The sequence below is a fragment of the Ursus americanus genome, chromosome 20 (genome assembly GCF_024610735.1).
Source record: "Ursus americanus isolate L20-20 chromosome 20, mUrsAme1.1.p, whole genome shotgun sequence".
Taxonomy (NCBI): domain Eukaryota; kingdom Metazoa; phylum Chordata; class Mammalia; order Carnivora; family Ursidae; genus Ursus; species Ursus americanus.
The window spans coordinates 46,810,419-47,098,776 of record NC_142146.1 but is presented as its reverse complement, the minus strand read 5'-3'; the positions used below and the strand labels follow the sequence as shown (position 1 = coordinate 47,098,776).

At 37.8% G+C, this 288,358-nt stretch overlaps 1 protein-coding gene and 1 long non-coding RNA gene across 29 annotated transcripts; one reads left to right on the top strand and one right to left on the bottom strand.

Annotated features, from left to right (window-relative positions):
- Positions 1-81,591: 81,591 nt before the first annotated feature.
- On the bottom strand, positions 81,592-278,450 carry MBNL1 (muscleblind like splicing regulator 1). Of its 28 annotated transcripts, none has more exons than XM_045812478.2 (13): positions 255,921-256,060; positions 190,119-190,238; positions 186,520-187,073; positions 122,339-122,509; positions 121,221-121,331; positions 112,267-112,467; positions 101,710-101,967; positions 100,460-100,513; positions 99,397-99,550; positions 91,795-91,830; positions 91,015-91,109; positions 87,979-88,053; positions 81,592-85,030 (listed from the first exon to the last, which is right to left on the bottom strand). In XM_045812478.2, the coding sequence occupies exons 4-12, from the start codon at positions 122,405-122,407 to the stop codon at positions 87,997-87,999; spliced, it is 1,035 nt and encodes a 344-aa protein (XP_045668434.1). In that variant the 5' UTR covers positions 122,408-122,509; positions 186,520-187,073; positions 190,119-190,238; positions 255,921-256,060; the 3' UTR covers positions 81,592-85,030; positions 87,979-87,996. The 28 variants fall into 28 exon arrangements, with proteins under 28 accessions (XP_045668434.1, XP_087726415.1, XP_045668324.1 ...); XM_087870289.1 differs by lacking the exons at positions 186,520-187,073; positions 190,119-190,238; positions 255,921-256,060 and adding exons at positions 217,709-217,857; positions 218,416-218,516; positions 223,062-223,132; XM_045812368.2 differs by lacking the exons at positions 186,520-187,073; positions 190,119-190,238; positions 255,921-256,060 and adding exons at positions 223,062-224,070; positions 278,367-278,450.
- On the top strand, positions 187,596-192,586 carry LOC123802089 (uncharacterized). Its single transcript, XR_006782432.2, has 4 exons — positions 187,596-187,722; positions 187,940-188,003; positions 190,902-190,955; positions 192,320-192,586. It is a non-coding gene; the product is annotated as an uncharacterized LOC123802089 (long non-coding RNA).
- Positions 278,451-288,358: the final 9,908 nt, after the last annotated feature.

Here is a 288,358-nt window from a genome sequence, read left to right as displayed (position 1 = left end):
TCAAGAGAGAAAATTATCTCTCAATGCTTCTGAGAGAAAATACACAGGTAATTGAATTTATGAATCATACCTTCCTCCAACTTCTTCCAATGGTAAGAATTTCTAAAGGATGAATTCAGAACTAAAATTTAGCCACATTTACTATGAATGATTGGCTTTTAGTATAAATTCGGGGGTTCTTCTAATTTTAAGCATTATTTCTTCAAGGAAATATGGGATGGTAGGATGGGATTGAGATAGAAATTTGCTGGAAAGATCGGAGAATCATTTTTTCCTTCGCTGCTTAATAATTCTGTGATCCTGCATAAATTGCTAATCACCTTTGAACTTCCATTTACTCTTCCCAGGTACAGGAATAATCGTTTATGTATTTTAGTGTTGTTATGAGAACTGAGCTACATCCTCCCATTTAATTCTTAGTGAATACAGGCAGTCAATAAATACTAGTCCCCTCATCTGCTTCTAAGAGCGTCCCTCAGGTACCAGTTAATATTCTCATATAAAAATGCAGAAAGCAAGCACGTATCACCCTGTATTGTGAAAACAACCCAGTGTCCTTTCCTCCTCCATCCTTTCCTGAATGTCTTCTTTACGACTTACAGAACACTTGACTTCTGACACTTCCGGTCACCACATATGTGGGGGATTTTTCCCTACAGTGAGCAATTCTCTGACACACCAGCTGGCTGTCCTACAATTTAACTCAATTCCAACACCATCTACCTGGAGATAGTGTCAGATCCCATAGGCTAAGGGCTCAGCCCCACAAGAATGCTTCCTCCGCACTGCAGTTGCCAATAGCAAGTAGTAGGTCCCCAGCTTACCGGCAACATGTATCCAATTGGTCTACCAACTAAGGGTTCCCATGACCCCTTCCTCAAGTTCAATTAATATGCTAGAGTAGCTCACAGAACTTAGGGAAATACTTATTTACATCTACTAGTTTATTAAAGAGTATGATAGGGATGTCTGGGTGGCTCAGTCGGTTAAGCATCTGCCTTCAGCTCAGATCATGGTCCCAGGGTCTTGGGATGGAGCCCTGCATCGGGCTCGCTGCTCAGCGGGGAGCCTGCTTCTCCCTCTCCCTCTGTGGCTCCCACTCCCCCTGCTTGCATTCTCTCTCAGTCTGGTAAATAAATAAAATCTTAAAAAAAAGAGTATGATAAAAGATACAGATGAATAGCCAGATGAAGAAATGCACAGGGTGAAATCTGGGAAGGTGGGGAGCCCAGGAGCTTGTCTCCATGGAGTTGGGGTGGTGCTTCACCTGCCCTGTGTGGATGTGTTCACCCACCTGGAAGCTCTCAGACACAAACTGGGACTTTTCGGAGGCCTCTTCACATAGGCATGATCAATTTCTAAATTCATTTCCAGCTCTTGCCCTGTCTCTGGAGGATGGGGGTGGGGCTGAAAATTCCAAGCTTCTGATGGTGACTTCACCTTTCTGGGGATCAGGCCTCATCCAGGAGCGTTCTGAGCCCACCCAGAGTCATCTTAGTAGAATAAAGATGCTCTCAGTGCTTTTTCTGAAAGCTTCCGAATTTACAAGGGTTTTAGAAGCCCTGTATCAAGGATGGGTCAAAGACAAATATGAAAAGCAATGCTCCTAGTGTTCTTATCATTTAGGAATTTATAAGGGTTTTAGAAGTTCTGTGCTAGAAACAGGGGACAGAGATCAATATGCACATTTTCTATTATCTCGCATGCCCCATATACATATTAAAATAAAAACAATTTTAGTTAAGATATTCATGTTTTGTACAGCTATTTAGACTTTGATAAACTAAGTTTATTAACCTCAAAAGGAGAAGCAACTTGTAAAACTGGTTTTTACTTTTGAACTTAGATTGTTGTGAAATAATATAGTAAAATGTATAAGATAATTTTCATGTCTTTATTTCTTCTGTTTTAAACACCCTAAGCATCCCAACAGTTGCTGGGTTAGACTAGCAAATGCAGTTAACGTTGACAATTACAGACACTTTTGTACTGATTTAAGTCAGACAAAGCCCCCCATTAGCTCACTCCGAGGAGTGAAAGCGGTCATGAATAGTCAGAGTAACAATGCCAATGGAAGGAAAAAAGACACCATAAGCAGTAACTATCATGCACAATTTGGGGGTCTTGTCCCAGTAATTGCAGGGAGGCTGCTATATTTGTTCTCCTGCTGAGGGGATCACCAATTTTCATTGTAGTCAATGCAAGCTTGATTCCTCCCACTGGAATCCCACTGGAAAAAGTGGTAACGGGGAACTTGGAGCTTGAGAAATATATTTTACCTGTTCTCTCTGAGATATAATGGAGAGAACAGAAGTAAATGAAACTAGATAATAAACACTATGAGGGATGGGTACAAAGGATTTAAGGATCAAGGTTAATAAATAGAAGTTTTAGCATATGGCTAAAAAAAAGGGAAAGAAAAATTAAGATGGATATTAACGTGCTGAAAGGATATATACTTCTTCCTAGAGACAATAACTTCAAACCCTCCAGTATCCATAATTTAGGCTTGATGAGGGTAAATAGTACTTGACAATTTTTTCACTTGTGACTTCCCAGTGCCTACAACAGCACCGGGTCATAACAGTCAATAAATATATATTGATTATAAGACTAAATGAATGATTAGATGAATAAATATGCAGTTAGATGGATGGATGGGTGGGTGGGTGGGTGGATGGATGAAAAGCAGTAAGGAGATAAAAGTCTACGTAGGACTGATCCCCTAAACTGGAATCTGGTGTTATCTCCAGGTAGATAGAGTCAGAATTGAGTTGAGTTGTAGGACCCCCAGCTGGTGTCAAAGAATTGGTAGTAGTATGGGAACCCTCCACCCTCCCCAGTTGGAATTGGGTGCAAAATCAGAGTAATACGTCATAGTTGAAAAATGTTTCCTCCTCCTCTATTTTCTGGAAGAGTTTGGAATAATCTCTTCTTTAGTTTTTCTGTAGATTCATCAGTGAAGCTCTCTGGAGCTGGGCTTTTCTTTGTGCAAAGATTATTAATAACCAATTCAACTTTTTTACTTATGTTCAGTCATTCTATTTTTTTCTTGCCTCAATTTTGGTAATTTGTGTTCTTCTAAGGATTTGTCCGTTCTGTCTAAATGATATAATTTGGTGGCATAAAGTTATTCATAACACTTCTTTGTAGTTGTTTTGATTTTGAATCCTCTAAAGTTAGTGATGGCTTCTCTTTCAGTCCTGATTTATTATTTCAGTCTTTGCTCTTACTTTTTTGGTCAGCTTAGCTAGGGTTTGTCAGTTTTCCTGATCTTCTCAAAGAATTAACTTTGTTTTCATTGAATTTCTCTATTGTTTTACTCTATTTTGTTGATTTCTGCTCATATCTTTATTATCTCCTTCCTTCTGCTTGGTTTGGGGTTCATTTATGATTCTCTTCTAACTTCCTAAGCTCCCTAAGCTTAGGGTACCGATTTATGGATTTTAAACTTTTTTTCCTTTTTTTCTCTTTTTATTCTTTTATGATGTGCTCTTCTTTTATTTTATTAAATTAAGGTTCTACTACCATATGTTTTATAACTCTACTGTAAACTTTGTTACAGATATTACTAGCTATGTGAAAAAAGGCACAAATTTGTCCCAGTTTACTACTTATTGGACTTCATCTAGTTGAGATTTCAACTGGTGAAGGAAAAGAACAAAATGAAAGACTACATAAAGAACACTAGGAATACTAAAATGAAGATTATCTCTAAAAGAAGACATGAAGTAAGAGATTTTATATATATATTGTGTTATAATCTTGGGACGAAAAATTCTCACCTATCTTTAAGTCAGTCATCATTTGTCTTTTACACACTCAACTTTAATATACTTTATAAGGGCCCAAATTGGGCAAAAACAGAGAACTCTCTTGATTAAATTTTCATTCAAAGAAAAAAAATGACTTCAAGTTTTAAAAAATACTTACGTATCACTGACCTACGAGATAAAGTCCGAATTCCTTTACTTTCTCATGATGCATAAGCTCGTTAAGACATGACCTCCACCACAGTACCAATCTAAATTTTCCTCAATACCACCACCAAAGACCTGATATTGGTATTTTTATATTCATTCATATCTGCTACCTTGCTGTGTTATTAGAAATCATTATTTTAAGTTGTTTCTCTTGGATTTTCTGGAAGTGTCTTTCTGTTACTTTTGCCTTCAACTTCAGCTTTTTGGGAATTAATATTAATTTTGTTGATCACAATATACTCCCATCACAACTATAAAGATGATTCCATTGTCTTCTGACATATAAAATTGACAGGAAACGTCTCCTACCTTTTACTGATGGCTTTCTATGTCTGAGCACCATTCTAACCATGCAAATTATTCTTCAGGGAAATGCTTACAATTTTCCCTGCCCCAGATCGACCACCTTCTTCCTCAAATTTCACTCTTTTCGTCCTTTTCTGTTGTACTCTGCTAGATTCTCTTACATTTTTTCATTTCTGATTTTATGTATCTCAATGTCAAGGTCACATTTTTATTTTATTTTTTGGTAAAGATTTTATTTATTTATTTGACAGAGAGAGAGACAGCCAGTGAGAGACGGAACACAAGCAGGGGGAGTGGGAGAGGAAGAAGCAGGCTCATAGCGGAGGAGCCTGATGTGGGGCTCGATCCCATAACGCCGGGATCACACCCTGACCCAAAGGCAGATGCTTAACGACTGCGCCACCCAGGCGCCCCTCAAGGTCACCTTTAATCTATCCAATGTGCATTTTTGTTTTCCTTATATTTTTAGTTTATCTGTTTTCATCCCATAATATTTTAATCTCAGCTTATTCTCTTCTTATATATTTATGCTCCTCTTTCATAGCATATATATATACCAACTATAAGGAGTATTTATAATATATTTTCTTCTGGTTCCTAAAGTAAATTAATTTCAGAAATTTTTCTGACCTCTAAAATCACATTTGCTACTCTTTGTTATGAGATTTGCCATAGAGCCATATCGTTTGTTTTTTAAATAATGACTGACTCTATAATAAAGAAAGAGATCTCCAGACTTCGTATCTGTCGACCAATGATGTGTGGAGTGATCTTGGGTTCACTGTACTTACTTGCCTTCTGTCCTAAATCCCTTCTCAGATATACTCCTTTTCAGCTGGGTATCATGTTGATATGCACAGAGCTTAATCCAAAGCCCACAGTTTTAGAGTGTTGCATCTAATACAATTCCTCTGGACTGACATGTGATCTATATTTATGTCCTCTGCTGGTTCTCCAACATTTAATTTCATCCCAGGCATCAACTTTTAGTCAAGAACTACTCTAGGCTCTGAAAAAGATAGCAGTAAATTAAACAAGGTCCCTGACCCCCTGAAGTCTACATCCCTGTGGTGGGAAATTGAAAACAGAATGAGTGGGTACTTATTTAGAATGTCAGATGATGCTAAGTGCTGAAGAGAAAGTTGCAGCAGCGGGAGAGGAATAATACTGCTCTCCACGTGCAGCCGGTAGTGACAGTCTTATTGAGAGGTGATAAATGTGTACAGACATGAAGGGAATGAGTGAGTTGTGCAGCTCGCAGTGGGAAGAACATTACCGACCAAGACAAGTGCATACTCCTTGAGGTGGAAGCATGATGGCGGGTTTACAGAATTTTAAGGGGGTCAGTGAAACTGGGACAGAATGAAGGAGAGAGAAGCTGGAGACAAGATAGGAGAGATTTTGGAGCTAGCAAGGGGATATCAATGTATTCCATAAAGAGTAAAATGTTCTCTTTAAATTTATACTTGCCATTACATACCATCAAAACTGCTCCTGCTGTTACCCCCAGAGCAGCATATGGGGAAAACATTTAGCTCTCAGAATGCGACCTGCCATAGCTAATATTTGCTTACTGCCCCCAGACTCCCACCATCATCATTTCCTGCCTCGCTGTTTTCTGGAAATTCCATCTCCAAGAGCTAGTGATAAAAGAGGAATACATGAACAAATGAGATGGGATTTGGAGATGGGGGTGAAAGCAGCATTATAATTCATTCAAAGAGAAATCATCCATGCAGTGCAGAGCTAGGTGCCGAGTATTCAGGTCATTCTAGTCACTACACTTAGGAAAGGGGGCAGGTGTAGACAGGTTATTCTTCCCAACCTACTTTCTTGTGACTGGGCTAATGCTGTTTCAGGCCAAGGAGCACAGGGAGCACACCAAACACAGACTTCAGTAGACTCGCTCAACAGGGCAGTTAGCGAATGTTTCAGTTCTATTAGGATCATCCAATCACGTGACAGTTCTAGTGTGTATATATGTGTGTTGCAAATATACGCATAGTTTTCATTTTTTTCCTCTTAGTATTTTAGTGGGACACAGGGAAAGGTAGTTCCGGGGTATAGTAATAAGATGCCATTTAAATCCAAAAGTGTAACCTAATTTTTAGATTTTGTGGGGGTGAATTTCAAAAGTTCTGAAAATATATAGGTATAATAACCCAGCCTTAGACTCTGAAAAAGGTGGCAATTTAAGAAGCTTGATATCTATGCAAAAATTAAATTATATTCACAAAGACTCAAATTCTCCCCAGTCCAGAGGGAAGGAAAAGATCCATAATGAGTCTGAAATGGCTGCACAGATACTTATATACTGAGCTCAGCCAGTACGTAAACCTATTGAGAACAAAGAAGGGGCTCCACGTTAGAATAAATACAGAAGACAGAAACGGGCGTGTAAGATAGGCCAGAGAAAGTTTAGGCCTAAAAAACAGAGAGAGTACCTAACATGAACACGATTAGGTCTGTTCAGATGGAGACCAAGGAAGAAGCTTGCTTAGAAGTATAATGGAAATGATGACAGAGAATGATGAACTGTTTAATCCCCTACTTTTTTCATTCCTCTGTCAAAATATTCTTACACCAGAAACCCAGGAAGAAGGAAACATTAGTAAGAGGAAGTTGAAGGCCAAAACAGATGAAGACATCTTCAAATATCACCTATCAATTCTTAATTAGTTCAGGTCTCCTGTCACGGATTCATACATCCCAGGGGCTGAGGGAACCGGCAGATGACATTGCGAAACAGTTGCCAATAACCACAAAGCAAGACCAAGTTCTCGAATAAACAGACAAACACCAGGCCATTCTTGTACCAGGTTTCAAAAAAGCAGAAAATGTATAAGCCACCAAATACACTTGGTGAGTCTGAGAACAGCTCTAGGGAAAGTTTTAGAGTGAATTATTTCTTTAGCAAAGGAAATGACTGTCAATGAAGCCACCGTGGGCTCAGTAAGAATCCAGATGATACTCTTCTTAAATAATTACTGGAATAGTATTTCAGCAAGGGGTAATTTCTTGCCAAAACTGAGGCTAGAAGGATCATGTTCTCACAAAAAAACAAGAGATTAATGAAAATAATAAAGATGTCATTCATATTTATTAAATCAAGAGTGTATATATATATATATTTTTTTAAAGATGGTATATCCTCCCCCCCCCAAAAAAAAAAAACATGTCGGCATGACAATCCTGTACATAATTTTCTTGAATTCTGTTCTCTTTCTTAAACTGTTATGGAAAAAAATTCTGGAATTATTCTCTGCTGAGGCAGATTGTCTCCAAAGATTTATGACTCACATTTCTCTTATTTCAGTTTTGCAGGTTACATCAAATTTAACTGAGAAACCATGAGAGAATTTAGTAAGATGGCTAAAGTACAAAATAAATGCATAAATTCAACAGCATTTGTAAAGCAAAACAGACACCATTTAGAATATTATGGATAATGCACAACAGTGATAAATCATATCAAACTATGATGAATAAATGTGACTAGAAATAGGTGAGGCTCATAGGACAGTAAATCTTTCCTGAGAGACTAAATATAATGCATGAATATATAGAGACATAGCCATGATATAGGAAAAGAAGGCAATACTGTGCTCCCGTTAATTCCCTCCAAATTTACATACTATAGATCACTTGACTTCTCATCAGGACTTTCTTTGGTGTTCAGCATAAATGGTTCTGAAATTCTTTTGGAAGAAAAAGGTGTAATATACAGAAAAATTCAGTAAAAAAATGAGAAGTTGTTCTAGCAGATATTCAATTGTATTTTACAGGTATAATAATGAAAATATGTGGTTCAGTTATAAGAACAAATAGATGAAGCCAATAATCCTCTTCATTGGGGTACCTTGGTGGCTCAGTCGGTTAAGTGTAGGACTCCTGATTTTGGCTTAAGTCATGATCTCAGGATCATGAGATGGAGTCCCACATCTGGCTCTGCGCTTAGGGGGGAGCCTGTTCAAGATTCTCTCTCTCCCTTTCCCTATGCACCCTCCCCCCACCTGCACGTTTGCGCGTGCGCGCGCTCTCTCTCTCTCTCAATGAAATAAATAAATAATCCTCTTCATCATCGTCATTGCTTCCATTTGTTGATTATCTACTATGGGCCAGCCAGTATTCTAAGTTCTTTCATGTATTAACTTAATTCTCATGATGATCCTGAGTCATACCCCTAACCTTGCTTTTTACCCTCCAATTTTCTGGAAGATTACTTAACCCTGTATCATAGAGCCAGTGTGAGTCTAATAAAGGAAATGAAAGAAGGGTTGACATTAAGAAGTTGAATCAGACAGAATTAAAAGACCTGGACCAGGTTGTAGGAGGACTTTATTTGAGCTGGGGACTGAGGAAACCATATGTCCTCTTCACTTCAGCCCTGCTAGACAACCACAGGATTTCTGGTGATTCACAGAGCAAATGGAGACAATCAGCCTTCTTCCTCAAGATGGATTTATTGCTGACCACCCGGTTAGTACCACTCCTGAAGCCACCTCAGCCCCTCTGACCAACCTAGTAGTCCTTAAGCTTTAGCAAAAACCTTCAGCCCACGTGACTGATGAACTAACCTTTCTTTGTATATCTATAGATCACGCATTCTTTCCAAGAACAGAGCACCCCTGAACATCACGAAACAGAAACCAGACCCCCTTGTGCAACCTCTGAGCACTGAGATAATGTCCACAGCTGGTACCACGGAGTCTGCGCATGATCCAGAAATGCCAAGGCCGACTGTATTCCTTTACTGAATAACTGCCCTAAACTCCTTCAAAAACCCGTGGGCCAGGCAGAAACCTCGAGTTAGCCTTTGGACAAAAGTCCGCCTTCTCCCCACATGGCTGGCCACTGAATAAAGCTCATATTCCCTTCTAATCAAAACTCATCTGGGTATTGGCTTTTCGAGTGACAGGTAGCCGAAGCTGGGTTTCGGTATTGCTCGTAGGATGCGCAGAGAAGGGCAATGGCAGACGTCAATGGGAAGTCTTGCTGTGCGGGGTAGACACGTCCAGATGGTGCAGTGCTCCCGGCTGTGCAAGGCGTCTTAGTCTCACGGCAAAGTCAGCAGAGTGTTAAGCAATTTGAGGAACAACAGCCCAGGATCAGTGTTCATGTGTCTATTCCAGATAGAAGTCTGAAAAGTGTCTTGGTTTACAGGAAGAAGTCCACAGACACTCATAGTTTGGGGTCACAAATTATGGAGTACGAACATCTTTCTCCTGTTTTCACATCTAGTGATGAAAGAGCTTTCTCTAGCATGTCTCCTGAGAGGTCATACACTCGAGACCACTCATTGGTCCTTCTCTGACATCATCTACCCAGACTTAAAACTCTGCTGGAGTTTGTGGACCAGAAGGCTAGAGCATGGGGCCGGGGGGAGTGTTAGGGCGAGAAAGCATCATATAGTTTGTGAGGAGAGGGTCTGGTTTCCCGTGAATGAGTTTTTAATTTTTTCTAATTCCCCACTTCTACATGTGGTCAACATACTAACAGGAACTAGAGGAGCTCTTCCAAGTGGAGTGAGAGCCAGCAGCCAGGAGAGGGCATGCACTCCCCGGGAATGCCAAGACACACCGGGCTAAAGAAGCAGACATTTAGATAGTTCAGAAAACAGGGACCTCAGGAAGCCAGAAAACTCAGGGATGTTTAGGATATATAAACTCATGTGTGCAGGCGTATTTTTTCTTGGACGATATATTTTGAACTGTATCTCACAGTGGCTGAATTGGGTGTCATTTACCTTTTTTTTTTTTATCATATATGCATATATACACATCTTATTCTGTAATGAAGATAAGATAATTTTAGACTAAAAACTTTAATTCTATTTTTATAAACTTGTATTAATAGTATATGTTCTACACTTCAAGGACTTACATGAGAGGAATATATCAGTAAAGGCATTACTGCTTGAAACTAAATTCTTAATTTCTGCAAATGTGCACTGACAGGAATGTAACCTATGCCAGCAATCCTAAATATATCACCCAAAAACTGCTTTGGGGAAGTGCCAAAAAGTGAACCTTCAGCTCCTATGTCTCCTCTTCCAGCCCTGATCCATACCTTGAAGGCTATTTAGCCACAGTTCTCTTTTGAGTCATGATAGCCTCTGAAGGGCTGCTTATACTCTGGGCTTCACTTCAGTGACCACAACCCCCTAATCTTGAGAGCCCACATCCTCCCTAAGAGGTGGCCACCAGTCTGTGTTTGCTTACACGAAGACCCACACATCTTTCATCTCTTCTCTGACCCCCAGCCCAACGTTCCTGATCGGGACGTGGTTTTCTAACGGAAGCTGAAGTAGATGGCAACGCAGGGCGGACGCTTGGCAGAACCCGTCCGGCTCCTCTCCCTGGTTCCCCGAGCATACCTTAGTCACCACATCGCTGCAATGGAATTGGCACCCCTCCTAAATTCTAAATAGCAGACGTGGAAACATGTCCTCTCAAAAGCATGGGCAGTGCCACGCAAAGACATGGCCGTGAGTGTTCACGGCAGCATTATTCATACAACCCCTGAACTGGAAAACCACCAAATATCCATCAACTGCTTAATACATTTTTTTAAAATGTGGTATACCCATACAGAGAAATCCTACTCAACCGCTGATACATGCCTCAACATGAGTGAACCTCAAAAACATTATGCTAAGTGACAGACATCAGATGAAAAGGACCACACACCGTATGCTGTCATTCAAATCAAATCAGATCAGTCGTTGCCCAGGGTTGGGGCTAAGGGAGAGGTCTGATTGCAATCCACCCATCCAAGGTAACGTTATACAGCGATGGAAATGCCCCCAAACTAGATCTTGCTGTTACACAACACTATCAATTTACCAGAATCATTATAGTAGATAAATTAATTATAGCAGGTAAATTTTGTTATGTAAATTGTACCTCCGTAAATCTGCTAAAAAATAAAAAGAGCATGGCAGTAATCTCTCTAGATTCTCTATGGAATAGGATCCCATTCCCTATAACAGAGTTTACAGCGTATCCCCAGGTCACCAGATAGCCCGAAGATTAAGGGAATGCGGGGAATATCTCATGGGTGGGACGTTCATCCAGGAATTTTTGCTGTACCTGGCAGGTCCTTAAGCATAGCGAGTATAAATCTCAGTCTACAAATTCCTGTGTGGAAGAATTATCACATCTCTCTTCTTTAGAAGCCAAATCAATTTCTATTTTCAACCTTTATCTCGACTGGCAGGTGAAACCATTACCCTCATTGCTTATTGGAATTCCCACTTGTCTCTCACACTCTTGAGTTAGGCCACGGGGTCAACACATCGGTGGTGGAGGTGTCTTCCGGTCTTGGGCCATCAGTCTGTGTGTTACCTGGGCCCCTGTCTGCACGACCCCTTCAGACCAACAGTGCTCTGCTGTTTCGGGGCCCCCCGAGGCACAGGAATCACAAGACGGGTCTGAATGCACGACAGGCTGCAGATCAGCACTGGAGGCTACATCTGGCCGGCAGCTGTGCTTTGTTTGGCCTACACTAGGTTTTAAAAACATTTTAGCCAACTTTTAAAAGTCAGGAGAGTTTGCTGAAAAATAAAAATGTCTGACTTCTCTGGAAAATCAGAAAATCTAGCAATAATGGGCCACCTTGCCATGTGGCTACAATCACAGAAGCTGGGAAGGGGTCATGTTTTTAGCTCCCCAATCTGCCGTAAACCCATCCAACCTCAATTATCTTTCTGGCGGGTGCCAGTGGACATTTTTATAATATTTCCAAGAATTGTTCTGTTTTTGTTTTTCACACCAGGCCCTTTGCCACTCTATATTTGACCTGCCTTTGCCACAGCAGGTTTTGAGAGCCCTGGTGTGGCCGCACCAGGTGGCCACCTCCTTCCCTCCTTCCCTCCTCCCCAGGCCCGCCCAGGAGATCAGACAGAGTCTCTTCTGCTTCCCTCCTCCCTGCTGGTGGTTAGTTTCTGCTAGTTTGTGAGGGATTCTTCACTCTTTTTAAAAGCCATCTGACTTTGACTAGGCAACTCATTCTTAGCCTCAAGGAGTTAGCCTTTCAAAAACCCAGACCAGCAACTGCCCTTTTCTCAGGCAGCACAGGCTTTTGGCCTTCTGTAGACCTCTTGTGAGATAACGGGAACAATTTACACATTCCTGCTTGGAAAGAGAAAGAAGAGGAAATATGGTGAGAGGGAGCATAGGTTAAAAATCTCAAAATACCAGGCAGGAGAGGTACTTTGCTTTCAGGCATGTAATTAAAGGACATAGTAGTTGAGTCAAAGAACTCATCAGTTATCACAAACACATTTCATCTATTATTGGGAATCAAAGTACAAATTTCAGTGAGTTATTATTCTCTGTACTTGTCTTAGTAACATTCCCAGGCTGTTCATGCCAGAGGAATGTGAGATTATGTAGCAAAATGCTGGGGTCTCCTTTAAATGGGGAAGGAGGTGCTTCAAGTCAGATCTTGGTCAACACTCCTCCCCCTGGTCACTGGGTACCTCTTTCCATGTGGGGTGCCAGTGCTGGAGCACAACCCCAGTGGGTGGAACAGACCTCTGGACAGGTCTGAAATCCAGGCTGGGCAGGGCCAAGCCCCAGGGAACGCTCCACTCAAAGAAAACTACTGGGGGGCGGTGGAAAGCAACACCACTCCTGGGGTGAACGATAAAAAAAGCAGCGGCCTGCGGCATTTAGCCAGGCACACTGGAGGGAGCGGAGGCCTCTGTAGACTGCACTTGGAGTGAACTTGGAGTGTTTACAGATGGGAAGGCTGAGGGCTCTGTGTAAACAGTCATGAAGGCACAGAAACAAAGCAGCGGCATCCCAGGACAGAATGTCATCAGGCCACAGAACAGGAATCCACTGGCCTGAGACCGTGCAAAACAAGGATTCCAGGCAGAGTAGACTCAATCGCTATCGCTGACTGGGCTTATTCCCAGATCCCAGGGGCCCCGGAGCAGGAAGTTGTTATCTAAAGCTCATTAAATGATGCTAATAACTCTCCCTCCAGAGTTTGGGGTCAGTGATTCTCTGCAAGTTCTTCGGTAAATTTATTAACTTCAATCAATCAGTCAATCAATCAGTCACCTTCCCCAGCTCCCTAGAGTGAGACTTCTAATTTCCTTGATGCTGACTGCTAACCTTCTACTTCTGAAGGTAAACACAACCCTCTTTTGAATCTTGTCCCAGTAAGGCCCAGTTCACTCTGGGCACTCCACAAATTATATACACAGCTCCCGAGACCAGAAAGCCAGCCTTCACCAAGTCCTTAGTCCACTCGTTTTTCTGCAGCCTGGCTGAGGAAAAGCTCCGTGGATGGTAACCACAAGTCACTCAAATATTAATCATTCAGTGATCAAGCTGCAGAGGACAAATATTATTATTCTTATTTGAATACAATGGACTCAGAAGCAAACTAAGATGACTTAAAAACGACTTACAGTTCCTGGAAAAGAAACTGTGTCAGAGACAAAGCTGTGGGAAAATAACAGGGGGAAAAAGCCATCATGTGACTTTAGGACTGATACTCAGTGGGAATATCAAGTTTAGCAAATTTACGGGCTGTTAAAATACTGCAATACTTCCGTGCTGATGATAATAGTCTGAGATTCCGTGGAATGGAGAAGCAGTGTAAATCCATCCATCCATCCATCCATCCATCCATCCATCCATCCAAATTCCACTGTGTCCATTGCAATTCAAGGCATTTTCCCCTTTGGGTAGTGAAGCTGAGGTTGCAGGAAGTGGCCAGATACAAACCTTCTATTGTTCATTTCAAAAGTTGGGGGGAGTGGGGGTGGGGGGCAGAGCTAAATTGAGGAAGACCTACCACTTCAACCTCACTGTCCAAGGGGCAACACATGCTCCTCCAGCTCCGATATTAGCTGGGAAGGCAGCCAGCAGCCAAGCACATGAACTGACTGGAGGGGATACATTCCCACACAGTGTGTCAACTTCAGGTGAGCTTGGAAAGCTCTTCCGCATGCAACAATTTAATTTCTGGGGGAGCACATAAATCGCTAGAGCTAAGGGGAGGTCTGCAGGTATGTATGTCCTGAAAACTCCAGTTTACACCCAGAAGAACAGACTCCCCAGCAAGTGAGCCCCACATCTAGTCCCTTCTGACCCACCCTCACGACTGGTCCCTGGGCAGCGGGGCCTCACGTGAGGCTGCCCATCCCTCCCTAGGCCTTCCTGAGCTGCCACTTTCCAGCCAAGTGAGCTTCAGAGCGGCCCTGACTGAGCCCTTGGCCATCCTAGTCCATTTTTTGCACTTTCTCATTTATTGTCTCCCTTTTACTCTTTCCCATTTCTGCCTTCGTTCCAGGGTACTAACTGGACTGAAATCCACTGTGCCCTTGCCTTTGTGTACGATCAAACTGGGTTCTGGCCAGCCACTGGCTCGGACAATCAGGATGAAATAAATCTAGGCCACCTCATTCCCTATCCTCAGGCCACCATGCCCTCTCCTGGCTTGTCCTCTGGTTCAAGTGTGTCCAGCACGAGCTCCTGGCACATGAACAGCATCTGAACAGGATGGTAGGTATCCCTGTGGTTCGTGACAGGGAGTCACTGAGAGGCCAGGAGTGCAGTGAGGAAAACAGACTGAGAGGAAGGGCAGCAAGTGAACTTAGATGCCTGGCAGGATTCTCAATAAGTAATGACTCTAAATGAAGGAGTGACTATTCAATGAAGAAATCACTGGAAGAGACACGTCAAAACATAGTTCAGACAGCAGTATCATTTAGCTGGCCAGAGCCATGTCAGAGTGAGAAATTATTAGAATAATTATATCAATGACTTTTGCTATAACTCATATCTACTGGTTATACATTATGAGAATATATATAATTTAGACCTGTGTATCCGAATATGGCAGCCACTAGTCCAGGATGGCTGTTTAAAGACTTTATTTATTTATTTATTTATTTATTTATTTGAGAGAGCACGTGCAACCAGAGGGAGGGAAAGAGGGAGAGAGAATCTCAAACAGACTCTCTGCTGAGTGTGAAGCCTGACCTGGGGCTCAACCTCAAGAGCCTGAGATCATGACCCGAGCCAAAACCAAGAGTCGGACACTCAACCAACTTAGCCGCCCAGGTACACTGCAAGATGGCTATTTACGTTAAATAGCCATTTATTTAATTACATAGCCAATATTTAATTACATAAATTAAAATTAAAAATTCACTAAAATTAGAAGTTGCCCTAGTCACATTTCAAGTACCCAACAGATACATGTGGCCCCTGAAACAGCACATTTCCACCATCTCAAAAAATTCTCTGCATTTCCATATAGCAGGTTGTCTTTTCCTCCATCCCTGCTGAACAGGGGTACTGAGTACTGCTTGTAGCTCTGACCACTGTGGAACTTTCCCTCTACCGCTGTGCCAGTTGCTGCCGTGATAGTCTGGGCCACCTATTTATGCGATCTACCTGTGACTTCTGTTCCTGTTTTGCAAATCTACTATTTCTATTATACAATAGATTGGTGATATCCTAGGCCACCTGATGACTCCTTGGATTTGATAATACTCAATTTAGGATAAGCAACTCCACTTTCATAATCACTTTTTACCCCTGGTATCAGACTCTTAATCTCTTTAAAGGCCCATTAGTTTCTAAGGAGCTGTTTTTCAAGCAGAATTAGCTCTAGAAACCTGCAGGTCTGTCTGCACTGCTACTCTCCCCCTGGAGCTTGCCAGAGGCTCCAGATATCCATCATCCACACCTCTAGCCCATTAAATCTGCAGGATTCCATGGCCAACAGGCAGGGAAGATTGTACCACAGTCTGGACTGGCTGCACAGTCATCTCCAATCTGAGCCCTGAACAAAAATGTAATGTTCTTCCACAGTCTGATAATGGATTAGAGGCAGTATTCCCAAGTATGGCATAAGCTGATCCAAAAATCAAATAGGCCCAACCAACCAACTACTATGGTTCTTTTTTAATGGGGTTCCAAGATGCAAAACTGTACCTTAGAGAGGAACTTCGTGGCATGTCCCAAATCACTGATTCACTAAAAAAAAAAAAAAAAAAAAAAAAAAAGGTTAATGTTTCAGGACCTCTGGTATATATGTATGTGACTAGAGTATCTAGGATAATTGCTACATCCTGTTCACCAAGTCTAGAAAACATAATGGTATCAAAATAGTGGACCAATATGAGAGTCCAGGAAAAGTCAAGACAGTAGAAACTCCTCCAGACCATATTGACAAAGACCATTCAGTTTGATTCAGAATCCTGAAACAAAATAGTGAATGCATGCCACCCTGCTATATGAAGTGAACTCTCTTGTGTGCTTCCCTACTCAAGGGATGGAGAAGAATTCATTGTCCAACGGCAGCCATAGGCTATGATGACCTTTGCTTCAGCAAAGATTCCACATCTGGCAGAACAACTGCAATGGGTCCACTATCTGATTAAATTTGGCCATCCCTCCCATTATCGTCCTTTTCCTAAGAGACAATGAAATGAATGTGAGGGTTGATAGCTAAGTATCTATCCTAAGTATACATTCTAGAACTGGGGAATTAACCACAGGTTGAGTCCACAGACCCACTGAACCTCCACTGACACGGACTTGAGACCACTCTCCATTTGTTACCAGGCATCTATGAGTCTTCATTCCAACCGGTGCACCGTGATGACAGTGTCAGCCCATACCTAACATCCTTGAAAGAGATGTCTATTCCTCTTTCTAGAGCATGATATTACCCTGAAAACACCAAGGAACAGTACAAAGTGCTGTGAGCAAGGCAAGTGCACTGTAGCACACAGGCTGAATCTTTCAATGATTTGTTTCAAAACTCTCTGTATTCTGCGTGTTTATTTATCTATAGCTCTATAAATACCACAACGTCTTAATTGCTATAGCTTTATAAATATTTTGTTGTTATCTGTTAGAGCAGTTAACTTCTTTGGAAAGGTCTCAAACCTTGATCTTTTGCTCTTCAAGTTTCAAAATCAGCTTGTTAATTTCCATGAAAAATTCTGTTGTGATCCGGAATGAATCTGACTTCAGGAGATCCATCTTTTATGTATGGGATAGCAGCCTGATACTATTGGTAGCTACAGAATAGATATTACCGTGGGAGAAGGAGTGAATAAAAATCAAAGAGAGTATCTGAGAATGCCTTTCTGACAACTGATAGTTGTCCCTACTAAATCTTTACTGTTTTAAAACGAAATGTAAACTTTTGTAATATACCGATCTTTTGAGAAGCCAGGTGGTAAAGGGAAGGAATTTGAAGGGAATACACCTTGTAAATAAAACTTGAAGGTTGAAGAAATATATTTTGGTTTTCCTTTGCTAGCAAGATTTGAAGTACTTAAGAGATTAAAAAAGAAAACACAGCAGAAAGGTGGAGGGCAACGACTAAAGGAGCGAGAACATGACTGCGGTAGCAAAAGCCCATGGCTACAGAGCAGAGTAAGAACGTAGTTTTCTCTTTCTCTCTCCTCCACGTGTGTGTGCGCGCACGCGCAAATGGTAGATTACACTCAGAAAATGGAATTTCAAGAATTCACAGTACACAGGAAAAAAATTCCAACAAAAATCATCCCTAAAGAGGGCCTTTATGTGCAGTGCAATTCCTTTAATAAAACGGAGTAAAATCATTAGATTTGAGATTGAGGAACTATTGGAACAAGGGATTGTTACAGGCAACATGACCCATCCTAAGGCTTTTTCTTAAAAGAAAAATGAGATATGACTTGAGACTAGATTTGACTCTAGAGAGCATCCCGAGTTAATATTCCCAGCCAGTTTTATAACTTCTTGTATAATTCCATAAGAGCTACTAAGATTTCTCTGTATAGCTATAATTTTACCCATCTTATTTAGAAGGAAAAATTTCTCCACGCCATAAATCAAGGAGAATATTTTCATAAATTAGAGCCTGGTTTTCTTTTTAAGAAAAAAATATGAAGAACTGAATGAAAAAATATTTTAGCATTACACACTTTTCCTACAAATGCACACGTTTTTCGGAAATTTTAAAATATGAGAATGAAGGCAAGTTTCACATTCAAATGATATAACAGAAATTCAACAAGGAAAATACTAAAAATTAAATGGTGCTTTTAGTTTTCTTTTCTTTTTTTTTTTTTTTTTTTTTTTAAAGATTTTATTTATTTATGTGACAGAGAGACAACCAGCGAGAGAGGGAACACAGCAGCAGGGGGAGTGGGAGAGGAAGAAGCAGGCTCATAGCGGAGGAGCCCGATGTGGGACTCGATCCCGGTACGCCGGGATCACGCCCTGAGCCGAAGGCAGACGCTTTAATGACTGCGCCACCCAGGCGTCCCGTTGTTTTTAGTTTTCTTGACAGAAGAACGTGAGATTTTAAAACAAGGGTAGTTTTAGGAAGTTTCTGATCCACACCAGGTTGTTTTAAAGCTGTTGCTTATGCTTTAGTCTCATTCTTACTTCCTATACCTGAGAAAGTGTGTGTCTATGATTCCATAGCTTATAAAATTATTTTAATAATATAAAGTAAAATGATTAAAATTAAAATATGAGAGGATGTGTTTTCTTTGATGTTACTCAAAAAAACTGCCAGCGAAAATGGTCTGAGCATTAATAATTTTATGAGTGTTACACGTGACTGGAAATATCAATCCTTCATGCTATCTCTTCAATCACATTTGTTTTTACATAGCTGTATACGCTTTTGTTTTACTTTGGGGCTTTGGGGGGGCTGGTTTCACACTCCCATTTTTAGACACACACATTCCTTAATGGTTCTGTGGTTCTTGGAAAAATTTCAGTGGGTTAGAATTAGAACACAGCTAATAGTTTAAAATTAGAGCATAGCTAGTTTGTTCACTGTATGCCAGAGAGGTGGAATAATTTTTCTTTAAGCCATTAGTGCTCTATTTAGAAATTATGGTTTCAATATGAAGCATGACATTGATGACTGGGGGGAGTAACAACTTGTAACATACAGCATCTCGCTCACTCAACCAGATCTAATTCAGTGGCCTACTAAATTTCACCAAGTGTGAAAAAGGGAAATGGACACAGATTCATAGATTTTATGACTTAATGTGTAAATGGGGAGTTTGAGACACAGTTATTTGCCAGAATAAGTCTGACGTCATTCAATAACAAAGTTCCAGAGCTGAAATTAGTATCAACAGCTCTTAATCTGTTACACTCTAATGAACTGGCTGCATGTGTCTGGATTAAAACAGAATCCTAGATACGACTTACAGAATGGTGGTGTGACGACCGTCTTCCCGGCAGAACCACCATAAATGCTGAAAACTATTTAAAAAGTAATACTTGAAATCTCTGGAAACTGTTCTAAGGTAATAGAGAAAGTAGTGAGATGTTTATTTACCAAAATATACTAAATCTTTTCAAGAACATCCAGAGTGGGGAGCAATTGTTGAACCACCGTCCACTCCCCCTCACCCGCCCTCAGTTCAGCATCACGGAAACTCTACTTCCGATGGGTGCAGTCAAGAACGCAGGGCTGCCTCTCAACCTGGCCCCCGTCTGTGGCAATGGTATCTACCCACGGGGAGCAGGGCCGGCAACACGCACCCTCCTGGTTCCCAGCTATAGAAACTCTATCCCAGGAAAGGACAGTGGAGCGATGTGGAGCACCCTGCCTCTACCCAGCTCCCACGTGTAGGGCAGAAACACTACATAAGCCGTAGCAGGCCAGAAACACTACATACCATGCCCCGATCACTCTTGCCCCAGCTTGCTCCTAGGGTAGATGGTTCATGCTGGGACGGTCAAGAACAGAAGACCCAAGACTACCGACCTCACCCCGCATTTCCCTTGTAAGCATGGCTGTCACTCAAAGAGAAGCCGGCCATTCTCCTGACCTCCAACTCCCTACCAGCAGCACAGACGTCTTGCAAAGGGTAGTGAGGCAGCTCATAAGAACAGACAGTTCCACAGCTCTCCCCAGGGAAAGGACTTTACTTGGAACACATCTGGGGAAATTTAAGATTCTGGGCACTGCTGAACAATGGAGATGTTGGTGATCAGCGATTTAAAGGAGACTGGTAGCTCCTTGAGAGCAATAAGCAAAACCATGGACTAGCTAAAAGTTCAACAGATAGAATCAGGAAGAAAAAGTGAAGAAGAGCCATCCTGGGATCAGAACAAGCCACAGTTTAATTGAATCAAATCCAATATCCAAGGGCCTGAATTTAATCGAATTAAATTGCAGAGCAATTTATGTCCCAGGGTATTGCTGACAACAATAGAGCAATCAGCTAGCAATTAGTGGAGGTTATAGAGGGGCACACACTGACAGGGGGGAAAAAAGACTTCACAGAGAGTTCAGGGAAAGAGAAAAAGAGGGCCCTGATTTTTTAAAAATTCAAAAAAACTGTTATCCTGAGTGACTATATGTATACCCAAGACTGAGCCCTGTGAAGAACCACATCAGAGAACACATGCTGTGGGGAAATCAATTTCACTAAAGACATAAACAAACAGGAAAGTGTGACCTATATGCAGAAAAAAAAAAAAATGCAGGCATGGAAATTGCCTTCAAGAGGGCTCAATGATTGAACTTTGCAGACAAAGATTTTAAAGTAGCTGTTATATATGCAAAGAACTGAAGGGAACTATGCTTAAAGAGTAAAAGTAAGTATTATGACAATGTCTCGTCAAATACAGAATGTCAAAAATGAGATGCAAACCATGAAAGAAAACTAAATAGAAATTTCGGAGTTGAAAAGTAAAATAACTGAAATAAAAAATTTAGTAGAGGGACTCAACAGATTTTAGCTGACCAAAGAGAGAAATCAGTAAATATGAAGATGACTGATGTACATTATGTGATCTGAATACACAGAAAAAAACGAAAAAAAAAAAATGAACAGAGCTTCTGCATACCAAAATGGAATGCAGCTAGAGAAGCGTTTAGAAAAAAATTTATAGCACAAATACTTCGATGAGGAAGTATCTTAAATCAATAATCTAACCCTTACCTTAAAACATTGGAAAAAGGTGAGCACAGTAACCCTAAGGTAAAAAGAAAGAGAATAAAAATTAGAATGGAGATTAATAGAAAAACAATAAAGAAAAAAAACAATGGAACAAGATGATGAAATGATAAACAAAACTGACAAACCTTTAGCTACTGAAGAATAAAAGATTTTAAGTGAATAAAGAAAGAAGGAACATAGCTACTGATCTTATGAAAATAAAAAGGATTTTAAAGTAATAATATAAGCAATTAAATATAAACAAATTTGATAATTTCGATGAAATGAACACATTCCTAGAAAGAAGTAAACCACCAAAACTGACAGAAGAAATAGATGTGAATAGCCCTGCAATAAATTTTTTAAAAAACTGAGTTAATTAAAGACTTCCCACAAAAAAAAAAAAAAAAAAAAGCCCAGGATCAGATGGCTTCACTGGTAAATTCTACAAATGTTTTAAAGAAAATTCAACACCAATTCTTCACAAACTTACAAAAAAATGGAATAGTTCTTAACTTACTTTATGAAGCCAGTGTTATTCACATATGAAAACAAGAAAAAGACATGACAAGAAGAGTACAGACCATTATATCTTATGAATTTAGATGCAAAGGTCTTCAACAAGATATAGCACATTGAAACCAGCCGTATATAAAAGAGACTATACACTTACATGACCAAGTGGAATTTATTTCAGGATGGTGAAATTTGTTTAACGTACAATGATCATTTAAGGTAATATACTGTATCAATAGACTAATAGATGAAAACTCTATGACTATCTCAGATGCAGAAAAAGCATCTTCATGATGAAATAAAAACAGGAAGAAACTTTGAACAGAAATAGAAAGGAACTTCATTAACCTGAAGGACAGCTTCTATGAAAAAACCCACAGCTAACATCACACTTAATGGTGAAAATCCAAATGCTTTCCCAAGATCAGAAACAAGACAAGGATGTCACCTCTTCTATACTCAAAACATCTTGAAGGGAAGAACAAAGGTGCAGGATTCACACTTCCCAGTCTTAAAACTTAGTAATCAAAAGAATGTGTTATTGTTATGAGGCTAGAGGCAGAGATCAATAGAATAGAATTGAGAGTCCAACAATACACCCTAACATTTATAATCAATTGCTTTTTGACAAGAGTGCCAAAACAATTCGATGAAGTACAGTCTTCTACATACGGTGCGGGGACACTGGATATCCACATTCAGAGTTAAGCTGTACCCTTTCCTTATACCATACACAAAAACAATTCCTAGAAGACAGATATAAATGTAAGGCCTAATTCCATAAAACTCACAGAAAAAAATCACAGAAGTAATTTTCATAACCTTGATAGGCAAAAGACTCCTAGATATGCCACCAAAAGTATAAGCATAAGCAACAAGAGGAAAAATAAGTTGGAGGTCATCAAAATTAAAAATATTTGTGTTTGAAATGAGAACATCAGGAAAGTGAAAAGACAATCCACAAAATAGAAGAAAATGAATTATATCTCAAAAAGAGTTTTGAAAAGGAAGAATGAAAATAACTTTTAAAACTGGATGATCCAGGAGCTGGGTACATGATACATGGGATCTCAGATCTTTCCTTGGTGTCAGGTCATAGCCTCACCCTCCTCCTGGATCCGGCTACTTGACTGCTCTCTATCTACAGTGAGAGAGCAATGAGGAAAGAGGAAAAATCAAGAATAGTTGCTTTTCTAGTCAACTTTAGTGGGGAGTATTTGTCTAGATCTTGAGAAAAATTACAAGAGTTCTAACTCAGAATGTTATTTGGCCTGGAAGGAAAGCCTATGCATACAGCCCATTTATTATACAAACCAAAATGATTTAACTGGTTACTGTTACTGATTCCATACGATTTACGGCAAACATGTGAAAACATACACATTAAAATGTGTCAAATTTTAAAAATTAATACTCCTACCTATGAGTTCCTCAAAGAAAAATTTTGCAATTTATTTCTTCGAGGCTGCCCTAGATAGGTCCCAGGTAAATAAGCTATATCTTGCAAAACAGTGCCCCCGAATGATAAACAAACTGTTTTTGAAATGAATATATATTTTTTTTATCAAAGTACAGTCAGCACACAGTGTGACATTAGTTTCAGATATATGGCATAATGACAGGACAACTCCGTACACTATGCTATGCTCACCACGTGGCTAGCTACATCCGTCACCGTAGCACACGACTCCAACATTGTTCATTGACTACAATCCCTATGCTGTTCCTTTCACTGTAGTGACTTGCTCAATTCATAACCGGGAATCTGCACCTCCTATTTTCCTTCACCCCTTTTTATCCATTCCCCTTCCCCTCTGGCAACCAACAGCTTGTTCTCTGTATTTATGGGTCTATTTATGGTCTGTTTAAAATAAAATTAGTATTTTAATAAATTACTCACCTTGGAGTACCTAGCATATTGGCTTTTAAGTAGATTCCAAACAAATTACCCCCTGAATTCTTTTACCAGAAATACTAATATTCCCTAAAGAACTATTCATTTTCTAACTTGTTCATTTTCATTACTTAATATACTATTGGGAATACTTTATCTTGGGCTATGTCTAGACATACAGATGGTTTTGATAAATTCATCTGAAAAAGAGGCTGAGTTCAGGGAAATGGCTAATTATTATTTTTTTAAACTGAACATATTTCCTTTTAAAGAATTCCACAAAATCATCTTGACTGACTTATTCATCTTTCAACTGGTTATTTTGGCAATAGGTAGTTCAGAAGCTTCATGTTCTATGGTGGGAGCTTAATATTTAGCACAGAGATAGAGCAGCCCCCCCACCCCCTTATCCATGATTTCACTTTCCACTGTTCCAGTTACCCACGGTCATTGGCAATCTGGAAGCAGATCGTCTTCTTTCCGAAATATTGTCAGAAGGTCGACAGTAGCCTAACATTACGTCACAATGCCTGTCATTCACCCATCACGTAGGCATTTTATCATCTCGCATCATCACTAGAACGAATACAGTACAATATTTTGAGAAAGACCACAGTCATATAACTTTTATTACAGTATATTATAATCGTTGTTTTATTAGTTATCATTGTTAATCTCCTACTGTGCCTAATTTATAAATTAAACTTTATCTAGGTATGTATGTATAGGAAAAAACCATCGTCTATAGAGGGTTCAGAACTATCTGCGGTCAGGAATCCACTGGGGGTCTTACAACATATTCCCCTTCAATAAGGGGACGTGACTGTACTTCACAGAGATGTGCCTTTGGGAGCGGGGGACAGGGAGGGTGGAGAGTGGTGGGAAGGAGGCTCGCTGTTAATGACTAGCAGGTTAAACATTGCCAAGTAATACATGTTCACCATTTTCAAAACTGAGATCATATTCAAAATGTGAACATTTTATTTCTAAGGGAAAAAGGTATTGCTGAGGAGTCCGCCTAAGAATTACTTCTTGAGCTGTACACTGGGAAAAAAATCTCTAAATCAGAATAAAAAAAAAATGATGACCAACGGTGCTTCTCTTGTGGCAGAAAGTCCTGTTTTATTTGCTGCAGCCCCTAAGGGTCAGAACAAGACTCACTGCACACCTCTTGGCAGACACGGAAATTATTATCTCTTGTTTACTCTTCGCACATATGCCTGGATTCTAAATTGAGGAATGGCATGCACGGCTCACTCATGATTCTAGGACTCAAGGTCATGATCACTCCTTTATTCATCCATTTATTCAACAGATGTGGGAATAAATATTTGTTGAGCACCTACCATATGGTAGTTGTAAGTTAGGTGAACAATATATATGAGCCTTACAGAATTCTCAGAGTAATTCTATGGCTAGGAAACCAGGGCCCAATGAAATTAAGTAATTTCTCCAAAGCCCCACACTCTCCCAGACAGAAGAACCTAGAAGGAAAAAAAAAAAAGGAAACAGTTCCTGTAGACTATAAGGATATGTGTTTATTGTTTTGCTATTTTTTTAAAGACATTCTTTTAGGTACTAAATTTTGTTTGCTTAAGCAACTGATTTTTTAAAAATTACATTAAAATTATAAATCTTTATAATTGTATATCCATACATTTCTATTTATAATTTTTGTTTCATGCATATTAAAGATGTTTTCAAGGTTATATATTAACAAAATCATAGTAAATTTTATCATGTAATGTCCTGTTTTTCATAATAACGTATTTAACTTAAGATCCATTTTGCTTGATAATCATCTTTCCAGAACACTGTTATTAGTGTGTCTCTTAACAATAAAGTATAGCTGAATTTTGTAGTTTAAACAAACAGAATTTCTATCTTTTACCTTATGATTTCTCTATTGTGGTTCCTTATGGTAAATGTATTATTACCTTATGGTACATGTATTCCTATCACATTACTGTGTGCTGTTAACAATGTTTTTCCTTTCCTAATCATTTTTCCTTTTTCCTTGACTCTATTAATGAGTATCCTTAATTCTATTTGTTTTCCTAAGTTTTTAAAAAATATGCATAATTCAAAATATGCATACCTACAACATCTAAATTAAATTAATAACTCCACACATCTCCTGAATAACAATAAGGACTTCTGATTGCTTTAATTCTATTTAAACTCTTTTCCCATTGTTTATATTGACCACTTACCATCGTTACTTAGAGTCAATACTCTAAGTGAAAAGAAATGTGACGCAGTTACACAAACATACAAATAGAGACAAACCCTGGTGGGGTTCTAGTCTAGAGTTCTAGTAATTCCTGAGATCCAACAGAATCCTCTTCTTTGGGCACCACAAAAAAAGGAACATCTTATAATAAATTCTGCTCCGTGACTAGTTGGAGTGGAATATATGTCACCTGGAACCAAATGAGGTTTCTCTCACTTAAACAGAGTAGGGGCGCCTAAGTGGTTCAGTCTTTAAGCATCTGCCTTTGGCTCAGGGCGTGATCCCGGCGTTCTGGGATCGAGCCCCACATCAGGCTCCTCCGCTATGAGCCTGCTTCTTCCTCTCCCACTCCCCCTGCTTGTGTTCCCTCTCTCGCTGGCTGTCTCTCTCTCTGTCAAATAAATAAAATCTTAAAAAAAAAAAAAAAACTAAAACAGAGTAAAAGGAAAACAAAAGCAAGAAATAAGATGAAGTTAGAGAAGGATGTCTATACAAAATTAATACTTTGATGCCACGTACAATTCCTGAAGATGTTCCAAAACTTAGCTCTAATGTTTCTTGGTGTTAAAGAGGAAAGCAAGATTGTTTTAAATATGTATTAATGTCTATAACATAAATACATATTAATTGCTCAGGAAGGGAAAAAAAAAATGCAGGTTCTCCAGTTACTAATACCTGGAAGAAAATCTTCTGCAGAAAGCAAGCGCCATGTAATGTGGTAAACTTTATAAGTCAACAACCTCTCGAAAAGTATCTCTGAGTTGTTACTTTGATTATCTTTGTGTGAGGTTAACGTGGTACATGTGTTCATATGACATGTGTTCATATGATCTGAGCCAAAATAAAGTTAAGAGAGGAACAGGTCCATTGTTCTCCTAATGGAGTCTACTACATTTGAACAGAAGACATTCAAGGTTCTAACTGTAAAAACCTGAAAGTCATATTTATGAGGTTGATGAACAAACAGCATTGGAAAGTTTGAATTCTATCAATAAAAACTGACATATTTAATCAGGACACACTCTTTAATAAAAGAAATTTATGTGGGTTTTTTTTCCCCCCAGAAACAATTTTCTGCTCCTACTAATACGTAGACGAACGCATGACTAGGGTTCCCAGCAAGTTTTCACGGGATTTAAAAACACTGGAGTCTCTCTTTAACACATCTGCCACCTCTCTAACTACCCATCTATCATCGACCTGCACAGGGCAGAAAACTATGTAGAGAAAAAATAGAGAAATAATTTTAAAGTTTAAACACATAAATAATAATTTAAGATTATAATAAAATATTAGAATCTGTGAGAAAAAGCCAAGAATGTTAAGAGGTTTATGCATAGCTTTAAATGTTATTAATGAATATCAGGAAAGAATGAGATTAATTTAGTTACAACTTCAACATTATTAAAACTCTTTTTTTTTTTTTTTTTAAAGATTTTATTTATTTATTTGACAGAGAGAGAGACAGCCAGCTAGAGAGGGAACACAAGCAGGGGAGTGGGAGAGGAAGAAGCAGGCTCATAGCAGAGGAGCCTGATGCGGGGCTCGATCCCATAACGCCGGGATCACGCCCTGAGCCGAAGGCAGACGCTTAACCGCTGTGCCACCCAGGCGCCCCTATTAAAACTGTTTCTAAGCACAGAAAAGGAATGAAAATTTTTAGAATCTTTACTAAAAGCTAGTGGAACATTTATCTCAAATACCAACCAAAATAGTACTAAAAATGGAAAAGTACAGACCAATCTCAAATACTAAATCAAAGATAACAAATGATGCGTTAATTAAAAATAATACACATTACATAAATGAAACTTATTCTATGAGTGCAAAGATGATTTCATTTCTAAGAAATCTATTATTATAACTTATACCAGATAAAATTTAAAATAATATCCGAAAATACTGAAAGTTGGCAAAATTCAATACGTTTTGAAGACAACTGTTAAATATAGGATGTGGGGATACAGGTATCTCCTATGAATATATTCATAGGAATATACATGTATTTGTATGTATATTGTATATATGTATGTATACATGTGTTTGTATGTAATTGTATATATAGATAGAAATGAACTTACCCCTTTCTCAAATGTGTACAATTGCCAACAGAAAAGTACCTCTCAATCTGAAATGGAAAGTATGGCATTCAGGTGCCCAAAGATAATAACAGTGGCATACAGAAGAAAAATTATCAAAGATTACAATAATGTAACTAGATCTAAATAGGTAAAATGAGCCTAGCAGAAAGAGCATTAGCGCAGAAACAGATCCAATTTAATCTGTATTATGGACTAAATGTTTGTGTCCCCCACTCTCAAATTCATATGCTGAAATCCTAATTCCCGATGTTTTGGTGTTAGGAGGTGGGTCCTTTGAGAGGTAGTTAGATTTAGAGGAGGTCAGGAGGACAGAACCCCATGATGGGACTAGAACCCTTGTGAGAACAGGCCAGAGAACCAGCTCTTTCTCTCTCTGCCACACGCGGATACAGTGAAAACAGCAGTGGGGAAACCAGGAAAATGTCCCTGACCAAGAAACAAATCTGCCAATATCTTGACCTTGGACTCCCCAGCCTCCATAACTGAGAAATAAGTGTTGTTTACAGCACCAAGTCTATGATAACTTTGCTACAGCAACCTGGGCAGTCCAAGACGACTTACAGAGAACCAAATCAGAAATGAAGGAAAAGATTCTGATCTTGGATTCCAGAGAACTCAAAGTTTTTGTCATCAAAAACTTTTTTGTGTCCCTTTTCCTAAGTAATTCAGACACTTTTTAACCCAGACCAGTTGGCAGATTTCTGGATGGCCAGTCCGCCAGCCCACTCTTATATTTGCCAAAATGTTTCCCTTTAGACCCGAAGAGGAAGAAAATCATTAACTTATAAAAAAGGAAGTTTTTTGGCCTGGATGTCTTCTCTCAGACACGGAGAGCCCATTACTTGGATCACGGGCATCATTAGGCTGGTTTTCATTTTCTCTAATCAAGGACAAGATCTCTCCTACACATTTATTTTTTCTAATAAGTTTTCTTTCCCATTTTTAAAAATACATCTTACAATCATCAGGGAACGGACAAGAAATTGTGAAATATTTGTGAAGTGTTTTGTTCTGACTCTAAAATATGGCACTAGTCAGAGTAATTAGCACTAAGTGCCAAAACAAAAAAAAATTCAACATCTCAAGGACTTAAAGATTTCTCTTTTATGTCATAGTCATGGTCATGGTCCAATGTGAATCAGGCAGTCTTTCTCCTTACTATGGCTATTATATTATCATATAAGTTATCTATTTGAGATAGCATTATAAATTATATAAAATATATAATTATAAACAACATAAAATAGAAGTATATATTATATGCATTACATCTTATATTATATTAGATTGGCCTTGTTATATCACTGGGAACACAAAGTTCCTGTGATGGGGAGGAAAAAAATGTCAAAATCACACCAGCTCTTCATTTCCTTTGTCTGGAAGAACACATGTCACTTATAGTCCCTTCATGAAAGAACTAGGCATCTGCCCCCCCCCCCCGACTGAAAGAGTAGTGGGAGATGTTGAGGAGATAAGGGGTACTCGGTGAACACTAATGCAATCTCCTACAGATCTACTCTTGGTTTACTAGAGAAAACTAACTTTGAATGCCTTTCCAACTCGTCATACATATACCAGGTAAGTTGTCCTCAGAAGTCAGTGTTGACTTATGTGGGGTAAATGGCCATATCTTCCTCTTATGGGCAGTCTTTTTAACATTTAAACATACTCAAACTTCTATCAAGTTTCCACCTTTAAAAAAAAATTAAAATCTCTCTCTCCAACCATTTAATTCTCTAGTTATTGTCCCACCCACACAGTGGGATATAATTTGCTAAGACATTTTTTTCTTATAAACTAACTCATAGCAACTAAGGGGAAGGATCGCCTATCATGTGAGTTACCAATTGTCCATTCTTTATTTCTTTTTTATTTTTAAAGATTTTATTTATTAGTCAGAGAAAGAGAGAGAGAAAGCACACAAGCAGGGGGAGCATCAGGCAGAGGGAGAAACAGGCTCCCAGCCAAGCAAGGAGTCCGATGAGGGACTCGATCCCAGGAAACTGGGATCATGACCTGAGCTGAAGGCAGATGCTTAGCCAACTAAGTCACCCAGGTGTCCCCGATTGTGCATTCTTTAAACAAATATTTTTATATCCATTTTATAAATAAATAAAGGCTTTTATAAGACTAATCAATAACCTAGTTAGTATTATAGAGCCAATACCTGAAGGCCTTTTGACTCCAATTCCTAGTCTTCTCCCATCAACAAAGCATAGTAGGTAAATGATCTCTCTGTGCTCTTAAAGATGCCCTTAAACTTTCCCATTTTACCTGGGTTCCCCTAGGGGTTCAGTGCCAGAGATACAGATGCCTCACGCTGGGCACTTCCTTTCACACGTGCCCACCCCTGCAGCGCCCCCCAGTCAGGGAGAGCTTTCTTCTGGGACTAGTCATCAAAATTTTCTGTCCTGGGGCGCCTGGGTGGCTCAATCAGTGAAGCATCTGCTTTCGGCTCAGGTCATGATCTCAGGGTCCTGGGATCGAGCCCCGCATCACATTGGGCTCCCTGCTCAGCAGGAAGTCTGCTTCTCCCTCTGCCTCTGCCCCTCCACCTCCTTCCGCGAGGGCTCTCTCGCTCTCAAATAAAATCTTACAAAAAAAAAAAAAAGTGCTCAGAACTGGCATTAAAAAAAAAAATTCTCTCCCATGTTCCTCTTTCAAAGAGCTCTGATGTCAGCAAGACCCAACACACACGAGGGCATGGACAAAAACATAATACAGTCAGTCATCTTAAAGAGTAACTTTCACTTTAACTAGGAAAAAATGACTTGACATTCTTACACAGAATTTGGCCTTATGACAGTGCAAGAATTTGAGCAACCCAAAAATCCCACTAGGTAAGCAACTATTTGTGATGTCTGTTTAGAGGGCATATCCTGAATATTAATGATTATCACATCCCCATTAAATAATTATACTGATTACCTAACCCTGACATTCTGGTAATTATTCTTAGATTATGTAATAAACATTGGTATTAACTAAACATTTCAAATATATTTCCTAAGAGAAAATTAAATTCATAAAACATTCAAACATACAAAAATTAATTACAAAGCTGCTATCAAATATTTAGATTTTTAATTCATGGTAAACTCAAATCAACTAACCTTGCATACTTAATAGATTTTTCCAATGTAATTTAAAAACCTGGCTGAAGACATAAAAAGTAATTTTCTCACGTTAAATTATGCTTTTATTATAACAGAAGTAGCATCATACAAAAGTTCATCAGAACTGTTATTAATGGCAGGTATTAATATGAGGTACAAAATTTTTCCAAGTCCTATAATTATATAATAATGCATTACTGATATTAATAGATGTTTCCATATTTATCACTGCCAAATTTTAAGTGTAATTTGCATATTAAACATACCATTTTTATATAGTCCACAGTGCTGCAGGGAAGAACTTACTGCAGTTTGCATTGCCACCATTAGATGGCAATAGTTGTTTCTCCATAATTCACGAAAGCGTTTGTTTACTTTTAACACTTCTGTTGTATGGAAAGGGTATGCATCAATTCACTTCAAAAGTCATTCTGTTTTAATGGCAGCTTACAAAAAGAGAAACAAAGGTGTTAAGTAGTTGATTCAAAATAAGACTGAATGGATTAGGGTTTTTAGAAACCCTAAATCCCTGAAAACAGTTCAATACACTTGGTTTTCTCCCCTTATATAACACAACGTAAAAACAGTTACATAAAACTTATATGTACATAGCTATTAAAACTTTTTTCTTAGATTTTCTGTTTTCAAAATCCTGGTAAAATCTTTGACACTAAATCGATCTCAATCTCCTGTTTATTAATCTATTTATTTGTGTCTTTAGCGTCCCCTCTTCATTCATGCCCAGAGCTCATAGTCTGTCAGACAACTGGGTAACCAGTTGCTCCAACCTAGACAGACACCATGAAAGGAGAACCCAAGTTTATAATTCAAGGCTTCCTAGTTTTTAATTCTTTGATGGTTAATGTTATTCTTTTACCAAACAGGTTATTTTTTTTTCTCAAACCAAAGCACATGCATGGATGCACAGTTTCTTACTCCTTTTTTAAAACTACAAATAAAAATATCATAGTATTCTATTATAGTTAGAAAAAATGTATTTAGTTTCACTATGACTGTATCCCAAAACAGTTTAAGATTTTATTGGTTTATTTGGGGGGGGGGGGGAGGGAAAGCAAGCAAGCATGAGAGGAGGGAGGAACAGAGGGAGAGGGAGAAGCAGGCTCCCCACTGAGCAGGGAGCTGGATGCGGGACTGGATCCCAGGACCCTGAGACCATGACCTGAGCCAAAGGCAGACGTTTAACCTACTGAGCCACCCAGATGCCTCCCAAAACACATTTATTATATTCAATATAGAACAATATTACTAATGTTACTAATTAGTATTAACAATACTAATAACATAGATAAGATCTTTATTTGATATAAGAAAAATCTATGATCTCAGACTCAGAAACTTGAGCTTTTACCCTGAAGGGCAGAGACCCTGTCTGCCTTGTTCACCATTACATCCCTAGCACAGTGCCTGGCACATAGTAGGCCCCAATAAATGTTTGTGGACAAGCTAAGTAGGAACTTAACAGGCTCCTGGTTTCTGTAACAGCATAGAATTTAGTGAATATACTCTTCAAATTCAAATGGAACTAGATTTGAAACTCTAGCTTGAAACTAGCTGTACTAAACAATAAATTGATGTTAATTCATTTTTACCATTTTAGCATTTATTCATATTAGCATTCAATGAACTTCAATTTCTTCATAGGAAAGACTGGAAGAAGTAGTGTGTGTAGAGCCCCTGATATAATAGGCATTCAGCTGGTGACCATGATTACTTCTTACACACGATTACCATAATTCGTTATTCTGAATCCTGATAAAAAGAATTTGCGTAGACAACTATTTTTTTTCCTTGGAAAAGCAGCATCCTAGGACCCTTCAGCATTATTTTATCCCCAATATAATTTCACTACATCTCTTAATTCTGATTCTACAAGTCCAAGTTTGAAGTCCTGTTTCACTACCATGGAAAAACCAAATTGCGGTAGGAGAACCTTGGGAGTGACCACAGCTGGACACATGAGAATTTAGATACTTTGCTTCAGCACATTCAGGGCTCAAGTCAAATGCACCCTCTCCCCCTCTTACTCTCCTAATAGCCAATAAACAGGCAGCATGGCAGGAATTCTAAGACGGCACCAAGACTCCTGCTTCCTGGTGTACAGCTCTGTATAATCCTTACCCTTCGAGTGTGGGCAGGACCTATGAAGATGAAGGGTAGCCAGTCCTTTGTTTAGATGAAGTTATACAAGGCTCTGTTGTGACAGACGGGAGAGAGCTATTCCAAGCGGCGGCAGATGCTCTCCTGCTGGCCTTGAAGAAACAAACTGCCGTCTTGTGGAAAGAACCACATGGCAGGGAATGGTCGGCAGCCTTTAGGAGCTGAAGGCCTCGGTCCTACAATCCCAAGGAGCTAGGTTCCGCAACGACCAGTGGGCTTTGAAGAGGATCCCCTGAGCCTCCGAGGAGACTGGAGCTCCAGCAGACACCTTGATTTCAAGATAGTGATAATCTGAGCAGAAGTCCTTACCAAACCCTACCTGGCTTCCTGCTGATCAGAAACTGACAAATAATCAATTTGTTGTTTTCACCACTTAAGCTGTGGGGCCTTGTTCTGCAGGAATTGTAAACTAGCCCAGATATCTAAAGAAATGTCTAAATTACCCAAACATCTATGTGGAAATTCAGTAAGGGTAGGAAATACACTAGGAAACTAGCAAGTCTAACCTGGGACAAAGTAAGTATCATTAACATGCGTAAAAGAAACAATGTTCAGCTAAAGTCAAAAGGTTAAACAACAAAAACCCTCCAATTAAACTTGATCTGTTGGCTTCCAGTGCTGATGAAGAGTTAAGTCAGAGTGCGCTCTCTGCCGTGGAGACGGTGGCCATGCGGCTACAGACCAACTCACTGGGTTCGGAAGATGTACTTTGTAAACTGAACATCCAGTTAGAATTTGGCTTCCATATAAATCAGTGCTCTGGGAAGAAATTATGGTGATCAGTGAAGTCTGGTATTTTGGTCTATTTGATAATTAGTCATATTTTTCATTATAAAAGAATAAATTTGAATTCTCTGGAAGCCAAGTCTCTCGGCTGGTATTACCAAAGGATTTCATTTGCTTGTAATTTTACAAGTATTTTTAAACGAAGTAACACTATGATTTCATAAACAAACTGTGTATTTTATTTTCTTGTCCAGAGGATGCCCTTCCTAATACTCATATACAATACTTGGCAAACTGTGAAATGTAATTTTTCTATGTAGGTTTTTATCAGAGGATATGTAGCCTGAAGGCCAAACATCTCCAAAAGGCAACAATATGGATCTTCTTTATTTTTTATTTTTATTTTTTTAAGGTTTTATTTATTTAGAGAAGAGAGAGAACAGGAGAGGGACAGAGGGAGAGGGAAAGAGAATCTCAAGCAGACTTTATGCTGAGCCTGATGTAGGGCTCGATCTCACAACCCTGAGATTATGACCTGAGCTGAAATCAAGAGTCAGATGCTCAACCGACTGAGCCACCAAGGCACCCCTGATCTTCTCTCATTCTGATACTTCAGGATGGTTTTGGCATCACCTTCCAAATATGCCTGACAAGCCAATGTTTTGAAAGTAAATGTGTAATAATTGTCAAACGGTAGTGTCTTCTGGTAATATGTTAAAACGTTCTGTCCTCTTGGTGATCAGTTTTGGGGCTTCAAGTGCATAAACGGGTTTGAAGTACATGAACTGAAAAATGATCAGCAAGGTTGGAAATCTCAACCTAAGCTAACATTTACTCAGTCTTTTCCATGCGTCACGTACTATGCAAAGCATTTTATATGGATTATTTTGTTTAACGCTCAAAACAACTTTAAGATTTTTGCCATTAAACAGAAGAAACCAAGGTATAGAGAGATTAAATAACTTGCTCAAATTTGTAAAGCTAGGAAACCGTGGAGCCAGGAGTTAAACCTAAGCAAAAATACTCCAACTATAAAACACACCATACGTGCTAGATATTACATTGCCTGAATGTATGACACATAATGTATCATCAATCACTAAGGGTGGTATCTATTGCCTAATGAAGGAATTTTGTCTTATTTCTAATTAACCAGATTTATAAATTTGAAGTAACACATTCATATAACCGAAACTACGTTGTACTCCAGCTCCAGATCCCCCAAATTCACTTGTTTCCTCCCTCAGTTATCATTCATCTTCCTACACGAATATTCTGCACATATATAAACAAATGTATTATATATATTCTCTTACACAAATGGGGCATTTCCACACTGTTCTGCAGCTTGAGTTTTTTCACTTACCAGTGTGCCTCAAAGATTACTCTGTATTAGCACAAAAGATCAAGGTTTATCTGTCTTTACTTAGAGACTTACTAAGTTATCACCATGAGAACCAGCAGAATTCTTAGAAGTAGCAGTTCCTTCTTTTCAAGACTGCCAAAGAAAACAAGAGAGTAAAAACAAAACAAAACCCCCTTTTCTCCCTTTCCCACAGTATGGTTCTATAATTTTCATTTTACAGATGGAAAAAATGAGGCCAGGCAAGTCACAAGACTAGGTAGGAGTCTGCTATTTCTTACATTAAAATTATTTCTGAGGGAACTTATGACAACTTTCAGTTTCATAGAAGACTCCCATATGTTTTATGAACATTTTCCATTTTTATACTGCACTTAGGACATTAAAAAGGCACATCCCAATTAGTCATCAGAGGAGTAAATAACAAAATACTCTATCTATCCCCTCTGCAACAAGTCAAAAATTGGAATACCATGGTCAGCACAAATCTTCTGGAAATCTTAAACACACTGTATCATTTTCTGTCCAATAACTGTATGTGTGTAATTCTATATCCAATAATTTGAATGAGGCTATGGGGGAACAAATTTGTCTATTTTTGTTGTTGTTTCCCTGGCTCTTGCTCATTGAGACCTTACTCCTCATGCATTTTGTAATTTTGGATTATGGACTCATGTTGAATGACTAGGCTATGTAAGTGGAATTCAATGAGATCCCTGATAACTGGGCATCTCTCCAGGGAATATTTGCTTTTACTACCAATCTGGAACCACATAACAGTTACTTGCCTAGTTTGGAGTTCCCTGGACCACGTAGACAAGTGAAAAATGAACCCAAATCCCCCAATTACTTCTACCTAGAGCCTGCAGTAAGGTTGATGAATTTCCTTATTGTTTCTCTTTGCTGGTACGGAGATTTTTCCAAATCTAGCATTCTCTGGGAGTGTGGCCTTTCTTGGCTCTTGGGTTCATATGGAGTCTCAACTCAAAATCTCTTTTGAGTGCCCTAAGAGCTGATTTCCTGTCCTATGTGTAGCTGCAAAAAGCTAAGGATTTGGGACATAGAGACCAGAAGAACTTAACAGAAATGATCTCAGGTGTTAGGATCTTTTGTTTTGTGTCTCATTACCTACACTTGTGCTTCTCCATCTTATAAGCCAAGCTCTGCATTTAAAAAGAAGCATATTATATTTTACACAACATATGTAAGGGATTTTAGACTGGGAAAAATTTTAAAGTAATACAGTTATGTAACATGCCTAGAAACAGAAGACTCAGAATCTTCAGTCTGCTTTTTGCATGAATCTGTTGAATTTTGGGTATTAGATGAACCTCTGAGCATATCATCTTATTGTGCCCCTTGAAAGAAAGAGTGATAAGTAATAAATATTGTGCACTAGACAACAACAGAGGGAGAGGGAACGTGAGGGAGTTCACAAATGGAAGATGAACTTTATGTATGGTACTGAGGAAGGATTAAGATCTGAAGTCAGAAGGCTGCCCAAGTTTGCATTACGGCTTCACCATGGCCTTCAGACCCTGAACAAGCCATTTAACCTTTGAGTGGGGATGACAGATCTTAATCCACAAAGTTATTTTAAGAACTCAAGAGAATAATTTATGAAAAATTATCTGAATACCAACTACTCACTCATATTAACTGATCCAGGGAAAAAACAGGACCACGAGATGGCAGGGATACACAGTGAGCCTTACTTTGTGGTGGGGGACAGGTTACAGGACAGGGAAAGTGCTTCACGCAAGGGGACACTCCAGAGACAAGGGGATGGACTCATCACCCAGAGGGAAGAAGGCAAGGAAATCCCCAGCGAGAGCGGAATCGTCTAGGTGATGCCGTTCAGCCTCAAAGTGGGGAAGCTCTTGGTCAGAAAGTTGCAAGGGGCAGCAGGGGTTTGCCATCTTCTCCAGCCCGAAAGTTCTTTTACCTACAGCTAGCAGATGATGGGGGCAGTTTCACAGGGTATAAAAGCAGGAAGTCGCTAAATAGCTAAAAATAGGCTCACTTGGGCTATACTGAAAACGACTGGACATGTAAACATTTGAGTTTGGTACTGGCAGGATTTGAGCTGATGATCCTAGCTTGCTGTGACTAAGCACACAACGTAAGGGCCAATATCCAGGAGCCATCTTTACGTCATTTATAGAACTCACGCGGGAGAACCCACGCACACACAGGCAAGACGCAAATGGTCATCCTAGTAGCCCATACTGGTTATTTTTCATTTGTTACCTGGATGCGTCCCCCAGGAAGACGATCACACACTCCCCTAGGCTTCCTGGTTCTCGAGCTTCTGTTTGGCCCTATCAGGAGATTATGGTGGAAAAACAGGAAGGTTGGGCTCTTGGTTCTTTTTCTCAGTGCCCTGCTGTTTTTGTTAGAGCTTTCGTGCCTGCAGTGCCTTCAGGACAGCTCCACCCTCTCTACCCTTCTCCTGTGACCTCACGGGGGTTCTGGCCTCCTGTCTTTGCTAGTTCCCGAGGACCTCACTCCCCTACACTGATTCTCTAAAATCAGCGTGTCTCAGCACATGGTCCCTCACTGAGCTCTCCTCTGTTAAAGCTTTGAGGGAGCCATCTCGAAACTAGAACTTCTCACATCGGGTTAATAACGTCTCTGCTGACAAAGGGCAGCTTCTTACTCTTTAAGCATTGTAAGCTATGTATACAGTTTAAGATATTTTTTAAAATTTTTAATTAGCTAGTATGCTCACATGGCATAAAAAATGAATAACTATAAAAGTTAAAAAAAAATTCCTTTCCTTCCAATATTGTCCCTCATCTAGCCAGAGCCTCCCTCCCTTCCACATATACGTGTCTATTCTGAGATTCTATGGATCTTTCCAGAGTTATGCATATTCAAGAAGATATAAATTTAGATTTTCATTTTCACTTATTTTACACAAAAGGTATATTAAATATACTGTTCAGACACATTTTCCACTGTATAGTTCCTACGAATATTTTTTTAACAGATACATAGCACTCCACCGTAAAAATTAGTCATAATTTATTTAACCACTCCTTATTGGACTTTGAGTTGATTCTAACCATTTGCTATTATGTAAAAATGTTGCATAATGAATAAATTTCAACCTACACCATTTAGCATATGTATATCTGTAGAATATATTCACAAAAGTAGAATTGCTGGGTCAGAGGCTATATGCATTTGTAATTTGGATAAATATCGTGAAATTGTCCTTCATAAATGTCATACTAACTCACACTCCCTCAGCAATGAAGAGTGCTTGCTTCCCTACAGCCCTGCCAAAGTAGGGTATCCGACTGCTTTCTTCTATAGATCTCCCTGGTACCATCTCAAACTCCTCATAGTGAGGCAGGAAGTTTGCACACAACCGTAGAGAGCAAAAGAAAAAACACCCAAGGTGAAAAAGCAAAATGAGCGTTAACAGGCTTAATTTAAATACTCGATGTCGAAAAGGGCTTATAAATCACCCTTTTAAATGATCCCCACTATACTGTCTCATTGATTTTCTGCTTAATACTGCATCTTTATTCCCCTAAAATGTCTCATTTTCATACCCTCTAAAGAGTGACAATCAGTGAGGCAGAATTTTTTTAAGTGCCTTTTTCTTTTCTGATAAGTGGCCCAAACTTAAAGGAAACTAAACAAAATTATTAGTCTGTGGGGAAACATTCAGCAGTTCCTTTCCTTGCTTATCTCTCCGGGAGATTAGTCATAAAAGCTTCATTTCTCTAGCTCAGAGCAGAAATATCTGGCTGGTAGTACTGGTGGTCCCATGAGCATTGTTGCAAGGCAAGAACAGAGAAAGAACAATTCCTTCCCTCTTCAAATGTGTTTATTAGTTAACCGTCTGGATGGGATTAAAATGTTAGTAAAACATACTGAATTTGTCCCTACTCTGATTTCTTTGCTGGCCAGCATTAATATTGCAAACTATTAACAACATTTTCATTACTAGAAGGCAGAAGTGTGCTGGTAAATGTTGAAAACCTACCCTTCAGAAAAATAAGGGCCTACATTTTAGTACTTGTCAGTTTCCATGGTATAAATATTCCCTCAATGATCAGTGTTAAGCTACCAACGTGAGGTCACTAAATGTAGAACTGGAAAGAGATATACAGCAGCACCCCATTCCAGAAGTTTCCATTACACAGTATTTTCATCATACAGATACAACAGATGTACAGAACATCAAGGGCATACATAATACCAAATTATGGTAAAATTATTAAGGACTTACATATTCTAAGTATTATCTTTGCTTTTATTATAATTTATTCAATTCTGTTGATATTAATTTTTAAGTGTGTGTGTTTAACTACCAGCTTGTGAAATCCTTGAAAATTTGTCAGTTGGCTCTTGTAAGCCAGTATAAGCTGCCTTCAGCACACTGCTGAAAGGGGAATAATACGGACACACAGAGAAGCAAACTACTGGAAAAGGACTCATTTATTTGTGGCCCTCCCAATAACTATAATCATCATCATAACAGTGGGAAAGACAGTTGCCTATTCAAATCCATTTTCCCTTTGTTTCTTAACTACAGAATTTTGATTTTAGGTTTGACAATGTAAAAATATGTTTTACATCTTACCTTAAAGAAAAGGGAAGGCATGTGACTGTTTGGGACAATGATATTTGAGAAAAGTTCTTTGCTGAGATTCTGGAAAAGTTTCATTAAAATGGCAGGTGTTCAGCTGACCTTCACCATTTTGCATATTCTATCTTCCTTTTCTACCTGCATGGGATAGGTAGGATGTGGCAGCCATATTGTGAGCATGAGGTGTTCTGAGGATATAAGCTTCTGTTAAAAACAGCAAAGCAGAGGGGGCGCCTGGGTGGCACAGCGGTTAAGCGTCTGCCTTCGGCTCAGGGCGTGATCCTGGCGTTATGGGATTGAGCCCCACATCAGGCTCCTCCACTATGAGCCTGCTTCTTCCTCTCCCACTCCCCCTGCTTGTGTTCCCTCTCTCGCTGGCTGTCTCTATCTCTGTTGAATAAATAAATAAAATCTTTAAAAAAAAAAACAGCAAAGCAGAAAATGAAAGGATTCTAAGATATTGATAATATAAAAAAGTCAATATTCCAGACCTGAACAGCCTATCTCTGAACTCCAAACTATATGAGAGAGAAGTAAGCATATTGTTAAGCCACTTATTTTTAGGTCTTCAAGACTCACAACCAGCACTTCTAAATGATAATGTAATTCAGCTTTATTGCGTGTCTGTTATGTGCTAGATACAGGTTACTCCCAGAAAAATAACACCTTTCTGTGCAGATCAGACATACCTAGTGTGTGATTTTTATAGTCTTGTTTGTTCTAGGAAGGATTAATTAAATTTATAGACGTTCATACCCTCCCTTCAGCAGAAAGCAGTTATTCTGAGAGGGTTATCCTTTCATGTTATAAAGGGTACTAACTCCATTTCTGCTCAAAAAAGTATTAATAATATAATTAACAGTGTTACATTTGAATTTTACATGCCTAAATACTCAATTCACTCTTTGCAATAGTAATTATCTATTCACAACAAGTAGTAAATATAGAAAGCACTGTTGATGTTTTATAGTTTTTTATAAAGATTTAACTGAGGTAACTCTGTTCCATTTTTCCAGACAGTTTCGAAAACTTCTAAAAATTATATTATCCAATTAGACATAATATTCTGACATGGAGTCCCTGGAAATGCAGACTCAAGAAACTTACATTCTTAGTTCTAGTTCCTTCCAATGAGTCTATGACAGCACCTCAAAATATAACAACTCATTGAAACTGGCTCCTGGGAGGAACATTTGATAATCAGTTAGAAGAATGAAGCCTTTGGCACGCTTGTCAATCATATCTATTGTTGCATCCTGTGAAGGAGGGTAATCAATTCTGAATAGTACCTCTTAAGGAGAAAGCCTGCTTTTATTATAATAAGACTTTTCCCTAACTATAACTTGTGGAAAAACATCTTAACTTTTCTTTTCTGAAATACCAAGAGGGCTCTTTTTGGATTGTTCAAGCTATAGTCCATCTTTTATTTTTTAATTTTAAAATTAAAGTTGAAGGGTTTTTGTTTTTGCTTGGTTTGGTTTTTCAAGTCCTCAGGATGGGGCCACTGATCATTACTGGCGTCTAACAACCTTCACCAAATTATTCTTGACATCTTCGCCTTCGCTTAGCAACATCTATCTAATAGCAGTGATGAAAGTATCTTGAACAGAGTCAGAATTTCTACAAAAGATATAGGGACATGTTCCAAGACTTACACTATTTTTTTTGGACTACCACGAAATATTTTTTGAAAACAATCTTTCCTAAATTATCTCCATTTATTCCTCAGTGTTTTATAATTAAAGGGGAAAAAAGTCTGGGAGTTAATTGCACATTTTCTCTTTTACATTTTCCCCCTCACTGAATTGTGAGAATTCTCAGGAAATAAGGAAATATCCATGTACACATACAATGATTTAGGTAATCGGTTTTCTTGTTGATAAAACTTTGCAAGTTCTAGGGGCGCCTGGGTGGCACAGCAGTTAAGCGCCTGCCTTCGGCTCAGGGCGTGATCCCGGCGTTACGGGATCGAGCCCCACATCACGCTCCTCTGCTATGAGCCTGCTTCTTCCTCTCCCACTCCCCCTGCTTGTGTTCCCTCTCTCGCTGGCTGTCTCTATCTCTGTCAAATAAATAAATAAAATCTTTAAAAAAAAAAAAAAACTTTGCAAGTTCTAGGTATGTATAAGTTAACTAATATTTTTAAATGAACTGGTATATATAGACAATGGAATATTATTCAGCCATAGGAAAGAATGAAATCATGTAGAGCTAGAGAGTATAACACTAAGCGAAATAAGTCAGAGAAAGACAAATACCATATGTTTTCACTCCTAAGTGGAGTTTAAGAAACAAATGAACAAAGAAAAAAAAAGAGAAACCAAAAAACAGACTCTAAACTATAGAGAACAAATTGATGGTTACCAGAGGGGCGTTGAGTGGGGGGATTGAGAGCACTGAGAAATGTATAGAACTGCTGAATCACTATATATGTACACCCAAAACTAATATAAACACTATTAACTATACTGAGCTTAGAAAAAAATAAAAATAAGTGAATAAACTGCACTGTTCTATTTCTGGTGCCCATTTGCAAGCAGAAAGTCTGGAGGGTGGGAGAGAGCTCCGTGGGGTCTAAGGCTATGCCTTTCCTGTTTGCCTGTGTTTTCCCAAAACACCTTATCCCAAGCCCGAATTAGAAAATCGCTGACAGATTAGGTGTGTTCAGTCTTTACTCCGGGCACCATGCCGAGCGGCTGACAGACGTGACTTCACGCAGACCTCACAATAAACCTAAGAGATGGTCACTGTTATTATCCTTATTTCACAGGTGAGGAAACAAACGCTCCGTCTCACCTCCCAGATGGCAAAGCCTAACCTCGATCGGCTTTGTCTGCCTCCAAGGTCTTCGAACTTGAACCCCGGTGTCACAATGAGAACATCAGCAGATATTCAAGGCGTGCGTGAGGATTTCACGGTGGAGCTCCCAGCCTGCGGTACCCACATCCCTTCCGAAGTACTCCGGCTCTGAAACGTTTCCCCTGCTTGGTCCATTCATTACACCTGACCTTAGCGTATCAAACCTCACACAGCCCTGGCGGAGACCTTGACCCTTACAGTGAATTACTTTAATCGGAGGGCCTCCTACCTCCGAGAGAGAAGCACTTTGGGGCACTAGCTGTTTGGATCTTAGGGAAAGGAAGACAGTGAGTGAAGAATGGAATAATTTACAGTAGTGTCAACTGTGGGCAATGGCGGGCCTGTGTGGAGCCGCGAGATAGCCCAGAGGCAAAGACGGATACAGAAGAGAAAATGAGAAGGCCTCCAATGGCTGTTTATTTTCCCTCGTAAATGTGCCGAGGTCCTTTCGGCTCAAACAGATCCACGTGCCACTGCCGGTCACCTCTGGCTTTTCAGAAGATTACTGATATTTGTTCTGGGCCTTGAGGCAAAGTTGTAAGATAATTAAGATGTAATAATAACACCATAGATACTAAACAAAAACAATGCTGAAGATCATCGTTTGGCCTGGAGTCAAGAAACCCTTACAGACCTTGCTTGTAAACCCGAGTCCTCATTCCAAAAATCCATAAAATCACTCTCATTACAGAGGCTTTTGGGCGTTTGGAGCTACTCAGAACCGCACAACACGAGGACAGTAGAGCACCCCGCACGTGCTCTGCAGGAGAATGCTACTCCAGCCTGAGGCCGGCGCACCCCGCAGCCTTGCTCGCAGGCCTCCTCTGGCAGGAGCAAAGCCCCATGGTTTCACAGAGGCTGCGCGACTTTCCATTGCCTCCATAGCTCCTTACCACCAATGCAGTGGCCTAAAAAGGACACAAATTTATCATCAGTTCTCTAAGTCAGAAGTCTGACAGACTACTCAGATTTCACTGAGCTAAAATCAAGATACTGACAGGGCTGCCTTCTTTCGTGGAAACTCTAGACGGAAATCCTTACCTTTTCCAGCTTCGAGGGGTGCCCCCGTTCCATGGCGCACGGCCCCCCTTCCACTATCTTCAAAGACCGTAACACTGCGTCTCTCCAACCTTTCTTCCGTCCTCACATCTCTGACTACGGTTGAGAAACGTTCTCAGCTTTTAACGACACGTGATTAGATGGGGCCCACCTGGATAATCTTCCCATAACAAGGCAATTAACATCACCTGCAAAGTCTCTTTTTACCACGTAAGGGGACATATTCATAGGCTCCACAGATTAGGACACTGGCATCTTTGGGGGCCGTTATTCTATCACCGATGGCCGAACTGGAACTATTTTGACTAGCACTGCAATGGTCACTCCCCATGGGGCAAGCAGGAAGGTCACTGCAGAGGGAAAGCCTGGCAGGGCCTCACCTCAGAGAGACTCAAAGATTAATCCTCTCATAGCAACCTTAGTGATAGCAAGTTCAAAAACAATGAACATTGGCCAATAGACTCTAGCTGTGAGCAAATTTAACAGCACTGAGGGGAAGAAAATTGGACAAACTGTATTTCTGCTTCGACATGATAATTTTCCAATATACATTTAAAACAGTCCTGATTTGAGGGGAGGGGTCTAGCCATCAAGACCACTCCAATTCCATTCCTGAATTAGAATGAGACGTCACCTTTACTGTCCAATGCTGTGGTCCCCTCCGCAAAGTTTCTGGCCAATGAATGATATCCAAGTATAGCAGGGGATGGTAACTCACTGCTCATTTGAATTTTGCACAGTTGTAACTGTTTGAAGGTTCTTCCCACCACTATGCTGAAATAAGCCCATCTGTCGTGTTCACATATGGCTCTCAGTTCTCCTTTTTGGAACCACAGGAGCAAAAATTTAATTCAGCTCCTATTTGCCAGCTGGTTTTTGAGGGGGCATATAGAGCCATTCTAGACCACCACATAGTTTAGTTAAACCAATAAAGTTTTCCTATTTTCAATTAGAGTCAAGAAAACAAAAAATAATTTAGCTTATGTAATGAAGAATCACTTGTAAGAACAATTAAGAGTGGTATGACAGAATAGATGCATTAAATTGTTTTTAATCTGTTATAATCTCCTTATTTAGATTTGTTACAAGGGAAAATAATTTCACAATACACTTTTAGCCAGACAGATTAAACTTAAAATTTCCAAAATATTAAAAATCACCTCAATCTTTCACTTTCTTTATGAAATACACATAATTTAAAATTACATTACTTTGTTTTTTTTTTTTTTTAACTCACCTTAAAATCAACTAAATAACATTGTCTATGTTTTCCCTTAAGATATAATTTTACTGGGGCACCTGGGTGGCTCAGTCAGTTAAACATCCAACTCTTTTGATTTCAGCTCAGGTCATGATCTCAGGATTGTGAGATCAAGCCCCATATCAGGCTCTGGGCTGGGCGTGGAGCCTGCTTAAGATTCTCTCTCTCCCTCTCCCTCTGTCCTCTCTTTAAAAAAAAAAAAAAAAAAAAAGACATAATTTTACTCTATCAATAAGAGAAAAGTACTTCAAGGCTGAAATTCTAAAGCAACGGAAGAAATTAGGATCAGCAATTTCAAGGCAGGTATTAAACAGATGTTTCTGTATCCAGACGTAATATTCTTCAAAGGCAATTAAGTAAAGAGTTTTCTAGTGTATCTCTCATTTTTTAGTCATGCTTTTCTTCCTGTATTTCAAAAAAATTTAAAATCAGTATTAGTAAATATATATTAAAGCTAAAGAATTTACTCAACTGGCTTTTCTGTTTTAAAATTTAAAAAGAAACATTCTTTCTGATTCTTAAAGTTTACTGGTTTATAAGCCATCGAGTAAACAAACTGAATCCATCAAAAGACCATTTATTAGTGTTTTTAAAAAAATAATACTGAAAAACACAGGAAGTTAGGGGGAGAGATTTTTAAATGAGGGGATGATCTTAATCACAGAAATGTCAACTTTTTGAAATGATGAAAAGAAACATGTGCAGAAAAGGAGCATTTGATTGACAGATGAGAATCTGCACAAAAGCTCTGAGAGTTTGATCCTGGTCTTTTGTGAAGTTTTTGAATTATAAAAATAATGAACATACCATGTTGTTCTGAGGCATTTCTGCAACTGAAGTGTTATTTGGTTCAATTTTTTTTCTGTTTTTTGTTAAATATAATTGCTGTTAAATGTCCTATAAATGTGACGGTCTACAGTTTAATCTAAAATTTAACTTTAAAATGGAACATAAGGCAAATGAAATCCATATTTGCCACTGGACTCTGACTCTACCTGGATGAATCTATAGCTGAAAAAATTCTAAATACGATATAGTTCAATTGAATGCTCTTTAGTATTGTTGGATAGTTATAATAAATAATGTAAATAATACCAAAATCACTTGTATCATAGTGGGTCTATTACTTTAAAAAAAAAAAAACTAAAACCCTTTATTTATGAATATGTACTTTTGTGAGACGTTTGTGGCTTAAGTTGGGTTTCCTGAAAAATGGATTCTGAGATGGGTATTTGGTGTCAGTTTTATTACGGAAAGCTCTCAGGATACTTCTAAGGATTCAGGGCAGAGAATGGAGCAGAAAGAGAAGTTGAACTGTGATGCAGCTGTGCAAGTTTTCTCAAACTGAGGCAAAGGATCCAGGCCTTGTTACCCTTCCTGCCTTGACCAGCCTGCTGGATGTGAGCTGCACACAGGGGAGGGGATGTGCAAGGCAGCCTCCTTCAAAGAGCAATTCCCCAAGTATGATGCAACTGGGAGCTCCAACCACCCAATCTCCCAGCAGCTGAGAAATGAGCACCTCCAGCCCGAAGGTGGTGGACATACCACAGCAGGTGCAACAATTTTCAAACTAAATAATAATAATAATAATAATAATAATAATAATAATAATAATCCTCCAGTAGAACACTGGCATTTATGACCATGATATCATTGATACTGAAATTGAAACCTGAAAATAACGCAGGTCATCATCAAGCCCAGCGGTCTCAAAGCACTAAGGAGGAAACAGTGCAGATGTACTCTACAAACCAAACCGCTTTAAAAGACATTGGACTGATGCTGTCCAGCTAAATTTCAACTCATATATGCACAGTCCACATATTCCTACTCAGTATCCTCACGCAGGTGCCTAAGTGGCATGTTAAATTAAAAATCCACATTTGACTTTCCCCTGCATCAGTGTGCCCCTCTCTCAAGATACCCTTTACTCCCACAACGGGTACGGTCGTTCTTCCAGGTGCTCAAATTAAACTCATCGGATTCATTACACTTCACTCCCTGTCGTGCTGCTAGTCCATTAGTACATCGTGTAGGCCATTCCTACAAAACGTAAGTAGAATCAGAGCACTAACATAGGGACTCCCTTGGGATAAACCAGTATCCCCACTTGACTGCTGCAGCCTCCGAAGCGTGCTCTCCACGTCCCCCTTGCCTTGTCATCTATCTTCCACACATCAAACAGACTGATTCTTTTACAACTAAGAAAGATCGTGTCACTCCTTTGCTCAGAATATTCCAAAGACTTCATATCTCCCTCGCAGTGTCACTTACTATCTGTCTTAACCACCTACCGATTTCCCCTCCTTCCCTCTGCTCCGGCTACATGAGTCTTGCTATTCCCTGAACACCCCCACCAAACTCACGTCCTACCCCAGTGGCCTTTTCACTTTGTTTGCTCTGCCTTGAACTCTGGGCAGAGTGTTAGAGATCTGCATGGATGGTTCCCTCACTTATGTGGTTCATTGGTGATCTTTTCATTGCTTTTGTGACTCTGAAACTTTGTTCTAATATGACTGTTAATATTGACAGCTGCTCACTTCGTCCAAAGTAAATACCTAGCACATAAGCATCTAGCATGGCAGGGAAAGAGAAAAGTTAAAGATGATGATGGAGAAAGTAAAGTTTGAGGCTTTGCTCAATAAAAGAATGTTCTAGCAATTCATGCCATCTGGAGGGGACTGACACAGAGGTGGTGTTTCCACCATCCAGAGGACGTCCACAAGGTGCCAGAGCATCAACTGCTGGTGATTTATATTCATGGACCTGGATTAGGGGTTAGCCAAATGAATCTCAAGACATCTAAGTTCATATGATTTTATTAGAATTTTGGAGACCATTGTGTTTTACTATTTTATGAATCCCTGAAGTATTTTAAGTCATGTTCAGATTTCACTTGACAATCCATATCAACATGCTTGTGGTTTGCCATTAAGATGACTCTTCTTGTAAACAAGGCAAAAAGCAGATTTCTCTTGAAGCATTCATTATGCATATGAGCACCTGATTAGAAATATGGCAACGGGAAATAAATAATCTCTTGAAAGTTCATTACTGAATGATGCTATCATGTTCTAAATAAGCACAGTGTGAATTTCAGGCTGGCTCATTAATCATTAGAAGACAACTCTAATCAGTGGAATGTGACTCTAACTTTACTTTAGGGCAATTGTACTTGATTGAAAATAGCAGCCAATTAAGAAAAAAAGTACAAATGATTGGCAAGAAGGAAAAAGAGAACTTTAAAATCTTAGACATAATGACTCCATTGATTGCTAAAAATTGAGTTGTTTAAAACTTTCAGTTTGTTATAGCTGCCCTGAATTAATCCTGCACTATGCAGATTAGGGAAGTAATTTCTAAATTTGGTACACAGTATTCATTCTCTCCTTCCTTAGTTTAGAACCTCAATTATATGTGGACTACAATGCACTCATGGAATGGACCACCTTTCCAGCCAGCCACCTTTATGGTTAGGTGACAAAATTCTGGATAAGAATTTAAAGTTCTCTTTTTCCTTTCCTTGTAATGATGTGAGATGATAAAGTGCCTATGTGATCAGATCAAGTGAGGCAAATGACAAACGCATTGTGACATAGTAGCATTAGGCTACTATTGATGTTCTGATGGTGCCTCTGAGGGAGGATCATCTGCTTCCGGGCCGCCCTGGACACAGGAAACTGAAAGTGCAGTTAAGCGAGGAGGATTGTACATTTCACCATACCTATTTCATCTTGCTTTCCTTAGGGGAAGGGGCTATATTTTCTTTTGTTTTTGCTTAAGTAAACAAAAATGGGTTTTATAGTCCAAGTTATACTTAACACATGACCATGGGTCAGTCAAACCCAGCATAGTTGGTGTTAAATAAACCCAAAGCTCATGTCCATTGAAGTTGACATATGGGTTCTGACATTAGCTGACTCCTCGGACTTCTGAGATGCCAGCCTTGGCTCTAGGCCCACATGGGCTCTTAGGTCTCTACTACTTTGTGCAGTGAGTTACAGTAGAGTTTTAATGAGATCAGTGTGACAAGGACAGATACCTTCACTCTAGTTTATGACTCTGGAATGTACTCTTAGTCATAGCTGGCATATCACAGATATGCCACTGACCACCAGCAATATTTAGAGTGCATAAATTCATCTTTGCTCCTAAAATAACAAATCAAGGGTTATATAACATTTATGCTAACTTAGTAGACTTTGAGCACATTTAGTACAACCTCAATTTAGCATCATAGAGCTTGATCGACCTGTTCCAGATCTTACTGTAGCAGAGACTGGCCTAGAATATTAAGCAGCCTGAGTCTAGTTTCTGTGTTCTTTCCCCACGCATAAATGTGAGGTACAAGCTTTAGCTCTGGAGTCAGGGAACTAAATTAGAGTCTACGTTTTCTATTTGCTCAGCAGAATTTATACAACCTCTCTAAGACTCAGTTTTCATACTTATCATCTGTAAAATGGAAATGATGGAATTAATGTATTCCTTGAGTTTGGAATAGTACTTTGCACACGGAACAGATATAATGCTATAAATGTTGGATACAATTATTAAAATTAGCAATAATTATTTTAATAATATGAAAATATTTTATGTGTTACCCATTTTACTTTGCATAGATCAATGCATGATTTAGCATCAAAATTTGTACAGGAAAATAAATAAAAAAACCAAAGATAGTAGAAAGGTTTTGATTTAACTGTCTTAACTATGAAATATCAAGTGAATAAAAAATAATTGAATCTTTTTTTTTCATCTCTTAAATTCTTGGAATATCAAACTTTTAATCAAAACTTTAGCTCACACAATGTCATTTATTACTATGGTACACTGTCTAAAGCTGCACTCAGAGGAAATTTCATAGCTTTAAATACGTACATAAACCAAGCAGAAAAAATAAAAATAAACTTGCAGAAATTCAAGAATCTGGGAAAAATGCCAAATTCAAAATAAGGAAAAATAAGTGAATAATGAATACAGAATTTAATGACTTAAAAAAATGAAAATGACTTGAAGTAATAACTAAATTAGATAGTTTTTAAATGGGAAAAGTTATAACTTTTACCTAATCCAAAGGAGAGGAGAAAAAGAACAAATGTAAAAATAAAGAATAAATATGGGGAAATAACCACAGATATTGAGAAAATTAAAATCAAAATGTACATTTGATCAAACTCCACGAAAACAAATTTTAAAATATAGATAAAATGATTAATTTTCTAGAAAGATATGTATTACTCAAACTGACCTCTACAGTGGGAAGTTGGTTGTTTTTTTTTTAATCGAATAACCATAGAAGAAATTTGTCATAGAGATATTTCCTTTAAAAATTTTGGTAAGTGGAGTAGGTTTGTATAAGTAAAACCATTCTGTTACGTGGACCCTCCTGGAGTGGAAATTCTGACTAGTCACACGAGGCAACTCTGGGTGGGCGTGGGGTCCAGAAAACTGAATTACTATGTCTTTGGTCTTCCTGACTCAGGCCTGGCTAAATAACACAGTGAGATCTGCACAGAGATAAGCTTTCCTCAGAAGCTTTGCTCAATTTCTTTAGTGGTAGGTCCTCAGATTTTTACAGGGATAAATCTCACTGCACACCTCAAGATTCCATGTGTCCAGTTTGTTTCCTCTCTTTGTGATTTCCCATCCTCTTTCTGATTTGCAGAAATAAAGTGAAACTTCTCCTAAATGATGACTTCTCTCCACCCTAACCTCCACAATTCTTTTTTCTATTATGAGTTTATTTTTATTCACACATCTTCCTTTCCTTCCTTTTTTCAGCAAAATCTTAATAGGCAAAGGGGACAAATTCACATGCCTGATCTGTGACATTTATTTATTTAGTTAGTTAGTTACTTACTTACAAGAGAGGGAGAGGGAGAGGGAAAGGGAGAGAGAGAATCTTAAGCCGGTGCCACACCCAGTGCAGAGCCTGATGCTGGACTCAGTCTCACAACCCTGAGATCATGACCTGAGCCAAAATCAAGAGTTGGATGCTTAACCAACTGAGCCACCCAGCTCCATGATCTGTCACCTTTAAAACAAAGAATTTTTATCCTTGTTCAGAAGAAGTCAGAAGGTAAGTACTGAAAGGAAAGTATATATTTTTGAAATAAACAATTTCATGTAAGCTTTTTACTGAGATATTTAATACTTACAATTATGTATGAGTCTAGCAGTGCAATAGCTTCAAACTGTAACAATATAGTCATCATATCTATTTAATGTCAACATAACCAATATCAGTATACTTTAGCTTCCTACGTATTACTGGTAATATTAGAGATTAAAAATATAAAAGGTGACTTGACTGAAATATGCACATTTATCTAAATGTAGACTATATAACAACGATGTGTTCTAAAAAATGGCTACACTTTCTTACCAAAAAATACACCTCTTGGGGTGCCTGGGTGGTGCAGTCGTTAAGCATCTGCCTTAGGCTCAGAGCATGATCCCAGCGTTCTGGGATCGAGCCCTACATCGGGCTTCTCTGCTAGGAGCCTGCTTCTTCCTCTCCCACTCCCCCTGTTTGTGTTCCCTCTCTCGCTGGCTGTCTCTCTCTGTAAAATAAATAAATAAAATCTTTAAAAATATATATATACCTCTTTTCCTCATTTTCCACTTTGCTGTTTTGAAATTCTTATCTCTCCTTTTTATCCCCACCACCAGAAAAAAAAAAAAAAGTACTGAATGATAGGAATTTTGAAAGATAGTCTTGGATTATTCTTAGCTTTCCAGCCTGATACTCATAACTACCAAATAGGTAAGCCATACTTTCAAAATAATTCTAACATTCTCATATTTCATATTAAATCAATGTATAATATTTACTTGTAATATCTGATGATTCAAGTCATTTCTATAACATTTTATATGCATGCCTTAAGTATTTTTTTTTTAAATCTAGCTTCAGAAATGATGGCATTCTCCAAAATCAAAGTGTCATAGACTGTTATGGCATTCCCCAAAATCGTTATAATACTAACAAGAAACCAACTTTTAAAATTTTTTCCAACAAGCTAATTTGAAACACATCATTTACTTTATGAGACAGACTGTTTCTAAATAAATGTTAATTCTTCAATAAGTTGATCATAGATTCACACACAATGTAACTGTGTATGTGTAAAATTCATACATCATAATCTCAATGTCTATAACAAAGTCAGGTGAGCAAGTTTTAAGAGATTTAGTACAGCAATTTTATATTAATTAGATTAATATATTCTGGTTGTGTGTTTCATAAATAAAAAGAAAATGCATTATTATGGTGTTGACTTCCTGATAACACAACATTAAAGCAATTGTTTTTTTAATATAAGGGTGCAAGGTGATCTCAAATTTAATTCTTGTTTAAATTGTTTTACAGGGAGAAGGTATTTCTTTTGTAATGTAATAGGCTTCTGACAAATTTAATTAGAAATAATTTGGTTAATTCAGTGGGAAAAAAAAAACAAATTATTTGACATTCTTTGATCTTTCCTTTCCTGTTTCATCTCCCATACTGTCACCTTCAAAAGATGCTGACAGTTGAGTTACTTAGTTCTGCTCTCTTGTGCCGTAGCTTACCAAGACACTGAATCTAAAGATCACTGTCAAGTCTAAGTACAGCTTTTCATCATGGTATGACTTTGGGTGGCAACAGTGAACAGTGAGCAGGGAGACTGTTTCACTCCCTGCTCTGTGGCATATGGTAATCATTTAAAAAGCATTTGATAAATAAGTAATTAAATGAAAAGATAATGAATGTAATAAGCACCCTAGGCTTAATAAGATAAATATTACTTTATCTACATATATGACATAAAAATAAAGATACCAAAAACTATTATTCGGAGGAGCCCATTTGTGGCAGAATTCTTCCTATATTTTGTTCACCTTGTTATTTGCAGTCTCTTTCTAACATCTGACATTTTCTTGACATGTTTCTTATTTTTGTTGACTTGTCATTCAGAAGAGAAAATAGAGCTCAGCATCCATCTTTTGAATTGCACAGAGAGTAAAAACACCCTGGGCCAATACAACAATGCAACGGGATATAAAAGTCCTGAGGAGGAACTGGAAGTTAAGAAAGGGAGAAAACTGACAACAAATGGAGGGAAGAAAACAAACACTCTCGGGAAATTAGAAAATATTGCAACATTCACCTTCAGAGTAATGCGCCCATTGACTATTTTGGTTCGGAAATTGAAACGACATTTACATAGTGCCCCCCCTCCAACGAGACAATAGATAAAATGTTTCATTTAACTCTAGAGAACATTTCCGTTGACAAGTGACTTATTTTCTGAGAGACTGCAATCACTATGCCTATAAATTAGTAGCTGTCTTTCCTTTTTGACCATAGGAGGATAACACAGCACTTCACTGGCAGAAGTAGTGTATATCGCATTCAATTCCTTAAGCTTCAGAAGAGAAAGCAATGACATACAGAAGTCCAGCTGCTTGCCCAAGTTAAGTGAAACTGTATCTACTGACTTCTAGTGAGATGGTCTTTTCAAGATTTATCTGATAGAATTCTTTAAAAATGGCTAGACTTCCAGCTTCAATATCATTATTGTAGAGAAAGGCAAAGGCAGCTATGGAAATGTGCCCATGAAGGAAGTACAGATCAATGGCCTGAGAGATTTCGGATAATGGTGGCAAAATGATGTCATATGAATCTTCCCACAGATAAAAGTTATAAAGTTAGACACATTAAAAACAAAACAAAACAAACTAAAGGTATAAGGAAGTATGTAAGTGCAAACAAAAGCCAAGGGAAATTATATTCTCAAAAACTTGTCATTACAAAGGCCTGAATAGGCTCCAAAGACCATCTATAGAGAAGAGAAAACATTCAGCCTAACCAGCTCCAGAATGGAGAGGAAGGTGCTCAGTGTCAGAGCAGCAGAGGATTTAAAAGGCCAATCTGAGAGGTGTGCAGAAGTGCCAAGACCCAATCTTTGCATGTTAAGATCTGCAGAAATCCCTCACTGACCACCAAACTGTAAGTGTGCAAAGCAGAGCCCTGAGCGTCTGGCAAACAAAGCAGGGAAAGGCCAAACTGAAATATCGTGTTGAAAAACAGATTTATCAGGTGAGATTTGTGACTTTACTGCTTTTTTAACCAAGTGCATTCTCTGCCTCACATGCCAATCAGCCTTACTGATTTGAAATATCAAAGAAGAGAGTCTGATGCTGGCAGAGCATCCAGAAATTTGAGTCTTCAGAAGCACAGTAGCCATGATCTGTGAGCCTAAAATTGTGAAATACGTTTTTCCTGAATCGTCAGCTTATCGCCATGCCATCATAGTGAAGACCTTCAGGGAATCAGGCTAGAAAAAAGCAGCAGCTCTTTGCTATGAGGAACAAACAAGGTTATCAGCTGCTGCATTCCACTGCAAAGAGTGAAGTTACAGTTTGAATCCAAGAAAATTAACTGACTGCTGTAACAACAACAAAACCCCAGAGGAACATAACAGAATCCAAAGTTGCTACAAAAATTACCTACAATGTCCAGTTTTCACTGACTATTATTACATATGCAAAGAAAGAGTCAAGTGTAATCTTTAATCTTAAAAAAATAAACACAAGTCAAGTGCGACCCTACTTCCAGTTGGCCAGATGATGGCTCTGTCAAATACTTCGGAGTAGCTATTTCGTATTCAAAAAATTAAGAACACATATTTGAAAATAATCAAAGAAAATAATGGTCTAAAAGAGTGAATGGAAATGAAAATATATGAAAATGGAAATTCTGTAATATAAACATTGAAATGAAAAATTCACTAGATGCGATTAACATCTGAATGAAAGTGGTAGAAAAACTAACTTGTGAAACTTATAAGATCAAAAGAAATTGCTCAATCTCAAGAACAGAAAGAAACAATGTACTAAAGAAAAATAAATAGTAAATAAGCAAATAGAAAAATATCCTTCTGGGATAATACCAAGCAGCCTAACACATATGCAATTAAAGTTCCAGGAGAGGGGAGAGAGACAGGTATAGAAAAATATTTGAAGAAATAATGGCTAAACACTTCACAGATTGGTAGACAATCTTAACTTTCAGATCCAAGAAACTCAACAAATCAAAGCAAACACTACATATACACACAAAGAATAAATACAAAGAAAACCACATTGGAGTCAAACTAAAAAATAAAGAAAACTAAAAAATAAAGGAAAAAAAATCTTGGAAAGCACCTAGAGAAAAGTAACACAAAACATATACAAGAACAATGATACAATTACTAGCTTTTTGTCATAGTAAAAGGAGTCCGGAACCATATTCAAAGTGCTGAAGAATCTTTTTCCAGAAAAATTATCCTTAAAAAACAAAACAAATACAGATATTTTCAGATAAACTAACCACGAGGAAATTCATCTCTAGCTGATCTAGTCTTTAAAAAAAAAAAAAAAAAAGGTTTTTTTTTTTAAAAAAAAAGGTTCCTCAGGCTAAAAGAGTTGTTCTCTGACTATAAGAGAATCGTTACAAATAAATACAATATGGTATTTAGAAAAGCCCCCAAGATATGTAAGTTAAGCAAGTCACTTCTGCACAACCTATATGGGTCAAACAAGAAATCACAAAAGAGGTTAGAAATTAAATTGAACTAAATGATACAGAAAACGTTACCTGAGTTGGGTTGTTGGGCCCCACGAGGATGAAACCAGTGCCAAAAATTAAAGGTTCAGGCAAGACTTTATCGGGACAAGAGCTCCAGCTGAAGGCAGACGCAGCACCAACAGAGTTGTGACGAACGGGAGGTCCCACCTGTGTGGAGAAATCTCTCACTCCCCTTCCCACTCCCTGCTATTATGTTAATGAGGAAAAGGGGGGGAAGTGCTTCATCCTGATTGGTTGGAAGAGCCTCGTCCTGATTGGTCTATATTGGCAGGTAATTCAGGCAGCTCATTGGTGCTTTTTGGACCCGGAGTCCTCGTTCTTTGTCCGTGTTGTATATGGGGCCACGTTCTGGTTCTGCTTTGCAGGCGTAGCGGTGTAACAATAACATCCAATGGAACGTGCCCCGGCGCATAATGTTTTTCACCTGGGGCTTGTTCCCATGCTCCCTGTCTCAAAAACAGCAAAATCAGATGTGTGGAATTCAGCTGAAACAGAAAAAAACAATAGCTTTATATGTTTCTATTACAAAAAAAAAAAAGGTCTAGAACAAAAATCTAAGTGTCTGCCTTAGGAAGATAAGAAATGAACACAATGAAGCAGGAGGAAGGAAAGAAGGAACAAGGGAGGGAAGAAGGAAGGTTGGTTATAATTGCTTTAAAATCCAGTCTGGTTCATCTCGGAGGTTCCATCTGTGAATCTGTTGATTACTTTCCCTTGAGGATTTCTCATGGTGTCCTGGTTCTTTGTATGTTGAATATTTTTGGATTGTATCCTGGACATTTTGAATATTATGTTATGAGACATGAGACACTGAGGCCTGTAACAATCCACCAGAGAATTTTGATTTGTGGCATAGGTGGTGGTGGTGGTTTCAGAAGGCAGTTTACCCTAGTTAAGTTGAACCTTGAAATTCTATCTTAACTTCCATGGGTAGAATTCCAAGGTAAGCTCAGCTTTCAAAGCCTATGCTAGGAGGCTTTTGGTCTGTCCCAGACGCACAGCTGAGGGGGGGCTTGGGTCAGTTCAAAGGCAGAATTGGAGCCTTCCTCAGTTCCCTTCCTGTGGCAACTTGCCACATATTCTCAGACTTCAAGGGCTCCCTTTCCTATTCCTCTGGCTTGAATATTGTCTTGTTTGGTTTTGCATTTTGTTGTTTTGTTTCGTTTTGCTTTTGGCGTTTCAGCTACTTCCCTGCGGCAGTTACGCCCAATTGGGGCTGCCGTGAGAGCAAGGGCTGCTTTTCCTGGTCCTCTGGCTAGAAAGACAGAATTTCTCTCTCTGGAACTTGCTCCCTGTCCCGAATGCACAGCTGCACGCTGAAGCTGCCCTTGCTCGTGGCACAAAGATAAAAGAGGGGAAACAATCAGGAACCTCACCCTATATAAGGGTCATTTTTCAAGTTTGGCTTTTCACCCTCCATTTATTTGCTGTTGTTAATTTTCAGAGTTCTCGGGTAGTTGTTTGTTTGGGGCATTTTTGTCCAAAGTGTTGGGCTGTCATCAGTGAGAAAGATAAACTATAGTGGCCTCACTTCATTTGGATCAGCCCCAGAAAACTAAGGGTGATTTTTCAAATTTTCTAGGATAAGCGCAAGCATTACTTACAGATTTAGGAATGAACGTAAAACCATACAAAGAGTCTGTGCATTACATTTTCTAAAGCTGCTTGGAATAAAAGTTGTTTTACAGAATTTCAGCCCAGCGTAATTGAAAGACACGGAATACAGTCACTCCTGTGTATGTTGCCGTTGCTTATATGTATTTGGCTCCTTATTAGAACATAAACTATTTTTTTTTAGATTTTATTTCTTTATTTATTTGATAGAGGGAGAGAGCACAAGCTGGGGGAGAGGCAGAAGGAGAGGGAGAAGCAGGCTCTCCGATGAGCAGGGAGCCTGCCGTGAGGCTCGATCCCAGGACCCTGGGACCATGACCTGAGCTGGAGGCAGACGCTTCATGGACTGAGCCACCCAGGCGCCCCAGAACATATGCTTATTGCCAGAAACTGCATCTTACTCATCTTTGCTTCTGTCCACCAGGTTTAGCACTACATACAACCCATAGTAAATGTTAAATTGTCCTGAATTTGATTATCTGTTATTAGAAAGGCACTCTCTAGGGGCTCCTGGGTGGCTCACTTGGTTAAAGGGTGGACTCTTGGTTTCAGCTCAGGTCACAATCTCAGGTTCACACTCAGTGCGGGGTCCGCTTGAGATTCTCTCTCTCGCTCTCCCTCTGTCCCTTCCTCCTAGCTCGTGCACGCTTGTGCTCTCCCTCTCAGAAATAAATCTTAAAAAGAAAAGAGACTCTTTCTGAAACCCTCTCTGCTCTAATAGCTGACCATGTGCTTTTTTCTACATTCTTCCACCCCCACCCTTCACTATTTAATTCAAAATCCTCTAGTGAGTTAAAGAGGAACTGAGTTGAAAACAAAAGACTCTAAATATTTAATAATAGTAGTAGCTTGAAGAGGAAGAATTAATTCTGTCAGTGGTATGTCAAATGGAATTTAAAAAATTATTTTTGTAAGAAAGTAGCAGTATTCATACTGTTACTGACCCTTCTAAAGAACCTTTCCAAAAGGCAAGAGATTATGTCTAGACCTTGAAAAAACAAATTATCAATGTCCATGGGCATATGAAATTAAAGATACTGATCACTGGGATAAATTTTAACATATGGAAAGACTGATGCAGTGACACCTGCATGTAATTAGTCCTAGATCACACACTTTACTCATTTTGAGAAAGTACTTATTTGATGGAAAATAATTCTAAAAGTGATTAGCAAAAATGTATGAAAAGATGAGTTCTATTATTTGGTTCTTGTTTTTTGGTTTTATTCATACAAAAAACACAGTAATTAATAAATCAGGTTCTGAATGCAGAAAATTGAAGAAAGTCTTAAGAGTTGCTAGTATTGCATAATAATGAGAACAGTCACCATCTGCCACTATGCTATCACTCACGGTTTTAGTAAAATTGGTTTTTTACTAATATTACACAATTAATGTTGAAATTATAATTTTTTTTAAAGATTTTATTTATTTATTTGACAGAGATAGAGGCAGCCAGCGAGAGAGGGAACACAAGCAGGGGGAGTGGGAGAGGAAGAAGCAGGCTCATAGCGAAAGAGCCTGATGTGGGGCTCGATCCCATAACGCTGGGATCACGCCCTGAGCCGAAGGCAAACGCTTAACCGCTGTGCCACCCAGGCGCCCCTGAAATTATAATTTTTTAAAAGAGTATAATGATCCCAAGTTCCATCATCCTAACACAACTATGAACATTTTGAATTTTCTTGAAATCATTTTTTTCTGGGCATCTGCTCCTTATTTAGCCTTAATGGGCCTACACAATTTACACCACACTTTCCTTTTTTCTAAGCCTGACCATGATGCCATATTGTCTTCGTAACGTTAATTTTGACTGGTACTTAACATGCTGAAAAGAGATGGCACCGTGGTTATTGCAAATGATTTTTTGGTGGATTATTAGACTCTCCTCAGTTTTTACTCAATTAAATAATACTTTATAAAAATTATATCTATGTTATTTTCCATTTTTAAAAATAATTTCCTTAGTGGGAATTTTCAGAAGTAGAATTGATGTTTTAAAATTAAAATTCTTTTTTATGTTTTTTGAACAATATTATTTAATTACTCTTCCAAAATGTTGCCTTTTGTTAGCAATGAATAAAATTACTTTCTTTACTGAGCTTTTTAATCATTTAGTGGTATCTTTTTGAGGGTGATTAATTTAATAAAGAGTAAATGGCATGTTGGTGTTACTGTGCATTTCTTTGATTACTTATTAGGGTTAAATTTTTCATGTTTTTATTGCATTGTGTTTTGAAGATTGTTTTTTATGCCCTTTGTTCTTAGGAATGAGCTTCTTATAGATCTGTCCGATGTTAAGCAACAAAGAAGTATTTGCAATCATTTTTTAATAATTAAGGGAACAACTTCTTAAAGCCCTTATCATCTTATTTTTAGCAATCCTACTTTTTGCACATGGAAACCAGTGGTTTTTTTTTAAGTCTAGTTGCCGAACATAACTGAGCATAGAGACTAGACTCTCTATACTATCTCATTTAATTCTTTTTGTCAGTCCTATAAAATAGGGACTATAATTTATTGCCACCATAGAGGCGACTGGAGAGAATTTTAAAGAGGGTAAGTTACCAAAGGTCATACATTTGGTTACTGCTGAAGTCAAAACCAGACCCACACCCCCACGTACTTTAACCACGACAAACCATCAAATACGGGATATGTTTATAAAAACTATCTGTCTCACAGCTGTCAGAGAATGATCTGATTCGTACTGTCTCATTTCTGAGCTTCAGCTTTAGCCTTGTGACCGGAAAATACCCAGAGAGCAGTATAAAATTTACCTCTCCACGTGACTAAAGAGCTGGGATTGTAGAGATATTTTCCTCGTGATCTGTGTGAATTGACAGACGGGACCATGATGGTGTAGGACCTGGGCCTTCCACTGATCCTCGGTCTTCCACTTATCCACTGAGTGACCACGGGAAGTTATTTAGGTTCTCAGAATCACAATGCCCACATTTTTTGAAAGCAGCATTTACAAAGCTTTCCTTGGATTAGATGATATTATATGCGTATCGGACCTGATAGAATGCTGAGTACATAACAGGTGCTCAATAGAGAGTTGCTGTGTTTTGTTCGTTTGCAAGACTTGATTGAGATGTGCAGTGTGCCCAATGGCTCCAAATGATTTGCTCACACTCTATCATTCCCGAGAGTTACCAAACCACTTAATTCTTGCCAAGACTTTAATTGGAAGAAAACTACCCATTTCAGAACTTCTAACAAGTACGTATACATTGGAAACTTTCCAGTGTAAACTAACTTACTCTTAGGGCATCACTGGACGATTTCGTGTCCTCCAATATCTCTGTACCTTGACTATTCATTGTGTAAATTCTTGCAATAGGCTTAAATAACTGATTGAGGGAAAGAATAAAGAACTTTTTACCATTGACAAGATTCTGACTCCCACAAGCCTAACGACCTCTCTGAAAAGTACTCTTCTGGACTCTGGCTCCTGTCTCTCAAAACAATTAGCCACAGTCTTGATGTTTGTTTCTGCACATTACCAATAGGTTTTATCTTCAAAGTAAGTATGAATAGTGGATTATTACTTTTTAATCCAACACTGACACAGGCATCATTATAAGATATCAGTACTTCCTTGGAAGCAGTTTGTTTTGTAGAGTCCATTATAGTTTAATTCTTTCTGATTCATGATTTCATTTAAGGGGATTCTCAATGAAACGTGTCCTGTTTGCTCATTATTCTATTGCTTTCTATGGGTGGATTGTAAGCCATTTGGTCTTTCTCACACAATTACAGTCTTTCTCTTGGAATAACTAGAATTAGTGCATTTATTACCTTCAAGAAGAGTATAATTTCCAAAAAAGTTCACACCTCAGAGCTGTAGTGACTTTACCTAATTTCCTTCATTCACTAAAGGTGGTGGAAAGAATACTTGGGGTCTGCAGAGAATAAATAGGTTAAATAGATATTCAAAGCTGACTATTTTTGAATGACACAAAGATTTCATTATTTTAAACTGCTTTGCAGTACCTCCTATATGGTGATTATTGTCTTTGGGCTTTAACAATCCAATGGTCACCTAATTAAAATGGCAGTGCTAATTCTTATTCAGGCTGCGTGGCATTTCTCTTCCTACTGTGATGGATAAATCATTTGGAGGACATAACCCTTAACAACCTTTAACAAGACCTCACACTGTAATCTGTCAGGATTATTCCCTGAATATAGTTCTTCCTTCTTCTGCTGCTGAACATTTATATAGCAATGAAATGTTAATAACTCCTAAGAGAGTTGGCCGGATTTTATTATATTTTAGAAGGAACAATTATTTCTCAGAGAGCCCAAGATTTAAATGGGATGGTCTATCCAAGGACCTCAACCTCAAAGACTTTCCTAGAAGTAGAATGATCCAGAAAAGCCATTTTGGATAGTCTTTGAAAACTTCATTTTTTCTCAAGAAACTGCACTGATGCCAATGACATATGGCTGGAATGTCCTTACTTATATTAAACATGTGACTGCCCTGAATTTGCTTATCACCTCATGAAACACACATGGCTCTGTTCTTGACCATGGTATGATTACATGTTATCTAGCGCATCTGATCATAACATTTTGCACATGGCAATCTAGCTACTGTGCACCAGAGTTGACAGGGGTAAGCCTTGCAATTCCCATCTGCTACAGTGCCTAGTTCACTCTTTGTGTATAGACTTCACATTTGTATTTTGTTTTTTTTTTAAGATTTTATTTATTTATTTGACAGAGAGAGACAGAGAGCGAGGGAACACAAGCAAGGAGAGTGGGAGAGGGAGAAGCAGGCTCCCCACCGAGCAGGGAGCCCGATGCAGGGCTCGATCCCAGGACCCTGGGATCATGACCTGAGGCAAAGGCAGTTGCTTAAAGACTGAGCCACCCAGGCACCCCTCACATTGGGTTTTATCTCATCTGTCTGTTTCTGTTCTTGATTTGATTCCGACCAGAGCCAAGTGTAAGAACTTCCCTTGATCTACATCCGTGCCTACTACGGTCGCATAGACTCCACTTTATACCCTGTACTGCAGGGTTTTAAAATTTCACTAACTATTAGAAGAAATTTTAGAAGAAGAATTTATGTGCTAGGTGGTAATTTACTAGTGATTCTCTCTTTCCAGAAGCTTCTTAATTTCTAAAATGACTTGTTAGCTGCTTGACTATGTACTATTCGCTCAGTGTGTTTTTTAAACGTGGATGTAGGACAAATATTTATATTACTCAGATCTCTTCTTTCTTTCCGTGTGAGTTTTGAGATTTCTTTCTGATCGTAGGGTTACGAGAATATGTCCTCCATATAAATTCAGTCTCAGTCTAAAATCTAAATATGTGTATGTACTCAAGTTTACATGCCCACGCATTTTGGTCACTCCATAGAAGGAGGTGGGCTTACACCCAATATCTGGTTTAAATGTTGAGACTGCTGAAGCCACACACATCAAGAGAGTAGGAAAAGGTTTGTTACATAATGAGAGTTTTGGAGAGAGCAGGCTGCCTCCCAAGCCGTCCAAAAGTGATTCGAGAGGGAGACTAGCTGGGGGGGGGGGGGGGGGGGGGGGGGCTTGTGCTGTTTAGAGCCGGGGCTGCAGCGAGGACTCCTGTTGGAGGCTTGAACCTCCGGCCCGAGCAGAAGGAGGGAGCACCAGCCTTTCTTACCGACTCGCCCAGACGCCAGGCAAAGGAGGGGAAAGGAGCAGGGAGGCCTAAAAGCCCTCAGTAGGCAAATATCAAAAAATGGCGTCAGACTCTTAAAACAATACTACCCCCGCATACACAGCACAGATTTGAATACACTTACCTGCACATGCTGCCTCCTTTATCAAATCTTCCGACAGGATTTCTGTGCCTGCGAGGACTTAGGTTTCTGTGTCACGCCTGGCTCATGGTTCCTGCTCCTTTGCGCTTCCGACTTGCGTCTCCTCTCCCACGGCTGTTTATGTCTTTGCGCTTGGGTTGATCAAGACGCGGAATTCAGTCCTTCTACATGACCGGAAAAGCAACTAAAACAAAAATGTCTCACTCACACAAGACATTTGTATTTGTGGCATGCTATTCTACAGTCTGATCGTCGGAGGGACGAGAACCATCGGGAGATGACCATCCCCATTGATAGGATTTGCCACGTTTCTAGAAGGCGGAAGTGCCCACAAGTAAGTTTGAGCTTTAAATAACTAGCAGATTTTTTCTTTATGACATAAAAAAAGCGGTTCCCCTTTGATTGTATGCGATTATAAATCTAAGTGATCTAGCACGTGTGCGTGCGTGAGAACCCACCCCCCACACACCCATCCCATGCGGAAGAATGCTGACACGTGGTTTGCAGATCTTGCTGGTTTCCTTGAGGCTAAATGAGGAAACGTCACACAAACTTGTCTTACACAAACTTGTCTTAGACTCAGGAGACTGAGAAATTCTCATGTGCCCTCTGGAAAACAAAACCGAAGATCACTAAACATCTTTTAAATTAAGTTTTATCATTTATATAAGATTCCTAAAGTGGAGTTCTCACAGAAAGTATCCAAGTTGATTTTTCCTCTTTTTTTTTCCCCACTGAAAATATATCTCAGAAAAAAAACCCAGAACCACTTCTGTCTATTCCTAAGATATATATTCACACCTCACTTTCCTTAATGACATGTGGGACTAGAAGTACATTATTTTTAGTGTCAACTTGGCACCCTGGGTTGAATTTGTTTGTAAACATTAAGCCTCGATGTCCACTTATAATGGTGTCATTGTGAGCATTATTGAGAATGATAGTTCTGGAAGCTACACTGGGCTGCTTCCTTTCCAATCTAAGCCCCAGCAAGATTCCTACTGAGAAGGAAAGTCTGATCAGTGTACTTGCTTGATCCTTGTCTTAGAATACAAATAATTTGGATGATTCAAATGTAAATTTCAAGGTTTATTTTTCCCCAGTTGGGGAAATATGGTTTTAGAAACAGTTTGTCCATCTTGTATAGAAGCAAATAAATATTTTGCATAACAAAGGAGCTCCACGGGGCTCTCCAATACTAGCAAACACTCAAGGTAGAGAGACAGTTGCCTCGCGCAAATTTGCCAAAATATTAGAAGGTGATTTTATAGGAAAAAAATTACACACATCAGGTCTACATGTCAAATATAAAAATCAAAAATACTATTACCATACAATATTAGATACCTACGATTGATGATGTATCTATTGTCTTATTCATTAATTATTTTTTGTAAGTAATTTTCTCAATTGATACAATTCAAGTGACCAGCAGTGGTTTTTTATAAAATGTTCTCAAGGATCCAAATGAATCAATGAATCCTTATAATTAAATATTTCACTTGTTTCCTCCCTAAAAAAGGAGAAATTGATTTTAAAATAGATGATATATCCTGATATATCCTTTAGCCCCAACTAATGCTGACCAAGTTTATCAGCTGTATCATTTCTATAAATGTTTTTGTGGGTTTAAATAATTGTGAATGAATCAGACTAATTTGAATTTGAAAGTGATCAAGACCAGTGACATTTCTCTTGAAAATACCAAGGCTTTCCCAAGATCTCTGGAGTCAAAGGTCTCATTTGAATTCTTTGTGAATTAATAATGTGGTATTTGGCAAGACACGTGTCCTCTCTGTGTCTCGGTTTCATCATCTCCCAAAGGGGGATAGAAATACCTACCTCAATAGACAAGTTGTGAGAATTCATGTAAATGAAATGATCTTCAGAAAAAAGCAGAGCCCAGTGCCTTGTTCACAGCAGCACCTCGTACGTGGTAACTAATCTCATTATGGTACAATTGCATTTTCCGGGTATTTTTTTTTTTTTTCACTTCTAAAAATACATATTCTTCTGACTAACATGTCAGCTCCACAGCAAGATGACTTTTCAAGCTGTTTGGTTTGTAGACGTCTCAAGCAGACCCTTTATACTTACTGTAAACTCCCTCCCTCTTTTTTAAAAAAAACATTTAATTTATTTATTTGAGAGAGTGAGCAAGAGAGAGCACGAGCCATGGGAAGAGCAGAGGGCAAGGGAGAAGCAGACTCCCTGCTGAGTAGGGAGCCCAACACGACGCAGGGTTCCATCCCGGGACCCTGGGATCATGACCTGAGCCAAAGGCAGACACTTAACCAACTGAGCCCCCCAGGCGCCCCTCTCCCTCTTTTTTTAATGCTCAGGTGCGTATGATACAAAGAAACTGTTATTGGCATACACAGAAAGGAAAATAATCTCTCTTCTTCCTGTCCTGAAAATATTTATACTGCAGGACAGGTAATTTTTTATGAAAAATTTATTTTATATATTATATGTGTATTACATATAAAGTACAAAGCTTCTATCCCAAGGTATATGCCAAATACAACTGAGTTTCAGTTCCTTGTTACAAAAGCACCTGCAAGATTTAACTGGCTAACGTGACAGATTATTCTTACAGCTTCACCAGTTTCTAGGCCAATTTTTAAAAAATTAATGTGGTGGGATAATAATTTGAGAAGCTCTTTTGGGCTAAGAGATCTGAGCTATCTTGCTCAGCAAAGAGGCATCAGAAAGAAAGGAGAGAGAGAAGACAGAAACTTCTTAGCTTTTTGATTCAACCTACCGCCAAGGCTTAAAACAGAATAATTTAGGAAGTGACTGGTTGTCAGCCAGAGCTAGTTTTTCCTCCTTCCCCCAGCTCCGGACCAGATACAACTCCTATAAATTCACGGAGAAAATCGAGAGTATTTCAACAGTGGTGGTTCCCTGTCTTGCTTCCACCTTCACCCCGCAGTGTATCTGGGAGGGCTTTAGAGCAGCAGGAGAACTCCTCAGAACCATGTGAAGATGATTCAAGAACTCAGAAGACCTGTGAATCACCAGTGCCTCTGGATTCTGGTGATTGCCAGCCTTGCTGCGATCCTCCCACCACGTGGTGTGAAAGCTAGGCTCAAGAAACCTGTGAGGGGTGTTAGAAACAGGAACTGTAGCTTCTCGGCCCCCCGAGGGGTGTGTGAGAGTAGCCAAGAATTCTCAACGTCCAAGGGAAAGGCTTCAGAAGTCGGATGAGAGAGGAAATGATTCATGAAAGCCTGGAGTCGGTTCCTGCAGCCGAGATTAGGAGTTCTGTGGCGGCAGATCCGTGCAGAGCTTCCTGGGCAGGGGCTGCTGTGAACGTGGTGGTCACAGAAGATATGCCAGTGTGGACCGGCCAGTGAAAGCTCAACCACAAAACTGACTCTGTTTCTCTGGGCAGGAGTAGAATCGTGTGGGGTTTGTTTGCCGCAAGCATAATGAGGGCTTTTGTATAAAGAAAATTTCTTTGCAGGAATAATAAAGGTATATTTTTGCGCACATGCTATTCCTGGAAGGCTGTTGGTGCCAGGCGAGAGAAGCCAGGTATCTCATCTCGATCCTATCCCTTCCCTGGAAAGCTCATATTCAGCCTCCAAGACTCCAAATGCCTTCATCAAGGAAGCCTACCTCTTTCCTCCAGACAGTATTTGTTCTCCTGTCTTCTGTGCTTTCCTGGTAACTTGTTCCTATCTTGTGATAGAACTTACTGCCGAAATTACAAATGACAAGGCTTCCTTTAAGGCAGCTAGCATATTCTATTTCTTTGGTACCTGGTAGGTGCTAAGTATATTTTTCCGAGACAAACACACTGAAATTCTTTAAGCCAAAAAACCATTCTGGGAAGAAGTTCAGACAGAGAAATAGACAGCGAATATCCTTCTGGAGCAAGAGGAAGAATACATTCATACAGTTGATGGGCAAGGAGAACAAACTCAAGCTGGAAGAGCTGCAAGACCGTGTCGAAGCCGTATCTATTTCCTAACGCACAGCAGCCTGTTTCTGAAGAAAACACCCCATGAAAGGACAGGATTCTTTGACCACCTTTCCACACCGTGCACGAGCCGAGCATCTGCTCAGAGCCCTGCTCGTCTTCTCGGTGAGGCCCCCGGTTTGGAGGACTTCCTAGATCACGTCAAACGCCAACACTGACATCTGCTGGAAATGCACACTGGACACATTTTGCGCACTTCGTTATAAAAAGGGGGAATAAAAGTGCAAGAAACTACCTAAAAGCCACCTCAGAACCCAAACCAAGAACTAATGTATCAGGAAAATGTCTCGGACATTTCTTTCATTGAGAATATAACCTTGGCCAACAACTTTTTGGTAATAAACATGTCCATTGACTTACGATTCTAAATTACTAATTCTTTCGTAAGTAATCTTTAGCATGGCCCCCAAAGTATATTTGATATTTTTTAAAAGCAAAATAAGATACATATCTCTGCAAATGAAGAATTCAGTTAATTTCCGCTTCACATTTTATAAATAGCATGGCTCGTGCTCTCTGGCTCTTAGGAAGCACTAACTCATTTCGAGGCTTCACTCTTCATGGGTATGAAGAACAGAGTCTTGACAGACGGTCTGTCGCTGTGGTTTGTATTCCTCTCCCTATTCTCCTGGGTTTTCTTTCTGCTGTCTCCCTTGTGATACTAATTTAAGTATTTGAGAAACAGTCAAACTGAAGAATATACTTTCCTCCATTTGTTTATTTATACATTTTAAGTATAATCAGATGTAACATATTTCTTTCTACACTTATTTTTCCTACTTATTGAAACTTTTTGGTAAGATACAAAATTCTGTGACTCAAGGAAATTATTTTGTTTCATTTTTCAAGACAAATCCCCAAAGCCTGTATATTTAAAAATGGTTACTGTAAAAATTAGCTCCTAGCTTCCTTTCATCTGTTAAAGGATGTTCATATTTTCTTCTAAACTTACCCCCTAAGTTTTCTTTTTGAGGAAATAAGGTATTTATTTTGTCCCTTTTTTGCTTCTTGGTTTTTTTTTTTTCTCTTTATCGTAAAATGCAACAAGTAAACAGAGAAGGTATAGGTATATCTCAGAGACATTGGGGTTTGATTCCAGAACACTGAGCTAAAGCAACTATCACAAGGAAGTGAGTCAAATGAATTTTTTGCTCTCCCAATGCAGGTAAAAGTTATGTCCACACTCTAAAGTAGGTCGTGAAGTATGCAATAGCATTATGTCTAAAAAAGCAATGTGTACCCCTTAATTAAAAAATACTTCATTACTAAAAATTACTAACCATCATCTGGCCTTTCAATGAGTCATAATCACTGACCATAGATCACTGTACAAATACAATAATAGTGAAAACGTTTGAAATATTATGAGAGTTACCAAAAGGTGACATAAAGATACAAAGTGAGGGGCGCCTGGGTGGCACAGTGGTTAAGCATCTGCCTTCGGCTCGGGGCGTGATCCCGGCGTTCTGGGATCGAGCCCCACATCAGGCTCCTCTGCTATGAGCCTGCTTCTTCCTCTCTCACTCCCCCTGCTTGTGTTCCCTCTCTCGCTGGCTGCCTCTATCTCTGTCAAATAAATAAAATCTAAAAAAAAAAAAAAAAAAGATACAAAGTGAGCAAATGCTTTTGGAAAAATGGCATTGATAGATCTGTTTGATGCAAGGTTGTCATAAACTTTCAAGCTGTGAAAAAAAGCAGAGTATCTGTGAAGCACAATAAAACGAGGTATGCGTATATCTAAAACACGAATGTACAGCTTAATGTATTTTAATAACACGGGCACTCATGTAACCATCACTCAGAGCAAGAGATAAAACATTGCCAACGTGCTTACAAAAGCCCTGGTTGCCCCTTCTCAATTACAATCCACACCCTTGCTTCACCTGACATTTTAACCTCTAAGTGTACATCTCGAAATATCATAGTTCTATTACTGGGATTTTAATTTTATATCAGTGGGGTCATAGCGCATGTTTTCTTTTACGTTTGGCTTCATTCAGTCAACATTCTGTAAGTTTGGTCCGTGTTGTTGCACGTGGCTGTGACTTGTTTATCTTCACTGATGAGTATTATTATTCCATTTTATGATTACATCACCGTTTGCTCATCCAATCTATCACTGATGGGTATTCAGGTCATTGCTGGTGTGCCGCTGTTTCCGGTTCTAATGCTTCCACAAGCATTCCTGTGCACGTCTTCTGGTGCTTTTGCAGGCATTTCTGTTAGATATGAGCCTGAGAGTAGATTCGCTGGGCCATAAGTTATATGGGGCTTCAACTTCACAAAACTTTTCATGAAGTGGTTGTACCATTTGTACTCAACCCAGCCACACATGAGTGTTTCGCATCCTTGCGAACACTTGATATGGTCAAGTCTCTTTTATTTCAGCAAATGGGGTGGATTTGTAGTAGTATCTCGTTTTGTTTTTATCTTGCATTGAATATCCTCTTTCATAAAGTGCCCAAGTAAGTCCCTTGCTCATATTCCTAATGGATTGTCAGTCTTTTTCTCATTAATATCTGGAATTTAAAAAATTTCTGTGTATTTGACTTTTGTTGGCTTGCCCGTTCAGTTTCTTAATGTTATCTTTCGTCAAACAGAATTACTTTATTTTAACACAGCTACTTTTATCAAGTTGCATCACATAAATGACTTCAGACTGAATGCTTCTTAAATCCGGTGCTCTGGAAGCAAATAGCTTCATCTTTATGGATATCTAGACATATAGCGGAGGATGAGGATAAACTAAGGCCCATTGGGAGCCCCTATGTCTTCAGATACGTTTCCCCAGTTGTGAGCCGATTGTGTCCACACAGATATTCCAAAACACTTAATATTCAATCAATAAAAAGGAGTTTATCTCCATCCCTATTAAATCCCCTTCTTTCTCCATCAATTGTACTGCTTTTTCACTGGGGGCCCAGAAACTTCAGTCACCCTGTGTCCTTCCTCTTTCTCTTTCCCCCTCCATATTCAACCAATCACTAATCACACTTCTCCAGGCTTTTATACTTGATATATTTTGTCCCATCCCCGTAGCAGCCATGAATACACACCTCCCAGCTCTCCAAGTGTGTAGGAAGCACAGTTGACAGACAATCCTAGCTGCTTCCCTCCTCAATCCACCACTGCATTCCTGCCAAGGCTGTGTTTTTAGAGTCCATATGTAAGTGAGATCATATGGTGTTTGTCTTTCTCTGACTTATTTCACTTAGCATAATGCCCTTGAGGTCCATAGGCCCAACTATGATCTCTGTTGTCACAAATGGCAAGACTTCATCCTTTTTTATGCCTGAATAATATTCTATTCTATTCTCTCTCTCCGTATCCATTCATCCATCTCTGAACACCTATGCTGTCTCTATGTCTTGGTCATTGTAAATAATGCTGCAATGAACATGGGGGTGCACGTATCTTTTCAAGTTCATGTGTTCATTTCCTTCAGATAAATACCCAGAAGTAGGATTGCTATATTGTATGGTAGGTCTATTTTTAATTTTTTGAGGAAACTCCATACTGTTTCCTACAGTGGCTGGACCAATTTGCATCCACACCAACAGTGCACAATGATTCCCTTTTCTCCACACCCTTGCCAACGTTTGTGTTTCCTTGTCTTTTTGATCATAGCCATTGTAACTGTGTGATGATAGCCCGTCGTGGCTTTGATTTGCTCTTGCCTGATGCCTAGTGATGTGGGGCACCTTCTCACGTACCTCTTGGCCATCTGTGTTTTCTTTGGAAACATGTCTATTTGGATCCTCTGCCCATTTTTTAATCAGATTTTTTTCTATTGGTTTGTAGGGGTTATTTATATTTTTTGGAGGTGAATTAACCCCTTATCAGAAGGCATCCCAACACCTGAGGACTTCAAGGAGCTGGCGAGGGTAGAAGATGCAAGGTGAAGGAGAAGGAGGTGGAGGGGGTGTGGAAGGTGCACCAGGAGGGTAAGGAAGACCTGAGCCGGTTGCCACCATTCCAGTTCCTGGGGCAGCCCCCCACTGGAGGAGGCCCACCAGACCCCAGCCCTAGATGGAACGCTCCTGGAGCCTGAGCCCAAGCCCAACCTGGACACGTGGGGGAATCTGCTATTAAGGAAGAGACGTGGGTCCCAGGCCCACCCTGCCGGAGTCACCCAGCCCAGGGCTCATCCCTGCAAGCGCAGACCGCACTGGAGAAGAGCACACACGGCTTCCGGAGGAGCCAGAGCGGGCGTTCACCTGGGCTGTTGTAACGTCATCCCGGCCCCGACCTCAGCGTCCAGGCCATGGATGTGGGAGACATGGGTGTGCTCGCTGCCACCTCCAAGCACAGCCAGGCCTCAGACACCGCCCTCCGCGGCCTTCCCTGTGCCTGGAGGTGATCCTGAAGGTCGCACGGTTGGGCCGGACCTGGAGATGCTCACGGCCCAGGCCAACCGGGAGGAGAGGAGTGATGCCAACTAGCGACAGGCCAACCTGCTGTCGGCGGCCGGCACTCAGGACCTCACCGTCAAGGCCATCACCTCCAGCACGAAGCCGGCGTGACGCTTGAGGCAGCAGAAGAGCTCCTGCGGCTCGGGGCGACGTGTGTGGAGGGCCCGGCAGCTCGCCGCTGAGGCTGGGCCACGGCTGCGCCTCACGGAGCCCGGCGGCCTTGCGCTGGAGCACCTGCCCGGCGACATCACAGTGCTCTTCCGCAGCGTCAAGGTGCCGGCCCGGCAAGGTGGGTCCGGAGAGGCCATCCCCGTCCTGAGGGTGGTCTTAAAGACCGAACGTTCCACGCAGAGCCCTTTGAGCTGGTGAAGAAGCACACGGCCCAGCGGAGCGCGGAGACTGCCCTGTGGTGGGAAACACTGCCCCCCACGCCAGCCCAGTGCCTGTCAAGGGTCCTGGAGAGGGTGCCTGGTCCATCCCATGGAAGTGGCCATTTGGGGCAATGCCGTTGCCCTGGGAGGTGTGGCTCTCTGGTCATTGCTTCCAGGAGCTAACTGCCCGGGTTGCTGCCACTTTCTCCACACCGTGGGCCCTGCCCTTGCTCCCTAACTCCCCTAGGCTCCCTGTCCACGGCCTTCACACAGCTAGCCCTCTCCTCTGCATCAGGGCAGCAGGGTTGGGGCTTCGTGTGGCCCAGGGAGCAGGAGGGATTGAGGTCCGGTAAGGGAAAAGCGAGGCACGGCCAGGACCTCTTGTCCGGCCTGGAGACAGGATGGCCCCTCATTCCTCCAGACCCAGTTCCCATCCCCACCTCCCTAGGTTGGTCCAGTCGGGGCTGGCTTCAGTTCCTCCCTCCCAACAGGCCTTCGGGCAGCCCTCGCCCTGCCCCCCAAGTCCCAGGCCCAGTGCCAATCACTCCTGTTCCTCCTGCTGCCTTCTGACCAGGCTCACTACCCCACCCCCACCAAATAGTAAAATGAAGCTTCTCTCTCCCTCACACCCTCACACAAAATGCAGACTAAAAACAGCAAAATGTGGGGCTTCTTTAATCGGCCACTTTGGCTTGGAGTCTCCATTAGCTTGGCTGAAACTTCCCTGTGACTGTGCTGTAGCCTGAAACTCTTACCCTATCCTCCTTCTTGCCCCCTTTCCTTCACCGTGTCAGATAACAGAACACCCTTCCCACTTTCTTTGGCTTCCTCTCCAATACGGGTTTTTGTTTTTTGGTTTTTGGTTTTGCCTGTTTCATCCATCTTGGCGTCTGCTTCCTAGGATGCCCTAACTGCTCATTATCCTAATTCTGACCATCATGTTTCAGCACCACGAACTGGTTTTCCTCTTTCTACTTTTGCCTTCACAAAGGCTCTGCCAGGGGCAACCAGAATATTCCATCTGTCTATAGATGGCCTCTGAAAGTATAAACTCTTTACTGAGACCCGTGAGGGCTCTTTGATCCTGTTCCAGCCTATCCAGCTTTCCCATTTATCCCCCTGTGCCTTGTATTTGAGGTGATAATGACATCAGTCATTTCCTCTGTGCTTTAGCTGAGGTGGCTTCCTCTGCCTGGGATGCCCTTCCCTCCTCTTCGCCTAGATACGACTGCTCGTCTGGTTGGCACCTCTCCGGGAGAGCTTCCCGCGTCATGTCAAGCTAGATTTAGTGCCCGGACCCCACCAATCACCCTGTTCCCTAAGTGCTTCTAGGTCCTAAATGTTATGTCTTTGTCCCTTTTTTCCCAGCTGAACTATGACCTCCATCGGGGCAGGAGAGGTGCCTTACCTGTGGCAAGTCCATAAGCACACGCTTAGCCCAGAGCCATCATTCAAAAAAATATTTGTTTTTCAGTTGAAAGTGTTAGACTCTAGTTAGACTCTTGTTTTTCAGTTGAAAGTGTTAATTTACTATCTTTAAAAATTCTCAGAAGACAAAATGATTGGTTTGTTCAAGGGTTTTGCAATTATGAGAAGACAGTTGTTTGTAATTTGGAAATTAACAAGCTAAAGCAGCGGCTGCCCAGAGTTCTCCTCCTTTCAGGATTATGGGAACCTCCACAGACAGGGTCAGCAAGAGGAGAAAAATCATATCAAAGGAGGAGAGATCCATTATCCTTTGATGAAAACGCTGGAGGAAAAATTTAAATGTTAATACTAATGATTAAATGGAGGTTGAAATTTTGTGCTGATCTAGTTTACTCATTCGACCCTAAATATTCATATTTGAAATAAGACTAGTAAATAAATCCTGTCTTTGGAGTTTTTTTTTTTTTCTAATGCAATGAGGTAAAGCATTTTAATAATTTCTTTTATGTCTATTTCAAAATATTGTAACCATTTACCCAGGCACGTGATGGGGATGCACTTGATATGGCAAATCAGATGATTTAAAAAGATACCCACGTTCTGCCCACACAAAGAAACAGTATCATCAGATTTTGTGGGACCAAAACTCAGGTGATTATCACATCACTGACTTAACAAAGTTAAGGTTTGGATATTGTGCAACTACAGAAGGCAAATCATATTTTCTTTATCATATGGGCGTGATAAAGCTTTTAGAAAGTGGCATGACACGGGAAAACTAACGTTGGGAAAGTTTGTGTTCCATAGACTCATCATCTTCTGGCTCTTTCTTTTCTATTGCTCCTTAGGAATCGGGGATCTTTCTCTTTTCCGTAGAAGTTTGCATAGTCTTCTAGGATTTTAAGTTATCAGTTTGAATTGTGGCTATTTGTTGACATCTATCTTTCCAATGCTTCTTTGTGTTCTTTGAGCATGAAGACTGATTCGGATTAAACGTATCATCTTCAGTGTCTACACAATGCGTGGCACAGATTAGCATTCTTTAAATTCTTACAGAAGAGAGAAGAAGGGGAGGAGAAAACAGGGTGGGAGAGAGGGATGGAGAGAGAGAGGAAAGAAAGAAATGAATCTGAGAAAATGAATCATTTTCCCATGAAGGCTCCTAAAGCACTTAAATCTCATTAACTATAAAATGGAAAATTTCATCTCTTATTCAGGGGTTGTTAATTAGCAGTGAACAGGTGGGAGAATTGTTTGTAGGGGAATGGAGTGGCTTCCCAGACCCTTTCAAGTCGCATCAGATGAAATAATAGTTCAATACACTTTTTCATAGGAGGGTTCTGCTGGGAGCCAAGGAGCTAAAAATAATGATCAGAGCTCCAAGCCTTGTAAAATAATATAAAGGGGACAGGAAGGAAGAAAAAGAAACCAACTAATTAAAACAAGATAAATATATTAAAAAGCATTCAGACTGAAGGTGTATATTCTGGACAAATCAATTTCTGCTGCAATTCTTATAATTTGTTCACAAATAAGTGGCTTATGTTCCTCCTAGGCTCCGCTGTTGACACTAATTAACACAGGCTTGAGGTGCCTGGGAAAAGGAATATAGAAATAAAAACAGTTCAGGGGCACCTGGGTGGCTCAGTCCTTAAGCGTCTACCTTCGGCTCAGGGCGTGATCCCAGGGTTCTGGGATCGAGCCCACATCAGGCTCCTCTGCTAGGAGCCTGCTTCTTCCTCTCCCAATCCCCCTGCTTGTGTTCCCTCTCTCGCTGGCTGCCTCTCTGTCAAATAAATAAAATCTTAAAAAAAAACACAAAACAGTTCAGCAGATGATAGGGAAACGCATTTGCATGCAAGGCAACAGACTAAAGGATGCAAAACTACTGTAAAGATTTCTTCTCTCACCACAGACTACTTACAAGAAAACGTCCATAAGGATCTCACACGTACCAGAATATCCCTTCCTAGTTCCATCTCCATAGATAATGAGTTTGGTAATCACAGTTTTTATTCAAGAAGAGAAGGAAGTTTAATTAAACAGATTCTAAATTACTCCAGTTAGTGGTACCGTGAAGGAGGTTCAGAGCGGGTTGTGGGATTGGAAATACCAGTCCTTTGCTCCAGACTATTTTTCAAAAAACAGAAGACCTTGAGATTCTATCAATCTTTCTAGATTCTCCGTGGATGCATTGTTTTCAGGGCTTGAAAAGCAGAGTTCAGTAGAATGCTCTTGATCTGCATTTTCAATTGAAGCTGGGAGTTAGATTTAATTAAAATTCAAGTAAACAAACATTCAGCCAGTGCCGAGGAAATAAAAAACTTGGTGCAAACCGGAATTAAAAGCACTAAGCCCTGAGAAAATAGAGCCAGAAATAATGAATGCCCCCTTCATGGTGTCAGGAGGGAAGAAGAGAATGCTTTTGGATGCAGTGGGATCCCCTGTAGCAGAAAGGATGAGTCAGCATTGGACAGATGTGTGGAAAAGGGAGGCCACCAAGGTCGTGTTATGCTGCCTGTCCTGCATTCAGGTCTGCTCAAATGCCACCTCCTTGGAGAGCAGCACCTTGTCCTCATCTCCCCGGTGAATGTAGTTACCCTGCTCGCAGATTTTCCTGAAGTACACATGTCCCAAAGACAGTTGTCTTTTTCGATAAAACTGTAATTTACATTAACCAATTTTGATGAATGGGGGTATCTTTTGGAGGGCAGGAAGGTGAGGAGATAACTACCTAAATAAATAAATTAATTGATTTAAGACAGAAAATTGTGCTATATATAAAATGTAAATTGGGGATGATATAATCACAGAAACTAGTTACAGTTTTAGAGAATTGTGACCCAAGATTATACTAAGAGGGGTTTTTATTAACACCCTTTTACTATTCTTCCCTAAAACAACATACATATTTTACTGACCTGGCAAGATATTTTACATAATTTTCAAGTCACAGTGGTAGGTAAAGTGCATGTTTTGTAAGACGTGTTAATATTTTGGATTTGGCAAACTGCATCACTTAAATGGGTGGATGGTCTAAGAAACAATGTCAACGATTCAAAGTAAAAAATGAAGGAAAAATATTGGAAGTGATTTAAATAAAAAGCAACACGTGTTTACTAAAACAATTAGAAATTTTAAAATCCAGAAAATTTAAAAAGCCTCCTATAATCCTACCACTAAAATTACTTCCCCATGTAATTAAATCATTTTTGAAAAATGCTTTTTAAATACATAACACTCTATAATACTTTACTTAGTCATTTTCTAACTATCGAAACCAAGACTGTTCTTGGGTTTTGCCATTATAAAAACTGCTGCAATTAACATACTTAATCGCACATAGTTTTTCAATATTCAGATTACTTCTTAAAGTAATCTGGGTAAAATAGAATCAAGTACTGAGTTGGGTAATGAGTAAGGTAGTCATTACACTCAAAAAGAGAGTAATTTTCATTTAATGTTATTCTAAATTACTTTGTGATACAGTTAGAGGGCTTGAGACAGTTGTGGGAGGTGGAAAATAATAGATCGGTGTATAGTCAGTATTTTATACATCTTATTTTAGTCATCACGCTGTGAGCTTGTTGCCATTCCATCTTGTATCTCAGAGCCTAGCACAATGCCTGGCACATAGTTAGATTCTAACTATAGCGTGTTTTTGTGGAGCTGAGTCAGTGCTAATTTAAGCACCTAAAATAAACCCATGATAAAATATGATATGGAAAGATTATTTTAATAAGTATAACAAATACTTAAATATATTGTTTAAAGGCACATTTTTATGATGATTAATGGATCCATTCTGTCATTGGCTCTCAAGCACAATTTAAATACAGGAAAATTCAAATGATTAAGCTTAGATATATCTAAACTATTACTTTCAAACTGACACGGCTTAGGTATGATCTGGGGTTATATCGTGCTGGAAAGTGAAATACAAATTTTCAGAATGAGTCAAAAAGTGCTTGATTCTATTTTTTCTATTTTCAGTTCACTACATGGGCAGCAATGAGCAGGAGCTGTGGTGAATTAGAAGGTAAAGTTTCACTAAACAGGAAAGCTAGAGCCGTAGATAACACAAACAGATACAGTGTATACATGGCTCCTTGCTAAGGGAAGTGTAACCTAAGAACTAGGACGGAAAGTTAAAGATCACGTGGAATAATCTACAAAACGGCTAATAATAAAATAGCAATCATAGGTAACATGTATCAAGGACTTGCTATATGTCAGGCACTGTTCTCAGCACTCTATGTATATTAACCCAGTAGTTGCCTCTATAGCAATTAAATCAGAAGGTCTAGGGGTAGGCACCCAGCATCAATACTTTTTAAAGATCTGCCAGATAATTCCGAACTGTAGCAGAGTCTGGGAACCACTCAGTGATCCTGCAAGGTAATTTCTGTCTTATTAGGGTGGAAACCGAGTCACAGGGAGATAAAGGAATGCAAAGGGTTGAAAAGCTGAGAGATGAATCCGGGTGGTCTGGTTCCAGATATTAACCCTTGTTATTAACCCCTGCAGAGCCTCCCCAGTGCTTTACTGCCATTTCCAATGCATAGCTTTGATTTTTATGAATTTAAGGAAATTTTCAACCCACATCTTAAGAATAATCATTTTAGGAGGTTATAATCTGTTCCTGTGTGGTTTGTTTCCTACCGGCATCTGTAAGACAGTCTCCCTGGGTAGTACCTATCTTTACCATGCAAAATGTACCCCAATTCCTTCACCTCCTCCCACCTCCAGATGTTGCTACTCATATCTATCTCTAGAGCCCACCGAAGTCCACATCTGGGAATTGATTGCACTTGTGAAAAAAAAGGGGCCAAGGGGCCAAGCAAAGTGGAGCATACACTGAGGTTCCTCCTGTTCCTGAAACCCCATTCAGGGCCCAGATTTTGATGTCAATGACTATGGCTTCTTTTGTTCAGCTACTGCTGCAAGCTTAAAGTTCCTCTCTCATGCTGAACCTAAAGTCATGTTACATTATGGGACTTCGGGGAGGCGGGGGGAGGGGTCCTAGGTTTTCTGCTTAGCTTTGCTACTCTTACTATAGGACTTCAAGCAAGAGGCATTAATTTCTTCCAGACTAGTGTACTGTGCGCCATCCTACATGGACTTTGGAGATCTGCTTGGCTAAAATTTTGGTCCTCTGGCACTTCATTGCTCTAAATAGAAGTTCAAGTGTGTCCTCCTACAGAACACTGACTTACTTGCAGACCTTCAGAGTCACCATGACTGCTGGTTTCTATTATGAACTTGGTGTTTTGCTGTGAACTGTCCTGTCTGCATGAGCAATCTTGGTCGCAGCTATCCTTGTCCAAGCAATCGCCTTTCAGTTACAATGTGGGGGGTATGACTCAGTATTTAATTCCCCCAGAGTTGTGTATGTAGGGCCAGAATGGATTTAATAAACTAGGCATTTGGGCCTGAGGAGTCACACAGATGTGGGACCCTCCTATGGAGAACATGTTTTCGTCCAGGGCTTCGTATGTTCTAGGATTTGTATTCATGGCCATGACCCAGACAGTGGTTGCATTAGCTGAAATTTCCATCTAGTGAAACTGCGTGCTTTGCAGGGGAATCACACAAGCCCCCCCCCCCCCCCCCATTTAAGCCGGCTGGCCACTGAGCTCTTCCAAGTTCCAAGGTCAGGGATTCCACATCCATGACTCTGCCAAGAGGCAAATGGCACTGAGAGTGTCAGTTAGAATTTACATAACAATCTGGTGGCTTCCAACCACCATGAATAAACCTCTTGGTTTGTTACCTGCTGAAAAAGAAATTCTACTCTTCGTCATTATGAAACCAATTAGGGAGAAAGAAACTGATCACTTCTGATTCAGTAAATCATTTCTGAGAGACCTTATCAGGTCACTAATAGTGACAGATTTTATCTGTGTTCTAACCTGCCACTGCTATTTTTTCCTAAAATGGTAAATTCAGGGGCAGGCTATATTTTGTTCTGTTTCCCAACATTTAATTAGCAAAAGAAAAAAAATACGTGAACAAAGGAAAAACTCATGCAACAAAAAGGGAGAGAACCCGGGGTCAAATTCTTCAGAAGACACAAAGGGGTTGGCCCTGGGTTTGGTGGCCTGGGACTCTTGGCAGGGGTGGGGGTAAGACAGGGCAGCTGAGGGTGACAAGTGTCGAGGGCAAGTGCAGACGACTTTGAGGAAGCATGGCAGTAGGGCTTGGGACAAGGAGAGTTTTCGAGCCCCAGGCCCAGCTCAGTCCAGTCCGGGCACACATCTGGATTTTGTTCTGGGGTTCAGAGCACACACGGCCCTGCGAGAAACCTGCAGTCCAACTCCCAAGAAGTTTGGAGGGGAAGATGCGGCCCAGCGTGGCCTCACACAGCCACAGTCTGAAGGAAGCTGCAGATTTACCACCACCTCAAGTGCTGCTGGGGCCAAGACCCTTTCTAGGGATGGTTGGGACAAACCATGGCAAGAATGATGAGCTTGAGGCTGGGCCAATGCCAGCTAATGGCACAGGGCCACTGTCAAGCCATTTCAGTGAGGCCCAATGTTGTTCTGACAGATCAAGAGAACTTAAAACAAATTGCTTGACATTTAATCAGTTTCACATTTTTGGACCTCTCTGTGTTGTCAGTTAATACAGCGGTAGCCTTTACACATTTAAAGCAGACACCTTCTAGGCTTTCAACAGTTTCCAAATCCTTGAGTAGTATTACAACACACTATTTTCTCCAAATAAGAGTACCTCAAGTACTAAAGTGACTGCCTCAGACTCATTAGAGAATGGAGTAAAAGCAAGCAGAAAAATCACAAAATCTTGGGGCTGAGTGTCCCACAGGTTTGCTTACCTGTTAAGTGACGATTTCCTGCGGGAAGGAAGCTACTGAACGAAGTGTGCCTCAGTGACAGTATAGATTGCTACATGTCACTGACCTCCAGGGTAATTCCAAAGTGTAAACTCTGTGCGTGTCAAGGGTCCGTAATGAAAGAACAGCTCTAGCAAATGATTTTTGCTCCCCAGATAAAGAAGAAACTGTAAGGACGGCTAAGAGGGTTCCATCCTGTGAGCTGAGGACCCCTAGTGGTCGCCGTAGTAATAGCTCCTTCTGAGCAGTAAGCGTTGCCTGGAAAATGAATATCTGAAACACCATTTTTCTGTTGTAATTAATAAAATAAAGCATCACTTAAAGTACTGAAAATGTTACAATGGCTGTTCATTTTACATTTCATTTACATTTCTTTTTCAATTAAAAGATACCCAAAATACTTTGACTAATTGGAGAGAGTCAGATGTTTCGATGTTACTTGAGATTACAAACTCCTGCTTTAGATACTCATCTCCAGGACAGATACTCTATTTTTGATAAGTGGCACCCCAGAGAGTCCACTGACAGTAACAGAGATGTTCTATAGAACTCAAACAGTAACAGAATTATATTAATTATAAATAAGATACTTACTTTCGTTGCAGTAAGTTTTAGGAAAAACTGCACTGATCTGCAAAAGAGAATTTGCAGCCTTTAGCCAAACATGAAGTGGCAGTCGCATAAAACAGCACTAAAGGAACAAATGAGCAAATTTCTTCACGTGGGAACTTGGCTTTTACTGGCTATCAGTGGAATTTGCAAAATGCAAAGCTTTATGGGATACCAGATCCTCACTTCAACCACATTTTCAATTCATTGTTTAAAAACTTGACACACACACACACACACACACACACACACACACACACACACAGAGTTACAGCATGGCCTGGCTCAGCTCTATCTGTGTAACCTCCTTTATCCCTCTGAATCAATCAGTATTTCATTATCGACGTATTCTAGATTGCCTCATTTTCAGTGTTAGTCTTCTGGGGAAGTCAGACAAATATAATTTAATAGAAAGACAAGTGCTCTGGAATTGATCAGAGAGAATTTTTCCTCCTTACGGTTTCCCTCCCCTACACTCAAAATAATATCAGACAGTACTTAAAGTGTCAGGGGAGGGGAGGGCAAGATTTTTCAGAAACTACTGGGCAACACGTCTTGATTCAGATTCTCACTCCCTGTACCAAAGGATAGTTAGTGAGAAAAACAGCGAACGCCTTCCTCATGATCGGTTAAAACCAGATGATGAATTTTCATATCAATATGTTCCTAAAGACAGACAGGCACGAATGCTTGAAACGCGCAAAAATAATTTACTCTTCAGTCTCAGATACACAAATATACTTAAGAAAGAGAAGTTTTATTAGGGCAATTTCACTTTATTTTTCCATACAGCAAAGTCAACTACTGCAGTAATAATAAAATAAGCATAAAACAAATTGCAGCCCAAGACAAAATACATAATTTTAAGCAACTACAAGCAGAAAGTAAGTTGTGATTACATAATAGTAAAACCAAGCACATCTGTCCTTTCAGCAGATGAAAGCGGGAGGGTTGCTGATTAGTGCAACGTGATAACCAGCTGGAGTGAAGGCTGGATACACGAGTTCATTAAACAAGTGCCCATGATCACATTTGCTTTTTTTGAGTGCTTCTGAGTTGAAAATTAAAACCGTGAAATTTGAACTGCATTTTATTTTTTCACCTGCTGAAAGAACAGGATCCTACGGCAATTAAAAAACAATCACATAACAACTATAGCTACGGTGTGCTGTTTGGTTTGCCTGTTTATGGTTTAAATTTTGTGAAAGTCAATACTTGTTTTGAAGATTTTTTTTTCTTTTTTTTTGTGAACAATAAACCACTGAAATTGGCAGAAACTGATTTGTATAATATATGTCCTTAGTATAGTTCTTTCTCTCTTGTTTTTTTTTTTTTTTCGTTGACGTTTTAAACATGCAGTAGTTTTGAAAAATGTACGGAATATTTGATCCATGATTTCACCTTAATGGCTGAAGTACCTGCTATTTTTGGTAAATGATCTTCAGGCAGATTTGGCCCAATGGAGTTTTTTGTCAGTCATGAGATCTCGGAAGGATGGCATATCTTTCCAGCTGAAAAAATCCTGGCAAACTACAAGCTGTCCACAATAAAGCAAAGCAACATGTTTGAAGGGGTATGGAGTGCTAACTCTGTGCCACTTTTGCAAGCAATTTTGCTCAGTCTGTCATTTTATTCGCCTTAACAAAACTCCTTGTAATTATAGACGTTTTTATTCAAAATAAGATCTTACTATTATACATGTTTCTCTCTTTTGACTATATACAGAAGTGCAAAAAGTCAACCTTCTCTCTAGACGTTCCAACATGCTAAATTGCAGCATAATCAACCCTCACGAGTTTGCACACACGCTATAATTCTCATTACGTAAACTCTGAGTATTTGGATTATCAACAAAAAGTCCCTTGTTCTATTTATTGATTATGCAGCTTATTTATAACAAGGCCTGATATTCAGGGATTTCAAAAATATTAAACAATACTTTAACATTTGAAATGGATACAGTAGAAAATAAATTTTATTCTAATATCTAGGATCTAGATCTTCTTATAATAACTAATTACAAACAAAATAAATCATCAAAATATTACTCAATTGTCTGCCAGGATTGTTGCGATAGCAACAACTTAACTTCTTACTTAGCAATGATTATATATTTATAAGATATCCATATAAAAGATCTTTGTTCTTTTAATGAAAACTAGACAAGAACTAACAATGACTGACATTCTTACACTTTAATATTAAATCAGTAAAATATAAATCATTTAGTTAACAATAATACGAATATTCGTATGACACTACATGTAATTCAAAACTGAGTATGTTATGAAGGAAAAACTACTTTAATTTTTTTTTTGTATTTTGAAAAATTCATCGGTAAAATCTAATAAAACAATAGTCTATAAACTGAAATGGTATTCAATTGTTAATAGAAAATGAAATCTAATAAATGTAGGAAATGAAAAACTACATTTTAACAAGAAAAATAAGTAATATTCTATAATGTAACTAACTACAATAACATGTGAAGTCACCATTACTCTCTTAACATGATTGAAATTACATTGGTATGGGTTCCAACCCGTAATGTAATAATCTAAGGCTTTAATAGATGTACAGTACAATCAGTAAAATCAACACATCAGTCTTATATTAGAAAGCATCTCTCTCAAGCATAAAAACTTGCAGTAAACTTGGAAGTATGGAAAGTTCTATAACCGAACTTTCACTTCTCCCATTCCATACTATAACTACCAGTGACCTAGCCCCTACTTCAGCAATGTTTAGAACTGCTGAACAGAGCAAAAATATCCTTTACTAGCTGCAACATCCAAACCACAAAAAAGGAATTCCTTTGGATGAATCCATTCTTAAAAACTGAATGCACATCTATTTTTTTTTTAATTTTGTAAAAGGCTTTCTAAGGCTATAAGCAGTTAATCTGAACAAAACAAAACAAAACAAATCACATATAAAATTCACCCATGTACTTAACCCACCCAATTACTAGGTTAATTAAACATTTCCCATTTTCGTATTTTGGTTTATCATGCATCTGATGACAGTGCTGCTTTCTTCTTTGTTTAGAGTCACTATTTTAAACGTGACTGTGATGAAGCATTTGAGCAAATGTGAAACCATTTTTGCAAAGCATTTATAGTCTTTTGACTTTTGACAGAGCTATAAATAGAAGCAAAATAATTTCCTCAAACATTTTTTTTGTTATCGTGTCTCAGAAATGGCATATCCCTTTTGAATAACATGTTATACAGTATAGTATGCATAAATATTACACTACAATGCATTAAAATAATTTTATATATATGTCTATTATATATATCTCCAGTATGTGTGAGTTTATCTGTATCGAGAGAGTTTGTGTTGTGCTGTCTATTGTTACTGTAGAGTTAAATTGGCCATTTCTGAGACAGCTTTGGTTTCAAAAAAAAAAAGAAAAAAAAAAAAGAATGGTGCCCTTTGACTGATTAGTACTAGCAGATAAGCAACAAAATGTGGCTCTGAAAACAATAACACTGAAGAAATAATACTCTAATTTGATGTACAGTCTATGGCACTTCATGAGAATCCTTGACAACATGGTACTTAAAGCCATGATGTGCTTTAAAAGATACACAGTTGTGGTTTTGCTTGGCACATTCATCTCTGTCAGATCCCTCCCTCACCACATCTTAAAATCTATTACATTAAAAATATTACTCTTAAACAAAAATGACTGTGCATGCACGCTCTCATCTATAATGGCAATTTTAAATACAAGGTGCACCTTTGTTATTTGTAAACCTTGAAAGAAATAAACGTATTTTTAAAAAATTATATCTTGGTCTACAGACGTACCAATACATAATAGAATCATGGTTACACCATAGTCTGTCTTTTCAAGATGGCATGAATATATAGGAAACTAATTAGGTATGCATATTTTAATGCATAACTCTGTGCTAGAAAAGAAAGACAATGTTGTTCTTTTAGACAGGAATATCACCTCAGCACAAATATCAATTGAATGTACAAAGTGTATAGGCAACAGTGTGCAGTGGATTTCCATGTTGTCTTTTCTTCTGGTTAACATGCAATATGTGGATGTCTTGTGGCTGAGGGGTTTTGTGTGTGTTGCTTGACGGTATATACAATATGGCTAATGACCTCGTCCTTTACTCTAACCAAGCACACTGTCCTTTCCTCTTTAGTATGATCTACAAGGGAAAAAGAGATAATCTTTGTTAAAACAGACAATAAAGCAGTTTCCAATATATACTGAACATGAAAATTGTATTTCTTGATTTCAAGTGTAAGCACACGTACGTCATTCTATCTTCATATAAAAACAAAAAGCACTTCACAAGTACAAGTGGACCTAAATTTACATCTCTAAGAGAATAACAGGACAGGCACAGCTGAACACAATTGTGGGCTCTGCTCAAATATTACCCAATACTGAGCTAAAAGTAGAAAATATATTTGCAGAATCAAGGGGAGGAACGTAGTAGAGCTCTTTTCGAGTGCTGTCACTGGGGGGGGGGGGGGGCAGAACTTCACCTCACTTTAATTCAGCTCTTTTACGGCTTCGTAGGTTTCAAGAGCAATGATCTGGCCCCACAAAACTAAAATCCATGCAGCAGTAAGTCCTATTAAACATGACTCACCATATCTGGGTGCTTGATCAGCACAGTATATCTCGGGAAAGAATTATACTTTAAATAAAACTTTTGGATAAATTAAAGTTTGGGATTTTCTCCCCCTAAAGCCAAGAAAAATAAAAATTCCTTATATTCCTGACAAATTAAGGTGGAAAAGATATTACAATGTACTTGTGAACTAACAGTTCTGGTTTTTACATGAACTTTGTTCTCATCAGAGGATCTTTACATACTAAAAGTATGCTTTAGAATACAATCTTGTGAATGAAAGAAGTCACCATTTTGCTACACTCAACAACCAGTTTAATTATTGCAACTACTCATGAAATTGAGCAAACATGTGATAAATAAACACAACATGAAGAGTCTAAGCTTCAGTACAGACAAACCCACTGGTTTGCTAATTGATGAACTTAAGTCCATCTGGTATCATTTTTTTTCAACCTGGATTATTGCTCAGAACTAAACATAGGTACATATATACATTCCAAACATACCCAACTGACTACAAAAGCTTGAAGTAGATCTTTTTTAAAACATGTCAAAAGGAGAACTTTTCTTCCAAACCTACACACTACAAAGTAATGTGCTTATTCAAAAATGTGGCTCTTGTTCAGGATAATTTATTATCAGATTATTGGGAAAGCTTAGGAAGTAGACAAAGATCACGTTCAATGATTTAATTCATGATTGCAGCATGGCTTTCGTAGTACTTCTCGGATTGCTCTCAAATTTTGTCTATTCTCTTCTCCTGCATGGGCTCAACCTTTGTCTGGTTATTGCTGTGGATTGTTATCACAAGGGGCCCAGAACTGGTTCTCCGCCACCATCTCTTCACTCAACACACTGTCCCTTCTTCTGATAGGCCCTCACTCCTCCAACCATCATTGCCCCAATTCACGTATTTTCTGACTCTGCTGAAAAAAGTGGCTCCTTCATCTTTGCTCCAAGAGAAATTTGTTCAAACCTCTCTTATTTGAATATAGTGTGCTGAAATTTACATCTTTATCTCATTGTTCATCTTTATCTCATTGACATGGTAGCACATAGTAACACATAGCAGCACGAGAAACTCGTTTGTAAATGTGTGCATTAACAGATACGGGAAGGGAAGCAACAAAGAAGGATCACCCATCTTATTACCATGGATTCGGTTTTAAACGCAGTGGCTCTTTTTAAGAATAAAAAATATTCCGAACAGATGTGATAGCTTGAATGAATGCATTCTGAATAAAGCAGATAATCTAAGGATGAAAAATGGCCACCTTTCACAAGTATCTAAGTCGATGGGTTTGAAGGAAAAATCACAAGGCTTTCAAATTATTTTTGAGCAATGGCAACATTTTCAGAATTATGCAGTCCTCTAAGGCGACTACTGTGAAGTACCTAAACTTCATTTGGATAAACAGATGTGTGTGTACGCACAGACGGCAGTGCTTGTATATGTCCATCTAAAGTCCAACTCTTGGGCTCCTAGGGGGCTCAGTTGGTTAAGCGTCTGCCTTCGACTCAGGTCATGATCCCAGGGTTCTGGGATCGAGTCCCGCACCGGGCTCCCTGCTTAGCGGGAGCCTGCTTCTCCCTCTCCCTCTGCTCCTCTCTGCCCCTGCTTGGGCTCTCTCTCTCTCAAATAAATAAATAAAATCTTAAAAAAAAAAAAAAGTGCCTGACTCTTTACATTCAAATAGCCCTGTGTGTGTGATGAAGCATGGGGCAAAATGGACACATGCTTTTGTTCAGGATTTAGCAAAAAATTTAAAAAATATTTTTAAAAAATGCCGACCTACATGCACCAGGGCTCAGCAAACTACTACCTGGGAGCCAAACCGGACCTGCTGCCTAGTTTTGTAAATAAAGTTCTGTTGGGACAGAGCCACACCCTTTCATTTCCATACATCTCTGGCGGCTCTCAGGCTACAGGGGCAGAGCTGAGGAGTGGCAACAAGAAGCCATATGGCCTGTACAGCCACAAATATTTACTCCCTGGGCTTTTCAGAAAAAGTTTGCCAACCCCTGATCGATACCATCTATTTAGTTTTAAGTCATATTTTTTTTCTTCATGCTTATGTTTATTTCTAATAAAAATAACAATCTAATAAACAAAATTTATTTTCCCTAAGTATTACACATATTTAAGTGATATTAACATATTACAAACATGTATAATAAAATTCCTTATAACCCATTTAAGATAAAAACGTGAGACCTTCCTTTTTCCACAAAAACAAAACCTTCAGTACTGAAACATATGCTGCGATGTAAGTACATTCATTCAACTGAGCTGTGTTTAATTTGTCTGTACCTTCTACAGACAGAACTGTGCCAGTCACTAGGCAGGTGTTCAATAAGCATCTGCTGATACTGAATTTAAAAAAAGAATAAAAATAAAATATATAAATATTTTCTCTGAAATTTTGCAAATTTCTCTGAAGTGCATCAAATGAAGGTTATCTTAAAAAAACACTACAAATAAATACACACTATATATGACATAATGAACTTACTGTTTAGTGATGAAAATTCTACATCTGGGTTACATACTTGTGGCTAGTCAGATGTTCGGCAGATATTATGGGTATCTAGCAAATAAAAAATTATCTGATGAATGATCCATGCAAGCCAGCCAACAACCAAGAGATGAAAACATTTTAATATTAAATTTTTTTAAAAGAAGTGAAATTCAGCTGTGAGGTGACAGTCCTTATCTGGCCAACATAACAGTAAGTTAATGTAAACTTAACGTCAAGGTAGCAACTCATTGTTTAAAATCTTCGTGTTAAATACTATTCTATAAATGTTATCAGTTTTTAGGAAGAGAAGTAAAACTATCAAAAATTCATGCACAGCAGTCATTGAAAGAAGCCCTTTTTGTTGGCCTACACACACATACCTGTGGTTTCTCTTATGCAGTCATCCAGAAATCAAAGTAGGAAATGCCCTGCCTACTTTTGTGCAACCAGTTTCTAACATTTTTTGTTCAACTTATGGATTCTAGCCTTTTTTTTTTTTTTCAAATTAAAAATACCAGTTAAGAGTTTTAAAGGAGTACTTCAAAGGAACCAGATAGGAGCCTAGGTTCATTTCAGAACCTATTTCTGAATCCTGATTGCACAATTTATTGTATTATAAATGGGCATGAGAATTAAAAACCTTGAGAGAAGATATAATAAGAAATCAATCTAGAGGTGCCCTATCGCAATGGTCCCCAAAGCAATGAACTTTCAGTTTGTAGCCTGATTCTCCTCCAACCCAGAACTGGGGCCGCTAGCCTGGGAGCAGGCAGCACGGTAGCGTGAGATAATCAGAGGACTGAAAGCACGGGTTCTAACCCTAAGTGGATCCATTTCTTGGCTGTGTAACCTTGAGCCAAGCGCTTAATTACTCTATGGTTAAAAGCTTCTTATATAAAATGGCACTAATCCCATCTCGGCAGGGCTGATGGGAGCAGAGCGAAATCGCGTCCATGAAGGCATTTCGTTGTTGCTGTTTCAATTTAGATGTCCTAGACTAATGCAACATATCACAATCTGCAGTCTGGAGTGTAAATTAATATGTCTCTATTTTATTTCCATTTCTCAGCTGACATCTTTACACAATTTTACAGCATTGGCAAATGGCACGAAAATGTGCTCCAAGCATAATGAAGCTTCTCATACCATTTTTCCTGCTGCTGCAGGACAGGATGTTGCACCCAACAGTGTAGAAGCATCAAGGATGGGGCTGTCGAAACATACCAAGGACCTTCAACACCAATCGATGCAGATGAAGGGCCAGCTATGAACTTCTGCATGCATGCAGGCTGCATTTTGTGGTATCAGCTATTTCCAGCATTGCTAATATACTGTAGGCATATACATATGGATGTATATGTAGATATAATATATGTGTGTATATATATATCCATTTCCCTTTGCTTTCTTTTGGTTGTAAAACAGTACGAAGACCCAAGATTATGCATGAAATGGTCACAGCACAATGCAAAAAGTAAAGTGTCCCCTACAAACCCAGGTGGCCCAGGGCATGTTGGAATTCGCTTTGCTATAGTTCCGCTTACACCAGCAATTCTGTTGTCATACGTGGTAAACGCACACAGCTCAGCATCGTCGACTCGCACCATAAATGGATCGCGTGGAATCCATTAAGAAATTTCTGCCATAGATTACTTACTAACATGCCACATATGCACAATCTAGTATTCTTGTAAATGAGTCTGATGTGTTAGCATAAATCCAGGGCTATTTTGACAAGCTTCAGAAAAACTAATGATTCTTTGCCAAGAACTGTTTAAAGCTTGTCTGAAACTTTAAAATACATCCATTTTGGCATGCTGCTTTTGAAAGTTTTTAATGGCTGCACTAATAGCTTACGGTTCTTCAACAGGACGTGGTGTCCTGTAGAGAGCAGGGTGCCTACTTCTAGCAGCAGTAACTACAAATTCAGATGGTACTTAATTGGCCTTCTCTGCCCAAGGGGCCACATGTTGATTCCCATCTGGTACTGGTTCCTTTGTTTCATTTGGCTACATTTAACCATAGTCTGTGGGTTATCTGAAACTTGATTTGGCTTTAAATTTTTTCACACGGTATTAACTGTACTGAACTTTGCTTTCGTAACAAACACACCTATACGTTAAAGCCAAAACGTACTTCACCTAAGTTTGACTTTGATTCAATCGTTGTTTTCTAGAGCACAATTTAAATAGGATCAGAGAATGCTGGCTGAACCAATGTCAATTTTTACACTTTAAATATTTTAATAATCGTTTTCTTTTAAATAGTCGTTCTTAGACGTCATAAAATTCAAATTTCTGAAGCAGATCCCACTTACTTATGAGTAAACTATGAAACTATTACTCCAGAAACTTGTATGGGACACAGAATGCCTCAGTTTACCATCTTTGCTGTCTTTTTTTCCTTCGTAACTCTCTAAAATCTATGCTGGGTAATTATAGAAACAAGAGCACATAGGATTTTTTGTTTTTGTGTTTGTCTTTCCTTGAAAGCAGAGAATCAAAACTTGGACGCCAATTTATTTTGAATATACAATCTCCTTATAAACAAAACCGTCATGAATTTATAACAAACTCTACTTACAAGACTGGTCATTTGTGGCATATATAACATGTTTAAACATTTTACTTTTTATTAAAAATTTAGGCAAGAACTAAGAAATAGTATATACCAAATGTTTATAATAAACACCTAAAATCAGCTGCATTTTTGACTGGTCAAAATACCTGCACAATTGAGACCCAGTGAGAATTGCTTGTGTAAATATCATTTTAGTAGCTTTAGAAATGGAGCCGCGACAACTTTGGAGCACTTATAAATGGCATAAAAGCATTCTGCTGCTCATCATAGAGAGAATGTGTAGGCCAACAAGAGGTATCTTTGAAACCCCATGCTATTAAAGCACCCACTACAGCCCTCACGTACACGCAATTCCCACTGACCTCAATGGGAAATCCACGTGCGTAAGGGCTGTTGGATCAAGCCCTATTAGAGTTGGTTTTTAAGAAACAAAGCTGTAAATTAGCAAACCTGGTTGGCTGTGGCTGTTGCAGCGAAGGGAACACTTGTGGCAGATGTTGTTGCTGCGGACACAGTGGCTGGCGTAGCACCGTGCACCATGGGAACTTTCGGAGGGAAAATCATATAAGCAAACATACAGAAGAGTGTAGCAATATGGAAACCATGGCAACATGGAGGAGATAATTGGGCATGGTATTTATCACAGCAATAAGCCATGTGACAGGACATCATCACCAGCGAGTGACATGCAATCACAGCGCAAAGCAGGACAACATTCCAAGGAGAGAAGGGGAAGGGGGATGAAAGAGAAAAAAAAGGGGAAAAAAAGCTTGTTACCATCAAATCAAGAAAATTGACACAACAGGCTTAATTTGCTACGTCAAAAACAAGAATTTTATATAGTGTTCATAGACATTCAAAAATCTACGTCAAAATACAGGTATTTACTTCATTTATACAGTTATCTGTTTGAATGAACGTATTTTTTCTTATTCATTATTATAAAAATACACAATATATTACTTTTATGATATAGATTTTTTTTTTTACACACCAGAACTCATAGTCCAATCAAAATCCACCAAAGGTGACTAAAGGAAACTTGTGTGTAAAGAAAACATTTATGTGAGTCCATGTCAATTAAATAGAAAATGGCATTTAATTGACAGGTGTTAGTAAAAGGGAAATGGACTTGCCCAATAGGTATAAGTTAAACTTAGCAGTGGATTTTGAGGGGCTGTGAGGTGCACCATAGGTTTAAGATAATCAAGAAACAAAGCTGGCACCTACCAACACTTGTAGCGGGTGTCATGCACAATATTGAGCCTGCCCATCATGCATTGCAACAGGAAGGTGGATTTGAAAAGGGAAAAGAATTAAAACATCCCATCACACGTGTAATTAGGAAATTCATTTGAACAAAGAAGAAAAATTGTTATTATGGGAACAGTGGCATGTAACTGTCAGCACAATCAAATCATACAATAGCACAGTGATCAATTAGAACTAGTCTCGAGTGAAGAATAAAAGCCAGTTTAACTGTGTGCTGGTACACTTTGTTTCTCCTAACTGCTGCCTATAAATAAAAGTATTTTGGGAGAAGTTTGAACTTGCTTCATTCTTTTAAAAATCATATTGTAATTTGTTTTGTGTTAGTCTGGTTACTAGCCATCTGGCGGCTTTGCTATTTCTGACTTTAACATATGACTGTATTAACATTTTCTTTATATTGCGCACATGTTAAATAATTAGAGAAATTATGTATTATTAAAATGCTAGATAATCCAATGCACAAAACTGGCTTGACAATGTAATAGAACCAAAACATTCATTTCCATTCCCTTGGTTTTATTTCCCTGTTCATTGTCGCAGCAACATCACAGACATGGAAGGGGTGGCGATCATCCATCCGTACAGGAATTTTATTTGGAGGGATACCAAGCAATAAATTATGCATAAAAAGAGAGTGAAACTTCTTCATTGCCTTTGTTTGGACTTTAAATGTAGAAAAAACATTTAGAGGGGATCTACTTATAAGTCTCAAGGTGGTTTGCTTAATGGGTATCTGGGGAAACAGTCTGGTTTTCACTGCTGGGTTAGACCTTCAGGACTTCTTGGAATAGCAAACGTTCTAGAAAATTGCACATACAAAAAATTGTTGATGAGACCTCAATAAAAACCCTGAATGGGAGATAATGAAGATATATACAATGCATATGGGGGAGGGGGGTTAACAGTGATGTTTCGATTGTTCCAACCATGATGTTAAAATAGTCCCTGTTCTCTTTTACATATCAACGGTACAAATATAATTTTTTTCTTTTTCTTTTCCTTTTTTTTTTTTTTTTTTTTTTTTACCAACTACAGGGCACTTCCCCACATAAAGAACTACTGTTCTTTCTACGAGATTCTTTTAGATTTCTGGGTTTTAAAATATCAAATGATTTTATATTTCTATCTAAATCTTGGCACATCCTATTTAAACACTAGCAGCATCTGGGATGAACATTTGTTAGAAAAATATCTGCCAATTGAGTCTTGTCAGTGATGGCCCTACAAAACAAAGCTGCCATTGAGAAACACAGATTACTGAACTGGCATCCCCGTAACAGCTGCAATTAGTCTGTTATCACAGTTAGACTGTGGGTACAATGATCAGTGATTCAGCTCGGTCAAGGAGCTAGGGAGGCATCCTCTCAGGTGGAGTGCTATCACCCTGACAGGCATTTTTTTTGAGACGCTGGAAGATCTCTCTCATCTGCTACTACTACCGAGTCAAAGACTTGTGAAAGACAACAACAAAAACAGACCAGTAATAACAAAGACGTTAATTGGAGACAGTAGAGCAAGCGAAATTTAATCCTGGGTCTAGATCCTGTGAAATCATTATCCTCTCAAGGTGGGGCAAGAGGACTGGGAAAGAGAGGATAAGATGCATGAAAAATAATAATGTGGTATTCAAGGAATATTAAAGCCAGTTTAAATACTGTACAGGTTATATGTTTTAAATTTACTGTTTATTATTATGCTGCAATTTGCCTATTATGTTTCATCCCATGCATAATTTAGCCTGCACATGCTGGAAATAAGTTAACTCTCCTATCTGTCTAAAGCTTCTATGATTTGAATTTTAGTTTGAGTTATCTTCCTCATTACCATTATAACCAGTGCACACAGTTTTGAGAGGGATTTGCAGCAAATAAACATAAGGCAGCAATGAAAAATACTAGCCAGGTGCAATAACTCACAAAAATGAAGACATAATGCTGTAGGACCCACTTACCGAAACCAAAAATCACTTTGAAATGACCATAATATCCATCTTTACATCAAATAGGTTGATTTACTAATAATGATGCACAAATAGCCAATTGAAATTTCTTTCTTTAATTTTCAACACAAGGCAAATTTTAAGTGACTGTATTTATCAATTTCAAATTTCCCCTATGAAGATATTTGCATAGCAGAATGGTGTGTTTCTGAGGAATGCATTACTGCTTGAAGATGCAGGCAAAACAAGTAGGAAGGTAATTTACAAATGCGGATGTGTGCACAGTGAAAAATACTTCAAGGAGAAGGGAAAGAAGTAGAAGAGAGAAAAAGGATTTTAACAGAGATTAGGTTGGAGGTTTGAATTTGGATGTGGTAATTCAAGCCATGTATGGTCAGAAGTATAAAGCTGATTTAGGGTCTTCTACAATTTGTATCATTTAGGACTAAACTTGTGTCATTTAGGGCTAAAAGTTCACAATCAATCGAATTATTCTCAAAATTGATATCCAAAACAGCAACAGCTTCATACTGTTTATTTTTGTTTCTATTCAATGTGCTGAATTCTATTCCATTGCACTACTGAATTCAAGTAATAACAAAAAAAACCTAGTGCTTACTACATTCCAGGCCTTATTCTAATCTCTTAGACCAGCCTATGAAAGTGCTTTAAAAGACTGTTTTATGAAATTGTTTAAAACTCATTTAAACACAACCTTATGAAATAATTACCATTAGTATCCCCATTTTAGAAATGCAAAAAACAAGGTATAGAGATTATAACTTGTGGTGGAGCTGGATTTAAACTCCCAAGTGTGATTTATAATCACTGTGCTGAGTTTCAAGTAAACTGTCTGCATTAATTTCATTAATTATAAAAAAAGTGACAAGCTGGGAAATTTTTTTTTCTGTTTTCATCCCCCTATACCTCCCCTGTCACTCCCACCCTCCCAAAGAAAATTTCCTGGCCTTCTGTTTCTGTATGTCTGGTAAGTTGCAACACAAGCCAGAGCTGAAGTTGCTTAAAGCACATGTATTTTTAGATGGTTTTAAATCACAAGCCCACACTGAGGGCAATATACGAGGAGGAGAGAAGAGAGGCATGCTTCTGAGGATAGCAAGTCAGCAAAACCGGTGAGGGATAACGGGGAGAAAAATTCCTCAAGATACGGAGGAGGGGAGTCTGCGGGTCTGTGAGTAGTTGGGCACAGCCTGTTCTTCCACAACCACACCCCGCAGGTACAGGTTGTCAAGGGAATGGGCGGCTTGTGAGGCTAAGGAGCTCAGGCAGGCATGCCTGTACCTAAGGCAGCCCCAGGAACTCTGGAGGGCCTGCCTCGCTGACACCCTGTAAGCACGGGCAAGGATCACTCCAGCGGGCTAAAAGATGGAGAAATAGGCAGGCTGTTTACCTTACTGGACCGCACAGGACCTCTCTTTGAGAGTGGGGGTGGGAGGGAAGAGATGTTGAGGAGGGGGTCCTGGAATCCTAGTAATGTCTGGTGTTTCTATCCAACACAGTGAACTTAGAGTTTAGAGGTGGACTTAATTTAAATTTAAGAAAATAAACTGATGTACATAACAGTGATATTTCTTACCTTCTCTAATCTCGGGGGTGAAATTCATACCGGCAACGTAAGTAGACCCTAGATTATGCATGATCTGTACGAATACTCAATTTAGTCTTAAAAAAAGAAACTTGAATGGGAACCTAATGTAATATTTCCATTTATTTTTAAATGAGATGGAGGGTATAAAACCCCAGTCATGGAGTCAGGTTATCAATAAGGCCTAGTTCATCTTTTAGGCCAAATCCTTTTTTAGGACTTCATGTAAAGAGTTCATAGAGGTTGAGAGACTGACTGAAACCCACCTGACCTGATTTCTAGTTCTATCTAAACCTTATAAGCCATGCAACTTGGAGCAAATCACTGGACCTCTCTAGGCCCCATATTACTCATTGGTAAAATGGGACTATTAAAGCCAACCTTTAGGGATTGCTTGAGAACAAGTAAGATAATGTATATAAATTATCCAGTGTAGTATGGCACAGAGCAAACACTCAACAGAGGTAGCTCTTTTGAACAAAATGTGTGAAACAACTAGGCCAGAAGCCATGGGGAGTTGTGGGGCTTGGAACTGGAGAGAATGCAGACCTTCTAAAGGACTGACATTTTGTTTTTATTTAAACACTCCTAGACAAATATTTCTGGATTCTAGATTTAGCCCCTGGGTTATAAATTTGTAATCCCTAGTGTCAATACCGGTATACCATGTGGCATTGATTCAATGAATGGATGGATGGAAAATGGGGAAGGAAAAGACGAAGGGAGGGAAGGAAGATAAGAGGGAAGAAGAGAACAGACGGTCGGAAGGATAGATGGATAAATGGGTAGATGCCATGTAAGTCCAATTTTGTTACTAAAAGTTATGATATACAGTAATTTTTTTTAGCTAGCCACCTGGCTTGCCACTGAACCCCGATCTTTCGCCAGCAACCTAGTCTGTATACACAGTCACCTCCTTTAATGATTTAGACAACTATGCTTCACTGTAACTTCAATGAAATAGACCTACATACCCCTGAAATTATTACTGAAGCAAGAGACTACAGAGCTCTAAACTAAGCTGCAAAAAATAAATAACTTCTATTTTCTTTTCAGTTCCAATAGAGCCTTCAGAATATACCTTCCAAATTATTATATTGTGGGCAGGTAGGATGCTCTGATCATAGAATTCATCTGTATGTCTGCAGAATAATGTAGTCTTTGGAAAATAAACTTCCTTTTCTCCCAGGTATTGTATATGAGATTACATGAATTTGTGGTAGGATGGATTTCCTACAGTTCTTAAAGGGCATTTAACAAACTGAATTATTTGGAAAAATTTTAAAAATTGAGAAATTTCACATATAAACATGCCAATGAGGTGAATGACTGGAAAAAAAGTCAGAAGATCTGGCATCCCCGGACATCAGGGCCACTATATTAGACTGTGCAGGTTTGCACAACCAACCACGGGAGGCAGAGACACAACTACCCTATAATGTAAATGGAGCCACAGAGGAGGTGCAGTGTAAAACAGGTACAACCTGCCAGGCAGATAGTCCCCAGGCAATTAAAGGCTAAGTCAAAACATTCACTGTCCCCTTTAGATCGGGCCTTGTGCTCCCAAGTGCCTCCCAGACCCCACAGTTCCTAATTTATTTCTTGTTCCATTTGTTTACGTTTCCTGCCTGGCCCCTAAGGCATTTTAGTTTACATTCTCTACATTACATTCCTTTCCCTTCTGGCTGTCTGACAAAGTGGTTTGGCAGAAGTAAAGATGGGCTATCCATTTTAACCTTTTAATGTTTTAGAGCCAATTTTTTTGTACACACGCACGTAAGACAGATAATGACAATAGTTTAAAAGAATGATGAAGGTTATCACCTACTTCTGAGTATGAGACTAATAAAGGTTAAGCCCTTTAAAACTGGGTTACAAATAAGTGCAATTTTATTTACTATTGTAATAATTTCATATCATATTGATCAGAAATATCAAGGACAGAATATAGAATATCTCTGATGCAAAATTCATCATAAAAATGCAAATATATCTTAACATTTTCAGCACATTTCAATATATTGTAACACATTTCATTTAAATTAACAATGCTTAGTTTCTAGAACAGAGAGATAAGTATGATTTTGAATTATGAATGTGTTTATTGCTTTTCCCTGACTTGATCCTTATCTAACATCTTTTGCTCTGGCTTATCCACAGACTATAAGCCTTTCTAGGGAGAGACTACTGTCATAAATATCATGGCATAAATGCAATTAATGGATAAGCTTATTTAGTCCTTAGTCATTAGCATGTTGTTGGAGAAACTAACGTAAAACCCCTTTATAAGACAAAAATGTTAGATTTCCTTAAATAATATATGGAAGAAGTTAGATTTTTTTTTATTTTTAGATTTTAAAGACATTCACTTTGAGTGGCAATGTTTTAATGAAAATAAACTGACAAAAACAATCTTCGATTTCTTCAGAGATTATGGTGGTTACCTACAATCTCTTTAAACTTTGTTTAGCTATCTGATTACAGAAAAATTGATAGATTATTTATTGAAGATGGCATTAACCTAGGGGCATGGCAATTTATATAAAAGCAAGAAGATTAAATTCTGGAAATCTCTGAAAACCTATATATGTTGAGAAAAAAGTTTTAATCTTATAAAATATAAGAGAAATATATAAAATATATATAAAATGTAAGAGAGATTTTCTCCTCTGAATGCAATAAATACTTTACAGATCAAAATGATTTATTTGTACTCTAAAATAGACAAACTGCAACTCGATAGACCCTATTTCGTGAGTACAAATATTTTATCCATGGTGCCTAAAGCATATGCTATTTTAATTCATGGAATACTCCGGATACTCCAGTTCATTGAATGTTGCTACATAGTCTACACATGGATGGCCAGCTTTCAGAGATGCACTGTATAGAAAGTCTTGCTTAGCAGTAAAAACTAATGTGAATGTACTTTATTCTTTTGTTCATGATTCAAAAATAAATTTTCACATTCCCTCATGGCACTATGAACTTAATGCTTTTAAATACTGTCAATATAGGGTAATATACTAATGATGCTGGACCTCTGACCTACATACCTCATCACTAATTTATTAATTTAATTAGTAAGATACAATCATTTTATTAAATAAATCTCTGAACCCATGGCAATTATTTCAGAAAGGTTAAGAGGGAAAGAGGAAAATGGGATTAGAGTCTCCGATCAGTTGAATTCCAGATTATGAGAAGTTTAATGTGTATTTTCTGAAATAATATGTATTTTTCCAGATTATAAGAAGTTTAATATGTATTTCTCCTGTGTGAAGAGTAAAAATAACAAATTTTCAAGTAATTAAATGACTGATTCATGTTTCTAAATTTCATACCATGTGGATAGCTCTCGAGTATGTTTATGTGACTAACTTGAAATTAACTGAAACCACAAATGTATAACTCAATAGTAGATGTAAACTTCCCTGGCCATGTAGGACTATTTCAATATTAGCTCAGGAGCAAATAATGATTTTAAGCAATGTACTGATTGGTACCAGTAAGAGCAATTTTTAAGAGCTCTGGAACACAGAGTCAGTTTTTGTTTGTTTGTTTTTTATTCTCCACCTTGAAAACAAAAAGGCTGAAAAATAAAAACCAAAACTGCAAGTGTCATTTCATAGAATTCAAATTTACTCTATGGAATCATGAAGGCAAAGGGGTCTTACAGCAGGAAAGTGTCATAAAATAGCTTGACAGACATATAACAGTGTTGAGGAAGGAGGAAAAAAAAGAGAGAGAACTGTGTTTCAATTCCAAATTACACAAACAAAAATAAATATATAAAACATCACACTGATCTTTAATCCACTTGTCATTAAGCTAAACTTCTTAGTTTTTAAGGAAAACCACATGAGATACCTCAGGAAAGTTTCTACTGTTGACCACCTTACCTTTCACCTCATCTATAGGCTAACTGCAAATTGAGGGCATGGCTTATCTGCTCTACCAGCACAACTCTCTGCAGCTGGTCAGATTCGTTCATTAACAAGCTCAGACCCCTTACCTGGTGGGAGAAATGCTGTATGTTGTTGCAACTGCATGTTGGCTAGAGCCTGTTGGTATTGGAAAATACCAGTGTTAAAGACTGCGGTGGCACCGTTGGTTTTTTCAAGAGCAGGCCTCTTTGGTAATGGGGGAAGTACAGCTTGAGGAATTCCCTGTTTAGTGAATGAGTATAAAAAACAAATACCAGTAAAAAGAGAAAAAGAAAAAAGAAAAATCAGTTGAAGGCTAAAATTGTTAGGAAGCACGAGCAAGCAAGCAGCAGAGCACTGAACTACCCAGGTGGAAAAAAAAAATCCAATCAACAAAAATGAAAGAAAAAAAAAAGGCAAGATAAAAGCTTTAAAGGAAGCATTATTTTTGTCCAAAACAAAACAAAACAAAACAAAAACCCAAACCAAACCAAACCAAAACAAAACAAAAAACCCCACTAGGACAGAGCACATGTTATAATGTGTTAAAGTGTTTTAAGTCCCATAATGCTTCAGGCTTTCTGTGAGAAGCCACTGATTTGGGGAAAGAAGAAAAGCTGCACTGCGAGCTCCATGAGGATTGACGAGTATAAGCAATGTTAATAGTTAATTGTACAGAGTGACTGAAACAGGTAAAATAAAAACTAACCCCACTCTGCTCCTCCCCCCAGACCTACCTAGACATGCAAATGTCCCAGAGCATGCAAGTTTTTTTTTCTTAAACACTGAACTATAAATATTAAAAAATAAATAATTCTATCACTAAAGCCATGCTAACCAAACAGGTACATAAATATACAGTCAAAAATACATTTTTAATGTCCTTAAAGTATTTCACTAGAACATTCTACAATGTACTTAAACTGAATGTGGGCTGCTGGGCTTTTGGAATCTTTCATGGTATGATATCCGTCCAGGTACTTATAGTATAGTCTTTCCACTAATTTTGTCAGGAAACCACACTCAGTTTTTCATTGTACTTTACAACTTTATAACAGAAAAAGGAATATATATTTTTAAATTGATAAAAAAAAAAAACTTGTATCTACAATAAAGCTACATGCCAAGCTAAAAGGTGAAAGGTCATAGTACCAGGTCAAAGGTTGCCTCGAGGGGTCGCTTCAGTGATTTGACAGCCGACTGAGTCTTAATTAGCAGGCAGCGAGCACATGATGGCAATGGGCCAGTGGGGTTCAAGCGCATTAACATAAACAGCAAGCAGAGGTGCATCATGGGGGCAGCAGTGCATTTTTGGGTAGGTGAGAAAAAACAAATAAAAAAACAAATCATCGGAATGCCATATACAACGAATAACAAGACTAAGCATGCACAATAAAGGCACTACTGAGTTGTTATTGGGAGGATAACTCCTCTTTGTAGTTAATTACAAACAAGATACTCTAACAGAAAAAAAAAAAAGAGTGAAAGGAAGAGAGGAGGAGAGAGTCTGCCTTCTGTATTTTTGCTCAAGTATCCGTAAACAAACACAGAAAAGACCTCTCTCGTGATTATTTTACTGTGCTGTGAATACCACACAGTATGTTTTATGAATATTTTCATGATTAAGTCATATATATATTTATGTAAAAAAAAAAGGACAACATTAAAACAGCTAAGCAAAGAACAAAGAATGGACTCATTAAAATCAGCTATTAGATCACATTACAATTTACCTTTAGAGTGTAGGTACCTGCTCTAAATGATTCAATCTCTAACTCCTCGAGTGCTGCTTCTCCTTTCTACATGATGGCATAGTCAAGCTTCTCTAGTTTGACAATTATGTTTATGCCACAATATTAGTGAAGACGATCTAGATAGCAAACTGTTTGAAAATCTGGTGGCTACTCCTCAAAACGATTTTGCTTAAGCGAGTCTCCTAAATAGTTCCAGATTATGTCATTGTTAAAAGCAAGATATATGTAGAGAAGAGCCTTGATGTGCAAAAGAACACACCGAAGGGGAACAATGGCTGATTAGATGGCACACAGAAAAATAAGAGGACCGAAAATGGCAATATCGTTAAATTGAAAAGGAGACAGGTGTTCTTTACAAAGCAGAAATTTCAGAAACCCTACATCCAGAATAAGACAGAGTATTAAGAGTTAGGCCAAGGCTAGGAGCAATCTGAACCATTGGAGGAGTTACCCTCACAGCTGTGAATGGTAACTTCATTATGTATTGTCTGGGATACCTGAACAAACATATCTTCAGCAAAAAAAAAAAATTAAAAAAATAAAAAAAATTTTTTTTAAAGGTTAATAAATGAATAGCTTGTAGTCAGATACAGTGGTTCACTTCGCTTTCCTGACGCTAACAGAGACAGAGCTGATGAGGCTACTCACCATGGCAGCTGCGGTGGCTGCAGCCTGAGCTGCTGCAGCCTGGTTGACCTGGTATTGGGCAGCCTTGATCTTGGCTTGCAGATGTGCGGGAGGGTGAAAGTATTTGCACTTTTCCCGCGAGCATCTCCCTTTGATGTAATCCATGCACACGGTGACTGTGTTGTCATTGGTGTCAATCATTGTGCTGTCAGCGGGATGAGCAAACCGACAATCGTTTTCTCCTCTGTTGCAATTGCCTCGCTGGTACTCTCGACATACCTATGAGGTCATTAAGCGCAGGGGGGCTCAGTCAACATGAGCAAAGAGAATCTTTCCGAAGATTTTAACTTACACGGCAAGACTGGGGGTAGAAGGCCACACGTGAAGGGGGGAAAAGATCATTTGCACGCACACACACACACACACACACACACACACACACAAAGCACCAAATAACTTGAGGAGCTCCTCATTGAGTACACAAGTTATAATGCCATCTCAGTAGGATCTCCATGAGAAAGAAAACGCATTTTTTATACTAATTAAGCTAAGACATCTAATTTAAATTATGTTGATATACTTATTAATTACCAAGGGAAAAAGCAGTAACTTTACAGTGAAGAGACCTGGCAGGCCCCACTTTAACCAAGTGATCAAAGTTAATAACGCCAGGAAGAAGACATAATGGAATCATGCACCCATTGATAGGACCCACCGAAAAACAGGCCACCACATATATCACTTTCGTTGTATTATTGCTGAGACTGTATCACCTAAATTTAATCATGAGAAGACATCAGACAAACTGAAGTGGGGGAATGTTTTACAAAATAACGAATCGGTACTCTCCCAAAGTGTCAAGGCTGTGAAAGGCAAAGGAGATGAGACACTGTCACAGATTGAACGATCCTGGGGTCGGGGAAAGGATATTGGTAGAGCAACTGGTGAAATCTGACTGAGGTCTGCAGATTGGCCAATAGCAGAATATCACCGCTAATTTGTTTTGTAAGTGATGACACGGTCGTGTGAGTGGTTAACATTTAGGTAAGCCGGCTGACGGATGGACAGGAGCTCTTGGTTCTGTTTTTGCAACTTTTGTGCTAATCTGAAATTATGTACGAGTAAAAGTGTAAAATTTGATAGCTTTTTAGTAAAATGGTTCCAAGAGCTATGTTTCTGATCAATAGAGATTCACTTGGTAGTTACATGGAGCAGAAGAAGAAGATTAGTTTTTGTTACTATTTGTTTTGTATCTGTTAATTTTGGATGGAGTCCCTGGGGAAAGAGTGAAAATGGATCATTTCTCATGAGTCTGCTCAATTTTGACTCTTAATATGAAAGTTTGTCACGATGGCTGCTCACATCAGGAGGTTGCCAGCACTGTCTTCATTTGGGATAGTTTGACCTTTTTACCACAAGAGGGCCATCTAAAACACAGAATGTCCTTTCAATATTTTCATGCTCCTACTTTGTGCTTCAAGGAAACAGTTTTTATTTTTCACGTATCTTTTCACAAACTGAGAAAATATACAGACCCCAAGCACTTTATTTTGGAGTACAGCAACAAAGGGAAACAGGAACCGTGTTACGATTTTAAAAGCACAGGTTTTCTTGGATTTGTGTACATAAAATGATCACATTCAATCCTAGGTACTTTACCCCATTACATCCATAGCCCATTATTGAGCAAAGTGCTTCCTTTTGAGAAGACCGCTATAATTTGTATCATGCTACATCTGAAAATGAGCATTATAAATGACATCTTGCACTATTTTTAAACCTCAAGCTAACTGAAGCCTTGTATTCCATCTACACAGCAAGGAACCAACTTTATTCATCACCTCATTCACTTTATTTACTTTAAAAAAATTTACTGAATAAATACTATAGGCCAGACACTCTGAGACAGACTAAGAATCCAAAGATGGCTTAGGAAGTTACAGAAGACCCTCTTATTTTTTTCTCATTGCATCTGTCTTCTCGAACAGAAGAAAATAAGGGTAACCAGGAGTTTCTAATTTGAAAAGCAAAAGTAATGAAGCTGTTCCCTTGAACCACTGTCCTCCACTCTGGCTGAGCGCTGGAATCAGCTGCCGAGCTTTCTACACCACAAATCCCCAGTCCCTAACCAACACGTAACTGGATTAGGCTCAACAAAACCACCAGGAAGACAGACGCACACTGAACTGAGAACAAAAACTTCTCATGTATGTATATGAAATTTATGCTGAATTTATACTATGACGTACGAACAAAAAGCCAGTTTTTGTGTTGAGGCAAACCCGTGTCCACGCCAGCTCGAGCAATAGGAAACTACATGAATGCGCACACTTCTGGGGTTAGTTCTCCAGGAACTCTCACTTTCTTGAGCATGCTCACGAAGGAACTGGCAACAGAGGAGAGGACACCCTATCTGTCGATTTATCTTACTCTTGGCCACACTGACAAGAAAGATCTGAAAGCAGCCCATTTGTGGGCTCTTTCATAATCACTATTAAAATCTAAGATTTGTTATTTTCCAAAAAGCAATTATGCCAGTGCCTGGTGCTAGACATTTGAGCGTGAGTCTCCCAGAATACAACCGGAGGGCTGGGCTTTTGATTTTTTGTTTCTCTGTCTCAACATTCTTTTTACTTTCAGTGATGTAAACCGAGATTCCAATTACATACAAATGGTCGTTCTGAGACACCTTCTCATTCCTCCACGTTCGCTTCCTGCATGTGAGTGTGTGGTTCCTATAGGTTAAGGACTGGTTTATTAAAACTTTCTACTGTTTCCTCTCTTGCAAGATGCAGTTCAGGAGAACTCTAAATGTATTTAAGGGGATTGATAACTAGGAGTCCACGGAGAATTTGTCCTAAAACCAGCTTTTTCAAAGGTTCAAGGGATTTAGTCAACTGCTTTGTCAGGATCTGCTCTTTTTTTATGGTCTTTGTTACCCCTACCTTCAAGTTCTCCCAACATGAGAAATGAACAGAATAAATATACTGAAATAGCTGTTCTCCCATTATTTCTGCTTTTGAAAAAAAACAAACAAAAAACAGAAATTCTCCTATGAAAACTTGCACTGCTGAGAGCTATCTGCCAGAGGCACGGGCGAAGCGTGCCCCACTCCAGGTTGCACCTGTGTCACTGGTACCTACCTGAACAGAACGAATTTCCCAGGCCTTTTAAGACAACATTTTTGTCTAATGATCACCATCAATAAAGCAGGATCTACCCCTTGACTGTTGAATTTGGGCTTGTCCTGGGTCTTTGAGGAACTCAAGAAAACTTTAGACTATGCTGATCCCCAAAAGAAACCCCTTAGATGTAATATTATATTAGCAAAGGATATAAGTGGCTGAGAAAACGTCAACAAATTTAATCTTGTAACTCAAATCAGGATAAGAAACTGTAACGATTTAACACAGAGAGAACTTAAAACACAATAGGTTTAAAATCCTAACAACACTGTGGTTCTTTTGTCTCTTCTCATTCACTCTTCTGCAGGCACACATTTTTCAAAGAGTTGTTATGATGATACAGCTACTACTTGGTGATCTGTTTTGTTCTGAGAATCCCAATGGTGGGATTTTTTTGTTTTCCTAAATAATGTCCGGAGTGATCATTTGTGATGGCTGCATCAAATTCCATCAAACCGATATGCATAGTATAGGTCACTCTTTCAGAGATCACCTAGATTATTTCTAGATATTTTCATGTTACAAATAATATTGCAAAGAATATATTCACGGCTATAGACATTTAACAAACCATTTTCTAAGGTTAAATCTGCGGAAATGGCATGAGTGGGTCAACAATAGAAGTACTTTTTATAGTCTGGTAAGTGGTTTTCAAACAGATTAAAATAATTCCATCTATTTAGCTAAACACATAATGTGTTTCAATCAAGAAAAGGTTTGTTGAGTCTTTTACTTTATAAACATTAAGGCAGGATTTGTTTTGTAAATCAGGTAAGTTTAATATATTTTCCTACAAAATAGATGAGTCTACTTTTACATTAAAACCCATCATTCCAATAAAGAATTTCACTGAAAACATTTAAACACTAAACTCCATTTCCAGAACCATCTATGCAATAAAGTTTATAACTTAAAAAAATCAAAAGAAAAAAGTACTTAGAAAAACTTCCCAAAGAAATGTGAATTATTCTATGTAGACATTTTTTTGTTAATTAAATGGCAGTGGTATAGTAGAAAAAAATAGAGTTTAGAATCAGAAATTGTGGGTTTTATCTAGTTCTTATAGCTACCAGCTATGGAATCATGAATACTAAGTAAGATAATGGAGAGATAGCTGAAAACACACAATATAAATCTGGCTAAAAGAAACAGTTCTGTTATTTGACCTGTAGGTTTTGTTTTGTTTTTTTTTTATGAATGTGACAAGCATATTTCAAAATGGTCAGAATGATAATAGGTTTTATAAGTAGTCTTAAATTCAGCAATGTTCTGCAAGTTAAGGCATTGGGATTCTCAGGACATTAATGTCAATGTTTGAACTTACCCAAAACTGGACAGTCATTTGCCTGTTTGTTAAGGAGAGAGCTCTCTGAAGGAATATGTTTTGTGCTCACCATATTTAACTCAGTCATTTTTGGAGAATAACTTCCAAAAGCAGGAACAGAGAGCTTATCATAACAGGAACAGGGAGTACTTTAATATTTTGGGAAGTCATTTTAGAGTTTCATGACAAATACTATGGAGCTTATTATAAGCTTACATATATGTATCAATATTTAAGGAGTATGTATATATGTATACATACATGTGTATGTGTGTGTGCGTGTATATATATACATACACATACACATGCACCTGTTGTTCAAAAATAAGCACCACAGACTTTATTTTCCATTAAGCTTGAGCTATATGAAACTTTAAAAAAGGAATACTGGATAATCAATGATTTTATCAAGGTATCCACAGCATTAGTGGTCATGAATATACAAGCTAATGCCAAGAATTATTTGTATTTTCAACTCAAAAAGGATTATAGTCTCCACATTTTAAAATTCTGGTGATTATGGGTAATGATCTTAGTTAATTATATAATTAAATTCCCAAGACAGACATCTGATGATGTCATATCTAGTTTCAATCTGTTATCTACTAATTGTACAAATTTGGTCCATCTGAACTTCAGACAGCCATGTCAGCTACCTCAGAAGATTTCTGTTAAGATCAAATGAGAATCGTCTTCGAAATCTAAAAGGCAGAATCCCTCATTACTATTAGGCCAGAGAGCACAAGCATTTTTCTAATACATAATATAGCTAAGAGTTTGCTGCTTTATCTCATGTAATTAAAAAAAATCTGAATATATAAGAATGGCCAACTCAAAACAAAACAAAACAAAATAAGCCCAGGAACCTTCCATTTGATCCACTTCCAGGTCTTCATGTATTTATTCTTACGAACGAAAGATACAAACCAATGGAACAGGAAAACACACAACTCTGAAACAAGCTCGTCATTATGCCACAACGCTGAAATCTATAGTTACTTTTACTACTTCTTCTGGATAAATGAAGATAGGGAAGTTTAAGGTTTATGTTGAAGGAAGAAATGAGTGGAAGAACAGCAAAAATGAGTGGCTAAGCTTAGTAATTACTGTATTTTTAAACAACTTACAACTCTTTTCTCTCCCAAAGCTTCAGCTAGCCACAGAGAATAGTAACTGATGGACTAGATGTTTTAAAGGGGGTAGAACTATATTTTACGGAGACATTCTAAAGCCTTATGACAGATTAAAAACATAAACTGCACAGACCTGTGTGCATAAAACTCATCAGATTTCTTAGTAATTTTCTAAAGAAATTAAAATGTCACACAAACAGTAGCTAACCACCCTCCACAAAAATACAAAATTAAATAATCCTATCAATAAGCCTATCAAATCCTATCAATAAGCCAATAAATAATTCTATCAAATAATCCTATCAACATAAACCTCATTAAAAACATCTGCTTTTCTAATCTTATTTTGAATCAAATGTCTTTTCTATGCAATAGATCATGACAAATCCATTAAACGCCTGTAAAGATCTAAGCTAGGCACATCTTCCACTACTACTTGAACCCTCACTTAGCTTTAAATGCTCTGTTTTGTATGTAGTCAATCAGGACCATATTGTTTTGTGCCTGTATGAAAAAAGTCACTAGACTCTTCTGTGTCCATAAGGAGAGGAAGCAATCAGCATCCAATGGCCTAAATAGGTACTCATGTCATGATTACGTCAGTAGGATAAAACTGTCAGCAAAAAAGTAATCTGCTTTAAAACAAACCAGCTCCAACTGAAAAATATCAGAAGTCAAGTGGTGTGCCCACCTTCCTAGAATATATCCTATGTTCTTCTCATATACACTGTTGATATAAAAATGATGCAGTTAACCAAACAGCAACCTAATATCTTCATCAGCATCTGAAATATAGGGCCACTGGTTAGTTTTTTGTTTGATTAATGCTATTATGCAGTATAAATGACCTTGATAATTACCAGTTTACTTGAAATATTTCATTTTGTGCACTGTGTTCTTAGTAACTTAACAAAATGTCGAATGTTAAGTGTATTGGAGGAGGCAAGTTTTTTAATTCTGAGTCACAAATAACTGTACATAAGGTAAATGATGAAAAGTTAAGACTTAAATAGCAGGTGTTGGCATCCTGTGGAGTAAGTATTTTATAGACTATTTGCATTTAGAATCACCAGGCAGATTTGTGAAAGACTCCCAACCCCCACTGAAAACCTACTGCATCAGTCTATGAGGATGAGGCCCTGCATTTTTAGCGATCGTCCCAAGTGATTCTAATCACATTAAAACTTGAAAACCACTGCTCTAGGACTAGGGCCGTGAACGAGACGCCGTATTTTGTAGTTGGAATGCTCAGAATGTAAACATGTTCCCAGGGAGAATGTTAACAAATGTTAAAAATTCGTCATGTTTTATTTTCTCTGTTGGATTACACTAAACTCTGAATAAAGCATGTGTCTTTTGTGATTAATTAATTAACTGGTTGACTGGCTCATTTATGCTTTCATTTAATAAGTTATTGGGTATCATTTATGAGCTTGGCACTATCCTGATGTGGACATTTTCTTGTTAAGGATAAGACAGCAGTTAAAAGGTTTCAAAGATATTCCCCATGATATTTTTTACTTGAAAGATGTTCACTAGCTCTCCCTTGGGTATTGCTGTTCTTCATAATAAAGTAAAGATATGACTGAAAATCTTAGTCCTTTCCAGTACCTACAGATTTTAACAATTTCTTAAAATAATCACTGAAAGTAAACTGCTGCTTGGAAGTTACAAAAAGGTATCCCAAAGTCACAAAACGGAATTTTAAAAGCCTTATTTCAGTGACCAATATTTAAGAGATTTGTTCCTCTTTAGAGAATAGCATAAATACTGAATTTTACAGTATAGGAAGTATGCAGCTACAGTCTCCTAAAAGATATCCAACAAAGAACGGATAATCGGGATACTGATACAAAGTTTATGTGTGTGTTTTACATCTACATATTTAATAAAATGTGCAATATATAGTTATAAATTTAAATTAATGTAAATATTTAAATATACTTATTTAAATGTTATATTTAAATGAAATTTTCAATAGCTTATAGCTGGCATGAAAAGCAAAAAGACAACCTAAATGTCCCTTAGGACGTTCTTACTGGAGGCAATCTTACAGATTATCTCGTTCAATCCCCTAATTTTATATGTGTGGAATGTGAAGCTCAGAAAAGATGAAAAACTTGACCCAAGGCTACTCACCTAATTATAATTAGCAAAACCGCTATTCTTGGATTCCTGTTGCTGGATTTAACATTTTTTGTAGCCTCACATCGGGTGCTGTAAATATGCGTCAGTTCTTCCAAACAGAAGAACTGGAATGCTGATACTCTATGGTATTTTGAATTTCCTTATGGTCTAACCATGCACAGCAAAGAGAGAGAAGGAAGGGAGTGGCAAGAACAGCTGGCCGATACTTACACTAATTTAAACTTTTTTCACCTTAAAAGGGACTCAAAATTCAGACACGTACTTCAGAATTCCACGAGATAAACTATAGATTTAAGCCCAAGTAACCAAACATGCAGCCAATCGGCACGTGTGTGTGTGTGTGTGTGCGCGCGCGCTTCCCGCGACGTCATTCAGATCCCAGGGTGCTGTGCAATCAGCGCGAGAGGAGATAAGCTGGAGAGCGGAGCGTCTAGAATCTCAGTGCGGAGCAGAAAGCCGTGCCCCTGAGCTTCCCGAGGCAATATGCTAACAGACTGTAACTGACACGGCGGCAGATCTGTTAGCCGGGAGGAGATAGGAAGCTGCCCTCCCCCCATCAAGCGTTTAGATAAGAGGAATCCAGGTTGAGAGGAAATGACAGTCATGCAGCGCTAGCCACTTGAGAGTACAGAAGACAAAATACACAGCGTTGCGCCTCACGCACGCGCACACACACACAAAGACAGAAACCCAAAACTAATGATAAAAGTTGTCTTTTTTTTAAAAAAAAGATTTCCTTTCTTTGTCAGAGAGAGAGCACAAGCAAGGGGAGCGGCAGGCAGAGGGAGAAGCAGGCTCCTCACTGAGCAAGGAGCCCAATGTGGGACTCGATCCCAGAACCCTGGGATCATGACTTGAGCCGAAGGCAGACCCTCAACCAACTGAACCACCCGGGTGTCCCAGAAGTTGTCATTTTGATTAAACACTATACAAAATACAACCAATTACAGACTACCTAAAACCGTGGGAGGATTAGTTTGTAAGAGTTTTGACCACACAACTCAGCCTTTAAAGAGATTTCAATAGAGATATTTAAGCTTTCTAAATATTGTCTCCTCCTAATAACTAATTCATTACAGTTCATCCCGGGTTGCCTACTGGGTTCTGTTCAATCCACAATTACACATTAGGAACCCAAGGTATGCTTCAGAAAGATTGAGGGAGAGGGAAGGTGATTCACATGGTAAGCATCCAGTAATTTTTAAATATTTATAATTTTCTAAATTTCCTCCTAACTTATCTGCAAACAGCATCAGTTTCCTAGTGAGCAAGTATGACTGCACAGTGACAAACCACCCACAAGTCAAGGGTTTCTCCAGTACACGGAGGTCCTTGGTCCACAGGGGGCGTGCAACCAGGTCGCAAAGTCCTTTCTAAATTCTCCTTCTGGTCCTCCCTTCATTAGTAGCTTTTTTCACAATATTCACGAAAGGTAAGAACTAAGTCTGAACAAGAAAACACACAACTCTAAAGAATATACAGGAGCCGAAATTGCTTGCTTCCTCTCTGTGCTATCACATGCATGGAAACGAGTTATACACTGTTTAACAATGGAGTTCTCTGTTCATACCCAACTGGAACATCCTTTCCATGACCTCGAATAAGTTGTGCCACAACTTTCCACCTAAACATATTGCCTTGTAAGATGGAGTTAATGATAGCATGTTCCTCAGAAGACTGTTCTGAAGATGAACTATGTGATGCATGATGGGTTAACGCCCTGTTGGGTAGATAGTAAATACCCAGTAAATACCAGCTATTGTTACTACAGTCAAAAAAGGTGGTGGCAGTTGTAACGACGCTGAAATCTGAGATCCTTTCTACAATGCATGTAGTGAAACCCTATAAACAAGAAATTGGTGCTTATTAAATGAATTCCTGCTCAACTGATAAATTATTAGTGTCAATTATGTTCACACAACAGCCTTATTTTGCCTCTTTCTCAGTAATTAACAACACTCAAAACTTCTCAGCCTGAAGTATTGCCTCATCCTAACCAGGGAAAAGAAGAAAGAGTCATTTTGTTCCTTATTTGGACACGAATGCCAGGCTTTGGAGGTTCACTGTACAGTGATGTTGCCATTTTTTTTCTTCATGTAGAGTTTACCAAATCCATTAATTTATAGCCATGCTGAAATTCTGAACAACCCTTCAATATAAGAATTATATCTTTCATTTCTTTATCGTGCTGCAATAGCAAAGCACATACATCTGATCATCCTTGCCTCTGAGACTTAGAGCATGATGCAATTCTCAATTTAAAAACTTCTATCGGAGCACACTTCACGCCTTGCTATTCCAACCAAAATACAGTGAGGCCTGCGAGGAAACTTGCAATAATAAATTTTAAAATGCTTGATCCATAGTCACTGAGCAAAAGTGTTAGGGGAGGAACAGAATTTGTTCTTACTAGAAGCAACACAAACAATGAACATTTAGGGAGCCTTTGCTGTGTGCCAGACATTGGCCTAACTTTTTGAGAGAAGTGCCGTTATTACGTCCATTTTAAGGATGAGGAACCTGAGACATAATGAGGCGAACAGGCAGTTTGACCCCAGGGTTCAAGGTCCTCTCCACTGTTATACATAGGGATGCCGTGGCTTTTATACACATTCCATTTGTCAAACACAGCATACCTCAATTCTCACAAAATGCTCCAAACACTAAACCAGAATCTCTGCTTCAATTTTTTTTTTTTTTAACCTTTTTGGCCAAGGAAGAAGCAAACAAACAGCATACTTCGAAAATCAGAATGGAGTCCATGAAGAAATGGACTCATCATTCCTACCTCAAGTCTGTCTGTCCGCATTAATTTCTGTGCGGCAGCTGCAGCAGCCGCAGGTACAGGGACCCCAGGATTCCCTGTAACCAACATTGGTGCGGTCGGCAAGATCTCTGCTGGAACCAGGCTTGGGGACACAGGTCCCAGGTAGGGATTAAAGGCTGCTGATGCATTGGTGGCTAAGCTTGGTGCAACTGAAAACATTGGCTGAAAAATAAAATAAAAAGCAAAATTTAAGATACAGGTCTTGGCTCGAATTTGATAGCCTACATTATATATCGATCCTTCATCCATCCATCCATCCATCCATCCATCCATCCATCCATCCATGCATCCTTCCATCCATCCATCCACAATTCATTCTTCCTTCCCTCCCTCCCTCCCCCCATTTAATTCTGTGTTTCTTTACTCCCACTCAGGATAAAAATGTTTCTTAAATAAGCATTCATTAAGTCAATGTTTTTCTAAAATATAATAAATTTCTGCTGGGATTTTGAAACTCGGTATCGATAATACTTGTAATTTCTTTTTGAATAATAGATCAGTTATTCAATACAGTAACTTCCTTGTGGTCACCTCATCTCCATTTTTGTCCTGATTTAATCCTAGAAACTTGTCTAAGAAATACATGTTATAACTGCTATGTCAGATGAACTTGAAAGATCTGTTTACAACCGTTAATGGGTTGCAAGTATCCTATTATTTGGAATAAGTAAGGCAGAACTCCCAGTGGCCAACAGAGTTTCACAGTCAATATAAACTGTGAATAAATCTCACGGGATATGTGAAAGATGATGATGACACAATTTCTTTTGAACACATAAGGTAAAGTGTTGGCATATTCACTTGTTGCATGTTTTTCTGGAGAAACTATAAATATTCTACCAGCTTATCACACCCTTGTGAAATACTTAACAAAGAATTTACCTTACTAGGGAGAACCCATTCTGAATGTGAAGTCTGAAACAGAAAACTAAACAAATGCTACACGATTTTTCAAAGAAATACACAAGATAGCACTGACTGAAATGTCACAAGATAGAATTTCTGCCAGGAATGCTTCCATGGATATAGGAGGGTGGTTTCTACTTGTGATATGAAGATTTGCATATCAGAAAATATATCTGTTCTTGAGTAGAACTTAATAATTTACCTGAAAGCTACTTTAGCGATTTGCTTTTCCAGTTTTTAAAGCACAATGTAGCACCATATCTTTCCACCTTATGGGTGGTGTATTTTTAACTTCCTAATTCAATGGGGTTTCAATTCCTGAAGTTTACTGTTTTATGTAATAATAATGTTTGTCTCCAAAACCCAAAAATTCATGGACAAAATGGATCCTGTTCTTTAAAGGACTTCTTAACAATTCTTTACCCTGTGGTAAGGAACAGAATCGCAGAAACTTCTTTAGAATGAAGGGAACATTAGAAGGTAGCTAATTCTTCCCTCTTACAGAAATAAGAAGTTAGATGAACCCTGAGTTTACACGGTATTCGAGAGAGCTTTGGAATCAAGTCCTATGCAACTGAGATATAAAAGTCATTCTTATAGCTCAAAAGAAATGTTTTTAAAAAATAAAATATGTCCTTATTTAGTCTGGCCCTGACTTCTCCTGTATTTAGAAGAGTACAATGGAATTCAAGTGTTCTTTTTCTTGGGGGCAGTGGTTCTCAAGTATGTACGGGTGATTTTGCCTTGTAGGGCACATGTGGCGACATCTGGAGACATTTCTGATTGTCACAGCTGGGGGGTGCTGTTGCATCTAATGCATAGAGGCCAGGGATGCTGCTAAGTGGTCTGCAACACACGGGACAGCCCCCAACACCAAAGAATTATCCAGCCCCAAATGTCAACAGCGTTCAGGTTGAAAATCCTTGTCCTAAGGGATGCACTCGTCTTTTGACTTCACAAATTATTTTAGGATGAAATCTTTGCAGCTAGTGTATACATTCTTACTAAGAAGACCATGGAAAATAGAATATTTGATACGTAATCTGATTCACTTGGGAGAAGAAATAATACACCGTACATTCCACTGGGATTTTCAAGTTATAATTATGCCTCCAGACGTGTTGATTTGAATGCCATAGTTAGCTGCCCTGCCAGGTCGATGGCTCCTGCCTGACGAAGTGGCCTAAAATAATACCTCTGATCTCTATTCCCACCCCTGCCCAAAACACTGACAATTGGAAACTACCTGAGTGCTCCAGACATAAACAATCAATAATCGGCCAGAAGCTGGGGTCCAGAGCAATCTGTCCATCAACAATTACTTGAACAGCAGCTGATCTTACTCCGCTCCACTGTCTAATGGCAGCTAAGGCAAGGGTTGACCTGTACAGTGAATCTACCTTGAACTTGGACTTCTATTCAAAAATATTCAGGTGGAACATACACTCTTACATACTGTCAGATATAATATGTGCAAGTTCAACCAGACCAGCACTCTAATTTTCTAGTAGGTATTTAAAAATTATACGAAATTTAGCATAAAAGACCAGAAGACCAGTTTAAAATACAGAGAACAGGGGCGCCTGGGTAGCTCAGCCGTTAAGCGTCTGCCTTCGGCTCAGGGCGTGATTCCGGCATTCTGGGATCGAGCCCCACATCAGGCTCCTCTGCTATGAGCCTGCTTCTTCCTCTTCCACTCCCCCTGCTTGTGTTCCCTCTCTCGCTGGCTGTCTCTATCTCTGTCAAATAAATTAGTAAAATCTTTAAAAAAAAAATACAGAGAACAGAGCCAATTTGTAGCATTCCTCTTCATAACCTATTGCTATGAATTAACATGTATTTCCAGGTAGTGGATTTTTAATGTATACTCTGGAAAGTTACTAAGATGTTTATGTCACTGTACATTATTTAGAAGCAGAGAAAAGCATTCTTATTTTAAGAAACAGGACCAGTGACCAATAAATGCAGCTCTGTTAAATCTCATTGAATAAACTTATAATCCATGATGCATATAATACAGCAGTTGCGTATCACAGATAAAAGAATACTTCTCCTAAATAAAAATATTGATCTCACTAACTGGCAACAATTTTCCTGCCCGATTATTTCTACAAAGTCATCACGTGAATTGATTTTCTGACTAATGCAGCACAGAGCAAATTCAAATCTGAAGAATTTTAGGGCACTGTCCTCAAGTAAAATCTAGCAGCGTGAAAAATCTAAAACATCAACTATTCAGCAAGCATTCTCTCCAATTGTCCCCTCTCCAGATAAGTGGAGCTATTTGCTAAAGCAGCAGAGGATTGATGATAATAATAGCCCTGTACTTTGAAACTTGATTCCAAAAGCTGCCCCCAGGAAGTGCAACATTCCTTCCTTTATTTTGAGTTTTTGTAAATTTGTCACATTCCTTTTTCAAAGAGCACCTTGTTGGAGGTAGGTCACTGCCTGGCCCCATCAGTGCCCTAATCAGATTAGTGAGGCGCTTGAACTGGGGCCGCTGCCAAGTCTCCTTTCCAGAAGCCATCCTGCAGAGGGGTTCGGCAGAATCGCAAGGACAGACATTAATGCTATGGTATTATCAAGTGCATCCGATTTTCTCTGAAGCATCCACAGGATAACATATAACTACGTAATTGGTGTATTTGATACTGACTACATCCCTGTAATAATGATTTACAGATATCTTTGTTCCTGGAAGGCATAAAGAAGGCTGGCTTATGATTGCCTTTTGCCAGTGAACACCCTCAGCAGAGAAAAACAAATTGTAATCTTACTAATGCTGGTGCATTTATGGGCTAATCACTTGTTTGTTTTAAATGAGATATTTTGATTCCATTATAGTAATCAGGTTTTATTAGAAATTAAAACAATATTCAATTTCACATGATGACCCTAGCTAAATGTGTGCAAACATGCTTATTACTATAATTCTTTCTGTTTATTGTGTGCCACGCATTGTGCTAAGGGCTTTGCCTATGTTATTATATTTAACTCACCTAACAGTAAAATATAAACTCCATGGGCAAACAGGCAAAAACTCCATTGTTTCTGCTTTGAGTTGGGGGGTGCATATCTGTATCGTTCACTGTTAAATCCCCAGGATCTAGCTAAATGCCTAGCACATAGTAAGTACTCAATAAATATACACTGAGTAAGTGAGTGAATGAAGGAATGTGTGAGTGAATTACAGTCTTGTCAGGTGGGCTTTATTAGTCCTCCCATTTTTCAGACAAGAAAAAGGGCTCACAGAGCTATGTGTCCATCATCACAAAGGAGAGCATGTTAGGATGGGGACATAGGTGTGTCTGGTTCCAGGTGATCCTGACACCAGTGGTTCTCGGGGCTGGCTGGCCGTTAGAATCCTCTGGAGAACTTCAACGCCCGAACGCCCTGGCACTCCCCGCTCATCACAATCTCGGCAGTACTAGTTAAAAATCTCCTGGGTCATTCCCCTTCTATACATTACGTGGTCTTCTACTATTGAAAAATAGAAACAGGTTCAGATCTCTGATTGTATGTGAGGTCTCCAAGGAGACATGTTTCCTCACAGCTTTCTTCTGAACAATGCTTTTCCCTCTACATGGAAGGTTGTTCCTGCCCAGCCCTCCTGTTTAATTCCTAATCACGCTTCAAGAATCACGACTCTTTCTCTTCAAGTTTCCCGTGATCCGCCCACATCTCCAACTATGAAGAGGTTTCTTCCTACCCTCTGTTACCATAGAACTCCTCACCACTTGAATTTGGCATTGATCACCACGTGTGTTTACTTAACCCTCTCTTCTCCTCAAACTGCAGGCCTCAGAGCGTGTGTTCTGCACCGCGCTTCCCTCACTCTGCATAGCCCTGCGGCTGCCATCCACTCTGCTCGTCTGCACACACCCGCTTCGTGACCGTAGGAATGCATTTGCTCTGTTTCTCCAGCGCACAAACTCACTAGCAAATGCGTTAAATAGTTTCTAGTAGAGCTATGGGAATGTTAAACAAAGCAGTTTAATGTTACTTCCTCTCCACTTGACAATGTAATCATGAATCGTTCTAGGATGCTTGTTTGAAAAGTGTCATTTTTTTCAGTTTTGTTTTGCAGTTTTTTGTTTGTTTGTTTGTTTGTTTAATACTGAGCTTTCTAAGTTTCAGTACTGTGGTATTACCATACTGTAATGTTGCAAATATCATAGGGGCCCTAACTTATTTTAATATATTATGTGAAACAGTGTTTGTGATTTAAAAAAAAAATGGATGGGGTATATACAATAAATAGTATCTAATCAGTATTTGATGCGATTTATGGAATACAAATTTTGTCCGATTTTTCGAGATTTTACCTTTGTGCATGCGCGTCTGTGTGTGTGTGGGTGTGTGTGTGTTTGTAAAGACTGAACTTGCAAGCAGTAAAAAAATAAAGCTTTTTTTTTTTTTACTTGACAGCACATAATCAAGGTATATGAAGCCGTGTTTCTGGGTACACACACCCCTGCACAAGAGCAAGAGAAGTCCCTATAAACAATTATTTTGAGTATTAAACAGCCAAAGGCTAACGGGAGTTTTCAACAAATTCACATTACGATGTCCTTCTTTTTTTCTAAGAATGCAGCATATGACTGGAATAAAATAAGAAATATTGTTTTAAAGTCTGCTTCTAGACTGACTTGTTGACCAGACAAATCACAATGTCCAGCTGGCTTTATTTTTAATGTCACCTTACCCTTCAATCTAGTGTTACTGAAGTAACAAACACTTACATAAAGAAGACTCACTTCTGGCCCACCAAGTAAAAAGGCATCAACACATACAGCCTGGTCCCTAAGATTTGGGCCCATCCTCAAGCTGCTCGGGGAACAGGCAGGTGCATGGAGCACGGATGACGGCCACGGCAACAGTTTACTGGAAACACTTTCTCACGAAGTGGCCCTACCTCAATCACTAGTTGGGAAACCCAGAGAGTACAGCACTAAAAACCAATTTAAGAATTCTAGGTGTTCCTGGAAATGTGACAAATGATGACTTTAAAGCTTTTAGCACTCAACCGCCAACAACAGTGACCCAGGAACACCAGGACAGCAAAGGGGAGGCGATAGGAACAGCAGAGGAGCTCCGAAGACTTTTTAGGAAAGTCCAATAACTTTGAATTTCTTTATCCTTCGGCTACTTCAAATTCATGAAATGCGCGGGAATTCAACTTGAGTTATATACCTCGAGACAGCTAGGTGTGTGTGCCTTAAAGGGAGCTGCCCTCAGAAATTATGGATGGCTAAGGCTAAGCTTTGGGCGTGCAGGGAGAGGCCCAGGAGTGGAGTGGAAGTACAACTCAGATACAGCTCTTCATAACCACTGCTTATGCAGAGCTCTTCAAGGCAATGACACAAGCCTGGAATCGACAGAACTGCTGAAGACATCTTTCTGGGGTGGATCAAATACACCAGATGCTTCCAAGTTGTGAGCCACAAGATATGGTCTATATTTGGTTAGGTTGCTTAGTTTTCTGGTTGGATTATCTCTGCATCAGATAGTGCATGGCAATGTAATAATTTTTTTTAAAGTAGTACTTAGAAAAAAATCCAGATATTTAATTTTTTACATTTGGATAATCAAATACTATATCCATTTCTCTTCAAAGATCATATAATATAGAGAAATATGATCTTTTTACATTTTTCTTAGGGGCTTAGAAATGATAATAGAATTAATGCCAGTTACTTAATAATTTCTTATGCAAATTTTAGGGAGTAGAAACACAGGTAAATTCAATTACTTATTTTCAACTACTTATTTTCTCAACTTATGAAAAGGAAATAATTATGAGATTGTTAGGAACTTGCAGATGATATATTTGAAGCTTATCCCTCTATGTTAATGAAGGTCAGAGATTTTAAATGAATCAACCAAGGACCCAGAGCTGGTTGGTGGCATGTCTCCAATTAGTGTTTCTACAGCCTGGATGCCGGAACTGTACAGCTTGGGTTAAAATCCCGGCCCTGCTACGCACTAGCCATGTGCCTTGGGCAAATTACTTAACCTTTCCGAACCTCTTGTGTCTTTATCTCTAAAGTTGAGATAATAATATCTGCTTTATAGGATGGTCGTGAGGATTTATGATACAAAAAGCAGTCAGTGCAGGAAATGCCTTCAGAGTGTTATATCTGCCCCCAATATGGAAGTCTTCTTTCTGGCTCTTTGCTTGGTGCATTTCATAACAGCAGAATAAAGTCTGCGAAAACCGGAAACTCTCCAAAAAATCCCTGCATCCCCCAAGTCAGTTCAGTGCCATCTTTTGAAGACCTGAAATTGAGAAACCCAGTCTCTCAGAATTTCTGAGAAGATGAAAACCCAGTGGAGTGGTATAGTAGCTACTGCCTGATCTCAACGGGGCCCTCAACAAGCCCCTGGCTGCCTCTGCTAATAGTGCGCTAAGCTATCTCCAGCTGTATGCCCCATTCTATGCTGCAGTCTCTATAATGGGGCTTGTACTCTGGTTCCTGCTGACGATTCCTTTGGAATCACAGGGCCAGGTAAACTACCACAAACCTCTGCCTGTCTTCCTTGTATTCAGGAAACTCCTTACTTCATTCTTTCACTCATCAAGCAATTTTTGATCTCGCTACATGCCAGGCACAATAGCAGATGCTTCTAGGTCTGATTAGAACTTCCCAGCTCCTCTCCTCCTCGTGCTCCTTCAGCTACATTTTAGGGGCCAAACTCGTTAGCCCTAAAAAAATAGGAGTCTTCACCTACTTGACTACAAACCCTGAAACTGCTCAGGTACTCCTATTGCTCCTGATATCATCGATCTGCTCACAGTATCATCTCCTTCAACAGAACCTCTTCCTGGGCTGGATCCAAGCATGTGCTGTGTCTTCAAACACTAACATCTGTACTAGCGGCCATCCTCTCTGAGTGCAACCATGGTCCGTATTAGTCACCTGGCTGCTTCCAGCGTTATAATCCCTATATTTGTTGACCCAGCATTCAAGTTCCAGTAAGCAGCTGGTTATGACCATCTCATTTATTTCTGAATCTCTATATGATTACCCTCATCAGCAGGGCTGACTACACAAAGGATCGAAAAGTCTCAGGTGGGGTTTTGAAGGCAGATTTCCTGGATTAAAGCCTTCTCTACAGTCATTAAAGCCCCAAATGCTTTAAAATTGAATAATTAAAACGACTTCTATACTTATTACAAAAACGTCACCCTGAACAGAGTGTATTTTTAGACTATGATCTCAGGATGCCTTTAGCAGAAGGGTAATTCTGCATTCAAATCTAGTCATACTAGGGAAAATTAACATAAAGCCTGAATGTGCTCACAACTAATAAAAAGAAATGTTTTGTCTAAGTAGAGAATTTTCCAACAAAAACACCAGGAAATGTGATTTGTCTGATGGTTTCAGAAATTGTGATTTTGTGATTTCATGCACACCACAAATTTGTTACTATATTTTATAGACACGAGCATAAACATTGTTTACAGTCTGTCCCAGGGTTACCCATATGATGACCCTGGAATGGCCTTGAGAGTAAAGCTCAAGGACAAAGTCAGGAGATGGGCCAAGACTTCACAGTGAGGAGCTCAATGCCATGACCAGCACTGTTTCCGTCAGTATGGGAATTACACCTGCTGACCTCAGAGGTGCTGCTGGTCAGTGAGAGGGTAGAGCCTGACGGTAAACACGCTTTAAACGTTTAAGTGGTACAAAGTATCTCACATCAAGGAGAGATCTTATATCAGCTAAGGTAGTAGCCACCCCAAGGATTTATCATTTCTTTGAAACTGTGTGAGAGGGCCGTCTGTAAAAGATACCTCTTGTCCTGTATTTTATGCTAGTGAGGATGATTATAACTAAAACTTTTTTTTTTCCAAATGGAAATCTCTTCATGCTATCCCAATGCAGATAAAATATTAGCAGATGCCACAAAAATAAATTTAAGATATCATATTTTTAACTGAGCCCCCAATAATGGAAAAAAATATATCAGGTTAAAACAGACACAGAATTATAATATTCTCTCACCTCAACTGTATAGTACTGATAATTGGTATCACTGCCGATGTGATATGGAGATCCCTCCCACCTCGAAATGCAATCCCCCCCTCTTTTTTGGAATGATTGGTGCATTAAGTTCTAAGAGAGAATAATAATTACATTGAGTTCAGGTGTTAAAATGTATTAGGAAAAAAATTAGTTAGCACACATGCTACAGTTAGCATATCAGAAAAATGTGCGTCTTTACATTCCCGTAACCGCATAATATTGCATATAAGTTAGTGACATAAATTACTGACACATATATTCTGATCATCACAAATTTTAACATGCAATTAATAATTACTATATCAAAATTAACATCAGAATGCCTTTTGTAATCTAAAATTACTTATGATAGTCATCTTACATTTTTATGAATAAATGTGAGTAAAGGTTATTAAAGTCATTTATCATATATACTTCCCCAAACCCCAAATAAATAAATAAATATATGTGCTCAGAATCAAAAGTTATTCACATACACTCCTTGGTAAACATCAAATCTCTATGACCACCTACAGTTTAAAATATTTAGCTCTTTGCTCAAAAGCCCTGGGAGTTTCTGCCTCGCCTGATTAGGTCTCTTTTAATGCATGATATTGATTCACCACTGTCAGAATTTTGCTAGCATTTGTAACTATAAAATAATTTCGATTTGAGTTTGAAAGAATAACAAAGGCTCCTTTCCAATAAAGAAAATGATGCAAACAGATTCTCTTCAAGGAAGGAGGAAAGGTAAAATTTTTCTCAAAACTAAAGATGATATATACCAAATTTTAAAACTATTATTACCATTAAAGGGAGTCTAAAGGCACATGGACTATACTGATGAGTTTGATGACCATTTTAACACCTGCAAATCATAGGATTTCGTGTGAAGAGAATTTTAGGGGCCATAAGTAAATTTCCACATGATTTAGCGAGAAGATGAGTAGCTTCACAGTGTGAAAACTGGTTTGCTTGGTAATTTTGCTAGAAAATGCAAGACACCTGATACTGTTATGAATGTTCACTTAATCGAGAGCTAGCTATCATTACTTTCATACTGAAACTGAGCACTTAGAATTACAAACTTGATGAACGAGGGCTGACAACGTGCTTACCACGGGTTGCAATGGGGCACCGGGCATCATGGCATTGGCTAGTTGCATTTGCTGGGCCAACATGGCCATGTTCTTCTGCTGAATCAAGTTATTGCGCCCATTTATCTCCAATTGCGTTTTTAAGTGTGGGGGTGGATGAAGATATTTGCAGTTCTCCCTGGAGCAACGACCCTAAAAAACAAAAGCAGAAAATATCATTTAAAAAAGATGAGGCCAGCAAATCTTAAAAAATAAAAATAATGCAAACCTACCACCTAGATCTACCATGGGTCTCTAACACACTGTATTGTCCATATCTATTTATCATACATTTAGAATAAGTAATGAATTCACCCAAATGCATTATCAAAATGAGGAGTTAAGACATTTGAAAAAGTCTTAAAGCTTAAAGAAGTTCCCTTCTTTTAATATTAGCACTAATATTTCTAGGTCCAAGTTTAAAAAATCTACAAACTGCCAGGGTAATATTAAAATAAAGAAAATGAAATGAAGAATATTAGCTCCTTCTGAATCTCCTGGTTAACTTTAATAAGCCCAACAGAATCATGAAGTTTTAGCATCTATTTTTACTTGTATTGGGTTCTAAGGAAATGAACTTAGAGGATTCAAGACACACTGTATCTTCAGTTAAGCACCTTTACTACTGTCTCAAAACAAATCAAATTAAATCACATTAAGCTTTACAAACCCATGTATTAAGAAATTTACAGACGAAAAACAGAAAATGCCCAAATGTTCCCACTGTACAGAGATTAGTAAGTATAATGAAACACTGGAAAAAATGTAGCCTTTAACCTTTCAAAGATAAGTCTAGTCTCCGTGGCCCAAGAGCTATAAAACAATAGGAAATAGACATATATACCCTCCAAAACATTTACAATGTAAAACGGAGAACCACAATGTTGGTAAAAAATAAGAAACTTGAATATATCCTTCCTTCTGGGACAGTTCTTTTCATCAAAAATATATATTAAACTCTGTAATATGAAATACTGTATATGGGATTTATTTCATATTATTTCAATACTATCATCATTCCACTCTTTCCTTCTTATTTCAATATGTTCTTGAGTCTTTATAGTAAAAGGTCTCATCAATTATTACCTTGACAACTTCTTTCACCAATAAATCTAATTAGAACTGTTTGGGAGGGTCAAAGAAAGATTCAATTGAAGCCATCAACCACTTTCCTGAGCTTTCTTTGATTTTTCTAAGAAAAATCCATTTGCCATAATTTGACCTTATACTGTAAACTGACTCAGCATGCTCACATTTGTGATAAAAATCTTGTCACAATCCTAATTTGAAAGATCTATTTCTGGCTTGTTTTGATTCAGATTTTTAGGAATAAGTTTCTGCAAAGGGCTAATATCATAGGATACTGACTTTCATTTTAGCAAGCTTTATGTAATAAAGCATCACTAATAATACTTTAAATCAGAAGGCAGCAGAAGACAGTAGTTGATACCAAGGAACAGACAGGTCCCAAGACCTAGGGTAGAGGCCTCGGTCTCCCATCAGCAGCGAGAACTGCATACAAAACTAACTTCTTTAAGTCTCAGGCCTTTTATCCATTTCAAAACTGCTATATGACCTACACCATATGTTTATTATGAAGATCAGAGGAGATAACGTATATGTCGTGCCCTTGGCACTGCACGGCACTCTGTGACCAAGGTAAAGGTCAGGAGCTGCTATTTGCCACCACCCCCACCCCTTCAATCGTATATCCAACAAAAGAAAAACAAAATATTGCCACAAAGGTAATTTTATCATATCTCTTAGTTATGCCTATTGATATATTCACAAAGTAACATTTATATATTTATGACTTATTCCATATGAAATCATGCTTGGTATCTGTTGAGATCATGAGCACGTTTGAAAGCATCCAGATGAAAAGTAACTTCTACCAAAAAACAACGCTTAGAGTCACAAGAGAAACCAGAGAGAACACCTGGCCGACGTAAATAAGCTCATGGCTAACACTTGGTGCGATCTCAGGGCTACCCACCTTTCTCAGGACAAAGAACAATTTGGCTCTAGGAGAGATTCTGGTTCTCAGGATCTCCACATCATATTTCTTACTAATATTGGATCTATTTAAGTGAAAATAAGCAAGATTATATCCACCCTCAGAATTCGGTTACTGTCAATTCACTCAGATCAGTTTCTATAGCTCCGTAAATAGCACAGAGATAGCCCTAGGCCTTGCACTAGGCTGGCCAACACTAACACCGACCTTCCTAAGCTCTTCATTCGAGTGCCTCCCGTCACATAAGCCACCCAGTCCCACCTCCCTATAAACACGGCTCAGACTGAAATATTGGAGGCAAATCCTACTGCCCTATATACATTCTGTGTCAGATCATGTCAAACCTTTCAAGAGAAGCTCAGGCCTTTGGTTTTCACTTTCTATTTACCACACTTACTCAGGAAAAATGCCATTCGGCCACATTTCTTACCTATGCTACCTTTCTATGCATAGCTTAATTTGATTGCACTGGAACTTCTCTTTCAAAAAGCTATGTTCCTAAGACTCAACTGAGGATGTTCGGTGAAAAAGTACGCAGACGAACAGGCCTCTTCCACACAGTCTGTGGTGATGCATGGGGGGGGGGGGGGGCAAGGGGTAGGCGTCTGCATTTTAATAGTATTCTAGGTTATTCTGATAGAGCAAAAAAACACTCCAAAAACACAATTCTGCAAAGCATGTGAATTTTTCATTGACGTGTGGGGGAAAAAAACCAGAGTAGCCTCTGCAATTGATGTTAGATAAACTCAGCTTCCTGGGGAGCTGAAAATGTGTTTAATGCTACGATGCTGCTGAACAATTGTGGTTTGACAAATAAAAAGGTCAAGAAAAAGTTAGAATAAACATCCTCTTGTAGAGGACTGCCTGAAACTCTGGAGGAAATCACCAGTGATATACCTTTCGTTAAGAATTAAGGTGAATATACCACTGGTACCTCTCCAGGTCCATCCACAGTCTACACCCAAGGTCCCAGGACCAAACCACGATACACATTTGCAAAATGAATGAATGAACACTTCTCGACAAATCCTTAAAGATCACTTCTACTCTAACTCTACTCTGGAGACAATGAAACTCATAGAATCAAAACTAACCCTAATACCAAACTTTGATTCTGAGCTGTACTAACCTACTGACACTTACTCAGAGCCCAGTAATTTGAACACCTGATAAAGCATGCCATAATAAACGGAGAAAAGGTAACGGGAGGTTTATAAGCTTCACCAGGGATGAAACTACATTTGTGCAGAGGTTCAATCTTTTTGGTGTCCTAAGCTCTATACAGTGACAATACATTCTAAAAATCTAAATCCAGAAATTCAGTCAGTATCTGGTGCTCACATATGCAAATTTGTATAAAGGAACCATATTCTAAATTATCCAGAGATTTCACCTCAAGATACATTAAATTGGGCTGGTAGGATTAATGCTAAAATATAAAGTCGTTTTTATTCCATTTTGGTTGCTCTATGCCGTTCCGCCTGTTGGCCATATAATTGTACATTTTATCCAACAGAGCTTGGTTCGAAGAGCAGAATAGCAGCTTTGTTATTTACTTGCTGTGTGACCCTGTAGGGGTTAAATTCTCTGAGTGGCCATACCTTTTTGGCAGAATAGCAACAATAGCATTGATTGCACTGGTGATTTATAAGGGTTGAGCAAGATAGTGGGCCAACTTCATATGTGGCTCCTGATATAACAGGCTGTCAAGAAGCTAATAATGAACAGCAGTTGCTTAATTTAGCACTGTATCTGTTAAAAGTACTAAAAATAATGGAAAAAGCAAAACCCAGTGACAGTGCACGTCAATCACTAATAATACAAGCTTGGCCCTTACTCATGATTCTGTATTTGCCACATCCACTACAGAAAATGCCATTCTAATACATGTCCTACAGTGGTATGTTGCTGTGGTTTGCTTTTGTCAACTGCACTGACACTTACTGTCAGTGAGCTGCCCAGCTGACTAGCAGGCCACTCTAGAGGGTCTATACTATAAATACCTTCGATGCCACTGAACATAGATTTCAAAGACATCATTGTAATATACATACTATATATTTTAAGGGAATGGAGGAAGTTCAGTAAAGGATCAATTCAGACTAAGTCCATTTTTCTCCAGTAATTTTTCTACATCTTTAAAAGTCATCTTTCCAAAGAGTCAAAATTTTCCCCTTGTAGTCTTAAAAGCTTATATGAGACCAATCACGGTCATTCAAGAGATCAATTCATTATGTCTTTAATTTCTGAAGTTATAAACTGTCCAACTGTGAATTTAAGGGTTTTCTCATTAGCTTTTGAAATAGGCACGAGTTTGTGATTATAACAAAGGAAAATATATGTTTAGATTAACTGTGTGAGCTTCAAAATAAAGCACCTGGTTAATTTTTAAACATTGTAGTTTAATAAAGTGCACTTTTTAAATTTTATTTTAAAATATTTTTTTTATTTATTTGAGAGAGAGAAAAAAAAATGAGCAGAGGAGAAGGGCAGAGGGAGAGGAAGAAGCAGACTCCCCACTGAGCAGGGAGCCCTACATGGGGCTCGATCCCAGGACGCTGGGATCATGGCCTGAGCTGAAGGCAGACGCTTAACCGACTGAGTCACCCAGGCGCCCCAATGAAGTGCACTTTTAAATAATTAATAGTATGAGCATATACAGTACATATTTTAAAATGATGTGTATGTATATACACTAGTGTACAGTATAATGTATATAGTGAGATATAAATTGTAGAATAAAGATAAAATTGAATAGAACTACAGATGGCAATTTAGGGATATGAAAAAATAGTTTCTTCGCTATTTTTAATATTTAAGACCTAACAATCAAAAATGAAAATCTTTCTTAGAAGTCAGAGAAACATAATAAAACAAAAAAAATCAAAATTCTATTTGAAAACTCAAAAAACCAATATCCCGTTTTTAACTATAATTCTTCTACCTAAAATAAAATGCATACTGTGATTTATGAGGTCAGAATATAAAAAGACATCTTATTAAGCTGCCAAATGGTAACTATGTGGTAGAATTAAAATTATTGGGTCATATTTGGGTAGACTCTGGAAATAAAGGGGCAATGAAAAAATTATGGGGGTACCAGCTTATACTCATAAGTCTTTTCCAGTTTTCATTGGAAATACTGGTTTTAGGAAAAACTGTCCAAACTGCAACCATTTATTTCAATTGTTAAAACAAAACCAATATTTCCTTTGGGACAACTGAGATATACAAATGTTTTTGAAGCACTTTCTGGAGATACTCACTGCTCAGATACTGGCCAGAAACTCTGGCAAAGGAATTTGGTAGCTTCCTATTGAAAATTCTTACTATTTTTTTTTTTCAGCTAAGATGATAGAAATATCTCATGAAAATTTTGCCAAAGGGGGAAAAAAATTGGCAGTCATGAAATATCGTTTCATGCATTTCCAAAAATGTTTCTTTGGCTCTCCCATGCTAATTTATAATGATCAATTCTAATACAAGGTGAATAAATTTATATATACAATATTTATTTTAAAATTACAAGCATCTAGTGGTAGGAACTTTATGGCAGTTTAAAACGTGATTAACTTTTAGAAAAAATGATATGCATGCAAACACACATGCACACCCATATACACTCACTGTTTAGTTTTCATTTAGGTGGACAGGAGTTTGATTAACTCTAGAAATTATACTTTATTGGCTTGCAAATACTGAAAATCAATTAATTGTACCTAACACACAGGATATTGTTGCTCTTAAATGTATGTTTCTTTCCAATCTACCTGTTTCCATAAAGGACTTGCTTCAGCTTACAAGAACAAATGCATCCTAAGAGGAAGCTCAAGCTTTCTCAGTGTCAGCACTATTGACATTTGGGGCCATTAGACGCTTCGTTGCGGAGCTGTTCTGTGCTCTGTGGGATGTTTAGCAGCATGCCTGGCTTGCTAAATGCCTGCAGCCCTCCTGTCCTCAGTTATGACAATGAAAACTGTCTCTAGATTTTGCCAAATGTCTCTAGGGGTGAGGGGGTGGCAAAATCTTCTCCAGTTGGGAGTCAACCACTGCTTTATACCTAATGGAATTTAATAGGGGCCGTATTAGTCTGCTTTGGCTGCCATAACAAATACCACAGATCATGTGTTTTAAACAACAGGAATTTATTTTCTCACAGTTTCTGGTAAGAGTGCTTTCTGGCTTGCAGACGGCTACCTTCTTGCTATTCCTCATACAGCCCTTCCTTGGTGTGTGCACGAGGAGAGAAAGTTTGTGCCCTGGTGTCTCTTATAAGGACACTAATCCTATCAGACCACGGTCCCACTCTTGTGACTTTAACCTTAATTATTTTCTTAGTAGCCCCATCTTCAAACATAACCATACAGGAAACAGGGCTTCAACATAAGAATTTTAGGGGGACACAAACATTCAGTCCATAAAAGGGGCATGCAATTAAAAACTGCCAACCCAAAGTTATTTGTAATTAACTTTAAATATTTTCATATTACATTTAAATGTCTGGCAGTTTCCTCAAACAGAAGATAATAAATTTGTCCTATAAAACCTCATTCAAAAAGAGTGCGTGGTCGACCAGTTATTCCTTCTAATTTTGCCAAATTCTAAAAATTTTCAAGGTATGAATATGCGAGTTGATTTTTTTTCTTATTTGAAATTAAAACAAAGATGTGGTATATAAAAAAGTGAATAATTCAATTCCAAAATCATATTAATAGCTCCATTCACCTGTTAACTAGAATACTGGATATGCTGACTTTAAGGGTAAACAACATTTTCTTGGTTTCACTTCCCTACAGAAAGCTTTTTTCAGGATAACTAAACGTGAGACATATAACCCCTACTTTGGAAAAGAAGCTACCGAGAAAGGTAACTTAAGTAGCCAGAGAACCCAGAAAAATGATGAACGACTTCTGACCACCGTCTGAAATTCTGGTGGACCCACTGCATAATGTTGCTTTTAATCATATGCAAATGTATAGATATGTATGTAAGTAATTACACATACACACACACATATATATTCACCCCAGTTATGTACCTATTTCTAAAAGCAGCATATGTATTACAAACTTAGATTCCGCTCGTGTTGCAAATTTAAGAAACCTAGAATATAAGACCTAAAATTTACATTTCATGTTTTATTTGGAAAAACACATAAGGACTTATAGAAAGCTATAGAATAAAAGCCCAAAGAACACTGAACTAACATTTGGTATAAATCCCTAACGTAGTCTAACAGGTATTTTAATTTTTTCTTAGAAAATCTCCATGGAGATTTCCCTGATTTTATGTCATTGTTTTGTTTTGTTGGGTTTTATAAACAGTGTATTATACTATAATGTAAATATATATAGTATATATACTCTTAATAAGCCTATACCGTGTATTTACTATATTTTAGTATAAGATAGTAAATATATAATATTCACATATTAACAGTAATTTTTCTATTTTCTTTTTATTCTCAAATATTATAGCCCTTTAACTCAGATAACAAAATGGGAATTTTGTTGTTGTTGTTTTTGCACCCTGTACCTACTTCAGAGTTTTACCATGTGGAAAGGCAAAAAGATATTCTTTACACCAAACACTATGTTTTCCTGTTTTAATTCCCTCACTGGACTTTCAGGCAACACCAGGAACAAATGCTTAGCATTTTCACAGAACAGGAAGAAAGGAGACAATTCTCCTTTTATTTTGGAGGGCATTTAATAATCCCTAGTCTCCTAAACTTAACACGAAGTAAATATAGTAATACTAATCAATATTTAAAGCTTAACTTTTTCGGTGTAAATTACTATATATTCATCCAATCAACATAAGGCCAAATGCTTAGAGCTTGGAGGTCAACACAAGAGCTGGGAAAATTTTCTCCTATCAGTGAGAGAAAAAAGCAGAAATTTATGAATGTATTTTTATGGAAACAATCTCAATTTCTTAAATTATTTTACCCCAGATACAAAATATTTTCAAATGAAACACAATAGAAGGCCAATTTAGATTTTTCCCTTTCTTGATGCCATAAGAAGTTCATATTCACACATACACTGTGGCTTGACAATGACTGAGGCTGCCAGGAAAAGAAAGAAAAATACAAACCCAGGCACATACACACAATCTGTCGAGTTCAAATTTGTAATTTTACCATGGCCTGAAAGAATGTAACAGACTGTTTCACTTGGGTTAAACATTTCCTCATCAAAGTCTAATGTGATCTCAACCCAGCAATTTTAGGTTTAGACGTTTCTAGCTAGCATTCAAAGGCTGTTCTAGGCACTATTTCATAGAACATTCCTAAGTGTGATGATGAAGATTCTTGGACATTAAAACCAATAGTGACATTTACAATATCCCAAAATATCCTCAATGCTGACGCAAACTCAACGCACTCTAACTCAAACATCGGGATACTATGACTTTTTTCCCAGAGAACTCGGGAGCTTTAATTGCACAACTCCCATTAATCATCTTGAACACGGCATAACTGAAACTCTACACATCTAGAGAAGTATTATGTAATGCATGAGAGTCTGAGGAGGTGGGGAAAGGGAAAAAGGCAACAAATCACACACATTCTTGTGACAAAAATACCACTCCTTTCTGCAGCAGCTTTTGTCTGTGAGAGATCACATATGCGTACAGTGACAGCGATAGTGACAGCAGCACACGGTTTTAGCTGATGGTCATCTGAAGAAATTTTAGCCTCTTCAGTGAGGGCCCACAAGGATCTTATGTTAGGGAATGATTGCAATGGGATGCTGTAAGAAGAAATGGCCTCACCTTTTAGTTATACCCACCCATGGCCTCTCCTCTACCCCACAGAATCCCACAGAAGTGTGTAGTCTACTGTATGAAGTTAAGTGAAGGGTTCAATCGGCACCTACTGTCTGTCCCTATTCCACAGTCTTCCTGCGTTCCCAACATGGGTCTGGCCAACATCCCCGAGTCAAACCAGAGTCTCCATGACCTTGTGAAAGCCCAGTGACATTTGGTAGGTGCCAGCATCATTAAACAGTCCAACATTTCTTGGCTGCTTTTTTATGGCATCATAAAATTGGAAATGCCAGGTCACTATGTTTCTATTATTTTTTCAATTGCTTCATTATTTTTTTCGGTACAGCAACTGTCAGACTTCTAAACTGTTTGTAGCAGAAACACTTCTGAAGTTTTATGGCATCCAAATCAGACACTCTTCGATCTTGGCTAATAATTAAAAACCCTAGCATTTACATAATAAAATTTAGTGCTCTATTTGTAGCACATGCCTTTCAATTGAGAAATACAAAATGTTTTAGAAATAGGACCCAATTCATCATCATACCATTATTAGGTGGATTACCACATGACTATATCTATTATATTTCTGAGGATTTTCTGAGGGTAAAAAGGGGGTAAATGTCTCAAGTCAAATGCATTTAATTTTTTTCCTTAAGAATCTTTTGGGAAAACTTGTTTAAACAGTCCTTTCCAGTCCTAGTGCACTGGCAACGCAAAAGCCCTTCATCTTTAAATACCCCTCCAAAGGTATGTGGGGAGGAGATGGTGGGGATGTGGGGAGGGGGCTGCTTGTCCAAGGGCACATAACCAAACCAAGGCAGTCTAACTACAGAGTTGGCACTCTTCACCACTATGCTGGAGAGATGCATCTGTGCTGATGATCACTTTCACATCCTCAAGTATGTATGTATGTATGTATGTATGTATGTATGTTTTTCTAATCATTACTCACACTAAAACATAGATGACTCTAACCAGACTAGGTCAGAACCAAATGAATGCTTCCATCTCTGTTGAGTTCTACAAGGAAAAGAAGTTTCACAATATAAACTACTGATTTTGGAGAAGACTAATCAACATGGTATTTCCAAAGTGTCACGGAAAACATTAGATTCTCTTATAAATTTCAGTTTATCTGTCATTCATTTTTTTCCCTTCGGCTGGACTTCTACAATAGGGTCAACAGTAGAAAATAACTGAAACACCAGACAAGTTAAATTCTGCTTCACACTACCCATTTGCCAGTGAGCCAAGAGGTTCTTGGATTATCTAGGGATTCTACTCACTGGCCTCTGTGATTTGGATATATCACAAATGGATTTTTGGATATAGCAATGGAGATACCAATCGATACTGGATATATCACAAATACAGAAAAGGTGACTTTATATAGAAAAAAGAATATATATATTCTTTATAATAAATGTGAATATATATTCTTTATATATATAAAATCTTTATATATATAAAATGAAAAAGAGAAGTTAGTGATATAGAGAGGATGGCTGGTTTTAAGGGGCAAGTCTTTTATTCAGCAATATAAAAGAAACTAAAGAAAATCAAAGCGGTAAAACATCTTGGTAAAGTCAGTTCAAGATTGATAACACTATTACCTTGTATTTATATGAGGCATTTGTTATATTTATACCTTCTAGATACACATACCTACAACTATAAGGTAACCCTATTTTTACATACCTAAAATAAGATTTATTATTAGTTATGATAAACTTAAAAGAATAATATTATGCAATATTTCTAAAGTCCCATTTTAATATTTCCATTGTAAATCTTTCAGCCAAGCTCACTAGTTGGGATAGTGTATACTATGCATGGGATTAGTGCTTAGATAATTTTCTCAACTGTAACAAATGTCCAGAATTTTGTTTGTCAATTACATGTAGAAATTATTACACTATACTGTGCTCTAATCTTTTAGAGACATCATCGTCTTTGCCAAACATCAAACACCTTTTCCTTCCCTCAACTTTTCATTCAGACTCCTCTGTAAACCTCTGGGATTCCCTAACTGAAAATAAATGTTGTCGCTTGCTGACCTCACAGATCTGATCTCAAGTCCAGCGATTAAATGCTACTTCTTCCCGTAAACAACAATGACAGAGCACAAAGAAAAGGTGAGGCGACGAAGGTCCTTACCACTGCTGACCACTGTCTCCTTCAGACAGATCAACTTTGTACTTGAACAAAATGTGCTCAATGACACTGGCTCTGTTCCTGTGGGGAAAGCACTCCCCTCCCCCACATCCCCATGACAATTTGCTAAAATTGTGCACAGCCATCAGCCCTCTCTCAGACTTCAGGCTGCAGCGAGGAGAAAGACAATTGGCTCATGAGCCCAGAACACGTCTCTATTGGATGCTGACTGCAGCAGCATAGGCAGTAAGGGTGAAAAAAAAAAAAATCTCTTGAAGAAGAAAAAAGCAGTATCACAACACAGGCTATCTGAGCCTGTCTCCTTCTCTCACCCCACTCCCACCCCCAGAGACTTCCACTGGTTCTCTAAGGCAGGTCCCCAAATACCTAAAGAAATGACACTCAACAAAAGTTACTTAAAAATCATCATTGGGAATAAAACGGGAATTTTGAGAAAGACTTTTGAGAAAGAATTCATGCTTCTAGTATCCTCCAGTCGCTTTTTGAGAAAGGATCCGTGTTCACAGTAAACAAGCAAATAAAACTAGATATCTGCCAACTGTGGAACTCTTACATATATCTACAAGAAGACTCTTTTTAAGGCAGGGGGTATTGAAGCCATCGCTTAAACAGAGGCACTTGAAAAAGCTTAATCATTGCAAGGTTACTCTGTTCTGAAAGGCAATCAGAGGCTGCGGAGCATATTCTTAAGAGCTTATTTAAGATGAAAAGTATGGAGATGTTGGGCCTCACAGGAACGCCAGCCATGGCAACGCTGTTTTTTAATAAGCCGGAATGTGAACGTAAGAGGGAAAAGCGCAGGCTGCTGTCACCTGATGTTTTTCTCTTGCTATCCTATCAACAACATTTAGGCTGAAAGCCCGACCTGCTAAACGCCAGGCTTGGGTGCAGTGAGTAAAGCAACATATGCATGAATTTTACTCCCTACCTCTGGCTAAAGCAAGTGGTTGTTAGTAGCAATCGTTGTTTACCTTCCCTGGTACTTTGTGCATGCCTCTCTCCTAACAGAGTCACACCGCTTTACTGTGCGCTGTTTACACACCTTCCCTCCATGCCCACTGCCTCCAGAAAGCAGTGTCATGCCTCACCCCCAGGCTCACCCGCTGGGCCAGGCCAATAAGCCCAGCAAGTGTTTGCCAAGTGAATGAGTCCTGCCTGTATTTCAGAATAGAAGATATTCTGTCCGGTAGCATTCTCAAACATTCCTTCTGCACCTTCTCTGGGACTTCTATGAACTTACGTACTATAGTCCCATTTTATTTCCCTTCTTCCCTAGTCTCCCCCCATTGGCTCCTTTTTCAGGTAACTTCTTACTACTGTTACCCAACCACATCTTTGTACTCTGCTCTGCCCACCCAGATAAGAAATATGCTCACTTGTTGGATTTATCTGTGTCCCCCCCTTAGCTCGCAAGTTTCTCATATATAGGCCTTAGAGATCTGCACACAGGAAATGTCCCAGGACTTGATATAAAAAAGCAATTGAACCTCAGCTCAATGGTTAACATCACATGAGCCTGAATCACAGAGTTGTTTGTTCAAATGCCAACTTCGGTACTTATTAGTAGTGAGATTTTGGGTTAATTATTCAACCTCACTAAACTTCAACATCCTCTTCTATAAAAATGAAGGTAAGAATACCATCCTAGGGATGATGTAAGTATTAAAGGAAAGAATGTACCCAAGGGCCTCAATTATGGGCTGCTACTCAGTAAATGGACATCACTGCACCTTACTCACTCTTCTAGCATGTTCTTCACATCCCTGGAGCCTTGCAACCCCTGCTTCCTGTTACTCAGTCCCACTTCACTGGATGAGTTTGAAAGCACCCTTTTTCCTCTTCCTTCAACCTCCCCTTTTCCACAGTCCTTCAGCTCACCATCCAGTTAGAATCTCTTCTAATGAACTCACACTAAGCCTCTAAGTGGCCGAGAATGGCAATGTACAGTCCAGCACAAAAAATACCCACCCAGGAGCCAGGAAGACTGGGATTCACTGTAGTTATTTGCCCACTGGCTATGTGACCTTATGGAGGTACTCAACTTCGAGCTCAACAATACCTTTCATTTGTGAAATTGCATCCAAGTAACGTAGCTCCTGAGTGGCTGTGAGAAAGCTTTCCCAGGGCCCAAGGTAAGAGCCAATGAATGCTCATTTCTCTTACCATTAGGAAATGGGGCATCTGTATTTTAAAAGGAGTTGATAATAACAGGGAATCATTTTCTTAAGTTATATTTAATTATGAGAGGTGACTCTTTGAAATGTCACTTTCTGAGGGCATTTTCTCTCTCACTGTCCCTCCCTTCCTCCTCTTTACTTTCTTGCCAGAGAGAATAAACTCACAGTAGTGAACTCAGCACCTGTCAAATTGTATTACAGGTAATTTCCACAAGTCTGTCTACTCATCTAGATTAAGAACTTGTTAAAGACAGGGCTAAATCTAACTTAGCAACCTAAGCATTCTTAGTAAATGTCTGTAGAATGAATAAGCAATTTAAGAGATGGGGGGGCATTTCCAGTGCCCAGCTACCACATCACTATGATGATACCATAAGGCCTAGGCCATTGGTCCTCAACCATGGCTGCACATTATAATAAATAAATAAATTTATAAATAATAAATTTCTATACCCAGCATCCACCCCCAGAAATTCTGGTTTCATTGATTTTGGCTGAGTCCCAGGCAAGCTCTCAGATGATTCTAATGACTGCTTCTCTGAGGACCATTGGTTAGTCTATATATACCAATCCACATTCTCATTTACACATCAATCACAACTTTTTCCATAGTTCTTGCAAACTCAGTGTTTGCCAATGACTCCAGGACAACGGCTAATGTTATCCGACTATCTCTTAACTGGTATTTCCGTTTCTAAATGGTCTGTTTTTCCCCCAGCTCCTTCCCTATACAGTGGTGGAAAGGGCACTCCAGGGCAAGGATTGCACAAAACGAGCTACTGCCTTTTGTCCCCTTGGGCGTATAGCCATAGGATGATGGTGCCTCAGCTGCTTCTGAACGCCTTGTTCATAGGAAGCGAAAGAGCTCATGGGAAAAGAGGGCCAGAGGATCCACGTCATCAACGTGGCCATGAGAGCCCGTAAGTATTTTTGTTATATACTCAACATTGACGGTACACTAAAGAAAGAGTGTGTCAAAGATACTGATGGTATTTTAGATTACTAATAACAGTTTCTATACAATTTAGTTTCATTCTCATCCACTGTGGGTTAGAGGTCTTAGGCGGCTCCTAAGTTATCTTCACAGTATTGCTTTTACGACTCAATTATAAGCTGCCTGTACTCAAGTTAAAAATTTCATAGCTGCAGTAAATGTTTATGAAGGTAAACTGGCATATCATAAATTTTCAAATAAGAAGATACGAGGTCTCCACAGGATCACTACCATTTGCTTTGGAAGACCATTACAATGGATAGAATCCTTACCCTAATGGTGACCTCTTCTGTGTCCTGTACAGGTGTGATTACGTCTATCATTAACTCTCACAATATCATCTATCAATTACTCCCAGGGCAATCCCAAGAAGTGATTCTTATCAGCCTCTTATTACAAATGAGGAAACAGAAGCTTTCAGAGGTTAAATATCCCATGTAAGGCCCTACCATTGTGAAGCAACGAAGTTAGGATAAACAGGTCAGAGTCCCCATGCATCCCACTAATGGGTAGGCAGGATATAGATGGCCTAGACAATCTAGGGACTGGGGGCCACTTTAATTTATTGTTGCTTTTTGACTGCAGGTGCAAAACATGATTTTACTACAATCCAGAGAGAGAAATTGGAAACTGATATGTCCCACCCCATTCGAACTTATCAAAAGTTCAACAGGTTTCTTTTGTGTTTCTTGCAGTAATATCAGAGCAAACAGAGTCTATGAAATTGTTCTAAAAGAGCTAGATCTATATACAGATAAGAAATACGGTGCATGTGCAGACATAGCCATGTGGACACAGATGAAAGAGAAAGCAGAACAGAACAACTGATTCACTGTCTCTTAATCAAACTGAAAATTAAGCTAGAAGATAGGCAATGAATGGATGGGGAGGAAAGGAAAGGAAAGGAAAGGAAAGGAAAGGAAAGGAAAGGAAAGGAAAGGAAAGGAAAGGAAAGGAAGAGAGAGAGAAGGAGGGAGGGGAGAACTGTTGCTTTGTCAAGTGTAGTCAAGCGGTTGCCTTGAATATACTTCACCTTAAATATTATTATCTTCTAGAATAACCCATTTATACATTTATTCACCATCTATTTGTTGAGGCCTCTCATATGCTCAGTGCTATGGGGCCGTGGAGACAATAAAAGAATCAGACATTATTTCATGAAGAGAAATAAGGCAAGCACATAAATAGCTAGAATAGGATAGAAGGCACAGAGTGTTATAAGGGACATTCAGATAAAGAGTTCTTGTAATTTGAAGGAAAAAGAGAAGGTTTCCATTCAGAAGAATCAGATAACAGCTTTGAAGAAGAGGAAGAATTTAAACATGAAGAGTTACAAAAGATATCCAGGTAGAAGAAATAGCATAGTTTGAAGCATCAATGACAAATAATACATTTATAAGAGATGTGAGAAATAAGCGTGAAAAGTAGGCTGACTCTAGTTTGGGGACAGTTTTAAAAACTGAGTTACAGGTTGTCTGCTTCCTTCTGTAGACCTGGGGAAGCCACTGACCAGGGCCAGGGATGCCATCAGCCCAGCAGCCCAGCTGTACTTCGTGAATTCATCAGACAGGAGTGCAGGAGCTCCTGAAGTGGCCGAGAGCCGGGCAGGGAAGACCAATGAAGTAATTACTTCCACTGTCCAGGCAAGAGCTAACACTGACCTGACCATTCTCCAAACAGTCTCCCAGACCCATCTTTTTCACAATCTCCTCCCCCCCTCCTATTCTAACATGTGCTAACACACACATTCTCTCTCTTTCTCTCTACTAGCCATAGTGAACTGAACTAAGTTCAGAGACCCAGCTGTCAAAATATTCTGCCCTTCCAGGTTTTTTTGGCCTGGCTAACTTTTAGTTAGAGTTAAGAGTCCCCAGTTAATGTCACCTTCCTCAGGAAGTTTTTGTTTTATTTTGTTTTTTAACTTCATTTTTGTTTACTGTTCTTCTGCCTGATTCCAGAGCATTCGTTACACTTTATCATAATCACCTGCCAGCTACCTGTTTCCTTCACTGGACCAGACTCAATGAGAGTAAAACCATGACTGTTTATTTTCAAGTTGCATTCCCAAAACAATACCTAGAATAGCATCAGGCTTATAACAAGTGTTAACTCATATAGGAATCTTATAAAGCAAAATGTACATTACATACTATACATATATGTTTAATAGACATAATATACATACATAGAACATATATTAACTATATGTCTAACTTTCAAACACACCTAGAACAGTACTTTTTCAACACCTAGCAATGTTTTGAAAGTTGCTTATTGACTAACAAATTAAGCTTTATCATTTGACAATTTCTTGCAACTAAATAGCAAATTCCTGGTTCAATCATCGGTCCATTATTCTGTTTCACGGTTTCCTTATGCCAAGATAAAAACTGGATTCCACACTACAATTACATCAGAAAAGAGTAACTAGTAACTGTAATATGGATTACTCAGATTGGACAAGGTTACTTAGAAGTGTCAATATGGTAGGTAGCTTGGCAAAAATTTTGAAGCACTGCTCAAGAGACATACCAATAAAGTGAAACTAAGTTTTGTTTTCCTATTGTAGTATTTCCTGTTAGAATAACCACTTTCCATTTTTCCTGATTTCATAAAAACCCAAAGCAATAAAAAAAAGTTCATTTGCCTCATTTTATTCTACCAGTAGCTGTTATTGATAATTTTAATGTAGGTTTTCTGCATATGACATATTCATCTAAAATATATGAAAATAACAGTGTTACTATCCACCCAAAGAGAATCCTTCGATATCATGAAATCAAATATGAAAGCCTTTCAAAAATTAAATGGAATTGTTCTAAATTGGTGTAGTAAATGCACTAACATAAAAAAATACGAATTAGTGGGGGCGCCTGGGTGGCACAGCGGTTAAGCGTCTGCCTTCGGCTCAGGGCGTGATCCCAGCGTTATGGGATGGAGCCCCACATCGGGCTCCTCTGCTCTGAGCCTGCTTCTTCCTCTCCCACTTCCCCTGCTTGTGTTCCCTCTCTCGCTGGCTGTCTCTATCTCTGTCAAATAAATAAATTAAAAAAAAAATACGAATTAGTATATATGTCTACCTTCTAAACATTTTTCCCAAACTATTTCAGTGAGTCATAATTGTGTGATTAAGTTTCACATTATCCAAGATACATATAAGTCTCTATGTGCAACTATTTTTAGCTATTTTTGAAATTGTTTTTTTTTTTTGAAAGATTTTTTATTTATTTGACTGAGAGAGCCAGCCAGCGAGAGAGGGAACACAAGCAGGGGGAGTGGGAGAGGAAGAAGCAGGCTCCTAGCAGAAGAGCCCTCTGTGGGGCTCGATCCCAGAACGCTGGGATCACGCCCTGAGTCGAAGGCAGACGCTTAACGACTATGCCATGCAGGCACCCCTAAAATTGTTTTATTTCATTGTTAGCACTTACCTATAAGTCAAAATAATCTCAAATTTCATTTAAAAAGGAGTAGTTCCTCATTTACAATAAATTTCTCTTGTACTGAATTAGGGCAACTGTTTTTGGCTTGATTATTTTTAAATAAATTGTGCTCTGAAAAGGACCATTTGGTAAGGCAGTTAATTTTTTTTAATATTAATCTCTGAAAGAGAATAAAATTGATAATCAAATGGACTGATACAAACAAAAAATAATTCCCCTTAAAAGCAGTATCCTACATTATAAACTGCCAGGGTTTTGCTAGAGTATACCAGCTTATATGGGGCAGGGGTGCAGGTCCCCTCCCCCCACCATGAGTGAGTAGACGAAATTACTGGAGCTCCAGCAGCACACAGCAGGAAAAGATTTATCATGTATTAGTCAATGCAGTTATTTTAGAGAGAGATTAAACAGAGTACCATGGAAGGACCAAGAAACACCTTAAAGAGATTCAAGTAAAACTTTACAAATTATCAATAACTTAATATTTATGTTTAAAACATATCCTCAATCGTTTGAGAACTAAACAGTTCTCAAAATGACGATGTTCTCAACTGCCAGATTTTGAAGTTGGGGAAACTTTCAGGCTGGATTGTCCATTTCTTCACAGCACATCACTACTATTACATGGGTTTAACAGTACTGTCTTACAGTGTTTTCTCTTTGTACGGTCCTACCGGCTCACTACTTACCGTGGGAAACTTCCTGTCATTTCTCCTTTTGTTGTCTTTCCAATGATGTATTTAAAAACGTTATACCCCACCTCCCCTGTTTTTCTTCAATGTATGTCTATGGGTCCACTAATGTAAAAACATCTGTCGACTCACCACACTGCTCACACAAATGGACAGATAGATGGTTCACTAAAATAAAGAAGTAATCTCCAAGCTTCCTTTTTGAGAATTTTAATCTAGTTCTCTTTTATCTGACTGCCTATCAAAACACCCAAAAACCAAAAGGAAAGGTCATGTGAAAACAGTATGAAAAGAAAAGGTGGGATGGGGTCAACCATAAAGCCTACCACAGGGTATATTTCAGAAAATAGATAATCAATTCTATGAAGTGTCCTTCATACTATGAAGTGCTGCTGAAGTGGACAAAGTGCAGAGAAAAACATGCCGGGAGTCAAGCATTTTTCACAAGCATTTTCAATTAACTTCACAACGACCATATGAGTAACTAGTATTAACCATGTTATGCCAGTGGGGAAATTAAAGCTCACAGAAGTTAAATGACTTGCCCAAGATTACAGAAGTAGCAAATAAAGTTTAATTCTCAAATTCAGTTCTGATACCAAGTTGGAGGATTACATCCTCTCTCACACAGCTGGCTTCCCAGGAATCCAAAGAGCCAGAAGGCCGCCCAGGTAAAACAGCATACAGGTGGGAATCTCAGGTCATTCAACGGCCAGTGGTTAAACCAACCTGATTGGGAGGAACGCTTTAGTCTGGGGAGGTACACTGAGAGTAAAGGCTGTGAAAATGAGTAAAGGAAACCTCATTCAAAATGGAATTGGGAAGCCACTGGGGAGGGGGACGCAGACTGCATAGTTTGGCAGGAAGAAGGAAGATTTCCTTTCAGCCTGGCAACAGCAAGCTGCCCTGGCCTGCAGCCAATGAGAAGCCACCGCTTGGAACTCTCATCTTCCTCCAATGAACTTTTGTGAAAACAACGCCTCCCGACTTCCTCCTTTCCTTTAAAAAAGGATGCTCTCCTCCTTTGTTCTCCAGACTTGCTGATGGTTTGCTGTTTTCCTATTCTGAATTGCAATTGCTCTGATGTTTCCAAATAAACTAATTTGCTGCTCAGTAACCTTTGTTGTTTAATTTTTAAGGCTGACAAGGTGAAGTAAGTGGAAGTAACCTCAATGCCTAATTAGGCAATCTACAATATAAGCAAGGATAATCCATTCATTGAATGTCTGCTGAGGACTACTTGAATTTCAGGAAGACACTCCATGGTGAAGAGGACCTATGTCATAAGGCTGTAGAAAGATCGGCACTCATTAAACAAATCAAGAGTAATGGTGGTTCCTGTGGTTTTATGGTACCTAACAATCCAAGACAAAACAGTTGTACTAAACTTTTCAAGTGGGTTAAAGGTAAGCTGCTGCACACATGTCCTCTGTGAAATTTATTATATACCGAAAGAGAAAAGAAAAACAGATGTGAACAATAATCAGGACTACTGTATGATATCTGAGTTTACAATAATTTATATTACTCTGTGAAGAAATGAAAATGTACCTAGTCACTCTAATATCTGTCAAGCAACAAAATATCTGCTTTGAAATCTTAAATTTATACACAAAAACAACTGTCACAAAATAAAACCTACTTATCCATATTTTTGTTTTATAAATTATGAACACAATGGTTAAATAGAAAGTAAGAAAATTAACTATGACTAATAAGGGGAAAAAACATTACCACTTATTGTCTACGCTCCTCCAGACAGAGCAGTAAACAAAACCTACTCAACTAAAGTCCTCCCAGCACCAGTCTCCGCTGGGCAGTTGTTCCTGTTTATTTTCCTCATAGCACTGGTCACACCTGCAGTTATGTTGCTGGTTTATATGTTTACTTACTGACTGACTGATTCCAGTAGGGATGTAAAATCCATGGGGGCAAAGCCTTATTCCCCCCTAGCTCACAGTGAGCCACAGTGTTAACTAAAGGAAGAACAGGTCTCACATTATCCTCCCTGTGACCTCATGATGGGAATGCTGTCAACCTCTTCTCCCATTTGCTGACAAGAATTCTGAGATCCTGTGATATTAAGTAACTCGTACAAAGTCACAGAACAATGAAAGCAAAGGAGACTGATCTGCCTGACTTATAGGTACTGTATAAACAAATTTGGCCAGCTGTATTTAGAACAAAGATAATATCAAGTTGAAATTCAAATAGCCAGTAGTGTTTAAAATGCAGCAATTAAGAAAACAATTTCTAAGGACTCTTTTCATTGTATATAAATACAGTCAGACAGACTTCTTATAGCCGTCACCACAATACACTTTGAGTTGCGTTACGGATTTCACACGAATTGACTATTTACAATTGACTACGTTCAGTTGTTATTAATTGTGTATCAGTATGTCATAGTCGATTTGTGTGGAATCCATAAACAACATTGTCATAAACAAAGTTGTCTATGTTACCCTTCGGAAAAAAAAAACAACAACTCAATTTTGCCCCCAAGTATTAGTGTTGCCACTATAAAGATAATAGCATGTCTCCGTTGTTCTCACTTTGGATGAAATTGTGAAGAAAATCTATCTGATAATTTTGATTTTAAAAGCTGTAGGTTCATCTTGGAAAACCATGTAGGATGAACTGAATGTCAGTGATAAAAATAGATTCATACAAAACTGGTTACTCTCAATAACTGTTAGAAAAGTTCTATAAATTGGGCACCATTTTTTCAGTGAGGTCCTTAGGAAAAAACTATTTAAAATAATTTTATACTTTCTACTAAAGGCGATATCTATGAGAATTCTGAGGGAAAAATGGCTCTTGAGAAAACAATTTCTACGAAGAACTGATGGATTATAAGTAACATTCAAATTCACGGTGCCAACTATTACACATACATAGGAAAGAGAATCCTAGATCTACAATTTTGCTAATTTCCTATTCTTTTCATCTATCTGTTTATCGATATATATATTGGTTGCCTAATAGCATATCATAATGCTGGGTGATACAGGATAGAAAAAGAAATAAAAATGCAATTCCTACTGGTAAATAGAGTCAGATGTAGGAGGGATCGTCTTATGAGAAACGTCCTCAAAAAAAGAGGAGTGGATGAAGTTGGGCTCAAATGGTCAAAGGAAAATCTTTCAGACCTAGAGAGGATTCATATTCCACCTGACCATTCATTCTGTTAGAGAAAAGGTAAGTCAGTGGCTTTCTTAACCGTGTGGTTCTAGAGATTTCTAGCTCTTTTTGCCATTTTGTGGTAGGGACTAGAATTATCATGTTCCTTAAAAGTGCTCTGGAACCTGGGCTCAGTCTTGGTTATCAAACAATCCTCTGGGATAAGCTCTGGCTGCAAAAAAATTTGTGTTTGTAACCTGCATCACAGATTTTCAGGCCACCAATGTCCACGAGCCCCTTCTGTATCTACTTTATTGGGAAAACAGTGTCACTGCTTTCTCGGATCTCAGAGAAAGGATCTCTAGAAAACAGGCACACATGGAGAGAGATTTAAGGGAGGAATGACACAGGACAGGGAGACAGCCCAGGAAGAGCTGGGTGGGAAAGACAGCGTTATTTATGTAGAGGACTTCTGTCACCTTCCTCTGGCGTCTAGGCAAGGGGTACCGCACTCCGTTTAGGAGGTACCTCAAAGAGATAAGATAATACCATTCTAGAAACTTAGGATCTCAGGCAACAAATTGTACACCACAGTCAAATGCTGGAAAATTCAACAGGCCATCTGCACAGGCATGTTTCCTGTTAAAAACAGATAAGGGGCTTTGGGACTTTCTACTCAGATGAATTCTCAGGAATATTTTTGCATCTTATATGAAGTTTCCCTTGCGTTACTGCAGAAAGTGGGAACAGCTACCTTTCAGAAGAACACGATAGTATCGGCAGTACACTGAAATATTCTGAAAGGCTACTTTTATAATATATGTTCTTTCTTTGCGTGTGTCTTATGTAATTTTGCCAAAAATAGAAACTGGTTGGTTAAGAAGAAATGTTAAAGCAAACATATATTATTCCCCAAATTAAAGATTAGCACTTCAAATGTTTTATATTTCTTCTTGCTGCTGAACAAAAGCAGAAATTCTAGGATGGTTGTTTATTCAAAGAGGCTGAAGCAGGATAGGTATGTTGGTGTTCAAAAGCATTCCATTCATTTTTTGAGTTTTGAAATAGCACATGAAATGTAAATATGTACAACAGACTCAATTAGTTGAACTCTGCCCCCATTAACACCACTGCAAGGGGTTTTCTATCAATTACAGTTCTTAATTTTTGTGTCGGAAGTTCTGAAATGTTTGATAGAAGCATTATGCAGTTATGAGAAGTGAACTACTTATTATTATGGATATAGCATTACCTAAGCAGGGGACTGTATATTAAAAAATAAGGCCCACCTTTAATGACCTCTTGCTGATATTTCTATCACATAATATAAAGACGAAAGAAGTCTATATGCCGCTACTTGGTATTTATAAATCTCAATGGTCTCTACAACGTAAACATACCTTTTTTTTTTTTTTTAACCAAATGATGGGACTTAATGATGCTCCCCTCTCTTTGTAACCCATACTCAGTAAAAGAAACTCTTAAAAACCGTTTGCAAATTCATTCAGATGATAAAAGCAAAGAGAATGCCAATACTTTCTTACTGATTCCCTGCAAACTTAGCCTTTCCCCCCAAAATAGAATCGGAAAGAATTCATCAGAATTTTAAAACTATGCCTCCCTGTGAGTTGGGGGTGGGAAGGGGATAGACAAACAGATTCCACATGCCTGTGGCAATTGCATGCTACTTCTCACCGCTTCCAATTAGGGTGTCAATACTTTGCCGATCAAATTTGATTTTCTTCCCTCAGATATACTCTGTTTTTCATCATGAATTATGCCAAGGTGTTTTGTATAGAAAATCCCACTGAAATAATGCCACACAAGCGAAACCATGTCAGGGAGGAGCCAGATGCCCAAAGAATACAAAAGCCTGCAGAAAGCCCAGGACTGCCAGTCTTCCTCTCAAAAGCTGTCTAGAGCTGTAAGGAGCATGGCTGTTTCATGTGTGATTTTCAGGAACGTTGTATGAACCAAGTTTTTAAATGCAAGTGACAAGGTCAGAAGGAGGAAGGTTCACAGGTATGAGGATCTGGAAGAAAAAATGGAGATGTGGCAAGAAGGTCAGGAATTTGAAGGGTAATGTCAGAAATCTATGAACAGAAGCTTACACAGTTACATAATACATTTGCTCCTAGCGGTGGAGACTTCATATTTCAAATCTGGGACCATCATTACCCATTCTAGGAAAGGTTTTCATTTCTCCAAGAAAGATCTCTTATATGTGCAATATGCTGCAGAATGCCTTTAAAACGGATAAGGGAGACAGTGCTTCATAGTGGGTATTCAAAAAGCAGAAAGATACATTCAGGCTCGAATCCCACTCTGCCACTTAACCAACCCTATGAACACTTGTGCATAACTCATAATCCTCTGGGCCTCAGTATCCTCCTCAGTAAAACAGGAATAACTATACTATCTACCTGACAGTGGGATTTATGAGATTTAAATAAAAATTTGTGTAAAGCCAATAGCTAGTACCTAGAAAACACCAGAATACAGTTGATTTTATAAGTTTATCCGGATTTGTTAGGTGAAAGTTTTCTAGTCTCTCTCTTACATGAGTGTATTTTGAAGGTCTCAGTTCACTGTTCTGGTAAGGGGGTGGGGAGAGTGGCTTTCCATAAAGTCACAGCTCCTGCTCTGCTCCTCCACAGACTGCAGGACAAGGGCAGTCTTGCCTATGCTCCCTAGCCATCTCCTTGAATCAGGTATCCCCAGGGTCGGTGTTACTGCTACTCGGGTGTGCTTCCTCATTGCAAGAAAGAAGGCAGGATGTCTTATTTCCAAAAGTTTGATCTCAGACTAAGTCGCCAGAGGCCTATCCCCCATTTATACCCATTCACGTGTATGTGTGTGAGTGTGTGGGTGGGTGGGTGTGTGTGTGAGTGTGTGGGTGGGTGGGTGTGTGTGCAGAAAGAAAGGTACATATACATAAGAGAAAGAGATGGATGTCTGTGTACGGATCTGTATACAGAAAGATCAATGTACATACATATACAAAGGGCACATACGGAAACTAATCCCTATTCAAGGCCTAGGATATATTTCATGTGACCTTGGAAGGATAAACGAAAGTGAATTAGGCTCTAAACCGCAAAAGGTTTATTATTAATCTTTATTTATATCTACAGTCATATTTTCTAGTAACTCAGAAACTGCTCCACTACCATCTAACCTTCCTCCTTTGCCCTTATTTCAGAGCATGATTTATGTAATAAAGATACTGTTTCTCTCTGTTAGTTTATTTACCTATATAACTATGTAAGTAATACATGTAGACTATGAGATGTGCTTAGTGAATACCTACCCAATACTGTCAGTGAAATGTTTCCAGATTTCCGGCTCTAACTTTTAATTGCTAGGTCTCTGAACCAGGATTGTTGGCCATTTCCCAGAAAATTCTGTGCCCCCTTCAGCCCTGCCTTTTTCTCATCAGGAGTCTAGTTATACCTCTCCAAAGACATAAATCCCGGATCGGATGTAAGTAGGTAGATGTAAGACCTGAACTGGGAATCTGAAGCACCCATGAGCAAGACAGATGCTCTCAGTACAGGAATTGAGGGTAGAACGGAGACAGAAGAAGAACATTGCTCCACTCAATTATAAGACTGGGACTTCTAGGATTATGAGAGCCAAAAATCTAAAAACCATTAACCAATTTTTGTTAGAATTTGTCATTTTTTCAAATCCTGTTGGTACAGGATTGGTATGAAAAGATCCTTGAAATTTTAAAGTTTATGTCCCCCAGAGCTTTGTAAATACCCAAACGTAGCAATGCTCCATTTCATCAGTTGCTGTTTATATGAACAGTGAACAAGGACATACTGAGGTGGGCGGCCAATTAGGTGCCCTCTCTAGCTGAGTCACCAAGCCTACTCAGAGCACGTGGCTCAAATTTTCTCCCAAGCACCAACACAATCATATACATGTCATGAATCTTTGGGATTGTTCCTAAATACCGCAAAACTACATGAATGTATCAAATCTAGTGAAATCCTGTTAGCCTAGAAAACAATGTTGAGGGCCAGTGGCTCAGAGAATGGAGCACCGTACAGGGAGCTGTAAGCCACCTAACCTCTCTTCTTACTGTTTCCTTTTCTCACGCACTTCTGGAATTGCCCTGGTAAGCTGATTTCCCACTCTTTAGCTAAATTAATAGTACCCTTTAATCACCTTTCTTAGGCTACTGGAGATCAAGGAGCACGTACATGTAGATACCTACTGTGCACACAGGTAGCAAACATACATAATTTGTTGTCTATATGTATTTAATTTTAATATTATGAGAGTCAGAATTGCTCCGGAAACATACGGATTAGAAAGGCACAAGGTAAGGCTGTGGACTATTCAGACATAAATGCTTTCTGTGACTTCTGATGAAAGGAGAAAAGTCATTTGTTAATGAAAAATGCAATGAGAACACTTTTATGAGACAAAGAGCATATATGAGAAAAGGAACACTTTCACAGAAAATCTGCAACAGAGATGAATAATTAAAAGGGGGTGACTAAACATATTTTAGTTCTTGACTATATGAAATCATGGCTTTTGAAAGAGGAAACATACACTGTCATTTACTCTTTTCATATTTTAATTTTTAGAAGACAAATTTAATTTTAATACTGAGAGTCTTCAAGGTAGACAATCCCTTCTTTCCAAGGATTTTCTTTCTTAGCTTTCGTTTAATAACAGTTTTACATTCGACACCAACTGCAATGCCGTCTTGTGCTTGGTGCAGGGTTATGCTACTGCAGTGATATAAAAATAGCAAAGGCAAAAAAAAAAAAAAAAAAAATACACAGCAGACCGGAATAGTAGACCAGAATAGCTTAAAAACTGAAGCTTTTGGATAAAGCTCTCTGAAAGAATTATAATAGTTACAACACCTGATTCCATGCTATAAAATCATTCTTCTTTCATTATATAATATTAAAATTACATTGGGGATTCATATTTCTTTCTCCCCAGACCAATAAACTATTAAAGTTATACTGGGTCTCAGAAGAGTTCAAAATCCAAGCTGCACTGGCCTGCTGTGTCTGTTTACTTAATCTATTTTTATAACACTGCAGTAGCTGAAACCAACTTACCAAATACCTGCTTCGACATTCTGCACCACATTGATTCAAGAGATAAAATGTATGAGAAGCAAGCGGCACACTCTGTTTGTTTTTAATAAATCAATCTACTCTAGACTATTAAAGTCAGGGCCACAAGGAACCACAGATAACATTGTTTTAAATGTCTGAAATACAGCCCAAAAAGATTTTAGTTTTTTCCAACTCCGTTCTGCCAGGTCAGACCGCTGCCTCCTGCACCTACATGAAGTAGCATATTCCCAGTTTGCCAGGCTGAGTGTCTGCACCAAATCCTCGGCAGGTCTCTTGATACACAACAGGCTGTTGGGAGAGATGCGGCACCGCTACAGCCAGCTACGACACAAACATACTGTAGCGAAATTATGTAATAAAATAAACCCGTGCCTGTGAACATCCTTCACGCCCAAGAACAATGCCAAATCGAACTTTTACTTCGTGAAGCATTTCTAACAATTCAGCGTACCCAAGAAAAATAAGCTTGAGAGTACTGACAGAATGGGATTTGCCAATTAAAAGTGGTTGCCATAGAAACAGGCTTTAATATGTTCTATGAAAAATATGAACATGTCATGCTTTCTCTTTAGTCATTTACATTTGAACATAAAATGTGAAAAACACAATTATAGAGAGGAGTGCAGCTCCCTAAGGGAGCATCAAACACACTCTTGTTCGTAAAAAAAGAAAAGTTCCTTTTCTCAACCAAAAATGAACACATACTCTGTTTTCTTGAATTTTTTGTAGATTATTTGAGTAATATATCACTTCAGTGTGTGGTGTGATTTTTTTTTTCTAGAACTGAACTTTTTTTTTTCCAAAGTACTCTACTAGATTTATATTTTCTGAAAGTCTTCAAACACTGTGCTCTTTGAAAAATAACTTTAAAAATATCTTTTGAATTACTCAAGGGGAAGATCATTACAAAGGATCCTTTGACATTTTAAACACTCTAAATACCACATGTTAAAAAGTATTTTAAGTACATCATTGAATGTTCCTGCCTGTTGACTCAAGGGATTAATATGGGTTAGACTCTAGCCAGATGACCATAACCAGCCACAGGATATAAAATAGTGAACTACTCTATCACTTTCATGACTGTTTTACTAACATAGTCCATGACAAGAATTCTGGACATACTGCTATTAGTCTTCAGGTGGTGACCCAGAAGATAAATATTAATGTTTTGTAGAAATTCTATCATGCAAGTTCCCAGATTGTACTCATTTCAATATCACTGCAAAAAGCAAGTGACACATTTAAAATTTGTTTTTGAAAGGTTCAATCTATTATGATGTGAAATGATTCATTATGTATAAAATGAAGTCATCCTATGACTGACGAAAATTAAAAATTATTTATTCCTTCATCAGTTGAGCACAGAATTATCCATTCATGTGGGAAAGGTGCTGATAGAATACTTAATACATTAATATTGTATGCTTTTGATTATTCAGAAATGGTATGATTATTAATAACTGAAAAATTTTAACTGAGTATATTTTAGATGAAAGAAAGTAATTGTTAGGAAAGAGGAGGCTAATTTTTTTAATCATAGAAGATCACCTGAATTAAAATATTACCAAGTATATGGGAGTACCAGTCCTATAAATTCTCCTCTGATTTCCCTTGTGAATATATTCTCTCCCTCGAAGAGGGCTAGAGAGTACTTTATTTAAGACAACGATGGCTCTTGCAAGATTTAACCTAAGAAAAGCCTAAATACAAGAAGAAATATTCTTGGGGAAAAAAAAACAACATGTATTTTAAAATACCTTACAAATTCATTTAGAAAAAGAAAAACCTTAAGCTATTTACCTTTCAAATTACAACGAAGATGCAAATCACATCCTGAAACTATTGCTACCAAACAGAAAGAGTTCTCTTTCTGAGATTCCTACTAGAGATGTGTAACCGCTCCTGTGTTACATTAAAAAGTATAAGTAATTCTGAAAATTACACCATCATTAGTTGGTCTTCTTTTCAGGCCTAAAGAGTAAATAATAATTATCTAAATAAGCTTCATGAGAACATGCCCACTAAAGACTCAAATCTGCAAGCGATACTCAATTAGCCAACTCCGGACACAGCCTATCTAATGGTACAAAGTTCAGAATTATAAACACCTGACGGCACGGGTTTATAAAATTAGACATTTCCCAAGCAACACAAAAGAATGTCTGTTTCATCAAGCAATAAGGTCCTCCCTCTGCAGATTGAGATTTCAAGTTTTAAAATCAAAAGTTGGAAAGCAAACATCATATAAACTGTGCACCTGCCAGTGAGCGTTGAAAACAACCTGCTTGGGTGCCTGTTGATGTGGCTCAACAACCGACACCGTGTCAATGCTGCCCGCAGGGTGTGACAGCCCTGTGGCTAAAATCTATCTGCTGTTTAGTTTCTTTTTCTAAGATGTGTTGCTCTTACAGTAGCACCATTATTGTCATGAAGTTTTACGGTTTTTAAATTGACAATGAAATGTAATTTAAAAAAATGTAACTTCTAAAAACCACTTGGACTAGTTTGTATTCTTCTCAAACTGTACACATGTTATCTTCAATTATTTTTCTATAATTCTCTAACCAGGCAAAAAAAAACAGGGAACAGCACTCACTGGGGATAAGGGGTTATGTGACATACAAGAAATATGTTTTATAGCCTGTAGTATACCCGGGTATATGGACAAAAAGTACGACGACAGGTAGCTACTCCACCAAGAAGCACTTCCTCTGAGCAGAGTTCGCTAGAGCCAACCTCCATCTACCACCCCCTCTCAAGCGTAACTTTCCTTAAAATAAAACATAGACTTCTGTTGTATACTAAGCATATGGTGTCTATAATAATTCAAATACGAGTTATTTACATTTTGAAAAGCAATATGAAAATGTTTGTCACTCCGTTATCCAAATAACTAACACACGTTGCAAAGTCAAATTCTCATTTCATCTAACTAAATAATAAGTCTAACAAATAATAAATCTAAACCTCCCTTTAATGGCATGGATTTACTCAGGTGCTATGAGCACAATATTCATCTGCTTCACGTCAACACATAAAAAGAGAATCTGCGGTGAGTGAAGGTAAAATCTCTTTCTCTTAGCCACAAATGAAAGGGACACTCTCTACATCATTTAATTTTTGTTCATGCTCTTTTTCCAACATGACAGCAACGTAGTTTTCAAGGTAAAAGGACCCTGAAGTGTATCACTGCATAGCTACATACTAAAAAGCATCTGTCTACCAGCCTCAGCATCAGTACAATGCAGAACTGCCCAGAGGATTCCGCCAAAAACAACTCGAGAGTGGACACTCGGGAATTAGTCCCCTGGCAGCTATTCCACAGGGATAACAAACCTTTGTTGATCTTGTTACAATGGATCCTTTACACCAGCTCATCTAATTTAATCTAATGTATTCTCTATTCATGAAACAGTATTTCTCTATAACCAAAAGTTTTCATATCTTCGCTATTTTCAGAATACTCTCTGGCTCTATACGGGGCATAGAGACAGCTCTTAAGCTGTGGAGGGTCACAGACACCCCTGTATGCCATGGACTCACTCTCCAGAAAACTGCACACGTGGACTTAAAACACTGGGGTCTTTACCCCCGCTGAAATCAAGAACTCCTTTAGCGGTTCTGTGAACTTCAAAAGAATCCCCAAGTTAAGGTGGAATGCCACGTTCCACCCTGCTGCAGTACTGGTTACAGAATGTGGGACTCATGGAAGCATCCCAAAGCAAGTCAGTCTGTACAAAACCATTATTTGCAAGTAGTCCGTTGGAGAGGCTTTTAGAGGATAATAGAAAGAGGTTTTAGAGAAATTTGGTAGAAACTTGTATCAAAACAAAACACTGATACCACCTTAAAGGAGAACACTTGTCCCATGGGCTTCTGGAATCCAGAGGTGGCATCAAGCAGGTCTTCCCTTCTGGGGCTGATTGGCAGGGTGGCCCCTCTGTCTCTCAGGTGAGAACCACTCCTTGAAGGAGAGGTTCCTGGGAGACTCAACACTGTTTGGAAACACCCTGATATGTATGCAGTGACATGCAAAATAAAGTAGCATTATAGAACTAAGAATGCTAAGGCAAACAAAACAAAATAAAGTTGCAGAAAATATAAGGGTAACGGAAACTGAATGTAAAAGGCAAGGGAAATAAGTAAGAGATGGATCCTGTCTGATGAAATAAGAAGAGGTAACAGAACAGGGCACCTATCCAACTCCTACTTATGTTCTGCCATTGAGGACACCCAGCTTCAAAATATTAAAGATACATTGAAGATGTAATGCAGTCTGCATAACTGCCTGGGATACATACCCAAAAGCATTCATGGATGAGAGAAGCAGTATAAAAGTGAAATTGAGCCTCTAGAAAAGCACAGTTTTCCCATTTATTTCGGATTTTCAGTTTTATTTTCTCTTTCACATTTCAAATTACTTGAAGCTTTAAGGAAGGGGCAGAAAAGTCTTACTTCCATTCTCTCTGTAGTTCTTATGCACACAATAGTATGGTTTCTCCAGCTTTTGTCGCTTTTTAAAAAATGTTATGTGGCAAGAGACAAATATCCTGCATAGAGTCATCGTTCATGATTTTACGTTCATGATTTTAGGAAAGAAAAGTGTTTCTTTTCCCTTAATAAATCATTGTCTTGAGCGGCATTCGGTTTAACCACTGCGTAAGACAAACAGGGTAAGAATGGTCAGCTAGTTTTCCATTTGGCTCCATCTATTGCCAAGTGGGTTTAAAGGCAAACTATGTCATACTTATATCGCTTACTTGATTAAATATTACCACCTCTGCTTACTAAACAAGTCTAAATATACCTTCCTTGGGGTTACTAAGGAGTATGTTATGACTACTCAGTTATACTAAAGTTGTTTCTAAATCAATTGACAAATACAGCAAATGTCTAATATGTTCCTGGACTCAAAAAAATAGGATCCCTGTACTGAAGCAGGTTAAGGTGTCAAAGAGCAGTTGAAATACAAAGTAGTAAGTCAATCAATTATTTGACATCAAACAACTAAACCCTTCAAACTCTGACCGGGTTGATCATTTTGAAATGAAGTTAAGCATTTTAAGAGAAATACCAATTTAAGTCTTTTCTCACTCGACTAAGTTATAAAGCTATACAAGATCATATTTTAAAATTGAAGAGATGAAAACACACCTTGCACAGAAACACACATGGGTATTAACATGTGTGACAGGAAAAGTAATTATTTGCCCATTAAATTAAGACCAATTTTCATGAAAATAGGACTGTGGAAAAATAAAATAAAATTAAACTTTGCTCGCTGTTGAATATGCTAGATCATTGCAAAATGAATTTTCTGATGAGTGATTTTTCCAGTGAACAGCACACCATATGGTCCCCTGTTCTGCTATAATGTTTCAATAAGTAACTAATCAAAACATGTTCATCTTTTTATATTGTATCAAAATTTAAAATATCCCAACTGTAAACAGTTTTTCTTAAAATAATAGTGTGAATTTATAGGTAGGGTTTTTTATTTTTATTTTTTAGCAAGAAAGGATACATACTAATTGAATATGCCCTGGGATTTTTCTACACTCTGCCTAAAATACATAGATGTGGTTCTAGCAAGGAAACCTATGAACTTCTGCTACCTTTCCATATACTCATATTTGTACATATTTCTCCAAATCCAGATGTGTTCATCTTTCAATCCAGGCTTTGTTACAAATAATTTTGAAGATGGGCAGGGTTTAGAGCTGCCTTTTATATAAATGTAATGTAAATGTAAAACTTGTTATAATGAAAATACCTATTATAATATCTTAGCTTGGGAAAAGATGTATGATTTTTGCCATGTGGATTAGTCTAAAAGTAGGGAAGCATTTTCTTGTGAATATTTTGACTATTCAAAGAATCTTCCTGTGTAATGCAAACGAAAACATATCAATATTCAAAGGGAAAAAACAGTAAATGCTTAGAGAAACGTGCAGTGGAATATATACACATTTAAAGTGCATAAACACTCATAAATGACTGAAAAAAACTCAATACAGGAAAATGTGTAAAAGCCATATGAAAACACAGTATGTGAAAATGCAGTAACTCCTATATGAGGGCCTTAATATCATGGAGTAAGGAATTAGAAATGGTCTTTATTCAAGCTCACAATACTCCAGATACATTTAGCCAAGCATTTGGGGGCAAGGATGATGAGGCAAAAGCTCTAAAAACTCTTTCAAAACCTCTTTAGAGACTTATACCTAGTAATCAGTTAATAATCTGAAAGTTCTTCCATCCACACTCTTGTTTTTCTGTCCATTCCCCTTATCTTCTTTCTCTCCTTTCTTCTATCTGGCTCAGTACCAGTTAGACCTGAAGATAAACTTTGAACTTAGAGGCAAGGAAAGAGTCCAATTTGAGCAATTTGGGAGATAAGAAGAGTTTCACATTCTCAAATTATCCTACTTTCTTTCCTCCTCTGATCATTTCAGGCACTGTATTTTAGGCATTCAAGGACCAATATGTTCTACAACTGTTAATGTTGGATTTTGTGGGCACTTCCTATTTTTATACCTTATGACACATCTTTTAAACTTCAAGTGTGTAACAACAGGAGTGCTCTGAAACACAGAGAACATAGTAAGTGACAGATAGTGAAGGAGTTCCTTGATCTCAAGGTCATACAACATGAAATGTGCTATTGAACAATGCTATAAAAATCCTCACACCTAGAAATCTTTAAGAAGAGTTCTTTGTTGTTTAGAATTAATATTGGCTCACCCTGTCTGGGAATAGCAGTCTGTGGTTTTTAAGCTATGTTTGCTTTTAGAAATGATACCTATCGGGGTGCCTGGGTGGCTCAATCGGTTAAGTGGCTGCCTTCGGCTCAGGTCATGATCCCAGTGGGGTCCTGGGATTGAGCCTCCCATGGGCTCCCTGCTTCTTCCTCTCCCTCTGCTGCTCCCGTTTGTTCTCTCCCTCTCTCTCTGTCAAATAAATAAATAAAATCTTAAAAAAAAAAAAAAGAAACGATACCTATTTAGAAGGTCTTTAATTGCCTTATAATATAAGCATCCTATGTCATTAACTTTGGTCTATCTTAAGGAAATGAGAGTCCGTCAGGCAGGGCACCTTAACATCTTCATCTGAAACTTTGACCAAAACAAACAAACAAACCAAAAGAAAACAAATTTTAAAAACCTCAACACAATCCAAAAACAAAAATAAAGAAAGAAACAAACAAAGCCCCCAACAACCCTGCTACAACTTCCTGGGGTTTTGCCTCTGATTTGTAGCAATTATTAAAACGTCATTTAGAAAAACCCGTGTTCCCGTAAACTTAATGAAGACAATTCTGAGCAATCTGGAACGGTCCCAGGAAAGGAAAAGGCATCTTGCCGAAAATATAAATACAATCAAAACAATAGCCTGAAAGGAAAGCTGAAATGATTTTAATATTTAGGCCCCTAAGAAAAGCTACTATGCGGCCACAGGTGATTTGCAGTGGAAGGGAAAACGCTGTAATTACTCGTTGTGAACGATCATTTGGTTGGCAAAAGGACGCATTTTGATAAAATACTTTCAGAAGTAACCGTATCCTACACGTATAGGAATTCCTGCTTCAGTGTACATTCTGTCCATGTTCTAGTATCTTCAATAAAAATACTCAAGGTTCATTATCAGAAATGTCAGTGGCTGCCTCTTACACAAGTCTTTGTATTTAATTGCCATTGTTCACCACCTAGTTTTAAGTTGTTCAGTGTATCTTAAACATGAGAGATAATCATGTTATAAACCAAAATAGTCGATAGTGTATTCAGCCTACTACAAACTTACATTTTTAAAACTCCTATTCTAATAGTGATGTAATATTGTATGTTGGATATGATTTCTTAGTATTATTAGAAGCATAAAAAGCTTTGAAAATCTTCAAAGAGGACATCTCTCATAAGCACATTTAAAAATAGTTTTCCAAAAAAGTGTCCAGTTGTTATATATACATCAGGTAGGGATACTCTATTAAACATTTAAACAAATTCAGAGAGGTTACAGCATTGAACACATGTTTACATTATATTATACCTATTATATATATTATACCTGTTTCATAGTAATAAAATATGAGTTTAACTGAAATAAAACAAAAGAATTAAAACTGATAAATATTATAGGAACAAGTACACTACTACCTCTCATTTAAATAGCAAGAACAGATGAAATATTCTTCATATTCTGTCCTTGTAGCCTGCATTTGACCACTGTGCATTTTACTGGTCAATAAATTAACTCGTGTAATACTTTTTTACAGATCTGTGATAGTTTTGATTGTAAAAGAAATTAGGGTACTGTAGAAGATAGTTGAATCAATGTGAAAGAATTCTAAACAAGTAACAGCCAAAGATTCTGAATCATAAATGTGACTGACCTTCAAATATCTAAGGTGTGTCACATCACAGGTTTTCATTCTGTCAATAATTTGTCTTTGGGCACATAATGACAACTAACATTTATTGTCATATAATGTGTGCTAAGCCCAGTTTTAAGGGCTTCATATGTATTCCCTCATTTAAGCCTTTACAACCCTATTTGGTAGGTACCATCATTAGCCCCAAATACAGGATGATGAACCAGGTAAGTAATTAGTTAACAGTCACGTGACTGACAAGTGGAGGTGTCAGGATTGAACTAAGTCTTAACGCGGGCTCAATAACCTCTCTACCATCCCCAGCTACAGCGCCCCTTGTATACCATCCACAGGTCATGGTGCAGCAGGGGAGCAGCAAGTAGTTGCAAATGAACCCAGATTTAAAGGCCCACATAAGAACAAGGACTCAGGCGATCTAACAGAAAAAGCATCGGATCCAAGCATAATTCTATTCAAAAGAGTCCATATCATCTTATCAAAAAGGAAGACACCTCTAAAGAAAGGAATGACGAGAGCCATTATTAATAGCTTCTTACAATGAAAATCTTCCAACTACTTGGAACAGCCTCACTGTTAGTGCTGTGTTTTCCTCACTGCCATGGTTGTGGGGTTTTGTATTAAAGCAACAGGAAGTCAGCATGTGAGTCACCAAGCAGGACCTCTACACCATTTCACGTTCTGAGTCTAGGCAAAGACAGGGAAAGGGAAGATCAGGGTAAAGAGGAAGTGAGGAAAAGAGAAACGCAACCCGGAGAAGATGGGGAACCGAATGCAGACCTTGAGGTGGACCACCAGAATCACGGCTTCCCCAGAAGACAGAGCGTGCCTTATCCCTCAGGTCCTGTTCTAAGGTGGAGCTGGGACAATGGTATGATTCTTCCGCATTTTTCACAGCAAGCTTGTCTTCCTAAAAACACACTGCCTCCCAAAATAGTGTTCTTTTAGGTTCCTTAGGCTTTGACTCTCCTCTCAGCTAGATGTAATATACGATCGTCTACATAACAATATGACAAATGGAAAGTTTCCAACAACTATTAGTCAGCAAGTCCTACCCGCCATAAACAGTCCATTCTGCTTCTAAAGCAGCTTCCTATTTCAGGGGTAAATCAGGAGTCACAATGGCACTTTCAAAGAATCTCTCACTTAAGGGATTCGAACTAAAGGCAGAGCTACAGCACGGTGTCAAACAAACGATTGAAAACAGCTGATATAAACAAAGTACAGCTCAATTTATACCCGTTTGAGACAATATGTGAGAATATTTTCGAAGACATCGGAGTCAAATATTTGTACATAGTCTTAAGACAAAAACCTACATTCTTAATTTTGTATTTTTAGTCATGAATTTAAAAGCTTTCTGAAATTAAAAAAACTTCTTTTGTAAACGGTAATTCCATAGTAGACTTAAAACTATGAATTTATTTGAATATATGGATGTGTCCTGCACCAAGACAAATTTCTCCAGGAACCAAAGGGTTGATATCTACACTTGGATCTTCTTAAGTCTGAAGGGAAATAAATGTAGCTAACATTGCATTGCAAATACTTCTTACCCTTGTTAAATTATACAATAGCATTAAACCAGTTGGAAAATATTCCTCTCAGGATCTGAGAAATATACAGAAACTTAAGTACTAGGTCTCTATTATTATAATTATTATTTATTTTTATGAATTCATTACCCCAAATGTTGTAAATATTTGTATGCATAATTCAAGAGTAATCAGTGGTGTTTATCTTGACTAACAGATAAACTACAGACGGCAGTGCATTTATGATTTCAATGGAATTAATCTTCAATTCTCTACACTTCTTTGTGAAAAGAGCTATAAACAGGTTGCCAAGAGGAGCCTTTTAGCACCAAGACTTTATTTGCAGGAGAAAAAAAAAACTCCTCTTGGTCAAACTCATCTTTATTTACTGCGATATATAACCCCTCCTCAAAAGGAGCAAAGACTCTTAACTCCTTATAATGTACATATCTAAGAGATATGCCATATAAATAATAATAGACATGTAAATAAGAATAATAGACATGTTTCAAGAAGCAACACAATGAAGTCAATTCTTCTTTTTCCATGGGAAAAATAATGACAGGTCCTTTTTTGACCTATGAGAACACAAAGGATCTGCGGGCGGCGGGCAGGAGATGGGGGGGGGGGGGTGGCAATCTGTCTTGTTAACAATTCCAGCATCCCTAAAGTCGTCCTCTTGTTTTTTTAATTACCTTTTCATATTCAGATACATATGAAACACTTTATTCTTGTTTGGTACATTTTATTTAGATGATTCCACAGGTAATACATCAATTTCACTTTCTTAGCAATCACACCCTGCCCATTTTCAGCAGGCTTCCTGTGACGGCGTGTTGACACCCTTGCTTGAATGGTCATGGCATGTAAGGGAAATGCCAGGGCAAATCTGTCAGCTCTATGGGTTTAAGACTGCAGTGTGGCTCCTTAATGATTTATAACAGAGCTGGGAAGTGGCCACTGGCAGTGCTGCTGGGAGATGCTGGTGACTGACACCGATTACAGAAAGCGGTACAGATGTTTTCCCGGCGAAGATGCCTCAGAGCATCCTGTCTCATCGGCTCATGGCACATGCCCGCTCTCCAAAAAATGAAAATGCATATTCAACCCCCTCCTCTTGCTAACAAAACAAAACAAAAACAAAAAATCCAAAACCAAACCAAACCAAAACAAAAAACTAACAAGAAAACTAAACTAAACGTGTCTTTTGTTGGACTTTAAAAAACTGGCTCATTTTCAAATAATAAATCACCGCACAGAGTTTATAATAAGAGCAATTTTATAAAAGTGCTTCTTCTATAGTTAGGCTACTCTTCTCTTCTAACTCATAGTTATCTTTAAACTTGAACGTTTCTAAAGGAAAAAAGATAAAGGAGATCCCCACTTTTTAAAAAAAAGTCTTTCTATAAAAGAGTCATATTAAAGCATTTACACAAGATAAGCCATTTAAGATTTGCTTTAAAATACTTGAGCCCAGCGCGCCCCACCCCCCAAGAAGTGGGATGACGGAATCGATAAGATTCACAAACAACAAAAATTGTCAACACTGGATTATGATATATTCATAGTATTCGCTCTACCTCTGCCATATACTTGAAAATCCTCATTTAAAACACTTCTTTAGAAACCTATAAACATGGAGGTTTGCCTTAAATCACTACTTTCCCTAAATTAACTAAATCACTTGAGAGTCAAATATACCCAAGTCTAATATATCTTCCCCTTAGAATTAAAGCTTTAATTATTTTGAAAAGAAATATGTAATACATTCTCAATTTCATTATAGAATAATGAACACTATCATTTTAGCTTCTTTGCTACATCCAACTATTAATGTCTAACATTCTGCAAACTATAACTTGACTGTTAATTAAGAGCAGCTGAGACGGTACCTAAAGAAAATCTGTCCTGATTCACCATCCAAACTAACTGACGTTAGTAAGCAATTATTTTGATGTCCCTCATTTTCAAAACGAATAGTATAAACAACAAAGAATGACTATGACATTCAAAAGCTTGCTCCCTTCCCTCGTTGGCTGCAATATTTGTTTTTTCATTATGCCTACATATTTAAATTTCGGCCTTGCACTTGTCATAATCTACCCTCCCCAAGCCTCGGATTGCTGCATTTCTAAAATATAACAATAAACTGTAAGATTCCTTCATTAATCTTCCAACATGGACCACTTAAAAGTAAGTGAGGCATTATTGCCTAATTCAGTTAAATTTTGCATCGCATCTACATTCAAATGGAAATGTACCTGCCAGCTTATTAGGTGCTGAGGATATTACATTATACTCTGTGAAGCTCAGCAAGATGACTCACACGGCAAAAGAAAAAGGAAAATGGATTGAAATGGAATAAAATTAAGTGCTATAAAAATCAACTGGTAAAAATTACACGTGATAAAGACTTGTACTTTCTCTAAAAATTCCATCTTCAAATTGGAGATATATTGGTCTTTAAGACCAGAATAAGACACTTTGGATGGGGGGCGCCTGGGTGGCACAGTGGTTAAGCGTCTGCCTTCGGCTCAGGGCGTGATCCCGGGGTTCTGGGATCGAGCCCCACATTGGGCTCCTCCGCTGTGAGCCTGCTTCTTCCTCTCCCACTCCCCCTGCTTGTGTTCCCTCTCTCACTGGCTGTCTCTATCTCTGTCGAATAAATAAATAAAATCTTAAAAAAACAAAAAAAGACACTTTGGATGGGAATGAAATTCAAGTTTGGAAAGTTGTTACTCAATATTCAAACAACAACAAACCCTCTCGCTAGGATTACAAACCTAGTTAATAGCTGCTTAGCTCCACTGTGATCACTGAGATTACTCTTCTTCTGTTTTTCTTTTCCATTTTTAATCCTGCAGTTAATAAATTGTGGAATCTTGGAGTTGGAGTAGAATTTAGAAACAGGGTTAAGTCAACCACCTAATTTTGGAGCTAAAGAAATGAAGGCTCACGGAACGTCAGTCTTGCCTTCCTCCTAGGTTATAGCAAACTTCGCCTTCTTGACGCGTTTGTTCTGACACAGCCTGCCTTGTTTGTGCTTTTGAAAGACCCCTTTATATATGAGTGTAAAAGCTTACTTCCCTCTCTCCTACCCACACATATATATGTGTGTGTGTGTGTGTGTGTATGTACACACACACACACACACACACACACACAGATTTATATATGTGTATATATAATAGACGTATCTCTTAAGATGACAGAATATCTCTGAAGAGAAAAGCCCCCAGAAACTATCTTGGAATTTCCAGGAAAAAAAAAAAAATCACATCAACTTTCAGCCTTGCAAAAGATGTTTAACAGAACTGTATAATTAAAATAATTTAGTCCTGTTATGCCAACCTCAAGGCTATATCAGTTGTTCACAAACTGCTATTAAGACAAAATAAAATTAAGCAAAAGCTTCTTCATTCTATTTTCAGAAGCTAGATTTAAAAGAAAAAAAAATTAACTGCTTAACATCACCAACTTAACCTCCAATTCAGCTTTTTCGCTATCTCCGTGTTAGGGAAGATAAACTGAGCTTAAAGGCTCAATTACATCTGTCCAATTTGAGGTCTCACAATTTGAAAAAGTCTTTAAGAGTTCAGACAGAGAACAAACGATGAGACAATATTAACATGTGAGTTGCTCCGCCTTGTAGTGAAGCAGTGTGGAAACAGCTAACATTCAAGCATTTTATCTCTGCTTGTTGGGACCCAAAAAGTTAAGTCATGTGATAATCTTTCACTTAGTTAACCAAGTAATAATAAAAGGGACTACAAAATTATAAAAATTATCAGAAAATCGTTCAGGCCACATATCCATTTCGCTTTCAAAATTTACAAACTGCTGAATAATACGCTTTGGGGATTATTCTTTAGAAAATTTATTTCAACATATATTTTATAGGTATAAAGTTTACTAACTATACATGTATTTCAAATCCCTAGCATAGTCCAATGCTTTCTAAATAAGCCACCTGCAACCATTCTGTTTGGTGGTACACAGAGTTAGAGACCGCTATCCTCTGAAGAGCTTCCCCAAAGAGAGGTCAGTTATAGAAGGCTAATCTCAGTGTTGGGGGAGACAGTGCAGCACTCAGGCAAAGCAGTCCATTTCCATGGAGCCGCCGGCACATTTGTAACCAAGGTCCTAACACAGCCTGCCCTGGATCTTTACTCAAAACCTCAAAAGTGGTTATGCCAAGTAGAAGGTAGGACAAGTCATAAAATAACAAATTGGATTCATTTTTACCTTTGTCATAACAGATCCCCTGTCTACTTGTTTGCAATCTCTCACCGTGTCAGACTTTCTTTTTTCAGGTTGGAGGTTTTGGTCACAACTTGAAGTTAATACTTTAAAATATTTTATGAGAAGCTAAATCATGTTGGCAGGACCAGGTTTGGAAAATGACCTGAAGTTATAAGTATGTTCCAAATAAAAATGTTTAAGATATTTAGATTTTTACTTGCAAATTAAATCCGTTCACTAATAGGTCAATTTGGGCCATAAATGGATGGTTAAAGTGCAGTTAAAGCTTTGATTTTACAATTCAAGGGACATCCCTGATGACTACATCATCTGGGACGTCAGACAGGTTTCAACTTCCACATCATTCTGATGGGAGGTGGATTTCTGGAGCGATGGCAGGCATGTAATGAATGTATCCTTTCTGACCTCCGCCAGGCTGTACATACGCTAGACTCGTAAAAGTATGCAATGTTTTACTAGAAATCACAAAGAGCACGTTGTCTCCTTGCAAGTGATCTCTTGCTGAGATAACAAAAACACAAAGTTATTGTAAGTCACACTACAGCTACATTGTACACAGATGTCTCTTGTCCTAAGGAATTTTAAATATAAAAGATGCAGGCACTGCTAAACAAAGATGGTATTATAGTTTCTATCAATTACATAACTTAAGGGATCAAATTGGAGAAAGAAGGAACACTATTCCAGAAATTCTGCATGAAGAATAAGGGCATCCTGAATTTATAATATATTGTGGGATCAAAACATTCACCTGACAGATATTCTCTTTATGGAAATGTTTTGATGGAATGTGGCTACCGTATCAACACAGGTTATGTTCCCTGGGGCTATCAGCTGCGTGACTGATGGATCTCATTCTTGATTATGGTACAGAGAAAGCATGAAAAAGAATGAAATGTGAGGGTGATCCCTGACGACTATTATCTACCAAAGGGCAGGACCTGACATATGTTTTCTTCATTGCAAAGTACCTGGTACATGGTAGGTGCTTGTTGAACATATCCAGTAAAGAAAGGGTGATAGCATTTCAGCTTGATCGCTGGTGCTGATATCAACCAACTGTATGACATGTATTTAAGCATTTAATTCTTAGTGTTCTCATCTCTAAAACTGAACTATCAATACCGGCCTCAGTGGGCTGTTTTACAGAATGAATGGAACCATGTAAGTGTAAGCACCTAGCCTCGCACCACAATGCCTGGCATACAGTCAGTATTTGGTAAGAGCTTATTGGGAACAAAAATGCTAGAGATAGTTTAGTACTGGGCTAAAACAGAAATTAATTTCATTGGGCTATTCCTTTATCTACCACCTTTATCCTACTCCCCTTTGAAACTTATTGATCTTTGAATTTAGCTGGAAGAATTCTAATAGCTCTATTTAACTTAATGATACCAGTATATCCCAACGAAATCCTTACCACAACACCCTTTATCCTAGTATCTTGTGGCTCAATCTATAAAATTAGCAATTGAGTTGTTAATGAATTAGAGTAATGATTAGACTCTTGGTGAGTGAAGTATATTTAAATTACCACGGCAACTTAAATTTGTATCTCTCAAAGCTATTTTCAGATGGTAGTAGTAACATATACCAAAAGTGAAAAAATAATTATTAAATTTGTAGATAAAAATGAAATTCTAAAACAAATGTATAGTTCCAATATTATAAAATCATGGCTGAAAAGGACTGTCCTTTATTTATGTCCTTACAAATTTAATCCTAATTCTGCTCTTATCATGTAAAAATATAGAATTTGTCATGGAATTTCACCTACTTTATTTGATACATGTTTCTGTGATTCAGTTTCCTTTCTACTAAAAATATGGAAACTTCACACATATTAATTTAGACAATTCCACAGATTATTTCACACTTGTTTATTCTGTAAAATATTCTCTAAATTTGAGCATTCAGCAAAGTACTAAAACATTATATCTATATCATTTCTCTTTCTATATGAATATTATAGAGAGACTTTTTTTTTTGGAGAAATGAATACATGCAATTAGCCCATGGGAAGGTTAAATGAACTACTTTTTTGGTTTTATTTTAACAATATCTAACCTACGGTTCTGAAGCAGGGGCAATTTTGCTCACCAGGGGACACCTGACAATATCTGGAGACAAGCTGGGTTTTAAGAACTAAAGGTTGAGAGCACATTGCTACTGGTATCTAGTGAGGAGAGGTCGGGGATGCTGCCAAGCTATAGTATACAGCGGTCCTATAATATACAGGACCGCCCCCTAGAGCAAATATCTCTCTGGTCCAAAATGTCAGTGGTGCAGAGGCTGAGAAACCCTAGTCCACATCCAAGTCACTGTAATAATATGCCCTGCCGAAACTGGTATACTCTTTTGTGGCATTAACCTTGAAGTTAGAACGATGCTGTATGTAGGATTTTAAGACAAACACAGTGTGCTATTTTAGAGTAATAAGGCTAAGTTTTTTGAATCTTTATCATCAACTTTAAGCATCTGCATCAGTGATCCCTATTAACACCATCTCTGACACAATCTGGAAGCCCGTTGACCCTGCCAGTGGATCCGCACTGCAGTGAGAACAGAGAATTGAAATGTGAGGAATGGGTGCTTTTGTCAGAGTGGCTGCAATCTGCAAGTCAATCAGGCTTAATTGGTCCAATAAACAAAAACATTACATCAATTATAAAATCTCCAAAATCACTGTCATGTTTTCATTGATTAATTCCTACTCATTTACTCAACAGAAAGAGTTTTGTAGCAAGAAATAAAATGCTTTAAATCACATCCAGTACACTGCAAAGCCAGGTGTCTAATTATAGCAACCCCTCCTCTCTCTCTCTCTCAATCTCTCTCACTTCTTCTAGGGAGCAATATTAGCTGCAGAGACTACTAACTCCTTATTGTGAGCTACATTTTAAAATTTTTGTGTCAGTTATCTCAGGGGAAAAGGTTTGAAAGAAAATAAAATTGGTTCTTGGGTAAGAAGCATTGGTTGAGGTATCAATAATTTGGTTAATTTATTAAATGCACGATAATTAGCTAACCCTGCCTTTAAATCACTTTTACTCTTTGAGTTATCTCCTATTACAGCAATATTTAGTCTCCCCAAATCAAAAATACTAAGATCTATCCATTTCTCAGTGGTTTTCAGGCCAATTTTACTAAAACACAAATCTGGTATCTGCCACTACCCAACCTGAATCATTCAATGGTTTCCCATAGCCTTAAGTAAACATTCAACTCCTCAGGTGAACTCACAAAGTCCCTGGTAACCTGGGCCTTCCGTTCCGGCCCTGTGCCTTCCCTTTCTTTCGTAACTGCCCCTTAGCAACTGTCATTCCGGTTATACCACACTGCTAGCAGTGCCTGGAACATTTCGTATTTTTTTCAGGCTTGACTTGAAATACACTGATGCTTCATCTCAAGTGTGCTTTATCTCTTTTTATCTGCCTGGTTTACACCTTTATCCTTATCCTTCCTACCAAGTATATCATTGGAACTACTCAGGAAGCCTGGCCTGCCTTCCTCTGTTTCCGTAGTATCCTGGGGACCTCCATCAACGAGCATATTCCACTACACTCTCTGATGATCTGCTCCGTGTCCTACATGAGACTGATTCTTTAAAGGTAAGGAGTCTCATCTGTGAAGACGCAGAGCCCCTGGCAGTGGCTGGTATAGAACAGATTATAAACATTGGTGACTGAGTCAATGAATGGATGAACGATGGTACTTTCACAGGTCTGGCTATATGGGTTCTTTTCTCCACCGACAATGGTAACATTTTATTCTCTCCTAAGCACCCTCAATTATGTACACATTCTATAATCAAGCTATCTACTCACTGAAGCCTTCAAGGTTCAGCTTCAGTGTCTGTTACAAAGTAGCTACGTAATAAACATCTGATGAATGAACAAATCAAGAAATGAATCCTTAAAAAGTTGTTGAGTATGATTAACCCAAGGACAGAAGGATCTCAGTAAATGCTGACTAGCCAAAGGAGGGGATAATGTGCAAATTATTTCTTTCTGGATTTGGGAAAACAATGTGTACGAACACATAACTCTACTTGGCAAATCCACTTGACTGATACATGCATATTTATGACACCAGTATTGCGATTCTGCTGGGTTTGGAAGTTTTCAAAATAAAATTTTGAGAGGAAAATGCCAGCAGCTATAATAAATGTACCTGCAGAAGGGTCAACAGAGTGTTATGAGAGCCCCAAGGAGAAGAATGAGAGGAACCCCTACCCAGCTCTGAGAGCAGATAGGGCCAATTAGGGAAGATGTCACAGCAAGGGATTCCTGGGATGAATCTTGAAGGACAGACAGGGATAAGGAAAAGGAGAAGAGAAGGAGATTCCAGGATGGATAAACGACCTAAATGGCATAAGCCGGGAAGACACTGTTTATATTGCATTTCTATCAAGTCAAAAAAGTTAAAATGTGTGTTAATACTACCACAGAGAATTACTGAACAGATGTACAATTTTTAGGTATCACTAATCTTTTTTTTCTACTTTGTTCATTTTATTTATTTATTTTGCTTTTAAATTATATTTTATTATTTGTTGATTTAAAAAGTAATACATACATTGAAAATAATTCAAACTTTTACTATTTGCAAGTATTATCTTTTTTTTATTATTATGTTCAATTAATCTTAAGCAACAGGGTTTGGGATACAGGCGTGGGGCCTGTGTTAAGAGTTTTTTACGTGATGGTATATAACACAGGAGCTGTCTTTGCATCAAATAAATATGAACAATCTACTGGAGGACTGAAGAAGTAATGGAATACTAATATGATTATAAGCATAGGCCAAGGACCTATTCAAGAAGCGTTAGGGTGAAGATACTTAAAAAAAAAAAAAAGACAGAATAAGCATTTCAGAAATTAGAGATAATTTAACATGTGGACATCATTAGGGTCCTGGGCCAAGGTACCTGGTTGCCATGACAGAGCCAAAAAAAGCTACAGAAAACTTGACAAGCAGGTATCCTGGGAGAAGCTGAACACAGAGGAAAAGGCCAGTGTTTCCAAGAGGCAATCAGATTATAATTTTCTAAATCTCTCTTGGGAATATGCTCTGAGTATTACTTGGCCTTGAGTTCTATAGCAGGAGTCTGGACTGACTGCAAATGAAGCCAAGGTAGGTACTGTAAAACAGGGGTATCTTACCTAATGTCTGAACCCTCTTCTGGCTTTTTCATTTACCGTGAATCACTGAAGAATTTGCTATTTGCTATTGGATAGAAAAAGGAGCCTGGAGCACATGTGGAGCGGTCACATTCACCAACCGGTGGAGATCCCTAGAGCCACTGCTGTCTTGTACTCCACGCCTCTCAGAGCCCAGAATGGCCACTCCAGGGTTCTGTAATGCTGACCCTCCGGGGATGGGTGTGAACCTGTTGGCACGCGCTGGCATTAGCTGATTGGGGCATCTCTTCTCAACTCCATATTCAGTAGCCTTATATTGATAGCTTGAAATTAGTCATGGGATTACAGAACTTAGCAAACAGATCAGCAAACTGGACAGATCAAGGTGGTTCTGTTTTCCCCCCACAGAGAGCAGGTTGTTAAATATCTACCAGCATACCACTAGATCCAACCCATCTCGACGGTCAGAAACCAACAACACATCTCATGATAAATAATAACTAAAAAAGCTCAACAATCTGCTAGCAAGCAAATCAGTTTGGATTCCTCTTATAAATCGAATGATTTGAAATTTGCATTGTCATCTGCCCCACTCAAGTGTCTAGATCAAAATATATATGCATATATAGGTCCTGCTAATGTCAACTAAGAAAGAAGCAAAAACCATTTCTTGCTTATACATGTTTGAAGTCAAATGACAGAACAGCTAGACAAGTCTAAATTGTGTTATTCTGGGGATATAAGGTTTTAATCTCTGGGAGAACTATCAATCTTTGTTCATAAGTACTTTGAGATTCAAATTGTTTTCCCTTACTTTTGAGGAATTGATCATCTTTCTATACCATATATATGCATTAATTTAAAATAACCAGATACCTTTTATAACTTAGAGACGAACCGATGCGGATCACTCAATTCTTCTGATGGAAAGGACAGCTAAACTAGTCCTGTCTTAGGCAATCCATATCACAAAAGAAGTAAAATATGTTCTATCAGTATGAATAAAAAAAACATGAAAGGGGAAAAAAATGTCACCACTTGGATATCTCAATTCATCTCTTCATTCCTAAGAGCAAAGGAAAGACACCTATTTATCAGGAAGAAAACTAATTGCACGTGGATATTTCAAAGTGAATGAGACACATATTTTTTCAAATACCTTTTGTGGTCTTTTCTATTCTTTATTCTAATGAGTCACTTAAATCCCAAAAGGTAATTTTCAACTCTACTTCTCTCCTCAATCATTTGTCTTCCCACCCTCCCCCCCCTCAAAACAGGCACACAACAATGCTAAGAAGCCGGTGATTGAACATTATACTTAGAATCTTCATCAACACATCTGTTTAAATGTGAATAAATGAAAAGTATCTTTAATCAAATATATCAGTAATCAAAAACACTGGCATATTTGCAAGTAGTGAATTAACCTGTATATGACTTAATATTTGTTTAAAAGTTTTTAAATTCTTGTTAGTTAACACGCAGTGTAACATTAGTTTCAGGTGTAGAATTTGGTGATTCATCGCTCACATACAACACCCAGTGCTCATCACAATATAAACTTGCATATGACTTTAAAGCTCCATGAATCACCATCTGTCTTTAAAGTTTAATAATTCCTCCTTTATACATATTTTGACCCTTCATGGGATGCCAGAAGCTATTCTCAATGATATGGCATATGAAGTTAAATATTCTAAGTTAACAAATTCTTTTTTTCTTAAATACGGCCTACAAAAATACTTGTTCCTTAATTTATACACATACAAACACACCTCTTTAAGAAGAAAACTAATTGAACATGGACAAGTTTGGGGTTTTTTTTGTTTGTTCGTTTGTTTGTTTTTTAACTTCTCGAGTGTTTTCTGCTTCCTGGATCCTGTGGATCCCCACATTTCTAATTCCAATATGAGTTCTCTTTGTTTTTCCGCCACCATCCATACGTGCCCTAACACAGGCCAACCTTATTTCTAACTCTTTGCATCTCATTGCGATGATCATCTTATGTTATCTCATTGAAGTTGAGATTCCCCTGATCAGTCAGGTTACTCATTCAAATGTCAGTCTACAATCAGGATCTATGGGAATTGTAACATAAAAAAGCAAGAATAAGACGGTTAAATGAGACACCATTTGAGATTCAATTTCTCTGACACTGTTTTCTACATATCCTCCCTCCTGTTCCACACCCCCCCCCCAAATTAAACCACCACACATCCTCCCAGAACCTTAATTATCACATTACTAAAACAAAAGTAGTCTTTAAGTATTCCTCCCATATGGGTTCAGGGGGACTCCCCTGCTCCTACCAGACTCTCTCTTAGGGATGGGAACCTAACACCAAAGACAGTGTGTGAAAACTACCACTGTTTATGTTTACATAACACATTATTATTTTCTATAATCCTCACAACAGCCATTGGAAGTCATCCAAGCAGATGCTCCTACCTTATTGTAGAGGTAAGGAAGCCAGCTTTGACATGCGAAATGTCTGGCCAAGGATCATATATTTAATGAATAGCAATGGTCTTAACTATAATCAGGTCTGCTGAGAATTGACCAGCCTCCTTCCTGTGTCACTTTTAAGGACAGTAAATAATACAACTAATCCCAGCTACCGCCCCTGAGAACCTCTATGGGCAAAGTACTGTACTGGGCTCTCTACAATCATATTCTCCCAGCAGCCTGAAAAAACAGACAAGACATACTTAGTCATTCGGGACTGCATGATCTCTGCTTAGAAAATGTGGAAAGTGAAGCCCCAAAGGCACAACGATAGTAAATGGTAACTGTGGCGTTAGAACCAGGTCTTCTCATTCCTTGGCTGTCTCCCTAACATAGGACTATAGTTGGGACTTTATGCATGGTAATATCACAGAGGAAATGTATGACTTTGTGTTAAAATATATTTGGGGAACTGTATGGGCACACACACACACACACACACACACACGTATACACATACACATACCTCCTTTGGGTTAGACAACAAAAATAACTGTATTGTTATAGTTTTAAAAATTAAAAAGAAAATCATTTTGATAATGTTAGTGTTCTGAAAAGTATAGTAACATTATTTTATTCCACATAATAATTTCAATTTTCCAGGTAGCACAGACATATGCCCTGTTAGAGGGTCCCACTTCTCCTAGAGCAGATATCACGAGCAGCTGAACTTCTGATCCTTAAAAATTACAGAAAAAAAGGGGAGCGGTATCTGTAGAATATCTAAAACTAGGACAACTTTTAAAGGTATCCTTCGTCAGGCAAACCTGGTTATCACGTAGTTCTCTTGACACTAGGCACATTCTAGCATTGAGCTGTTTCTGTTAAGGAGCAGATACTGGTCAAGCTATTTTATAAAGGGGTGACAGGCTGAACTCACAGCGGTTTCACGCTGCAGAGGCATGACAGTGAGAAGGCCACTAATCAATCTCAGAAAAGAACAGAGGAATAAATTCTTTCGCCAGTATTTACATAGAAAAAGTATGCTGGAATACCTGCTTATTTTAGTCTGAGACTGTAAAAATTGTATCCGAGCATAATGAAACATAAACTAGGGAGACTGTTGTCTTTCTTAGCACACATTTTAATGAATCAGAAAAAGGTTTCATAAAGCTGTGACAGCAGACGCTTGTCTCCTATTTGTCACCGACCCATGCTGTTCTGCGGCACTAGATTACAGCGTGTGTCGCCAGCCAATGGAAGAAACAAAGCTTTTCCATTTCACACCACTCTGGAGTTCTTGCTTCTTCCCATGAGAAACAAAGTGTCATGAAATTGAGGCCCAAAGCAATTTTGTATATATTTGGGGGGTGGGGGAGAAGGCAGGCAGGCTCTTCTCTGTGCTGGGGAGAGCCGCAGAGTCATAACGGCCACTCCTATTACTGCTGTTCGTCAATTCACGTCGGCAACAAGTGCCGTGCTAACGGGACCAGCTCCGCAGGGACTCCCTCTTACTCTGAGACGACTCAAGCCAAACACACGGCAAAAAAACATGACATCATGTGCTGCTTCTCCATTCTGTGCTCTTGATTAAACTTACTAGAATACTACAATCAGCTAGAAACAGATCAAATCATTCTTGGAAACAAAGTCACATTTAGTGGCTAATTTTTGGGTTAAATTGGCTTTGAAAAGTATATTCTTTCATAGAACAATAGGAGAATACTCATTTTCAGCATAGGAGTCTAAATTTTGGCCAATAACAAATAACACAGTTCACCCAGCAGTATCACATCCTCTGCTCGCTAATAAATGATGGCATTTTTCTAACTGGATGCTCATTGGACAATGAAAGAAAATAAAATCTGGACAAAAAGGTTAATTCTATAATCTCATAAGACTTCAGTGTTTCAAAACTTCATTATATCTTAAATAATGTACACTTAAATATTTTATGCTAAAGCTAAAAAGGAAATTTAGGCTCAATTTCCAGGATTATCAGATGAAGAGTAATAAGCCAAAGTTTAAAATATTTTGCTTCCTTTTATTCCATCAATGTCAAATTATATTCACTCTGTAATTCTTATTTTAATCAAAACTTTAAATATTTATGTCCTAATTACATAATCCTTGGGATTTAAATCTGCAGAGCAAAACTAAAGGGGATATATACAAACTCATTTAATCCTCACAGCAGCACAATAAAATAGGTCATGTTATTGTCCAGTTCCTTGACGGAGTATGGGAACCAAAGGAAATTGGGCTCCCATGTCCTAGCACCAAACCCTGATGCTATGTTGTCTCTCAGACACTTGGCCATGGATTATTGTTCTTTGTTCTGTCTTGTTTTGGTTTATGTACATACTTTCAGCAAGTTATTTGCTCATTCCTCCACTCAATAAACATGTTCTCAGCACCTGAATAAGCGCCAGGCTCTGGAGGAGTAATGACGAATAATACACAAGGTAGGCCTCTTAGTATAACGGTCCAAGTCTGGGGAGGGCAGCAGACTTTGGATGAAATGATGAAATTCTACTGACAAAACTGCTGAAGTGATACGTAAAAACTCCTAGAGAAGCAAAGGTTTGGAGAGAGTCATTTAAAAACTCTGAATCTCACTTCCCTCAACTGTAAAGAAGGCAGAAATAACAAGTGTTAATTCTGAAGAAAATAACTGTAAAACCATGTCAACTTGATATTAACTTCTTTTACACCGTATAAATATGCTTGGTTTCACTCTATAAATGATGGGCTTGGGGGCAGACATTTATTTTTCACATGGTAAAACACATAAAATTACAGTGAAGTAATTAAGACTATAAAACTCCAATTTAGGAGATTTGCTTTATAATCTTAAAGAATAAAGGGAACTTGAGTACAGAATTAAGCTACAGAAAAATCGTATATCCCTTTCATTAATCTGTATGATCTTCCACCTGAATATATACCCGAAGTACTTGTTTTAATAGCAAAGCAATGACTGCAATGCAACCATTTAAAACATGAAAAATTTAATCCACTTATGGTTAAAGTCTCATATTGTACAGACTGGGAAAAGACACTATGAATAAAAGCTATTGTGCATTCCTCAGTCAGCTGCCTGTCAATTACGCTTTTGATCAACAATTTTGTCTATTGTCTACATCTCTCTCATTAAATGAATCTACATCTAGGCATCTAGGTAGCAACCAAATTACTTCCTTCATTCAAATTGAGGGACTAAGTTTTCATTTTAAAAGATCCCTAGCGTTCACCCTAAGGCAGCTAAAATTTATGTCCACGCTGATTTCTCATCTTCTCCAATACTTCTACCTATGTAGCATAGGCCAGGGACTCTTAATTCTGAGAGGGCTAGCATGGGTGGGCTGCAGAGATCTCATAAACCCCTGAACTGGCCTGCCAGATTTCAGGGTTAAGCGCTCATATGCACTCTATTTCAGAACTTCTACCAGATTCTCAAAATGAACCATAAACTAAAAAGATCTATCTTCTTCAGGAATTAATACAAGGAGATATAACAAGGACTAAATAAGCAAAAAGCTATGGAATTAATATTTTCCACCTGAATTCACTAGCGGCATTCACCTCTTACCCATCCACCTGTCCCATCATGCCTTCCAAACAATATGAAGATAAAAGACAAAGCAAAACACATAGTGGCTTGGTCAATTTCTATGCACTGTTCTGTGTAAGTGCCCTGGAAGCTTCCTTTTCTAGCCTCTGTTGTGATTAAGTTGGTGCCACATAACTAATTCTAGCCCAGGGACCCTGAGCTAGTTTAACCTCTGAGATGAGTAGAAGCCAATGTCTTCCCCCATCTCTCTCTGTCAGAGCTTCAGCTACCTCGGAGGTCACATGTCGGAGGAAAATGGAGCAAACTTAGATCCCAGAGTCACTGGATAGAGGAGTGCACCACTGAGTTTACGAGAGCAAGAAATAAATCTTTGCTGGAATTAGCCACTGAAATTGGAGAAATTGGAGGACGGGGGGTGGAGGTAGTGGTTGTTATTCCTATCAGCCTATCATGACATCTTCAAATTGAAGATAGAAAAATCTATCAGTTTACATCTGTCTATGCATTAATTAAAAAGGAGGAAGCTGTTTACTGCAAGTGTTATTTCTATATTTTTATAAATTACGCATTACAAGATAGACTTAAACTAGTTTATTTAGTAACATATACCACATAATCCAAAAAGTTTATGTCCATGAACCTCCCTAATAAATAAGGATAAAACCTAGCTTAATGTCCAAATCAAAACAGATATGTGTCCGTGTAGTCATCCAGGCAACAGTAGAGAGCATTCACACAACAGTTTCAGCCGCTGTAGACGCAGAGTTAAGGGTGACAGTCTTGCTACATCCCAGAGGACTTAAATCAGTAAACAATTACAGTAGGAACCGGTATGGGGTGCTATGAGGACATCTCCCACACACGGGAATAAAACGATCAAGGGAGGTTCCCCAAAGGAACCGTTACTGGCATTGAGTCTAGAAGGAGAGGTAGTAGTTAATTAAGAAAAGAAGGGTGGCAAAGATTTTTCATGAGAAAGTACAAATGTGAGACAGTGAGATGTGTGTAAAAAAAAAACTGCAGGGAGGCTGGAGAGGAGAGTCGAAACTGATGGCTGTTTCGGGGTAGCTCTGAAGAGGTGGGCCAGGGCAAAATGGCGCTTCAATTTAAAATTCCAGTGTAATTAAAGGAACTTCTCATGCTTTCCTGGGCGCTTCCAGGAGACAATAAGATGTTTGCGCAACTGCACAATAGTCATGATCATTCAGTGCTTGAAAAGATTTTGGATAATAATACAAAAAGATGAATATATGAAAATTGTCATTAACCACATTTTATTCCTTTAGATACATCATCTCACCCTTCAATTTTTCCTTCTTCACTTATCTTGAAGAGAAAGAAAATGAAATATTTTCAGGAGGAATTATAATCAAGTGGCTTACATTATAAACTTTACAGCTTTACATAATTTAGAAATTTAAAGATGTAATATTTTACTTTCAGTATAATATTGAGTCTAAAACCGTGAGAATGGCAACCAGTTCATAATCTCTCTGTGACTATGGAGCTCTACTTAAACAACAACAACAAAAATGGATCAGCGATCATTTATGTAAGAGGTAAAGAAAGTGGATTAGTAGTAACCATAAAACAAATAGTAACATACTATAAACAGAAACATATTTACTCTATTTTTGCTAAATGGGAGGCAGAGACAATCTTTCATTTTTTGCTTCTGCTTAGAATTATTTTTGCTAAGAAAGAATCAAAAAACATAATTTGACTATTCTAATTAAGGGATTTATGCCTAGAGTGTGGATCAGACCAAAGTTAAAGACATAAACCTAATCTTATTTGGTTGATATAAACAGTGGTATAAACCACAGCACTTAGGCAAACATTTGCTTTGCAAATTTTTGTCTTTTCATAATTGTTTTTTAGTCTAATGTTTCCACTTTCTACAATAAAGTTTGGTTAAAAATTTCATCTGGCTTTGGAAGTATCCACTTGAGCTCTAAGTTACATTTTGTTATATTATAACTTTCTCAACCAGGAAAAAAGAAAGTTTGCTATAATAACCTGCCCCATTCGTTTAAAATTGAGAATCTGTCTTAGAAACAGATTTTGAGGTTCACAAAGATAGCTAATTATAGCCTTCAGCCTTGTGCTTTGATGGACAGGCCAGGTTACAAGACCTTTCCCCTGACAGCACTGGCTTGGGGGGTTCCTGAAATCCATGAGGGGATCATATGGAAAGGGATCACAGTAAACAATGTATATACACGCGTGAAACATGTTTCCACCCCCACAAAATGTACAGTCAAGGTGAGAAGTTAAACTAATGGATTTAAAAAGCAAAGGACAAAAAAGTGTCAACATAAGGCAGTGAGCTACCCACGCAGCACACAAGACGGAAGTAAAGGTACAGAGGAGGACCTTCTTCAATCTGACTCTCAGGAAGTGTTTGGTTCTTCTTGCTTCCTAAAGTCAGCCTCTCTACCCATTTTTTTTTTTTTTTGACCCGTTCTCAACGTCTCAGACATATGGTGCCCTCCGTTACTCTACTTTAAGGAATCTTTTATTCTTCTCTTCTCCACTGGACTCCCGTACCTTCCTTTGTGGAAAAAAACCACATTTCCATTGGAGCAACACCTCTAGCTTTCTACAACAATCCTCTCCTCTGCTGAATTCTCTAGCTGACACCCACTTCTTCTCTTCTTTTTGTTACTGAATTTCTTTATAGAGTTGTCTAAACTTGTTGAGTCCTCATCATATCTTCCAACTTACCAGTGACTCATCTTCTTGGAATCTGTTTCGTGCTGAGGAGTCTACCTCCTACCTCCTCCCTTTCAATTATACTCAAAGTGCTCTCTCAAAGGTTACTGCTGTCCTTTTCACTGCCGGTCAATGTCCTTTCCTCGTTTCTTGTCCTATCTGTAGCATCTGCACCATTAACTACTTCCTTCTTTCCTCTTTGGCCTTTCTTGTTCCCTGCCACTTTCTTTGACTTCTCTCCTTTCCGGCTACTGATTAGACAGAGATGAACTAAGATTTGTCACTGCAACCCTTCTCCCCCCCCCCCCCATCCATTGTCTCTCTGAATATAACACAGCACTATCCTGTGACACAGAGCTATCAGTGCTAAGGGAGTGGCTTTCAGATGCTTTCTCTGTAAGTTCAACTACCCAACCATATCAGTGATCTACTCCCTGCTTACTCTCTCTCTAAAGAAAGAGAACACATCAATTCTAACACCTGTATTTCTTACATTGGCAAACGGCAATGCCCCATCCCTGATCACCCAAACTATAAACCTCAAGGTCATTCTCAGCTAACTTCCCTAGCTTTCCTGTTGAGAAATGAGGGATAAAACAATAGCGCAGTTCAAAACATTTACTGTGCACACTTTTAAAGTACTATTTTTTTTTTCAAAGCATCACACCAATTTTCCTGAAATATCTTTGAGTGGGCTATATGATTTTATTGTTCAAGATGGACTACTATGAAGTGGGAACTAAATAATTTCCTATTATTAGGATGACTAATAGATTAGTCAGAAATGATATTCGGCTTTTCTAGTTCAGTAAATGCCTCCAGGCTTCGTAGCAATAGTAAAAACTTTCTACAGGAAAGCTCAGATGAAATCAAAAGCTAGTGTTTTGATAAGCTGTTCATTCAGAAGTGCAAGTTTCCATTCGATTTCATTTCTTTTTCTACTTTTTTTTATCTTTTCATTTCTTAATATGCCATAGATATAATGTTACATTAAGTGATTCACTTACAAAATAATAAGAAACAAGTTTCCAGTTGTTCTGCTCACTCAAGAAAGCCACTAATGTTTGCATTTTTCTTAAATATTGTTTATATGCTTTTCCAAACTATGAAACAAGACACTGTAGGTAACACAAGTCAAAAACTAGCTCTATAAATTAGTACCAAGATAAATAAATGCAACAACTAGCAATAATTACATAGTAAGCCCTGAAGAACTGTTATTCAAGTATTTTCAAATGTCTACAGTGTGTGTTTACATAAGTACTCTATTTAGCACAAGGGATACATTCCAGGGGAATGAGCCCCATGAGAGGGCATGATAGCCAGTACTTGGGCTGATGTGAGCTTCCTTCACGGTCCGCAAAGGCTCTTCATTTCTCTTCGAATTCCCACCTCAGTTTATTTCTGCAACCCCCGTTTCTGTTCCCAGGCTGTGGTAAGGTTCATTATGCTCTCCATAATGTCCCAAGACTTCCAAAAAGCCTCCATTCCATATTAATATTTAACTTGTTTCCTCAAACCTTTTCTCCAGCAGTTAAAAACCTGCCATGATAGTACCAAGCACAATGCTTTTTTTATACAGCAGACATCCAATATACTTTTGGGTGTTGCTGCTGCTGGCTGAAAGTTTAAAACTATGTAGTGTGTGGTGCTCCTTTAATAACAATTGCCATAAAATCCAAATGAAAATAGGGATGGAAAACACACTAAATTCTTTGAAACCCCTATAATTTTCTTAATCCATTTCTATTTATTTTATTTAGAATGCGATTACATGGATCAATGTTTATTTTTAGAATAGTACTAACTGCCCTTTTGCTTAGGGTTTGTGTTTTCTCATCTACTGATTCCCCAAAGCTCTATAAATGGAGGGTAATTCAACCTACAAAAACAGTATCTTATAACCTAGAAGGTTCTCATCCTACTGTAACAACTGGCTGTTACCACAGGAGAAAATGAGGAATTTCACTCAATTTCTCTCAGTTCCTTGTAATATTTTAAAATAACTATTTTTTCCTAAAAATAATAAATAAGAAGAATGTGTTACTACTAACCTTATCCATTCATTCATCCACTCACTCTTTAATTTTCACCAACACACACTCATTTATTCAATAAACACACATTGGCTTATCCAGCTGTTTGAGGAAATAATACACTTTGTTGATATAGCAAATTCTACATTCTCTAGTGTTAAAAATACATTTTCTCCTTAGGGGAAGGTGCTTGCTTTCCATACCTTTTCTTTCTTCCCATTACATGCATTTTCTCTCTTGGAAAATTCTTTGGACCAACAGAAATTGTTTCATAATTTTAGAATAAATTTTAAATATGACCTTGGCTTTTACAATTTATGGCTTATCTTGAAGGAAAAGAAGAGTCTGGACTCTCCCCCACCCCCAACACCACTATTCTTTCAAACAGATTAAAATTTACACCAGCAATTATATTATAAAAACAATATTCTACTTCCAATTTTAGTGTTCACGAGAGTGATACACAGTGTGTCATCAGTGGGCAGGATTCTGGAAAAAGGCTTACTTTTCAGAGTTTACTTTTAAACTTGGATTTACAGTGCTTTTCAGATAAATGAATTATTTCACAAACAAGATGAAGCAGAGTTTACAAAAGGTGCTGTGCCGGGCATTATCTCCATTAGATTCCATTCCATCCAGGGAGGCAAAATGACGGTATGCTTCCAAGGACATGTGATACAAAGTAACATGGTGATTAAATGCGGACCTATCCCAGGAAACTCACTAACCAAGTCAAAGTCCAGTGCTCTGTGCACAGCCTTCTTACATGACTTTTACTCTTCTTTGTCGTAAAGCTCTTGACTCCATCAAAAGTGCCACAAACATTACAAACTTTAAGTAGAAACTGACCCGATTACATAAGAATTGGTGGATTTGAGTGACAGGTAGAAAATGGCCCATTTGAAGTCTTAAACATGAAATCTAACTTTAAAATATCTTTCAAATGGAAAAGTACAACTTAAAAGTAATTAAAAGATAATAGTTACTCAATTTGAGGTCCTATTAATAAAAATAAAGTGTCAATTCAATCAGTATTTTTCAAGTAATTTACTTTGAATCTGTTACTTTTCAACCCACTAAAGACATTAAAAAACAATTTCAGTTCTCCAATGCACCTAAAATCAAACTTTCCTCCAGCTGAGATGTTCTGTTTAAAGGGCTCTATTTCCACACAATCTTACTATGGTATAGTGAGGTACCCCTTTGTTATACGGGAGTTCATTAAATGTTTGTTTGCGAATATATCAACACAATGTCAAAATGAAAATTACTTAAAAGAAAGTATAAACTCAATCCCTCAATCTTGGACTCTGAAAGTACAATACAGATGACTTATTTTCTTAAAGTAATTTTAGTTAGGGTATTTGGTGTGGGGTCTAAGACAGTGTCACCACAACTATTGTGATCATTTGTACACAAGAGGTTTCCAGCTAGGAAATCAAGAATGGTGACAATGACCAAACGCTGCTTTCGTTAGAGCGTTTTCCCTCTTCGTGCTGACCCTTTCATTTCCAGTGACAAAATTCTCCTCGAGGAGAGACTGAGCTGTTTTGATTTGGACCACTGGCTCTCATGTTTTTTAAAAAGGGTAAAACAACAGATTAAAACTGCTAAGAACATATCCGGGGCAAGGTTTGGAAGGAGAAAAACTGGTACTCAGTTATCTCGGTTATTTCATGTGTACGGGACTTCACAAGGAGTTTAACTTTTGCTAGTTCGTACATACTGCTTCAATAACATCTCTAACGTACTACCTAATTAAAACTCACATGACGAATGGGCGAGACAAACTAAAATCAGGCACTGGGAAATAACAGGAGAGAAAAGCCAAGCACTGCTAGGGTGTTTCCACACACAACTAGTACGCTCGACCCTCCAGAATTCAGGGGCACAACGCCATAAAAGCAAATGATTAGAAAGGATTATAGGGAGTTAATATGCAACTCCTGTTCTGGTGTGAATCTTCTATGGTAAAAGCAAAAGCCTGTGTGTGCGCCTTTCCATCTCTACACGTGTTTGTTTGTACAGAGAGAGAGCGGGAAGAGAGGGACAGCAAGAGGGAGGGGCCAAGTTTGCAGTCACACCGGAAAAGAAAAACACAGGAAGACCCCAGTCTCTACAATAGATGGTATATATGTTAGTGGTGATTTTGCCACTTTGGACTCAATTTTTGGTTTACCTTCACATCGATGCGTATTTTGCAAAGCAAATACTTTTAAATGTGCAATGACTTAGCACGTGATTTAAGAGTTTGCTCTTGAGATACTAGGGGAAGTTCCACACTCTCTTAATATTATAGAAGCACTACTGTAACATATGGTCCTTTTCAAATTAAGGAGACACACATGTTCGCAGAAACATTTGGTGTGATTTTAACTCTCGGCTGAAGTTTTCTCAACGGCCGTCCCTCAGGAGGCCGCACGTGGTATCCTGGCCCTGACTGCAAGGAGCTCATGCGTCTGCCGTATACTGTGCCAAGTAACGGCGAGACCTGCTCGGATCACCTAAAAACACCTTTATGGCAATTTAAGTATCAACAAAAAGGGTTAGGTTTAGCACTAAGAGTAGTTAATTTTCTTGTTCTTTTCAGTGTGTTTTAGGTTTTTAATACAGACTTTGATGGAAAGATGTTTTCATCTTATTATTTGAGGGAATACATACCAGAAGAGGAACAAAATTTGTAATTAAAAAGCCTCGACGCTTTACAAGTCATCCCCCACAAATATTCAGCTTTTAGAATTACACTCTGACTTCCCACACCATCTGCACAAGCTCTTCATTATGTCCATGTATTACAAATTACAACTTCACAATATTACATATTTAAAACCATATTTTGATGGCTTCTTTATGTAAGGTTACATGTATATCAAAGATGTCTTTACAGATACATTTTCCCTCAAGTCTCTGGCACCAAAACTGAGTTTTTAAAGCTAGAAATACGATTTTTAACTGTATGAAAAGCTAATGTAAATGCATTCCCATAGATTTTGATTCTTTAAAGTCTTTTCTTTCAAGTCTTAAGTTTTAAAAACTCGGAATACTTTATTCCTACATTCATTAATCAGGCTACACTGACAGCTTCAATTCTGCCAGATCCCTAAACCAGTCATTACAAAGACTGTGTACACTCAGCTTCCTGGTCCACCACCAGGATCTGCCTCAACCCTTCCCTCTGTCCCTGAGGGAGCCCCAGGCACCCTACACTTCCTGCACTGCAGCCCTGCTTTCCAATCCCTTTGGTGGCCACGATATCCTTAACTGAGTTCTTCTTTTACTTGTCAAGCACGCGCCAAGCACCCACTGTTTCCCAGGCCCTGTGTAAAACACTGCGAACAAGTAGAATGAATGTCTCTTGACTTTAGGAAGTCGAGAATCTAGGAAGGAAAGTCCCTGGTCTGACTAGCATTCAAGGCGAACCCTTGACACTCAACTTAGCCCAGGTTAACTCACTCTCCCCAGAACTACAGCCCCAGCTGCTGGTCTGGGTTCTGCTTCAAAAAAGAAAGAATACAAGAATGATAATCCTACCATCTGCTTAACCAGGACGATTCTCTTTATTCTGGTGACACTGATGCCAGTCCTTGACATCACCCCAGGTTGACAGAAGTTCACCTACCTTCTGGATGGTACAACCACTCCGTATTTGGGTCAGTTCTGATCTTTGATGCCTTTTTCCCCTTTCTCCTCTGGCCTGCCACTGCGGTAAAATGTCTTTGACAGGGAGAACATACAGATTCTGGGAGAATGGAAGGACATCTAATCACCCAAGATCCTATCCATATCTAACACTGCATGGGTTTCTGATTTTCACAAACCACGCATTTCATTCTGTGAACATACTTTATTTTTAAATATTTACATCTCTATCAATTATTATCGGAGGTGCTCTTTAATTTCTATCACTTACTGTCCGCAATCATGCAATACAAGAGATACTATTATTAGCTTCACATAGAAATGAAGAACTGTAAAGGGGTATGTAATTTACCTAATATCACACAGTTTGTATGTGGCAGGGCTGAAATTCCAATCCTTGGAAGCTTTACCTCTGGAGTTGTCTCTAAACCACTGAACTATTATGCTGCTTTCCCCATCAGCATACACGGCATCAAGATTTATGCCTCATAAAAGGGTATGAGTACGTATGAGAAGTAGTATCAGAGTTCAGAGGCAGCATGAGTTTTTGCTTCATGGTTCCTGCTGTTGCTGTTATGTATGGAAAACATGTATGTGTCCCTGTTTCATTTGGTTTTCAGACTTGGGTCTGAATTCTGACTCAATCACTTTCTAGTTGTGCGACCTTGGGAAAATCACATAATAACATCAACAATTTACTGGCTATTTTCTATATGCTAGCCACTGCAGTAAGTGCTTGGCATACGTTGTCTCATTAAATTAAATTAGATTAAATCTTCATAAAAACTCTGACAAGGAGATGATATTCTTCATATTTTACAGCATGTGAGACTACAAACTAGAGAGTAAAAGAGCCAGTGAGTGAACAGTATTCCAGACTGGGTTGGACGGAGGCTCAGGCAGCAGTATCTTGATGGCACTATGCCATGAAAAGGTTAGGACTGGATTTGGGAACTAGTACTCACGGCTGGGGTAACAACTAATTAGGACCTCTGCTCATTGTCCACCAGTCCAGACACTTCTCATTCTCTCCAAGAAAGGACAGGAATACACGGGAAAGAGTAAACAGTGTGAACTGAGAGGTACCAGTCTTATGAGTTGAGTGATGGCAGAAATAAATACTCAGGGATCATTATGACGGGGATTAAGAACCTTATTTTGAGAACTAGCCTAAGACTTCTAAGACTTTCAGTGAACAAGTACTTCATATTTTTTTTCTGAAATAAGTGTTATAAATTCCTATCCCAAAAGCACTCCAGCTGTTTTTCAAACTGAACTTCCTAAAAAGAGCATTCAGAGCTTACATTCTTAGTTTTTCTCTTAAGTCCATATTGGGTCCTGAGTCCATCTTGGGCATCATTCAAGGGGAGTGGATTACAATTATACCTCCCAAAAAATTCACATTAAAGGAGAGTGGGCCTGGCCCTATTAAATGATGATAGGTATCCATTCAAGTCAGGGAGAATTTGGATTTTGAAGTAATAATTCTAAGTCAGGCAACCAGAAAGCACTTAATAAATATATCAAATAATTTCACATACATATAATTATTGTAGCACCGAGAATGTGCACTCTTTCTACTTTCATGATATCATAAATAAACAGCTATCTTTAAAGATGCAAGCTGAGGGATTTTTCAACTTTGGAAACAATGGAAATCAATTGAAATTTTTTTGCTTAGAAACAGAAAATGAACTGCCTATATATACATGTAGGTGTAATCTTCTCAATTTTAAGAATTTAAATTCTCAGAAACTTGTCAAACCTACACGATCATTAACTAAAATAAATGGCATGCCAGAAGTTCAATACTCCCTTCAAAGAAAAATATTTATTGATTCTTCTGCTGTACTTTTCAAAATCCTCATATAAGGAAAGCCACTCTAAACAAGGCAGAAATAAAAGGGCAAATCTAAAGGCCTCAATCGGGCTACACTGCAGAAGTGAGCCCACGTTTATCAGCCATGATCAGACGCACTTGCAGAAAATCACTTTAATTCCTAGAATCTATTCACTGCCCTGCAGACACTGGAAAGACGGCCGTTCGAACGGACCACAACTTTCAGAAAGAGCATCACACAGAGGCAAGTGCCCCGGATTAGAATCCAGTGATTTGCATTCTGGTCTTGGCTCCAGGCTTAAAAACTGTGAATTAGCAGTCCTCTGTTTCCTTATCAGCAAAAGGGTCATTCTATTATTTACTCAATAGATTTTTCTATTCAGGTAGTGGCTGACAGCCTCATGGCACCAATATTTTATATCATGCACCTTTTCTGTACATCCTAAAAAAGAAATCACTGAAGTCTAAATATTACTGTACTGAGTCCAGCTTATGTGAAGTTACTTTGCCCCTTCAACATTAAACACAGTGGATACCACTAATTTATTGTGTTCTGTTAAGAATATTTTAAGTAACTTTACAGTTTTAAAATAATTTTGTAAATAACTACAAAAACATCAATCTATCACTCTATCTTAATATTTGATTATATTAAGTATATGATTAACATAATAATCTGTAACATAGTATAATATGATAATTATATATGTTGTTTCAATTCTTGTCCTAGAGGAATATAAGAATTCTAAATAAACAGAAAAAGGAAAAGGCACTTCATAAGCCAACCTGTGAATAATGCAAACTCCTGGCTTGAGACTGTGCCTTACATTTTCAAAAACTGTAAACTCATTATAAATGGTAAGATTTAAAACATTACAGTATTCCTTTTCTGTTTTTACATATGAAATCAATTACCCAATTTAACGCACTAGGAAGACTTCAAAACATTCCATTTACTTATACTTTTGGGGTCTAGAGGAAATAAAATTGGGATATTTTCAAGTGTAAATAAAATACTTTGTTGCACATCTTTTAGTTTTAAAAATAAGCATCTGCAATAAGCACTATCAAAGAGAAGTCTGATTCTTCATTTTCTACAGCTATTAGTAAACAGTCTTCTTTTTCATTTTTCAAACCTCAGTTACATATTTAGTTACTGAAATGAAGGAGTTTCAGTGTGACAGCTAATAGCCTGGATTCCAACTACAGGGAATCAATTAACAGATTGAGTCCATATGGAAAAGAAAACAAAGGAGAAAAAAGAAGACATGAATGGAGAGCAAGGCCACGGAAGATCTCACACTAGAAGAGCTGCCTTAACCTCCCTTCACAGATCAGTGCTTACGCACAGAGGCAGGGTAAAGAATAAAGGGTTATGAATAATGCTGAAGAGATGATTTGTGTTGTTCACTCCAAGATGCTGATGATCTCTCGCCCCCACCCCCCACACACACCCTTCATCCAGGTTATTTACACGGAGTGATTTTTTTCCCCCCAAAAATTAGGGGTGGGGAATAGTTCCCTATTAAAAAACCAAAAATAAAGCCCTAAAAGAAAAAATACTGCTACATTTAGAATGCTAAGCAGTGATTTTTGACAAAGGACAACAACGTACCTTTGCACTACCACGATCTGAGCAGCTCTTCCCATTCCTTCTGAATTAATTATGGCTTTAGAAATTTGAGATTAAAGAATTTGAGGGTATAATAATTGAATGTTTCTGGTTTTGAACATTACCAGGTAAATAAAGTACAGGCTTTTGGAAACATAAATAACTTCTATTTTATTTCTGTCTTTAACTGTTTCTATTCTTGAGATTTCTCTTACTGGATACACAAGGCAGATTGTGAAGGAGAAAAGAAGTGCTTCATAGATTCCAATCCAAAGAATGGAAAAAATATTTTTAAAAATCTATTTAATGCCAAGTTTAATATAAATAAAATAGGTTTTATTTTATTTTACTCCTAAAAGAAGTGTTTTAGTAAGTAGTTACCCAATCTAACAGTCCACATTAAATCCATGGCTATAGGTTTCTAGCTTTCAGAACAGCTTCCTGGAGAAGTCAGAGTCTTACCTTTACATATCTTCTGCAGACGTTTCTTGGTGCTCTGAAAAGTCCTGAGGTCTATGTCAAACGGCCATTCTCTTGCTCCCAGAGTCTTAGGGGCTTGGAGAAATCCCAACACCTGCTGCTACCACTGAGTGTTGAGGCTAGAAAAGCTTTAGGGTTTTGACAGCAGGATCACTGAGCCACAGCCAAAGCTTGGGAAGCCTTAACAACTGAAAGCAAGTGTAGAGGGCAACGTGGTACCCAGCACGGGCTCAATCGTAGCAGCAGGGGGAGGAATATTCCCGCCCTCACAAGGGTATAGAGGCAGCCATCAGGGAACCCAGGCTCTGTCAATGGACAGGGCAGAGGAAGTGGAGACATGACCACACAGCACGAGACCCTGGGGGAATGGAACAACTAGCACAGAGCTCAGGTAGCGCTTGAAAAGAATCACCCAAATTCCCCGACAGAACACAAGAAGCAATGGCAAAATGCAACGAAATACATGGAGACAGGCCATTCTAGCATCCCACGAGAGAGCCAAAAACACTGTTGAGGGGGGATATGGAGCTCTAGTTCTAGAAAGAAAAGTAAGGAAGACACATTACAGTATGCCTACTGTATTTGAGCTTAAAAATCTAACACGTGACATAAAAATGCCTAAATCCTGTCATTATCACATTCATGTTAAGATAAGGAAATTTACAAATATATAAAACCACAGGGTGCTAATCCACAAGGCAACAGAAATTAAAAGGCAAAGTTGTCCATTATTGGAGGAGAAAATGTAATAGAAGTGTTAAACTGAGCTGATTTTTAACTTGAGATATCGCGACAATTGCTTTTTAAATAAGAACAACAAATGCTTTAACAAATACATCACTTTCTATTCTGATCAGATTAGGAAGACTGAGAAATTCAATGAAATAAGAGAAAAAGAATATGAAGAAAAAGAAGCAAGTGGACAAAGAGTATTCAGAAATTAAAAAATGAAGACACAGAAGAAAAGGGAAGAAGAAAAGAGGAAGACAGGAGAATGTGACTAACGTACTAGATGTTAACGCACAGTCAGATAAACCTCTAAGACTCTTGAAACTGGACTTCGCAATACTCTGTTGTCCACAGAGCTCCTTCTAGCTTGTTAACCACTGTTCACAGCTCTTCAATGACTCACAAGCCCTCAGGAACTCATCAGGAGGAGCCCACTGAATATCAAATATCCAGCAGGTACAAGAGACAGACCCAAAGGCAATTTTGCTTTAAGGAGCCGGGCAAAATTAAGTCAGAAAGGAAATATAAACTCTGACAGAACTCTAATAATTCCTAATATGTGCCGAAAGAAAAATAATCAGCTTTACTTGGGAACTATCTGTTTTGTTTTGTTTTTTTTTTTTTCAAGACTAGGGACAAATTAAACATGAGTGCTGTCTTATGCTTGTTTCAGAATTAAATGAGAAGAAAATCTGCTGGTTGATGGCAACTCTACGTGTGCAATTCTTGACTTCAAGGTATTTGCTTACATATGTTTTTAAATCCAGTTACCTAAAATATTAATAATAATCTTTTACTTGGTATCAAAAAGCTGAAATTGGCTTATGTTAGGACAGGTTGATTTCCATCCCTCACCATATAGATCTAGTGATACAGACATACAGTTAATAACATGCACAATCAAAGCAGTTCCTGTTGGGCAAATTAACTTATGTCCCATGAGTCCCTAAGGGTCCACCACTTTTATAAATGAAATAACCCTTATACTACATAATAGTAAGTGCCGCCCAGGTAGCTAGTACTTTAAATTTGAGAGAACTGAGAAATGATAAGGTAAAGGGGTGATGAATCTGAATTTCCCTTTAAAAATACTTTTATTGTATAAACAATACCTAAGTTTAGATGTTGGTTTGAACTAAAACTTGATATTTTAAAACACAATCATTTCAATATGATAGGTTTGGATAAGGAAAGACTGAGTGAGCCCCTATGGTAGAAACCAAATGGAAGTGGACTTAAAAAAAATTAATAGTCTGACTTTGAATAAAATGTAAAAAAACAATTACAGTTTGTTTTTCTGACCTATGCTGTCAATCCCACTCATGAACATCAGTTTCAACAATCAAACCAACAAAAACTAAAACAAACAAAAAACTGTGGGAGAGAGTACCCAAAAAGTGAGGAAGTGTCACCAAATAGAACATAGCAGCACCTACGCATTTATAGAGCTCTTTAGAGTATATACTGTGTCAGGATTATTTTCAGCGGAAATAGAAAAATCATCACTGGTTTTTAAAAAATATATATTCTATCACTACTGAAGTATATTACTAAAGTAATAAGACCAGACAATCTAAATTTGTGTTTCCATGCTTGACAAATGTGCAAACAATTGTATCCCTGTACTTAGTCAGCCTGGAAACATGGCAGGTGCTCAATAACTATTCATCAGCTGAATGGTGGTACCACATGGGAAAAGGCATTCCTCAAAAAGTGCGCATGTGCGCACGCGTGTATGTGTGTACAGGGATGGGGGGGGTTGTGGTCAAATACATTTCTTAAAAGTTAATTTAAATTTAATAGTTAAAAGTTAAAATTTAAAAGTTAAATTTCTTAAAAGTTCAACAGCTATCTTCCTGCTCTTTGTCAGAGCCTTTATAATGCTACTGTAAATTCCTAAACTTAATTGTCTATCTTTTTTATGCAATACCTATTAAACATAGATTCTAGGAAAATTTAGTCTACACCTTTATGGAAAACTTATTATATCTGTATCTTCCAATCTTTTAATGAAAGACACAGGTGAACTATTAATTGGCATATGTTCATGTGTGTTCTAAATTATAAGAGGGAATATATATATATATATATATATATATATATATATATGTATGTATATGTATGTATATGTATATCTTTTAAGTCATATGGGAGGCTTTGTCTAAATGGGAAAATAAAATTTTAGAGTGAGAAAAATTGAGATAGTTCATTTGAATTACTCATTTTTACTGACAGAGAAACTTGCTCAAGGAAACTATCTTGTTTTGGTACATAAATACATTAGCAATGTCAAAGACCCATCCTGTGCAACTATCTGACTAATATATCCAATATCTTACTAATTTGCTTACATAATTATCTTAAATTGAAAAGAATATTCCTGGCAAGAACTATGCATACTAAATAGTTTCTTAAGTTAAAATTTTATACTCTATTGCTGTTTAAAAAAGGAGGTGCTCATTTAGAATTGAAAGGAGGAAAAATTGCTTTCATATACTAAAAAGTCATTTTTTTTAGATCACTGTGCATCAAATGAAAAACAAGAGTAAACATTACATAGTGGAAATTACAATGGAAACTTTGTTCCATATACTGAGGTATCTAACGAACTTCAGGATTAGTACCGTCAAGCAGTAAAGCTGGGAATACATATGAACTTCATTTATGGAATATATGTAAGATCACAGATCAGGTCACAAGTGTGAAAACTACAATTCCACTCTAAGACAACATTCTGATGTTCAGATTATCAGAGGCCATTTTCCAATGGGCGTCATGTCGGTCCTTGAGAGATCAGCCCTTCCCAAAAGATACCTTTGTGAACTGGCTCCCCATTTGCCTTATTCACTCACCAGCATCCATTAGCCAACTCCATGCTTTATCTTCAATAGAAAAGATACAGCTTCTTCTTGCCATGGTGCCATGAAAAGGTTCCAGAAGGTTCCCCTTAAACAACATTTCCTGAGTGACTGCTGCAGCACCAAGAGTAAAGGATATGCCAGGTCAGCCACTTTTCCTTCCCAGCAGTATTAGCAGCAGCAGCAGCAGCAGAAGCTGGAGCAGACCGTTTAGACCCAACTCCTTGCAGGATGCTAGCCAAAGCACTCTTGTTTACTCTACACCTAGACAGAGTTTGCCCGTATGTTTGCACCTTTCCCAGAGTGTCAAAACAGGTGTTTTCCCGTGATCATGCTTAAAATCTGCTCCCCAAACAAGGTGATAAATATACTGCTACTATGAAATTCTAAGTTTCTAATTCTATGGAAAACATGTTCTTAAAGGTTTACTTTATCATAAGGAAGGCTTGATGAATCCTTTTAAGAATTCATTTGCCCTCCTCACTCCTAATAAGAAGGAGGATTGCCCTAAAATTTCCTGTTAATGAAAAAAAGGACATTACCATATAAAATAAATGCCATCATGCAATATTGGTCACTTCTTTCCTAATGTTCTATCTGCCTTCCTGAAATAGAGTCACTTTTTGCAAACACTGTTTTCATAATCTTTACAACACTCGCAACAGATGGGGAAATATCAGGTCTTATGATTTTTATTTTACAGAAGGAACAATGACTTCTTTGCTATTATATTTTATTCCCATTTTGACGTTATTGATGAGTTGCTTTTCCTTCCAGTACTGTTCAACTTAATGAGTGGCTAGAATATGGCCGTACCACAGAGGCGGGCAGGTAATTAAAAAAGCGTTTTCTTTACTTAACTGATTTATCCAGAGCTAAAATCCTATAGATATAAACAGTATCTAGAGATTTTTAAAAATGTAAATAGCTCAACCAGGGATAAGTATAATACAGACTACTATTTTCCTAATAAGCAAATCCTATTTACTTATTAGAGAATAACCATAAAGAGTCATAAATACCAGAACACAGAAACATGGTTCCCTGAATAGCAGAGAATGCCAATTCTCATTAGCAAAACGGAAACCCTACATGCACAGAAGCTTAGTATGTAATGTTTCTTGTATATTAACAGTTTCCATGTTCCCTTCATCATCAAAGTAGTAACAGGAACAATCACTAACACTTACTGAATGCTCACCAAGTGCCAGGCACTGTTCTCAGTGCTATAAATGTGTTATCCCATTTAATCTTCACAGCAACTACAGATCAGATATTATTACTGCCTCCTTTTGCAAATGAGGATACTGAGGTTCAGTCAGGTTCCATCCCACGTTCAAAGTCACAAAGCCCGCAACTGACATGGACCCAGGTTGTCCAGTTCGGAACTGGGGCTCCTAAACATTTTGCTAAAACTGCCACATTAGTTTTGGTTTTCATTGCTTTGTGTATTGCATGTATACCTTTAACAAGATAGACATTAGAAAATGTTCACATAAAACTAAGATTTAATAATAGCTAACATGTATATGGTACATATTGTGTGCCACGAAAATTCCATAAATTCTTGACATGCATGTGTTATAAGGTTCACAACACCCCAACAGGGCAGATAAGCTATTTAGTGGGGTACATCTAGGGGGTACGTCAGAGAAATCAGAGGCATAGAGTTTCGAGGCTGTTGCCAAAGGTCATACAGCTACTAAGGAGCGAGTGTAAACTTTGGATCCAGAGAAATGCAGTTCCTGAAGTTGTGGTTTTATGCCTACACCTATCCTCCACTGCCTCTTGCTAAGCTGATGGTGTGTTACACTTAAAGGAAGGGAGTAGGAAACGTCAGGTCTGGGAGAAACCCTACTGGGAAGAAGTTCTGCTATTCCTGTCTCTTTTCAAAAATTTAATGTGCATAAAGTACGTCCATTTATATGACACACAAGTCTACATCCATTTCTCTTAATGATGTTTACTAACTTAAGAAATTAAATGTTTCATGGGATTCTCAGATTTTAACAAAGTCAAGGACGATTTCAGTTTTCACATTTTTTTCAAGTATATCGTCTCTTTAGAAGCACTAACAGGGTGGTAGGTAGCATTATCAGCACAGTACTGGTCATCCTGTTTGGGGGATTACCATTGCTGGCAGCCATACTTCTATTTCATTCCCATCATTTAATTATACATTTAATTATGTACAGGACCAAGACAATAACTGTGAGATCAGAGGAACCTTTAGAAATCTGAGGATCATCCCTCGAGAGATGGGCTGAAACAACCTTGGACCAGGACACCTCTTTGAATATTCAGCAGCCGAAATGACCTTCTTTGAATTATTGCTTGAGGACACAAAGCCACCTGGGTGATCTCAGCTCAAATCAAGCACCTACGGCCGCAAATATAAGACTGAAAAACCAATGAGGAATCCTGAAACCAACCTATCTCTTTAATTTGGCAGCAAGCCTAACTCTCTGGACTAAGTTTGGCTAGCTTCAGCTTTTTTGGCTTTAACCTAATATAAATTAGCAAAAGAAACCAGGAAAACTTCAGAGAGAAAATACAGTTATGGTGAAGGCATCTACCCTCTCCGAATTTAGCCACAAGCTGTAAGAAATGCAGCCATTTGGTGGCATTTAGCAAGAAGAAATTTAGGTGCCCATGTGGTACATCTTGGTGATGCATTCAAGCCTATTTACTCTCGATTATTTTTAAAATCAAGACTTTCCAAAGAAGGAAGATGACAATTCTTTACCCAATTTCTAGACAATTATCTTCTCTGCAGAATTCCCTGAGTGGTGGCATTATACATTGTACCCACATAAGCTTGATTCACTCTTTGGCTGACAACAAGATTTAAATTTATCTGTCTTCGATGTTAACACTAAATTAACACAAAAGTTATTCAAAAGTTCTTTAAAAAACACATTCTGACATCTTTTTGGTGAGAAAAACAAAGTAACCTCATAGGCTTTTACATAAGATAGATCCTAACAAATGATTTCCATGACCTTGGCACTACTAAGTGATACGCTAGGAACATCAGGACTCATTTATGCACTCATCTGAATATAAATATATATGTGGGTATATATATTTTTTCTGACTGTTCAAGTTATGTACTGCAGCTACAATTATTATTTCTCGCTGATGTTAACGACAGTGCAATTAAAAACATAGAAATACAAGTTTGGGTCATTTTAAGACTTTACTTTCAGAAAGATATCAAACAACAGAAGTCATATTTGTAGATGAATACATTAGCTGCTTCTTATTCATCAACTCTTTGATATATATACTCTGTTTTATTTAATTCTTTGAACTTGCCTTTATCTGGAAAGAAACATATTAATAAGCACTAACTCTAGGCTATACTTAGGTCAAAACAGGTAAGGCTGCAGTGAGCTACCCACGTTCTTTTGAAACTAAACAATGCATTATTACCAATCCTTAACTAATACCAAGTCAGTCAAGTATTAACTGGTGACCTAAAAGTGAAAAGCTCTAATTGTGCATTACAAATTCCTGAGTCATTTTGTCCTCACAACTTTATGCTTTAAATAAACTTAAATGCTAGCTAAAGAAAATCTACAAGCAACTCAGTATGACTTAGTGTTTCCAAACCAGGAAAAGGAAGGACTTTTAGTGTTCGAGATAACGTTTGTTTTCTGTAGTCTGGAAAATAAACATTTCCTACGCAGTTAAGCAGTTAAACCCAGGGACTGTGTGTAGAGAGAGAGAGAGAGAGAGAGAGAGAGAGAGAGAGAGAGTGTGTGTGTGTGTGTGTGTGTGTGTGTAAAGTGCCTGTGTTTGTGTGGGTAAGGGTAGAGAGAAGGAAAGAGAAAAAGAGATTTTTTTTTTAGTAGTACTCAGTGTTCATGTAACACCAAATTTTGTGCTGGAGTTAGAATTTATCTAAGTTATGTGCACATGAGCCATGGAAGAATAGCAATTTGTCAATAAAATCAACAGGAAATGCTTACCTGATCATATATATTGCATTTCTACTAATTCAATGATACAGAATGATATATTACATATAGTTACATAAAATAATAGAAGTCTTAGGTCTCTAAATTGGATTGATTTGTTCCCTTTATTTCAAATATACATAAACCATTTTCTGCATTTAAATAATATTAGCTCTTTCTCCTCATAGAGGAAAAAGCAGATTTTGTCCTGATACCACGCTTATGTAACACTAAAGATATCTACTTTATTTTAATACATTTTATGTAATTTATTGTTTACTGGAGTTACTAAGCAATGGCCAAGAGAAGTAATCCTTTTGTATTTGTCAAGTATGGATACATATGTAACCTATCAAATAACAGTTTAAGTTGTCAAGGCATGAGTAAGAGCTTCTACTGCAACCATCCGTCTTCCCATGTGTTAGCTGGAAATGTATCATACAAGCCTCTGTTCCAAGTCTGGGCACAAGATTATAAATTAAAAGGACAAATACCACCTCCACGTCAGGCATACGGCTATGTCTACTAGTTCAGTTAATCCTCACTGCACGACTTTGAGGCAGGTATATTACTGTTCCCATTTGACAGATGAGAACATTCAGAGAGGTTGGAAAATCTGTCCAGCAAAATCAGAATGCCCCTAATACCTTAGGCAGAAACTAGGAACTAGTGGAATTACACATATACACACATACACACACACCCCCCCACACACACACACACTTGTGACGTTTACTTTCCTGTTTTCTGTTATAGGGATTGTTATACATATTTTTTAAGATACACAGAGAGTTACAATTTATATTTTTGAGGATTTATAGAAATAATTCTTAAACTATTTGGAGACTGCTACTCCTTCAGTTGTCAGGTAAGAAAATAAAAGGGAAAATTATTTTGAACCAAATAGCATACATATTTTAAAATGTCCAGAAGGCTTTTATTTTATCCAGCACCTGAAAATAGTGGAACACTAGTTTGTTTTAAAAGAAATACATTTTCTTTATGCACGTTTGACACTGCTGGCTGACCTAAGCCAAAACAACTCGGCTAAGGAGTAAATATCATTCTTTTATTTTTACAGGGTTCTCTTAATGCCAAATAGAATATCCCGTTTTTACTTTTGTTTCTTGTTAATAGAAACTTTATATTGTATAATTAAATGCGACCAGTATTATTCCTTTTTTAGGCCCAGTTTCACTCCTAAATTAGCTCGTATCTGTCTCTCAGCACAAGCACTTCCAGTTCTACATCCCTGTTTAAAATATTTCTTCCCCCTCTCTCCACCTTTTTTTTTTTCCCCTTCCAGAAATGACTAATCTTCCTGTTATTCTACTCTGTCAGTTTTTCCCCTGGTATTCTTTTCACGTTGCATAACATTTACTTTTCAACAACTCCTTTTAGAATTTTACTACTGTATCCTTGATGCTAGCCTTCCGTTTTCAACAGATTAAAACAGTCAATATTTGTATATTAGCAAACTTTTTTGTCAACTTCTGTGCTATTCAGATTAAGCTATCTCCTCAAGACAAAAATGCAACTATTCTTTCAACTGACATAATATAAATGTCCATTTGTTGCTCTTCAAAGTTAAATTCAGTCTAATCCTTCATTACCAGATACCACAATTAAAGGGCTTAGTTTTTTATCTCCTTTCAAATTTCCTGATAAGTGTTAGCAAAGCAACATAATGCCAATTCTTTTAAAATTCTCTTTAAAAAAATAAAATAAAATAAAATTCTCTTGCTTTCCAGCATTTCTCCATAACATCATAAAACATGTTAACAGACTTACAAGCAGAATGTAAAGTTTGTCATCCTTCTGATTTTCAACTGCAAAAAATTATTTTAATTATATGCCAAGAATCTGACTTCTACACTAATTTTAAATAATCATAACAGCTATATAGCTACATACTATCAGAACATGAGTAGAGTTTCTATCCTAGAGAAAAGATCTGAGTTTTAGAATTATAATGACTATTTAAATATATCTAAACTTTACAACATAATCGTAATCTCAGACTTACACAGTCCATTCCTTTGGCAAATTCAATATTATGTTTATTATCTCATAGTCATAGAATCCCACAGAAAAAGCAGTATCTTACTAGTCCTATTTACACTGGCTATTCATACAGGAAGATGCTCACAAAGCCTTAGAAATTGTACACTTTCTAAAATCCAAAAACACCTTTAAAAATCCTGACAAAACTCTTTAATTACAGGAGATAAAGAGATCCCTAAACTGTCGCCCTCACTTTCTGAAATAGAAGTAAAATAAAGTTCAAATATTTGCTTAAGTTAAAATAGCATAAGATCTTCCTATTTGCTTGGGGGGAATCCCCATTATTTCCTCTTCTCACTTTTTCAAATAACAAAAATTCAAACAAAAAACTTCCTTGTTTGTCACATATAATGTCCTGTACAGAGACATCTCATTTTTCTTTGGGTCAGCATAAATAACTTTCAAGCCTCTTTATTGTCCCTATTTCAGACTCTATGGCCAGGGACTCTAAAGTCAGCTAAAACATCCTTGGTTAATATTTATAATATAGGACATCAAATGTTATAGTGACCAATACCAGATTTATATACATGTCTTTTTAATTACATTATAGGTAGAAAACAAATCCAAACTATATATTCTATGAAAAAGGCAAGGCTCATGTCCACGTCCCCAGGGACTAGCACTGTGCTTATCTCTCCCCACTCCCCCAAAAAAGATGTTCAATAAATATCTTCTAAGTGGATAAATTCAATCATATAGGGGTATATTATGGTAAATAAAAAAGGAAGGGCAAGATATTTCCTGGCACCAATGGAAGTAATATTCTCAAAATCTATTAATCCAAAAAAAAAAAAAAAAAAAGAAAAGAAGAGGATTAGGAGAAATAATTCAAAGGATATCCCCAAGGGAAATCTTATCAAAATTTGTTAGAAGACTTTGAATGTAGCTACAAATATATTCAGATCTTATATTAAGAAAAAAGTTACTGTCTGATTCTGAAATTGATAAATAAAATAGAACTCATGCATTTTCCTCCACTTTCTAATATAAACCATATTGTGAAAGTGCCAATTAATTACTAGGAAAAAGTTTTTTATAGAAAAATTACAGGTAATGAATGTAGCAGGAATGATATAATTAAGTCACCATTCTACAATCCCTAAAATAACCATGAAGCTATGAACTGATCAACAATGAGGTGAAACCACTGGTCCAAGACTGATGAACTTTATAGGATAGGCCCAGGCTGACCTGATTTCACTGACAGATTTCAGCATCATTAAAAGCGGGAACAACAGAAATTATGCCCCCTTGGTGTGATGCAATTGAAAGTACAGAGCACCATCTAGGAAGTATTCTCATCAAATAATAATAAATTGCATTACAATTGAACTCAATTCTAGCTTTAATTTCTAGTCTGCAGAAAATCAGGGTGATGGAAGAACAAGGCAAACATCACTATAAGGAAACAATTAGCTAAATTTAGAACCTCAATTCTTCTTCATGACAATGACTGAATTTTTCAACAAATAAAAGCATGGGGAGAAAAAAAGGGGCAGAAACTATCATAGAGTTAGAAGAATCTTAAAAGATGTAATATCCAAATGAAATGTGTAAATCCTGTTTAGATGCTCATCTGATCACTCTGCCTATTAAAAGGCTCTTGCAGTGACAACAGAGAAAAATTGAACAAAAAATGGGTACTAAGTAATATAATGGAGTCTACAGCCATACCACCCTGAACGTGCCCGATCTCGTCTAAGTAATATAATGGAATTATTGTCAATTTTAATAGATTTGGAAATAGAGTTATATTTAAAACAAGTTCTAATCTGTTACAGATACATACTAAAGAATTTGTAGGTAGATAATAGGATGTCTCAAATCTGTTTTAAAATATATCGGGGATAAAAGGTATGTGTGAAGTAAACGAAGTAAGATGGGTAAAATGTTGACCAATGCATACGGCATAGATGCATACAAAATGCTGACTCATACATCAAAAATAGTGTTATATTTTCTCTAATTTTGTATATGTTTGAAAATTGCCATAATAATTTTTTAAAGCTTAAAAAAAAAAACAAACCCACAAACAGAAAGCAAAGGAGAATGAGTTATTGTCTGGGAGAATAACCAAACTTTCCATTATATATATATATTTTTAAGATTTTATTTATTCGACAGAGATAGAGACAGCCAGCGAGAGAGGGAACACAAGCAGGGGGAGTGGGAGAGGAAGAAGCAGGCTCATAGCAGAAGAGCCTGATGTGGGGCTCGATCCCATAACGCCAGGATCACGCCCTGAGCCGAAGGCAGACGGTTAACCGCTGTGCTACCCAGGCGCCCCTCTGTTATGTTTCTGACCCAGAGTCACACAGCCTAGCTGACAAGGTAGACTTTGCTTCTTACAATCTGATCTGGCTGACCGAACTCAATTCATTTATATCTATGAACATAAATATCTCTATCTGTAACAGAAAAACAACTGGCTTAACCTACTTCAAAAAATTATATATATATGATAATAAATTCTAAACTTAAAAAAATCTAAAAATATAGATATCATTATTAAAATGCTTTCTTGTTCACCTTCAAGTCACTTGTATATGTATTATCAATTTAACCGAATGATAAGGTCTTTATGAGCATGGTCTGTGTCTTATTCCTTCAATCAACAACAGTTCAATATATATTTCTAATGGGTCTACTACATATCATGTATTCCACTAAATTGTAAGAACACAAAGGTGGTGAGAGAGAGGGAGGGAGGTACATAATTACAATTCATGTGCCAAAGACCGTTACAGAGATATGAATGGGGCATACTACAGACACAAAGAGACATGACAATAACATGGCCAGGGCTGGGGTGAGGAGAAGCTTCCTAGTGGAGGTAATATCTAAACAAAAACTAAATGTGAAAAAAGTTTATAAAACTATTCCAGGGAAGGAAAAAAAGTTCTAAGCAGAAAGACAGAAAGGACAAAAGACTGTAGGTTGGAACAGTAAAAGAGCTTACTCTTTTGCCACAGGGCACTATCACTAATACTCAATGTAACAGGCACTGGGCCTCAATCAGTAACCCATTGGACTCAACAAAATGCTAAGTACTTAGTAAGGGATCAATAAATATCTATTAATTAAGGTATGGAGAGACAAATGGTAGTACTATTTGAGTGCTCACTGGGCACTGGGCATTTTGCTAATATATTGAGATAAATGTATTTTTTTTTAAAGATTTTATTTAGTTTATTTGAGAAAGAGAGAAAGTGAGCAAGAGAGAGAGAGAGGGAAGGAGCAGGAGGAGAAGCAGAGGGAAAGGGAGAAGCAGACTGCCTGCTGAGCTGGGAACCCATAGTCCAACGTCCAGGCTCAATTCCAGGACTCCGGAATCATGACCTGAGTCGAAGGCAGACACCTAACCAACTGAGCCACCCAGGCACCCCGATATAAATGTATTTCTTATTCAACCTCACATCAACCCCAAGGTAGGTCCTAACTTACAGATTAGGACATTGGGGCATAGAAAGGTTAAGTCACTCCATTAGCAAGTGGTATATTAAGCGATGTTCTGAAGGTTTCAAACAATGTAGAAAGAAAACATCTGGAAATAAAATTCTACGTGGCTATTTTACATGGTCAATCGATTACAAAAAGAAGAGATGACACTATAAACAGTGAGTGCTGCTAAGTGTCTAAGTGGCTCTCTGGAGAGGGAAGGACCTTGAGTTGCGGCATTTGTCAATTTCCATGATGTAAATACTCCCACCATGGCCAATGTCAAGCTGCCAACATGACATCACTTAACCTGGAGTTGGGTAAAAATGTTTACGTGAGCCAGCTCCAGCACACCACTGGTCATAGCCTTCAACAACCCATTCAGGTAGAGATTTAAATTAACAGGCTGACTCTATGATCAAGAGGATAACAAGTAAATCAAAGAAAAGGTACAACCGCTAGCTCTGTCCACAGGATTCTGTATACAAATAACAGCCAATTCACGTTTGAAATTAATGAGCTCCTAAGGAGTATATTGTAATGTATGAAAGGCAATGAGATTCCTCAAGGAAACATACATTTTCTGTGAATGAAGAGCTGACATTTAAAAAAGTATTCTTTCTATGTGATTAATGAACTGTGATTACTAAGTGATTTCCTACTAAACTATTCCTCCCTCAGGTAACACATAAGAGGAATTATTTCTAATTAGAAAAGTTAAAAATGAAAACACAGTTGAAAGAAATTATTTGATTTGGGTCATCAACAAACATGGCAACCAAAAAAGGGGAGATTACTTTTGCATACCCTGTGTTTTACAAGCTTCCTGCCATATAAAAGGCGTTGAATGATACTGATCAGAAGGAAGGAGAGAAAAAAAAGCCAATCATAGAACTAGATTTATAATATGTAGTCTTATTCACAGTTAAAGAATATGCAGATATATGTATATAAAGGGAGTTCAAATGATTAATATTAGTGTATTTACACCATTGCTTTAAAAACATTCCTTCAGGTTACTTAACACTAGCATTGAATGAATAAGCATAGTTAGATAAATTTTAATATGTGTACAAAAGGGAGTTAGAATTATTAATATTAATATATTGATCCTATCTCTTTACAAAGTCCCTTAACATTGAACAAGTGTCTAAGAAATAAATACATCTAGATAAATTTTTAACAGAATACAAAATACATTTTTCACATAGAATGCAAATATAATGCTGAAGAGAAGCAACTGGTGATTAGCAAAGCAAAAAAAAAAAAAAAAAAGATAAATTAAATACAAATTTCTTGAGAGGTCTAGCAACATTAAACCAGATGTCTCCATTTTGGGCATGTGGGGAGTCCGCTGCTGACCTGGGACTGAATCGGGCGCTCATGAACCTGCAGCCTATCTATTAGTTAACAGAATCCTGGCTTAAAGAGACTCCATAGAAAAAAACACAATTTATTAGCATCTCATTATGCTATTTAATACACACGCAAAACAAATGCAAAAGATGCTTCTGAGCCTTGTTAGAGTCTCTATAAGTCGTTTTTGGATGTTCCTGTCTCAATAGTAAGTCCCAGATATGTGTTATTGGGTTAATTTGACTATTGATTTTTACTCATAATGCTTATCAAAGGAAGAAAGATATCACTTCTTTTAGTCTAGTGCCTTAGGGGAGAAAAATTCAGAGAATAAATGATTAAAAATGAAAAAAAATCAACAACACTGTTGCCTAGTACATAAAATATCTCAAACAACCGATTTTGTTCCTTCACTAAATTGACAATTTTTTCAACCCGGTTATCAGACTGAGATGAGAATATAGGTGTATATTTTTATCTTTGTGATATCACAATTAGTTGAGAAGTGAAAATTCAAGACAAATAATTCTAGTGTTCTTCACACAATGCTGATTTCATTTCCTTGAATAAAAGATGCTTTCATGCAGTAAAAGAACCTTCTAGTAATATATGTGTTTTCATATTTCTATACAATGGTAATATTACCTAACTTAGTAAAATCCGGCCTAAAACAAAAGTGAATAGGCTTTGGGTCAGAGATTAAGAGACTGCCTTAGATGAAAATTGTTGTCCAGATTTAAAAAACAAAACAAAAAACAAAACAAAAAACAAAACAAAAACTCAAGAGAAAACAAATACTACTATCTCTTCCACTTAGTTTGAAAGTGGATCTGGCTACATGGTCTTCTGAAATTAACACGTCACTACATGCTATACAAATAGGAAGTATGGCCTGAAATAGAGATACGTAGTTACTGACACTAAACTCCTTACAATTTTCATGGTGAAGAATGGCACACCTGGTTCAATTTGCTATCTTCTTAACATTTTCATTATTTCCCAACCTGTAAGATTAGAAAATTAGACTAGCCTCATAATTATCAGCAAACAAAACAAATGTAGGGCAGAGGTCTTCTCTAAACTCATCGCTTTCGAGCACTCTATGAAGAGGCTCACTGTTCAGGACAGTAAGTATTGCTTCATTCCAAGGGGAGATACTCTATAGAGTCCGTATCCCTTTAAGATTATTATCGAGGCCTTACCTTTTCTGAAAACACATTCTGTTTGCAGAAAAGCATGCCAAATCTAAAATAATGGATCAGCAGAACTTATTCTCCAAGCAGATGACATTTACAAATTGTGAAGCTCCTTGAAGAGGGCCAATAAGTCTCAAGGAGTAATATATCTTAATGTTCAAGTGGCAATTGTAGCATTTGTTACCAGCTACATAATTACTCCACTCTAACCCTTAATGAGCCTGAAGTACTAAATTTTTAATCCCCCCTGATGACCCTCTTCAAAGTGGATAAATATAGGTTTCTTCTCAAATACTTAATTGCTAGGACTACTGGTATCAACACATAATCTGGATCATTTTTGATCCTCCAGAACCTTTTATTTCTTTTTAAAACAGCCTATATCATATAGCTCCTAAAATAATTACTGGAGGAAAAAAGTCATGAGCAGGTTAACAAGGGGCAGGGCCTAGGCATTTATACTTTTCAGAAGCCTAGACTCTCTTTTCTGCTTCGTGCTAAAGATTTACAATACTGCAAAGTTCTCTCATGTGGAAGACAAAACTTTTTTTTTTTTTCTTTCTAAAAGTAGAGTGTGGAGAAATTTAAGAGCAACAGAGCTACATGGACCTCCCTGTAAATAACACATATCTTTGCTAACATTATTTCTACAATAAAACCAGTAATTATAGTTGCTATAGTTGCAGTCTGGTGCCCAGAATGTTCCTCTCATAATAAATACCAACACTGATCAAGGCTCTTCTCAACATTCTCAGCAGAGTTGTTTTTTTGTTTTTTGTTTAAAAAAAAAAAAAAGGAAGAAGAAGAAAGAAAGAAAAAACAAAACACTGATAATGTTGCTATCCTGGTATTATCACTTCTCCTTATGCAACTTTTGAAGGGTAAATATTATTCTACATAAGCTTGATACTTTTTAAACAAAGCACTTTCATTTACAGAGAGGTAATATTGTTACAAAAATAACTGTGCTTCCCGCCACTGCACCCACTAATCATCATCCCCCATTGGAGACACGGGCTGTATATACAGCCATGCATCAGGAAGCCTGACCAGGTTCCTATGTTCTGCCTGTACCGGATAACATAGAAAACATGGCATAAATGCAAATAAAGGCCTGTTCTAGAAATTTACATCAGGATAACATGAACAATCCATTAGAGTGCCAGAACAATTGAACTGTTTGAGTCCATAAAGGAAGGATTCCTTAGAGAAATACTTTTTATAGTTATATATTGCTATCCAACAGATGCCCCATTCCATGAAAAAAAATTCTCTAACGCTGAATTTAAAAGCACATAAAATCAGGGCGCCTGAGTGCCTCAGTCAGTTGAGCGTCAGGACTCTTGATTTTGGCTCAGGTCATGATCACAGGGTCCTGAGTTCAAACCCCACATCGGGCTCCCAGAGTCTGCTTGAGATTCTCTGATTCTCTCTCTCTCTCTCTCTCACTCTGCCCCTCCCCCCTCTAAAATAAATAAATAAATTTTTTTTTTTTTTTTAAAGCACATAAATTCTGTTCACCATTATTGGTCATGGTCAGGAAGAAATATTGCTTTCAATTCATCAAACACTTAATAAATGCCAAGGATATTCAAAACACCATACATACAGAGGTGATTAATGTAAGCTTCCCATTCTTAAGGAGCTTAAAAGATAGTGTGGAAAAAAGAAACATGAACAAATGAACTGTAAGATCAGGTATAATGTGATTTATTCTGTGATACATAGAGTGCTAGGGAAAAGCAGACAAGAAAAGTTATTCATTTCATGCAGTATGTCTCATTTAATAATTATTGTATAATGAGGGCTGCTTATGAGTAAGAGCAGAGAGACAGAACTAAATTCATCCATCACCTGCAACCACAGGTTGGCTACAGATGCAAGAGTTTAGCAAACAAACAAAAAGCATCTGTAAGAATCAACTGGCTATGCAGAATTTAAAATATAGGGTATAAATACAGGGCATTGTATACTTTATTATAATCTTAAACTGTGTCCTATACATCCTTTTATTAGTTTTATAACGAACTCAGGTATATACATACATACTTTTTTTTTTTTTTTTGGAGAGCCTGCTATTAAACAGCAAGACACTGTAAACCTTTAATGCCACCAGTAATCAAGGCATCAGAAGAGTCAAGGAAGTTATTCACCTTTAATAGCAGCGAACAGCAGTGACTTGACTTTAATAGCAGTTTTCATCAACCAGGTGTGTCAGTAATGCCATGTTCATGAAATGAGACAAGATATTCCGGTTTTTGCTGGGACGTATTGACTAGTCATATTTAAACGGTCCCGAGGATCTTAGGATCTTTGTGACTATAATTGGGCCCTAACCTCACTGGTGGCTCCTTGGTTTCCTAAGCAGTAAAACAAATGGATTGTATGACACTGTTTCTAAAGCGCCTTCTAACTGCAATCCCAAGAATCTACGGATCACTGGAGTTCAATATTAAGAGCAATAAAGAAAAAAACATCTTTTTTCATGGAAAAACCTAGCACCTGAGGTTTTTATTCTTAACATTTTTACAAAGCTTCACTTGCAGGGGAGTCTTTGACTACTGAGTGATTTGCCTTTGACACAGTTACTCTGGTAAAAACTTTAAGTGGAATCACAGCTAAATCTCCATTTTCTTTCAAGTTACTTCAAAAATACTAGAAACACTTCCAACAGCACAAATAAAAATGAGATTAGTAGGTTATATTCCAAATTTTCAATATTAAGCTCATATTGAAAAATCATAATAATCAAGGGTATGTAACTAGCCAAGGATATTACAATTCGAAAGCTGGGTGCAGTCTGTGAATGACTGCAGAGTGTCTTTCATTTTTTAATCTGTATTGGTTTTATTTCTATACTTCAAATTGACATAAGAGCTAGTCATGGCTTAGAAACAAGATTTGCAGCCTGTCCTTCCAAAGATCTATGCAGTAATGATAAACCCCATGGTTGGACTCCATCAAGCTCACACTGAGCACTATCCCTGGGTAAAGAGTTGCTGCTGGACAATGCGTCTTTTCAAACCACCTAGAATAGAATCCATAAACCCACAAACAAATGATTTTCCATTGATCAAGTCCTATTTTCACTCAAACACAGTTTAAAACCACATGGTGGAATAAATTTGCAGTAATTTTATCAACTTAAAACATTTTACCTTTAAGATTCTGATGATGCAGCTTTATTTGTGCTACTAGAAAAAAAAAAAAAACAGTTCAAGAAATAAAATGGCCAATGTTCTGCATGATGGTTGAGTCAAAACTTATAATGCTATTACATAATTTCTTATGGAGTTTCAAGACAATATTCATTAAATAACTGGAAACGTATGAAGCAGTATCCTTTTAAGGAGTTCTGTCATAGATAAACACATTTTAGTGATCAAATCACTTTCAGAATGCTTGTAACTTGAGATTTCATTTTTCTTCCAACAGTGACCTGTTTTTCTCTAGAACAGCTACTCAGAAAAATATTTTCAGCTAGTCATAAGAATGACTTCCTTAGAAGCCCTTTCCTTTGTACTATTAAACAGTCTGGAAAATTGCTTGCTTGACTCATTCATGCTGTCAAAATATACTACAGGCTAAGGCTGACCATCCATTTTCCATTTCCTAGAGCAACACATGAATTTAAGTATGAAGGTCTAAAGTAACAGCATTTGGAGTTTTAGTACCACTTTCATGTGTTGATAGTTTATAAAACTATATCCACACAGGCTATGCATTTGCTATGTCTGAGGACTGCTCTTATGGTAGAAAAGCTTCACACGTTTAAATCCATTATACTTGAAAGGTAAAAGGTCAAACAAACAAAAGAAGGTCTCAAAGTTTTAATAGACTACCATCACTTTTAATTTCAGTGCTACAAATAAGAATCAATTAGAAATTCAAAGAGAACAAATAATAGGTATTTGGAGATTACTCTATTTGGAGTTATTTGGAGATAGTAAGAAAGAAAATATGTAAAAAATATGAAATTCTGTCCAAAAAAAAAAAAAAGTTATGAAGTCAACCAGGTCATCACTGGAATTCCACATCTGTTGACACACATCATACGACTTAAAAGTAACACTTTTTCTTTTACCAACTAGCTACTATAACTAATAGAAAAGAGATTGCAAAATGAAAGGCATACAATAAATGGAAACCTGGTAATTATAATCAACATATATCAAACAGCATTTTTTTAGGGAACAGAGATCATAGGGAATGTCATTTAGAGAGAAAAACTATTTTTGATCAGAAATCTAATGAAGACATTAATGAAATGAAGTGACTCCACCTTCTAACTATGAATAAGAAATTACTAAGTAGGTATGGAGATTATTTTGTTTTCTTAAATCATGTTTTAAAATTTATCTACAGTGCTAATCAGAAAGCAAAGCCAGCTCTGTGTGAGGGTCTGGAGCATGTGAAGATTTCCAGATGGTTTTATCCTTAGGAGAAAAATACATCTTCTACACAGATTGAGAAGGCATGGCAAAAATACCATGTTCCCTGAACCTCTGAGCAATGTTAAAAGAGCGATTGTTAACCAGGAGCATATAGCTGTTTAAAAATATATCTGGCCATGTTTCTTGGTTTAGAGATTCCAAGTGAGTAAGTCTAGCTAGTAGGGCAAGTGGTGATGGGGAGAAGAGGGAGGAATATACTTTTCCAAGTCTTTTTTGCTTTGTGCTGGAAACCTGGAAAAGTACCCGAGATGCTGTCTGGCACACTGTGGGCATGCCACGTAAGCTGTTGACTCACTTGGAATTAAGTGGATCCTACTGTTAGTATGGTTGATCACTAGGCAAGAGAAAGGTTTGGGTCTAGTTGGTATCTGGAGCATAAGTGGTCCAGTTGGCACCATCTCTTATATACTATGCTCAATGCTGAGTTTTTCTTATTTCTACTGCTAAAGTTCTGAACTGGGGGGTCTTTTGAGGCCAGGATTTTAATAGACATTTTTTTTAAAAAGTCGTTATTGTTTATGTCCCCTCATTCTTCAAAAATCATAGGCTAGCCGAATAAACCAGAGGCGACAAAAGCTTACAGATCAAAAAGGTAAACAAAGGGAGAGGGTGGTCCTCCAATCATTCTGAGCAAATGTATTTTGAAAAAGTAAGCAAACTTAAACTTCGAGGTCATAATCCTAGGAGGATTAATAAGGGGCACCTTTATTAACATGAAGTTTACTTTCATCAACAGTATCTCAATATTGTTTCCTAACATAGTATTTCCAAAGAAGAGAGAAAAAGAGAGAGACAGACAGAGAGAGAGAGAGAATGCACAAGTGTATGCTCTTCAACTGTTGATATTATCTGCAGAGACTTGTCTGCTGGAAAATGTTTCTTTAACTTTGGTTTGGCTCCTACCTTGGAGCTGATGGGAAATAAAAACTTTTCCATGGATCAGAGCCAACTGAGCTGCTAAAACAAAAGGTAACATTCATCAGTGAACCATGGTACCATGATCTCATTCTGAGGGTTAATTTTTTTTTTACGTTAAGTGTGGACTGTCTAAAGTTTGGAAAAGTCAAACAATTTATGTTAAAGAAACTAAGTAAATGTCAGCCTCATCTTACATGTTGTTATTTACGTGGAAAAAAAAAAACTTTTTAAACTATGAAACACGAAACAAAACAGCAGATAAAAAGAACTCATTTGATTCCTAGCTTCTTTCACTTAACTTTCTATCTCTGCAATCCCCCCAAATGTGAGTGCCCCAGACACATATACATCCGGCTTATTATTTCTACTTTTATCCATTAATATGTAGTTTCAAACCATTCTTAAAGACAAGTGAATTTTTATCAATAAAACATGAGCATTTGAGGGTGGTACCCCCCTGCCTTGTTTTTTAAAAGAAAATCCCAGGTTTTACCCATCTGCTCACTAAATATCAATTGACCATTTAATTCCAGAAGGCCTTACTGCATAATTTCTGGGATCTTCTAAAAAGCTGAAGACAAATTTTACTATCCCTGCCCTCAGAAGTCCTCCTGGACTTTCTCCTAATTGCTGCACACATTAAAAGCCTAAATAGCCAACTCAAATAAACAGACTGCAAGCATCTCCTTTGAACATGTATTTGATCCTTTTTCAACATCAAGTAATACAACTAACTCATTGCCACATACTAAATCAATGCACAGCAGCACTGAATGGGCAATAATCGATATCCTTAACAAGAAGGCAGTGGCATGGCTTAGTAAATCAAACAGTAAATGCACAACTCATATTCTGGATTAGAATGCAACAAAACTTTGACACAACTGCAAAGGAAAACCTGAAGCTGGCCATGGGAAACTACTAGGCTGTATTATTCCTGAAGAACCAGTAAAATCAGGAAGCTGGGTTTTTCCCCTACCTGCTCAAAAAGCATATACTCTCCTATGTCTAACCAAAGTCAAAAGTCTCAAGCTCGAGAATTAGGCAGCACCTTTATATACTTTGGAGCAAAAGAGACCATTTCACAGGGCTAGAACTGGATCCCTATTAACTCAGAGTAACACTGAAAGGGGGGAAATGAGGATGTGGTAAATAGAACATCATGACCTTGGATACTTCTTTACACCTGTGAAGAAGTAAGTGGTAGATATTTTACCAAGTAAATTTATATAGGCCTAGAAAGAACAAAGCAGGAATAGTGTAAATCATGAAAAAGTGGGACTTTAATATTTAACCTTCTATTCTGTGCAGGTACTTTACTGAATAAACATCAATTTTATTTTTGAAAAAAGTCTTAGGTGAGTCTTTTAGGAAGAAATTTACATAAATAATATAGTGTCTGAAATATCAAATGTGAATTATTTATTTTAGACCAGCATAGAGCTAAAGAGGCATTAGTTTTAAATGAAATGAAATTCGGAACAGATGGCTACAACCACTTTTTCATTCATGGATAACTGCGTTTAGAAATGGGTTTCCATGCACAGACAATGATATAAACAGGGAATTATTTCATTAATACTACCCCAATGAATTTAACGTCAAGGGGCACACATGTTGAGAGGTTAAGGGGTATCTTCTTTTTTTTTTTTTTAAAGATTTTATTTATTTATTCGACAGAGATAGAGACAGCCAGCGAGAGAGGGAACACAAGCAGGGGGAGTGGGAGAGGAAGAAGCAGGCTCACAGCAGAGGAGCCTGATGTGGGGCTCGATCCCACAACGCCGGGATCACACCCTGAGCCGAAGGCAGACGCTTAACTGCTGCGCCACCCAGGCGCCCCAAGGGGTATCTTCTCTTGATGACAGGACATAAAAAAGCTAGGACACGATACTGCACATTTATATACATCATTCAGACAAAAGTTGTTCTTAATTTTTTAATCAAATAATGGATAGATACCTTTGGGACAATATGCGAATTGATGTGATATTTATTCTGACATAAGGTGAGTTCCTCTCATACGGGGAAAGATAACATGGACTGAATTCCAGTACTAGGACAAACAACCACACTAGCACCTACCATGTCTCTAGAGTATTTACAACGAGGGAGACACTGCATGACGTGACCTGGATTATATAACCGATTGCACCGACTCCACACGAAAACAGGTATTCTAGCCTCCTTTCATAGAAGAGGCGCAAAGGGACTGACACCCAGTAAGAAGTAACTGATGTAACCAAACCCAGATCCATCTGAATTCATGCTTTGGGCTCTTAACCAGCTCCTACTCTTTGCCACAGACATTTTTGCATATAGCTTTTGCAATTATTCCGAAGATCCCACTTTGATGAAAAATTCCAAGGTAGCATTGGACTAAGTGAAAACCACCAGTGGCCATTTTCTCATTATTCTTGGCACCAATATTTTTTTGCTATGTCATATTCATTATAAATTTCATGCCAAGGAAAAGAACAGAGAGGCCAATCCAGACATTCAGAAAAGACCAATCAATCAAGCCAATGCAAATGCAAACTCATGAAGAAAACGTCCAGAGAAATAAAGTCAAAGAACAAAAAATACTGCTCACTTTTTCCTGTGATCAATTTTGTCCTAGACACGAAATAAGTTTGACTTTTACGCCAAGTTTCAATTTATATATCAAAGACGATTGTGTCAAAAATCTTTCTAACTAGGTGTTCGAGTAAACTGACACATTCAAGAAAATGGCCCCAAAGCTGGGAGTTTCTAATCATTCAAAGAAAGGATCCTCCTAATACTTGTTATTGATGTTAAAGGTTGTCTGTCTGCTTTTCTCCAGGCTATCATTCATCCACAGGAACTGCTCTGTGAGAGTAAGTATTTCCCACAGGGCATTTTAAATCATATAATGAACACTAATATTTGAGATACATCTCTTGACAGTCCAGGATTACAATTTAAACTAATATTTACTAATACCCAGGAAGCCCAGGTATTTTATACTCTTAAATCCATGTTTTTCTGAGAGCAAACATTCTCTTTCTGCCTTATCACAAACAAAATGCAATCAGTGATGCTTATATTTACACAGTCATTTTTATCTCAATTACACAGAATGCAAAAGTCTTAAGAATAGTGTGAGCTATTTTAAAATTAAAATAGTCATGTGAAAACATTTACCCTCACTGGATCTAGATATTTCAGTAATATTAATATAATAGTTACTATACAAATATACAAAGAACTAAAATAAACTACTAAAATTTTATTCCTAGCTAATTTTTAAACTATGATATTAAAAGTTATTATAAATACACGAGTGAGACATACAATATAAAGACATATAAACCATTGCAAAAGAGGTAGGTGAATGGTTTCCTCTAGATTTTAATTTTACACAGTACAACTTACAAAGACTTACAAGCATATTTTTTGGCTAGTTTCCAATATTATCATAAATGCCCTGTAAAACTCATAAAGCAAGAATGAAATCTCAGCCTCACACAAAATAATGTCTCATGCATTAGAAAAATATGAATTATACTATTTCTTTGAAAAAGAAAGCATATTCTATCTTATGCAAAAAAAAAAATGGTAGTTATGAAATGAAAACTCCCTTATCTGGTGCCCTTTACTTCCCTTCCAAGCTTTGTCTTGGAATCCTGAAATTCTCATTTGTTTTTTCCCACAGCAGCCTATTATTCTGATTTGCTAAACTGATTCCAGTCTGGCATGACCAAAATTCTTCCTGATCTAACACTAAAGTTCTCAACATTATCAGACTTCTAGTTAAAATTTTAGTATAAATTTCCCATGTTAGGTGAAAAAAAATCTTAGTGATTATTCCGGGATGGTTTTCTGAATTACTAGAAGTGTGAGTGGTCATGATTTAAAAAGTAGAGTTGTCTTAAATGCAGGTAATTACAGTGACTCAACAAATACTTGCCCAACTATGTCCATTGTTCCAACAGGCGGATTCACTGATAATGAACACTGTATTTCATCCTCACAAGATCACGGTGTCAGGCTTCCTATAACTGCTTAGCTTAAACTAGTGAAACTTGGAGCCCAGGCTGAAAATACAGGCTCTGAGGATAGGCGTGGCCTGTGCAGAATCCCAGGTCAGCTGCCTCTAGACTGTGCCTCCTCGCACAAGTTACTCAATCACTCTGAGGTCTCATCATGTTATATCATCAATAGATAATGATCAAATCAGGGAAGTAAAATTAACCGTTTCCACGTGCACTACCTAAAAATCAATCTGACTCAGGTTGATCTTGCTAAATGATGGAACATGATGACAGGTCTGGTATAAATCCCTGACCATGTAAAAATCAGCAGTAAAGCCATTCTGACTAACACAAACACACAAGTTTCTCTTGCAACACACATGACCATAGCTGAAAATCACCTGCTCTTCCTGCACTGACTACGTAACAGTTTACAGCGTTTTTTGTAACAAACCTCCTCAGACACACATGAGGACGTTTAATGTCTAATGTTTTACATGGGCAAATTTGTATTCTACTGGGAAATTTTAAAATTAAAGAACAGAAGAGTTAAAATAATGTTTTATTATCCTATGATCATTCTAATGCTCACTGTACTTCTCAGAAGCTCAAAAGCTTTTAGTAACCACTGGTCTATCAGCACCCAAAAAGGCAGAGGCCCTGTGAGTCATCCACCTTTGCAGCAGCACTGCCCGTCACCATGTCTGGTACATAGCAGGTTATAAATGATGGGGGCGGGGGATGGACTGTTTTCCTTTGGTTGATATGCAGAAGTGGCAAAAACTCTGGTCTGTGATTTCTTTAAATTCCTAAACTTTCTGTATAAAAACATGTTTCCGGTGAAAATCTTTCCTCCAGCATTATTCATCCTTAGTGCAAAATACAGCAGCCAAGGGTAGCCAAGAAAGACTTTTTAAAATAATAAATTTCCATTTCTCACTACGCATACTTAAGCTACTGTATGTATGTTACATGTTAAGCTACTATATCTTAATTATAGCTTAAAGGCTCTGCAGGAGCCCCCTAAATAGAGCCCATGCAAAAATGTGCAATGTAGATGACTCTTCTTCAGCATAAGTCATGACTCATTATTAGTTCATCTGAGTGTAAGTCAACCTATGGGTTTTTTTTTTTTTTTTAATATATTGGATTTTCTTATGTGGACATTTGTTTTCAATTTATTACTCTGCTGTGATTCATGGAAGGCAATATCTGGCAGTAAAAGTTCGTAAGAGCAAAAAAAAAAAAGTTCAATAAATAAAATCAGGATGATAATCTTTTCTCGTGGCTAGATTTAGATTTTATTAGTTTCCACTTAACCATGAAGAGATATGAGATAATGTGAAGAAAGATAGTTCATTCAGAACACAGATCTTTCTTAACAGGATTCTTTATATAAATAATGAATTCTTTCGTTATTTCTTTCTTCATGGTTCATTTCTTGGTTGCCTCCCTTAAAGGAGAATTGTTTTATGAAAAGCAATGTCATTTACCAAAGAGGAACCTTATTTGGGGCATGATAAATTTGGCTATGTTTCTCTCAAAACACCCCCCCCTTCTTTTTTTTAATTTGACCCATTTGGTAAGCTAACACTCTTTAGTTTTAAAAGCTTCCTGGGACTGGGAAATATAACTAGACTTATTTTCAGTCTATGAACGATTTTAGAATATTAGATGAGCAAAGATATCTGAAAGCAAATTATCGTCTGAATGCAGTAACATGGAAAAGAATGAATTACAGATGTAATTTATCCGTCACAAGCAGATCCTAAACACTGATTATGTCCGTGCTTGTGCAGAAAATTGAAAATGATAGAAAAGCTCCCCAGCTTTTCTAACTTTAATTTTCCATGTTTTACTTTGTGTAATTTACTGTCAACTATTAACAGCAGATGCTTCTTGCCTTATTTGAGAACAGCCTGGACATAAGTATAAGTGATTCTGAAATCCAGAAGCCTTACACACCAAGTCTGAATTTTACACAGACAGATCAATTCTAACTTAAGAGGCCTGGAGTCATATAGGGTCTTAAAGAAACAGGGTGTTGGATTCTCATTAAATAGGAAGTCTCAACCTAACATTGACAGAAATTAATATATAAATATGGTTGAATAAATGGAGACAGCTTCAGAAGACTCCTTCTGGGCCTAAAACTATGACCTGGGGTTAAAATATAGGTGGTTCCCACTGACCAATGATGATCCAGGGACAGCTACCCTACTTTGGTGGCTATGGGAACTCTCTTAGTGGGGATTCCCTCTAGTTCTTCTCTTCCCATTTATGGTCTGAGAATTAGTAGTTGTGAGAGGGAATGGAGGGGGAAAAGAAAAGATAAACCACCAGAGCCATTTTTGTCTCCCTTCCCTAAGTTCCTTTTCCATGGACCCTCCAATTGCTGTGGAGAAGTTCCCCCTCCAAATTCCATCACCCCCCTAACATACTGGTCTCCCTGTTAGCAATTAGCCCCTTCAGGACTTCGTTTTTTCATATCTGCCTTCCCAAAGTTGAACACAGGAAGTGTTTAAGTTACACTCCTTGAATTGTGGCATACCCATCCCCTAGACCTGCTATACGTCTTCCTTCTCATATCTGGGTCTTTACTGTTGATCTTTTCACTATATCTTGTGATAAAATAGCCAGAAAACAAAAAAATATACATATATTTTTTTAGCTTTGATATTTTCACTATCCACCTATGCGACTAGTAATTATAAAGCAACAGTATCAAAACCACAGCTACACGTTTGAAAATTTCAGGGATGACGAGAACGGGAAGAAGCTCGTCACTAACATTAAGTTCCACAGTGGACCAGACTCAGGATCAACCAGCTGTGCATTTGAAAAGAAAGCAGGCTGAGATCTTTTTTGGGGGGTGGGGGGAGGTCATCTGGAAGACATTGACAAAGAAGGCTTTCCACCCTGAGTAGGCTTTGGACTACAGTCTGTCATCCCACACCATCTTTAGTCGCTATCGATTCTGAGCCACTGCCCTGTTGCCAGCCAGCCCTGGGCAATGGGGGCAGCCCAAACATGAAGCTGGGGAACCTCTTGCACTGCCTTGCAGAAAGCACCCCAGGAGTTTGGGAGAAACCACCTCTCCTGCATTAGGCCCAGATGAATTTCTGGAGCACTGAACTGAAACTTGAAATGTACCGTTCCCATAGAAACAGTTCGACAAAAGCAGTTAAGGTCTCTGATACAGGTAGTACTTAAGATGTATGAGGAGATGGCACTCTCAATGCTTCTGCGGAGCCTCCTGGATTTCATTAACAACCATACTTTCCCGGGTAGTATTTGTACTGGACTCCAAGTCGAGCATCCTACGAGCTCCTTGATTTCCCAGGGTGGGCCTGATAACTTAATCACATTGCTTCTGTGGGAAACTGCTTTCTAAACAATTAAACTTCAGAATACAGCTTTTTAAAAAAATACATTGGGGGGTGGCTATATAGTTTCTATGGTGACTACTTATTGAAGATGACTAATTTAAAACCATTTTCCTATATGACCATACATTTAAACATACAATCTTTAAAAGTTGGTGGCACCTGCTATCTTGCTACTATCTTGTATTCACTTTCTTATTTATACGTTGGCTTAAAATACAATCACCTTTGAGTATTCGCTGTTTTAGGCTATCTGCTGTAAATCTGCCTTCAACATTAATTTTTATTCTTAAGCACTCCTTTGCTGAATCCTTAGGATGTGGATGTGTAAATTCAGAAGTGAAGTTTTAGAGGGAAGTGGTTAAAGGTGCAGGCTGTGAAATCAGGTTACCAGGCTTGGAGCTCACATGTTACTGGCTGAGTGACCTTGTACATGTCACCTAACTTCTCCGCACTTCAACGTGGCCATCTGTGAAGTGGGAGGAATATCAGCCACTCTCGAAGAGCTTTTGTGAGAACTAAATACTATGAAAAAATTAAAAGCACCAAAAATACTGACCGGCATATCATAATTTTCAATAAATATTAACTCATTTTATTTCATAGAGAGGAAATAAAAATAAAATATATTTATGGAAGAAGCAGAAACAGATATCAGAGTAACTACAGAGTTTTCTGTTGTATAAAGTCCCTTGAGACCTGTTCTTATGACATGAATTCCTGTTACAGTTCAGTTATAATTATATTACCATATATATATACACACACACACACACACACACACACACATACACACATACATATTAAGTATGTACTGCCAAAGGAAAAATAAAAAATGAAGCAATGTCCTTTTTCTATATAACTAAAAAGCAGTCATTTGTGACATGCCAGGTTTTACTGACTAAATATATCATGATTTAGTTGTCTAAATGTCTCTGGTTATCGAGGACAGGAGACTAATGATGATATGTTTGCCAAGATAAGAAGATATAAATTTCTCTTCAGCTGTGGTCTCCCCTTAGCATCCCCCACACCTAGGTATTTTTCAGGGAAAGTTACTTGACTCTGAATTTTTTCTTGAAAAAAAACATCTCTAGCTCTTTCATCCCGGTGAGTGCCCTTCTGAACATCCACGCTCCCTTCTACCTTATCCACCCAGAGGCCCAATTTTCATCAGGACAACAGTGAAAAGACTATAGTTCCCAAAAATGTGCAAAGGGGAAGAAAAAGAGAGAGAGAGAGGCAAAACAGGAAACAGACTCTTAACTATAGAGAACAAACTGAGGGTTACCAGAGGGGAGGTGGGTGGGGGTGGGGGAAAGAGTGAAGGGAAGTAAGAGCACACTAACGGAGATGAGCACTGAGGAATGTATACGATTGCTTGACCTGCTATATGAGACACCTGAAACTAATAGAACACTGTATGTTAACTATACTGGAATTAAAATTAAACAATAATAATATTTTTAAAAAGACTATAGTTCCCAGCTATGCCTGCTGCCAAAACCAGCCAATGAGAGGCCAGGATAAATCTCTGGGTGAAGCTCAGAGGACCATAAGGCAAGGAAGCCTAAGTAGGCGAGGCTGTCATCTCTTTTGCCCTTGCCTCTTCCTGCTCCCTGGAATGAACACATGATGGCCGGGGCTGCACTGGACACCTTGTGATTTTGAAATAATCCTCATGCTGGAAGCCATGTGCTCTTGAGGACTATGGGTGAAGACACCCAAGTTCTAGTGACTGTGGTGTCATCATATAGACCTGGACAACTGACTAACATATCAACACTTAATCCGTTTATGCCACATGCTGGGAAGGGAAAGGTGTCTCTATTACTCAGTGCTGGACACAATTCCTTAAAGATAAAATGTCTAAGTAATTTCTGCATAACTTCAGAGAGAAATATAAAGAAGGATCAGAACCAACGGTTCTGAAGCTAGGGACTATTAGCAAGCTGGAAAGAACCCAGAGATAACACAAGAAGAGTGAAAGTCAGAGATTGCCGAGGCCCAAAGGTATCGAGGAGATAGCCATTCAATCGAATTATAATATATGAGGGGTTATAACTATCAGTATTTTCAAAGCACAAGTCCTTACAATATAGAAAGTTTTATCGCCAACAACAAATCAAACTTTATCTCAAAGTGAAAGTACTCAAAAAGGTGCCAAAAGATGATAGATAATGCTGCAGGTGAGATGCATTTGATGTTATTTGCATGAGAAATATGTATGAAATAAAAACTATGTAGTTGTTTATTATAAATGACTATTAGAATAAGATCTCACCAGAATGACTCATTTATAGTGAAATTCACAAAGAAATCACTACTCTAAAAAAAAAAGAAAGGAATCAGTATTCTAATAATCGATTTTACTTCAAACAGCTAAGTAATTCTAATGAGCCTTCCCAGTTGCTTTTACTGAAGTTTCTGCTTATTAATAACTATCATTAGTGCTAAATCAAACACTATCTATTTAGTTAATCCACTTCCCACTGACTGTCATAATTTTTGGCCTGTTAACATAGAAAATTGCTCCCTTATCTAAAAGCATGGAATGTGTTTTTGCGAAAGTTAAAAAAAAAAAAAAAAAACCCTCAGAATTTCCTCAACAGTATCTCTTTGTAAGAAAATAAGAAGCTTTGTCTAAGACTGTGGGAAGGCAGAGACATTGCTCAGCATGAAAGGTAACAGATTAGTGATGCTGATAGCTGAAATCCTCTACTTATCCTTGGCAAGGAAAATGACAGGATAAGCTTTCCAAGCGAGGTCCCTAGGTATCTGTGCTGGAACTGAGAAACATTCAATTTCTCACCTCTCGCGTGAACTGCGAGTATGTCACACACATCCTGGATAGAAGAGTTGCCCCACCCTGCACCAACTCTTTTAGGTAAGTAACGGCCTTCTTCATGGAACTGTGTTGAGGCTATTCGTGGACTCAGAATTCTGCATTACTTCAGAAGTCTGAACTACAATTAAAGGTTGAACTCAATTCTAAGTGCCACATTGCTTTAGGTTTAAATTGTTTGTCACACAGGAACTGAAGGGACGTTTAACCAGAAAAAGAAAAATAGATGCAGTGTACCAAAATCTTATGAAAGGAAACGAAATAACTAGTTCTAGAATTAGAGCCTCAGGTAGCATGATTCAAAACATGACTTGAAATCTGTCCAAGTTTTAAAATCTTAACTCATTTAAAAACTATTTTTCTAAAAAAAATTCTCATTCTGAGACTATAAATAGGTAACTGAATAAAACTGTAAGTACTGGGGCACCTGGGTGGCTCCAGTCGGTTAGGCGTCGGGCTTGGGCTCAGGTCATGATTCCACAGCCTGGGACTGGGCTGCAGCTAGGGCTCCCTGGCCAGCGGGGAGTCTGCTTCTCCCTTTCCCTCCATCCCCTCCCCGCCCCCACTCATGCTTGCTCACATCCTTGGTCTCTCTCTCTCTCAAATAAATAAATAAAATCTTTAAACAAACAAACAAACAAACAAACAAAAACAGAAAAACCTGTAAGTACTACCAAAGCAGCTGCAGCCGTTGAGAATTTCATTAAAAGATCATATCAGAGTTGGTGACATCATAGTGCATTCAGAGGGGATTCTTGACAAAGTTGGGAAGATTCTGTTTAGGAAATACAATTTGAACTTTTACATAATACACACTATTTCACAAGATATGCCTTCTAGTTAGTTCATCTCCTAAGTCATCGGGGGGAAACGAGATAGTCCGATGTTAACCTGTCACTGAAAGACAACTGAATGTGGACCTACAGAGTCACATGCACACCTACTCATCTGTCCAAGTTTTAACATCACATGGGAGGTGCCATTAGCAAAGCAATAAGCAATAACAACAACAAAACTCTTGGTAAAAGGTATTCCGATTAGGAGCCTATGAGATCAAAGTTTCAGAATTGGATGTGTAGTGTGAAATTTGCAAATACCATTTTGTTAGGATTACCAGTTAAACTGGTTTAAAAGATAGGATGAAAAGACGATGCCAGGAACTTAGAAAGAGCAGCAGCAACACAGGCAATTGGAAATACCTGTTGGAAATACGCTGTGCTAACAATGGAGGATCTCCTACAATTTAACTATAAAAACCTCTGGGACCACTTCATAATCATGTTATGCCACCCTGTTCCTGTGTGACAAACTAGAACCCTGATTTTCCGTACTGTCTTTAAGTTTTCTAGTTGCTCATTTACCTGGATATTCACATGTTTGTATGCGTTCTAATAGCTGAATCCATTTATTCTGCTAGGTCCTCAGAAGCACCTTAAATGTGTTCACTCAGGGCCCTTGGTTCCCTGCCACTCTGCAGCGGAATCTGATCTCTGATGTGTCTATGACAAATCTGATTGGCTAGGCTATAAATATACACCAACGTGTAGAATAGTGAAATGAACGCTTAATTATCTAAAACAAAACTGCCTGATTTGATAAGAAAACAAGTGAGTAAAGTTTTCAAAGGTGAAAGAATTTTGCTAGATTTTTTGGAAAATAGATAGTAAATATGAAGGTTATATATATCCCCCTCCCTCCTACACCTGAAAAATGGATATTTGAAAAAGAAAAATTCAATAAGCAGTAGTCTTTTTGTGTTAATCATAGGGTGAAAGCATACTTTTTCGATAGCATGAATAACTTGACATCACATTAAAATACATTCTGAGCTTTCTTTAAACAACTACCTAAATTTTAGTTGATTATTACTGAAGAAAATAGGTAACTCGCCAATTAACTGTTATTTGAACCATTTCTTAAATATAGTATTCTAATGGCAGCTTGCAGTGTTGACATTTTTCTTTCAGTTTTTTTTCTCTTTGGTTTCCCTCTCACAAGCCATAAGAAAGAAAAATCCTTTCCAGCCTAAAGTAATCTACCTTTTCAAATGTTCACCGTTTCCGAAGTAACTAAAATACTCAAATCCATAGTGTGAAAGAGATCTCATTCTCAATTTGAATATATTCTTAGACTATTGTCAATTAAGACAGCAAGTACAAAAGCAAAATTAAGTAAGAACAATAAAGTATTTAAAATAGTGTTTAATTTATAAACTAACACACATTACAGCTTTTGCTGTCTCTTCCTGTTATTCTATTTCCAACATACTTAATATACACACATATTCCTAATTATCATGTACTCTCATTTCACTTAGCAACACATCTACTACGATACAGAATTCTGTTTTCACGCAGTAAATTTAATCTAAGTTAATTATTTAAACTTTGAAATCACCGATATGCACCTAAAATAACTGTCAGCTGATTTTCTTCCTATTACCTTCAGCAATATGCCAATTGATTTCTTTTACATAAATACTGTTTTGAACTGTTCGACTTCTGTTTTTAATGAAACGAATTCTCCTAAGTAGAAGTCTGCTATGAACGTAAGTCACCTGGGAGCCTGGCCAAAGTCTGCAACAGCACAGCTGAAGGGTACAGCCATTTCACAGGGTCCTCTCACAGAGTATTTGGTTTGCTTTCCTAACTTGCTAAAAATAGTAGATTACACAGGCTACCTCCATCTCGTGGCTCAAGAACTCACAAAAGGCTGGACTATGGTTTGTAGGAATACATACAACACACTTAATTATTAAGAAGTCAGGATATTACAAGTTTTCTAAATTCCTTCTGTTTACTCTCTGAAACAATACAAATGATCTGGTGGTTATTGGCATGGAAACCTCATAATGCTCCCAAATTTCAGAACTTCAAGCATGAGTCACAGAGTTACCTTAACTGTTAAAATATGTTTTTGATCTATTTTAGCCACAAAATTGAATACAGGAAGAAACTACCTAAAAGGCAGGAATCTAAATACTGCGTTAAAAATCACTAACGTAATATAATAAAAAAAAAAAAAACATTAAAAAAAAAACAAAAGAAAAAAAGAAAAAAAATCACATAGTGTGTTAGTTATAAATATATATCTAAGAAAGGTGGTTTTGAAACATGAATACTTAATTCCATATTCCAAATTTGTTAAATAAATTCTTATTTGGTTATTTCACTAACATTTTAGGAGCTATTGTTCTGGGTATGAACCTCCACCACAAATAAATTTTGTGTTTGTTTTTTTCCTCTTATTCAAATCAAAATATTTTACCAAGTTTTAGACACCATAAATTAAATTTCAGTTTCTCTTAGAAAGACAAAGAGTAAGGACAAAGTCTGCACTGATTAGCGGCTATAATGAGTTCATTTCATAAGTAAATTTAAATCTTGAAATTACTTATTATTAAAAAAAAGTCCTTGATGTGGCAGTTCAATCTTGTTAACCACACAGCATGTCATTAAGCAATGCTGCTGTTTTACTCAAAGGGAGACTGTTCTGTGTCCACAAGTGAGCAGCCACTAAAAAAATATTTTGAGATGGAAAAATAGCAACTGAATTTTAACGTTTCACAATGTTTCCAAATGCTGTGGAGTCAGGTCTTCTGTGAAACCACTCAATGTCACAGCCAAGTTTAATGTCCTTCATTTTGTAGCTACGAGTGCACCATCAACTGTCTGTAGGATTAAAAACGGGATTTACTAGTAATTGGGTCAAAACAGGGTTACTTATGGACACAGCTGGTTACCGACAAGTGTAATTAGCCATTTGCCCCTCATTTTATGGGTCTCCCCATCTCTAATTGTACCTAAATTCACTCAGCAGGAATTTAGGAATATTCATTCACAAAGGTCCAACCACTGTGCCCTTCATCGATGCCTTTCAAAGGAAAGAAAGAGAAAGGCCCGATGGTAATTTATAACTTTTGGCTTATTGATTTTTATAACTATGACATTAAGAATAAAATAAACTATAAGATATCTTCGTTATTGTGAACACCTCCCTTGATATCCTACTCTGAAGATGATATCCTTGAGTCTTTGGCGAAACTTGAGCAAAGCAGGCAGTCCAAGCTGAGCCAAGAAGCAATTAACTGAAGTAGTCAACTCATACGTTAACTCATAACACATCAAGGTGATCACGGTGAGTTATGAGTTAACATATGAGCTGACTATTTCAGTTAATTCACCCCACGTTATTGAAGAAAGCATTTTTATTATAATAGCACTTTTTTTTTTTTTTGCAAAAGACAAGATGGATCTGTGAAACTTTTACTTCTCTACAGATGTAGAAATGATAGTGACACCCCCCTCCACAGGTTCAAAGAGTGAATTCTACTGGCACATTAGTATTCAAAGGCAATTCAATTAAACCAAGTAAGTGAAAGTACCCAGGAATCTTCACATTTCTAGTCTTGACCTTGCATGTCAGAATAAAGACACATATGCTATCTTTTAAAAGGCGCTTTTTCAAACTTGATACCTGAAATAAGAACCAATGACATTTTTGAATGTCAAGATATACTAAAGTGGATCTTTCAGTATTATGGTACCCAACAAAAGCTAACTTTTAACACTTCTAGCTGAGACTGTTACAAATTTCAAATAATCAGGATCCAACAAAATAAACTAAGTTATTTCACATCAGAAGTTTAGGGGCTTAAAAAAAAAAAATCCAAGTAATAGCACTTTAAAAAGTTTCTACTTATTTATAAAACTCAACATTCAACAAAGCTTATGCCTCAGAAAGGGTACTGGAGCAGAAGGGGAACCTTACTTCTCTATTTTCCACAAAATGCCTTGCTTCTAGACTTAGAAGAATATGCTTATCCAATCAAAAGGAAACCCATAATGTCAAAAATGGTAATATAAAAAGTCTAGCCAAGTTTAGCTGCCTAGAAATCTGTTCTTTTACAACAGTACAGCACCTTTACAAACAAGGAAAAACATATCATCTTCATTCAGCTATTGCTATAGCCTTCTATAATCTATGCATATGCTAACACACCTATGTATCTATATTTACTATTCCTATAGATAGACACTGACATTGCTATTACTAAGTAAAAAGTATGAGGATACTTTCTATTTTAGAAAAAAAAAATAGCATTAAAGGACTGATGAAGTTATTCATAACAAAGTTTGACCAGACATGGTTCTATCGCTTCTCAATAAAAGTCCCCCACCCCCAAAAACATCAGTAAGAACACACCACATAACTAAACTATTAACAAAGCAATCCATAATTCCAAACTCAATGGACTACATGTCCATAGCCCCTTTATTCAATTATTGCGTATCCTTAAAATAATATAATATTTACTCACTTTCAATGAATCAAAGCAGGCGATTACTCGTCCATTTTCAACTTGGCAGCTTTTCGAAGGATGTGCAAATTTACATTCCGTGTCTGGCCGTGAGCAAGTCCCCCTTTGGAACTCTCTACATACTTCCAGTGTTAGCCATTTTGTGTCCCGAATTGGTGTGACACTAACAGCCATGTTTAGATTTTACAGGTAGTTAAATTTTTCAGTGAAACCAACAAACCCAACCCCCCCCACTAAAAAAAAAAAACACAAAAAACCAGCAACACCAACCAAAAAAAAAAAAAAGTTGAACTGATAAAACTGTAAAATGATGATGAAAATGTCCCCTCCAAAATACTTTTTTTCCCCACTCCCTGCTTTAAAAGTACATGGAAAATTGTGTTGTCAATATCAAGGAAAAGATCTCCCACTAGAAATTCACAGCATGAAACTGTTAATTCAAAGAGGTTTTGGTTTTTAGAGAAATACTAGAATCCTAAGTAGATGAACGTTTAAAAGTAGGGCCTCGAATCAGCCTTGTGCTCTCAGTAACCCCTTCCCAGTGCCAATTTGGAGCCCAAAATGCAAGCATGAAAACGTGGCAGACCCTTTGACACCGAATTTCCAAGCTGCTTTCAGCAAAGTTGTCTGAAAGGGAATCTCCTCACAGCTGAATTTGCAATGGAGTTTGGTGGTGCAATCGGTATTGATTAGTTTGGCATAGACAGATGCAGCAGTTTAGAGCAAATCGAGAAAATGATTTTTTTTTTTCCTCCTTGATTTCCTGGCAGAAGAGATCTTACTTTTTCAGCAAACTTTTCTTTTAAAACTAAAGCAGCCTAGGGCAATGCCAGATACTTAGAGCTTTTGTCTTGATTATAAGTAGAAATGGGGGTGTCTGGGCTAGAGGTGGAGGGTGGATGTGCTGTCGTCACAGTCTAGCTGGCAGCAAGCAAGGCAAAAGCAGAGACTGCTCTAGAAGCGGGTCCAAGCAGCAGAGACGTCAGGAAAGGCACTTCTTAGTACCAACCTGTAGAAAAAAGAGATAGGTTAAGATTTACTAAGTAGCACTTCACTGATGTCCTACAGTATCACAACCTTGCCATGTGCTACCAGACTAAGTAATATTCAAGTCAGCTTCTCTCTTTCTCCGTCTGTCTCTCGCTCGTTCCCTCTCTCTCTCTCTCTCTCACACACACACACACACACACACACACACACACACACACACAATACTTACAGTGAGGCATATTGCAGCCAGCCATCGTAGATTTATTAAAAAAAGGGGCCGTTTCCCCTTGTGAAGCAATGCATGATAGAGAGATAACCAATCACAGATAGTGTTGCAGCAATATTCTGGGCAGAAAGCCAATAGTGTGGGTTGTCTTATGAAAGGTCGCGCCTGTCAGACGTTCATTACTATGCTATAAGCACAGAAAATGTCCATCAGATGTGACTTATTCCACTGCAAGAGGACGAGCATGTGGGTTTTGAATTTACCCAACATGCAGTTAGTGGACTAAACCATGTTAGTTTCAAAACAGCTTCTAAGACAAGTCCAAGCACTTGAAGAGCATTACCGGGGAATAAAAAGCAAGGTTTAAAAATTGCAGCTGACTTCCAAGCTGCTTTTCCCTCTGGCTCTGCGCAGGGACAGGCACTGAACAGCCTGCTCCCTCTGTCCTGACACGTGAATAAAAAAGGAAAGGGGTGTTTACAAATGGTACATTCTCCTGACCTATCCAATTCACTTCCTTCTAAAGCCCAAGTCCTGCCCCTCCGCTGAAAGCAGCACTCATACTGTAAAACTATTCCATTCAGCGGGCAGACACTTTGTCAATATATCACAGGCAGGCGAGATGCGAACAAAAGCATCCTTTATTTGAACATTTTTTAAGCAGAAGCTGAGGTCATGTGGGGAAAATAAGGAGTGCAGTGTTGTCAGTGTGTCTGGCAAATCTGAAGTCAACCTCAAGGGGGAAAGTGATTCCATCGCAGAAACATTAAATATTAAGTGAGCAATTTGATTTGGGCTGTGTGATGCACTTCGGAGGTAGGAATGAAGCCGGAGTTTGGGGGCTGGAGGATCCCCTGTTGCCTAATGATCTATTAACTCGGCACTACTACGGGACTGCTCCCTGCAGCAGGGCATTTTTGCCTTTCACAACTTACTTTCTCTTTCAATGGGGATGGAAAAACTTTCAGAAAATGCTCAGTAGTTACAGAAACAAAAGTACACAGGTCGTTTCTTTTTTCTTTTGATTGTTGCCAACAAAGGAAACAGACTTTAATAACTCCAAAAGTTTCACACTCCAAAGAGGCATTGGCACAATATAATAGTGTTTGATCACACTTACTGCTTTGAAGGCCAAATGCGGTCAATTGGCATATGGTACATATGGAACCATAATTTGGAAATTGGAATAGAGGATATGAATATGTAAATACAGATCCCAAATAGATCTATCTATAGATATCTAGCAGAATTCTTAAAAATTTCTTTTTTTTTTTTTAAGATTTTATTTATTTATTTGATAGAGATAGAGACAGCCAGCGAGAGAGGGAACACAAGCAGGGGGAGTGGGAGAGGAAGAAGCAGGCTCCCAGTGGAAGAGCCCGATGTGGGGCTCGATCCCGGATCGCTGGGATCACGCCCTGAGCTGGAGGCAGATGCTTAACGACTGCGCCACCCAGGTACCCCCTTAAAAATTTATTTTAGGATTAATACTATCATTCTTTAAAAAAAAGAATTTATTTATTTCAGAGAGAGACAGCACTAGAGAGAGAGCATGAGTGGGGGGTGGGGGGGAGAGGGCAGACTCCTCGCGGAACAGGGAGCCCAACATGGGGCTCGATTCCAGGACCCTGGGATCATGACCTGAGCTGAAGGCAGACACTTAACCGACTGAGCCACCCAGGCACACCAATACTGTCGTTCTTAATACTAATTAAAAACAAAAAACAAAAACTAGCAGATACCAGGTTTGGGAAACACTGTAGTAAGACTACAACTTTTGAGAAAGGTTAAAAAGAGCAACTTTAGAAAAATTTTTGGTTTTAAAAAACTTTCTGGTTCTAACTCCTGATTATGTAAAAACAAAGTCGAGTCGGTCATAAACTCTAAGATTCATCTATCTTCCTGACTGTGCTCTATACTCAGGATTTCTCAACTACTCCAGGCCTTTAGCATGTACCCATCTGTGGCCAACAATCTCTTCTATCTTTCTCACTAGAATCTTCGAGTGCCTCCCCTGCAACCATTCACCTCCTTTGGAAGCCAGCTAACACGTCACTTCCTCAAGGAACTCCCAAGATGGCAATTCTCCATCTCCATCCACCCATTTATTAACATGGTCTTTTCTGAATTATCTTTGCACCCCAATATGGTGTGTTATTCGCTTCTATATATGACCCGCTAAATTATATGTCAGAAACAATGTCACTTGTCTCAGAACCCCAGGGCCCAGCACAGGGATGGAAAATATACGGAGCTCCATAACTCTGATAAATTAAATGATCGGTTACTACACCTGGACGGGAATTGCCTCTAGGGCACGGAAATACACAAACACAAGTATGAACACAACCATATAAACACACGTATAACACAACACATGAAGACAAACACTCAAACACACACACAAACCCATCACTGCCTCTATGTATTACTATCTTTCCAGTCACAAAGGCCCTCCCGCTGCCTAGGAATCCTCCCCCAGCCCTGGACAGCTCCCTTGGACATTCCACATGGCAGCTTTTCTAAACCTTCAACACTTTCAAGTCCCTCCTCCTCCATGTTCCTCTCACTAGCAGCAGACGATGATCTTACATGTCACAAATATTTCACAGTCAAAAGAGTAGCCCTTGGGCATGAACTCTCTCACCTTCCCGCCACCCATGTTTAAACTATCTTTCTGTATCTTTCCTTTTAGTCTTCCAGTTTTGCCTTCCCTTGCATACCATTAAGCATCTGCCTTGACTTGCTCCTTCTCAAAATATCGTTCCCTTTACCCTCCCTCAACCTGTGAATGCCCTGCCTACACGCTTTCTCTTAGGCCTCGGCATGCTGAGGTAGCTCCGAACTAGAGGGGATGGCGTGGCAGGAGAAAGGGGACCCTGCCTGGCTATGTGTCCTCCTCTCCCTAATGCTCTTCATCGGGTGTTCCCAGACAAATGTCTAAAGAATCATCTACACGTGCTGTTTTTCTGCTTCTTCAGTTTTGAATCTGTACCCATGGGATCCTCCACACTCATCACTTGACTGTTGAGCGATGGCCGTCGATGCTCCAATTCAAGCCAAATCCAAAGACTATGCTAGTCCTTATCTTTACTTGACCTCTAACAGCAGTTACAGTTCCCTCTTTCTTGAACCTTTCCTCTTGTCTTGAACGGACACATTCTAACGTTTTGGTTTCTCCCATTGCTGCCCCTCTAGGATCCTCCCCCATAGAGAGGAGCCGCCAGGAGCTGGGAAGGTTCTTGGCATACGCCATGCTGGTGTAGGCTCCCGGGACTTGTTACACGCTAACCTTTTGTTTGGTGTGACACACTTCCTCAGCCCTTCAGCTTGGTAAATCTCTTCTTGTTTAAGTTGCTATTCAAATATCACCTTCTCTCGATGGCTAGGCCAACTATGCTAAACACGATTCCATCTCAGAATATCCTCAGTACTTCGTAGCTCTTGGAACTTTTGCCCCAAGGTTATAAATTCCCTGACAACAGGATCTATCGACATTTTTTTTAATCCCAGTTCCTGGAACATAACAGATGTTTTTAAAATGTTTGATAAATGAATAAATTTTATTCAAACTCACAGGAATAAACATGTACATAAGGATGTATCCCCAACACCAAGGAAATAGTTCATCATGATTTATGGGGGGCATACAGCGTGAGAAAGGATAATGGTACCATTAGAAATATCTTTATTGGTCAGTGGTTATGTCTAAATACAACCACAAAATCAATTTCTAGAGTTGATTATTTTTCCTTTCTGCCATGCTCAAGGCTCCATCTCACTCAGGCACAAAATATACTTTAGTTAGTAAAATGCTTGCAAATGTGTATTTTGGACATTTTTTATTTTCTACAGCAGAGATACTCTATTCACTTCAAAAAGGGTTACTGAAAAAATTATAGATACACACATATTTGTAAGTTTCATGCTGTTTAACTGTGAAATATATAGGCAAACATGATCAACAAAATGTTCCCTAGTATCTGGGCAGAGAGACCGAGCAGTCAAAATGGACACCAACCTGTATGCATTGTTAGTGTAGCTGCACCTGGCAATGTGTGTTCCAGTCCTTGGGGCACGGGGTAATGACCTGAGATTATATCTAAATTGCTGATATCAGATTATTGTCCTATAATCTTTCTCTTTTTTCAAACAGAAGAACATCAGGGAAGACTGGAAATCTTCATTAATTGAGTGTACTGGTAAATTAAGATTGTATAGGATTTGGATCAATACTGAATTCCCAAAACATTAGTTCAACTGGTAATGGATTTTTATTCTATAGATAGAGAAGGTGCTTAAAAGTGTGTGGGTAATGTCCACATTGTCAGAATCCTTACAAACATATTTGCCCTAAAAATATGTGTTGTTTGTAAATAATTATTGAAGGAAATATTTCTACTGTAAAGATATTTACTAACAGCTACATTGCTTCTGAAGTAAATTTCTGACCTATACTTCAACATACTATAATGAATTTCCCTGAACGACAAAAAAAACAAAAAAAAACAAAACAAAACAAAAAACTTGGACCATTTAATAGTTTTGCAGTAAGAATCGAACTGTTTAAAACTTCTGTAACAAGTCCTCTTATACGTACTGATCAGATTGCAAACACTAACCTACAGAGCTCCTCACATTACGTGACAAGTTCTACAAATAAGCAGGTTCTGCCGTAAGAATCAAGATCCAGTTTCTCCTTGAGTGATACCAGAAATCACATACATTTTCTACTTTAAGATATGAAGAGAGAACTAGAAAGGAAAAGAAGAAAATGTAAAGCTGGAGGGAAGGAAGCTAAGAAAAGGATCAAGGATGAAGTAAAACTGTGGCAAATTACTAGTAATGAATCTCACGGCAATTGATATACATTAGCATCAAAGCTGGCAGTGGGTGGCTTCGTATAAACGTCTATTAAAGGGTTGCTTACACACGGCCATAGAGGGTAAACAGGGGCTTGCAAGGCAGGAGACTGAAATTCTGTTTTGGAGAACTGGATGGACTCTATGAGCAAGGTTAAATTACATATACATGTAAGAATCATTTCAGTTCTTCTGAACCAAATATAGGGAGGTTGGTCCTAGTGCATCCCAGAGCAGTTAGCTGGGAATTTTGGGGACTTTTTTCATAAGGTTTTGATTTTGAAATAGCTTACATATTGAGGAAGTTAACAGAGTAATTATTTGAGGTGTGTTGTTTGTTTGTTTGTTTAAATTTACTAAGACAGCTTTAATCTAACTGGAAAAGAAAGCCAACTTCACCATATAATGTTTGAAGGTGACAAGAAGAAGCCCCTTGCCCCAAACCATAACTCTTCCCCCAGGTCCACTGACGTCAACAAGTCCATAATTAGCAATGCATGACTTTAGTGAATTAACTCAGTACAATTTTGCCCAGGGCTTGCCCCAAATATTAACAGAGATTTCAGTATACAAACCAACTAAGCATTTCTAGAAGCTGTACAGCCATTTCTCTACTCATTAAGGTACTAAATAGAGTAACAAGGCCGTTAGTTATTACATGGGGAAAACCACGGTCTGAATGGGTTAATGCAGTCTTCAGCAGTATTCAACTCCATGTAACAAAAAGCTGAGATCAGTGTTTCTCAGCAAGGGGTAAGCACACTACTGGTAGACCCACGGCAATTTTAAGTGATGCAGAAACAATATATTTTAATAGATGCATCAGAATGCAAAAACTAGTTCATCAAGCCTGTGATCACATAGATATCATAGCTTAGAAAGAAGGTAACATTTAATGAAAGTAATTTAGAGAATAAGACTACTATAAGAAAAGAACCACCTAAGTATATATATGGGCAAAATCATGAAGGAGATATGCAAATAACTGAAGTTTCAGAAATACTGCTGAGAGAGAGAGATAACTTTCAACCACACATGCCGACCGTCAATGTGGCCGGCCGGTCTGACGCACTGCATTGTGTTAGGGTGACAAGCTGCTGCCAAGAAAAGGGAAGTTTACTAACTCAAGTAAGTCACCTACGGTCTGTCAAAGCACTCTTTACAATTCTGGTAGGCTCAACACCCTAATCATCAAGTGGTCCCTTACCAGAAGGATAATGAAGGAGTGTTAGTTAGGAGATAAAATATCGCCAAAGATTAGAATTCCAAAAGCAACTCACTCAACTACACTCAATAGAAAATGATTATTGTCCCTTCAGTATTTATATTTAAGACCAAAGAAAACAGGAAGCCTCTATGCAATGATTAAAAAGTGAATTTTTGAATTGTCTCCTGTCTCAGGCAAAATTAAAAAAAAATTAGAAGCCTTAAGATCATGAGAAGATAAATATCACAATGGCAGGCTGTACTTTTGTATACGGGCTCACTAGCTTTTTTGTACCTAATTAGGTCTTCATCCAGTCCCTACTGCAGTTACCTTCCTGGACGCTTCTCCAGCCACTATCAAAGGGTATCTAAGCTTCTGTTCCTCTCAACACCAGAACAGACTTACCAGACCTTGACCTTGCTTTATTTTTCTTTATAGCACTTGTTAGTATTTGGTGTAATATTATGTACCCATCTTACTATCTGCTTATCATCTACTTTTGCCATTAAGACGTAAGCTCCATGAAAGCAGTCAATCATCAGGCCAGTTCTCCACTAAACAGCTAGCACCAAAACAGTGCCTGGTCCAGAGAAAGCCAGCGATCTGTTTGTGGCATGACTAAATATTTCTTGGTATATTTGAAAGCTAGTTTACAGGTATTTTCTATAAGTTACAATGCCTGTTTTATACACTGGCAATGTCATCTTTATAACTGAATGAAACCAGCATCGAACTCCACTCATTGGAAAGAGCATGAGGCGGTGAAGTTAACGCAGGACCATATCTATGTACCTCCTCAATTACGAAGTTGGTGGAAGATGTTCTTATCCACAGAATGATCTGAAATAGTTACATATGGCTTTGCAAATTTAAAACATCTAAATAATTATCCGTGAATTTCTGACAGAAACGGTCTTCAGTTCTGGCAAAAGAAGGGAAAATTTGCATTTTTTTTCTGATGATATTCAAATAGGCAGCCTTTAACATTTCCATCTATTCTACAAGAAAGTATAATGACACTTTATCGCTCTTCAGGAAAAAACATGAAGCCTATTTAGTGTTTTGCCTACTCTACATACTACACAAAGACGTCATCTTGTTAGCCTTACGTAGTCATTTCTGATCTGTCCATACCACTGCATATTTCAAAATAATAAATAGTTAGGAAATCAGAACACAAACTACAACAAAATTAACAATGCTACTATGTGCTCAAGAGCTAAAATGGTGGGAAAAAACAAGTCTCACCCATCCTGGCAGTTTTCAGGAAGAACAGTACATTGACCCAAATGGAATCTACCAATGTGAAACTAGCAAGACAAAACCGTGAATGCCAAAACGCCAATATTGTTATTCCCAGTGCAATGCCATAATGATCGACTTTGATTCTAAAGTTTACTCAAATGAGTTAATTTTGTTTGGCATAATAACTGGGAGCCAAAAATCTTAGTTTTAAATTTTTCACATTTATATCTTTTGAATAATATCACCTACCATCTAACAAGGTTGGTGGAACTTCAGCCGAAAACATATTTAAATGTGACCTTTGTTTAACGAGAAATGGTAGCAAATTCATCTATGCTTCCTTAATATTGTTATTGCCCAACTCAAAAAGAACTATGAAGGTGATTAATGAGAAAACTAAGGAAATATTCCCATGGCGCCCTGTGCATCAGTGAAATCTGCTGCCTGCGTACCTCTTTGTCTCACCTTCCCAACTTTCCTTCCAGGGCAGGAATCATTCTCACAACTGGTGGTCATTAAGGACTTCTCCACAATTAACCTGTGCCTGTTTTCCACTTGAGCAGACTCAATTAACTGAGCTAAGTTATAAAGTCAACATGGGAAGATATATATATACATATATATATATATATATACACACACACACACACACATATATATGTGTATATATATATATAGTATTCGTCTCTCAATGTGTATATATGTGTATATGTATATATGTATAGATATGTATGTGTGTGTGTGTGTGTGTGGTGAGAGAGAGAGAGTGTATGGGAGAGAGTACACCAAAAATAAAGTGTATCTATTAGAACCAGATTTAATCATAGTTGTCACACTTTCCAGAATTTTTAAAATTTTAATGTGGCAATAGCCCTCAATACTATCAAGTATCTCTGAGTACAAAAGCTTCATCTTAACAGATGAATCTTGAATTTCCAGATAGGTCTGATTGAAAACTTAACATAGTGACCTCAATCTGGGAAATTTCACTGACTTATTTCTATTGAAGATTGACCAAAATATGTGGGCAATTATTAATCATTATAAGAAAACTAAGCAAAATGTATGTTTATAGTTAAATAAAGAGATCTAAAATAATTATTCTTCAGAATATAATGAATGAAACCAATGATAAATATAGTATGGTATTACATGAATGTATCCAATTTAATGAATTAGTGGACTTCTCATGACACAACACAGTACATAAACATCTCCTTTCCATTTAATCAGCAAAAAATTCCTATCATTTTACAAACGTATCTCTTATTGCAAATTTACAAATACACAAGCTATAAAGGTTTAATATTACCATCCTATGAATATTTCTATTGCTTTATTTGACCTTAAAAATTACCTTTTTCACAAATAATCTCAAGCATTCTCTTAATAATATACAATGTTAATTGGATTTATTCCTAATAACAATAAAATATTAGAATCTATTTAACTTGAGCTTTTAAAAAAATCACAAATTCACATACACTCACATAGAAATAAGAATTCTATTTTCCCTAATTAATAGTGAGTCAAGACCCCATTGTTTTTCCCTAATTTAAAGGAGGAAGGAAGCTATGTAACAAAACAAGGACACGCATTGACAACTCATATTTTCACTTCAGTGTAGCTTAAGTATCCTTTGGAGAAGTTTCCACATAACTCACATACTTAACTAGGTCTGAGATGTGCACAACAAATTACACTCATATTTTTGCAATTGCTATATAATAACCCAGAGCTTCAGACTGAATTTTGCAAAAGCCTAGAGTTTTAAAAACCGGTCCACAGTTCTTTAAAGGAGCTGAGTAACAGGGAGGCATATCTAGTTCACGCCTATCTCAGTCTTTCTTATAAGGCTTAACATACAATTTTTTTTTATTTAAATATAGTTGACACACAATGTTACATTAGTTTCAAATATACAACATAGTGATTCGACAAGTTTATACATTATGCTATGCTCCCAAAGTGTAGCTACCATCTCTCACCATACAATACTATTATAATATCATTGACCATACTCCCTATGCTGTGCCTTTTATTCCCATGAATTATTCATTCCTTAACTGGAAACCTGTATTTCCCACTCTCATTTACCCATTTTGCCTATTCTCTTACCCCCTCTCCTCTGGCAACCATTAATTTGTTCTCTGTATTTATAGATCTGATTCTGCTGTTTATTTACTCATTTGTTTTTAGATTCAACATAGGAGTGAAACCATATGGTATTTGTCTTCCTCAGTTTGACTTATTCACTTATCATAATAACCTCCCCCTAGGTCTATCCGTGTTGCTGCAAATGGCAAAGTCTTATCCTTTTTAATAGCTGCATAATATTCCTGTGTGTGTGTGTGTGTGTGTGTGTGTGTGTAAATATACCAACTTTTTATAAAAAATAGAAACACACTGAAATCTACAAGTCTGAAAACATAATATTAGCTGGAAAGATAATTTGTCTCCGTGATACCTGCTTTTTTAGCTACATGTACATTGTTTACCATACATTTGTCTCACTCTATGTCCTTGAATTTCTAACATATTTAAGAACTGAAATCTCATTATAAATACATCAAACAATGCAGATCTAGAATCTTTGAGTCACTGAGTCACAGGAACTTTTTTGCAGACATACATGAAAATGTCACGTCCTCGCAGAACTGACATTCAGAAAGAGATGTCAAATAAAGTAAAAACCTATGAAGTGGTGCAATTAGGACTATGAGAATAAAGGATTCTCACATTAGAATTGTAAAGGCACAGGAGCAAATTAAAATTTGAACCAAATACTGTTTATTTAAATTTTAAGCCTTTTTTCTCCCTCCAGATCTAGACTTCCACGCTTCCAGTGACTACAATAATCTATGTTATTTCAAAGTCAATTAACAATGTGCACTCTTAACTATGGTTCTGCTTTTTCAGTGTACTGAAAAGTATGGTATAAATTATAAGGCTATTCTCTGTATAGAGATAGAAACTACTAAATAATGGAAGAGATAGTAAAGTATAAATTAACATGGTGAACAAAAATCTCTAACAAGTTTACGTGAATTACATACATCAAGTCTATATCTTTTCTTTCTTCCTTTCATTGGTTTTAGACGTTGCTAAATGAATGCACTTTCAACTGTAATAAATTTAAACCATAGAGAAGGGTTTTAATAAAGTCCAGCTGAATCTCCCCACCCCGTTCCACTGCCAAATCAGACCCCCATCATCCCAAAGGTAACCACTATTATTAGTATGGTATATCCAGTCCTTTATTTATGCATTCACATACACATAAACACATCTACAAATACACACTCATACAGTTTATCTTTCTTACAGAAACGATGGAAACATACTAACAAGCATATTGTTCTGAGGCTTGCTTTCCAGGATATATGATAATGTCCTTTCTTTGTCAATACACATAGGTCAATGTAAATACTTTTTAACAACTATGTATTATTCCACTCTATGTCCATTTCTTTAATAGCAGTTACCTAGGTTAATGCTAAATTTTCACAAGCAACACTCAATGTATGTATAAAACTATTCTTACATTTTGAGTGGTTTCAATAACACACTTACAACACAATGTATACGCATATATTAACTGTGAACAACAAGCTTGCTACCAGAAAATGTTTACCAATATGTACTCCCACCAGCAATGAACACTGCTTTTCTATATTGCTAAATCTATTCTAGCCCTTTAAAAGATACAATCCCTATATCTAGATTATAAATTTTAAAAAAAATTGTGAATTTCTGTTGTGGGAATAGGCCAAAGGTACGATGGGTTTTTTCTCCTACAAGCAGAACTTAAAGCCTTGTGTTTGTGTTTTGCAAAATACTTTCAACTGTTAGCCCTCAGATGGCAGCTAATCAATGGAAACATTTGTAAAGTCAGTTTTTCAACTCCCATTATTTCAAAATAAACTATTTCACTGTAAAACAATTATAATGTTTATATTTTGTAATAATTTGCTAAAGAACAAGGACTGAGAGTCTGAATGAATGTTTGGGTTGACAGAGTATCAAAACGGACAGTATATAGCTTACTATTCTTTTCTTATTAATAAAAACAAAATGTGCAGTTAACAGAGTCTGCAGGGCATGTTATATTTGGAAAATCACTGACAGCACAATGTCATATGATAAAGGGAATGCTTTTTTTACACATTATTTCTACAAATGTCAGAAAATATCCTGTTCCCCCCTCTCCTTTTTTAGACACAAATTGACTAAAGGAAATGGTTTCTGACAACTGCTATAAATAATGCAAGGCATTATCAAACTAGCTAAGGCACAATAGAACTATGGTGAACTCATGTAGGCCTACACACATTTTCTCACGTGGTAATTTCCCCCGAGGCTGGGACCCCTCCTGTAGTCATTTCTGATCCTGGAGTAGGGTACTCCCCTGAAGCACCATGCCCATCCAATTAAAACGACCAAGTACGAATTCTTGTAGGATTTTGCCAATAGACATACGTCCTGTTAGAAAATAAAACATTCTCCCCTCACTCTGCTTTCCTCAAACTCTTCCTCAGTTATTAAATAACAACTCACAGAATAAAGAGGTACCAATATAAGATGATTCGTTGGCAAAATGTGGGCATTTTCAATGCTTTTATTCTTTTTCACAATGTGATTTTACCATGTTGTCAAGTGTAAATAACGTCTTGCTCCTCATAAGAGATCCAAGATTTTATTCCTAGGATTCTGTACTTTCCACAAGACTATACGTACTGAACATGCAATGAACAAACTAATACACGGCAGCTGAGGTCTGGTTCCTTTGCTAAACAGAAAAAGAACACCCCTTTCTTAGTTATTTTAATTACCCGTAAGGTTCTGTGCATTCCAAAAAAGCTATCACACATGTGGAAATCCGAAGAGCCAAAGAGCCGACTACACCCTTCTAATGAGACAGTGATTAAAGTTCTGTGTGTTTCTGTCGGCATCATATGCACTTAAAAAGCAATGACCAGCTTTCCATGGCAAACCACAACGCACTGACAGTTGCTAATAAACTCAAACAACTGCCAACGGCTTATCAACAGCAACACTTTTTGTTCTGGGAAACTGAGGCTCTAGAAAGAGTCTTGGATTATCTGAATCAGTCACCTGGGGATGACTGCTAAAATATTTATATTCCTGAGACCTACCTTAGACCAACTGAGAATAAGGACCAAGAATCTACATTTTAACTGAACTCCTCCAGGTTATTCTTAATCTCATTAAAGTCTGGCAATTATAATCAACTGAAGCTAAAATATTACTTCCACCAAAGACTGTTTACTCTATATCTACCCAATAATTCCCTAAAAACTCAGCATATCTGTCCTGAAAAAAGCAGGATTTTTTGAGATTCGGTAGCAAGCTTTTTTATTATATTCTATGAACTACTTTAGAAACTTGACCTATCTGCAAAATGTTATGCAAAATTCTGTTACATTCACTTTTTAAAATATTATTTTTAATCAGGCACCATACATGGTCCTCCACATCACTCTAAGATACTACTCACCGGATCATACTACTCGTGTCTCAAACCACTTATAGTCTAATCCTGTCCAACAGTCTCTCCAAGTTAGCATGCAAAAGCTACTTAGCTTATTTAGAAAAAATCTCCCCAGTATATCCGAAGGAATACATTGGATAAATTTAAAGAGCAATCATATAGCAATTTTAAAACTTCATATTGTTCTATCATTTATATGTCAAACCATTATGTACAAACACACACACACACACACACACACACACTAAATTCTTTAAAGACAGTGATATTTAGATTCCTTATTTCTCACTAATAATGAGAATAATTTATAATAATAGTTATTTTGTAAAAAGATGAAAAACAATTAAGCACCTATTCAATCACCACGATATAAGATCAACTCTTAATAGTATAGATAAATGTGAAATAAGAATTAACTTATGAATGGGTATGTAGATAGCTACATATGTTTGTGTGTGTGTCTCTGTGTATGTGTGTGTGTGTGTGTCCAAAGAATAAGGGAAAACTTTTACGAAGGAATTTGTCAAATCATGTTCTTCCTATATAACAAAAAGCTAGCTCTTTATTTTTAAAATTTATTTAAATTCAACTAACATATAGTATATTATTAGCTTCAGAAGTAGAGGTCAATTATTCATCAGTCTTCTATAACACCCAGTATTCATTACATCACGTGCCCTCCTTAATGCCCATCAAGCAGTTACCCCATCGCCTCCCCTCCAGCAACCCTCAGTTTGTTTGTTATAATGAAGAGTCTCTTCTGGTTTGTCTCCCTCTCTGATTTTGTCTTGTTTTATTTTTCCCTCCTTCCCCTATTCTCATCTGTTTTGTTTCTTAAATTCCACATATGAGTGAAATCATATGATTTAATTGTCTTTCACTGATAGACTTATTTCCTAGCTCTTCATTTAAATTGAAGTAAAAACTGTTGTAAAGTTAATAGGGGGGAAAAGAAATTACTTAGTCTTGCAATGAGAACCACTTTATTCTGGACAAAACTACAAGCTATGTTCATTACTTTATTAAGTAATACACCTTCTAAGAGATCAACTTTTGAGAAGTTAGCTTATGTTACATTTTTGTGAGTTTATATAGATTTTATGTATAAAATCTGCAAGTTGTTCATCTGATTCTTTAATAGCAAGTTTCTACTGAAGGAGCCAAGCAGAAAAATTTCCTTTTCCCCCCAGAACTCATACATTCTATGACTGTACAACACAGCAAATAATATTTTCTATATTGGTATACAGTTTATTTTTATCTGATTTTTGCCATTTGATCCTCACAACTCTAAGAGATGGTTATATTATCCTGCCCATTTGTGAACAAACAAATTGAGGCTTGTAGGGTTTGACTGACTCACCAAAGTCCCCTAAGCTAATTAAATTGAAGAATCAGGATCCCAAACCAGGTCTTGTGATTCCAGATTTAAAATTTCATTCACAACACACACTGGCAATTTAACACCAAGCTTTACGGAAATGACAACGACTATAAATATGACAGAAACAGAGAGACTGGGGCTGGAGTGGGATATGGTAGAGCAGCCATGACGGTATCCCCTGGGGTGTGTGTTGAGATTTAATGGAAGAGAAAGGCTTGCATACAGATTCTGAAGGAGAGAAGAGGGTCCTTTATAGAACTGAGAGATGGATGCTATTGTCCTTGTGTGTCCATGGGGTATGCACTACACACCAGTAATGTACACTTAGGGATGTGAAAATTATATACCATGTCTATCAGCTTAACACTGTTAATCAATCTGAATCTAGTAATTAATACATTACAGGGTTATAAATACTCAGTAACTGATTTAAAGATTAATTGTTGAGGAAGAGGTCTTCGAGCATCATTTTATTTTTATTTGTCTGCCGTCTGAGCAAGAAGAGCCTACATTTTCTTCAGGGCTTTCATTACAGGAGCTTAAAATGTATCAGCAGAAACCTTCCCTATAAGTAAAATGAAAGGCTGCTCTAAAAGTATAGAATTGAATCTGTGCTAAGCAAGTCTGCATGCAGTAAGGCTGATCTCTATCAGCTAGTAAAACTGTGTTTGAGAAGCAGCGAAGGGGACAGAATAACTGTCTGAAACACTTCTAAGCTATGGAGAGTCAGATAGATCTGACAGCTGTTAAAACCATAGAAAAGGATACTAGAGAGAAAGCACTGAGGGTTTGTAATGGCATAAATGATATGTTTCTTTTACATGTAATAAGCCTGTTCTGTATTATATCAGTCGCCTTATGGCACAAAGAAATGGTAAATATTAAGTTGCTTTCTAACGTCTAATAGGAAGACACAAGTCAAAACAATTAAAAAATTGCTTGTTTTTTTATTCATTCATTTATCTTTAGTCCTCTTTTTTCTTCTCTACTCTGCTGGAAAAAGAAACATTTTCCCAAAAGAAATCCAAATATATCCAACACATACAATAACCTTACTAAATGAATAAATATATTCGTCAAAAATGAATACACAGATAAAATTATATCTATGTCTTGATTACATAAACAGTTTATTGATGGCCCTTTATATGTAACCTAGACACAGGGGGAACTACATGGATCCAGCTGTGAAGAATTTACTGCTTAATTGGGAACATAAAACAAACACAAAAATAACTGTACATAGGAAAAGAAAGTGAGAAGTACACAAAAGAGATAACAATAAAGCCTGGTAAGTCTGGTAAGTTAGAGGAGAGAGAGGTCAGGAGTGGTTTCAGGATGGATAAGACATCTAAGGTGGACAGATAGAAGGACAAGTCTCATTTGGTTAGAGACAAAAAGGAATGGCAATCCAGACGGCAGGAACAGAGCGAGCAAAGACGGGTATGGGAAAGCACAGAACGTGAGCACTGGGGGAACGGGTCCGTATAGAGCACCCATGTGCTACAGGGCTGGTGAGAAATAAAGCTGCATTTGGGGACTAGAACCAAATCAGTAAGGGCCTTGAAGGCCAGGCTGAAGAACGTGGCCTTCACTTCTTAATTAATTGGAAATCATCCATTCCAAGATTTCACCCAAGGGCAGAGTCAGAATATTTAACTAAACACCCTAAGGGCTAAGAATAAAATTGTACATGGGATACGAAGAGATCCTATTAAGTAAACTCGGGATTCTTCTACTTCCTAAAGCTTTTGCTTTGGTTGCCAGAAAGCTGAGAGAGAAATTTAGTGCTCATCTCAAGTACTTGTTTCATCTCTTTTCCTTCTAATTGATTTGTTATGTCTCTTTTTTACAGGCCTATTTTATGTGCACTTTACTGTTATAAGCCGACTCACATCTTATGATGGAGCATACATCATACATAAATAAAACGAAAGTAACGTTTGTCCTGGTACCAGGTAAGGCTGTAGATGCAATACTTAAAAGTTTCAGAAGAAACGAGAAGTTAGACTTCACTATCAAGTAAAGTGCACTCCTCTAAAAATATTTCAGTGAAAGATGGTCACACTGGATTACGATACCCAGTTACAATGGCTCTGAAATCTACAACTGCTGGGTTCAGCAATCTTATTTTTTATTTATTTATTTTTTGTGTGTGTGCCTGGCTGTCCAGTTTGACCTTCCGTGTGAATCAGTGTTCCTACTAGATGCCAAAATGACCTCTGAAACTTACAAGGCTTCCAAGGCTGCAGATATTTTCAGCTGTATCAGCCCTGGCTGTCACAGCATTCTGCATGATATTGAGTGGCAAGCTGGAGCCTCCTGTACCAGCCTGACCTTTTAAACCCACAATATTGCGCTGCCACTCAAAATTGAGTTTTCTCTTTCTGCATTACTCTGTGATGCCATTTCCTTTGCATAATTGTAAGAGTATTCTAAGCAGACAGTGGTGCTTTTCTTTATGTGCAAATAAAATACTTCCCTTATACATAGTAAACCTAATATGGTTTAATTTACTTATTTTATTTAAAGTAAATATTTATTGACATCCACAAATAATACATTTTAATCAACTGAAAAGATTATTTAAATTTTGTGGCAGTAAGAACTCAAATATGTCACTATATCTGCAATGACCAATATGAAATTTGAGAGATGTCTGAATTTTATAATTGCGCTTTTATAATTATATCTGCTTATGTTAACCATTATGTATTCAATGCCCAGCACAGTGCCTAGAATATAAAAGAACCCAAATTAATATTTAAGTGAATGTTGCAGAATCTGCACATTTAATTATACTTCATTTATCACAGAACTATTGGACTGAATATAGGGGCTTCATTTTCTTGCCAAAAAAATTAGTATATGAGCATGGAATATTCCTCTTAAAAATATGCCTGAGAATTCTTGGTACATAAAGGAAAAATATTTTTCAGATCCATGAGTGTTAGGTCATTTATAAACACAAAACTATTGCTGTATGAATTGGTTAGAGTTGACCACCAATGGAAGAAAAGAGCAATGGAGATCAATTCAGTAAGACACAGAAGAGTCTTAATAACAGTCTCTATCAACTGTTTGATCTCAAGCCCTAAAAACTGTTGGAGTGATGGTGTATTCAAACTGACACCTGCCTATTAGAATATCTTTCATTTTATTTCCACGTAGGGTCTATATTTTCACAAGTCCTACTTGCAGTCAGTGCAGAGAACCACAAAATGATATTAAATAAATATTTCAGAGGAAATTCCTAAACATTGGTTGGTGAATGTATCCCTTAGCTTCACACAGTTATCCTATTCTATTTTTAACTGTAACTTCTGTACTACTTCATAATCCTTTATGGAATATACCTGGATGGATGGGCGGATCAGCGCACATATATGCCCACAGACACACACCTGCACACGCTCTAATTACCCTGCCAAGGACGTGAGTGAAAGTGAGAAAGTGTAATAAAAAATCTTCAAGTGGGGGCGCCTGGGTGGCACAGCGGTTAAGCGCCTGCCTTCGGCTCAGGGCGTGATCCCGGCGTTATGGGATCGAGCCCCACATCAGGCTCCTCCGCTAGGAGCCTGCTTCTTCCTCTCCCACTCCCCCTGCTTGTGTTCCCTCTCTCGCTGGCTGTCTCTATCTCTGTCAAATAAATAAATAAAATCTTTAAAAAAAAAATCTTCAAGTGAATGTCAGTTCTCAATAACATTTTTGATTATTTTAACGTTGGCAACAAGATTTCTATATTTTAGTGATGAGAGAAATGACTTGAATTCTTTAATGCCTTCAATAACACAGCTGAATATATTAGAAGCGCATTTGCAATACTCTTTTTGGGCTCAAGACACTTCTTAAAAATATGCCACGTAAAGCCATCCAACTGAGCAATTGGCAGAGTGCTATGTCATTCAGAAGTGACATCAGAAACTTCACAGGTGGCAAAGATTTTGAGTCTAAAAGTAGATTTTGCTGATCTTGGTGAGTGCTGGGGCAGAGGGTATTAGGTGTGAGTAGAACTAATACTGTGCAAACCACACAGGCATATTAGACCATCTGATCAAGCTCTTCTTTCTGAGCCAGCGAAACTTCAAAGTCCACTTCGTCCATCTCTCCTGTTTTATGATCACACTGCTTTAAAACTCATCTTGCATATCTTCCCTTCTTCATTTAGTCTTTTCAGAACTAACTTGGATTAGGTCTCAAATCGACATTGCTGTCAGTATTTGTGTACTTAATTGGTACCGTACTGATGGAAACAAACAAGCGGACAGACAGCAAAACCTCTGGGTTAGGATCTCGGCACTCCCTATATTGTGCCACATGACCCCTGGGCAAATTACCTGACCTTAACCTTTCTTAGCCTCCATATTCTCACCTGTGAACTAGAGAGAGAGGGACAGCACCACGTAAGTCTCAAAGCACTGTGTAAGAACCATATATGGTCACATATGGAAAAGAATAAGTGCCTACCAAGTAAGTCGCTATTTTTATAATTATTACGATTGCTAACGGGCTGGTCCTTTTGTGGTGTGGGTTGTTTTCATTATTTCACTAAAAATGGGCCTTTTTCTTTAGGCTATAAACTTTAGAAAAGCAGAAGGTATAGCTTTAATTTCTCTTGAAAATTTCAGTCAAAATCTTATCATGAAGCTTTTTATGCAGTGGGCTTTAAAAAAGTGTTTATGATTAAAAATGAATAATAGTAAGCAATAAAATAAAAATTCTGCCTTCTAACCGAGACTGCAGCCTAAATCCTGGAAACAAGGGACGAACACTTCACAGCTGAATGGGGTCTTACAGAATACACACAGTTGCACTTTTACCATCTGAAAGTTTGGAAGCTAGCCTACAAAATACAGCTTTATTTCCTGCTCACAAAGAAAAAGCTGGAGGAAAAAGGGCATCGTGTGCGTATCTAAAACCCTTTGTCATTAAAGTTAAATACAACACACCTCTCTCATAGATTTTTCTTTTCTGTTAACATAAAAGTTGCAGGCTCTGAAACTTGACTGTCAATACGGAGTGATTTAATCTCCTCACTAAGGAGTTAGCATGAAGAAGCTTCGGATGAATTATGTGTACCCACCTTTCTCCCACAGTGCCAACATCAGAAATAAAGTAATCTTTTCTGTCTAGTCTAGGATGACACTATATTTGGGTCATGCTTATTTATCAAACACTTAAACAGAAAAATAAGTGGTTTTAAATATGAAATCACGTAATTAAAATAAATTGTGGGTTGGTTTTGTCTTTTCTCCAATATACAGAGCATGTAAAGAGTTAATGTGTCTACTGGATGGTTTTAGGCAAATTCCACACTCTGCCCACAAGCAGCCTATTCTTGGCTCCTATGCCCACTTTGTTTTGCCCGTACATTACTTGTGAATATTTCTATCACTACACTGGAAACTACTTTGAGAACAGGGCATGTCTTACTCACCTCCTTACCCTCTGAAGGACAGAGCATGATAGGTGGCACGTGGACACTGCGCTCGATCCATGTTTGCTAAATAAGAGGGTTTTCCTTTGAGGCCAAAAGCAATGGCATAAGATTCTTCCATTTTCCTTCTCTAGACATTATATAATTTTATTTGGTATGTGTTCTAAATAGTTCTATGAAGAGAGGAATTTGTTAGCACAGTGACATGTTTCCAACAGAACAAGTCTTCAATTAACAGTTTATCTCTTAAAATCGTAAGCTATGCCACACAGTGGCTGAGAACACAGACTGGTGTGTGAATATGACACAACAGGAAGGCATAAAATAACCACACGAGGAAGCTAAATGAACTCAGCACGCACTCTGGAGGTACCCTGACCATTTCTTGGTGACATTTTTATAGCATCACATTATTGGTGTGATGGTACATTATCTTCTGAAACTTTACAAAGCTCCCTCTGAGAGCCTCCCAAATGCAATGTTGTAACGGGTCACACAAATGCAAGCCCTTACCACATCTGCTGAAGACGGGAGGCCTAGTGTGTTTTGTTTTGTTTTGTTTGTAAATCTACGAGAAAAAGATTATAAGCATTTGTCAAACTATACACCCCATCAAAGCAAAAAGACGAAATTTCATTTGCCAGCCTTTTAAGTTAAATTTACAACTTCTCGACTTATGTCAGTTGTGGTATGGGTGAAGCTTTAAAGTCACTGTATCATACCTATACCCACCCATTCCTAGCAGAATCATAAAGGGGTAACAAAGAATGCTGTTTTGAAGTAAGAAAAGACTGGGCTTCAATTCAGTTTCGCTGCTCACCAGCTGTGTGACTTTAGGCAAGTAGGTTAACTTCTCTGAGTCTGTCTCCTCATCTCTATCAAGAGAGTGGGCTCCTGCCACAAAGGCCCGTTACAAGGTGGTTTATTCATAAAAGAATGCAAGCTGGCAATGTCTCACAGAGAAGACGCTCAAATATGGCAGCTACCCTCCTTACCTCCATCCTGTTCATACCTTTTCCCTCCACATTCTGAATAGAGGGGCAAATTTCTCCTCCACACAGCATGCCTCGACTATTTGGTTTCACAAAGACTTCCTTCTTTGGATTTACTTCTTTCTTTGAGTTTCCTCTTTGGGTACTCAATTGTAGAGCGCCAATACTCCATTGTAGAGGCACCCGGGTGGTTTGGTCTGTTAAGCCTCCGATTCTTGATTTCAGCTCAGGTCACAATCTCAGGGTGGTAAGACTGAGCCCAAAGCCTGCTTAAGATTCTCTCTCTCTTGCTCTGCACCCCCCCCCCCACCTCCTGCATGTGCCTGCACATGCGCTCTCTCACTCTCTCTAAAAAAATAAAATAGAATAGAAATACTCAGTTGTACTGTTCACCTTCCATGTCTTTCCCTCCAGCTCAATTACAGCCCAACGAAGAGAAACTACATAATTCTCCTTTGTATCCTCCTCTTTTGACCTACTATATAATCCCTTAACTCTAATAGGTGCTCAAAATATATCTGCTAATTGGTTGGTGAGCAGAACACAAAGGATGAATTGATTTCCCTGTACTGCCTGATTGTTAACATAGTAAAATAACTTTTTAAGTGAAAAGATCTCAGCACTTAGCAAACTTGAATCCACTACTAAGAAACAGACATAATAATTCCTTCCTATATTAACTGCTCCCAAAACAATATTTATTTTTAAAATTCAAAATACTCAAGTACTCAAATTCAAAATTCAAAGTACTCAAAAATATACTTCTCTGAGTTATTTCCTACATGCAATTTTCAGTGAATGTGGTCCCCCGGAAAGCATTATGCAGAATTATGTTTGAAGAATATATTTTTTGAATAATCTCAATTGTTCTGGACATTTCAAATTACTTTTTGGAAATGTCATGCAATACCTCAGAGAGACTCTACACCTAGGTCAAAGATTTGCTTGTATTCCCTGATGTTCACTTTTGCCATTCTCATCAAATCTCTTCAAGTCTTCTGGATGGGGTATTTAAAACCAAATACCTTATCTGAATGCCACTAAGTTGACAATGCAGCTTTCCCGGAAATGTCTGAGCAATGAAATTCAAATAATGGCTCAAAATAATTCGGAGTAAATTTGTCTAGTTAAAATTAGCCCAATGAATAGAGAAAGCAAAGAATTTCTAATTTTAACACTATTTAATCTAAGTTACTTAAAAAATGAACATTTTCTGAACATTACCTTAGCAATACAACAAAGCAGATTTTAACACATCTTTACAGCACAAGGCAAAAATCTGATAAGGAAAAAATCTAATAATAGAAAGAGACACGTACTAAGTGTAGCTCTGACATAATACTAAAAGGCATATAAACAAAAGGCGAAATAAAGCACTGTTAACATTATTTTCTCCAGCTCTATCTAAACATGCTATAAAGACATAAACAGTGCAATTTTTATTATTTTTCATGGATATAGACCATCTAAATAAGTAAGTGGTAAATATTTAAAAATAGAACCATTCTCTTGAAAACTGTCTTGATTTCATGGGAAGTTTTCTATGCCTGTGAAATACAACATAATCTATCACTGCTCTGACATGTTCTGCTTAAACTGTGTTAAGCCATTTACTTGTAAAAAGCATGTAAGCACCTTAAGCAAAATGGCCCGTGAGTATTGCTACCAAGCTTTTTATTCTGTTTGAACTAGAACTATCCTCACAACACCAGGAAACTGTTAACTCAAGGTAACTGCTTATTTACTCCCATCATGTACATCATTCTGTTTATAAGAGTGTCTGATTGTTAAGGAGTTTTATTTCCAGGAAAAAAAATACCACAGTTATCCGGATACCTTCCCTAAAATAGCAAGGTCTGAGAAGCACAAATGTCAGTCACATTGAGCACACTGCAAACTTGTGCTATCATGTACCTATGCGCCACCTGGTTCATCACAGAGGCCAGGTGACACCACCGTGCCTCTCATAAGGGACCAGAACTGCCTGGCCAACACGGAAACATTTCCTAGCACATAACAATATATCCCTAAAGAAGAAATTATGCTTATTTCAGAATTACCAATTTGGGATGAAGAATTTGGTGACCTTCTACAGTTCTTCAGATCCTGTGCTTTCTTTAAAAGAGCTGGACACAGAAATAAAATGTTTGAAGAATTTAACACGCACCTTCTACTTAATGGAGTTATAGTTCCGGATAAAACACAATTTTAAGTGCTTTTCTCGTACTGATATTTTAAAATACAGTTCTTTACCCTTTTTTTAAGATTTTATTTGTTTATTTGAGAGAGAGAGTGAGTGAGAGCGAGAGAGAGAGAGAGAAAAAGAGAGAGAGAGAATGAGCAGGGGGAGGGGCAGAGGGAGAAGCAGACTACCCACCAAGCAGGGAGCCCAATGTGGGACCTGATCCCAGAACCCTGGGATCATGACCTGAGCCAAAGGCAGATGCTTAACCAACTGGGCTACCGAGGCGTCCCATAGTTCTTTATCCTAAAAGAGCACACAAGTAGCAATGTAATGAACGGAATTAACATTAAAGATTAAAATTTTTACATAAGAAATTTTTGATGAAAAGTTTAAAAAATTAGTATATTTTAAAAATCATTTTTAATACCTCCCTTTGCCTTTCATGTCCACATCTAATCAATTGCTACATCCTGTGGGCCCTGCACCTGTCACTTTTCCCCCAGCATATGTGTCTTCCTTTTCATTCCCTGGCATTTCCCTCATCTCTTTCCTACAATCTCTACTTCATCCTGTATGTGTCCTATCCTTCCTCTATAAATTGTCACTAAAATATGTGCCTGTAAGGTTACATGACTAACCAAATGTCTCATGTTCCCCATAGTGTATCAAGCTTACACCACCTGCTCCTCAATGCCCCCCAAAGTGCAGTACAATCTCCTCTCCTACCTGATTCCTCCCTTCTTCTTACCCTATATGCTGCCCACCTCCCCCCATGACCTTTCTCTCTGTCCTCTTACTTTCTAAATGCTGTAAAAGTGTGACTCTGCTAGAGTATGACACACGTTTATGATCTCGATCTCCTCTATGCATCTAACGCACGTATCTTTTTAATCTGTTTTTATTCTTTTACATACAAGCATGGGTTCTAGAACTAGACTACCCTGGTTCAACTTCTTCTTGTGCTACTTATTAAGTACTTTTGGACAATTAACTTGTTGGTGCCTCAGTTTTCCCATCCGTAACGCTGATATACTAACAGTACCCATCCACAGGGTTGTTCTGAGGAATCCATGAATTCATTCATAAACCTTACCCTAGCATATTGAAAGCAGTCCAAAATGTTAGTAATCCTCATTATAGTTCTTATCCTCGTTACTATTCTTTACATATCTTTGGAGGCAAGATAAAAAATTGGTTAAAAACATGGACATCTGAATAAAGGCAAAAAACAAGCCTCATAATTCTACAAATGACAAAGAGAGATTTCTAGTCACGCTACTTAATCTTGAAGATAAAGGTCATAAGGCCCATTTTACAGCTGTAAAAAAAAAAAGATTAAATGAGATATTTTATGAAGAAATATATGGCAAGCAGAACTTTTACAATTTTTTAAAGATTTGTTTATTTAAGTTGAGAGAGAGAGAGACAGGGAATACAAGCAGGACGGGCAAAGGGAGAGGGAGAGAGAATCTCAAGCAGACTCCACACTGAGCACAGAGCCCAACTCCAGGGCTCGATCCCAGAACCCTGAGATCATGACCTAAGCTGAAAACTAAGAGTCAGATGCTTAACTGACTGTGCCACCCAGGTGCCCCTAGAATTTCTATTATTAATAATTATTTCTATTTTTACCATTTCACAGATATAGAACTTAGGGACTGGAAAGAGTAAATGGTTTTCCCTAGGCCGCATACCTAGTCAGATCTGGTCTGATAAAGTCTACACATTGTGAAGCCTGTCTGGGCCAAGCCCTCAACAAAGTCTTTCAAGAAACAGACAAAAATACAATAAATATGTACAGATACAATAATTTTGAAACGATAATAAAACTGATATCACCTCTTACATTTGCTGAGTGTTCCACTTTACAAAAATTACCCCCCACTGAGGTCTGTGTTTGTTGTTCTACTTGCACTGCCACAAACATTGGGCTTTCAAAACAAATTTAGAAACTGTTTAAAGGAAATGATGTGTCTTTTCTTAATACAGCTTTTTTGAAACTAAAACTTAGTGAATAGAAATATCAAGGAGGGGGCCTTTGGCTTGGGAATACTAAGTTGTAAGTCCAGCCAAACACTCAGAGCTGTTCCCACCAACTTTTCCCCCACAGCAAGCCCTCTGCCTTCCTTTCTTTCTGTCACCTAACTGGACTACCACCCTGGCCCAGACTATCTTTCCGCTAGGGTAAGAGCTATCCATCCACATGGAGTGCTAAAAGGTCATTGTAAAGGTAATTCTCTTCTTGTCATCCGAGAAGATAGAAACAAGTAAAATGTGAATGTCATTACTACTATCATCTACAACGCTGGTAAACAGATTGCTAGATACATGAGTACGAATCTCAGATACAATAAGCTCTGAATGGTCTGCAAGTTCTAATACTAAATCAAGTTCAGAAAATGTCTTTAATGATGTTCTAAATATGAACTGTGTAATGCCTTAGTTTGGCATTCTTGCTATTTAACATGCTTATGATGTGTTTTGACTATTAAACTGTAAAGTCTCACTGTTTATATTTCCTCACACTCCCATTGCATATATTATTATTACCATACTTTCTGGCATTTTCTGGAAGAGTCTATTCAGTCACAATCACTGTAGACAGATGTTAGTAGGGTAGGGATATAAATACAGAAAGTATAGACGATGTTACTACATCTTCCACTATGTACTTAAAATAGTTATTATTTTTGAAAACCCAACAAAATTGTATTCACAACTGGGACACTTCGACCTGTTTCTACACCGTCTGTTTTTATTTCTCCACTTTTCTTTTAATCAATGTCACGTCAAATTTGATACTCTGGCTATTTCTGATTAAAATCTCCTGCCAATATATATTTCTCTCATTGCTGTTCATTATGTATTATACATTTCTTTAAACAAAATGAAATAACTCCTTTTTAGACATGTTTTAGTATTATTTTCACTTCTTAACTTTAATACATAGATTTTTAGCAACAACCTCGTTGCAATTGTCAGTTCACTTTCAATCTAGTCTTTGGCAAATTCTCTACTCCACTGTTCAACTTCCTTACGCACTCTGGTCTTCTGACACATCTGTAACTATTTGGTGACTTCGAAAGGTATATTTTATGGTATTCAACAGTAAAACTGATGGCAAATCTATCGATATTCTAGTACAGGACATTTGGAAATCTATATATTTCTACTAGAGAAATGAACTAAAGAAATGAAATAGAACACATACATAAATCCTGTGTCTGGATGTTAAATATAAATGTATGAAAAATATGGAAATATCACTGAATAGACAGAATTAATGCTGGCTTAACAGAATACTATTTTTGCATGGTTAAAAAATAAAGAATAGTTTTTGTTTTCCATTATTTATGCATTAAGACTGTACCCTTTATTACATGTATTGGTCATAGCTACATTCTTATCTTTCCTTATCTGTACTTCCAAACCATGTTACCAAACCCGTTTATGAAATATCACTTTCTACTTTACAGTTATTTTCAAAACTCTTACTTCTGCTACCAGACTGCCACTTCTTTGAGGACTAGGTATATTTTGATTAAGTTTGATTAAGTTTGGTAGATCTCACTGAGCCTAGCTTGCTATTTTTGCCCCAACATGTATTCACTTATAAATCAACATTACAAAATAGAATATCTCAAATCAGCAATGTAATGTTTATTTCATATGATTAAACTTGTTCCCATGATCCTCGGACCTTGTTAGCTCTTTAAAACAAGTTCATTCTTCGTCAATAGCTCCCAAACTGTTTTAAAATTGAAAATACAAAGAAAACCCAGTTTTAAACATAAGTTTCTCTTTAAAATCCTTTGGAGGAAGAAATATCATTTAAAGAGGGACTGGAAGGGAGTTGATATCTGCATAGACACCAGGCTTTAGATTATATGATATTTAGCACAATTCTTTTTAATAATATGACTTTATTTAACTTCCCGATTATTTGAATAAATTAGCATTATCTTCGGAACACTCAGCCTTCACACAAACATTCACATAAAAATTGTGTCCACAGTTCATGGGAGTTATTACCTTATCAACTCTTATTCACCTTTTTGGGTATATAAAAGATAAAACTCTCAATTTCTTAAAACAATGTCCAAAGAGATGACAGTTTTTCCTTTGGAGCATATGCACTACTGGAAGCGTAACAGTTATTTCAGAAACATCTTCACCTTTTTAAAAGAGTTGATCTTAGTGGAAAAGAAATTCTTCACACGATCCAATATGGCTATATTTCATCATGAGACTAATATATCCTGAACGGTTTTAACAAAGGATAATCACAGAAACCTGAATAAGATCTCAGAACAGTGGGGAAAGTGCCAAATACAAAATATCTAATACTGTAACATAAATGCTTTAAAATTCTTCATTTTTATGGATGTCACAGACACATGTGTTAAGATGCCTCTTGGAAAATGTGAATAATTATCTGTAAGAGATGTATTAGACTCTTTAAAAGCTAACAATAATGTGTAAAAAACTGCAACCATGTATTTGCTAAGTGTTTTTTCAAGGATATAGCTGTAATGTTTACATAAATATATTTTTTATAATACGAAAAACACTATATAAAAATCAATTTCCCTATCTCATCTAAAAATATAAACTATGTCTAGAGACACTTAATGCCATATGTCAATAGCTCTTCTTGAATTCTCTGCTTTGCAATCAATAATTCTCCAACCATTAGTGAATGTGCTCCATGACTCATCAGAAATGATATACAAAGTTAATAGGGATCGGTGCTCCCCTTCACACTACAAACACGCATCGACACTAATGGCAGTTATGCCTCATACAGTGGGAGACAGTTTCAAGATGGCACCCAGCCAGGAGGCGACTCTTCCAAGGTTCTCTATAAAATCTGCCCTCCCCCCAAAAAGAACCCACTCTATTCACCCTGTCCTATATCCTTGGCAACCTTCAAGGAAGTAAAAGTAAGCATGCTTTACATGGGTAGAAAAGAACTGCATTTTTTCAGCGTAACACTCACTGTGTATGGCAAAATGTACTTCAGTTATGAAAATATCTGAGGGGAATGTTTCCAGGACCTATGCCATTGTGCTTTGTTTGCTAGTCAGATGCTTTCTCAAGAATGTGTTCAAATTATAAAGACAATTATCTCCGTGTATAGAAATTTTTCAAAGCCCATATTACCACAGAAACCTATTTTTACCATTCTTAACATCCAAAACAAGGCCTTATAGCCTACAAGTGAAAATTTCATTCTTGGGAATTTATTAATCTTTGATTAATATGGTCAGGAGTTTGTCTGGATTTACTTGATGTTTTTATTTTCTAAGGAAGGAAAGTCACAGGGAAGGAAAATACATATTAAGCATTTGAGGATAATTGCTATTTACCAAAAACTCTATTTTAAAATAAATTTTAGTGACTCGTTTATGTTTGGTAACTTCAGGACAATGATAACTATAGTGTCTCTAAAATGTTCCTAAGTAGCAATCATACTCTATTCTGGCCTTTGAGAGGTGTTAAGACTCATCCCCTAATTATAAGCCATTTCTCTGCTATTACTACCTCACCATTAAATCTCTAAACTAAATAGTAGTTTTGAGGAAATAAAAATAGACGCTAGGTAGTGTGTTTTCTCAAATTTTGGTTACAATGGGTAAGAAGGACAAGGTATTTCTATGTATAATAAACTTCTTTAGCTTGTAAAAACAAAAGTCAATTTTATTATATTTTAACCAGCAAACTCTTTCAGCTTTCTCTCAGAATGCTGCTTCCTTGCTTTATTCTAGAACAGCACTACCCAATGGAAATGCAATACAAACCACATTTGTTATTTTAGGGTTCTAGTAGTCATATTTTAAAAAAGGAAAAAGAAGCAGGTGAAAATAATCTAACAGTATATTCTATTGAAACCAATATTATTCCAAAATATTACCACTGCAACATGTAACCCATATAAAAATACTAATCAGATGTTTTACATTCGTCCCTTCATACAAAGTTTTCCAAATCCAGAATGTATTTTACACTTAACTAGCCACATGCGGCTAGTGGCTACTGCGCTGGACGGCACATTCTAGATTTCCAAAAATATGAAGCTTTTTCACCTGAAAGGTCACCACTTCAAAATCTTCCTATGTAACATCCTCTATAATCAGTTCGCTTCTGGGATTTTATATTAAGCCAAACATTTAAGTAAATACATTTCACTTCCTTCCTCCACTCCTCTGACCCTCATATCTACTACTCACCCTGATGACTTTTTCTTGAGGGTACAGGAAACCCCAGTGACCTAGTCTCTTCAGCTTCTTCTAAGCGAGATCTGGGATGTTCCCTGACCTGTGCATCTTCCATCACCAAGCAGAAAACCAGAAGGTGCATCAAGGCTATTCTCTCTCGGTTTCCATAAATAGATATATCAAATACAGGTCTAATGAACCACGACAGTGATAAACGCAAGGGCAGTTTTTTTGCTTACAATGAAAATAGGAAATTTTATGTAATAAAGTAACACACCCTTATTCAATGAGAAAAATGGTTTTACTCTTTCCCCTTACCCCCGACCCCAGGAGAAACCTTGGGATATTCTTTTCTTGATCTGGAACAGAACCCAATGCTTCATTTCATAGGAATTCTGTGCCCAGAGGAAGAACAGAATGTTGGAAACAAAATTTAATGAATTCAACTTGGAGTCTAAGTTTGCCTCAAATGTGGAAATGTAAACACAAGCAGTAATATTCTAAACCATAAAACACTTAGGATTCTCCACTGGCATGGCTGCATAGAGTATCACACTTGATGTGTATCGACACAAATTTGTTCTTAGTTACATGAGAAAAAAAAACTAGGCACATGTGAGCTTTTCTGAGTCTCTTAGTAATAATAAAACCTGATTATTATGTCTTAAGTGACACTGTAATTATAGACGGATGGATGAACAGGTTTTCTGGTGCTGACGCAACCTGTTCCCTAAAACACAAAAGGCAACTTTTGTAGCCCTCCCTGAGGAAACCCCCCATTAAACAAATAAAACTAAAAACTATGTCTACATTTTGAAAGAAGGCCTACCAACACAGTAATCCAAAAAAAAAAAAAAAAAATTCACCCCCATGCAAATGGATGAAAATCAGAACACTGTAGGTTTCCTAAAAAACAGTTTTGAGCTGTAGTTGTCACCAACTTTAAGAAAGCAAAGATACAAGTGACAACAATGTGCTTTCTCAGGCTACAAAATAACTTTATTCAGTGTCTCTGGCTATAACTGTACATCTAAGACATTCTACGTATTGAGCTAAATATTCTTCAGATGAATTTTACAGTCGTTGAACTTTCATTTTAACCTGCCTTAATGATAATATTTTATCTCAACAGCAGGACACGGAGAAACACCCACGCTCTCAGGAACCCACACAGATAACATGGAGAGGATCACTTATGCTGGTATAGAATGGTTAGGGACTAAATACCCTTGTGTATAAACAGAGAGTGTGTTGAAACCCAGGAGGGAGGAACACCGTGTCCACTGGTGTAGTATTTCAAAACGCCCTGCGGAGGGCCTGCAAATTCAAAGGCATTAATTATGACTTCTCGCTCGGTGTATTAATTTGTTTAAGAAATTCCTCAGAGTACGGCAGAGTTGACCATCCATTTGCTATCGCCTGTGCTGGTGGGCACACAAAGTAAAGACAGCGGCAATAACCTTTCTGGCAGCTTCTTACTCCGTCTTAATCCTAGGGAAGCACACTCCACGGAAATACACCACCAAATCCCAGCAGCCGTATATTCTCCCGGCCGGGGAGAGACTTAAGAACACAATTACTCTTCTAGCAACACCCCTGTAGTTGTAAAGTGCTGTGAGAGGGGCAAGCATAAGCTCCACCATATACCTGCTCGTGTTACAGGCTCTGGAATCAAAGTATTCTCACATGACACATTACTACCAATAACAGATTCCGGCTCCGTTTAAAAAAAAAAAAAAAAGTGCGGGGGGTGGGGGGGGCACATATTTGTCCTGCTTTTGTCTAAAAACCAGAACCCAAGTACTAGCTACTTTTCATTCTTTTTAACCTTTCATGAAAGCAATTCAATCAACCAACTGCGGCTCCACCCAGAGAGCGTCTATACTTACTTTTCTTACAGTTTTTGAGTGACGCACTACAAAACGATGAAAAAAAAAAGAAAGAAAGAAAGAAAGAAAAGAGGAGTCCTCTTATGCAGGGCGTCTTCCGCCCTGTAAACTTGGCAAAAGGCAAACTGGACTGAAATACAGCACTCTCCATATAAGGAAGCCCAGCTAAACATGTCATGCGTAATTTATGGGTAGCAGGCAGAGAATTAACCTTTGCGTGCACATATTTGGCCCAGATGAAAACCGGGCTGGATGGCAGCCCCGGGGACAGGGATGCGGGATCTCTTGGGAGAAACCGTGGCTCGCGTCTGACGGACTCGCATCTTCTCCTGACGAAGGTCATTAAGTTGTAAGTACACTTCCACGCACCTGTTTCTTTCATTTCCCCCCTCTTTCTCTCTCTTTCTCTTTCTTTCTTTCTCTTTCTGTCTAGGCTGCCAAACTGGAAGCTGGCTGCGCTCTGACAGTGTCCGCAGCGCCCAGGGAAGGGCTGCTCGGCGCTGGGCTGCAGCGGCAACCTCCCGCTCTCCCTCCGGCTCGAGATGGTGTGCGATAGGAAACCATCCACCGTGGCGAGCCGGCCCCTGCTGCTAGAAGACGCAGCCGGCCCAAGCTCCTCTCACTTCCTCCTTCAGCCATGTACAGCCCCGAAGAGTACAAACAATGCAGAGCAGCAGAGCAGCGCAAGGAAACTGTGAAAATGGAAACTTACCTCTCACATTTTTTTTCAGAGGCAGCCCGACTGCCGACCGAGTGCCCAAGGCATTGTGGGAGTCATGATTCCAAGAGGCCCGCGATTTAAAATTGAACTTGTCAGTTCCCGGTCACGGGAGCATTGTGAGCGCCACAACTCATTCAGCTGCAGTGAAAAGACTGTTGCATGTCGCTGTGCAGCCTCTTATCGCCGAGGTCTGGTTTCCGCTGCTGCTGCGCGGCCCCTCCCCCGCCAGCCCAGCCCCACCAGGAAGCCCGGGGCGGACTCGTCGAGCTCCCGGACGCACGCGGCGGCGAAAAAACGCTCTTCAACTTTCCGCCGCCCTCCCGCCCTCACCCGGGCCGCACTGGCGCCCCTCAACCGAACAAAGTCCGCAAGGGGTGGTCGTTGCCGCTCGCGGGTCGGCGCCGAGAGCACAAGGAAACCGGAGCCGGCGCTGGCGAGGTGCATCCCCGCAGCCAACCGGTGGTATCTTCCATCTTACACGTTCAACATTATAACAGCCGAGCTATAGTGCAAATGGGACGCACCCCTACTACTTTCTGCTCCTTTCGACCAGCCGGGCGGACACATAGGTTCGTTTTTTAAAGAGGCCGGTGGATGGGGTTGTTATAAGGAAGCCGGCAAGGTTAGGTTGAAGGTGAGAATCAGATCGGCATAAAACGGTAAGGATCTGATGGGGCTGCTGCCTTAAAATGCACCACACAGTTTTTGAACCTGGATGGCTCACAGGCGGGAAAAACATCTGCAAGACTGCCAGTGTGTCTCTTCCTCAAGTAACAGGGTGTCCACAGTTTTGCAGTTTCTTAGTAAAACTGATTGTCACACAAGCACAAAAACTCCCATTCCAGCTTCCAATCTAGCTTGTAAATAATATCTGGAATGTAAAATCCCCTTTCTTCCCAACTCTGCATTACATGATTTATAGGAAGCAGAGACCCTTCTCTGAAAATAAAATATCATTTTCTGAAATACTGGAATATTCCAAGGTAAATAAGTTTTATTATTGTTGGAGCAAAACAAACCACAGCCCCAAATCATAATTCATTGGGTGTTATAAGATGCGACTTGGCTTCACTTCGAATGGAAAGAATTCTGGACTAACGTGATGTGATAATGTTTTGGAGATTTGGGGACAGAATTTCCTTTGAATTTAAGGAATTTTGATAACCTGTTCAATAATGATTCTAATTTAAAACATTGGTTCCATGTCTTGGACACAATTTGGAATGAAATGGTAGATACGGTGCCATGTTCCTCCTACAACTTTGTTAGGTTGTATTAAAGAGGGTGGGGCTGGCTTAAGGAGGAAAAGGGAAACATCGTGAAAGGTGCTAAAGTTCAGGAATAAGCCCAGGCGTTAATAACAGTCTTGAGTTTTGACCCTTGGCTAGATCCACAAAACAGCTAATATTGTGCACTGCTCCCTTCCATAACAAATTAATTAATTAATTAAATGGCCCTACTTCTCAGTGCTAATCATTGAAAAGTACCCAAGTGCACACACAGTTGAAGCAAATTAAAAAGGAAACTGACACTTTCTCAGAAAACAGGAATGGGCATTCTCTATCTGCCAATTAGTAGCTATGAGGAACTCCTTTTTTCCTAATTCAGCATTCATTTCAACAACTACATCGAATGCCCGCTATGCCAGAGATACAAGAATGGATAACACAGTCCCTACCCTCTAGGATAATACTTCTACTGGGGAAGAGACAAATAAACCAATTAACTCTGCCTGAGGGGAGTGTTGGCAAGCCAAGGGGGGCCTGAGGAGAGTTAGGGAAGGCTTCCTGGAGGAGTTACTTTCAACAGGTGCCTTGAAAGGTGTATAGCAATTAACAAGATGGAAAGAGAGTTGAGTCTGGTCAAATGGAGAAAAGAGCATGGCAAATACAACGGACCTGCCAGCTTTTCTGTTAGAAGTGAGGGAAGAATAAGTGTAGGGGAGTGGCAGGAGATGAGCTAAAAGTAGATCTGTTTTAATCCAAGGAGCCTTAGCTTTACTCTGAAAACCATGATGAACTGGAGGAGTTGACACAGCAATGGTAAGAGTTTGGACTTGTATCTCAGAAAGATCCTGTAGCAGCAGCTTGAGGGTGAATGGGAGTGTGGGGTGGCGGCCCATAGAAGAAGGGTGAATGGGTGTGGACAGACTGGAAAAATGACTCATGTAGGGAATGAGGAAGGGAGGAACCTTGGGAGGCTCCCAAATCCCTGGCTTAGCCTACTGGATTGTTTGCTACTTGCCTTTTAATGTCTTCAATTTGCCTTTCATTCTCCATGACAACGGACCCTGATTTCTGAGCTGGGCCACCTATGTGTCTGCTAGTAGTGTGGCACACTCGCCGGCTTCCACGCACCTCTCAGAATGTCTAATAAACCCCTAAGGCCTAATACCCATTGTAGGAATTTATTTTCAATTGTTCTCACACCCTTGTAGACTTCCAAGTTGGAACTTTGGTGTTCTTTTTTTCTTGTGGGTGAGAAAGTTTGCTGTTTGGAGCAACGCGGTGAAAAGCAGGACTTTGAACCTGTGTGTGGTGTAAGAGGGGAAATTATTTTTCCACTTCAGCCCTGGAGGAGGGGGAAGTTCTGGGAACAAAAGAGAAATTGAAACTGAGACAGATTTTCTGCTCCACCGAACAGAATACAAAGAAATACAAGAAAGACCCTTGGATGTTAGAAAGAGTAAAATAAACATCCTCGTAAATGACAAAAGAAGAGGGAAAAAATGTTATTTTACATTAGATAAAAGAAAAAGGGATGGTTAAGAAAAACTCCTATAAAATAATGGTCAATCTAGTATTGAAAAAAGAAATCAAAATAAATTGTGATATAAAACTAGTTTGCCACGGATTTAGCTTACTTTATTATTATTGATAATACTATAACATGCATAATGACATTGAAAATTTTGAAGCACTGTAACAAACACCAGATCATATGTTAAAAATATTAAATCATGTTGCCAGCTTCCAGCTACCAGTAGCATTCTAACCGCATTTTAAATTATGGAAATTATTAAAAAATCATTAGTAATAAAAAGTAAATAGTTTCCCATTTAGAATACCACTGATATTCCCTCAGTGCCAGGAAAGCATGAGCAGTATGGTTTCTTTTGCTTCTGCAAAGCGTACTTATAGTTCACAGGCTCATGAGTGAGTAGATCCCTAAGTACAAAAAGAAGGTCATTTGTGGTGGAGAGGGAAATTACAGAAAACAATTTCAGATGAAATAAAACTACATTTTCAGATAAAGGAAAGAATGTTCACTGCAGGTTCCTGAAATATTTCAGACCATTCAAGTCTTAATTATACCAATGAATCCCAATAGAAATGCAGTTAAGGAGTATGGTTTTTAGAGATAATATCAGCTAGCTGGTTTACCAATACTACAGATAAAGGAAATGGTAGCATATATCTTTTTCACTCAACTGGGAGTCTTTAAGGCACCTGTTGAAGTGTGTGAGTGTGTATATAACTTGTATCTTCCTTGTCCTACAAACCATATTTATAGCTCAATAGGTTCTCACTGCCTCTCAAATATAATTTGGCTTTCCTGGCAAAACAAACAAACAAAAAACTCAATAAAAATATCCCAAGAAGGTATGCTTTTTAAAAGTCAAAATATGAAAAGGTCTTGAATCACTGATCTAGGAATGCTGTTTTTATATACCAGGATAAAAATAACCCATTGCAAGATAGTGCCAAAACAGACACAAATGTAGATTTTTTGCTTTCTAGTCCATGTTTAAATACATATGGTTGAGAGAAGAAGCTTCTGGAAGGCAGAGAAGAGTTGGAAACGTTTTTGTATGGAGAATACAAAAGAGATACATTAAATGTACCTCTATTGAATTTCACAGTTGAGGAGGGAGGCACTCTTCTATAGCCTGGATTCAAACTTGTTTACGTATCTGAATAAATATAACAATAGAGTCACATGATTTTAGTTTACCTACAAGGACCTTATATATTTCACACAACAAGTTTTTATAATCATACCCAGTATTTAAATAGAAATAATTTATATTTATTATATATTATGTGTGTGTATATACATAGTATGCTATATAATACAATACATTGTGTGTATAATTTTTGTGCCACTTAATGTGTAAATCACTTGTATGAAAATATTATATAAAATCAACATATTTGTTGATTTGTCTTAAAATGTTTATAAAGACTAAAACTGAGTTGCAAATATTAATTTGATTTGGACATATCATAATTAAGCAATTTTACCTAAAAGTTTAATCTAAACCTTCAATGTAATTATTTTGGCATCTGGCAATAGGGCGATATAAAACATATATTCCAGAATTAAAAGTTTAGAACCACAGAATTTTAGTTGGGAATGGAGCGTTAGAGACCATCTGGCTCTGTTCCTTTGTTAGACCAGAGAACATTGTATAAGTAAATTGGCACCGTGACAGAGCAGAACTGGCATCAATGTCTTCTGACTCTCTCAGGCCATTTATTGTCATTGTTTTTCTTAAAAACACTGGGGGGCAACAAGAAGCTCTAACAGAGACATAAAGGTTCCCCAAGTTTAATGTAAAGAAGGGCCACACTAGATTTTCAGTATACTTCTTTGTTCCTCTATTTTTTCTTTCCTTTTTTTCTTTCTTCTTCCCACTTTTTCCATTTTTCCTTCCTTCTTTCTATCAGAAAATACTTTTCACATAATTCCTCTGTTGCATATTTCACAAATGTTTATGAAGCATCCTCTGTGCTAAGTCCTGTTCTAGGTACTACAGTTTGAGATAGGAGCACAGTCCAATCACTTCCCTCAAGGAATTTACAGGCTGCTAGGGGGAGCTAGGCACTAAACAAGAAAAGCATAAATAAAAAGAAACAGGTAAACATGAGAAGCAATTTCGGATGGAGGTAAGTGTGAGAAATAAGAGAAGGCAGGTTAGCGGGACTAGGGAGGGAAGGTGTGTGTTCAACAGCATGGTCAAGGATTGAGGTGGTCTGAGATCAGCAGAGTCCTCAAGGAGAGGCAGAACATCTGCGGAAAGACCATTCAAAGCAGTGGGAACTGCAGGTCTAGAGCCTGGAATCCCGATTTCACACTAAGGCTAGACGTCCAACGGTGAAGAAAAACAAACAGGACACCTAACTTCAAGGAGCTTACAGTCAAGTGAGAAAAACAATGAATCCTCATCAAATTAATCACACTCAAAATTCAGGAGACCTGTGGTCTGTGGGAACGTTCCAAGTGTTTGGTTGTATTAGGAGTGGGGGTGGAGGTGGGGGATGGCACGTGATCAGATTTGGTTTTCACAGATAGAACTAGAGTGCTCTCTTGACCGCTAGCGTGGAAGCTAATGGTCCAGTCCCAGAACAGACTGCAGGAGGTGCACCAAAAGGAGTGGCCTCTGCCAGGAGGGCAGAGGGCAGCAAATAGCTGAAGGCCAGCGGAAAGCCCTTAGCCGTGAGATACAGGGCACAATTCGAATCTTACATTTGAGAGCTGAAGAGAATCTGTAAGGAGACAGACTCCAAGCCTTGAGGGAAGTGAGATTTATGGTCTCGAAGTCCACACAATAAAGAAAATTCAAAATTACTGAAAATAGAATATTGTTATAAAAATCAGCAGTGATTCCAATTCCCAGAGATAGTCACTGGTCATACTACAGTTTATATCTTTCCAGGCTTTTCTCAACACATTTTTTACATAGCTGACATTGTACTATATATGCCATTTTGTGTTCTGTTTTCTTTCCCACTTAATCTCATAGTATAACTTTATAAAACAAATGACATGTCTCATGTCATTCATTTGAACCTTCATTTATCACATGAGGTTATGGGGACTGGACAATTGACCCTTGACCAAACCTCACAGTTAACGAGCGGTCAAGACTCCTGCCCCACAGTGTAGAGCTTCACAACCTGTATCACAGATCCTGAATTAATGTGTCTAATATGTAATATATTAACACTCTACCTGGGATATACACATGTTTTTTAATAAGAACTGTCACTAAGGAAAAGAAAATATACAATAATGGTGTTTTAATAAATAAAGCAGTTACAAAAATAAATATGAACCGGGGAGTCAGAAAGCCAAAGTGGACATATTACCTATGTATGTTTATCGCATATAATTACATGTAATATTATGAAATGCTTCCTACCATCTGATAAAATTGTGTGTTTTGGCTTAGCCCAGAATCCCCTGTAATCTTTTAAAAATAGTATCTAATAGGTCTTATAGTGTAAATGTTATAGTATAACTATTTTATGTACTGTAATGCAAACATTTCTACCTATTAACTCTGTCCGTGTAGAATAAAAGTATCTGAAAATATGGCCATTGGTTCCTAAAGGCAAACACATTTCTGAAAATGCCAATAGCAAGGTTGATATTACCTTTCCTGAATGTCTATTTTATCTCTCTACTCATTTCATATTTGGAGTTCTTTCTTTGGGCATCTGTGATCATCTGTGTCCCTCTCTTTTCTCATTCCATTGCTGGGTTCTCCCTGGATCTTGTCGGCCCCACTTATTCCTTGTTCCTCTCTCTGTTTCCTAAAATTACCTTTAGGCCATTTCTCAACAGGTGTCCTAAAGGACTTTTGAGAAAGTTGCATTAATAAATGGTGGGAGAGTCATATACACATGTTTTTCTCTTTTTTCCCTCTTTGCCTTGTCCAATAGTGTGGACACTGAGTGGTACAGTCATAAATTAATTCTAGTATCTTAACCGAGGCCTCAGTACCCTGGCTATTGCTTCTTAATTCATTTAACAAATATTTATTGGGCACGGATTATATGCCAAGAGTTGTGCTTGGATCCGGGGATACGGAAATTACTAAGATTTCTTCAAGGTACTCACAGTCTAGTTTAGCTGGTGGGGTGGGGGTGGGGGTGGGAGGGCAGATATGGAAAAAAACCTCACTCTTTTGGAAAAAAGTGTAAAAAGTGTAGCAATGAAACATTCAATTAAATTCAATAAACCCTGAGTGCTCACCACGTGCCAGGCAGATGGTAAGGAGGCTAGGGCCGCGCCAGGCCTTGTTCCTCACAGATTCCCAAGCAGCTGGCAAAGGATAAAATTACCTGGCACGTGTGAAGTGCTTCACGGCAGAAAGACAGTCAGAAAAGTCATAAAGGGCCACGAGATGGTCAAGCAACTTGATCATAGGAACACTCTGCCCTAGCAATGTGAGGAGAAAGTTTGTTTTCCTTATTTTTTATGCTGCGATTAGCCTACTAAGCACCAAGACTCGTTCGCAGACAGCAGGCTTCCTCACCTCACCCAGGGTGAATCCCAGGCCGGCCTTGCAACGCTCTCCTTGCTTCCCCCAGGCCTTCAACAACAAATCCTCAACTAGGTGATAGGAGATTATCTGATTAAAGTCATTCACACTAAGGTGAGGTTGAGGCTTAATCCTTTGAAAGTGATTACTTCGACAAAAGATAGTTGGTTAGCCCTAATGAACCGCTAACTGGCAGAGCTTGGAGGGCTCTGGGGAAGGGCCGCTCCTTCCCACCCTCCCAGACGCACACACCCACCTTTATTTCCTTCCTTTTCTGTTTCCTCTCCAGAGATTACGGAAGGGAAACTAGGGAATTCAGGAATGTGAGGGGACTCGAGGGCACAAAATCGCTTTGTGCTCTCCCAAGAGGCGAATGAGGTGGTATTTATGAGCCCATGCTAGAAATGGGGAGACTGAAAGGGCTGTGGTTCCTGACTTTGGCTTCACTTTGGATCCACAGAGTGCAATCCAGACCCATCAAATCAGAATTTCTGGGAGTGGCACACAAGCATCAGTATTTTTTTAAATCTTCCTCAGATGGCTCCAATGTGTAGCCCAGGTGTCTTCCCACTGAGCTAGAGTTCAGGAAATGAAATTACCCAGAATCAGCGGCCATCCATTGACCTGGTCCACTTTCTCCCTTTGGCAAGTAAGGTCTATTTGGCTCAAAAGAAACAGTGTTCTCTGCAGGAAACTCTGTCTCAAATAGACTTAGGTATGCGTAAACCGGGGCACATATGCACCTAGAAATGTGGGAATTAGGACCAGTTGTCTGGAGCTAAGGCGGTAGTGCACCTTTGTCATGCACCTGGGGGGACATGGTGCTTCGTAGGCAACCTAAACATGTTTCACTTTATACCAGGTAAGCCTCAGTGGTCTGTGGGCTTAAAAACGAGCTAGATACAGTCAAGCCCACTCAGAGGACAATCCTACATATTCTATAATGCTTAGGTTGCTGTTTATTTATAATTCCATATCCTGTCTCTTTCTAAGAAATTGTGATCACGAGTGCCCCTTGAGAATGACATTAGGGTCTCTGAGAGATCAAAGGCATCTTAGGCCACTTCCTTTTGGATTTATTTGTATTAAACTATAGAATGTGTGTGCGTGTGTATTACATAAAAGTGTGCCTATGTACACATGTGTGTGTGTATAAAACTACATAATATAATAAAAAAACATTAAAAAAAACTTTCTTAGAAATAAAAAGTCTTGCAAATTCTTACATACTTTATGAATTCGTTCAACAAAGTAACATGGTTAAATCATAAATACAAATACATTAATAGGACATTTCTCATTCGAATCTCATTTGCAGGTAACGTTAGAAGTCTTAATTTATGGTCTTTGTGAATGTGCCTTCGGTCCCAATGGCCGCACCTGGGTGGCTCTGAATGCCCATATTTTCTGCCGCAGGCTTAGCAATGAGTAACTGCCGACAGGACCTGATTCCATTGAGCCTTCCCAGTACTGAATGTATTTTTAGACAATGTTGAACATTCTTTTCCCTTTTCAAACTTTTTCTGGCTGTCGGTCACCAGCTCACCGGTAACTTGCATTTTCACTGTCTTTTTGTTGTCAACTTTCCTTTCCAGTTCACGAATAGTCACTAAGCACCTGGCATAATGCCAGCCTGTCCTAGAATCTGAGATGATAGAAGGAGCAAAACCAGACCTCAAGGCTCTTGAAAAATACAGTCCAGCCCGCTATAGATACGAAATAATAAATAATTATAATCGATTAAGTAAACAATATAAATGTGCAATGTGTAGTGACAGAGAATAAGAGTGTGAACAGGTGAATCTAAATTCAAAAGATAGACAATTATTATTATCTTTATGATCTCTCTTTTTTTGTCCCACACAATTCAAATGTCTAGAATTACAGCCACGTGAGAGCCATCACAGTACTTACACTATACGTCTTCAGTGCCGGAATTCCTTTTAATTTGTAAGACAGAATTTTATTACTGGTTGCGTGAAATAGTCACTTTATTTCTGTCAAGATGCAGATTGTCCACCACACAGGCTCCCGAGGGCAAGGTTTAGGGAAATCTGTCACTGATCACTGCTACGCCACACTTGCTGTATGTTCTCTGGTGTTTACTTTCATTCATTTCTTGGGTTTAATCTTTAAAGGTTATGACATCTACAAGACAAAGCGAGCTTCTCTGTCATACCTTCAGAGAGTATAGCATGTCAGCTTTTGAATTAACATGTGAAAATCCAATTGTATCGTCTTTTGTCAAAGTTAAAGGCTCTTTTTAAATCTTCGTTTCTGGATGTATAATTATTATTTTTTTCTGTTCCTGAATATAATAGGTAATATGTGCTTTTAAAAACATAGTGTATCAAGGGCCTTTAATAGGAGTTTATTAATTCTGTTCGGGTGCTATTGTAAAGATGTTTATTCATGATTATTCTAGACTAGCAATAGAGCAGTAGTCTATAACTCCTACCCACATGCTTATTCCCATGCACAGTGTAACTTCCTTCTATAGCTTCAAGACTCCCACGTTCCTACAAAAGCACTTTCCTACCTGTCATTTAGTCATCACAATTAAATAAAGAAAAAGTTAACTGTTTAAAAGAAGCTGGCCACTCTGGGCCTCTCTTTTCATGAAGTCATTCTTCTCTGAAGATAGTCTAAATTATAGACCTAGCCAGAACAGTTTTTCCTCTTGTGAAGACTTTAAAGTCTGTTTATTCTTACAACATTCTGGTAGGTCTGTCTTGGAAGAAACTGTAAATAGTTTGTCAGGGTCCCTAAATACCAAGAACTCTATGTGGGCCTTGGGAGGTGTTAACTTTGTTAGATTAGATTGAACTTGTGGAAAAGGGCATATTTGGCACCAAATATCCAACTTATATGAGACAGCCAAAATTAATTATTAAGAAAAAGGAGGACATGGATGACGCTTGGTACAACACTTTGTATTTTCCTTACTGTGATGGAAGAAGCCAGCTGAAGTAAATCTATTTCATTTATGACTAAATTCCCACGTGACTTGAGAGAAAACACTGCCTCCTTTGGGGTTCCTGGCAATAGGTATACACGTGCCAAATACGACACATGGGCCAGCTTCCACCGGCAAGTCATGGCTGCTACAACCTTGTCCTTCCGCCTGTGTTGTTGGCTCCTCTTGGAAACAGCACAGCCACCTCTCCCCCACCAAACTGGCTCAATGGCTTGTATATGCACCACACTTCTTAGAAGATCAGGTTAAAAACTAAGGGGGTGTTATCTCTGAGGCTGCTGCTCTGCCTCAGCTCCTATGAAATAAAGACAGTCTTTGGAGTCTCTTATCAGGCACAAATTTCTAAACAATCTCTCCAACTCTCAGTTTCCTGCTAACATAAATATCCACCTCATAGAATTGTGATAATGAATGATTTCACAGGAATTAACCTAACATAGGTCAGGCCTTTGACAAATTACAGCTATTATAATTATTTTAAATTATGGATTTAAAAATATAGAATATTTAAAAAAACAAGCTCATGTGAAACTTCAGATCTCTTCAAAATATGAGGATTAAAATCAAATTACAATTTTAAGAAATTTACAGCTATTGTTTATAAGATAAAAGGCAGATCCTCTTACAGTTTTTTGAATGGACAGGTAGGATGTAATTAAAAGGGAATCCAAGAAATTCCTGGAATGATCAACAGGCACGTTAGAAACCTCACTCTTAACTGACCAGAACACAGCTTTCTTTTGTCCAACTTTCCCCCCATACTTTACAAGAAAAAACATGGGAAGGACAAGCCAAGCCAAGTAAAAGGCATCTATCACTTTAAAAAAGTATATAGTGTACAGTTGCATAGAAACCACATCCTTTGGAGCCATATGTGATTTTTTTTTAATGCAGTCAGAGCTGTTGCCACAGGATAAAAATTTAGTTGTCTACTTGCTTCTTTTAAGTAACACAAGTCAAGAGATTGTTCTAGGCGTAGATTCCCTTTCTTTCAGCTTTTACTCCTACCTCCCTGAAAAATGTATCTCTCGATTTCATCAGAACAAACACCCTCAGAGCTCTAAGTGGAGAAAATAATGATTATGTGTTGCTAAGTACTATTTAGTAACAAAGGCTTGGGCCACAGGAACGGTGACATCACCCACAGAAAGAGGAACATTTACACTTTTGAAAGAGATTCTTTTCCAACGTGATGGGTCACCAACCAGAGGAACAAAGCCAAATAAGGCAGGAGGAGAGGACGTCTGGCCCTGTAGAAGGCATCTTCAGAATCAATTCTGGAGTCCTGCCCCAAACCCACATGCTCTTTCTACGCTCCCCTCCTGAATCTAGTTCCTGTCAACAAATGTGTACTCTTCTTCCTGTAGAAAACCTGCTACTCCTATACTTCAGGATATTTGCTTCTTAGTGGATCTGTCCACCGGTAGTAAGCAGCAGGTCAGGAAGCAGCTTCCTATTTCAGGTGTGTTCTCTAAATTGTCACACATTGCACATATCCATGCATTTACACGAGCATGCACTCGGAAGCCACACACCATCTCACACTTTGCAATAATCCAATGACACGGTGAGTCATCATACCCACATGTCTGCATGATACAATGGACTGCATCACTTAAATAGCACGTAAGTCGTCTGTACCCTTCCACACTTCCCAATACCAGTAACATAATGATTTTCTATTTGGGCGTTATCAGGAACACTCAAAAGTCAGCCTGTGGCTCCTACAATATCGTGTTTGCCTGCCTTGAGGAAACTGCAATTGTGTTCCACCCCACCCCACCCATTGTCATCCTTCTAGCCACACTCAGTCTAAGGCCACTGGTACTTTTTTGTTTGTTTTTTTGTTTTTGTTTTTTGTCACTGTCAGCTCTTAACCCAAATCGGAAATAGAAGCAGCCACACTAGTTGTCATTAACTTCTCGAGTATATGGGGATGCCATTTGTTCTTGTCCCTAATAGCTATTAGGTTTGTTTAAATAATAATAATAAAAATAATAATGAGGAGGAGGAAGAAGGAGAAGAAAAATAAGAGGAAGGAGGAGGAGAAGGAGAAGAACAACAACAAGAAGGACAAGAACAATAAGAAGTCCTTTTTAGTAAGATATTCTACATTCCCTTCCCAAATCACACTCAGCCTCCCAACTTCCCCCACAAAACTTATGTCCATCTAATTCTGGGATTTAAAAGGTAATAATTGGATGATTTAGATCTCTTGGGATAATACAAATGAATCAGAGGAAATTTATAATTATTCTGAAAATGCAGTGTAAGTAACTGCTACTTATAATAGGAACAGGTTGATACTGGAAGGGTCCTTACCGTCATTGGTGTTGGGATTTGAGAAGAGTAAATAAGAGAACATCTGTTGTCTCCAGAGGCTGGAAAACAGCCTTTTCTCTAGTCTTATCTACTTCATATGCATGCAGAAACTAAGGTGTCTTATGACCCCATTACCAGACATCAGGCTACCTATTTTCAATGGCGGTAATAAAGGTCAGTTATTCCACAGCAATTTTGCTGAAAAATCTTAAATTGACTAATTTAAATAATATTTAAGCCTTTTTTGCTTTTATCAAACCTGCACCTATTATAAAAATGGAAAGGCAAGAAAATGTAGTTAACTTCTGAAGATAAACTTGTCTTACTTGAAATTTATCTAAATATAATAATTTATCACCTGAGAAAGCTTTTGACCTATGTAGTAATTCCTGCTTCTCCTCAAACAACAGGTTTTCCTAGTCCGTGTTAAGCACAGATAATGAATGGGTCATCCGTTGCACCCGGTTCTCCAGTACATACACGTGCCTTGCGAATATTTGCTCACAGTGTACAACTCCTTGCCTTGGCCTACAGCCTCCGTGACCTGGCCCATCGTCAACCCCAACTCCCTACCTAGCTTCTTCTCCTACTACCCTCTGAGACCTGGGCTTTTCCTCTCTGCTTCTCAGACAGGCCGATCTCATTCCTGCCTCTGCACTTGCACATCACTCCTCCCAGGGGCCTCTGCGTGGCACACTCAAACTTCCCATCAGTCGGGTCTTAGCTTACATATTTCCCTTTCAGAGAGGCCACCTTGGGAGGCCAGGGAGGTAAAGAGGCTTCCCTTCTCTGTTTCTCTATCCTTTTACTTTGCTGAATTGTCTTCATGCTGCTATCTGTCATCATCTGAAATTACCTTTTCAAAAATTTACTTGTTTACTGGCTTACTCATTGTCTTTCCCCACTAGACTGGAGTTCAGCTCCTTCAGGGTAGAAACCTGGTCTTTGTCACTATTTTCCCAGCATCCAGATGGGTGCTTAATGCATAATGCTTGATATATGAACGCATGAATAGATGCACTTCAAAATGGAAACAGAGACTTCCCACAAGCATTAAAATCCTCTCTCCACATAGCCCACTTCTTGAGAAGAACCACAAAGGCAGGATCACCAAATATCTCCTCTGGCATAGACTAGAATAGGGGAAAAAAGAAAAGAAAAGAAAAGAAACATGGCTCAATGTTAAATTCATGTAATATGAAAATGTTTTTCCAGTTCTTTGACAATTTTCTGAATTTTTTTGAAAATGTATTATCCCAATCCTTTTCCACTTGATGAAAACTTTGATCATTTAACGTTAATGCTGCCTCTTCCAGGGAGCCTTGCTATCACTGCACCAAGAAGTATAACTCTCAAGTATTTTAATGTCTCAGGTGGCACCTTACATTTTTTATATTGTGGCTGAAAATTCATGTATTCTGAGATTTTTCCTAGTAGAGTATAAGATTTTGGAGGGGCCACTCCATATAATATATACATTTCTAACTATTTAAACCAAAGTTTTTGCCTACCTTGTTTCTCAATGTAAGTACCAGGGGCAATATATTAATGGTAAAGATCCATTTTAGAGACAGACATGCCAGGATCAGTTTTGTGACTATTATCAAACTAACTCTCTGAACCTTTTTTTCCTTTGGTCTGTAAAATAGTAATAATGGTACTTATTTCACAAAGTCAGTGAGGGTGTTAAATATGTTAATCATGTGAAGCGCCTAATATACAATGGTATTTTAAAACTGGTACTCTAACCTGGTACTAAAAATGATATGCAATGGTACTAAAACCTAGAACTAAAAAAATATAATAGTAAAGCTATTATTATTAATGCGATCATCATCATCATCTAGGACCTAATAATCTCAAGAACCAAGTCCTATGTTTATAACCTTAAACTTGATCTGTTGGATACACACACAAAACAACCCCAAACAGTTTTCCTAGAATAGCTTTAAAATCCACTTCAAGATGAAAAATAGAACCAGAAAATAATTACAAAACAATATGTGAAGTATATGCATAGCCATGAGGCCAGCACAGGCAGATGGTTAATCAGGAAAGAATTCTGGAAGGAGGTTGCTCTTCCATCTGGCTTGAGGGAAGCAATGAACCCTAACTGGCAAGGAAGGGTGGGCACATGTTTTTCTTGGTGGTGAGGGCAGAGGCAGAACAAGTGCAAAGGCAGTGGGGCAGCAATGCAGAGCGATTGCCCCCAGGATTCTAAGAGATTAGCGGCACCCACTGTGAACCCGTCCCTTTTTAGCTCAGTGGGCAGAGCCAATACACAAAGAAAAGAACTTCTCGGTCTATTTGTTGTCTCCAGGGACCACTTCTTTTGTTTCAGTTCCTTTCACTCCGTGTTAACAGAAGGATCGATCCCACCTGACAATTGCATGGCAGCTCAGAACACCACCACAACCATGGACTCCTCCACACGACCTTGGATGATAGTGGTTATTTTTATCACATTTGTTTTCTTTGTATATAAGACTCAGAACTGTTGAGGCCTTGTGCTTACTCATCATTTGAGTACCTAGTATGTTCCATGCATTTTCCTAGACACTGAGGATGTAACATGAACAAAACAGACCAAACCCTGCCCTCACAGAACTTACATTTTAGTGGGAGGAACAGACAACGAGTAATTAAACAAAGAAATAAAGATAAAAATTTAATGTAGCTTGAAGTGTTATCAAGAACACTAAAATGAGATAAAAGGATAGAGAGTGACTGGTTGAGGGACACGGTAATAAAATATGTAGTTGGTCATGGAAGACATCCTTTAGGAGGAACATTCAAACATTTGAATAAAGAAGGGTTGTGTCACAGTAATGTGTGGGAAGAATATGCCAGGAAAAAAGAGGGAAGAGCATGTGCAAAGTTTCTGAGTCAGGGATGAGCTTAGGATGCCCTAGGGGCAAAATAAGGAGTGGAGCCAGAGCATAGTGAAGGAAGGGAGGAGAGGTAGGGTATGAGAGCAGAGATGTAGGTAGAGCACAAGACATATAAGCAACAGAGAGGAATTTGGTTTTTTTCATAATTAAAATAGGAAACCACTAAAGAATTTTGAGCAGGGAGTCACATGATTTGATTTCTATTTTAAAATGTCATGCTGGCAGGAATGCAAGAGTTGAAAAAGAGGGATTTCTTAATAGGCTACAAGAAGAACAGAGATGTCCAGAACAGAGATGATAGTGTCTTACACTGAACTCAAGATGGTGGAAAGGGTGAACCTGGTCAATGTTGGGATGTATTTTGGAAACAGAATTGACAGGCTTGCCAATAAATAGGATGCAGGTGAGGGAAATAAAGTAGTGATGCTTTTGACCTGGATAACTGGGTGTAAGGTGGTGTCATTTACTAACCAAAGAAGACTAGGCATGGAGCAGAGAAGGGTGGGCAATGAGGGGCTTTCTTTTGGACATGTTAACTTTAAGATGCCTGTTAACATCTGAGGTTTAATAATCACTTTGAGGCATGAGTCCAGAAGTTGGCAAAAAGTTAAGGACATATAATTTTTTTTTTAACTTACAGTTATGGGGCTAGATATCTGGAGAGAGAAGAGAAGTAACCATCCAAGATTCACAGTCAGTAAGTGACAGAATGGAAACTGAAGATGAATCTTCACACTGACCCACTTTCTCTTCCTACCACAAATATCAGGATGCATTCATCGTTATGAGTACTGGAGTAGAATATGCGGGAGTGCTGGGGCCAGGAACATTCTAGAATCACTTATAAAAAAGGGTGAGAATTTTTCCAATACTTATGGACTATGCAAATTCATGGTTGCTTCTTTCCTTATCTATTTTTCTGTAAATATGATGATTCATGCACATTTAACTTTTAAAAATCTACTCTGGAATAATAAATTCATAAAGTTGACCAGATACCACTGATAACCTACTATTTTTTCTAAAATTGCCACTTTTTGGAATATCCAAGAGGATGATTATCTTCAGACTAAATGTAGATTGAACAGAATTTAAATATAAAGATAAAAGTTTAACCAATAACTCAAACAGGTATTTCTGAATTGTCTCATAACATTTGAATTAGGACTATCAGGTTTGTTTACAGACGTGGCTGGGACAAGTAGCACTTAATCTCCATGGCTTGGAAAAAAATTAAAAGCCAATCAATTAAAAAATAAAATTAAGCCAATAAGAATGCAAAGGGAAAAAATTCTAAAACTGGAAACAAACAGAAACGAATGAACCTAATTACATTTCAAATGAATACTATGATAACCCTACATGGAGAGAAAGAAAAAGAGGGAGGGATGGAGGGAAGAGGGAAGGAAGGAAGAAAGGAATTCATCCAAGGAACCAACAAACACAATATTTGGTGGGCTATGGTGTATAGGGGAAGAAGTGCACACAGACCCTGAATTCTTTTTCTGTAGGTTTGTTTATTGTAGTGGTTTGGGTAAAGTAATTCAGAAATTATTTTAGATGTTTTATAGAAAAGAGTAAATGAGTAAGCATGTTGATGTTAAGATCCAAGTCTCACACTATGGAAGAAGGAGCACACAAATACGGCATAGGTGGAGGCAAAAAAGAACCTTCTGGGGATGGATTGGAATTGAAGATATCAGATGAACTCATGACGTCCAAACCATACATGTATAAGTGTTTTTATGAATGCACACATATGTATCTGGGAATGCATATTTGTATGTTTGTGTCTGTATATGTGTATTTGCGTTAATATACTTTTGCTGAAAGGGTCAACAAACAAAAACACTCCAGTGGCAGTGAGTCTACCTAACCCAGATCTTGGTGTCTCATACCATTCCCTATCAAAAGAAATGAGATGTGGGGTGCCTGGGTGGCTCAGTCAGTTAAGTGGCAACTTCTGATTTCAGCTTAGGTCATGATCTCAGGGTTGTGGGATCGAACCTGGTGTCAGGCTCTGGCTCAGGGTTGTGAGATCGAACCCCATGTTAGGGAGTCTACTTGAGATTCTCTCCCTCTTCCTCTGCCCCTCCCTTGCTCTCTTTCTCTCTCTCTTTAAAATAAATAAATAAATAAATAAATAAATCAGAAAGAAAGAAAGAAAGAAAGAAAGAAAGAAAGAAAGAAAGAAAGAAAGAAAAGAAAGAAAGAAAGAAAAAGAAAGAAAGAAAAGAAAGGAGAAAAAAGTGAATGATTCTGGGTTTGGGATGGGAGAGGTACCAGATTAGCCTAGAAAACCTTTTAATGCCAGAAAGTGTTCACTAACATGATGGAGGCATGCCTCAGGGACGTAGAAGCCAGAAAGAAGGGGCTTCATTATTCAAATGTGGATAATTTGAGCACTATAATAATTAAGGCAGTAAGGAATTATAAACCATTGGAAAGACAGAAATTCGTGACTTAATATCAGTAACAGATATACAAATTGTGATTAAATACAGGAGAGAAGGGAGTTCTTTTGCTTGCATTAGAATGCAAAAGACTGCCTGAAATATGCAGGGAGTGCCGGAGATGGAGAAACATGATTTTACTACTATAATGCATTACAGTAAAGACTGCATCGGAAGAGAACATCGATTCATATTAAACCCAAAGGGAAATTTTTCACGAGGAGTTGCCATTATAAAATGGAGAAATGAGGCAACACCTTGACATGGCAACCTAAATTAGCATTACCAATGGGGCAGAGATGAGCATCCTGTGGCTCTAGATAGGATAGCGTGAGAGGATACATCACCTATGCAGTCTTCGAGCAAAAAATACATAACCACAATCTCACCATGAGGAAATGTCAGACAAATGCAAAATGAGGAACACTCTGTTAAAAAGAAAAGAAGAAGAGTTGATGGATAGACTTTAAAGTTTTCAATTTTATAAAAAACAAAGAAATTAGGTGGAAATGTTCCAGATTAAGGGAGGCTAAAGGGACACTGCAACAAAATGTAACACATAACTCCAAACTGGGTCCTTTACTGGGGGGGGGGGGTTATTATAAAGGATGTTATTAGATAAATAGCAAAATTGGAATATTAGATAAAACTATTGTATCGATGTAAATTTATCAAGTAGGTATTGTAACCATTACATAAGAGATTATCTCTATTTTTGGCAATTACAAGCTGAAGCCAAGGGTCATGTTTTTTATAACTTACCCTCAAGTGGTTCAGAAAGAAAAACATGGAGACAGAAAGATACAGAGAGAGAAAGAATAAAAGCAATTTATAAAGCAAATAGAGTAAAATATTAAGATTAGGCAAATCTGGGTAAGGGTATATAGGTATTCATTATACTATTTTTATTTTTACAACTCTTTTGAGCTTGAAATTATTTCTTAATAAAAATTTTTTTAAGTAGATGAAGTATAATAAGTATTTCTATTGAGATTTTAGGAAACTCCAATGGCATTAGCTATGATTTTTACTGAGAAGGTAGCCTAATTGCCTAGAGAATGTTCCTGCCTCTTCTCTAATTCAGATCTGTTCACCAACACAGGAAAAGCATAAAAGCATTCTGCTTCGATTTTTTTCTTATGCAAAGTGAAAATAAACTGAACTGAGGTATGATTAAAGAAAAATGCTGCTAATTTTTTTTCAGAATCAGAACTGTGGTGATATTTTCATGATCATATTACTATTTGTGTTGGTTTCCAAAGTGAAAAGAATTTTTGAGACTGTGATAACCACCAAACGCTGAAAAAAACGGAGAACTTACAATGAAATATCTGTAAAGTAGAATAATAATGAGCTGTGACATTTTATACTAGCTCGTGGAGTAAAACCAGTAGGCTAACTTCATTTCTGATTTACTTTCCATGGTTCCAATATGAATTAATTATTGTAATGCCATTTTTCTTTCAATTTGGATATAAAACTATAAATTTGCTATTTTCCTTAGTAATACTGAAAAATGAAGACCCATTTTTGTACACATATAATGAAAAGACAAATCTGGAAAGTATTTAGAAAATATCAAATTTAAGTGCCTAATTTTAGTTCATATAAAATAATAAAAATATCAATGACGTTAGGGAAGAATTGGAAACAATTATATTCAAACAGCAAATAATTTACATTTTAAAGATTTAAAAATCAAACAGTGTTTTTATTTTCTGGAGTACAGATGTGTATAGTACACTGCATAAAATGTATCTTTTTAAATGAAAATATTTGGAAATGTAAAAGAACTTGCCTTTATTCTTTATATTTGCAGAAATTATTTCCTGTATGAAAATGAGATACATATTCTCTGTTACAGAGCAAATGTACTTCCAAAGCACATATTTTTGTGAAAACAATAATTTTCCCATTGAACAAATGTTTTTATTAATAGATAAATATAAGTATGTTATGTGTGGCAATTATTTGGAAGTCATATCCACTAAAAATAAATAGAAAGTCAATGTTTGTAAGTGGACCCAAATTTGCATTAAAAAGGTTGAAGGGGCACATTATCCAGATTTAGAGGATTTTTGTTTCCGAATTCAAAACATGCCATCCCTCTTAGTTTGCATCCAAACCCTAATGTCTCTTTCAGGCAACAAACTCTACTTTTGCAAATGAGAAAATGGCCGAAAGAAGGGGAAACCAAACAAACAAGTGTTTCAGTGTCTCACAAGTTCTTTTGGAAGTCCAGTTACTTATGTTAAGAACAAATAGCATCATTGTTTCAAAGTGAAATTATTATTTGAGAAGTAACATATTTCCCAAGGTGGGACAGAGCCCTCTAGAAGCAGGTCATTCTCTTGTACAGGTGGGTGGCTTTAGAAAGGTCACACTGTGAAGGAAAGGGCAGACACCCACTAAACTGTGAGGTTCGTTGGATCAATCCTGGATTTCAACAATCTGACAGATGCCCAGCAAGATTATACACACATCACATAGTCAACCATGTCTTAAGACAGAAAATTTCACAATGCTATACAGCAGTCACCCAGTTTCAACTTATACTGAATGAAAATTTATGTCTTAGTGTGTCTCATGGATGTAATCTTAATGAAACAGTTGTATATCTATAGTTCAAAAGTAAAAATTCGTATGCCTGTAATAAATTATTTACAATATTCTATCTAATTTCACTTCAAAAATCTGGATTTGGGGGTGGATTCTAAATGCTTTTTCTTATTACACTATGTGAAAGAAAAGAGTAAGCAATGCATCTTGCTATTCTTCCACGAATGGTAAGATCACCCCCTTTAACAATCCGTATGACTCAAGGACACTCAATCAGGTAGCACTAGTGTTTTTCTGTAAATATGACTCTGCCGTAGAACAAATCCTAAATTTATTTTCCATAATCTAGAACTAGACTGTTCATTCAAAGACTTTAATAGTTCACAACAACCACAACCATACCAACAACACACCCATCTTGCCAGCAAGATAGGATTTTCTCGCCTGCTTTGGCCTCCATTTGCCATTCTGAATTACAGTGTTGATCAAGTTAGATTGTAATTTCCCTGGGCTACGTTTTTTCTTCATTGTTATTAGTTATTCAGTGTAATACCACACTATCTATGACAAACACACAGCACTTGACAGTTTATATCAAAATACCTCATCCTTAGAATTCTGCACATTTAAAAATACGTCCATCATTTTTTTCTTAAAGAGGGACGTTATAGTGATGTTGTTGCAAAGAACAATAACCAAGGTCTGGTGTGTTTAATTAGCGTGTGATACATAGAGATGAACACACACAATTTTAATGGATTCCTCACAACTATCAACTTAATTTTAAAATTTAGATCTAGTAAAGAATGTCAAACTTGAGTCAACAATTCATTGCCTGAATTTATAGCACTAACAATCTGTTATTCTTCTCTCTGTAATCAAAAGACAACTCCCGTCATAGCACATTGCATGAAAATAATTTTTAAAAACACCCTATTTTCCAGGTAATGTAATAGAACCAGTGTGACGGCATTGTTTAGCCAAACTGATTAAAATTAAGTCCATTAATTTATGGAACGATGCAGACTTTCTTTTTCAGAAGCCATGTGATTATTCTAAATAAAAAAACAAACCAAATTAAGTAAGCATACAAATATATTGTTTGCTTAAAAAAAGATTTTAAAATTGCTGTATGATAAATACAATTCTATTAAATAGTTAATATGTATATACATTACTCTAGCTTGGCACAAATAAAAAGAATTCTGCTGGATTTAGATACTTTAGAATTGAAACTAATGAAATTGGTTTCAGCTTAGTTTGATCCCCAATTATGAATCCAAATGGCCTTATATTTCTTGCTCCAGTTTTGGGCATTACAACTGCAAATTAATCTTAAACATACATTTCTAAAATTTGATTTACTTACATTATTTACATTTTTAAATACGACTATCTACACTACAAATTGCTTTTTCGAAAGTATTTAAGTATCACCACAATGTGATGATATGAAAAGTAATACTGAAATGTAACACTTTAAATAATACAATATATTTTCACAGTAGGTAGAAACAAATGCAAGAATATCTTTTTTTCTGGAAAACGTCCAACTAGTAATATGCAAAATTAACAAACAAATATAGGTAGAATAATTTAACAAATGTTAGGCATTTACTGGAGCTAGGGGAAGAAAAAGTTTTCAAAATTTATATTAATGCAAAAGTTCTTTCAGCACTAAATTGTGTATAAAATTATGAAAAAAAGAGAATTTTTTAACTTTTCAGTTAAAATAATTTGGAGATCAATAAGAACTTTAAAATTTTCCAGCTTTTTAAAAGGTTGTACGTGAAGTTGAAATGGTAAATTTACTAAACTTCTTCATTTAAAATATTGAGTACTTACTTGAAAATTATTGGATTTATCTAATCTATTTTATAATCCAACCAGCATTTAAGTTGTTGTTCCACAAACAGTAATCCAAATAATAAAATGAAAAATAGCAAGTGAACACTTTCTTCTTACCGCAATGTCTTATTTTCAGTTGCTTGTTAAGCTGTTTAAATAGTTGAGTTAACCAGCATCATCTCAAAGGGCTCTGAGTCCACTCAGCTCTCTTTAGTCAATTTTTTTTTTTCTGCAAAAGGACACTCTACCAAAAGAGGAAGTTGTGAAACACCAGAGTCATTTTGCTTTATAAATTCTATGGAGAATAGAAAATTCTTCACAAACCTTACGTTTAGAATCATGGTGACAGGCTACAATTTGTGCGTATATACATATATAATTAACGTATACACAAACTTATATGTGTAAGCAAGTTTTCAAAAAGTTAAGTTATTGAAATCTATACTTGGTTATGCAAAGCTCATTTACATAAGAAAACATCTCCTCTGTAGCCAAAAGATAATCATAGAAAAACAAAATACCGCTCTATGCAGACAAAAACTGTCAAGCTGATACATGAGGAATAAACTTGCTTTTATAAGGCTAATTAATTTAAACTCTTTGGAATATGACCTAAATGCTAATCTGACTACAGACATATTGTAAAAAGAAAAAAAAAAAAAAAAAAAGAACTTCAGTAAACGGGCATTTTCCTGGAATCTGGGTAGTGGTTTTTTACCTACAAGCCTTAAACTTCCTTTCTCATGAGTAGCTGCCTGTTACATATAGATAAAGCATTGCAAAACTGAAACTGTTTCTTATCCATGAGCTATGTTCTCTCTCAACTTCAGCCACAAGAATAAAAAACAGGTGCAGGTCCTGCACTGCTGAACATAACTGGTTAAGTTTCTAACAGGTTGGAACACTAATTGAAAATATTTATGGGACAGTAGGGACAATGGTAAAAAAAGGCTGTAAAAACAGTTGATCAAAACCAACACTATTGTCAATCTCAAATAGAAGGAAATACTCATACATATACTTCTCCCAGGTTACTGAATAGTAGAAGCAAATGAACAGCTGCAATTTGTATGTGGCAGTCCCTCCCACCCTCCCTTGCTGTTGGGGAAGGGAAGGGGGGCGGCGTGGATTGCAAGAATAACAGTAATTATGCAAACCTCCACACGCGGCAAGAACCACTTTCTGGACCTTGGAAACTCTCGTGCTCCCAGGGTATCACACTCTGCTTTTTACTTAACCATATTTTCAAAGGGGCAATAAAGAGCAATTAGGGGATAATGAAAAATGGAAACATTTTTCCCTTTCACCTAAACTCCTACGTGTTGTGAATTTGCAGGAAGTAAAAAAAAAAATGAACAAACAATACTAAGAAAGCTGCCACAACAGCAAAACACCAGAGCGTCATCAATATAAAATCGAATTGGAATTCTTTACTGAGATACTTATAAGAAAATCCTTGAAGAAAATTATTAATGTGATTGACATCACTCAGATTCTATGTGTTTTGAAAAATTTTAAATATGACTGTATTTGACTTTTGTGACAAAACACGAGGTCCATCTGCCCGCCAAAGACCCGGGCTCACTACCGGAAGCACAGTGCTGTATATCAGTAAAGGGTTTTAAAGTGCGAGCTCAGTATTTGTGTCCCTTTCACCTGGATGGTGGATGCGTATCTCTGTTTCTCCAATGATCCTTTCCAGGATGGTGAATATGCTCAAAGGTCCTCCATCTTAGTTCTTCTCTGACTGACCTGCCCCTGTGACTTTCCAATTTGAGAAAGTTGTCATCATTGACTTCCTTAAAGTCCTCATAGCTGGGGTGTGTGTGTGTGTGTGTGTGTGTGTGTGTGTGTGCATGTGCGTGTGTGCATGCATGTGTGTGGGTGTGTGGTAGAACACACATAAAATAAAATTGACAATTTTATCATTTTATGTGTATAGTCCAGAGACATTAATTATATGCATGTTATTGTACAACCATCATCACCACCCATCTCTAGATCTTTTCATCCTCCCAAACTGAAACTCTATACTCATTAATAATAATAAGTTCCCATGCCTTTTCTCCCACCCCCACCCAGTCCCTGGCAGCCACCATTCTACTTTCTGTCCTGTGAGTTTGACTTTTCTAGGTACCTCATACAAGTAAAATAGAACATTCGTCCTCGTAGCTGACTTATTTCACTTAGGTGCATTCCAGGTCACAGCATGTGTGAGAATCTTCTTCCTTTTTAAGGCTGAATAATATTCCATTACATGTATGTGCCACATCTTATATCTCTATTCATTCTTTGATGGACATTTGAGTTTGCTTCCACCTTTTGGCTATTGTGAATAATCCTGCTAAGAACATGGGTGTACAAATATCTATTTGAGTCTCTGCTTTCAATTCTTTGGGGTATATTCTTTTTGGGTATATACCCAATATATAGAAATTGCTAGACTTAAGTATTCTTTATTGCTGGATCATATCATGATTCTATGTCTACATTTTTGAGGACCAACCATACTATCAAATTCTTCTGTCTTCTTCATGCTTCATCTTTCTGCATTCTGGTTTCTGCTTCTCCTATTCACTAAGACTCTCTTGCCAAAGTCACCAAATGACTATGTCACCAAGTCCGAATGATACTTCAAAGCACTCTTGACTTCTTCGCAGCATATGCCACTGGTGATCACTTCCTCCTTACAGAAGTGCTCTCTGTGCTTGAGTTCTTCACCCTCTCCTTCTGATTGTGTAGCAACTTCTTTGACTTTCTGATAGAGTTCCTTAACCATGTTCATCCATTAAATGTTGCTGCTTCTCAGGATTCTGTTCTGGGCCTGTTCCTCTTCTTATCCACAGTCTCCTCAGTGTACTTCCATGGTATCAATCGGCAAATAATTATTGCTCCCACATCTCTGTTTCCAACCTAGATATCTCCTTAGAAAAGTTTTGACCAGTACAAAATACAAGATCATTTTGATTTGTGACCTAGAGAAAAGCATCTCCATAAAGGGCCTAAGATCAACCAGATTTTTACTTCTATTGTTTAACCTTGGATAAGTCAGCTATTATTTCTGAGCCCTGTTTCCACATCTATAAACTGGGGCCATAAACAACCACTTCGGAGGATTGCTGAAAGATTATCTTCTTAACATTCAAAAATTATAAAATAAAGATTACTTTGTTGTGTTTATAGTACAAAAAAAACCAGATAAAGCAAAAGTTCATACTATTTCCCTCTAGCATGATTTTCCATATATATATATATATATATATATATATATATATATATATATGGAATAATTATGAAATAATTTTGTGGGTCTTTATTTTATTTTTTAAAAGATTTTATTTATTTATTTTTTCAGAGATAGAGAGAGAGAGAACACACAAGCTGGGGGAGCAGCAGGCAGAGGCAGAGGGAGAAGCAGGCTCCTTGCTAAGTAAGGAGGCCAATATGGGACCTAATCCCAGGACCCTGGGATCATGACCTGAGCTGAAGGCAGATGCTTAACCAACTGAGCCACCCAGGTGTCCCAAGGGTCTTTAAATATATATAGCATCACAGTATATTTTAACTGTGACTTTTTTTTAACTTACCAGGATACCTCGAAGATATCCCCAAGTTATTCTTTTGAACTAACTCATATGCACCTAACCCCCCCATTGACAAAATTTATGTAACTTCAGGGATGCCTGGGTGGCTCAGTTGGTTAAGCAGCTGCCTTCAGCTCAGGTCATGATCTCAGGGTCCTAGGACTGAGTCCCGCATCGGGCTCCCTGACAGGAGAGGGTCTACTTCTCCCTCAGCCTGCAGCTCCCCTTACTTGTGCTTGCTCTCTGTCAAATAAATAAATAAAAATCTGTAAAAAAATTATGTAACTTCACAATTAAAAAAGTGTAGCCAGTCAACAGCATTATAGATGCCTCCTTAAAAGTATGTGCAAGTCTTTCTTTAAGAGTAAGTATATAAAAGTAGAATTGTTGGGCCAGAGGGTATACACATTTAAAATGAAAATTGTTACTACCAAATTGCCCAGTCAAAAAACACTTTACCAGTTTGAACTTCCAACATTTCCTGTTTTTCCCTTCTATTGCCACTACTTGATGAAATCAAACTTTTAAAGATTTGCCAATCTGATGGGCAAAAAGTGGTGTCTTAATATTTTTAAATTTTATTTCCCTGATTACTATGGAGGTTGAACATATTTCAATGTTTGTGTCCCCTTTTATATTTCCTGTTTTATAAATTGCCTGTTCATTCATTCCAGACATATGCTTTTTGGTTAACTGTCAACTTTTTATTGATTTTCAGTGTTAAATTTACCTTCTGTTTTAATGTATTGTAATCATTGTTCTTTTTTAATGCTCCAGTCATTGAATACTGTTTGAGATGATCCCAGTATTCTTTAATAATATCCTTGCATTTTGGCACAACAAGATGTCCCAGGCTTATTTTATAAATTTTCTATTCCAGACCTAAACTTAGCCCTTTCTCTAAAGGGCCTTGTTTCCTTTTAGAAGGATAGGGTTTTTGAGACTGCAATTTAGACCTTAGTGGTGCTACTGGGTTATCATTAGCATTAGGAATAAACTGGGTTATTGTAAGCATTAGAAGTTAGTTAATATAATGTTAGTTTTTCTATACGTAAAATATATATATTTGGAAGATATATTTAAATATGTACTAGGAGTTTATAGCATGCATTAACATTACATCATATATATTTTTTAAAAGATTTTATTTATTTGACAGAGATAGAGACAGCCAGCGAGAGAGGGAACACAAGCAGGGGGAGTGGGAGAGGAAGAAGCAGGCCCATAGCAGAAGAGCCTGATGTGGGGCTCGATCCCAGATCGCCGGGATCATGCCCTGAGCCGAAGGCAGACGCTTAACCGCTGTGCCACCCAGGCGCCCCAACATTACATCATATTTTGCATTAAAGTAATTTAAGAATAACAGTCTGATACAAGAAAATATTTTCTTTTAAGTAAAAAGTGGGCACTAGAAAGGATATTTTGATAAAGAAAGGCAATAACATAGTAATTGTCATATCTTGCATTTGGACCTTTCAAAATACCCTTCCAAAGAAATTTCAAAAATCATGTGGATTGGAAAAATATTACACAGCTTCCATATTTTTCATTTACATTTATCATTATGATTCTCAATCTGTTTCTTTTTCCTTTTTTCGCTATTATGCACTTACCACTTAAAAGTAAGTAAAAATCTTTGCATTTGTCCTTGAAAAAAGATTTCAATTAAAATAAAATAAATATATTCATGGTTGTAGCCACCATTTTTTCCCAAGACATACTTCATAGCCACTTTAAAACTTCTGAAGTAGCAACATTGATATTGCTATCTGCAGAGCTCAGTGGTGAGAGAAGTACTTCTGATTCACTGACTTTATTTTTAATTTATTAAAGAAATGGCTTTAATATTTAAGCATTTATATAATTGTCTTGTTTTGTTTTGCACAGCTAAAGAATTGAAGAGGAAAGTACTGTCTGATCATTCTTAAATACCTTTGACCCTCAGGTTCTTTATCTATGAGAGAATGAGAATACCAACTTCACTGGGGTGCAGTGAGGATTAATTGGCTATTATAGGTAAAGGGCCAAGCACAATAAGTTTCCTGATAAGTATGATGCTGATAATTCTAAATCTAATTTGAAACATACAATTGGACAAAAAAATTTCTTCTAATTTGTGAATTTGTTTATTTGAAAATATTGCAAAAGGTTTACAATTAAATCACATCTAGTTTTACATTTATATTATATTTATTGTGTTTGTTAAGAAAAATGAATTAAAGGGACCAGGAGTATGGCAGATTTGTGGAGAGTCATTTACTCATTCATCCATTCAATATTTATTATCTGCTCTTTGTAAGGAGTTGTACTAGGCAATGAGAATACAAAAAGAATGATTGGACTCTGCAGATTATTCTGTTGGTCTTGCCCTTTCCTGTCCTGCTTTTTTTGCCTGGAGGCTGATCTCTACACACCACATACTAAGCTCATTTGCCCTCTCCCTTCTGGTTACTGTTAGCCAATGGATGCATAAGTGTGAGATGGAAAGAGAGAATTTGGAGTAAGTTTTTGTATCACTTTCATCCTGTGAGACCATGGTTTAGGAAGTGGCCACATTGCTCTCCCCACAGCCATGGCTCCTCTCTGGGTGCTTCTCTTCTTCAACTATACCTCTGATCAAGTGCCAGTAACATGGTTCTTCCTTGCCTTTTAGATCTGGGGGTGATAACAGCTTTCTACCATTGCTAACCAATGGGTGCTTTACCGTACCTGGTTCGCTCCTAATCATTTCAACACCTCTCAATAATCCTATAACTTAATGCACTGTTTCAGGCATAACTTACCACACGGTAGTCCTGCCATGCAATCAAATCCTACATGTTACTTTGAAAGTGACGTCCTAGAAGTTTCAGAGGAAACACAAAGGTGGAAAATTATGGAAGATGTACTAGGCTGGGGGAAGCCAGGCTTGCAGTTCAGAGCAAGTGACAATTGAACTGCGACTGGAAGGATAAGGATAAGGAGGACTTCATGGGTATTTAGCAGGGCTGGGTTTGTGGGGTGGGGATAGGAAAGAAAGGGAATTGGAAAAGAAACAGAAGGGGATGCCTGGGTAGCTCAGTCGGTTATGCATCTGCCTTCGGCTTGAGTCATGATCCCAGGTTCTGGGCTTGAGTCCCACATCGGGCTCCTTGCTCAATGGGGAGACTGTTTTTCCCTCTGCCTGCCAGTCCCCAAACTTGTGCTCTCTCTCTCTCTGACAAATAAATAAATAAAATCTCAAAAAAAAGGGGGGGGGAACCCCAGAAGTCAGAGAGAGAGAGCATCCTATTCATAGAACTGCCTGAAGCATGCTATTCAAGAGGGATAAGCTGGGGGGGGAGTCAGTAAAGGGGGTCATGAAGGAGCACATTAGAATAAGCCAGAGAGTTGACATCAGAAGATGATGAAGGGCCTGGTAAGGAATGGACCATGAAATATGACCACTGAAGAAACAAAAAAATACTTTCAGCATGGGCAATCAGGGCTTTGGGGTATCTGTACTTTTTCTTATTCTTTACTGATTCTCCTTCTTTTGCTAATAAGTATCATGATTTTTTCTCTGAGAAGCAAGCCCATCCTCAGTATCAGCCCATGTAAGGAGGCATTGATTATCCTCACATTCTAACTTGGTGTAAGCACATGACCAATGTCTCACAAATGAGTTTAATTCTTTTCCTTTGCCACAGTGATTGGTTTAAAGATGGGTAGGTGATTCAAGGCTGCCAGTGAGACTTATTTCTGGAAATTTTAATCTCTGCTTTTGCTGGGATTGGCTAGCTGTAAGACCACATTCTGATGACGTCATCGGAGTCCCTGAGTCCAACTATATCTGAACTCTTATCTCTGTCCTTTTCATTTACTGAGCCAAAAAATTCTTAGATTTCTGTCACTTAAAACCACAAAAGTCCTTTACATCAGGAAGAAAACTATGGAGGAAAAAGACAAGTTTTATTTGAAGTGTAAATATCAGTATCAAGAAAAGCAAGATTTTCATTGTCCCTGGAACAGCACTGTCCATTAGAAATACAATGCAAGCCACATCTATCATTAAAAATTTTTAGTTACTACATTAAAAAGAAACAGGTGAAATGAGTTTTAATAAACTTGTTTTATTTAGCTCACTATGTAGAAATATTACTATTTCAATATATAATCAATATAGAAAATTGTACCCTGTTTAATTTTTACATTTAAACTAATTAAAATTAAACCCAATTAAAAAAAAAAACAGTCCTCAGTCACACTAGCCACATTGCAAGTGCTCAATAGCATCTAACAGCACAGCCCTAGACTAGATCCTAAAGGACAGGAGTTGACAGGAGTCCAGTTGAAATTGAGCCTGCAGTCACATTTTAGGACCTTAGAATGGGGAACTGTTTAATATTTTTGAACAGGGAAATGATGTAAGCTAAACAATGTTTCAATAAAAATAATCTGGCAGTTTTAGCATCCTTAAAGCTTTCCTGATTTCCCAGTCAAATTAATGATGCCTTTCTCTATAATCCTCTTGCACAGAGTCGTAAGGACACATGTCAGACTCTCTAGGGACAGAAGCACTTATCCATTTTGAGAAGGCAGCCAGAAAAATAATCTGTTGTTGAGCAGGAATCTCTCAAGACCTTGCCTATGCATTCTTTTGTCCCTAATGAGATTTGGAACATTCCCATGGCATTAAGTAGTGTGCCAATTTCTGACTCCTGCTTCTAGATAATCAGGTACAGTGGAATGATGAAATCAAATGTCAGACGCAGAAACGATTAAAAACTTTTTTTCTAATGTATGCATTAACTGAAAGACCAATCCTGATTCAAGACCTTTTCAAAAAGAGAAACAATAAGAATCTTAGAGTCAAGAAGATATACCACATACCATCAGCTCCGAAGGGGGAAAATATGCTTCACTTTCTTCTTGTTCCCTCCCAGTTTCTTGCCCATAGTAGGTTTTTTAAAACTATATTTGTTTAATGAAACTAATGAATTTTAAAATAAAAATCATAGTCTTTCAATTCTTCTTGGATAACTAATATAAAATCTAACAGAACATTTTAAAAGTTTAATTTTTAATAGACAACATATTTGAATAACTTCTTGATTAAATTTTTCCGATCAACATTCCATTTTCTTTTTTTATAAATGTAAAATGATTTAAATATACACTCCTCATTCCTCCGTCATTGCAATTTTAATCAAATGATTATATCAATTCTAAGAGTCTTCATGTCCTAGCAAATGAATCACGTTAACAGAAAAGATTTTTATAACACCCTTTTTCTGTAAGAATATTTTAAATTCCTGAACACAGGCATTTTATATGGTTAGCGAAACATTTTGTTTCAGCCAACTGGGTGAGGGCTATGTTTGTTATTTCTGTGGTGAAACAAAGAAAGGATATGTTCTCCTTCCACAGTACATAACTGCTACAACAGAAGAGCACGTTTCCAAATGGGGGTCAGGTCAGGGAAAAAGTCCCCAGGGGGAAAGTTGCTACAGACTGGCCACACCTAAACCTGGAGAATGTAATGCAACAGCCATAGGTGATGGCCACAGCTAACCATAGCCCCTGTGAGTTAGATGTGACTGCTTTGAGAACAAGACTTCTAGGGAACAACGGTGTTGGGTAATGTTGGAAGCTCTCAAAAAATTATACATTCACTTTATTTATTGGCTTTTTGTTTGTTTGGAGCAATGATGAGATGCATATTTAAGAAGGTTGTGGGGATTCACGGTTTTTGGGATTGTAAGCATCAAAAAGAAAAATGGTAGTTCTTCGGGGGGTTTAATTTCTGCTCTTGGAAGGCAGATCTCTTTGTCAATAGACTTAACTATTTTTGACTTTTGAAGACCAGTTCCGACAGCTGATGGCAAGTATGGATATCCATTTGGCCACTACTGACTGAGCCCTTGGTAATCATTATTGAAAAGCTTTACAATTGTAAAACATTTGCATGAGCCTTAATGCATTCCGTTCTTCCTAAAAGCCAATTTTACAGCAGTTACACGGCTTTTAGAAGGCTTCAAATGAAGTCACTTATGTTCCACAGTGACTGAAAATTAACAAAAATATCAAAGCTCAAACCTCTTATTCTGTGTTCTCAACTAAATCAGTGGTTTGCAAGGTTTTCTGAGTGTCAGGGTATGATACGCTTTTGTTTCCTGGATATTCTTTTTTTTTTTTTTTGAGATACACACATACATATACACACATACAGATAATATATGTGTATATTACATAATATATATGTAAACGGGTTTTCCTGGTGAATGGGAGTTATAGAAGCAATATGTGATCATCACAAATCTACAAGGAGGACAATACAGATCACTCTTTGTTTCAATCAATTGGGGATTATTACTATTCAATTTTTACATAAATCCTTCCAGATTCATATACATATATGTAATTTTTTAAAAAAATGGATAACATAGAAATATAGCAGAATCCTATATAACTGTATTTCTATTTTTATCATTCACAGAAAATACATAATGACAAAGTTACTACCAATTCAGTAATACTTCTTATTCACATCATCACCTACATACA

What these genes read in the sequence shown, in the direction of transcription:
- MBNL1 (XM_045812368.2), bottom strand. Translation starts at nt 223,235, where the DNA reads ATGGCTGTTAGTGTCACACCAATTCGGGACACAAAATGGCTAACACTG. An exon ending in TGCGGACAGACAGACTTGAG is followed by an intron (nt 101,968 to 112,266) that starts GTAGGAATGATG and finishes ATGACCTCATAG; the next exon opens with GTATGTCGAGAGTACCAGCG. An exon ending in TCGAGGCAACCTTTGACCTG is followed by an intron (nt 99,551 to 100,459) that starts GTACTATGACCT and finishes TTCACTAAACAG; the next exon opens with GGAATTCCTCAAGCTGTACT.